We start from the raw sequence: 221,490 nt of genomic DNA, 5'->3' as shown, positions 1-221,490 counted from the left end.
TTACTCATATAAAGAGTTTAATGTTTTGTAATGAATAACAGTGAAACACAGTCCGTTGCTTTAAATATCAGCTTGATTATTTAATAATTGCAGACATTTGTCATATTTGGATATCAGTAAATATCGTTATTAATATCTGGGTAATGATTTGAAACATTTTATCCTGCTCTATTTGCTGCATGTCTATCTTAATACCTTCCTACATCTTGAAGGATTTGCCTGAAACAAAGGCAGATTATTCCCCCTTGTTTGAAGACACGTTAAAGTAAAATATGTATGTAAAAAATTGTTTTGTATCCTCTCTTATTTCCAACAAATGAGACGATTTATTAACTCACTAAAACTGTTATTTGAAGCACATTGTCAAAATTGGCAGCCTGAAAAATGATTTTTGATGCCCTTGTTTTGTGTCTTGTCCTCTCCTCTTCCCACAGCTCTTTATTGCAGCTGTCTAAAATTCCTTAAAAATAATCAGCTTTTTAAAAACAGTTCAAAAGCAAAAATCACTGACCCTTTTATGCCCAAAGATGTCACAGCCAAAGATAGCTTTGCGTAGATGTACTGTGCAAACTATGTCTTATTTATACGTCTCTTCGGTTGGATTTAAAGGAATGTTTGTGACGTTGTTTGGAGCTAAATTCACTGACCTTGTCAGTGTCAGCATAAAGGCATTACATAAGTGAGGGCTGAAACTTTTATAGTTGAAATTATCAAGAGATTATTTTTTTTAGATCGCTTCAGAAGGTCGATGCCTTTTAGGACTCAAATTGCTGTGGCTTCTCATTAATTGAAGAAACAGGAGAAGAGTCTTTTTTTTAATGGACATGCTGGATGGATGTCTTCTGGCTTTAGATCACAACTAGTCCCACATGTCTCCAACATTCCTGTTGCCAGTTTGGACACATTAATTTAGATTAATTTAAAAAAAAAGAACATGTTTAGATGATCTGCTTTGACCACATTTTAGACTAAGTGATAGGCTTAAGTTCAAAGAAAGAAAGACATGTAATTAACAACTGATTGATTTCTAATACCACCTTTAGATATTTCTTTTCAACGATTTAGTAATGTGGTGCAGCAATGTAATGTTTTTTTGGATGCTTTACTAAGCAAAGACAGGTATATGTGATTGTTTGTGATCAAATCAGCATATATATATATATTTATACGTCTCCATGCCCCCCTAGATCTGCCCCTGTAAAGTAGATTGCTAAAGATTGGACTAAATAGTGTCATCACTCAGTCAGTAATATTCTTTTGCAGGCTCAGTTGTCAGCGGTTCCCAACATCTTCAACCCCTTAATACAAAGAAATAAAAATAAATATCGCATATGAATGCTTGTCACTGGTTGCAAATGTCCATGATCTGAGCCAAACAAGCTGTAGTGGAGTGGAGAACTGGATTTTAAGGAGTTAATAGGATTCTGCATGTTACCAGAAAAAAAAATGTTTCCCTGAATTACCCGTCATTGTGTCCGTCAGATTATCCAAACAGTTCAGGAGCATTAAATCAGATCCCCCCCCCCCTCTCTCTCTTTCTACCCACAAACACCTGACAGAAACCGAGACTGTATAGCTCAGAAGCTCTGGATAAGCCTCATGTTTTATTTGCGAAAAGCGGCCCCATTGTCCCATAAGTCACCTCGCACAGCACTCTTCTGCTTCACGCCACACTGAGCCTGTCCTACTGTGTTAGCATCACCCGCTGCTAAAGCACTTAGCTTGTGTTCTCCGTGTCCTCTGTGGTACAGCCAAACATCCATTTGGAGGTCCTAGGAAACTTGGAAGCTTTTTCACCCACACACTGAGCGAGGGAGGCGTGGGACGCATTTGTGACGTTCCGTGAATACTTTGTCCAATAAATAGCCCTCTTCACGAATACATTAAAGCTAATGAAGGTCTGTCCTTTTCAGCCCAAACAACATGACGGGTATGAAATAGGATTTCTTCCACTGAGGGATTTTATTGAAAGACTTTAAACCAATAATATCTGTAATGCCCTATTAGCGAGTGACAGCACCGGTTATCCATTTGGATGCCACATTTTATCTGTTACCCTTTTTTTCTAACACTTGTCAGACATTGTCACACCTGCTGTGAGAGCCAACAAGGACAGGAGGAGGGCGGAGAAGCTGCCACGTCTGCTGGAAATCAATCAGCCGTCATATGCTGCACGGCTGATACATGCATCAAACATACAACTGTTTTTGGTTTGATTTATTGTTACGAAATAATATTTAAATGTTAATCTGACGTCATTTGTACAGGAGTAAACAGCGGTAAGTGAATTTCCACTTAAGTGACAGAGTTTGGTGGAATTGCAGAGTGGAGACAGTTGTTCCAGCAGACAACATAAATAACAATGTAATGCGTTGCTTTCATTTGATGTCACAGCTGCACTCCAAAGCAGTTTCACAGCTGCCATTTTTCATCAGTTCTTTGCTGAAGACGTAGTTAAGAGGGAATTTTCACAGGGGGCATATTTTTAAGAGATGATTGTTAACAAAATGGAGGAAGTAAACAAGTTATTTCATGAGCAGCTCACTCATTACTTAACGAAAACCACCAAAAGGTTTTCCATTTTTAAACTATTGTGTTATCCATCATCACTACTAACCAATAGCTTTCTATTTTCATCCGGCTGAATTTGGATATTTAAAGGAGCATTTTGGGTCAAGTCCAAAACAAACTTACAGGCATTGCATTACTCTGTAAATTTGCTACTGACATAATTTCCTACCCACTATAGAAATTCCTAATGCAATGTTAGCATTCATCTGGAGGTCACTTTCCTTTTAGCTCAGTTTAGGTCTCCACCTAACTTTGTGGGTGAGGTGCTTTGTGTGTCTTATTGGCTGAAAAACACAAAATGTGGTTAATGTGAGTGATGGAACTGAATCAGCCATAACATTATGACCACCTGGGCACCCTGGTGGTCATAATGTTATAGCCCCATACACAACAAACTGCGATGCACTGTGTGTTCTGACACCTTTCTATCAGAACCAGCATTCATTTTTTAAGCTCATTTGTTGGATCGGACCACACGGGCCAGCTTTCGCTTCCTATGTGCATCAGTGAGCCTTGGCCACCCATGACCCTGTCTCTGGTTCACCGTCTTTCTTTCCTTGGATCACTTTTGATAGGTACTGACCACTGCAGACCGGGAACACCCCACAAGAGCTGCAGTTCTTGAGATGCTCTGACCCAGTTGTCTAGCCATCACAATTTGGCCCTCGTCAAAGTCACTCAAATCCTCAAGATGCCCATTTTTGCAAAACAATAGACTTCACAGAAGCCAATGTTACCAATGATACTTAAGGTTCTGTTCCATTCAGGTCAAACAGAGTCAGCGTGCTGCCATTGTGCATGGTTGGCTCACTGGAAAGGCTCTGATACACCAAATGGAAAGGAACCTTAATTAGTATCATCGGTAACACTTGTGTTTACCCTACAATTTCTTTTTTTTTCTCAACAATACCATTCATAACTTAGGGAGGTAAGTCAACCGTGACTCCCAAAAATCATGATAAAAGTCAGAATCTCCAGCACTTTGGTGCAAAAAGCCACTCACAATTTGATAGACAAAGAAAAGCACAAAATCCTCACAACCAGTGAATATTTGGCGCAAAGGAGAAACTCTGGTGGCCACAAAACGCATGAAAAATGTGCCCCCATCTAGAGCAAGTATTTGGTTTGTCCCTTCTGGGCTACTGTAGAAAAATACCTATGAATATTATATTCCATTTCTGCCAATAGGTCCTCCTAAATGTTACACACTGGATCTCTAATCGATTACAATCCAATGGAGGATCCAACTGGAGGAACATAAACTTGTATTTACCTTTTTTAAAGTAAAAAGAAACCATAATGATCCAATCCTCCATCAGCTGAACTGGGAGTCATAACCTCTGCACAGCAGCTGGAACAAACCATTTTCTTTCTCTGTCACCTCCTGGTCCAGATGTACAGAACTGACTATCTATCATGCCTCTGAGTGGCTCACTATGAGAAATAGCTCAGAGCTTTACTGCAGGGGCCATTGGATGAAGTTTCTCACTGATGATGTAAACCATCGAATGCAAGCAGGCTGTGTTTGTGTTTTTCACATCAGTATTAATCATTTGTAAAGAAAAAAGAAAGCTCTCGGCTAGAACAGAACTTCAAAGCTCAAAATATATCCTGTCACTTGCCTTCCAAACATTTTGTCGAACACAGTAACCCCAGTTCATTGCCTCCACCACTCCTGGATCTCAGGACTGTTATGTTTTCTACAATGACAACACAGTCGGTGCCAGCAGTGACTGTGTTTATTGTTTCATACAAAGCAGAAAACAAAACTATGAGCTAAAAAATGTTCTGAAACATTTGCCAGATCGGGGGACTACTGTGAGATTGTGTGTTACATATTGTTTGCAACTCAGATATAAAAACAAATCATTTTTTTTCTGGCAGTCTGTCGGTTTCTCTCTCTTTCTCACACGTACATTTTTTTGGGGGAATCTTGGAAAAACGACAAGATGGAGATGATCTTGTTCTTGATCTTGTAACTTGTTGAAACTGACTTAAATCAAAGTTTGCAGCACTCCCACTCTGAGCATTCCTAACAAGAGGAAATGCTGTAGAAACGACCCACTGGGACCATTTAAATAGTAATTTTCTCATGAAGTAAAAACTAGCAGATAAAAAAGAAACTCCACTGAGATTTTCCTGAACATGGGAAAAACATGCAGAAAAAAGCTTTCTGAACCACATTCCTAAAGCACATAGTCATATAAAATAAAATAAAAAGTAATTATTTAAAGACATTTTAAGTTGCTAAGAACTAAATAAACACAGCAAACCAGAACATTTGTCCATAGTTCAGAGGTGGGGTATTTGAAAGGCAAAGTAACGTGCTCTTGGTTGAAAAATAAACACTTTCACAACATCCTCCCTCAGCAATAAGGTCTTCACTTCCTGTTTGTGTATGGAATATGGGACACAGAGGGTTATGCTATTTAAACCAAAGGGCAGCAGATTCCCAGCTACCAGAGGCTGGTGGGATCTGAAACTCTGCTGCCAGCTTCTCAAGGGGACGTAAAATGGGTGGGAAAAGGCAGAACGCAGGAAAAGAAGGAAAACAAGATAATCATGGAGAAGAGGATGGAAAAGAGGATAATTAACCAGAGGGGGAGGGTTGGATGGTAGTTGGTCATGCAACTGCGAGGCAGAAGACACGACATGATATCAGATCTCTACAACTTAATGTTAAAGAAGTTTCTGCTCTACATGACCACAGTGTATCTGCAGGGGTTAGTATTGAATCCTAAAAAGAGACTGTCAAGTAAAATTATAAATATATTATATACTATAAAATAATATTATAAAGTATATTTTGAGTAATAGCTCTCTATAATTAGAATATATTATTATTTGACTATATGAGAGTCAGATCATCGTCACAGCACAAGCCAATGTTATTATTATTTTACATGATATATTCCTGTTGTAATAAGAACATTTGAGAATATGGCTTTTAGAGTATATTTCTGTCTTGTGCTGCAGTTTTGCTGCTGCCAAGTACAAGAAATAAAAATCTAACAGACCAAATTCCTCTTTGATAAAAGGCCACTTAAATAGTTCAATCTGTTAAAAGATTGATATCAACCTCGTGTCTGGGCTGGGGTGTTTTTGACCTCCAGTTTAGCTGTAGAGTGTTTTTTTAATGAGTGGGTCCCCATTTTGTATGACTCATGAGCACACACGGTTTCACATTATTGCACTGTTCAACAGGTGGCGATAAAGCACAAAGAAACACAGTAATGTGTGAACAAAGGCGGTAAAGAAGAAGACTGAAAGGTAGTAAATGTGGATGTGAACAATGCAGGTTTCAAAGTTTCCTAAAAGGTCGGAGGAAAGAAATGCATTAAACATGTTTGTTAGAGCACAAAAGGGACACACAGTTCATTCTGGTGAGTGACACTGAATGAAGAAACATCCGTCGGACACCTTTAAATATTAATATTGATATGGAGTCAGGATGTGGTTAGCCTAGCTTAGCATGAAGACTTGAAGCAGAAGGAAACACCTAGCCTGGCTCTGCTTAGGCAAAAATAAAAGCGAAAGAAAAAAGCACCTACCAACACCTGTAAAGCTAATTAACATGTTGTGTCTTGTTTGTTTAATCCACAAACAAACAGAAATGTAAAAACTACAATTTGTGCGTTTTTTAGGTGAATTATAGTGTAATTATTTTGTTGCAATCATCAGCTGGGAACCGTGACTGTGCACAGTTGTTTGAAGGTTTGTCGTCACAGTGAGGTTTCCAGGTCTGGTACCATGGTGCTCCTGTAGAGAGAAAACCCAAAACCTGTGCTCACTAACTGTATCTGGCAACCTGTTGCACAGAAATACTGCATGGACAAATAACTGCAATCACAAACTTCCCCCGCACATTTTTAAATTTCATTTTCTAGAACAGATTAAACAATGAATGCACAACATGTTAATTTGTGTGCTTAAGAGGTGTTGGTAAGTGTATTTTTTATTTTATGACGTTTGTTCAGTCCTCCAGTCTGCAGGCTCACCACGTCCTGACTCCTGCTCCACACAAAGACATACGATTGGTATTGATCGTCTCACTCTCAGAAAGTAAGCCAAGTGTTATTTCCCAAAATGTTTAAATATTTAAAAACATTAGAGGGTTTAAATCATTTAAAGAGTATTCTGCCAAGTCTGAGCAATCCTCTAAATGGGTTATTTTAAAAATCTTTTCAAAAATACATGTGATTGTAGGCAAGTAAATGCAATGGGAAAATAGCAACATTTTTCAAAGAGGAGAAAATGTTCTCCTATAAAAATTCTTGGATTTGCACCTGAATCCAGATATGTTCCAAAAGACTAAGATCACTTGTCTCTTGGTCTGTTGCCTAACTCTTACTGAAATCTGTAAACACGTTTTGAGATATTCTGCTAAATAACAAACCGATAAACAAATGGGAGCAAAACCAAACCTCCTTGGTGGATGAATGGTAAAAATTACTTGAAAAGTAGACGTCAATGCTGAACAAACTGAGGAAAAACATGTTTAATTTAACCACTTCATTGCTTCCTCAATCCAAGATTCCTGATCTGTAAATAAAGTAGATGCAACTGCAGCAGATAAAACTAAAGTCTCTCCAGAGACCTAATGAAAAAGATGGAGGATGTAAAGAAGAAAAACTGCCTGATGTCTCTGCTTTAATGTTAGCTTTCTATGTTATTGTGTTTGCATGTAGCTGTAATTTCTAAGCCCATTAAGAGCACAGTGTGTAGAAGCCTGTAGATATTCAACCAGTGCAGGGATTTCAAAGACAGGAAGGCCCTTTTGATAACAATCAGGCCTGTAACACCCTCCCCCTGCAGGCACTCTCTGCGGCACAGAGCGGACGATCTTCTCCAGCAAATTTAAATAGTGTTTGGACACTTTTTGCTTAGCTGTGAGACTCGGTCATGTTCTGCTTTTGGGAAGCGTCTCTGGAATGTAAACTGCCCACTACCCACTCATAAACACACAAGACTTCATAACAACTGCGTGATGGTGTGAGGCCTAATGAAATACAGTGAAGCTCAACTTTCACATGTAAAATTCCACATCATCACATTGAATTTAAAATGATCTGGATTAAACTCAACAATAACAATCATTATTGCTGCTGGATATTATTTCTCATGGGGAATTCTTTCAATGAACTGTGGTCACTTCCACTTATTAAATAAGCAGTGTGTGTGTATTTGTGTTCTATCAACACAAACATTGCGTTTGAGGTCATCACTTCGAGGCACATGTGCATTTATTATGTTTATATGAAGATGATGTGTGTCGTGTGTAGACTGAAGCCGCTGGACTGATCTAGTTCATCTTTTCTCAGCATACTTTTCCTTCTGTTCTTCATCTGCATGTTTTTTTGTTTCTTTTTGTCAGACAAATTCACACACAACAAATGTTTTGCATATTTCTGTAGACACCTCACCGTGATTAAAACCAAACAAACCTCAAAACACAACTGAGTTCAATTTCAACTTTCAGTGGAGATTAGAAACAGCCCATTTGATGCAGATTAGAAGATCAACAGAAGTGAACTGAATTTATAAATCACATTGCAGATTGTTTGTGAAAAGACTTAGAATACCACTTTATACCACAAGTACATCATTCTTGTGAATTTTCAGTTCTTTACAGAGATTGTATGTAGACTGACTGTAAGAGGCTTTCAGAGCACTGTGACAACCAACCATCTACCACCAGTGCCAACGGGCTATTTCTGTGGTGTGAGGGATAAGGCGACAGTGGAGGGGATGTTAAAGTTTCATATTATCATTGTGGACTGTGACCTGTGATGTGATGGTTAATCTCGAATAGAAAACGCGAGAAATAGAGCATGACTTGGTACCTTTGTGGAGTTGAAATAATTTAACACCATATTTCAAATGTGAGCGGAAAAAAGAGAAAATCAAACACACATTTTTCCCATGAGTGTGTAAGTTTATTAAATATTAACCTGTAGCTCCATTTACTATTATTACCGCTCATATTGACTAACCTCCTCCAGGGTGCAAAGTCAACCACTTTGGTCCAAACTGAAATATCCCAACAACCATCAGATGGATTGACAATACATTTTTTACAGATGTTACGCCCAGATGTTAAATCCTACTGACTTGATCCCCTGACATTTCCTTTAACAGCACCATGAGGTTGACATTTGTGTTTCAGGGTGAAATTCATGACTACTATTGGATAGATTACCATGAAATCTGGTACAGAAATCAGGGGCTGATCTAGAAGGGTGGCATGAGGTGGCATGTGCCCCAAAAAATGCCTGGCCACTCCAGCTGCCTCCCAGGTTTGGTGTCAAATTTAAAAAAACGGAGATTCCTTCAATAATTCAGACTGAGTCGTAGGCTTAAGTTCAAAGAAGAAAGACATATATTTGGAAAACGAATGAAGATTCGGAAATAAAGCAATTTATTGATTTGAGGCTTTTCCAAGCAAGTATTCATTTTTGTGATGGTTTGCAATTAAATCAGCATACAGTATATTTCTGCCACCCCTTTAAGTCTCCATGCCACCCCATGAATCATTCTCTAGATCCGCCCCTGACAGACATTGATGTTACCCAGGATTCATTATAATATATTTTTTCCTCTTAGCTCTATCATCAGGTAAAATTTACCAATATCTCACACCTTTGTTTATGACCAAATACCTGCAAAACTAATGCCATCACTATCACATTTATCTATACTATCTATATTTATCACATACAACTATCACTTCATCCCCGTGCCACACCACATCTTCTTAACCTGGCTTTTTTACTCACTTTATGTCTTTAAGTAACATTAACCATGTCCTGCAGTGCAGTCTTCAGCTCTGTACGACCTTTGTAAGTGTTGGTATGTAAATCTCACAGAGCATCAATCACTGGACTCCAATCCAAACACATGTTAAACGCACATTGTTCCCTCTCTGCTTCACAGATCCGAGGCATGGCTCTCATCTAATGGACAATAACAAGGCAGTTAATAGCAGCAGGACGTAGTTCAGTCCCACTCACAGACACTAAATCAATCAGTTCCAAATAAACATCAGGCTTTTACGCCACTTGCTCATCCTGAAACCTGAGTTTGGACTGTGACGTTTCTAATTTATTACAATCTGGTGAGAAAAATGAAGATGTTTTTTACCTGGATATAATACAGTTTATTCAGCGTCACTCTTCCTCATATTTCTGCTGTTTACAATTTATCGGCGTGAAAGATAAATATTCCTTCCTGCATTTAAGAGCAGCTATTTTAGGAATTCAGATGGTTCTCTTTGTATATACAGAGACTTTCAGTGCGGACACTGTCAAAATCTTATTTTGTACAAGATATTGCTTTTTTAAAGGTAGTTTAATAACTATTTTCCAGCTGACAATCACCAACAACTTATTAAATATTTTTTATGATAATGTTTAGGGACTCACAGCACTTTGATAAGGTTTGGAAAAGATTGAGGTTTGATTCAAAACAGAAAAACTAATTGGAAACATGACGTGTTTACTTAACATTTAACCAATACCACAATCTTTCCATTGTTTTTGTTGGTTAAACCTAACCACGCTCAGGATTCAGGATGCAAACCTGTGGCATTGTAAATACCCACCATCCACTCCAAAGTCCTCCCAATAAGTTGTATGTGTTAGAAAAATGCAGCACCTCCTACTCTCTAAATATTATTGCCAATAAAAACAATCCAGCAAGCGATTACGTTTCCTTTAAAACTATTTGGAAAGACAGATTGGTATTTAAATGTTAGACAGGGCTGACTCTAGAGATACTGCAATAATCTGAAAATAGGTATAAAATTAGAAAACTCCAAAACAAGGTGACTTAGAGAGTTTGTAAAGGAATGTGTTGATCTAAAAAGATAAAGTAATGAGAGATATACATGGTTCATGAGACAGAGAAGCCTGTTACCTACTGCCCCAGACCTTCCAGGCTCCAAGTTCACTATGTGGCAATTAGTTTATGGCAGTTTAATCAATGGAAAGTGTGTCATTACTGCATTAAGAACAATATAAACTCAAATGATAGGGGCCTAAAGGCAACACCTGCATTATTACCTAATTTTGCATTGACATCTAGACACACTCCTTAACTCTGAGCTAAGAGGAGCTTTAGAGGAGGTAAATCAATTTTATTCCAGCGTAGGCTCGGACACTATAAATTTATAACAGGAAACCTGTGTTACAAACTCAGAACATAGATTTTTTTTAAGGAGGTGAGAGTTTATGTGGCAGGTTTACATGAGTTGCATCATGGGAATTGTAGCATCCAAGCTTGATCCATTGTAGAAAACAAGTAAGAAGAATCTCTGCCTCTGGAGCATTTACCCCCTTTAGTTAAGTATATTTGTCTTATGTGGTGCATTTTACTAGATAAATGTGTGCTTAATGAAGTTGCCACAAACTAATTGCTAACTGATGGATACACAAGACACAGAGAGTGGGAGAGACTGTGGGGTGGGGAGTTTGAAGAGGGTCAATAAGGGTTTGACAGTGGGTTAATCCAACACTGGTTGTAAATCATAAAGACTGATATGGTTTAAAACATGTGATGTCTTTAGTGTAGATACATTCATGTACATCACCGTCCAGTACTAACAGTCTGTCAGTGTGCAGTTTACACAGATACAGACCGCACAGTAACAGCAACAGACCTCAAACAGTTAGGTCTCATCCAGCATTGTCATTGTCAATTCCCTCTGCCAAAGCGAATCTGTTCCATCTTAGCAATATAAACCATTTCATGGAGCCACCCCCTAAAGCATGGGGGCAATGAAGACTTTCAGTTTAATAATATTAATTTGCTTTGAGAGCCTGCTTTTGATGGGAGAGAAGGGCTCCTTTTAGAGCAACAAATATTGCCAAATTACAGTCTGGCTGAATGTTTATTCCAAATTGTTTCGATTTAATTAAATTGAATTAATCTATATCTAGTATTGATAGAACAGCTCCATATACTAGACAAGCCCTCCTCCCATAATTCACTTGACACTGGAACGCCCTGTTACTCAGCCCAGGCTTACTTGAGATGACTGGTATTATTTACTGGTGCCATAAGAGCTGTGACAAAGTGGTAGTGTGGCTGTAAGAAAAGTAAATCATAAAAAAAAGTGTCTCTTTGGTATAATTGTGTATTCTGGGATACACTCCCTTATGAAATGACTGACTAAAAGGTAGTGGTAAAAAAGTGATTGAGAAAGGTGGTATTTAGTTTGGAGCTGGAGAAATTAGGCAAATATATTGTCTATGTAAAGATCTCCAATACAGCACAGTCCCCTCTTCCTCCACTGCCACACATCATCACTGGTTTGAACAAGTGATTGTGTGCTATAGGGGTGTGTACTGAAACATTTGGCAAACCAAGGAACTTTTATATTTTTTTATTAAGGTTAAAGTTATGACCAAGTGTATGGAGGCTGTGCTCCAGTGCTGAGAGAGAGGACTATGACATGGCCATGGATACAATTTTTAACCAAAATGAGGAGACATCAGGCCAGTCATCACAAGGGGAGCCCCATTGCCAGAAAGTAAGAGCTCTCGCATTTGCAGCCCAATAATAATGCCTGAACAGAGGGAGACCAAGGCCACCCTTGTTTACATTCTTCTGTAAGTGGGCTTTAGAGATTCCCACTTACACAGACAAATGAATGGATAGCTGGATCCAGTTGTTTAAAGAAGGACAGTGGTAAATAGATAGGAAGGCTCTGGAAAAAGGTACAGGAACCTTCCAAGTGCAACCTTTTTTTATAGGAATTAATGCGGCCAATCATTGAGAGAGTGAGTAACTTTCAGTTCCTTATATTAACTTTATAATTAGATCTATATAATTGATCTGCCATGTCCAATAAATTCAATTTCAGTAAATGTTTAAGGTTAAGTACAAGAAGTAACTCATTTAAATGGCAGAAATGTTAAGAAATCAGGACAGATCAGATTATTCCTCAGAGGCATGAATTCCACTGCTTTTATCCTAATTAATTGTTTAACCTGACAGTTTACTTACTTACTTGATGTAGTTCAGGAGGTTGGGAACAGAAACTACTGGATCAGCTAAACAAATCAATAAATCATCAGCATACAAATTCACAAGGTTTTCAATCACACCAAATTTTACACCATGAATAATTGGATGACCTCTGATTCCTATTGCAAGAAGTTCTAAAACAATAGTAATCAAAAAGGAGGAGAAAGGGGAATCACCCTGCCTTACACCACTTTTTTATTTCTATATTAGTGAGAATAGAAGATACAGGATTTTGCCCCACTCTATGAAATTTACCCCAAACCCAAATCATTTCAATGCTTCATCAAGAGATAAAATGGCAGCTTGCATGTCTTCTACATGAGCTGACTGTATGTAAAAGCAGACGAACATTACTGAATGAAAGTCTACCTGGTATAAATCCGGTCTCCAGCACCTGCTCCTCAATCATTCCACCTTTTCGAGCGGTTCTCTCTGAGAGTACTGTACCACCTGGAGGGTCTGTTCCTACTTATCAATGTGTGGTTGAGGATCTTGTCAGAGGTCTTCTCCCAGGTCAGCAGCAAGTCTTCCACATCACCTGTAGCAAGGCTACAAGGGATACCTCTAGCATTAGCCTGGTAAACTGGTTGGGGCAACTCTGCGTTTTTGGACTTCTTAGGCATGTTATCATGAAGTGTCCGGGCTAACAACTCCAGATATGAGACTGTCAAAATGTGAAAATCTTGGGAAAGAGGAGTATCTGGAAGCACGTCTACTCCGTGTATTGCTCACATGCTATTTTCATGCACATTCTCAATCTGCAAACCACTTAAGAAGTTTATACTGGAGGCCGTGGACACAGATTTACTGAATTATTTGGTTTGTATAAACACTCAAAGAGATTTGAAAGGAGGGTTAAGCATCATTAGATTCTGTATTTTGTTGTAGGTGGTTAAAACTAATTTTTAGTGTTGTTGTTTAAAATGATTTTGTTACTCTAACAAGCTGCCTAACAAACTCCAGAATATATCTGAACTATCCCTTTAACAGGTTTGGAGAATCAGGCCCTTTTCTTCAGGTTTACCTTCGTTGGCATGTGAGAGTCTGCACATCCATAACGTGAACACAAACACACATTAACTCTTACAGAAATCACAGTCTCATATTTGCACAGGTTGAGGCTATATGCCCCTTGTGAAAGTTGCATATTAAACATGTTTCACAATAACTGCTAAGAATTCACACAACAATGAGGCTGTTGTTTAAATCAATATTTTTCTAAAGGTAGAATCTTCTTTGCAAATAGCTTTAAATTGTTACTCATTACAAGTGAGACAACCCAACCATTAAGTGAAAAGGAAAATTCAGGTTGCAATTTAGGGCTGGGAAGCATTCAGCAGAAGTAAGAGTGCAGAAGCAGTGAGCAGAACTAATTTCATCAAATATTAAACTTGGTTTAGGAGACTCAGCTGAGCGGTGCAGGATTCCAGTGGGATTTTCCTTCAGTCTGGCTGCATGGGGAGAGCTGGAGGATCATGGGAGATTTCCTACAGGAAACGGTCCTAGGTGGTAGCCATTTTGAAAGATAATTAATACAAAGTAATGTGACAAAATATCTGATTTGGTCTTTTACTTTACTACACTGCACTACTACAAATCACATTTTCAAAGCTTTTGTCGCCCTGATAAAGTATGAACTGATATTCATCATCATCTGTGAGGAAACCTTATTAGATTAATTAATTTTTTTGTAGCCTTTTGAAACCTTCTCAGTGATATACTTCAGGTGATACTTGGCCATTGGGCTGATGGTGGAAAAAGAAAGATTGTTTATCAGGGCTGTTAGAGGTAATGTGCTGCTAACACGTTTCCCATGTGAGTCAGTTAGTTTTCATGTATATTGATATTATTAAATGTAAATATACATAGATACATACATAGATGTATTGCTCATTGTTCCCCACACATGTGTCAGCTTACACACACACATATATAGATATATATATTTTACAAACTTTGTCAAAACAGCGCTGTATCATTTTCAGCTTACTGGAATAATCAAATAGAAAAACTGAATATTTAAATGTTACACACTGGACCTTTAAATGCATTTATTACTTTGGCCATTATTTATTAATTAAAAAGAAGTGTTTTGAGTCCTGTTATGTGACATGACTAAATGGTAAAACCCAGTACTTCTTTGCATCATTGCCAGAGAGTTTTTGGTCTTGTTCTTTATGTCTCCTGGCTGATGAAAAAGAGACACTTTGTGCTGAGTGTCTGAAGTTTTACTGTTTTTCATAAAACATTTTTGATGAGTTTCAAGAATGCCTAAATGCCTAAAATATATGGATATGATAAAAGTTTCAAGCGTTTAGACAGAAACAGACTTGCTTCATTGTTGCAAAGAACATCTTCAGTGAAAGCTATCTAAAGAGCCCATCGGAGTCGTTTTGAAAATCCACCTCACTCCTGAAGAGTGCAGTCTATTACAATCTATTAGTCATCCTCTGCACTCTTCTTGCTGCAAAGCGACTGAATGCATTTTATTTAGGAAAGTGGAGGTTCTGTACTTCAGGTGGACATTTTAGGGCCGTGGCAGGTGCTGTGTTGAAAGGCGGGTGCAGCGATGGGGGAGCTGAAGGAGAGGAGAGAAGATTTTTTAGGGGGGTAAAGTGAAGTGCCTTACCCGCGGGCGGCCAATAGGTTGGCACTATCCCATCGCCCTCCATCGCCTCCACTCAGCTCCTCCAGCTGAGGCGTACTTAGCACCATTCATAATGCATGGTCACCACCCCCCTCATGCACAGGCCTGTCATGGCTTGTTCCCTTCGACAACTCAGCCCAACTCTACTTTTTCCCTTAAGAGGATGCAAACGGTTGCATAATTTAGATGCCGCCCGCTGTTTTCAGGGCTCATCTCTTATCAAAAATGTAACAGACTGAGTTTCTGGGGGAGTTTTATCTAAAGGGGGCAGTGGAAGATGTTCCAGTTGAGACAATGGATGGAGGCATGGGCCAGAACTTCTCCAACTTTCTCTTAAACTTTTCTGAAACATGGTGATGTCAGTGTATGGCTGACTGCCCACCATGTATACATGACACAAACCTCGACGAGATGAGGAACAGAGACATGTACTGCATATTTAAAACCAAAGATGTTCAGATTAATTTAAGAAGACTAAAGAGAGAATCTAATTTTAATTCAAGCTGGCACTAATTAAACAAAAAAAAAATTTCCTGATTGAAAAATTTGCTTATTTAGTTGCTCCTCTCAGTTGTTTTCTGCTATTAAAGTCAAATTCAAAGTCATTACTTTGTCAGACTAAACATTCTCCCTAAGATGTCTAAATATGAAATTATGCGTCTGAGCACATGTGTGTATATGGGGAAGATCAAAGTATAACATATTTAATAAAACAGAGTATTGTTTCAGTGGAGTTGCTAAAGGGAAACAAAAGGCCCATTGAAGGTAATTCGTGCAGCCGGTGTAGCCAGCTGCAGTCGGGCAGGTCAAGGTGACTGAGGTCACAAAGAGAAGAAAGATATTTAAGAGAGAAGTACAAACACCTGCTGAAAATATCTAACTTCTCTCTATTAAAGAAAAGACATGGGTGACATTGTATTTGCTGATGTGTCTTTAGTTGAAAAATTGTAGGTGCCACACATTTCCCTTGCTGGAGAATACAGCATGCAACAAAACCTTTTTATATCTGTGTTGTTGACCTGTGTCCAAAAATGAACTCTATGTGATCATAAAGCGTATCTCAGTCTCATATAAGCCTAACTAAAACATATTTCCTTCTTACTGATATATAATAATAACTAATAAAAAGCATCTTGTGAGACTTAGGCTCTAAATCTGACTCGACATATTGTAATGTCCATGACTCTTGAGAAAAATGAGGAGAATGCAGTTTTTTTTCATTCTTCTAGCTTGAGACCATGTGTTACAGTAACTTCTTAGAGGATGGACACATGAAAACAAAGGCAGATGAGGGCCAACTGCAAAACTCAGTGCGTGTATATGAGTCAGCTTATCCAGTTGGATGATAAAAAGTATCAACAACATACTGGAAATAAATGCCGTTAGATACATCCCACAATACATTGTAGTTCTTTCATGGAAAATATATTTCTGGTACATTAGTGATATTTGTCGCACTGTTTTCTGGCTCACATTGTGTTCAACTAGTGATGTGGAAGAACATGCAGTACAGCAGGCACAGTTTCACATCATGCTTGGCTTGTTTCCTGTAGACACAGCAAAGATTTAATGCTGATCGAGGTGCTGCTGTAGTGCTCCTTACTGATCTGATTCACTCTTAGCACACAAGCTCGGCTGTGGCTCTCGCTTAGCATGCTACAGCCCATATAGCATGTGAGCTATATTTGTTTCATGGAGAGTGCTTTTTACATAATTGAACCAATCACGGCAGCAGATAACACAGCTTTTAAGTTCCATCTGAGCCAAACGGTGAATTACTTTCTTTTTGAGCTGTAGCTTCACTAATTTGGGCAAAAACAGCCGGGCATCAAACATGTTTACACGCACACTAGTTACCTGGTTTTGTGTCTAATCCTGGTTTTGATTATATTCAGGATTTACATGGAAAATCCGGTTTCTGATCATCTGTGTGCAGTTGTGTCCACATTTAGCCACTTGGTTTCTGGCTGTTTGGACACTGCTGCATTTAGGACACAGCTGGATTTAGCCTCTCTGTTTGATCAACAATGGAAAATTCATTTCATCTGGAGTTGAGACTTTCACTGTAATTTCAGTGTGAAGAGTATCATTCTGTGGTTTTTCACCATATTTTGTGTTTTACTGACTACTATGTTGCCTGACCTGTCAGTGCACCTGTGCACATGGCAGACAGTGATCATAAACCTGGATAAGGCGTTTGAAAGCCATTATTTGGGTTTCCATTGGAATACTCCAGCTGGCACATCCTGGTTTTTCTAAAATCACTTATTCAGGTTTCTGTTTATGTTCATAACACATAACCACTACACTTCAAAACCCAGGATACAAGTGTGCATGTAAACACACTCATTTAAAATCGGATCTTTGCTGTAGATATTGTGTCTGGCACACAGGTAAGAATCAAATAGAAGCTAAATTCAGGTTTGTGATGTATTATACAGAATGTGTTGTCGATACCTCACAACAATTACAAAAAGTAAAAGTAGTTTACTCCAGGTGTGAATGTGGCGTACTGTTTCGTTCTGTTAGTGTATTAAGAGCCTGAGTGTGAACTTTCCATGCCCGTTTTCACTTCTTCATCTCCTCTCCACACTAAAGAGTCCATCCACACAGCCTTATTAGGTAAGCAGTGGCCATTGTTCCAAAGCAGAAACAGACCAACATGTCTGCAAGAACCCCTGATGAAAACAACAAGTGAAAATGATGAGAACGGCCCATCTAAACAGTCTACAGTTTCAAATAAATATCCACCGACAATCATAACAAACTGCCTCTATGGTGTTTGTTTGAGACGTACGACTTTTCAACGCTGTAGGATGAAAACCTTGTCAACATAACATAGATTTATTTTTTTACACCTTATATCAACCTGATATTAGCTTGACCTCGTGTTTTTATATTGAGTTTGTCCAATAGAGTCAGCAGGAGGCTTTACAAGCCTGAGAGGTTTCCTGATACGAGCACTGTCTTTTAACTGAAGTTAAAACAGGAAAATGAACAAAGTTGGAGTTGCAGGTATTTTGACAACAACCATGTTATATTAAACCTGACCATACTGCACTGTACCACAAAACCCTGCTATTATATGCCAGCAGCAACAATAGCTTCATATACCTCTCCATAATAGGTCATATCAGCAGCATGGCTTGTAATTACTGTTTACTGCAACTCGGCTCCATTTATGGTGAACTGTCTTGATCTGGTGGTGAGCGGCGAGTCTGTAATCTCAAGGATTTGCAGGCTGCACGCAAAATTACTGTCATGGATGAGAAGATTATTTAATTCCTGATTCCTAGTAAGGTCGGGATTTCACACACCAGTGAGTAGCCTTGGCTTTAAATAGGAGCTTGATGGTAAGTGTTACAGTCAGTGAGAGAAGTAATGTTGAATCAAGACACTCTCTCCCTCTGTCGACATGTACTGCTGTCGGATCGCAGGTGTTGCTGTTCAGAATATCAAGGTCACATTTTCTCTTTTCTTTTCTTTTCTTTTCTTAGGGATTTGGGGGTTTCAGCGTCAAAAAAGAATTTACACTTGGCACCACTGTGTAACTTTTGATAATATCAACGATCCAGTATCTCGCAGGTCTGTTATTATGGTCATTATCCATAAAAGCTCAATGTGGATGCTGTGCAGTTGGTGGATCAGAATACTGGATTGTTATGGTCCTACTTTAAGGATAATAAAGCCAAAAACCCACAAAGTTGATTCATCTGATCCAGAGACATTTATAGGTCCAGTTCAGTAGCTGAATGAGTTTCTAAAGGCTTCGACACAGCTGCTTTCACTTTATGTTTGTTTCTTGTAATGAAGCATGAAACTTATTTAGTGTTGCATTAATAGCAGAAATGTAGTGTAATAATTGCTGTTTTTATTGGATTCTATTACGTCATATGTTTACGCAACACTTATTCTTATTCTTCACTACATGTACATGTTTAAGGCTACATCTCCATTCATAACACTGCTATATAAATACCTCTACTTTTGATACTAATTTATATGTTAAAATTCTTACCACATCCTTAAGAAAATGAGCAATTAGTCACAACACTATTTAAAAAGTTAAAGACCTGCAGACTTGGTGGCCAAAGGGTTAAGGTGCTGAACATGAATGGGAACATCTCCAATGCATGTCATTCTCAATCTACCTCCACTATAAAGTACTGTGTCTCCACCTTTAAATATTAATAAAACAGTAAGTTAATAAAACAGTGTGTTTATTATGTTTTTTTTTTATTTATTTGGTTTTAAAAGCACATTATAAAAGACAGCTGGTAGTCCGAGATCAAATAGACGCCCAGTACTGCGTCAATACAACAGCAAGTACACCATAAATAAACAAATAAAGCAACAGTATTAGTGAAACATGCCGTAAAGCATGTCTCCTTTGCTCTCAACCATCCTGGACTTTTTGTCAGTGATACGGGCCTACAACTCTCTCGATCCGTTACGGGAACGAGATCAAAGGCTTCGAAATGGCAGCAAGTCTCATGTCATGTTTAGCCTCGTATGCTAACTGGTGTTTTTCCCCTGTGGGACTGAGGGAGAGATGGGAAGATGATTGCTTTTTTTTTTTTTTTTTTAGGGACACTCCCCCTTGTTCCAGTCTGCTTCAGCCCCTCGTACTCCCCCTTTCTCTCTCTTTTCACTCTTCCTTCCTCCTCTATCTCCTCCTCCTCCTCCTCCAGTGCTAGCAGGATAACATACCGCCTGCCTCTTGTTTGGATAAGTTAATGCTGAGATGTCAGCCTCGATTCTGATGTATACCACCTGCCTTGGCCTCCAGCTGACCTCGTACTCCAGCTCCCACTGCAGAGACATTCCAGTGCTTTTCTGGGGCTGTGTTTACACTGCAACAGATTGCCCTGCTCTCCCTATCTGCTTCATCATAGAGTGGACAGTGGTGGGCCTCTACGCCTTACTCCAGAGTCATCCCAATACGCTTGTTGTTCTGAAGGAGCATGAAAAGAGAGAAGTCAAGAAGATGTTCAAGAGTGTCAATATGAGGTTTTGGACGCATAAATTCAATTCTTACTGCCAGATTCAGAGTAACTGGACGGGGGGGGGGGTTGGTGGACTGGACATCTCTGTTTCAGGCTCAGGCTCAGGAGGGGAGGCCCGCGAGCAGCTCCAGTCATTCAAGTGCCAAGATCCTCCCACTCAACACTGTGAGAGCTCATGTGAACACCATGACCTCACTGCGTCTGCCCTTTAAATGAATTAGAGCTGTTGATTTACAGTTTAAGTCCATGTAAGATCCTAAGCGAAAGATTGACGTCAAATGAAAAGAAGTTTTTTCATTTCAGGAGGCTGGCCAAGTCTTTATCTTGGATGTGGCTCAAATATCTCAATGTTTAATGGGGCAACGTCACTTGAATAAAAACTTGGCGAGGAAAAGTGCTTTCCTTTTGAATTTTTGTGTTTTTTTAATCATTCTTAGTTTGTATAAAGGCAGACATGTTATTGTGCCACTGTTGGCTACAGCTGAACATGCTTGCATTAACTATTATTGTTATGTCTGAGTTTTTGTCAAATCTGTGACCAAGCAAATACCTGATTTTACATAAGACTTCACCAAATGCTCCTCTTGGACAATTATCTGTAGGTAGTGAGATAGTTGATTTGTCAATTTAGTTTTCCTGCAGCCAATTTACTGCTAACCATGCTATCTGTTACACGAGCTGTGTGAGGCTTATGTGTTGATATTACAACAGTCCTGTTAAAGGTCCAGTGTGTAACATTTAGGGGCTTCTATTGACATATTTATAGGTTTTTTTTAAATTTGTGTATAATCACCTAAAAATAAGAATTGTTGTGTTTTCGTTACCCTGAAATGAGCAGTTTTTATCTACAGAGGAAGCAGGTCCTCTTTTACAGAGTCAGCCATGTTGAACCACCATGTTTCTACAGTAGCCCAGAACAGACAAACCAAACACTGGTGGTAGATGGGGGGGCCATCTAGGGGCCTTTTGTGTTTTTCATGGTCACCGTAGTTTCTCCTACACACTTTGAACGGGAGGATGAGGTGAGGGTGTTGTGATCTGTAACTACACCACTAGATTCCACTCAACTCTACTCACTGGTCCTTACAGTACGGAAGCACATTGCATTCACTGGATAAAAAAAAAAATTACACCATATCTCGTAATTATGAGAAAAGATAAAGAAAAAGGAAACGTCTGTAAATCCTCTCTCAGTGGCAGTGATGGCGCTATCGCAGTTAATCTGCTATAACTACCTTCTCGGTTTGAGACACTGGGAAATACTGATGTTTCTTAAAAATGAGGATTAATATTAGTATGTCAACACTGCCTCTTTGTGGATGTGCAGTTAGTGGTTCTGAGTGAAGCAGTGGCCATGTGGCACCTTTTCCTCAGATCTCGTAATTACGAGACAAGTTGTCTAACTTTTTTTTTATCCAGTGACAGCAATGCGTTTCCGTATTACAGAATGTGAACAATTCAGGAAAGAGTGCCTTAATGCAGGGCAGAAGCCATCATTGAGGACATGGAGGAAATGTCCACAGCATCATCTCTGGGAATGTTTGAGCAATTACACACAATTACAAATCACACAAGGGATTTACTATTTATCCATCTGAATTATTTTCCTGGATGTTAAAGGCTTTAAAGGTCCAGTGTGTAGAATTTGGTGGCATCTAGCAGTGAAGTTGCACATCAAAACTCCGTGTTTCAATCTCCCCGTCCAATTGTGAAACAGAAACAATGGTGGCAGCAAAACATGCAAAAAATGTGAATACATTGTTTTTTTTGTCCAGTACAATAAATTTGGCCTGGTGAGTTCTGACATAAAACCTAAAACAACATAAAATTTTGCAGGCGTCAATGTTATAGTGGCCGTGTCATTTCAGTACTACGGCATTAACAACAGCTGGTTTCAATCCAGTCGTGACCACCTACAGAGAGTGTAACCATAACTGATCAAACACCAATTAAACAGTCTTTCAATTTCTGTCACATTCACCACCTGCTGTTTGACCCAACAAGACGAACCAAATTACATTTAAATCACTATCTCCGACACAGCTGAATGTTTAAATATGTACAATTTTGATCATCCTATGACATAAGAACCACTTTGGTGATCTAGACATGGACTTTGATGTATTTGGCAGAAGATGGTAAGAGTCGTTGTGTCTTTGTCTTTACATCTGCATTGACCGGCTGTAGTGTTCAGTATTTGCTCATTGATTTGACCCAGTTTATCTACCAAAATACAGTTTCTACTGTTCATAATTTATGGTCCTAGCTGTGAACAATTATGGATCAATGTTGTTATTCTATCAACCTCAGGGAATTTCATGAGTGAACACTATCGCCATCAAGTGGTAAGTAAAACAACTAACACTTGAAGGGGAATCAAACAGAGATGGGAGACTGAAGGATGTGATGCTAACTGTGTCTGTCAACACAAGAAGCTTTTTATTAACAGCCAGACATGGAAACTGGTTTCATCTGGTTACATATAAAGCTCATCATTATACAGTAAATTATTTGTTTTTTCCTTTTGGGAAAGGCTTTATATTGTAATTTATACCAAAACTAAATGTTTAAGCTGTTGCAGTATTTTGTTTGCTTTGTCTGGGAACATATTTGTAACCTGGATATTGGTATTATTCTTTTTGATGTTTAATTTTCAGTTGTAAAACAACTCTTCTCCTACTGGATACAGACATAAAACCATAGTACAGCATTTGTAAAACTATGACCAAGCTCTAGTACGACAGCAGACAACTCACCTTATGTTTTTGTTCGAGATTTTAATGTTTGAAGGTAAAGTTTCACCTTGTCATTTATTATAAATGTGAATCTTTGAACTTGCTTTGCTGTAATAATAATCACTCAGTTCACTTACTTTGTAAAATTTACATTTGTAGTGCTGTTATAATTTTGAAAGTACATCATCACAATGAACTTATTCTAATAAAACTGAAGGCTGAATGTGACATTTATCAGGAAACAAGTCTTGAATTGGAGCTTTTAAGATACATTTAGTAACAACATGCAGAAAATATACACCTCTGTGAAAGGTGCATCCACAGGACTGATAGCGCCACCATGTGGTGATAACAGCCGGTGCACATACTATACACCTGGCAAAAAAGACAAAATATGTCCAGGAGCTTTTCTATAACACGGTTTAAGACCAACTGAGGATAAATTATCTGTCCCTGCTTTTAATATTAAACTCGGAGAATCAGTAAATAACATTTTATTTTGGGAAACTGTAGTTTACAATGCAGATGAATTGCATTAAATGTAATATTTGCCCACTCCATTTATGCCATATACATATAGACACATAAATAAAGTTAAAGTTACATAAAGTTAGTTATAAGATGTGTGAACTGAAATTTAGTTTGAAGAATAAAAACAAAAACACATCCTTCAGTTTACAAATGTTTAATGTAAAAGACAAAAACAACACAGGATTTGGTGACATGAGGGGAAAAAAAGAATGATTTTGCTCATTTGTCTTTCTCCTTCTGCTCCTTTTCCTTTTTGTCCTTCTCAGTCTTGGCCTCCTCAGCTTCGTGCCTCTTGATGAGCTCCTCCACTTCTTTCTGTTTCAGCACCTTGATTTTTGTCTTCCCGCCTTCCCGTGTCAGAGTGGCAATTTCCACTGAAACCATCAATGCGAAATTGTATAAAATCGGATGGACTTAAAAAAATATCTTGCATCAAGGCAGTAAACAAATTCTGTTATAGTACGTCTAGAAGTTCTAAGAGTTGAGAGTCCTTACAAACTGTTTTTTTCATACAGTTTACTCCTGTTGTACTGCACTTACCACAGTAACACAAAGCTGCTCCAATGTGAGAGTCACTGATACTTTCATTTCACACAAATCAAATCATAATATGCAAGGAAAATGTTGAGAAAGTCCTTCTGAACCTCACCTTTCTCTGCTGAGAGCTTGCTGACATCCATTGTTTTGTTGAGGACTTTAACAGCCAAAGCCAAAGCAGAGGACAGAGTCATCTCTCCCTCTTTGAAGTCCTGCTTCAACATGGACACGGCAGCCTGAGGACAACAAATCACACATCAAACACCATACAGGGGGAAGAGAAAAGTAAAAATGAACCATCATATATAGATACATTTATTAATTTGACCTCTAAATTGTCACCAAAAGTTGCAGAATATACTTATTAGACCAACAGTAACGGCCAGCATAAACATCCCACCCAAAAAACATCAGACAAACATCAGGCAACTCTTAAGAAAAGAAAATGTTCACATTCAGGATCTATATGACACTGCCTGGTGTATCCGTTGAGATCATCTCACTGATTGTTATTATCTGTGTCATTTCACACTTACAGCGCTGTTGTTGCCAATACAGGTTGCCTTCCAGCCTCCGTAGTTGCCGCTGGGGTCACTCTGGTACAGCTGGAAGCCATAGTGTTTGTCCCAGCCCATGTACAGCAGAGAAACACCAAACGGCCTCTTACCTGTCAAAACAAACCACACAGCTGTTACAGAAAGAAGATCCATCTGTGTTTTTACACAATGATGATGAATTAATATAATATATATATTCTACTAGGTTGTTTACCAATAGGACCATGCACACTGCAAATGTTAAAGCCCACAATCTGTTGATCCCAAAGGAGAGGAGCAACAAACTAGAGGAGGACACTACAGTGCGTCTTACCTCCAAACTGTGTGTACGCCTGCTTGATGTCACACAGGGCTGTCACCAGCTGCTCACAGGGTATTGGCTCCTGGTACTGCAATAAATATCTGAACAGAAATTAAACTGGTCAGTGGTTTGTGATGAATGTGATTAGTGGGCGGAAACTGAAGCACAAACATTTAAAAAAAAGTTGTCAAATATCTTCAAATTCTGATTCAGATTACAGTTCCAACAAAAATGTGATTAATAAAAAGTTTAGAAATGAAACTACATTATTTTCACTTTGCTTTCAGGTGCTATTAAATACATTAAGGAAAGAAATTAGTGTATTCATTATCCATCACGTTAAACTAAAACAAAAGCATCTGTGTGTAAAATATTCTGAGCTTCCACAGTCTAGAAGAAGTTTTTGGGACTAAAACTTTAATGTTTGGGGGGTTTTTCTCTGAAAACTCACCTCTGTGCAATTAGCCGCAGCTCATTTGTCAGTACATTTGCATCTGATGTGATCCCAGCAACACTGCAAGCCAAGTCACTGAAAAAAAAAGGACACACACAAACCCACAGTACAATGTTAGCCAGACAAAAAAAAAGGGACGCCTGAGGTTTTTAATGGTAAGAACGGGTCAGGTGCTGGGTGCTGAAGAGTCCATCTGTAGTTCAGTTCACTCACTCGTTGAGCTTGTAGATCTTTTCAGAGAAGAAAACCTCGTCGAGAAGTTTGTGGATGTTGCGTCTCTCTGCTGCTAACAGCACTCCATCATTGGCCAATATCCCCAGACATGTTCCCGCGTGACCGATCGCCTCCATCGCATACTCCACCTGATACAGGCGTCCTGTTAAACACAGTCACAGAGGTTATATTGAGCATACTTTGCAAGAAACAACTAAAATCTTACACTGGAATTCATCTATTTAACTTCACAGAGCCTCAAATTAACGGGAAAGCCTTAAAACTTTGTATCTTTTACACAAAAACTTGCCTAAAACCACAGTATTTACTGTATTAAATATAAAATGTATGGGGTTAACTGAGGAATATAATGGAGGGCGAGTGGTTCAATATAATGTAATGGTGTAGACACACTAACAGGCTTCTTGTATTTCATAATTTCAGTGAATATCATTTTGATTATCAAGCTGTTAAAAAGAAAAAAAGGAGACTTACCCTCAGGGGAAAATATGGTTGTTCGGGAATCATATCTACGAGACTGAACCACAAAGAAAATACAGGTATTATTTAACAAAAAACAAAACTAACTCACACATCTGTGACGAGCACAACAGCCACCTACCATTTCTTGTTGTCACTGAAACCTGAAACATAAACAACAGTAGTTATAAGACGGAGAAACAAGCAGGAACAGAGAGGAAACAAATGTTTTCCTCCTGTTTGTGTCGATACCGGAGCTTCATTTCACACACACACGGAAACAAATATCACCTTCCCAACGACTCCACAAACACAAACTGTCGAGCAAGTCTCTCATAAGTCATTTACACACTTGTTTACTCAACAACAACAACAACAACAAGTCTGCGTTGTTTACAATCCACTTTTATCTGCGCCTCAAGATACACGGCGGCTATGCTAAGCTAACGGAATGAATCTGCACTATCCGAGCACGCTAGCTCCGTTAGCACGTTGCTAGGCAGCGCGTAATGAATTAAAGTCCTCCGCGGTCACAAAAACTGAGGCGGAATTAAAACAACGCCGCGGTAAAGCGTCAAATAGTGTTCCTTTTGTGTTACCTTACGTGGTATTTTGGTGTAAGTTGGTGTTTTTTCTTCCCACAGGCTGAGAGGTTCACTACTTTCGGTTTGGGGTTTCCTCGCTTACTGCGCAGGCGCAGCTCAGCAGCGCCACCTAGTGTACCGGAGTGTGCAGCGTGAGTTATTCTTTATATGAGACTACTTCATAAATTCATAAATAAATTAATAAATAAACACTAATTAAATCCTATAATGTATAACCTTTTATCCCTCAGATATTCCCTCCTCTCCTGTTGTTCCCAATGCGCCCTCAAGGTTTATTTTCTTCCTGCCTGACTCACTTATATCCTCTCTTCCCGATAGTGTCCACAATCTAACAGTATATATTCCACACTTTTCATCCCAAACATTGATCTGATTGACTCAAAAACAATGTTTTATTTAAGGCTGTGTGGTCAAACCTCGGTCTGGTTGCCCAGTTCATTGACAGATGAGGAGGAGGAGGAGGAGGAGCTCTTCATGCTCTTTGTAAAACTCAAGCATTTGCAATTTGATGGTGATGATTTGATGATACCTCAGATATTACTTTATTAAATAGAGAAAAGTAAAAAAAATTAGAAGTATGTAAAAGAAAAATAAGAGTAAAAATAAAAACAGAAGAGCAATTGAACTCATACAAGGCAATAAGTACGTATACAGTCCCCTGTGATCAATGCTGTACTTAATCAAGATCAGTTGCAGACCTATAGCATATAGAGTCATTAGATCGGACATTCAGCTCTATAAATTACAAGAATATGTTGAATTTGCACCCTCAAGAAGAAAAAGCAGCAGCTCCTCTGGGGACTATGCACTCATTATAATGAACTGGAATCTGTCAAACATGCATTAAAAGGAGGGAATTAATATCAACATTTGATGACAGACACAAGAAAATTGAAAACACAATTAATTATAAAAAAAAAAACAACAGGAATAATAAAATAATGGATGTTTTCTGTTTTTTTTTTTTAAATGTTTGTTTCCCTGTCTGGCCACTGCTGCGGTCTGCGGTCAGTCCAGCAGGTGGCGGTAACGCAGCCACAAGCTGGTTTCCCCCAACCGCAGTGAAGCCCGTAGAAGAAGAAGCAGCTCCGCCGTGTATCACCAACGTTTGAATGGTAACAGGAAGCTCCAACTCTAGCTAGCAGGCAGCTAACTCTCCCGTAGCTCTGATAACAAATGTTTTAACGAGCAAAACTCAACAGTTACATATCGATTAATCGGCTGATGACACGAGGCTTCACGTCCGACCGACGTCACGGATATGACTCTGTGATAAACATCTGTCCGAAGAGGTGAGCGTTAGCTCGTCCGGTGTTAGCTTTAAAACAAACCACACGGAAACAGCCAGCAGGCGACGACAGGGACATTTTATCACAACTCCCTGAGCGGGTGTTGTTTGGTGTGCTGTGTTTGGGTTTTATTAATGTGTTGTGAGGGCTCTCAGTCGGCTCCACACCGGCCTCGGGAACACGGTGTCCTCTGGGGGTCAAATACAGTGAAGTGAGTCTTGAGTGGAGGAGGATTGTTGTAGTCAGATCAGAGGAGGAGCAGCACATTAGAGGGTTTTATTCACATTATTATTATGATAGTAACAACCTACAGTTATGTTATTGTTAGTAACCAATGGTTACAATGTGGGTTTTTAATGAAGTTCTGCCTCAGACGGGTTGTTTGGTTGACATTAGTCATCTGTTAAATGTTCTTTTATACCTTTTATACTATAATTATTATCCTTTTATTATCTCTGTGTTAAGCCATTGTGGGCAGTGCTGCAAATCAGTGAGCAATGACAAGATCTAATGTGCTGGATCAGCCTGAGACAGACTGTCTGGTTATTTTATCTACAAACCCTCTATACCTTTTATATTTATACGTTAAATCTTTATCGATATGATATAAAAGCTTGACTGCACACCGTCTCTCAGAGATGATTTTATCTATACTGATAGATACAGATTTGCCACTGTTGCTTTCACATTAACTGTTTCAGCTACTTTTATACATTTTTTGTGGGTTTTACGTTATTGATTACCCTTTTTTTCTGCAGTATGTAGGTCAACGTAACAACACTTGATAAGGATCGTTTGTACTCTTTCTGCCTCTGGTGTAGATTAGCTTCTCTCAAGGTCCATTAGTGGATTGCTCTGTTTTCATTCAGATGTCGATCTATATAGTAGGTCTATGTATATCAAAATGCAATTTCCAAGGTCAACAATGAACTCCCGCTCTTTATAAAAACTAGTTTACTGATTGTACTGTTGTTGTTGTTGTTTATGCTGTCAGGCAGGAATCAGTCTGATGAGGGGGCACCTACGACTGGCAGGATGCAGCAGAAAAGGAACATCCAGATCATCGAGTGGGAGGACCTCGACAAAAGGAAGTTCTACTCTTTCGGGGTGTTCATGACGATGACCATCCGGGCCACCGTCTACCCAGCCACACTCATTCGCACTCGGCTGCAGGTGCAGAGGGGCAAATCCCTCTACAGCGGCACCTTCGACGCCTTCTTCAAGATCCTGCGGTCGGAGGGCGTTCAAGGCCTTTATCGCGGCTTTCTGGTCAACACCTTCACTCTCATCTCAGGCCAGGCTTACATCACCACCTACGAGCTGGTGAGGAAGTATGTGTCCCAGTATACTGATGACAATACGGTGAAGTCGCTGGTGGCGGGTGGCTCGGCCTCCCTGGTCGCTCAGAGCATCACTGTTCCTATAGATGTTGTCTCTCAGCAGCTGATGATGCAGGGCCAAGGGGAGCACCTCACACGCTTTCGACTCAATCTCAACACTGAGACTGGAAAGAAAAAAGTGTTTGGCCAAACTAGGACCATTATGGCTCAGATTTTTGCTGCTGATGGTTTCCGGGGATTCTACAGGGGATATGTGGCTTCTTTGCTCACTTATATCCCAAACAGTGCTGTCTGGTGGCCTTTCTATCACTTTTATGCTGGTAAGTGGCTGAAACTTTAGTTATAAAATCTTATACAAGACCTTGAGCTTGTGTTTTTCCTCTTGTCTTTTCTCTGTGTCCTGCTCTGTTTCTCAGTGCATTTGTAAATCTGTAGTATTGAATTTCACCAGTCATTGCTGTGTGGTTAATCTGGTATCTGTATGTGTAATGTTCTACAGAGCAACTCTCTAAAATGGCTCCCAGCGACTGCCCTCATCTGATTCTACAAGCCATGGCTGGACCTCTAGCTGCTGCCACCGCCTCAACTGTCACCAACCCAATGGATGTGGTCAGAGCCAGAGTACAGGTGACCATCATTTACTGTACAACCATCAGGAAGAGTACAATACAAACAGATTTAAAGTTTTTGCTGTTAGATATTTTTCAATAGCTGCTCCAATAAATTTTAATAATTAGTCACCTTTGTGCACAAGCTACCGTATCACTCTTCTGTAATTTGCATATTTTGAGCTCAAGCTTTTTCTGTCCAGTGCAAGAAGCCAAAAGTTGTGCTCTTGTGACAATGTCTGTATAAAAACAACAGTTCACAAGCCAAGTTATGCCTTGAAGCAAGTCAAGCACCAAGATGAATACACGTTGAGTGTAGGAAGGTATTCACTGATATTAGAAAAGTTATGCCCTGAAGGTTCAACATAAAAACATTTCTGCCTCATTAATCTCAAATATTACTAAGTATATATTTATAATTGACTGAATTAACCGTTCACGCAGCTTCCAATGTAATGTCTAACCGTTGCATATTCATTTCAAGATTAAGCCAAGCTAAGGATTGGTGACATGATCAAGCTTTGGGAAGATTCAGGATTTAATGAACTTTGACTTTAACTTCATTCACTTCAGCAGGTGGTATGTGACGTTCCTGACACGTACTCATTGGACACGAAGTAGTAATCAAATCAAATATAAATGTTCCTTTTGGGTGATGTTCCAATTTACTGTAAAAATGAAAAAGATAAACTTACATTTACATGAGTTGACTTGCAGTTGCTGGCTTTAGGTAAGAACCGTGTGCTCCCCACCACCTACTAAACTGAGACTGCTCTTACCTGAACTAATTCATACACCTGGTACTCATCTGTAATCAATACACACTAAGAAAAACAATACTTCCCCTAGTGGTTAAATCAGAAAGTACATATAATTGGCTCCTACGTAGACTAAAACAATATGTGTGATTCAAGACGGCTGTAATGTACGTTGCATTGCCAGATCGACACTTTGTTTTAGCAGTATGCCGATGATAGAGAAAGGACTAGCTGAACCATAATTCTTCTGGTATAGGAATTATTATTATTATATAGAAGATTTCCTTAAACCACTCACAACGATCTTTGGCGACGCTAAGCCAAGAACACAGTGATGGTGTCCTTGCAAAACAGTAACACACAGATAGCGGGAGGGGGGGGTAATAATAATGGCAGGCGTATACCAACAACTTCCTGTCTGTCAGACTGTTGTTTGACTGAAAATTAACCAATATTGTGCATGTTGTAATAATTAAATTTACTCTCTGCGTTGACATTTTTTATATATTGCCAGAACAAAATAATTCATTATATCACCCAGCTCCAGTCTAAGCTGTTACACTGGTTTGTAATAATAATATAAAATGTACTGTATGTTGTGTTTAGGTTGAAGGGAGGAATTCGGTCATCGAGACGTTCAGGCAGCTGATCAAGGAGGAAGGCTGTTGGGGATTGACGAAAGGACTGTCGGCACGCATCATTTCATCCACACCCACCGCCATCGTCATGGTGGTTGGATACGAGACGCTAAAAAGACTGAGTTTGCGACCGGAGCTGGTGGACTCGAGACACTGGTAGGGGCTACCTGGACAGACAACATATGGACTTATGTGCCATTTTAGCCCTCCTGAGAACACTGGATGAAAGAAATACTTGTTTTAAAATAACAGCCTGGGGAACAAAATGTATCGGGCCACTTTAAACAGACAACAACTAGGCCCAGGTTCACAGTTAGTTTGTGTCGCTGCTTAACAGGGTTGTTGCTTTTTAGTGCAATGGAAAGTGGTGAATGTGATGAAGTTTTAACACTGGAGGATGCAGACAAATTAATGCAACCATATTGGATTAATTGTCTACATTCGGTTAACAAACAAAAAGCTAATGTATCGGTGCATGCTTTACAATCATGTTAAAGCATCTTTGCAGCGGAGAAAAAGTGGAATTGATTGCTGACAGACCGTTATTATCTTTGATAATTTGTTCAACTGGCCGGAGGGTTACTGTAGTTGTGCTTTCCCAAAGCCAAGCAATGTCTGTCTCGCATAAAAACCTGGTTTTGATCAGTTCAGAGGAAGGTAGTATAACTCATGATGACGCATTCACATCAGCAGTAAACCGATCTTTTCCCAAGTGTTTGTTTCCTTACGCTCGCCAAGCTGGCTTCTCTGTCCATTCTGCAGTTCTCATGGCCTTTTTAAATTGCTGCCTTCATAGTGCAATCAGTACAAACCATCTGCTTTTTGTTTTTAAATTGCTGAACATGCGTAAGAAGAACAGTAGGTTATTAGAACTGTGTGCTATGGCAGCCTCTGTGTTGTGGGTATATTTCATTTACGGTTGTTTTGTACACTTTAAAAAAAAAAACAGTCAAAATAAATAAATTCCTTGTAGAACAGTATACATGCAGTACAATATTTTATCAGCATTTTCGTAACATACTATGCTTTCTGTCTGGCATTGTAGGAAATATTTCGGTGATCAAGATGGTTGGTTGACGTGGTGTAATGATAATCAGGAAGTTGAGCATAACTGAAGTATTTCTGTGCTGAGCTGCCAGTTAAAACCTGTAAGACGAGGGGGATCGAAGGACAGTAAGATGACATAATGCTGTTCCCCTATTGATACAGTAAATGTTTGAGTGCAATAATATACATGTTTTATCCTTTTTAGCACAAAATGTGATTGTATATTTCTTGTAAATTGTGTGAATAACTTGGAATGCATTGTACCTAATTTATTTTCTTCTTTCAAGTTTTCTTTTTGGGATTATGACCACAGAAGTGTCTGAACTTCAAAACTTCACACTATGTTAAGTTTGTTCTTCATTTGTGTAAGATGAATAACTTGTGTGTGGGTGTTGTTGCTTTTGTAACTTTTGTTTTTCAAATTGCTTTCTAGGAAAGGTGATTGTTTTCAAAATAAATGTAAACATGTAGAACATCAGAGGTGTTAAGTTTGTAGAACTGATCATGAATATAAATATTAGATATGTGACATTAGATGTTGTCACTGCGGGTATTTTCATCATGGAGAGAATGCAAATGGGTCGTTTTAGTTTGATTGAATATAAATTCCTAAATCTGAGTTATATATAAATGTGCTCAGGCCATGCCAAGATGTGTTAAAACATTTAATACCTGATGAACTCTGGAATACCTTGTAGATTCACTTGGAGTAAGTTTCCTTAAGCACATTGACACATTTGCACCTTTTTTAGGGCAATCATCTTCATCTTTCTTTGCACAACTTTCAGTAACTCTAAGGTGTGATTATGTTGTCAGTGAGCAGCAGAGATTGGTCTGATCAGAACCCGACTGTCATATTTTCTGTACATGTGGTTTCACATCATGTGTCGTCTCTGTGTCTTGGTTCAATAAAACATCACGGCTGCTTAACAAAGTCTGTTTGTGTTTTAACTTTGCTCCAAACGGAATCAACTGTTGACTCTATGCTGGTTTTTCTCAGTTTCATATTTCACTGTTTGGTTTTCCTGTCCATCTTTGGTCATTTCAGAATGTCTTCAACCTGCAGTTTACATGAGAATATTGCATAAAATCAGCCCAATTGGAGCCTGACCAATACATTTTTAAAGCTGATACCAATATCACTATTTCAGTGTTAAAAGAATTATTTGTTGGGCAATAGTTGTTGTATCTAACATGAATACACAACATAGATAAACATATTTGAGACAACTAATTTACAGTATATACTGATATTTACATGTCTGTGATAATCTAACAGCTGCAGAAAAAAATATACTTGTCAAGTGTGCTGTGATAAGATGTTTAATGGTAGTTTTACATCTGTTTTACCGTCAGCCCTCCTCTAAATACTTATTAGACATAGAATAAGAAATTTTAAAAAAATTAAGAGAAGACAAAATAAGGAGTCTTTAGAAAACAGAGCTTAAACAATGCATGAAATCACTGCAGACAAAGCCCATCTGCCCATTTATTAGGATATTTCTTTGATTAGACAATAATAAAAAAATATATAAGTATTAGACCAAAAAGTTAAAAAGTGTACTCAATGTACAAATATTACACAAGAACATTATATTGAAGTAGCAGGTGTGTAGGAAAAGGCTTTGTGTGAACTGTAACAGCAATATGTCAATATTGTTTGCTCTTGTTGTCCTCAGGCAGTGTGCAGTTCAGAAGGTCTGGGAAGAGATGATGTTCTCATAACTGTGGGGCGTCCATACATCTTGTTGAAGGTGACACTCTTGACACTAAAGGTCATACCTCATTACAGTAGTTAGGTAATGAGATGATCTAGTGAGGAAAACTCAACCAGTGTTTTCCCTAATAGGTTGGCTGATTTCGACATTTAGTATGATTCTCCAGGCAATTAAAAGTTAAATAAAAGGTTCATGATGCACTGCAAATGTATGGTGCTTGTTTTTTTAATGAAATATATCCAAAAAACTGATGTACAACACTTTCTCAATTTTTTTAAAGACAGAAGTGAACTCAATTTACAAAACATTAGTGGAGAATGAACTCCATGAGTGAAAAATGTTATATTTGAAGTCAGATTAAACCTTTTAGAGCCATTGAAGTTATTAAAGTTAATGTTAAAAGTCCTATTTTTCCTAAACAGGGCAATAGATGGCAGCAGACAGTTCCTTCACATCCACACATTTCCCATCCTTGCTTCTCAGAAATGCTTAAAGTTTCCCTCTGTGCTGCACTCACACGTTCACTCTCCCCTTTGGAACGAATAAACCCAACCAGAGACCAACAGACAAATCTACTGATGAATGAAACAAACAAGGAGGCCTGGTGAAGACAGTGGAGGGCTCCTTTTAGCTGACAGTTCACGGTGGGATGACGGAGTGCTCCCTGTTCTGCTCTATACATTAATTATCAAGTGGTGTCTGGAAGGCACTTTGTCAAAAAGACTGATGAGGGGCTGTCGGAGAGGGAACAAATCTGACTTGGCCGGGGTTAGAGGAAGGGCCTCTCATTCTCATGGGATGTAATGGTGGTAGCTGTGTGTGTGTGTGTGCGTGTGTGGGTGGGATAAAAGGTGGGATAGTCAAAGCACTAAGAGGTTGGGATGATAATCAGCAGCAGCAAAGCAGAAAGAACTATAAGAGAGGAGCTTTAATGATCAATGTTTCATCTTCAGTATTAGTGAAATGAGAGACTTTGGTTTACAGGAAATTCATTTGTACATTTGTACTAATATTAAATCTTTAAAGGATAGCTTCACATTTTTTCAAGTCCGTCTAAAAACAATGTATTTTAAAGTTAGTAGTCCAAGTTACACAAATCAAGTGGTCTTTCCAAAGTCTTTTTTGAACCCTCTTTGGGTTACTATCCCTCCACTGTACTTCAGCAAGGAAACTGTGTCTCGGTAAACACAACAAAGGCTAACTTTGGAAGATGTTCACAGTCAGATTATTTTCATAGTCATAAATTCTTCCTGTGACTCGGCCAAGAGACATGACAGACTACACGTTGATCTCTTGAGTACTGTTTAAAGATAGACTTCAAAAAATGTGAACCTATCCTTTCACTATCAGTCTGTGGTGACCACAGATGATCTTTCAGAATTGTCTAATGCCTTACATTAAGGGTCTATTCACTGAGATTACAAAAATAAGAAAACCTTTATTTGTCCCGCAATGGGGAAATTGCAGTTTGCAGCAGCATACAGAAAGGGCAGAATAAAAAATAACAAGAGCACAAAGAGTAGCTTATAAAAGATAAATAATGAAATAGAAAAGCATTGCACAGACTGGTGTCAAACTGGTGTTTTGAAGTTTTTACACCTTGTTGTGTAAATCAATAAAAACAAACAAAATAGCTTTCGTTGTATCTAGCCAGGCAGATAATTTAGGTTTAGGAGAAGTTGCTGTTGATTTTCACTACATTTGACTACAGGCAAAATCCCACTCACCTCCACTGTATTGGGGTGGAAGCAGAAATTTCGGAAATGGATCTCAAAACCTGGACAAATAAAACTATATTACTACTACATACAATTGAGTAATTGCTTTTTTGGAATTTGGGTAAACTGACCCTGTAAAAACAAGGTCCTAAACCTTTCATAAGAAAGGAAAAGAAGATGATCCTCTATTCAAGCTGTGGGTGCCAATAAGAAATCTGTGGAAGAAAAGACTTTAAAAGGCCTCTAAGACTAAATATTTGCATAAATGCACCATTAAGTTCCACTAAACCTCAGATCAGATCAGATGACCGAGATTACAGATGAGGAGACATAATTTAGTACGGTCATTAAAAGAAATCTCTAATGACAATAAACCATTAAGAATGTGTGTGTGGAGTTGAGTGAGTGTGTGCGTGTGTGTGTGTAATTAATGTGCGGGAGAGGAGGCGGAGGTAGAGGGGGTTTGGTCTGCTGTGTGGGATCACTGCACACAGGGAGGAGAGAAGGAGGGAGCACAGGGACGGACAGAAGGAGAGAAAGAGCCTGGAGAAAGGGAGTGGAGGAGACAGAAGACAGGAGGCGAAGGCTGACACACAATCAAAACCCCACAAGAAAAATGCCCAATTTCGAAGGCACCTGGAAAATGAAAAACAGCGAGAATTTCGAAGAGTTGCTCAAAGCCCTGGGTGAGGATATTATACTCTTTTTCTATGAAGGTTTGAATGTGTTTTATTGAGAGGGGTTTTCAAAATGATTCAGTGACTGACCATGAAATGAACAGAGGTCTATTATCTGCACTGTAGACACCACAGACAAAAGACTGCGCTCAAGGCTTGTTCTGAAATGTAACTGGTGTTAAGTGATTCATTTTTTAAATTTTCAGATGAAAAAAAAAATCAGACTTGAGGAACAAATTGAAGACTATACATATAAGATTGCAAGCATCTTAGATGGTGGCAACAGACTAACATCTGATTTAATTCACACACACAAAAAAAGCTAGTTAAATGTGATCTTTTCCATTTATGTGTCTAATTTTATCTCCACAAGAGCACAGGTTTTTGCACAACTGGTTTTAATTACAAGACAACTCATGCACGGTTGCTGCGTTTGAGTGATGGACTCCGAGGAGGGTGGAAACAGACTGAAGCAGTCTCTTATCTAATTGTTTGCACTGTAACTGTGTGACAGAGAGGGTTAATAGTTTTTCCACTCATTTGGAGGACAGACTCTATCACGATGTAAAGCTGAGTTAAACAAAGCAAACGGCACCAGCATTCCTCCCTCTCATCACCTTGTCAGTCACCTTCCATATTTGCAACATCTGCTGATAACAATCTCAGTTGCACCTGGTGGAAGATCCTTTCTTAATATGAAAGCCAACTGCTTTACACTGTAATATGATGACTAAAGAGTCATTTATTTTCAGTGGCTCTGTCTGAGATAGAGTCCCCCACATTTATGCATTCCTCTGGTAAATAAGTCAAGTTTCATCTCTGAAACAGGAACTCAGATTTTTTTTCTAACCACCTCGTTCTGGCGCCAGAGGCAGACAGAAAAAATGTGAGGTGGCACAACTCAATGTCAGATGATAAAATATGGAGAAAGAAGGTCATACTTAGTGGCAATACAAAAAAACAAAGGCTGTTTTGTTCACCATTGTCATAGTGAATTTTATCCATTTCCTGCCTTACAGACTTGTCAGGCACACTTAGTATTTACAGGCTCACAGGAAGCTTTATCCGTGCTCTCAGGTGTGAATGCCATGCTGAGGAAGGTAGCAGTGGCCGCTGCGTCCAAGCCCCACGTGGAGATAAAGCAGAATGGCGAGCACTTCTACATCAAGACTTCGACCACCGTCCGCACCACGGAGATCAACTTCGTCATTGGAGAGGAGTTTAATGAGGAGACGGTTGACGGGAGAAAGTGTAAGGTAATTAAATCAACAGTGAGAACAGCACATGATGTGCCCGAGAAAAGTTTGACTTTTAATCAATTCATCTTTCTGACCTGTATGAGTAAGTAAAAATGAACACTATAGGAGGGATGAATTTACTTTTTTTAGCTTCTGGTATTAAAATAATGTCTTATGGATTCTCACTAGCACCTGAACACATCACTCTGGAAGACTTCTGAACAACGGTCCAATTGTTATCATGCAGGGATACTGTAAGCTTAACAAAAAGAAGAAAAAAAAACTGGATAAACTAACAAGATCCAACTCTCTGCAAGTTAAACAAGTTTCATTAAGTTAGGGGGCCACACGCCAAAGACACTAGAGCCTACATTTCCCACAATGCAAGCCAGCAGTGTCTGTCTTTCTTTCCCTGGTGACATCATCAGGGTTATTTTCTCAGAATTTGAAAAGTTTCTCACAGATCACATTATATAACACAGGCGGTGTAGTACTGTTTGCAACAAGTAAACTTAACTTAAAGTGTAAAATTGAGTGCCCCTTTAAAAGGTCCATTGTGTAACATTTAGGAGGCTCTATTGGTAGAAATGGAAGTCACTTTAAATGGAGGCAGCCATGTCCCTACAGTAGTACTAATAGGGGTGTTCATGTTTTTTGCACATTTCGCGACCACCATCTCCTTCGCGCGGAAGGGAAGGGTGAAGCATCAGAGTTGCAATCTGCAACTACACCGCTAGACGGCACTAAATCCTACACACTGGACCTTTAAAGGTCTCATATTTTGCTGAATTTAGGTGTTGGGCTGCAAGGTACTAGTTAAAAATGCAATCAAAAAAAAAAAAGGCAGGCTAGAGACACGAGATAAACACACAGTCCCCACCGATCTCTCATCCATCACTTTGCTTTACTGCGGCCATCCTGTTAACCAGGTGAAACTGAGGTGATAAATACAGGAAACCTCATTAAAGTGCTGCTTTTCTACAGAGCTTGGCCACTTGGGAAACAGAAAACAAGATTTACTGCAAACAGACTCTACTGAGTGGGAACGGCCCGAAGACCTTCTGGAGCCGTGAACTCAAAGGCGATGAACTTGTACTGGTGAGTAGATTCAGTTTACTGTAGCTAGAACTAAGGTGACATGAGAAAGAGGGTTCTACATACAGCTGTAGACACAAATTAATGAAGCGTATAAAGAATAATGTGTGTATGAACCAGAGATAGATAGTATTTTTGGCAAGTTTTTCACTTTTGGGGTCTCTTCAGGATTTTGCTTTTGTTTGAAGAGAGTTCTCTCTCTGTTTTCTTTTATTCAATTGTGGCTCCCCAATGCTCTATTCCCATCATCCTGAAGGATATCAACACAAAGACTCCCATTTCCATATAAAATCTCACAGCATATCAATGAACAGATGTCTGGATGTTATGAAAAGTGAGATGAGGTGTCAAACTTGGAGGTCATCGTCTTTAACCACATGTGCGGTTTTCTGTTTTTTCTTCTCTTTTTCTGCCAATAAGACAACAAGATATTGGCTAAAGGGACACATTTTCAAAAGCGCAGTTGTTCTGGCAGTGCGGTGTAGCCCATCCTTAAAGGAAGTGTTTAAGTTATCTCTCATATCTGCATGGTAAATATGAAGCAAGAGCCAACAGCTGGTTAGCTTAGCATAGCATAAAGACTGGAAACGGGGGGCCAACCTGGCTGTGTGCAAAGGGAACAACATCCACCTATAGATATACCAGCACCTAGAAGTAAAAAAAAAAAAAATGTGTGTTCCAGCTTTACAAATATAAATATTTTCTGGTTTTCTTAGGCCTCTATAAGAGTAAACTGAATATATTTGGCTTTTTGTCTTTTGATTGCATTAATGAAGACTATTGAAGACATCGGCTTGGACTTTGGGGACTTGAAACGTATTTTCTTTTTACCATTTGCTGACATCTTACAGAGCAAAAGATTAATTGATAAAATCAGTACATAATTGCAGCCATAGTTTTTACACTTGAAGCACGATAGCTTCATATTTACCGTACTGACACAAGAATCAATCATCGCATCTAACAGCAAGAAATTCCTTATTTCTCAAAGGTGATAACCATGCCAGCAGAAACTAACTAGACAAATGGTCAAGAGAGACCATAACTGGGTGGTGACACCAGATGTGAAAATGTTAAATGATCTGGTCAATATTTTTCCAAAATACTACGTAGTTCCAAGGAAATGTTCTCCCAGGGGGACACCATCCATTTCTTATGTTTCTGTCTTTTGCCAAACGAGGGTGTGGACAAACATGTCTATCTGTGAAAGCACATTATCATGATGCATTATTTCTGATTATCATAATTTTCTCCCCCATCAAGGAACAAAAGAAAGATGTTTATAGAAACTCATATTCATGTTTTCATAAAGGTCTGAAATGTAGACCAGAAGTCAGTCTAAAGCCGAATTTTGTTTTCCTTAGTCATTTGATGTGGGTCTGATTTCGCTTTTGGCTGCATGATCCACATCAATAAAAGGAAAAACACACAAAGGGAACAAAAGGCTGAAAGCAAGTGAATTATTTGTTACAGTTTGAAGCAGCACCTATTCAGGGGCTCCACAGGGATTTCAGGGAGTAAATTAACATTTCACTGCCATACGTTTGTTGTTAGACAGCCCTTCGTGATCTTGCATCCATCAGAAACACTACTGCCTCCAGTTCCTGGCAATTCAAGATGGCTAAGACAAGGCTGTTTTTTTTTTCCTGTAAACATCTGGGCCTGCTTGGATTTATGAGCCAGATGGACAACAAAGCAGAGCCCAGTTTGGCTGTGATGAAGATCTCCTCTTTACTGACTGTGACTCGCCTCTGAAAAGAGGCAATCAGGAAAACATTTGAGAGGGGCTGCAATTTGGACTGAATGCAGGTTTTCTAACTGGGAATAAAGCTTTGAACAGGACCAAATCTGTTTTTATTCAAGATAAGGGTGTGTACGTCTGTCCATGTCGGAGTGATAGGCTGTAATCTGATAGGCATTTGGGGCTGAATCACTGGAAAGAAAACGTGACTTCTCAAAGCTCATGAGTTTTAACCTGAAACGAGTGAGGAAGGAGATGTCAGATATATTCAGGATGGTTCCGAGATGAAACAGACTGTGAAATCGTCACTAAAGATACACAATACTGACCCGTACTATGGTCTGTATATCACTGTAAAAAATAATACACTCAGATTTCATGTACTGCTGAACGCATGAAGGTGGTGATGACAGACGTACCAGATACTTTAGTTAAAAATCAGGATATTGTTGCTGGGAATGAGGAACTGCAAACTGCACCAAATATAATGCAAAAATAGTCTTTAAACGCCTATAAAATAATAATTATTAAGCCTTTTCTTTGCTGAGTCCCATTATTTCAAGGGCCAGAAACGACTGTGGAGGTTGGGAGACTCTGACATACAATAATACTATAAAGAATATTGACAATGCACCACCAAATTCTAGAAACCCTCAGAGCAAGTAAAATGTTTCCCCCCCCAGTTATAAGTAGCAACTCCATGTGTGCACTGCAGTGTCTATATAATGAGGTGATTTTAAAATCCTTTTCCAGAAATGGAATTAATGTTCACAGGTATGTTTTCATTAGTGTATAATCACCTGGAAATAAGAATTGCTGTGTTTTTGTTACCTTCGAAAGAGACATTTTTATCTACAGACGCCACTGGTTGCCTTCCATGGATGCTGCCATCCAGGCCCTCTACAGTAGCCCAGAACTGACAAACCAAACATTGGCTGTAGACAGGGCCATTTGCACGTTTCTCAGCCATCAAAGTTTCTCCTTCGCGGATGGACAGGGAGGGTGAAACAAGTGATTTGCAATCTGCAACTACACTGCTAGATGCCACTGAATCCAACACACTGGACCTTTAACAGTTTCCAGTTCATATAGTAGAATAGGTCACCACTGATAGCTTTATAAACCTGCGACAAGGTGTAAACCCTCCTTTGTTAGCTGCTGCTGGTGTGTAGTAGTATCAGTTCAGTATTCTGTTGAGAAACACCCAGCTCATTCATCTACAAGGAACTCAATCACATCTTCTTCTAACTCGAGTTCACTCTCCCTTTTTGTTCACTGACGAATGAGATCGATCCTTCAGTATAAACAGAAAATATGCACATAAACTTGCACATAAATAAAAGCCCTGGCCAGCCGATGAGGAAATTAGGGTCTCGGGGGGGAGATGGATGGATGTGGTGCTTAATGAAGACAGCATGTGGTGGCTTACTGGAGTTATTGTGATCTAAGATGGGTGGACTGTAATGACCATTTAGAGAGTCTACAGTAAAAAGGGGAAGAGGAGAAATGCTTGAGAATGCCAAACTACTCTTTTACTTGTCCACTCGAGGAACTTCATATACTTCCTTTACATTTCAAGCCAATAAGTATTGATTTTTAAAGACAAATGCCTTCCTGCATTGGCTACTTTATGATGGGACTGGAGCCAGATGAAATCGTGTGGCTGTGATGGTGTCGGGAGGGAGGGGGGAGATGGGACGTGGGAGGTGGGGGTCCAAATCTGTGTGTGTCCTCCTGTGGGCTTTAATTGGTCTCATTGATCATTTTGCTGAGAAATGCCAATGGACCCTGGTGTTACCTCCAGTTAATGTCTCCCTCGGCATCGCTCCACGTGCCAGATGGAGTCGTCTCAGCTCAATTTTTCATGGCGTGGGCCCGCTTCCCCGTCCCGCCACACTGCACGGCCCGAGATAATGATGATGTGTGGCGCTGCAGTTGGCCATAATGCTTCGCCCCTGGGACTCCCATAAATCTTTGGGCTCGGACGCACCCACCCATATCCCGGGGCATCCAATGTTTCTTCCCCATTTTCATATCAGTTTTGGTCACGTCTGTTTCCTTAGCAGGCAGCTGTGTCAAATTAAGATCATGTTAGCCAGCATTTAGGTAATTAACAGCCCAAATGTAACGAGCAGCAGAAAATATGAGGACTTTAGCATGGTATTATTAGAAGAAACAAACTAATAAAACATGTGTCAGTGAAAATCTGATGAGGGTAATACTTAAGTGTTCCGGCCCTACAGTAGCTTTAAATGTAACATGAACATACCTGTACCAAGATGTTTTTGTGCCAAAACCTAACCAAACCTTTATTTGTAAAACAGTTAAATTGTTGAATCTCCAACTAATAAGCAGTTACATTGTTACAAATACTATATAAACTATCTGTAGGTGGACTATCCTAACCAAGTGGAAACTACTAACATGTATAGTGACAATTACTTCAACTGTAATTTTGTACATATGTTACAGGAATATACAGCATTATAGAAACCTCTAATTTTCATTGTTTCTATAGTTTTTTTTATGGTAATTTATGTAATGTTATTACACAACTGATTTGCCTGTAAATAAGGAAACTGGAAACATCCTCTGACACTATCCTGTTTGAAGGCAAGATAATGGTTGTGAGTTAAAAGGCGTGTTTTGTGCACTGAAGCTCAGACTGGACTAAATCTTGCTGTGCATGTTCCCAAAGTTAGAAAATGCGAGTCAAACATCAGCGAAGCATGTCGGCAAGATACTACTGCTGGTGAAGTGATAATCTGATTTTCCGCTTGATCTCCTTTCAGATCTTTGGAGCCGATGATGTGGTGTGCACAAGGATCTATGTACGAGCATAGCAGAAGTCCTGCAGAAGTCAAATTTCCTCCAGCAAATAATTGCAGTGTCTGAACTGTCAGTGTGAAAAATTTCACATAAAAATCAACATGTTAAATGATTTGTTTTGACATTCAGTGTTTTGCATTTTAGTGAAAATCACAATTTCTGCTCGATATTACTGCTTTATTCCTTTTTGTATATAATTTTTCTAAAATTGGAAATTAAATGATCAAAGGCGTTATTTCTTTCTGTTACATATAGTTCAATTTATGCTTTCAATCTTGAAAAAATGACAAAGAAATGGTGGGAAAAAAAGCGCTAAATATTGCAGACAATTCGCATACAAATGAAAAAAGAAGTGGTCAACTGAGCTTCTGTCTATTTAAAGGATAGTTTAATGCCAAACACCATACTAACACTCATGTACAACATCATAAAAGTCAAGAGAAGAAACACATTAAACGAGGTACAAACCATGTCTTTATGTACAATCAGCTCTGCGGGACTTCCTGTGGTATTCCATAATAAACAGCAAATATAAAAATAAAAACCCAAGTAATAAACTGTTCCGAGATTGTCTGTAGCTGGTTAGGTTACTGACCATTGCCTTAAATGGAGATCAGGAAAATGTTGATGGATGAAGTTTTGTCAGGCAGCTTCTTTTATTTTCTATCCTGCTCATGACAGATCCAGATTATAAGGATCTGGCTGTTTCCCTAAAATTAATGTTAAGAAGTATGCTGCTTGTATGTCAATATCCACCGCTTTCAGTGTGATGGATACCTTCCCACCTACACTATGTACAGAGCCAATTCCAGTTTTATTAATTACAGAGGGGAAAAGGCAACACAAATCCTTAGTTTACATCCCTCTTTTAAGGGAATACAACATTCATATTTGCATTTCATCAAGAAATACAAACTGATAGCTTCGATAAACTGCAGCTGAAGGAATTATTGCTTGCTTGTTTTCTTAATCCTTATACTGTACACAAGTCACATGGCTGACATTCACGTACAGACTTACTATACGTCAGTGTTCGCTTTCAACACAGGGTATAAAAAATAAACAACTTATGTACATTTTTCATAGGTGACACACTGTGAGCTCACTGAACCTGTCAAACAGATTCTAACCATTTGGTAAAATTTAAATACAAGAAAAAGTTGACAGTACTGGTAGGACTCCAGTACTTTGAAAAACAGACATATACTGTACTTTCAAAAAGGAGAAATTGCTGCTCAGCTACATTCAATCATCTTAAAACCACAAGTGACAACGATGCCAAAGACCGAAGGTAGAAATGCGCAGAAACACATAAAAGGGTAGTTTTTCTACTAAACAAAGACTTTAGGGACAACACATTCAACAGACCACAAAAGAAAGATCTCTAACTAACATCCTTTGGTAAAAAACAGTTAAAACTTTGCATTTTTTTTATAAACTTCTCTGCAGTCTCTACCAAAAGATTGATGCTATGAGTGTGTTAATTTAGGCTACACATCAATGACATCAGATTAAAAAAAAAAAAAAAAATACATATAAACAACATATTTACATGTGTTTGGGCGGTCATAAATTATTACTCGATACACACTGCTGGCATTGTACTGATGCCAAGCATCTACCCAGCAGTCGCCAGAGATGCTGAAGATAACACACACATATATATAGTGCCTTATTGCACCTTTATCACCAAGAGGAAAACATTCACAGGCTATACAGTTTACAGCTGGAAGTCCGACAAAAGAGAATTTAGCAGAACAGGTGGTTGTTCTTACTAAAACTGAGGTCTGTTTTTATTTCCTGTAAAATAAGGAGGTGGTCCTCAAAAACCCCCCCCACTTATTTCACTGTTAAGATGCTGAGTTTTAGTTATGAACTGCTTAACCAGGTTATTTTATTTAAACTGTGAATTGCGACAAACAGAAGATTTAGTGAGGAGTGTTTTCTTTGTATATTAATCTCATATAAAAATCTGCATTTATTCTAATAATGGGATTCCTGACACAGATTGGTTTTTTCCAATATAGTGACAAAACCTCAATTTTACATGTCTTGCAGAATTTGCAGTAAAACCTTGAAAGTTAGGATAAATTTCCTGAATCAGTTCCGACACATCTGTGGAAAACTTACATCTCATTTAAATTGTGGATTTCACAACCCCAAACGATTTTGGCAACTGAAACCAGTAACAGCAGGTTGGAAGAATCCACATGGAGCTACTGTGTGTGTACTGTGTGTATATATATATATATATATATATATATATATATATATATATATATATATATTTATTATTTTTTTATTTTATTTTTTTATGTATATATGAAGTCATCACTGGCAGTTTGTTGTGTGAAGACGTTCACAGTTTATCTTTCTATAAGAGAGATTACAGTGTTCTGTACTTCACCCGGTACTTGTTAATGTTGAGATAATGGAGAACCTCAGGGCAGCAGGTGGTGGTGCAGGACAACAGGCCTTCTCGTGCATCTCCCATCAGCCACTTGCGGCTGATGACAGCCATGTCGCTCGTCACGTGCTCTTTGGCCCAGGTGTCCAGCCAGGCGTGGAAGCGTCTGTGCAGGCGTGTGTTGACTCGCTGGTGGGACTGAAAGAGACGTCAACCAGAGGAACCCAGCTCAGCTTTTGGGACCAGTTCATAATACAGCTCATTTATTCAGGTAGTATAATATCAAGGTGACAAAATGTATCCATGCACTGGACTGTTGAAAAGTGAATGTGGCTGTAGCTGTTCTGACACCAAAAGTGATGTCTCTTTTGAGTTTTGAATCTACTGTAGGTGACATCCGATCATCCACATTGACTAGGGGCCTTGCATGACCACAGGATAAATGATGAAGGGTTCTTGTAAGCAGTTCAAGCTAAAAATAAACAGTTAACCAATCGTATAAAGTATGACCTGTGACATGGTTTCTCCAGTCTGTTAAAACATATAATTTTAAACGTAACAGAAATTAGTCAAGAATGATGAAGTGGAAACAAACAACCCACTACTGACAACTTCTAATAATTTGTAAAGAAGAGTTATTATTAGAAAAAAATAAACACAAATGGTGTAAACTTAAGATTACACTTGAATGACTTCTATGAGCATTACCTTGGGTTTTGGAATGAAAGTCTCAATTACTTTACTTTTGTAATTATGCTGAAAAATGAAAATCATGTAACTGCAGATATCTATGCCAAAATCCAATAATATGATCTGTCTGTCGAGCAGATTTAAGGGAAATCTGATAAGAAAAACAGATCACCACTGGATAGTGTTCACTTTTATTTACGCATTGCTAATTGCTACTTGTTGATAGCAGTGTGAAATCGTTATTATATTCTGTGCTTACCTGATGAGCCCTTGTGAGCGCTGTGTGCCTGTACATATAATCTTCTGACTTGCAGACATAGACCATCTTGTAGGAGTTGAGTTTGAACATGCACTCCATCTTAAGCTCACTGTTGCCGTCCTGCGATTTGTCCAAAGGGACCTTGGTCATCCTCTCCTGTTGCAGTTGCTCCCAACCCCTCTGGCACTTCCTTATCCGTCTCAAATTCCTGAAAGCCAAAACAGATTGACAACCATGAATAATACGGACTGATACCTGAGAAATTCTTCTGATTACTCCACACATCAAAAGGGGTACATCACGTTTACAGGGAAAGTTCGCACAAATTTCTAAAATCTATGAACAGTAATATTTTCATTTGAGCATGTTACATATGGTACAATTTTGTGTCTGACAGCATGCGCTGTATGATTTAAGGGGCTGTGGTCAGGCACAATACACATGACTTTAAGCAAATTTGAGAACAATATAGTCAAATTTGAGAGGACTGTCCCTTTAAACAATTATTTTTTAAACCCATGCATTGCAACTCACCGAGTAATAGAATTAGATAGGGAGTCAAATCATTCGTGGGAAATGTGGATCTATAAGAGCAGCAGAGGCAGCAGTCGTAATATTTCTGTACAGTGCACTTCCGTTGCACAGTCAGCCACATAGTTCGAATCTAAATATGCTTGGCAAACAAATATTTATCTTAATTGGAAATTGATCCTGATTTTGTGCAGGTAAGAAAAATACAAATATTCACCCCACCTGAATGAAAGTTTTAAATGTGTACTTACCACTGAGGGTACAGGTGAGCGGGGACTGAAACCATGAAGCATATTTTTGCATTCAGGGCTCCACATAAAAGACATGACAGTGAGGCCAATTTCAAGTAAAAACTGTTAGAAACAAACACTAGAAAATTGCTGCCTGATCGGTTACCAATCCAAAATATGAGCTGAGAATACTTTGATGTGCACATACTTTCACCAACAATGTACAGAGTGTTATGATCATGAGATGAAGACCCAACACAACTGGAAAAGAAACTGCTGGATTTTTTTTTTTTTTTTACTGCCATTGAAGATTTGTGAAGTCTTTTGACCTCTTGTGCTGCTGATCTCTCATAGATTTAATGAAAAAAAAAAGAAAAAGGACAAGATGTGGGTGAGCCCACTGATAAATCATAGTCAAGTGCCAGATTTATGCAATGGGTTAAATAAGAGGAAACTAAGAACAGGATTTTATTTGCGTTCTAAAATTCCTTTTGAAATGTTTATGGGAATGGACAGCCATCTCAAAGAAACAAAATATAAATAAAAATCAAAAAGCAATGAAAAGACAGGCTTTATGTGACACTCAACTGGGGCTTTAAGATAGAGCGAAAACAACCACGCCTCCATGCACAGCTCTGGGGTGTCAGGAAAGAAATACACCAACATGAACATACAATTTAGACAATCATTTTATTTACAAACCCTACTCCTCTGTACAAGTGTTGCAGATAATGTGCTTGACCAGAGTTTTTAAAAACTTATGAGCACTAATCTCTGTCAAACCAGTGGAAAAACCTCACCCACAACAAAAAGTTGCAACGGGAGTGCACTGTTTCCACCGAAAATTATTACAAACATAACACTGAGTATAACAGACTTAAACAAATGGACATTTGAACATTTACATTTGCAAACAGTGATTAAGTCACATACAGGACCTTTGATCTGAATACAATCACAAACAAAGGGCATGATAAGGTAGAAAAGGAAACCATGACTTCACTGTTCTCACTTAACAAAGTCTCTCAGGTCCAACACAAGAGCTTCAGTCTCTCAAACTCAGGTCAAAGACATAGTAGAAAAATTAAATTAAAATGAAAAAGGTGGAACCCATTTGTTTTGCTTTCAGTTTGTGCATTCAGTGACTTTTGTTCTTGTGTTACACAATGGAAATCATCATTTAAATTCAATACAATGTGAATAATCAAACCAAATAATTACTTTTAGCTGTTTACTAAACCCATGATCAAGCCAAAACCATTTTAAAAAACCTTACTGTTAATAAATAAAATTCCCATTAAAAAGGAACTGAATCAGTTAATAAATAAATTCCATTTTTAAAAAGATGGCCATGTAAAGTGCAATCTTCCCATGTGAGGCAGAGGTCAGAAACTGAAAAAGTTGGTTCACGGCCGATGAGATTCTTAACAGGAGGGCATTCAGGCACTGCAAGCACTTCACTGTAACTGTGGAGTTACTCTTTTTAAATTAACCTTCTCAAATCATCTTTGTTTTTCCATTACTAAAAAGGAAGAGCTCTTATGACCAAAATTTGTGATTAGTGAGAGCTTCCTAAGTCAGGCTTGTGCAGAAGTGCCACTGTTTCTATCTCTGAAAAGGAGTTGTATTTGGCCGCTGGTTTGGCTTGTCAACAGTGGAGTGGCTGCTCGGCTGACTAGAGCCTCAGGACAGAAGCTTAAAGTGTGCAGACAAGAGGGAGACATGGCTGGGGCCTCACCTGGGGAGGAACACCGGCTTCTGGGCAAGATGCTCACGCAGCTCGGGGGATGCAGAATCTGAGTTCAGGTATCTGCCCACGTAGTCTGACCACCTCTGCGGAGGACAGAGCAGAAAGAAAAAAAACATAAGCACATGTTGCACAATACAATAGCATACAGGCATACACTTGGACCTGACTAGTACAGCCTGACCGATAATGACCCATCGCAGACAAATTGGTATTACATCGGTGTATATTGGATATGAAAACTGTCAAACTGCTTGTGGTGATACATTAGTGTCACAGTAAACTTTATCCAGCAGAGTGCGCTGCAATTTACAATATTGGGGCAAGCAACAGAGAGTAAGAGAAGAAGCAGCTCTTAGCAATGTCTAGAATTAGTTGACAATGTTTATGTTAAATGACTTAACATGAAAGAATATTTAACTTAAATATTCTTTAATCAAGTTATTAAAGCAGTCTTCTGAGTACATTTATAGTCATATTGGTGCACAATTCACATAGAAAAGGTCTATTTTCATTTCAACCCAAATATCTAGAGACTAGTGATGATGGCCTTTGAAATTTGGAATTTGTGATCTTTATTACCAGCCCCCATTAGTGTTAGTAGGGTTAGAAATTGTAGGTTACATCACAATATAATACTGTTTAGAGCATATAATTGCCCAACATGAGCATATCACAGATTTCAGACATTTGTGTCAGCCAGTAGGTAACATGAAATTGCAGTAGAGGAACACCAAAGATATAATTATTGCTGGTTAAAAACAGAAACCACAACAGTAAAAAGCACTTTTAAAAAAAACAACTTTTATATGGATCATTATCAAAAGTGTATCCATGTTAAAAAAACCAAAGAAAACCAAAAAAAAAACCACATCCAGTATTGTTTATACTCAAGTCCTGTTGCAATATGTCCTGAAAACACAGGTATCATAACTAATCTTTTTAATTACCTTACCCAATAAGGTTGCAGTTAACCAGGTGATCAGGAATTGCTTCACAAAGACTTACATTTTAATTAATTATCAAATTATCTGCTTATTACGTTATTGATTAACCACTAATTGTTGCTGCAACAATAACCTCAACGTTTGTGAGGACAAAAAAAATATTAATAACAGTCATATTGAGTGCAGAGCTGTTGTGCTGGATAACACAGTATGTAGCTACGTAGGTGTAGATAATAAACTAATGGCTTAGTGTATGTGACTCTTAATGAGTCTTACCTCTGCCTCTGCTGGCTCATCAGAGTTGTCCTCTTCCGTGTCCAGCAGCTCCATAGCCAGACTGACAGATCCTCTGCTCTTTGTAAACATCAACTAGACGAAACACAAGCAATCAGAGGAAGTTGCAAATAAACAAAGTAGTTTGGACAGATGGACACCATTATCATTACTTTCTGGGCTTGTCGTACCTTGAAGCAGTTCTCATCTGACATAAGCTGCTCTGCTTTGCGCTGGTAGGCCCCCTCTGCTGTAGCCCTGGACGTCTGCGTGGACAGTGTGCCCCCTGTGGCTTTATTGGCACATTCGCTCAGGTACATGTCCGTTACTCGTGCACATACATCATCAGTGACAAGGTGCTGGAGCTGTGAAAGCAATGGGTTTAATATGCAACGGTTATGTCAACAGAAATGCAATAATTGAGGGTTTTAATGATCAAGCGCTATCAGTGTGGAGGGTGAAGGGTTACAGATTCACTCATCTCCAAGTTTTGTAATTAATAAGTGAATTAATGTTTGAATTGAACTAAATACAGTACAGAAGTTAAACACTCTAGAGCATTTTTGTGCAACATAAATCAAAATCAAGTTGTATAATCATGAATATGCTGACCTGCCGGACAATGCTCTGGATGAGTTTGTCCATGGTGAAGGCAATGTAGGCATGGATAGTAAACATTTCCCTCAGGGAGTCCTCGTATTGAGCCGGCTCCATGTTTCCATCCAAAAGATTACGCACCATTTCCAGAAACACTGAGTAGTACTCCTCTACATCAACATCCACTGCAGGTAGAAAATAGTATTTGTGTTAAGTTATATGGTGATAAATTACATAATATGATGCACCATGGTTCTGTTGTGGAATCCAAATCAATGAGGGGAGGGATTGTGCATAAATATTACAACCTGAAGATTAACAAAACTAAAACCACTGGTCTTTCATTTCTAACTTACTTGGCTCCTTCATCTTCAGTTGGATTGCTGGATTTTCATTTTTCTCCCTCTTGAGCCCCAACACTTCTCTTTCCCACTCTCTCTCACGGGAATCCTCCTCAATCTGTTTCTCAGCTTGCCCGTAAATTTTCAGCAAACGAGAACAGAGGATGTGATGAAGACGAAGGAAGATATACCAATAGTTGTTCACGAAGTACAGGTTATAGGCATCATCTGTGCCCCGCAGCTTCTGAGCGGCCGTGTTGCTGAAGAGGAGCTTGGACTTTGATGGACTGCTGCCTGGCAGGCCATTGTGCTTCTTGGGGCCGTCTTGATCCATCTCCATGTCTTCGTCGTCGTCTTCTTCTTCCTCCTCCTCCACATCAGAGAGCTCACCTCGCCGTGCAAACAGCAGGTCAGGGATGAAGTGGTGAATGATCTGTTTGATCTTGTACTTGTCTTCTTTCTGGATTCCCACCTGTCTTTTGACGTGGTGGATGATGAGGGCAGCAGCATCCTCCAGGATTTGGCTGTCGTCATAGGTCAGGGTCATGTGTGGGCCGCTCGGTGGCGGTGTGGCAGTTTCCTCTGATGCTCGCTCCTGGCGCTACAGGACACAGAAAGGATTAGACTTGACTTTTTTTTTAAAAGGCATTTTTCTCATTAGACAGTGGCATTCTGTAGAGAGAGCAAAACAATCTAATAGCTGATGATCCATGTCTCATTTACAACTTCAAAAATTTACTGTTTCAAACTTACAGTTTCAAAAGCAATCACAGTGAGCCATATGTTTATATATATTTATAAATGTTTTCCTTCTTTTAAACTTATGAAACTATTGTCAAGGGAAGAGTTTCCTTACGTCATCATATAGCATCTCAATTTCATTGAGCAAGGTCTTTGAGCGCAGCACTTTGGTGTCATTCTGCTTGAAGTTGATGCCTTGATGGTCGAGTGACTTCAGGTAATACTTTTCATTCTGCTCCCGCCAGATTTTGTTGAAGCCTCTCTGGGCTTCTCTCCACTCCTCCTCCTTTATTTTCAATCTGAAACAGTCACAGAAAAAGTGATGCAAAACCTTAATTGGTAAATCAAATCTTGTGAAATACAAACAACTGCAAAAATCTGACCAGATGCAGACAAGAAACTATAATCAGACTATGAACCTTTTCAGCACTATGGGGACAGACACAGCTGGGTTCCTCTTGAGCCCATCAATGATGTCGTGGGCCTTGTCCCCATATATCCTCTGGATAGCTTTGCGGTGAATGACCTCTGAGGAGCCACCCATTGTGTTGTCCAGCTTGAAGCGCAGCTGCTCCTCAGCAGACATACGAGAAAGCCTCCGCTGCACTGACTCCAGGGCTCGTATCGTGGCAAGGTTGGCTTCCAACACAACATCCAGCTAAAGGGGGCGCACAGTGAAATTATTGAAATGCGAGTTGTCTGATTGTGGTCCAGTTTTTACTGGAAATCTAAATCAAAAAGGCTTTTCTATGGTCTTTTGCCTCCTAAGCAAAGTGCATCATGGGGAGAAAGTCCTGCACACATTCTTATAACCCTGTAGTTTTTACTTTACAGTGTGAATGGACTGCGTATTCCTTACCTCAAAGCGCTCATCCTCACATCTGTAAATGTGCTCCTCATATTGAGTCTTCTTGGAGCTCACAAATGTAGAATCTTCTGACCATGATGGAAATGAGACCCATGTGTCATTCAGAACCTGCAATATGACAAGCAGTTTAATTAAAATTTCCGTTTTAAGCAAAACAATAGTACGAAGACTCTTGCAATGTTGTCAAAGTCAGAGCAGATACAAACATCACAAGACACAAAAAAGCAGGAAAATAAATAATAAAATCATATAAAAAGAGTTTGATATTCAAGCCCCACTGATAGCAGTCATCCAAACTTGAAAATGTTTCATAGTTTATTCTGAATATAAGATTAATTTGAAAAAAATCGATGTAATGAACAGTGTAATCTAGTCCGAGGTTTGCCTTGTTTTTGTGATGAAACACTAATGGAAATATGAGGTTTGGATTAAATGTTCAATCAAGCCACAAAAAAAATCATCACAAAATGAAAACAATCTTTAGCTGCTTTGTTGAACTGCCAAATAGGATACTTAATATTGACTACCGTCACTTTATCCACTAAAAGCAAATTTTGTTGGCATTTGGCGCCTGGTGAATGGTACATTACAAACACCAACTGAACACCAAGTCCTATTCCTTAGGCTACTGTCCAAATACACTGATCCCATTGTACCTGGTAGCTCTGTTGGAGATAATAAATGGGTTATCAAGACAGAACTACTGTTAATAAGCAGACTTCCTCCAGTGACTCACCTCTCTACACAGCGGCGTCCTTCCTGTACACTTGGGCTGCTGGTAGCTCTTCGGCAGTGCTCTATAGCTGGACCCCAGCCTCTTGCAGGAAGCATAGTCAATCTCCATGGCGATGCCCTCTGTTGCACGTTCCTTGGGTAAACTCTCTGCATGGCTTGACTCCCCGTGACTTGACTCTCGGTAGCCCAGGAAGTTTTTAAACCATGTAAAAAGCTCTGGGAATTTTCTGTCAATCATACCACAATGTATGTGAATTAAACAATCTAACAGTGAGGCTACGGCCTGCGGTTGGCTGATACTGTGTAACGTTGATATTGGTAGTAAATATACAAGTCTTAAATGATGTACATGGATATTGAAACAGATCAATACAATATTTAATTAAAAACTAAACTGACAAGTGCAACAATGTCATATCTGAACAACCATAAAAATATATTGCTCATTAAATATTAAAATTCTTACTGAGGAGTAACAGAATTACTGACTGAGTAAGTGTTCTAATATGGAGTTGATGACTTAGCTACAATACACAGCAATGCGGTTATAGAGGCAATAAAACATTACTGAACTCACCCAAGAAATGGGATGACTAACTGCACCAGCTCTGCACGTGAGATTACTTCCTGGTTGAAAATGTGAAGACACCGCAGGAAGTTGTCATACGCCTCAGAGCTCCGAAGAGCTTTCTTTACCTGTTAGAGCATTTCCAGTGATGACAAAAACAAAATGAACAAACTTTCCCACGAGTTGATTTCATCATATCAGTAACATTTTAGTAATCACCTTCACCTTGTATGTATGAATTATATAAACAATACCAGGACTGAATATAACAATACTGACCTTCTCAAAGAACATTGTTTCAGTGCTGGTGCTATGTTTGCTGACTTCCGTCATGCCATGGTCTTTCCCCATTATTTTGGGTTTCTTCTGCAAGGGTATAAAGACATGACAAAATTATGATTGTTGCAGGATCTCAAAAATGGTCCAACAGTACAATCAGCTGAATATATACAGAGTCAGCATTTAGAGTGGCATGTACCTTGACAGGCAGTGTGGCTCCCACTCCAGTAGGTCTCCTCATTGGCAGGCCGTTCTGGCTCAGCCTCTGTTTGTTGTTCAGTAAGGGTCTTTTTACTGTGCCACCATGATCATTACGCACCGACTCTGCCCTGTCTGGTGTAGTCTTGCCCAGTAACTGGGAAGAGAAGAACACATTATAATCTCACCAAAGACATGTCACATAAATTAACAGGAAGTATCAAAGGAAATGTGTGTAAATATGTTTGCCTTTTGCAGAAGTTCAATATAAAAACAACAGCCTGTCCAGGCAGAATAAGAAGCAGTGAGGGTACTTAATGAATGTAGGGAACAAGTGACTCAAGTGTTTAAGCAACTGTTTCAAATGTGTCGTTATTTGCTATATTTCCAATACATGGAAAAACAGCTGATTTTATATATTCATGGACTACTTTCCATAAAATCCAAGTTAGGTTAAGTGATCCTTTATTGACCATGACAATTTGTGTCCAGGAGGGCATTTTTTACAATGCTTCTTAAACCCCTGATGATATTTCATCAACATTTAACACTAGTATAAGACAGTTTCAACAGCCAGGAAATCACACCAACCATATTAGTTTATAAATGCCAGTTAAAGGAGGCCATGCTTTAGGAGTATGTTCAAAGAGACTCACCATTGAGCTGTTTGCATCAGGCAGGAACTGTCCAAACTCTGACAGCAGGTCCTCCTGGTTCTTGAAGAGTCTTGCCACCTGAGTGTAGACTTCCTGCTCAGTCAGTGCTGGGGTGTAGTTACCTCCTGCCTCTTTAGCATTTCGTTGTTCCTTCTGATAAATGTATCATAAAAAAGAGGTGGTGAGATTACCAATGGGTGTATCTCATTTTCTTTTCTCTTTGCAGGCAGATCACACACTTATGTAGCACACACAGAGCCAACAGCTCTTTATATTATACATTGAATACTTTTTTATTGACGTGTATTTTCTTACCTGGTATGTGTGCAGGATTTCCAGGAAGGCTTTGTAGATGTCTGGCTGACCCTGGAAGCGGTTCTTGATCTTATTGACATAATTTATAGCGTGGTTGAACTCCACAGGCTGGTTGTTTTGGAGAGGTGGCCCACCAGACGGTGTGCTGCTCACAGGAGTGTGGGACTGAACTGATGGTGAACGCGGTGAGGCATAGGATGGGATGGAAGGGTTCGGCTGGCTGGTTGGTGTATGGGCTGGAGACTGAATTGGCTTATGGGATTGACAGAAAAGCACAAGCATGTCATTACAATCATCAAGATTCTCTTTGACAAATCTAAAAAAGATTTCAGTTTGTGACAAAAGAGCAAAAAGAAGCCCAGAATATGTTTTAGTCTATGATACGCAGTTCAATGATCAATATAGCAGCCTCTACCTTGCTGGTTTTATTTGGAGCAGGTTGAGTTGGGGTGGGTGGGGTGGTGGTGGTGGTGGTGGCGGCGGCAGCGGCAGTGGTGGTGGTAGTATGTGGGCCAGCCTGTGGCAGACTCTGGTGCTGGGGATGGCTCACAGGTTGGCTGGATGCTCCACTTACAGGGATGTTCTGAACAGAGATACCATGGGGAGTGATGTAGTGGATCTGACCTGGCGTGGTCACATTGACTAGATCGTTGGTTTGAACCTCAATCTTATATCCGGGTGGCAAGAACGTGTTAAAACCCATAATGAGGTCTGGATGGCCCTTGAAGAGCTGGGATACACGGTTGATGACTCCAGGAGTGTCTATGCTGTAGTAACAGAATAAATGATAGTTATTTAGCATCTGTTTCAATATTAACTGGGTCCACAGATATTGTCCCACGTGTTACATGTTGTAGAACTTGTAGAAATACTACATATGGATTTTCTCCAGATGTTAAGGAAAATGGCAATGCAATTAGAACTCACCTCTGAGACTTGAACTCTTTCATTATATCAAGGAAATCATTATAAACTTGTGGCTGATTCCCAAACTGCAGCTTCACTTGATCCAGATAGGACAAGGCATCTTCAACCTAAAAAGCAAAAAGTACAAAATTTCAAAGTTCTGATTTCCCCTGAATCAAACATTCTGTAACCAGTAAACGCAGAATAAAAACGTATAATGGGAAAAGTCAACAAAAAGTTCAAGCATGCCAATCACCTCACATAGTACAAATGCTGCTTTGTACTATGTGAAATAAACCTTTTTGAGATTTAATCATACGTTATCACACTTGGCTCACATGGCTGTGACTTTGTCTTGTATATTTGGTATATTTGTCCATGTAGGGGTACCTTCAGTCGCTGAAACTGCTGCTGTCCTTGAGTTGAAGTCATGGGTGCAGCTGGATGAACGTGACCCTGGACCACTGTTGGGCCCTGGGACTGAACCGCTAGGCTGTGTGCGTGGGGACCAACATGAGGTGCTGTATTGTTATGTCCGTGTCCATGTCCACTTGTGCTCTGAGGCATTGTAGGCACCTTTAAAGGAAGAAAACACTAAAATTTTAGGATCCATAAACCATAAAAGATTACCATGTCCTCAGTGGGGTTAGAAGTTGTGTACATATTATTATAATTACACTGAATAAAGGTTTTTTTAATTTTTAAGCTTACACTGTGAAACATTTATAATGCAAGATTTACCAACTTTTTTAATACACATTTAATTCAGAGGTGGCTAAAGAGCTATTTAACAGGATATAACAGCAACTCCTGCTCTGGAAGCTGCTGTCCAAAGCGAATACATTGATACTGATTCATACCTGGTAGCCTTGGGGGAGAGAGTATTGGATGCCGGTAGATGGCTGCATGTTGTCTGCAGCTGCCTCTATCACAGTAGGGGCTGGGGCGAGGGCCCGGTGCTGGAAGCTGTCTGCTATACCTTGAACAGGGGGGCGACGTGATTGCTGTTGCTGGGGCGCAAATATTAGTTCCTGGTCCTCCACACGCCTCTTCATTGTATATGCATACTCAAAGCTAAAGTGGAGGGAAAAAAACAGACGGACAATAAACGGGCTGTTGGGTTTTCATCTGTGAACTTTAACAAACTATTTCAAGTATCAGAATGTGCAGTCTACTCTAAATAAAAACTTTAATGCAAGGTCAGATTTTGTAGAGTAAAGCATCTTAAAATTTCAGTATAATAAAAAATAAAATAAAACTTTGTGTCGTAAAAGTAAATAGATTTTTTGCATAACTAAGCTATAACTGTAAAACCAACACAGTGACAGTTTGATATATTTAATACATGTAAGTACTAAAAAGAAATCCCATCCTTTATTTGTGCACTGTCTTTACACTTGGAAAAGGCACACTGATGAACAAGAGCCCTATATAAACGTGTACCACGTTAAAAAGCGAACGACGAAATGAAATCATAAACACACACAAAAGGGAGAAACCCTAAAAGTCAGAAACTTAATCAAAAGAAAAGCATGTAAGGAAATTATTGTCCATTACTGTCCTTAAAAAAAGACTACTATCATTGTTCAGCAGAATGGCTGTGACAGCCGGTTAGGGACCGTCTTTCAAGTAATAGGCACAGCTGCTATGGGCTTCCTAGCTCCGTCAACCAGGTGCAATCAAGTTTCCAGAGTTAATATATATAAATTAAGACAAGGAACTCACAACAGGGTAAAATCTGAGATACAGGGTAGGTAATTACACAGTATATAAATACATTTACTGACAATATAACATCCCAATTTGAGTGCATAACACCTTTTTTTTTTTTAAATCATTGGCAGTGCATACAATCTTTTTTCAAGTTAATTAATAAAATGTTTAGCTGTAAACCAATCTATATATTTATTATCCATGTGGCTTCATACACACATGGTCCACTGTCAGCAAAAGAAAAATCAGAGCGTATATATATATATATTCGCATTTTAAAAGAAAATAACACAAAATCGGCAAACATAATTGAGGATTGCATAACCAAAAGGACGTGTAGCCTTTCTGACTACAAAAAAAAAAAAAACGTGTATGGAAAAGTAATTTATTGATAACCCCTAAGCAGACGTCACTGCAGTTGATCAGCGGAGAGCAGACATTGTACCTCGCTGCCCTGCACCACCAATTTCGGAAAACACGGTGGCTGAGCCGCACAGTCTTCAGCCGCCTGTCGCATACCCAGCTCCAAAATACGTCTTTACCGCAACGCGAAGCCAAATACGACAGTGAAAGAAAAACAAAAACGTTTAGAGAGCGGCAAGCCAACATTTAAGGCATGTAGGCGCTGTCTCTCTCTCTCTCTCTCGCTGCCTCATCCCCTCCCCCTCTCTGCCAAACACCGAGCTTAACGCCATCCGTTCTTCGGTGAGCTGACCGCTTTCGCTCGTCTGATGGCTGACGTTGGCTTTTAGCTCGAAGCTATGTGGCAAGCAGAGGATTGTATATATATATATATGTATCTGTGGGTCACTCTCGGGGGGGGTTAAATCATCTGCTTATCGTCCTCAGTTTAAAAAAACAAAAACAAAAAAAACAGGACTTCGCTTGCGAAAATAAAGAAATTAAAAAAAATAAAAATGATGAGCTGAACGTGTCGGCTAACTGACGTTAACCGTCGCTCGTTAGGTTGAAGGCTGACAACGCGAACACAAACCCGGCTGCTTAGTCTGTAACATATGGGGCAACAGCTCCACCGGGGTACTTAAATATAAAAACTTTACATGATCGATGATTAATTCTGCCCGTGCTAAGTTAGCTGGTCAGGTCAGGAAGAGCGCTAGCTGCCGAGCTAACGAGCTAACGCTAGCCGCTACATAACGTCGCATTAACGTCAAGTTGTTGCGAGAAGTTCGCCAGCAGAAGATTTTGTTGTCAAACGAACAGCTCGTCTGCCAGCAACGTTTGTCCCACCACCCCCCAAAAAAACAAGACACACATAGTTAAATTTTATATAGCAAAAAGCAGCAAAAAATATATATATATATATGTGTGTTGTCAGGTCCGTTTGCTCGGTGTTAGCATGTCAGCTAATTCATGGTCGCCGCTCTTTGCTCTGCTAGCTTTACTTTAGGCTAGCTTGACCAACTTATCGGCAGTGCGAGCGAACAGAGCCGCGGCTGAAACCCCGCTCGGTATTATTGTCGGAAGGCGACAAAGCAGCACAAAAAAAAAAAAAAACACTAACTCATCGCAGAAAGAAGCAGCCCGGTGTTACCTCGCTCTACCTGGTCTGTTCGGCAAGGTTATATAGCAGGTAGCCACATGCTACGTTAGCACAACAACCAACCCCCCATCAGTGCAGGGTATCCGGGCTAACGAGCTACTTCAACTTACCTCGCAGGACTGCCACCAGCAACAAATTGACACGCCGGTGTTAACGGGACACAGCCAGCGAACCGATACTCGTGTATTCACCTGGCCGGGACGAAAAAGTGAAGTTCTGATAAGTGGTCGCAAATGAAAATGTCAAAAAATGAAATTGGCCGTAGTGGCTACGTCGCTAACAACAGTGTATGTATGAAGCGGTGTTCCTTGAACATAGAGGCGTGTCTAACATGAAGGCGGGCTTGTCTCCTCCCAGTCTAAACTGGGATTGGACCACTCTCCAGAATGAAAACAAATACAGTAAGGGCAGTGAGCCAGGATCTTTGGTTAAAGGCGTCTGGTTGTTTTACTGTCATACCAAATCCAGCTTTGTTATAGTTTATAATAATCTGGACTGATTGGCGATCTTCCACCCATGCCACTTAAAAGATAACTTTATAAAAGTTTTGCATTGTTAACTAAAAAGCAGATTGCATAATTGTTTAATAATATATTCAGGTTATACCAACAATTTATTACAGACATTTATTTTTATATTTATACATCACACAACCGTGGGCACAGTCTCAAACTGTCACTGTCTCAGACAGGATTTTAGGTCTAAGACAAAATGCATAAATTAGACTTTTGTGTGATTAAATATTTGAATTATCTTAAATGTTGGTAGATTTTCAAATACACATATCCACACCTTAGGTGAGTGTATCCTCTGCTCAATAGTTTTGAACATCCAACAATATATTCTCTGGTTATCTTTGACTGGATTTAATTATTTAGCCTTTTTTATTTCCACCCAATATATTATGCAGACAAAATGCTGCTTGTATGTGCCCAACAATTTAATCTATTTATAATAATCTGGACTGATTGCCGATCTTCCACCCATGCCACTTAAAAGATAACTTTATAAAAGTTTTGCATTGTTAACTAAAAAGCAGTGGTTCCCAACCTGAACTGACGACCCCCCTGACTACATTTTATATACATTTCTATCTGTAATTAATGCATAATAATAACTGTAGAGAACAAGAGATGAACTGTACAAGGAACCCACATAGTGAACACAATGACTGCAGGACGTTTGTGTACACATTTAAATTGTTTTTAATATATTTTTTAACAATCATACATACTTAATAGGCTTCTATTTTGACAGATTCAGTGTTTTCTTCTCATTGTTCTATTTGCTCTTTGATAGTTTGAACTTTTCTAATGCAGGACGAGGCTGTTTATTAGAGGGTGAAGACTCTGTGGATATAGCTTGTGTTCAGCTCTTTACATCTTAACAGTAAAAACAACTGTTTTTATTTAGTTTTATTAACATAAAAGAACAAAATGCTGAGATACAGGCCTACTGTGTATATTTAAAAGTTTTCTTACACCTCTTAAAATCAAGTAGGCCTCGCGACCCCCAGGTTAGGAACCACTGAACTAAAGGGTTCACCAGGTCTTAAAGCCTGTGACATTTATAGTTTCTACACAGACGCTGACACAGAACTGTTTATAGCCACGATATTTACATAATCATCAAAACTGAGAGCTGTAGAAAAGGGACATGACTTTGTCCAATAGGATCAGGAGAGGTCAGTGCTCTGCTTTGTTTAGAGGCCAAAACATACAGATAGTTATTAACATTTTGTCTGAACTGCATACAGACGTGTCAATAAACCTAAGTGTACTCACTTATCCTTAAGAGGGTTGCAGAACTGTTCAATGTGAATTTTAATATTGTTGGTTATAATTTGTTATCTTATGTGAAGTACTTTATAACTTGGTTTTTAAAGTGCTCTACAGTAAACATTATTATTAGTAGCAGTATTAGTGTGTGTAAGTATTACCTCTGCATTATGAGCATGTCAGTGACTAATATGTTAAATATGTACTCTCCTGTGTCTTTCCTCCAGTGACACTACAAGTCTTGGTTTTGCTCCTTCTTATGTGCTATTTGTTCAATTCTTGAGATGAGATGGCTGTCTGACCACCAGCTTTGTAACAAAACAAATCAATAAAACTCAGATTGCATAATTGTTTAATAATATATTCAGGTTATACCAACAATTTATTACAGACATTTATTTTTATATTTATACATCACACAACCGTGGGCACAGTCTCAAACTGTCACTGTCTCAAACAGGATTTTAGGTCTAAGACAAAATGCATAAATTAGACTTTTGTGTGATTAAATATTTGAATTATCTTAAATGTTGGTAGATTTTCAAATACACATATCCACACCTTAGGTGAGTGTATCCTCTGCTCAATAGTTTTGAACATCCAACAATATATTCTCTGGTTATCTTTGACTGGATTTAATTATTTAGCCTTTTTTATTTCCCCCCAATATATTATGCAGACAAAATGCTGCTTGTATGTGCCCAACAATTTAATCTACCTAGTACACAAAATAGTGCAAAATAAAAAAAAAATGTCTGGTGCTCTCATCAAGATTTATTTTTTGTATAAGTAAAAATATTCTCATAGTATATTATATTATATTATATAAGTATTTTCAAACACACATTTACATTTATTTGCTAAAACAGCAAATACATAGAGAGATGAAAGAAAGTGAGGGGGAAGATCTTCAAACGTCGCAAACTGGCAAATGTAATGCTCCCTGGTCCGACGGATCATCGTCCAGTAGCATGTTCAGTAAAGGAAGATCTTTTGAAGAAATATGCAGATAGTTGTCAAAATCACTCCTGCAATGGCTGAGGCCTGTTGTGGAGCTGCAACAGATGAGAGGAGAGACAGTTGTGTGTGTGTACATTTTAAATTTCAAAAAGTGGAAAAATACAAAAAATAGATCCTTATTATCGATAACAGGAACAGCAAAAGTTGACCCTGAAGTGCACATTTTTAATTTGCTCATCTTTAAGCCTCCTGGTGGCAGCTATATTTAGTTTGTTTGTGCCTCTAGCCAGCTAAGCAGTTGGTGATTAATATCAAACAGTTTAATATGAGCCAGTGCTCAAAATAAAACAACCTTTGCAGAAAACTTAGAAGACCTGTTTTGCCTGCAGATATAGCCTACTTTACAAACTTGAGTTCACCCTTGCAAATAACAATGTAATTCACAGGTCAGTAGACGGATATTTAATTTAATCAATTATCACAAATTAAAAAACAAAGAGATGCAGGCTTGCTTAGAAGATAGTCTCTTACCATGTGAGGGGGTGGTGGTGTGTGCAGCTGTGGTAGTGGTAGTAGTAGTTGTTGTTGTTGTTGTTGTTGTTGTAGTAGGTGTAGTAGTAGTGGCGACTGTTGTTGTGGTTGGTGCAGCAGTTGTGACCACAAGGCTAACAGGTCCTGAGGTGATAGTGTAGGTTTTGGTAAACACACTGCCTATCACCGCTCTCTGATTAATGGAGCGGGTACACACATCTGGGCACTTCAGAGAGGGCAAGGTGGAGATGCACAGATTGACTGTGCACCGGATATACATCTGTAAAACACAACAAAAATAGATGCAAGTGAGTGGTGTGAAGAGACAGCTCAAAAAGCATTTCATAACTGCAAGATATAATTGATAGAATACTGTAACAATACATTTTGTCACTGTCCAAGTGTGGTTGTACTCAGCTAAATACTAATGTAAAATCAAAAATTCTCCTCAGATTGGTCATGGAAGATTTATAACAATACCCAGAAGAAGAGAACTGCACAAATTTATTTTATGTGTGTGTTTGCATGAGAGTACAGACCGTTGATCCTTTGCTCTCCACGTTGCTTAAATCAAGGCGGTAAACCTTGGAATTGCTTTTTGATGTTATAACTTCTAATGTGCTGTTGGAGCTTGTACACCTGAAAGAAAAATAGCGAGAGAAGTATTGTAATTTGTATGATATGCCTCAAATTTAGGGGTGAAAAAAGTCAATATTTATATTACAAATATTACAGGAAACAAGTCGATTGTCACTGACCCTTGCTCCAGAATAGGTTTGGATTCTGCAAAGTCCTCTGTCTCTGACTCAAGACAGTTGCTCACTATCATCTCGGCTCGATCAATGCTGCAGTTGGACAACACATGGAGATCCAGCTGGGTGACCTTGGACCCGATGGCATTGCCGGTAGAAGTGCTGGTGGAGGTGCTGTTAGTGCCTATCGTTGAAGATTCTGCTTCTCGGCGCACTCGGATTGGTGACATTCGGAGGCTGCGTAACCTGGGGATGCGCGTGAAATTTGACAGGGGCCCCTCTCCTGGAAAGTGAAGTTCTATCCAATACCGGACATTACCGAAGGTCTCAGTCTCTGTGGGCATGCCGATCTTGTACTGCGGCCCTTTGGCCTGGACACCAGGGATACGGCAGGCCAGGGGGAGGACGAGGGAGGGCTTGCGGCTGACCATAGTGTAGGGACGCACACTTTGCAAGGTGTTGGTGTAAACCAGCTCGGAACCAGAGTGCTGGAAAAAAGGAGAGAATGAGGAAGGGCATAGTCGTAATTCACATTCAGCACTATTTTTGAATTTAATGAATAACTTAACACCAGACTGAAAAGCAACGTTTTACTGTCTTTTACGATTGAAATTGTCCAGACTGTGTCACCTTGGGTGTGGTCACAAGTGTGCTCTGTTGCACCTATTACCACACCTGTACAAGTAGAAGTTAAACCACTTGATGTCAGCAAATACAAGATTTTCAGAGGGTGTTAAGTTACTGCTGTGATTCTTTTCTTAGTCATAGACAAATGGAGACAGGAAGATATACACAGCATGAAAGTAAAGGAAAAAATTAGCCAATTATTAGAAGTTTTTTTTTGTGTTTTTTTTGCCTTTTTATTGTAGTATATAAATATGTGACTGCAACAAACTTGTTCCCTGTTCTCTCTTTGTGAGTGCACTAGAAACAGGATTTTTAATGTGTGTTTACATCCACATCTAATAAAGCTTCAGCAATTAGTTTATCGATTAATTAATCTGCAAGTATTTTGATAATTGATTAGACATTTCCCACGTATGACAGTAAATTGAATATCTTCAGGTTTCAGTTAGTTATACAAAACAAGCGAACTGAAGACATTATTGTGGCCTCTGAGAAATTGTTTTATTTTAAAAATGTTTCTCACATTTCATAGACTAAACAATTAATTAATTAATTAAAAATGTTCTGTAGATTAAAAGGTAGGTCAATCATTCTGTAGTTGTTCTGACAGTTGATTGTTGTGTTTCATTCCCGGGTCATTAAATACAGACAATTTGAATTATGGTAAATGGGAAACAAAGGGGCTCAGAGCGTGCCACACAAAACAACAGGTGGTGTTCATGGTGACCCAAAGTGTCAGTATTTGAAGACCTGGGAATGAGACTCAACAATCAGCTATGTTTCTCCAGAAACATTATCTTTAATTGATAATTAAAAATGATCTTCAGTTGGAGCCCGAGATCTGATGCACCGTCTAGAAATTTTAGCACTTTTTAGTCTTAGTTCCTCAGAGATAAAACAGGCAACAACTCATATGGATGTAAACACCACCAAATATCCTTAAAAACTTGCACAAGTGAGTACTTTAACATCATAGTCATTGTTTTATTTGAAACCTAGTATACTGGACTACAGGGCCAAAACAGTGAAAACTGTAAATCTCCCACTATTTATGCAGTCCAGCATATATAAAAAAAGTGTTTTAACCTTTTAAAAATTGTTAGATACGTGTTGGGAGGAACGAGTCTAGGAAAGGAAATAATAAAGAGAGAATGAAAGAATGAAAAGTAGAGCATATTACCACAGTCTTGGTGCCGCAGCCATTCAAAGAGATGCGTGCAGTCAGGTATGTGCTGTTGTAGGTGACAGGACAGGTGGGGCTGTTGAGCTGCAGTTCGGCCAGGTTGATGTTGGACAGGGAGGTGACAGGAAGCACCAGAGTCATCTCTGTCTTTTCACACTTAAGCTCTGTAGAATGACAGCAGCAGCAGAGTCTTAGATTATTAAGAAATTCTTTCACACAGACATCATTTATACACTTAAAGGCCGAAGCTTGAAAGTTAAATATTCTCCCAACCTGTTCCAGCAGGTAGTGTTCTCATTTCCCCTGAAAAGATCAAGAAAGGCATATTTCAACAATATTTCCTGAGTGAGGTTAGGGACGGTTTATTGTCTGCTGCAATAAAGATTTACTGCATTCTTATGATGTTTGTAGAAAGCTGAAGAAGTTCTTACTTTGGTACAGCCACACACATCTGGGCTCTGACTGCAAACTGGAAAGGCAACAAGTGCAAATCAGACCATGGCATGTACAGAATATACTCTGTTCAAGATATGGACATTTGACTGGCAGTTTAAGCAGGTGTGCATGTGGACAATATACTGTAATGTAATGTACTAAACTGATTTCAGCTCTTTTATCTCAGTGCACTGTTGGTTTTCAAATTCTGCACATATACACTGTATTTGTTGTATGTGATTTTTCTTTTCAAACACAAGGTTATTGTTTTAACTTGTTTTCACTGCTCCTTTTAGAGTCTTAAAATAAATTATACAAATGTATAATTAACAATGTTTAAGTTGCTACAAATATAATAAGGGTTATCAGTTAAATAAGAATACTTCTACCTAATAAGGACATTGTAGTACACTAATAAACAAATGAAAATATATGTATTAATGTATTAATAAACTGTTCTGATTTAGATTTTCATTTAGAAATTCAAGTGTCTTTTCTTTTCATGCAAACCTAACATACATTTTCTGAACATTTTCTCAGTTTTCTTCTGTATCTTGATTCCTTAAACACATAAGTATAACTCAAAATAACGGGACATAATCAGAGTAGGTTACTGCAGTTTTGTACATTGATTACAGGTTTGATGAGGTAACTTAATAGATAGTAATAATATAATGATTTAACAAAACAGTATGGGGGGACCACAGTGTGGATCACACCACTATCTCTGGCAGTGCCATTCAGTTCACAGAACAACCTACCTCTTGGTGTTCACAGCAAAGCAGATGGGCAAAAGGCGGGCCAGTTTGTTTTCGGAGCGGACCCAGGCAATGGTCATCAGTGCCAGCGGGCCGACTGTTTTGAACCCAACTCTGAAGAGTTCAGGGGGACCAACCACTGCTACTTCTAAAACACTGGAAATATCGAGTGAAACATTTAATTAAAGCTTGTCTAACTGTATATTTATAAGACCCTCATAACCCATACAGGTGATTTTAATTATTGTGATCAATTAGACCTCAGCTGCATCTAAAATCATTCACTCTGTAGTGAGCTGTAAATTAAGATTTCTGACACTCATGAATCATAATCATTTTGTGCCATGACTGACAGGTGTAGAGTCACAAAACAGTAATTTTAACATCTATAAAATGTGGCACAATGCATTTGTACATACCATGTACGCTGCTTTTTCATTTCAGTGAGGGAATTTTATTTATCAATCTCAAATAAAGGGACGTACCTCTCCAGCTGTGACATAAAGTTGACGTCGAATTTCACCTGCTGGTATGGCAGGACAAACAGTGTGGAGTCCTCTTTGGGGGTCCCACCTGTTGCCAGAGGTTCCTCACTGCAGCTGGAATCAGACTCCTCCACTGGAAGGAAGAAGAATAAGAGACCTTTGTATAACTTCGAATTATAACAACAATGATAAAAGACTAAACAACTACAACTTAAAAAATTAACCACCCTGTGTTTTAACAGTGTAGTTAATTCTCCTTATTCTGTATGACTATATGTTTGCTCAAATATAGGTAGTGCCTATTATTTGACTGACAGACTCACCAGTGAGAGAGAGGTGTACAGGCACAGAGCTGAGAGGGTTATTGTCTGTTGTGTGGATGGTTTTGGGTACAGGAATCAGGTCCTCTGCCATCAGGTAGATGAAATACTGTCCTGCTGGTGCTTTTCCAGTGAATGACAGCATGCATTTCTCCTGGGAAAAGAGTTAAGCCAATGAGAATGTAACTATGTGACTATAATTTCAATGAAAAGGGTCCACAATGAGGTCTGTGGGTTATTCAAAGTAACTGGGCCACTGTTTCTGGCTGTTGATGAGTTTTTAAATGTAAATTAAATGTAATTATTTAGAAAAGTGCCCAATAATTTGTGACCAGTAATTTCATAATTTTTTCTTCTCAAGCTGCTTAAAAAGAGCCAATGAAATAAAATCAAACTATCTGTACCAGTTTGAATTGCATCACATTGTGTTAAATCAAATCGCACTGCATCACAATCGGAGTTACTCATATCGTATTACATTGGTAGTGTCTTCATATGTATCTTTAATGTATCAGATTGTTGGAAATGCATCAAGATGCATATTGCATCAGCCTCAGTGATGGAAATGCACATCCCTAGTATATAGGTTACTATGAGAAAAATATGGGATTGCAAAAGAATGAAGAATATCAGATGTTTGAGGTCAAAAGTTCAGACACTTTATGTGAGTCTTATACTTTAAATAGATGGAGGCATTACCTGCCCTTGTGGACACACTGGTGGTTGTTACTGCGCAAATTAAAGGAATAAAGGGAACCAATTCATAAATATATAAATAAGAAACTATTTAAATAATAATGGTCTGCAACAAGCTTCCAGGTGGTTGAGAGTAACTTAACTACAAGGAAGTCAACCCACTGTTGAGAATGATCAAGATTTGTTTCCTGAAACTGCTGCTGACTACCTCTTTGGATGGTAAAACACACTGGCAGGTGAGTGCTTACTGGCCCAACCCATGCTTTCCTAACTTGCTCTTGTCAGTAAACAGTGATTGGTAATCTTGTTCTCCTGCATTACTGAGACAGCTTCATAAATAGCTATCTCTTTAGGGATGGTAAAGTTTGTTCTTTACCTTTTCTGACTCGCTCTGACACTTCACAGTGTTTTCAAAAAACTACTGTTTACTTTAATTTACATTAAAAACAGTCACTGCCATTAGAAATTACACGTACACACCTCAATAACAGAATATTCACGTATATCCAGTGTTGAAAAGTAACTACATTTATTCAAGTACTGTAATGACAGTACTAGCTCTTCCTCAACCAACAGTACAGTATAACAATATATTAAATAGTATAATAGTATAAGCAAATTTGCTAAGTATACTTAAGTAAAAGGTACTGCAGTACAAAGACTCATATATGTTACAATTATAAGTTAAGTTTTACTTCCTTAAGTTAAGGATCTTAGCACTTCCTATACCTATAAACACATGATATCAGATTTTTTCATAGATGAAGCTGGATTTTGAGTTTTTGAGATTTATATTCATCAAACATAGAAAATACAGAAAGGCAGTAACAAGATTGAGCTTTAAAAAAGTAAAGGCCTTTTTGTAGTTGAAAATAAAGTTTAGTTCATCCGCCCAGAAAAAATGAAACTGAAACTGTGTTGTGGCAGTGTGTGTACTGCTTAATGCTGAAGTTAGACTCACCTCATCCAGCTCTATAAAAGAGTGCTGAGTGCAGTTGAGACACTCTCCCTGGTCGGAGCGGGCAAAGCGACATCGCACCCTGTCACCATCGAGGTCTTTCACCGACAAATGGAAGTGGTGGGGGCAGTTCACACGAGCCCTGATCCCATTGCAGAAACAGAGAGATAATCAGCACTCAAATCACAACACAAAGACATTCATGATAAAGGAGAAAAGCGAAAGTGGATATAACCTGTACAACTGAAAAAAGAGGTGTAATGTATTATTACAGTAATTAATCAGGTGCTTATTTCTTGGTCTGGACTCTGCTGGTTGCCAGGCAACTGGTCATGCCCAAGAAATAGTCCAACACATAAACCCGCAAAACTCGGAATTGTTGTTTGTACACTTCTTTATACATGAATAAAAAACATGTTCTGTATTAATTAGTGAGAGTTGGAGATGCTGGAAGGCAGATATTGTTACCGTTGAACAATGTCAGGCTAGCTGTTTCCCCCTCTTTGCAGTCTTTATGTTAAGCTACGTTAGCCAGCTACTGATGGTAACCTACTGTAGCTTCACATTGACTGCACAGCCATGAGAGTACTAGTGAGTACTATCAATTATCTCATCTAGGTTATAGACTATAGGCAAGAAAGTGAATGAGTATATTTCCCAAAATGTCCAGAGCTGGTAGGGGTTAACGTTCTTCAGTGACATTTAATTTAAATTAAACAAATTATATTTAATTAAGGAAATGGTTTTTGCCATGGTGGTGTTTTCCTAAGGCACCAAAAAAAAATCATGTGACTTGAAACTTAAACTTTTAAAATCAATTTAATGTAAAGAGTTTTTGACTCGTTCAACCCTGTGTTCTATAAAGCCCTCATTTTCCTTTCCTTTTATATTTGTGTTCAAGCTCTGCCTCCTTTGTGTTTTTGATGTGCAATTTAAACTTCACTCTATTATTTGCAACAGAAGAAAGGATAATAGGGACTGTGTTGTGTGTGTGTGTGTGTGTGTGTGTGTGTGTGTGTGTGTGAGAGAGAGAGGGACTTAATGTGTTCATTACCTTAGTGGAGGAGGGAGACCAACAAAAGCAGGTTGGTTGAGTTTCCCGCTGTTTGCCCGAATTTTTGGTCCTGCATTCATAGATACATAAAATTCTGTGTTCGACCTAAAGATTTAAGAGGAAAAAAAGAGCGTATTAGAGTAACTGAAAGTCCTTTCATTGAGCTTATTTGAGTTAAGTAGAACAGAAAACAGGACTTGGACTTGCAGCTCTTGGCACACAGACAGTGCAGGATTACGACAGGAATGTTAAAGGAATAAAAGCACTGAGCAGCACACAAAATGAGTCACTGCCTCACATATAAAAACATGGCAAAAGAACATAGACTTTTAACAGCAATTAAAGATGAAAAACATTTTTGTTCAGTGTATAGGTTACGTGAGAAAAATGTGTGGAATTTCAGATGCACGTAGGTCTTACCCTAAATTGATGGTGGCATTGTAATTACTGGGGACAGTTTTCTGCCACTGGCGGACACACCAGCCAGAACCAGGTTTGGTGCCGTTAAAAGGTAACGAGGTAGTGTGGACCAGACAGTCCTCGCCTTCAGCGCACAGCCCAGACAAAGCTGGACAAGGACTGGGAGCGATGGCAATGAAATGAGCCCGCACCTGCAAGAAGCAAAGAGACAAAATGACAAACTCTCATATAAGTGCAGTGATTGATTTTATTATTGAGGTGAATCACAGACATTTGCAGTCATTACCTTGTAGCTCATGAGATGCTAGAATACTGATTTTGGCTATACTTTTATTCTGACTACCAAGCCAGTTATCGCCTTCTAGATGATTAATTAGTTTGGTAATCTCTCAACAGGTGACAATAACAGGTTACAGCATATAGACAAAGTGGTGTTCAGCTGTCTGATCTGTCTAGACTACCAAAGGCAGGGTCTATCAGGGTGACTGCTGGGGACTGATGGTGATGTTTTTGGCGATGGCTAAATATTTTATTGTTGTCACTTGATGTATTCATGTTTTATGTATTCATTCATGTTTTATGTAACTTAGTCTGTGTGCCTAAGTCTCAGTGGGTTATATGTTTCACCTGGCTACAAAACAAAACTCTCCTCTGGGGACACAAAAGTTAAAGTTGAAGTTGATTAATAGGTTTAATATGACCATTAAATAATGGATTAACAGATTACAATAAATCTCGCTCAGTTTCACAACGAAGGGTACCTTCAGACCACAAGGCCTCTTGATATAGACTTAAGCTGGTTGTTTGGGGATACAAGTTGTTTAGTAAGTGGTCCCTGTCTCCATGAGTGGAGAAAAATAGAGGGATTCTTTTTAAAATGTATGTAAAATAAATATTTTCTTCCTTAGATAATGGATCCCTGAAAACCTTTTTAATTGTTTTACTTAAGGATTAGATAATTAGGTTATTTTAAGGGATCAAATACCTGTGAAGTTCCTAGTTTGGATGGTTTCAAAACATAATCTAAAACTATGGATCTCTAGATGCAAATAACATAATGCTGCAAGCTATGAAAGGATACCTACATTATGGTTTGCATTAGTTCACTGTCAGCTCACATGGTAAAAAAAACCCTTACAATAAATAATAGAAATGTAAGAATAGAAATGCGTAAAAAGAGCTATCTGTTAGTGCTAAACAGTTTGGACTTGAAGACAACGTGACATAAAGGTTTTTAGGGGACAGAAAACGTTGCCCACCGTTCTCCCTTCATCGCTGTCCAGGGGCACAACATGGACTGTCAGCCCCAGAGAAGAGGCTTTGCAGGTCGGGCCTAACAGGAACAGAGTCAGGCCCTGCAAAAGGATGCTCAGTTTGAATCTGTTCAGCATCGCAGCTCCTTAGTCTGACAGACAGTCTGAACCTTTGGGAAACAGACAGAAAGGTTAATTATATGATGTTAAATTTGTAATATTAAGCTGAACATCAATAAGCAGACATCATAGACAAAGCTTGATTCAGGTACATGTACAATGTTTCTTTTCTTGCAATTCAAATGAATTACCAATAAATTAATGTAAGACCTACCCAGCATAATATGTGTTCACACTTTCTGAAAGAAGGCTGTTGTTTTGATGTCTGCGAGAGCAACTGTGTTGTGACGGAAGCACTCAGTTATTGTCTTGATAGAACACTGTGAAAGAGATAATAGTGGAATGCTGACTGAATGATTATAGCTGACAGAAACTGGTACCCCCAGCAATTTACGGTATTATACGTATGCATGCACGTATATGTATACGTATGTGCAATTTGTGGTTTGTGATGCCTAACATATGTAAGATCAAAAGGTTGAAATACTGGACGGTAAATAAACACAGTACAAGTATTTTCCTTTTTAGTATTCAGATATGAATGATTGACAGACACAGACACATCGGACATTTTTGCTGTTTTTCCTTCCCCTCAGCTCTATACAGTATATGCAGAAAATAAGGAGTGCTGAGGAGTTTGAGTTCAGGTGCCACCCTGAAGTGAAGACTGCCTTGTTAAAGAGATTGGTCGTGGACATTTGTGATTGGATGATACAGGGAACATGTGACTGTAAAATGGGCGAAGCCAGATATAATTTAACGAATTATTAAACAGAGGTAGACACGAGGGAATGAACATGCATTAATACATATGTTGTCAATTTATACAAATATTTTTTGATTTTTTTCTGCCAATTTTACCGGTAAAAACCCAGTTTTACTTTCATATTGTTGACTTCTATTATTGGACAACTATAGATTTTCATTAAAAGCATTTACAATTGTGATTGTAAATACATATGTACAAACCTATAAAAGGTTCAAGTTTAGCAAGTGAATGTAACTTATTTTTTGGGAGGTAATTTCATTTGTATGCAGCAGACTATTTGAACCCACTTTTTCTTTTCTTTTAAGTTCAGTGTGAACAAGAGGCACAGCTAATGTTAAAATGTCCTGTGACCTGACATTGTAAATACTGTATACTGTTCAGTATTCAAACAGCAGAGGTAACTAGGTAGTTTTTGTTGTAGTCTCATAAATAAGCAAACTGTGACACAGTGAGTCAAGAGGCTTTAAGGTGAAGGGAGAAGCATGGGTATATACAAAATCACCATAATCAAGTGCAGACAGAATTGTAAATTGTTGCTTGATAGGTGTTCCAGTGTCTGGTATTCAGTCAAATTCCCAAATATTTATAACATACAACAGTTTGAATTTCAGAACCCTGAAGGTTTTGGATGTGGGCAGTAGACTGCATATGTGACTTAGAGAATACCATACATTTAGTTTTGCCAGAATTTTAAATATTGATTGGAGAGATCTGAAATGTATCAAAAGCAGACTGGAGTTTTGCAAAGACCAGATTAAAAGCCAATGGCATATAAAATAGTGTCATCTGCATAAAAATGTACATTACAATTTGTCCTGCGCCACCTAAGGACTCGGTTACTGAAGGTGAAGGAACTTGTGCTAGGTGTTTAGATCGTGAATAGATCAACCATCCGAGAGTTACCCAACTCGTCCATTATAGATGACGCGGCTATGGTGGAATTTACTTGTGACAAGGACCCATTGTAAATCTTCGCCTGGGGGTCTCTAGGTTGGTCAGGCCCTGATCTCAGTGTAGTGGGTGTATGCTATTGGGAAATGTACTACACCAAAAGGTTATACTTTTAACCTACTTAAAAGTTATTTTAATGTCGTAATATAAAATATAATAAATATATATAATATATAAAATAAAATAACCTTGAATCCTTCATGCGGTAGTGTAAAATGGTTGAATATGGTTTGAATATTTTTGTTGTTACAGAACTGAACAGTCTTTTCTTACTAGATGATTCACAAAACAGGTTCAAAACTGGAACCAACACATTTTGGGAGCATAGCTGACTGTTGCTGACTGTATGATGAACTTATAACAACATTTGAAGGAAAATATTCACCCTCAATTACAAAACACTGGTTGAAGTTCTTAGAGTTCTGAAACTCCTGACAGTCCTCGCTTTTAACATTTTTTAAATATATTTAATTTCACTATGTATTGTTGTAAACAAATGAATGCCATCACTGCCACATGTCGCCATGTTCCTTACAGTTACAAATTTGCGCTCTAAAGAAAACCCATGAAAAATACTATTTGTTCAGATTATTGTTCTATTGAGGTTTCTGGCATACAATAATTCTAATGCTTTAAATCTTACTTTCTCATGTTTGGTTGATCTGTACAGACTGATTTACTTTAAGCTCTGTTCATCATTGTAAGCAAGTCTGTGCAAGATCACTAATCATATACTTAAAATACAAAAAAATATTACTTTGTTACCCAAGTCAGTAGGTACTGAAAACTTCAAAAATTATAGAACAGACCAATTTTGCCAGCTTTGTTGCTTAAATTACAAACTCTGGTCGACTGAACTCTCCACAACCACCATGGAATAAATGCAATTAAATACAGCGAACACAAAGGGGAAATCAAACATCTAATACACAAGACAAATAAATCCCATTACCTTAAGCCAATTGCCGCACTGCCTTTCAAAAGCTTCAAAGTCCTACCCAATATTGAGATTGTGTTCGACTTCAAACCACAAGCATTGTGGGTTTGAAGGAAACTTACGCTTCCTATATAGGTCTGAAGAAGTTAAGGCGGAGTTGAGCTAAAATTGGGCAGAGATGGAATGGAGTGAAACCGGCTCAACCAGAGATCGTAAAAGAGGCATGACAAAAGCTGTACGTCCAGACGAGGGCTTTACAGAACTGATAATACCTCAACTGTAGCAACCATTTTGAATACTTTACTGTCAGTGCAGTCTTTGTGGGTCTGATACATGTCGCAAATCACTGACTGAGACAGACAGATGACAGAAACAGTTGAAAAACAACCAAAACACAATTGTAATGACTGAGATTTTCATTTATTGAAAGAGCAAAATGTTACATTATAGGAATGATGTTTCAATGGTCTTTATCAAGTTGTGCCCTCAATCCTGTTCAAATGGTGTCAATAGCAAAATTGTGGTCCTTTCCTGCCAAAAAGTGCTCATGGTCCTTTCTAGTAGTCACATGACATTTGGTCACAAGACCAAGCCTCATTAAGACATTTTTCTTCAAGTTTCTCTTTTTGTTCAAATTCCTTGTAAATATTAGACTAATATACAACAACTCCACATCCACATTAGCATCAATCACCATTTATATTTGGTCAGAAAACAGTCAGTCCCAGCCTAAGAGAGTCAAGTGTCCATTCAGGAGAGATGTCCCTGGAGTTCGGTCAGATGAGGAGAGGGAAGGCCATCTGGTGTTTGGGCCTTCAGGTAGTTGGGGACGAAGAAAGTAGCCTCCTAACTTCTGATACCTCCTGTCAATGCGTCCGGAGACGCCAAATCTGTCCATTACTGGCCGTTTTTCACGTTGAGCATTTTCTCCTGTAATTAAGAAACAAAGAGCCAAAGAGTCAGTGTACAAAGCTCGGCAAACACATTGCATAAATGAAAACATCTCTGTATTGACAGCAAGACAAAGTGCATACACACTATACATTTGTTTAAAGGACGGGTGTGTAGGATCTGAAGGAGACCTACAGTGTCTGTAGATAAAAACCATCTCATTCTAAAAAGGTAACAAAAACCCAATGATTCCTTATTCAGGGGATTATACACTAATGAAAACATATCTATAAATATTTTATTCCATTTCTGCCAATAGATCTTCCTAAATGTTACACACTGGATCTTGGAAAAGAAAAATCCTCTTACTTTGATCATAGTCTCCAGCTTGATGGCGTCAGCAGCAAACTTGCGGATGCCGTCAGAAAGTTTCTCCACAGCCATGCGGTCTTCATTGTGCTCCCAGCGGAAAGCCTTCTCATCCATGTGAACTTTCTCCAGATCACAGACCTTGGCTACAAAAACAAACCATCAAGGTGGAAATAAGTGCATGATTAAGTTTTCAGGTTCTATAAATTAAACAATAAGCCATCTATGTGCAAGAGTGCCCAGAGTCTTTGTTCAGTTTAACAAACAATACAATCTTATTCTTTCCTCAAGAACAAACATTTCTATAGTAACTGTAAATATTCTGCCAGGATGGTAATGTTTTTTTCATTTGTAATTAATGGGGTAACATCTACGGCAAAAGCTTAATTTGTTGACACTGAGTGGGCCACACTATGGTTTTAATGTACAGCTGATCACACGTCATCTGATAACATCTTCATGCCATTTACCATCCTTTCCCAAGTCTCTCTCTGTACCCTCCAATGTTTGGGGATGACAATGAACACATTTGCTCATTAGGAACAAGCTTTTAAAAGCAACACTGTTATTCCTCTTCATAAAAGAACAAAGTACCACGAGACATTTTAATAGCAGGATATTGGATAGGACTGTTTGCATGAACACATGGTGCATGACAGGAAAGCTGTGATCAAAGGTTCCTAATTGAATGAAAATATTAAATTAAGTCCAAAGAGGTGCCAAAAACACTTTAGACTGCTACCAATCTGGTTTGCTCAGCTTACATCAAATGTCTTCCCTTTTTATGTTTCTTGTTCAGTGAATGTCCATGCACAATTAAAGTAAAACTAGCAAAGTTAATGAGGACAGCAGTCCAATGTACCTTTCTCCACATTGAGCACCTCTGAGACGGTGCTGTGGTCCTGGCTGAGCTCTGCGAGCAGCCCAGGGGAGATTGTGAGCAGATCACAGCCAGCCAGGGCTTTCACTTGACCGGTGTTTCTGAAGGAAGCGCCCATTACCACAGTGCTATAGCCAAACTTCTTGTAGTAGTTGTAAATCTTGGTCACACTCAGCACACCTAGGGGCAGAAGAGAAAGCTGAAATGTTTTAAATGCTGCTCATGCCAGCATCTCTGGTGTGATTAGGTGCATTTTCATCCACTCCTTTTTAAATGTGCATTTTCAATTTGCGGAAAAAGTTTGTTTGGTTTAGGCGGAAGTTGGAGTATTGATAAGTGCAATGGGAAAAAAAAAATCACGATGTACAAGAAGCATGTAACTTGAATATCCACTGAAGCCTCTGTTACGTTAAGAGATGAAAAATAGCAGACTAAAAAAAGTCTGATCTGTGTGGTGTGAATTATGGTGTGAACAGTATTATTAATCAAATTAATACATGAAAAAGCTGAAATGCCATACATCCATCGTGTTTTCTACACTGCACTGAGGTTTGACAGACGTTCATTTAATTACTTCATCTTATTGTGTCCTCTTCTTGTGCAATGGCATTATCACATCCGACTGAAGCACATACCATTTTAATTTTATGGCTCCTTTGTTTTTGCTACACGAGTTTTAGTGGTTGTGGTGTAACATTTAGGTATGTAGGTTGTTGAGCCCGGAGAAAATGTGCCTCATAAATTGGTGCAGAGACACACCATGTCTGTAGTACATCCAATATACAAACACATTTAACTATTGGTAATGTTCTTAGTGAAAATATAATGGGCCCTATTTGCCGATCTGAAACGCAAGTATCAAACGCAAAACGCAAGTAGCTTTGTGGGCGGATCTCGGGCGCTGTTTCCATTATGCCGGTGGGATTAAATGACTCTTGAAGTAGCTACATTAGTCATAGGTGTGGTTTGAGCGTAACATGCAATAAACCAATCAGACCAGACCCACTACACACCGGACCACCCGTTCCTGCAGCAAACCGGGTTTGACATGCTGGAGCGGGAGCTGTCCGGGACGCGGCAAAGTATTAATGCCCGTCTTGACCGGGTGGTGGCGTTGCTGCTGCCTCTCAAGCACATCCCCTCAAGTCTGTGCCCTTAAAATAGCATCTGAATAAGCGCCACTGACTTTAGACTAGATTTTTCCTGGTCTGTGGCGGAATTGTTTTCTGAAACAGCAATATAGCACCAGGGAACGTTTGCGCCGGAACACGCCTCCTCTTTTGGCTGAACCGCCCCCCGGAACGCAAGTTCATTCCCTTATTTAAGGACGTGCGTCAGTGGAGGGAAAATTCCAATGTGCGTCGAGTGCAAAATAGGAATTATACAAGCGCCAGTATACAAAGCCAATTGCGCTGAGTACAAGATAGAGCCCACAATATGAAAATAAGAATTAGATAGAGAACACAGATTTTTTTGCAGACTAAACAGATTATTGGAGCAACTCAAGTTTGTGCATCTGTTGTTGCCCGTTTGTAAAAGAACAAAAAAAAGTAAATGCAACAACAACTCTGTTTAGAAATAAAAAGATAACATGACCTGAAAAACAGCAGACCACTTATAACTGCAAATGTGTTTTTTTTTAATTTATTCATTTTTTTTTATTATTAATGTTATTCCAAATTAAAGTTGAGAATTATTATGCATGGCAACATGGTGGCAGTAAATTCAACCTGAACAGACATCATCTACCAAATCTGGGCTGCACCTGTAATGCTGCATTTCCCAGATAAGAATATTTGTTCCTGGTCCACATCCTCTGCTCTGATATCAAACTGTCAGAATGCAAAGATAGAGAAAACATCGCTCTTAAAAAGAAAAGTTGACGAGGAGTCCATATGATTGGCCACTCCTTTCATCTGCCTAAAACACATCCACGTATAGCCACCAGACAAACTGGCAAAAGGCTGGGGAAAAAAAGCGTGAAATGGCTGCATGAAGGTACTGATACACTTTTTGCATTCAACCTGACCAAATCTGACTTTAGTGCTACTTTACTGATAATGTAACAAAATAATGCAGGTTTTATAACACATAGGATGGCATTTATTACCTGGGTCTTCGTGTGGCTCGTAGCTTTTGCGGTCTGTATTCTCCTTGTACCAGTCGAAGATGCGTCCAACAAAGGGTGATATGAGGGTTACCTTTGCTTCTGCACAGGCAACAGCCTGAGCAAAGGAGAACAACAGGGTCATGTTGCAGTGAATGCCGTGCTTCTCTTCGAGCTCCCTGTACAAAAAAAAAAAAAAAAATATTTTATTTAAGAAAAACAAACAGTAATATGCTTAGATGTAAATGTGTTCTTCCTCTGCTTCCCGTTTCAATCAGAAACTCCTCAAAAAGGGGAAAACAGGCCACAGAATATTCAAATATGACACCTTACAGTTTCATCAAGTTCAGGCTTATTATTTTTTACTGGTTAAAAATGTGGAATCAACTGAGGTAGTCCAATTAACAGAGATACAGGCTGCAATCAATGTAGACTTGTGGGTTTTGGTACCAAAAATCAGGCATTACAGTGACATTGAAAGGTAAATACATGTAGATGAGTAAATACATGTTTCACTCATATCTGTTTTAGACAGGTCACGTTACACAGCTAACCCCTCTAATATTGTTGTTTTTGTCTTGTCACGTTGAAGAAGTTTTTGTGAATGTTTTGTGCCTGAAGCCCGTGCATTCATATTTGTTCACATTCTTTCTAAACATCCTCGTGGGGTTGGTGGCCCCATCAGCTTTCAATCATCTGTGTTTTATTACCAGCCAACAGCAGACGCCAGATGTTTTAGGTGTTTACCGTACATGCACGTTGACAAAACGTGACGGTGCATGCACATTGACAAAACGTGACAGTGCATGCACATTGACAAAACGTGACAGTGCATGCACAGGGACAGCACGTGTGTACTGTCTGCACTCCATCCACCAGACCCATAAATGCCTGAATGAAGCTGTTTCATGAAGTGGTGTTCCCGTGCCTTGAATATTTTGACTGTCACGAGGATGACTTCATTCCCAAAACCTACAGTACAGTGACAGTATGTACATGTGATGGAGGTGGCTGTTGGGCGGAGTAGGGTCGTCGGGGACATGCTGCTGGCTGCAAGATATACAAACAAAGCCAGTTTCTTGCTCTCCTGGTTTGCACCCTGCTTGGTTTTGTTGCATTTCGATTGTCTTTATCTCAATTTCCTTTTAGTTATGTTAAATAAACCTTTTTAGTTACAACTCTTTCTTGGTTGCGACATACTGGACAGGGTTTGCACAAAACTACAATACGATTGTATTGGGGCTGCAACACCAGTCCATGGTGAGGTCCCCAAATGTCTTGTTTTTTGGCCAACAACAGTCCAAAATCTAAAGATATTCAATCTACTATGATTGAAAATGGAGAAAAGCAGCAAATGCTCACATTGTAGAAGCTAGAACCAGAGAATATTGGTGGTTTTGCTTGATAATTCATCATTGACAAATGATTGAGCAATGATGCAAATTATTATTCTGTCCTTTAATTGACTAATTGTTAGCTCAAGATTGGAGCTAATAAAAAATAAGACAAAAATAAAAGTAAAGTCAAAATTGTTTTTGCATATGGCACGGTCATTCATATACTCACTCTCTATCCTATTGATGGTGATAATAGCCTTTATTTATGGTGGATTCAGTCACTGGATGTTTTAGAGGAGCAGTAACAAGTAAGATACTCGTTTGACTTTTGCATTTTATATATTTATATATAATTTTGAAAGCTGCTTGAAATAAAGCAGCTTTCAAAATTATTCTGATGGTACAAGGTTTAGTTTATAGAAAAATTCATGTAGTGAAAATCCGTGTCAACTTCTACAGATTGAACAGACTGGAATTGCCAAATTCACTCTTAAATGATGCATTCAGTATCTTACGCTATTCTTATTCTAAATGATATATTACATTTTATTTTATTTTAAGTATTGTTTGGGGGTTTTTATTCCTTTATTACAGATGACAAAAACAAAAGGTCTCCAGCTGAACTCGAACTGGGGACTGTCAGATCCTGATAGAAACCCTGCAGTTGCTGGTTCACATATTTCAAAGATTATGAGACCTCAGCGTCATCAGAAAGACATTAACTGACATGCATATGATAAATGTCAGGCGAGTATAACTAACGCAGAAAGAACATACTTGCCAGCCTGGATTCCCTCCCATGTTGATGACAGCTTGATGAGCACCCGCTCCTTGCTGATGCCTGCCTCTTCGTAGAGCGCGATGAGCCTGAGAGCCTTGGCAAGCATCTCATCTTTATCGAAAGATAGTCTGTTTAGAGAATAGAAACAACACAGCCATTAAGCAATTCGCCCAAATCTGACAACCACACTCTATGTTGAGACACAATTATTTTGTTTTATTTAAGACTACTTTCAGTTAGGTCCACATGTCCTTGAGCACGATACTGAACTGCAACTGCTTCGGAGTCTTACATGATAGCTTTGTTTGAATGTATATGTGAATGGCTCAATGAGAGGCAAATTGTGTACATAATTATCATAAATAAAGCATGGTAGATAAAAGCGGTGTATAAATGCAGTCCAATTTACTGTGTTTATTCAATTCATTATTCAGGTTCCTCTTTAACTTTGGTTTTACAACACAAATAGGCCACACCAGCATTTAAACTTTTTCTGAAGTAAAAACATGCGTTTTGTATTTTAAAAGCTTTTGCCAATTACTAATAAATTATTAAATAAAAAAAATAAAGGAAACTGCTTTAAATTTCCATCCTCAATTTAAAGACGTGAAAAACAATGCTGTGACGTATAGTGCAATGATGTTCCAGTGAACAAAAGAGTGTTGACATGACAATTATGTTGGTCTCTGAACACCAGTTGTGCGTTTCCTACGTAATAGCCCATGAGTAATACACAGGCAATTTAAGATTCTATATGCAGACGTGTGGTTTTGAAAAGACAGTGAACATTAGGTAACAAGTTTTCCTTCATACTAGCACCTTGAGACACATAAAAGAACACACGCCTACCTTGCATCCACCTCAGTAGAGACTCTGCCTGGGACCTTCTTGAGGATCTCTAGCCCGAAACTCACAAACAGCTTGTCCATGGTGTTTGCGACTTGCTCCTCTTCAGTTCTGGACAGAGAATAATAATAATAATAATAATAATAATAATAATAATAATAATAATATTGTAGAAAACACTTTTCTAAACCCATGTCACAAAGTGCTTCACGCAAAGCAAAAAGGTCATCTTCAACAGGCAGATCATAAAAACTAATTCAAGCCAATCAAGACAGTCAGTAAAAATCACCCCAAAAAATAACCAGCAAGGGCAGTCTATGAAAATCAACTAAAATCTGGAAAAGCTCGGCTGCCCTGATTTCCTCAGGCAGCTTATTTCATAGCTTCAGAGCTCTGACTGCGAATGCTCTGTCACCTCCGGTTTTCAGCTGCGCCTCAGGAACAGATAAAAAGGCCTCTGCCTGAGAAACTGGCTTGAATGTGACTAAGTGGTCAGATACATCGCACGGAAAGAGGCTGTGAAGAGCCTGCGCAAGGTCACTTTTCTTCACTTAGAAGTAGTTACACTGAAAAGGAAAATTTATGAAAATGGATATTGTGCAGCTGTTATTATCCTAACAAGTGCACTCATCACATTTTGCACATTCAAATTACTACTTATTTGACAGCTCTGAGTATGGAGATCGGCTTAACACACTGTAAATGCTTTTACGTTTAATGTTTAACCAAACTCCACTACATAAGTCCAATAATTACATTCACTAAATGGCATCACAGATTTCAGGTTTAAGCAGAAAAGGGAAGAACACTGCAATGAACTGCCTGTTGTAAATTAAGGAAGTGTGTCAACACCATGCACAGCAGAACCATTTACTGTACTTGACAGGTTTGGCCTATAGTGCAATGCAATCTCATTTGTGTGCAACCTCTTACCCGCCTTTGGCGATGCCATATTTAATGGCCTGATCCAACAGGTGCTGGTAGGCTGGCATCTTAGCAGCAGCCAGGATAAGAGACGGGTTAGTGGTGGCATCTTGAGGCTTGTACTCGTCAATGGCTGCATGATGGGAAGACAGAGCAGTCATTAAAAGTCACATACACACTCACATAATTCAAGATTTTCACTGATCTCATTCATTCAAAAATATATGTCTATGAGTACGTATAAAAAGTCAAAGAGTAAAGAGCCTGTGTGATTTTAAACCTACAATATACTGGTGCTGTGAGGAAGGAAATGGCACCATCTACTGTGTAAGAATATTACTGCACCGTACTCTCAAAAAAAACTACCGAGTCAGAAAAGGCAGATGGATATCGTTTCTTCCATTGATACAAAGAATACTGTTTAAGGCCACTTTTAAGAGGACAAAATCTTAAGTAGGTTATCGATTAATCATTTAATTATCTTTTCTTTATATGTGATGGGGATTCTTAAGACTCCTATACTTAGTAAAAGCTGCTGATGCTGCAACTTAAAACTGGGCAAAATAAAACAACGGACAGATATAGTGAATACCACCTTAAAAAGTAACCAATGAAATCATTAGAGCTGAAAACCTTTTATTATAATAAATGGCCAAAAGAGTTAAATCATTTTGATGAACTGCTGCAATAAAAAACAGTCACAAGGCCTGTATTAAGGTACGTCATAACCTACAGAACTGTTTATTAAAAGCATCCTGTTACAGGACAAGTCCAGAATTGAATTTGAGATGCGTGAGTGGCAGGGCCTTTTCACCAAACAAAAGGTTTTAAGTCAGCACTCGATTGTAGCAGCCGAGTCCAGTCGGCGCTGCCAGCTCTTCTGCCTAAAGAACAAAGCCTACCTCTGTTCTGAAGCCAGTTTTTTTTTTTTTTTTCAACCCACTTCCAAAAAAATTGGATCATTATGCAGGTCACTGAGTTTGGACTAGATACTCATGATCAACAGTTCCAGAAGACACCACAGTTGTTGTGCTGATTACAGCACTATTCCCAAAAGATGGAGTCTGGTCTGTCTACTGCCGGGGGCATAAATAAAGTTTATGCTTTCCATAATTTAATAGCCATCCGAAATATATTTCCACTGACAATGTCCTCAACTGGGAAAATATATATCTTGAAGTTATGATAAAAAGGGTGAATGCAAATAAGAGATTGTAAATAATATAACATTAGTCCAGCCTTTTCTGTGCAAGCTGAAGTTGTTATATATTTTATAGTTGAGAATGTTGATTCCACTTTTGTAGTCATTTATAAGTTGACCATGAATGTTTACCAACTACATTAACATGCATATTACAGCACAGTTACCACAAAATAAGGAAATGAAAAAAAAGGCACAAGAGCACCTGTAGCATTACAATGATCTGGTTGCAAAACCTCTACTATAACATTAATTCATCCTACTGTAAACATATGGCTGAATTCCCAATATAATATAATTTTTATAAATTACTTGTTTGTTTTGATATCAGCATTATCAGCAGCCACTAAAGACCCTAATTTCATTTAACTCACAAAACAAAGAGCACTAACATCATCCCACAGCCGCCACACTGAAAGGCAGCCAGCAGATGTGTCCGTCTTATTGTTTATCAGCCCTCTGAGCACAGACGGATGCTGATTATCTCAAATAGCCAGATAATCAGCGCGATTAATCGGCTGACCGGTCTTTCACTATTCCTTATAGCCTCAAATGACTTAACAATACGGACATGCACTCAATATCACAGTCAGATTACTGCCTTAATGTGACATTAGCATGCATAGAAGTCTATCATCTTCCCAAAGCAGTGAACAATTCATCATCTCACGAGGAACCTTAGACCATCTAGAACCATGCAGGCTAATTAGTTACCAAGCAGCCTTGTGCAAAGAATTTCCCAAGTGCCCCTTTAATTTACTTTCAATCTCCCCCCCTTATGTAAGTGAAGTAAGAGTGTGGTGTTACACCAAGTTCTTGCATTTCTTATGTGGAACAGAAGTGGTTTTAACATGTCTAAACTTGCAGCCAGTAAACCCTGAGGAATCTTACAACATTCAAGAAATACTTAGATTACATAAATCAGATGGACGTGTGGATTTTTTAATAAAAATAAAAAATAAAAAAAAGAGAGAAGCCAATGGCTGTGTAAACCTTGAGGAACGTCTTTTCTGATCACTATCACAAACTCGTTTTTTTCCCCAACGACAGTACTGACAGGTTTCCACAATGATGTTTTGAATAAACTGTGGGATCGGTGACAGACACTGTTGACGTGTAAGGCTTTGTTATGTGAAAAACTATCGTCCTGCTCGGTTGGCAGCGTTGTATTGAGACAAGCTGCAACTAATTACTATTTTTGTTGTCGATTGTTTTTTTTTGTAAAGCCAAATATTGTTTTGTTTTGTGTGCATTAGATTCAAATTGTTTTTACAGCTTATATTTGTACTTTATAATTATTATAGGCTTGTCTGTCACCTGTAAAGAGTTGCACTAACCTCAAATAAAAACATACAATACAAATAAAGTCTGATTTAAGGTTAAACCTTAATATATTTACAATAAAACAGCAAATACTTGCTTTTAAAAGGAAGCCAGAATCAAATAAAGTTTAGTATTTTTAGTATTAAAACAATGACTGCTTATAAAAAAATTGTGGTCACTTCTTATTTTGTTGATCACATTAAATGACAACCCTATCGAACTGCACTAAATGACACAGATGACATGTTTTTGTGTCCATCTTCGCTGCATGCATGCCTCAACACACAATCCTTCATTAGTCAAGGACACTAAACAAAGTGTGCAAAGACACACAAAGTTATTTAAAAAAAAAAAAAAAAAAAAAAGTCTACGCCAACATCCACTGCTCCTGCTGTGTAATGAGAGTAAACAGTGTCTGCTCTCCCAGTGTTACGCCCGGCTGCAGAGTCACAAACCATTTCTGTCATGTCATCCTGAGTCTGCAGACTCTGGATGGAGGAACTATCGGGTTTGCATCACAGTTTAACAATATCATTACACACAGTTCCTCATTCTGACCCATTGAGAAACATGCCCTTTTACTCTGTGGCACCACAGTGACAAACGAGGAAGCAAACAAAAAAAAAAAAAAAACACGTTTTACCTCTTTGTTTCGCGTTAACTCGGCGATATACAACTTAATTTTCTTTTCTCTATCGAGCAAGTGAAGCAAAGAAGGTTAGTCAGCTCGCATTGTTTTGCTAATGCGGCTAACGTGCACTAACCTAGCTACGGGTGCTAAAATTGGACAACCTTTAAGAACAAGTCGCTATAATCGGATTAACAGACTGTCAACTGTAGTAGCTATAAGTTGTCAAGTAAACCTCACTGGAGTTGGTCAGCTAACTAACTAACATTAACCGGTGGGTGCAAATGAAACCAGAGAGACGCTAGCTCCGCCCGGACACTGACATCGCGGTCAGTCACATTAAATCCGGATCCTTCCCGGTCGGTTAGTTTGCGCCAAAAGCGGGAGTTTATTTGAGTTTTTACCGTTAAAATCTCCCGTGTCTGCCACCACCACGGTGTGTTTCTTCAGCTGGTTGAGCGCTGACTCCATCTTTCGCCGTTTGTCCGGGGACACAGTGGACATGATGATGAGCGGAGAGTGAGACCCTTTTTATACACACACACACACAACACGTGAGAGCAGGCGGGCGGGAGCGCGCAATGGACGAGGAGGAAGCGGCGAGCGGGAGCGCGCTTCTGGAGAGAGGGGAATTCAAGGAAGCTCATGTAGAGAGAGAGAGAGAGAGAGAGGAGGAAGGAGGAAATAAAGTCATTAAAAATAGGGCTTTTACAAATCCTGTTTGTCATACTTATATTGCATATTGTCCCAAGGCATAACTGGCCTATAGTATGAGGTAACACGGTTTAAAAATACTCCATTACAAGTAAAAGTCCCAGCAATCAAAACATGTTATTAGTTTAATATTAATACTGATGCATTAATGTTAGCAGCATTTATTAGGCATCAAGCTATCATGCTTTTTACATTTACTGTGACTTAAATAAATGTAGTACACATTGCTCTCTGAAATGTAATGGAGTATTAGTATAAAGGTACAAAATGGAAATACTCAAAGTACCAGGACATTAAAATTGTACAAAAGTACAGTCATTGAGTAAATTAATTACATTCCACCACTGATACTTAGGAATAATTTTGATTTAGCTACATGTTGTAATTTATATACAAAGTAATTGGCATCAAATCATAAAATACAACTGGTCTTTAAATGTGTCTAACCTGCAACTTTCATTCTGAATGCTTATTTTATTTTCTCTTTTGCTTTCTCTTTTTGTGCTTCCTTTCCTTTCTGTGTTGCTCTGTGTGCACTTTAAAGTAAAAGTGGAATATAAATAAAGTTGAGTGAGTTCTGAATAAAACTTTTGACATATGACAAAAGAGGCTATTGAATACACAATTAGATTCATGGTGTAGTTTTGTATAGCTCATAGACATATTTCCTAAATAACTATATAACTATTAGATACTACCTATAACGTTTGACTTATTTATTTGTCATGGTTTGGATCTCCCTCCAAACAGAACAGGAACAGATAACAATGGACAGTGAGAACTACAGAGAAAATCACTGTTGCCAACCTGCCCTCATTTAGGACTTATACTTGTCCAGAGTCAAGAAACGGGCAGGATCACTGGAGGTCCATCACACCTCGACACAACCTGTTCCAACCTCTCCCCTCTGGTAAGTGCTACAGAGCACTGTACGTCAAAACAACTAGACATCGCTGTGACCAACAGTTAACACCAGGCACTCAGTGTCAGGAACAATCACAGTGGATTCAGTTTTGGACTGAGAGTGGAGTTTCTTCCGAGTGCTCCGATTTCCCCCAACCATCAAAAACATGTATATTAGGTTAATTCTCCAGTCAGTGCCCCTGACCAAGACACCGGCTCAGATCTGGAGTTATTCCCCAGGCACCGCTGGATGGCTACGCACTGCTCCAACACTTAGGATGAGTCGAATGCAGAGAATGAATTTCCTTATGGGGCTCAATAAAAGATAACTTAACTTAACTGTGCAATGACTCTGTGGCTCAAACATCCACTGTAACTTATATTGTCCTGTCAATTATTTATTCTCATTGTTAAATACACAGTTATACAACAACAACAAAGAACATGTAAATATTATCACTCAAACACAAGTCTACACATGCTGTGCATACTGTCATATATACATTGTGTATATTAAGTAACCTGCTTCTTAAAGGATTTATTCCAACATCCTTTGCACTCTGGGTCACTATTATCTTACTGTCTACAAATGTTGTGACCAATAAATGTCATTCTGATTCTGATACTTGATTTACTAAATAACAGGTAGTAAGTGATAAAACATTATTTTCAGAAAGACTGAATATAGCTAATAGATGTTTTGTCTTCTTCAAGGAAATGTTTTCTTGAGCACAATTGCCCTAATAACCTGATAAACAGCCTAAAAAAGCTTGAAGCAACTTAGTTTGAAAGCGTGTTTGAGTTTGAGAGATGCTGATTAACTGTAATGAAGAGCAATTTTCCCTTTCAGATAAACAAATGTGAATATTGCAAATGGAAGAGCAGGGGAAAGCTGTCTTATTCATTGTGAGAAAAAAAAGGAAATCTAACAGCAATCTGTGTAGGAGGTAACATTTAAAGCTTTTTGTTGTTACCTTCTTGTTTTTCTTCCTTTTATCTGTTGACACCATCTCCTCAGGTAGGCTACCTGCAGAAATGTGACCTGCATGTCAGCTTTGTTAAAGTCAGTCTCTTCTCATTAGTCAGATTAAATCGCTCTCCATGATGCCAGAAATAGAATTCTGGTGAAGAAATACTGCCTTTATTTTATTGCATGTTTTGGCCTAAAACAGTCCAGTGTAAGAATAATGAGTTTAAAACTTTGAATTTTGTGTATAATTGAGGTAAATCCTGACACTTCTTAGGTGCCATTCATGATAGTTATAGCCCTGGTTAATTTTAAAACGTATATCTTTCTAATGACAAATGAAACTGTTGTTGCTGTTTGGTTCAGTCATGTTCTGAGAGCCCTGATAACCAGGTATCTCTCTGAAAAGCACTGGAACAATAAAGTTTATTGAAGTTGCCATCCAGAACTTTTTACCTGCTTTGCAATAACATTTAAATTACTCTGTGAATGACAGAATATTACATAAGAAGTGTAATATGTCGAGTATTTAATTACAAAGAGAGTCTACTCAGTGCAGTATGTGACTTGATTGCATGATTATCTTAATAACTGTACTAAGGCACCTGTTCCTGATATATCTTCTTGCCCTGCAGTAACAGCTACCTGAACATGATGCTTACTTGCAATAATATGAGAACAATTTAATTTAAGAAGCCATTACATATGGTGTGATTGTCTTGCTGTACCTGTATTCAAAAGTTATACTTCAACCCTCAGGCTGTAGCAGCATAATGAAGCTATCACTTACTCCATTACCAACCTTGTAGGTCTGCTATACCGACATATTAATATTTCTCAGTTGACGCTGTGCCAGGCAAGTTTCAGCACCATGCAGGTATCAAAACAGAAGGCATTGATCATCACGTGAATGATTTCAAAGAGCATTATTCCAATGCGTGAAAATCTTCCTACAGCAAACAATTTCCACCTCAAAGGTACAAATAAACAGAAGCCTTCATCGGTGCTGTTATAGGAAACACTAACTATCAGATCTCTTCTCTGTCTGACACACATATTTTTGCAGTTCTTGTTCATGTTGCCAGAATTTCTGAATGTTTGTTAAGGTTGTAAGCCTGTGCAAACGGTTTGTGTTTTACATGTATGACATTGTTTGCTGAACTTAAGAGGACTTAAGAAAAAAAACAATGCTTTCAAAATCCCACTTATTGAGCTCTGTCCTCTGTTAGCACTGTGTAGAATACTGTATGCCAAACACAACAACGGTTTTCTTTTACACGTCACACTCATGAACAGTTAATCAGCCATGTGAGGTCAAACCAGCAGAGCAGACTATACTGTGTGCATATACTTTTCTTAGAATACTTATTCTGTCAGGACTTGTGTGTGCTGTGTTTCAGGTTCCTGGTTGGGGGAAGCTGGAGGCCATCAGGAAACCTGCCCCATCCTTTCTTTCCTCTGGCACCATCTTGTGTAATGTTGGTTTGATTTTCTTTATTGTTCATCGTTATTTCAGTCTTTATGTATATTTTAAAATATATATGTATACTGGAATTCAACGGCGTTTCTTACTTTTGTTGAACAAAACTAACCTCTGTTAAATAAAAGCTCAAGAAGGAAGCTGTGACCGGGAACTGGAGAGATGAGAGTTCAAGGAAGCTCATGCAGAAACAGGAAGAAGGAGGAAGTTAACACTCAAAAATAGGACTTTTACAAATCCAGTTTATCACGTATGGCAGATTATTTAGCAATGTTAAGTCATAATTATACAACATATTGTCTCATATAGATCTTATAGGTCATAACTAGGCTAAAGTCCTAAAGTAAAAGTCCAGCAATCAAACTATTACCTGGGTAAAAGTAAATATTAGTCGCAAAGCTTTATCACACACATCAATGTTATTGGAATTAATACTGATGCATTAATGTTAGCAGCATTTTAATGCTGTTAAGGTGGAGCTTTTTAACAACTTTTTTTGGCAGTTTAACCAAGGTGTCAAGGGACTCTAGCTATGAAATAAATGTAGTAAAGTACACATTACTCTCTGAAATGTAATGGAGTATTAGCATAAAGGAACAAAATGGAAATACTCAAAGTACCAGGACATCAACATTGTACAAAAGTACAGTCAATTAGTAAATTAATTACATTCCACCACTGATACTTATTATGAACTAATTTTGATTTAGCTACATGTGGTAATTGATATACAAAGTAATTGGCATTGAATGCTCATTTTTATTTCATCTTTTGCTTTCTCTTTTTGTGCTTCCTTTCCTCTCTGCTCTGTGTGCACTTTAAAGTAAAAGTGGAATATAAATAAAGTTGAGTGAGTTATAAATAAAAGTTTTGACATATGACAAAAGAGGCTATGGATTACACAATTAGATTCATGGTGTAGTTTCCTAAATAACTATAGAACTATTAGTTTCTTACTACCTATAACCTTTGACTAATGCTAATAAAAGTTAACCTTTGTGTTTTTGAGTATTTGAGCTGGTCCATAACAAAATTAAACCACTTCTGTATATAGAGTAACTTATCAATCTAAATGATCTATTCAGTAGGCAATGTATTCCAGCATTCTTAGTTGTACCACAACCTTGTACACACAATACAATCTGACCTTATAGTTTGTTGCTCTTGCTTGTTAGCTTTAAGTATACATTTGATTATGTTTGTTTAGCTGTACATCTGTGTTTGTATTGCATTGTAAATGTTGTCCTCTGCACTGTGTGCGAGTATATTGAGAGTTACTGAGTTAGAATGAATGAATGAAGATCTTATTTCCATCATTTACATGGCCGCTCCCTCATGGGATTATTCAGACACATTAACTAACAACAAAGCAAACATTCTGGCATGTTAACCCTCTGTCATCTAACAGCAAAATACATTACAACTACCAAACATACACATAAACCTTCCATAAATAACATTCCAAAAGATATCCCACAATAGAAATACAATAAATCCACAAACATATAAACACAGCTCCCCACAGCACAAGACACAATACGCAAATCTGAACAACACAACAACAAAAACGTCCGCCTCCATTAGTTCTATCCCCTGTATATTTGATAAATAAACCAATAGTAGACAATCCATGTCGAGTCTGAGGAACTCATCTGTTACTTGTCTCCTCCTATCCCACGCTTTAGAAAGATATTCTGAAAATTATAGTAGATATTCAAAACATTGTAGAAAAGGTGTTCCAATGAAGCTCCATTCTCAACACCTCAAATCTAAATCACGGACATGGATTTTCATGAAAACAATATTTGCCGTATTTCATGACAATGGACAAGGACAATATAAAATGAAATTAAGTTTTGTTCTCCACTTAATTTAACTCACAGTATTCACAGGTTCTTTCATCTTTGGTCACACCTCTGTATTTTCAATGTGTAATGGAAATCTACCACATCTTAACAGTGCACAGTGTGATCTCTGACTTATGCAAATTATATGCAACATATTTTTCACATTTATAATTGTTCTTGAATAAAACAATAAGCTCTCAGTTTTGGCTTCTGACCGATTCCTTCTAACCATTGATGTATGCATTTGGCCTGGACTTAGTATCTAAACATTACACCTTTACTTTTTGGAAATATTCCACCCTCTTCTAACATATCAGATATTTCAGATGCCCATTCACCTCTGAGAAGTTTCCTTATATGTGTCAACATACTGGACCAATAATCTGATTCTGAATATCTCCTCAACAAAACTCAGTGTTGACCTGGTTTTGGAATATACAGTGAATGTTGATAAGAACAAAAAGTACATCGAGTTACTGGAACCAAAATGCTGTTATTTCACTTTGGGGCACAATAAAACTCACAAGCACTCAGACTGAAATACCTCAACAACAACAACTATTGAATAGTTTGTTGTAGAAAATTGGTGCAGACGTTCATGCTTCCCAGAGTGTGAACTTTGACTTTTCTTCTGGCGTATCCAGCAGGTCAAAGTTTTCACTTATTCTGTGGAATGTCTCAATATCTACTAGAGAGATTAGCACAAAATACAGCCACGCTTCCCTGATAATGGATCCTAAATACTTCCTCTGACTTTTCCTCTAGTTCACAATGTCTCGACCACGACTGGATGGATTGTTATGAAATTTTGCACCGACATTTACGAGGCCCTCAGGATTTATTTCAGTAACTTTTGTCATCCCTTAATTTGTCACTCAGTGCAATCCACAGGTCAAAATGTAACTAACTCTCAGCTGTAGTTTGTGTAGTGCTAATCATAAAATGTAAGAGCGATAAAACAAAGATGGTAAACATGGTGAACATGTTGACTTCCGCACAGTAACGAAAGCACCGCTGTACTTAAGTACCACGGCACTTAGTCTTGTTCTTCCTGCTCTTTGCAGTGAAACATGGTGGATTAACCTTTGGTGCTGCATATCTAAATATAACAAACAATCACGAAAAAGCAAGGAAAACAAGTATTTGACAGTAGTACACAAATCCAAAAAATACTTAAAAAAACATTGACAAATGCCCAATAAAACATGGTCACAAGCCAGTTCCAAAAGGAGATGGCTGTGTTCCAGTCCAAACACAGGAATATGTTCAAATACCATTACCAAATACCACTGTGTGCATGTTGTCCTTGTCTTCATCCCCTGTGTGTTTCTATTCTCCTCTCTGTGTGAATGGTCAGTGATGTGTTTGAGCTTTGCCTCTCGTGTTTGTGCCGTCTGTCTCCTTTTCCAGGTCTTCATGGTGGAGTGGAAGCCGTGTGTCTCCGATCTGTTTGGTGATACGTGAAGTACATGTTTACAATGGAGGGGCTTATCTAGAGGGGTGGCATCTACAGGGGTCCAAGTTTTGTCTCAAATGCTGTCAAATTGAACACATTGATTTAGATCAATTTTAAAAATAACTTGCTGAAAAACAGAAAGATTTCTTCTATTCTCTACACTCAACATCTTTTTTATTTAATTTTATTTAACCTTTATTTAACCAAGACTTGAGATTAAAATCTTTTTTCAGAGGGAGACCTGATATCTGTTGCATGTCTGTCTGTCCATCTTGTACGACATCTGTCCTCTGGGTCCATTTTCCCATGTATTTTTTGGGGAGAGTTTTTCCTCATCTGAAATTGATGGTATAAGGACAAACGGTGTCATATGCTATGCAGATTGTAAAGCACCTTGAGGAAAATTTGTGATATTGGGCTATATGAATTAAATTGACTTGACTTGACATTATGCTAAAATGTATCAGAAGCCACAGGCCACATCACAGTCCTGATTTGATTTGTTAGAATTTACATTAAGTTTAATCTTACTGACAAAAGCAGATTCAAAAGCAAGCCTCTTTAATATGATGAGCTGTGAAAATAAGTTGTCATTTATCATGAATATATTACTTTTGGTTAATGAAAAAGAATTTGCTTACAAACCACCAAAGTGTTTGTGGACAGCTGAAACTATTTGTGTTTATTATAAGAAGCTATTTGTATTCATCAGAGGCTGCTTTTATATCAGCCACTGAATCAGAGCAAATTAGCCTATAAATTACTTTTGAAAAAGTGCCAATGAGTCTAAAGCTCTTGTGCTATGGCTTCAACCACCACTAGATGTCGCCATTTTGCTGTATGGTGGGCGAGTGACAGTCACATGAGCACCCATGTTGAGCGAGAGAGAGAGGGAGAGAGAAGGAGAGAGAGGGAGTCAGTGGAGAGGAACAACTTGGGAAGTTTTGCCATACAAGAAGGACAGTCGGGAGAGAGTGTACAGTGTGAGATAAGTGAGTGGTAAGTCATTTCTCTTACTATTCAGACGAGATTTCTCTTATTTCTGACTTTCTCCTCTTCCCTGCTTTACCTTTACTCTTTAATTCTATATTCCAGCTCCAACAAAGACGTCAGTGACCTTGTTTTAGAGATTTAACTTTGATAAATTGGGAGCTTTTGTGGGCTGAGTTTGTCTAATTAGAAGGGATAAACTACATCCAGCTTCCATTTATCTTGTGTGAATTGGTTAATGAATGTTGCACTTGGTTTACTTAAGGGTGGGATTACATTAATCATACTTGAGCTCACCGTTTACCAGTGGTATGATCTGCTTATAAAACCTTATAAAATACTTTTTTTGTCCATACTATCAGTTGTTATGATTGTGGAAATGTGGTGATGTGTGAGAATGAGGCTGTCTGATTGGCTGAATGTTTCCCTGGACCTCGATGAAAGACAGAAATAAACTTGTGGAGAAGAACAACATTTCAGAATACCAACCATTCCTCAAGCTATTCCCTCCCATCAGTTTTTTTTTTTTTCTGGAGGGGTTACAGGAACTTAAGGCCTCACTGACTTCTCAAAGCCATGGCTAGCTGGCAAAGTGCAGAGGAATTCACTGCTATACAATGTGCCCTTATGTTGGGCTATAGCAGAGGTAATCCTAAATTCTCCCAGATGAAGCTGCTCCATATTACATGTGGCATATTAAACATTTATCTCAACTTTCATAACGGCACAGCTGTATTAAAGGAAAATCTATATTAAAAACAGCTAAAAACCTTGTATACTTGGGCCTGTGTGCTTGTTTTGTGGTGATTTTTTTCTTCTTGTTGCGTCAGCGGGATTTGAAAGCAGTAGAAATGTCTCAGCTGTCCAAAAACATCAACGCTAAGAGACAAGTTGTCGGCATCAGTCCCTCAGAATGAAAGAGCATGTTTTTTTTATATAGACTCTAAATGTTTTCCTGATTCTCAGCAGTCATACATGGAGAAATATATTGTCATAGAGCGAGAGATGCCATTTTATGTGTACTGACAAATAACCACGATAGACCACAATGCAGTGCAGCCAAAAGCCATTTGAATGAGAAGCACCAATCGCTCAGCTAGAGAAACTCTGGAAGCTTTTGCACTTTCCATTATATGAATACTAAATATTCATATAGTGGATATGAATACTAAAAGTTTAGCCTTCCCTTAAGAGTTGCTGGAGGTATTGCAGACCTTGAAACTGCTGCCCACATTTCCAATTCAATTCAATACAATTCAAACAGAAAGAAACTATATTTTAAGTTTATTAAATACACCTTTAGTTTTAGCTAGTTGTACCTAATGCACTGCCAACAGAGTGTATATTAAAATAACATAATATAAAGAAACAGTAGTAAAGAAAACTAAATGACACTACTCAGATTATCAGACCAGGGTAATCAAACAGTTACTTGATTTGTTGATTAAAAATGATAATCAATAACTAAATAATTATAAGGTAAAACAGAAAACATATGAGGTTACAGCCTCTTAAATATGAGGACTTACGTTAGTATTTTGGGCGCAGTAACTTGTAGTTGGGAATGCACCAATCAAACTTTTACTACTACTACTGAAACAATTCAGATACGTAAACAACACCAATTCTGATACTAATTCTGATTACTACCCCATTGCTTATTACTAAACAAGACAATATTTTGCATCGGAGAATCATTGATGACCCTTAAACTATAAAACTGATCTGTTACATCCGTCTGATCCCCTATCTGCATATAAGGACCGAGCTTATTCCGATCCAGAGGATTGGATTGAAGCATCCCTACTTGTAATGGGCATTTCTCATTATTTTATATATATTTAAACTCATCACTGAATAACTCCTGAACTTAAAGGCATCACAGATTGATGAATCAAATGATATAAACTACGTAAGGGCACATTTTCACTTTATAAATAAACTCAGCTCACGTTCTATATATAACCTAATGACTACTGCTCCTGACATGCTCACAGTGACAGTCAGACTGCCTTGACACATTCCAGGATGTGCACAGAGACAGTACATAGAAAGAGGCAGCTTCCCTTTCCCATGTCCTCCCACATTTCATCAGTCCAAGCACTGCTGAACTGATGGACTGATGGCTCTGGACAGTTGGCAGCTGCCCACTGTTTACATTTATCCTGCAAAAACTGGCCAAAGACCAAACACTGCTGCAGATACACAGAGTTTTCATCCTGAATCTGTTACCTCTCCCTGCTTTAAAGTGCACATGGCATCTAGCTATTTTGATGGAAGCAGTGAAAATATGTTTGAGGGAGGAGGTGTTGAGTGTTTTCTTTAATCGTCACAGCTGGTGTTTGTCCAGCTATAACTCTTTGGCTAACTTGTGGGCTTCTCTAGGTGTGGTGACTCTCTGGATAATTGCCCCGAACACTGGCTCTACTGAAGGTGGATGTAACAAGGCTGCATTGTACCGCTCCCTGCAGGTGTGTGTGTGCGTGTGTGCGTACGTGCACAGCTCTGCTCTAAATTCACTCACCCAATTTTCCCTCAGTTCTATGTTCCTTCAGTACATTTTTTTTTTTTTTTTGCCAGATTTCAGCCGGTCCTCTCTCACTTTGTTCCCTCAGTATATTTTATGCCTGCAGTTTTCATCCTTGTGTTCTCGTAGCCCACTTTTCTTCAGTCCTCCCAGAAGAAGAAAGGGCAGAGAAACCTACGAATATGTGGCGATGAAAATAAGTAGTATGTGCAAGGTGTTTCTTTAGCTTCTTTTTCTGATCTTTACTCTCCTGCCCCAGTAGAAGGAATTGTGCGAGCATAGGAATGAAAAATATATAGTATCTTCAGGGAAATCAGGACAGAGGTGAAATAAGGGGATACAGGATAGATCCAGTTTTAGATTTTGCTCAGCATCCACAGTGAGAGAGTGCAAAAACACAATGTGATACCACACAGCTAAACATTAATTATAATTACACCACAGCAGATATGAGATACTACGATGTACGATAAGGCCAATATTAATTAATTATTGGCCCGATACGCACAGCATTAGATAAGATACAGTGTGATTAAACTTCAATGGTTCTGCTGGGTCAAACTAGGTAACTGCAGCAGGGCACAATAATAGGACACAGTAATAAATACACACCATGAGATGTTAGGATATTAGACCATTTTATGTAAGAACAACATCAAGGTTCTTTTGTTAAAGGTATTTACAGTTTGTCATGTATCTTAGCAAGTATGTCCAGAGTATATTTTGGCTGTTAAGGTGCATTTCAAACGAATAGTGTTTTTTTGTTGAAAAAATACATACACACATGCATACTATAAGATAATTTTCAGACACGTCTTTTACTAATGATCTTTTTATTAATTTAAATGTTACCAAAATGCCTGCAGGGACATAAAGAAAGCAGTCAGTCAATCAATCAGTCAGTATGTCATTCCCTCCATTCAAAAAAGTTTTTACTACTAAGACACACATTAGTATTTAAGGCAGAGTATTTGTATATATCTTAAAACATGCCTGGAGGGCAAGAATATCAATAATGAATATCCTGGCACACTATTACCACAGCTGTTTTTCACCAAGAGTTGAAAGTATGATTGTAAAATACCCCACGTCTCCCAAAATATAGACGTCAGTGCTCCGGCCCTGGTTCTAACAACATATCAATAGTACCATCTTAATATTTTGCCCAACAGCACCTCTATATTCACTAATAATTACCACCTTAAATCTTGTATCTTTAATCCATACAAAAAGTGCAACCCCAGCTATTTGGTTTACAGGGGGTTCTGTGGGACTGTTCCTTTAATAACCTTGTATATTTTCAAGTCTATGTTAACATATTGTATGTTTCATTTTCCACACGGGTCATGTACGGAGCAGCATTGTTTAAAGCTGTCTTAACAATAAGTAAGGTTATGCAGGCAGAGTGTGTTTGACACCCACAGTCACAGTGACATTAATTTGCACTTAACTGCACATACTTAATGTCACACACGGTGGTTGTTTTATTTTTCCGTCCGTCCTGTGCGGATGTGTGGCACCGGCATGGTCTACTCTTACATTTTGAAGGGTCTATTCTGTCCCCTCCGTTCTTCCTTGTTGAGAGCTGTGCTGAGATGTTAGTGCCGAGTGAAAAACCACAAGCCATAACCACACTCTTTCACTGCTGCTGACTCCCAGTCTCACGCCCAGTTTAACACAGAAAAAAGTACAAGACAGGAGAGTTTTTTTTTTCCTCACTACATTTCTTGATGTTTCCTCCCTTCCTCACACCCCATATCTCACTCTGTCCACCATAATTTACTCGTCCTGGCTGACATTCCCAGCCATATATTCTACTTAGTTTTTGTGTTTAGACTCCTAAGACTCGTTCTCTTTGTAGGGTGACAGAAATAGCAGCAAGCATTTACATTCTGTATATAGCTGTTTTTTTTAGCCTTCTCGGTGGTGCAACGGCAGATTAATCCTTACATAACATGTCATTTTGAATTGCATGGGGGGTTCTTTAATCATGCAGGCAGCCCACAAAGTCAAAATATTTCCTGTACATTTCTGTTTGTATGGTCAAAGTTATTTTTGTTTTCCTGTCCTCGAATGTCTCACAAAGCTTTCTTTCTACATGCTCTGATATAATCACATTTTCCCAAACGTTTGTCTGAGCAGCTCATACTGAATGAAACATCTCAGAGTAAGAGCTTGACTCTCATTTACATTCATTTCTGGCAGCCAGTCGTGGCGAGTCTTTGTTGATCTTAATAGATTTAGTCTAACTTTATAGAGGTTGGCTCCCTGGACACGGATCATACTATAGCCTCAGAGTGAAAATCAATTTTCATGACTTTAAAATGGAGAGCATCTGTCTACTAGATTTGAAGAACAATGTCTAAAGAAACTTTCAAAATCCCATGACATCCTGAAGTGTGCCACTCTGAATACAAAGTAAATTAGAATTTGTTGCTACCATATAATAAATAATTTATCAAAGCTTTATTTTTTTGTTTTCCCCAGTTTTAACAAAAAACATTTGCCCATTTAAACAGTGACAATTTGTGGTTGAAATAATAGTTTGAGCTCCTTTTAGATGTGTCTTTGTTTGCTTGTCCCATCTGGGTTTGGGGATTTTTTTGCTGTTCAAAATGTGCAGTTATTCTCCATCTCAATAGGGAGCCTCTGTGAACAGCTATCTTCAAGTCACTGCAGAGACTTTGAATAGGATTCATTCGAGCACTCGAGCACTTACACATTCTAGTACTGAAGCTACTCTATTTTGTATTATTACTAGTTCTCATGCACGTTTTAAAAAGAAAGCTATAATACACAATTAGTTGTAGTTTCTTGTTACTTTCCTGTCTATGTCTGTCTTCTCTTGATCTGATGTAGTTGTCTCAATATAAATGACTGATTAGAATATTTTTATACTGCTCTGGATAACACACATCTACCAAATCTTACAGAAAACTTTGTTGAAAAGTAAATTGGCACTCTATCATAGACTGTAGTAAACTACACGGAGAAGGCATTTTAAAGTCTCAGTTTGGGTTCATTGTTTTACTGCTGCTGTGGCAGGAACTAATGAAACATTTCTTTTTTAGGCGATTAAACACTACAGTGGTGTATCAAGTCTTCAGGTCCAAAGGGGCCCAAGTGGGACACTAACTTATACAGGGGTGGCATGAAGTACAAACACACGCGGATAGGGATTCCACATTGTCTGATCTGAGCACATGAATCGTGTGCTACCGAACTTTAAACTCAAACTAATGCGTCTATGCTGCTGGAAACCAGAAATAGTCATGGCAGAAAGGAAGAAATGGTCCAAAGCATGAAAACTGCTATAACTCTGTGTTTGTGTCTCAGAGATAATAAAACAGCTCAGTTGATCTGAAAACCTGTAGGCCTACTTTTTACCAAAACGTAAAATTGACATATTGACATAATAATATTAATATTATTATTAATAATAATAATAATAATAATACAGTAATATAAAGCTTGCATAGTTTATTCTTTCAAATACTCAAAAAGAAATGTTCCCCCCAAAAGTAGGCTACATACAATTTTTAAGAACATATGCAACCCTTTGACCTGGTCATTGTAAAACCATACGCAACTGTTAAAGAGGCTATTATTTGCATACAACTCTATGTCCCAGTAAACAGCGGGATGTTGAGACTTCACTAAGAAGCCAAGGACATGATCATCTCACCACACTATCTGTCTGTTTACTGTCCCAGAACTGAGGAATGTGTAACTGTGTGCTCCAACAGGGATAAAACCATACTGCTTCTGCCAATCGGGGCTCTCACATACAAGAGCGTGTGACGGTTGCGTTGAGACCATTCATGGATGACTTGAATAAAACCTTACAGAAAGACAAGATCATACTTTGTATGCTTTGTTAAACAAATTGCCACCACAGAACCAACAAAATTAAAATGATTAAGCCTGTGTGGACAAAATATTGTATTGACAAAATACTGCAAAACTTCAGATCTACAATACAAATCTCGTACAGAAAATATACAGTGAAATGTCACAAAAGCTATCTGCCTTTTGCAACACAGTCAAGGATTGTCAGCCTTCCTTGATATTTAAAACAATTAAATTGAGCTGTTCCTGTGTTTTTTTAATAAAGTTCTAAAATATTTTATAAATGCGGTGGCCAATCAGGTTTCAGGTGTGGCCCATGTCACCCCGGGGCCCCTAAAGCACTGAATTTGAACTTCTGAATATCATATTCAGTTTCTGCCAACATTGTACTCACACACACTGGACCTTTAAAAGATAATGATATGTTGTGTTGTGTTAACAGCTCGTTCCTGCTTCCTCCAAGTGGAGGAAAATCCTCTAAAAAGATTCTTGCAGGTTTTAATAGATTTTTTGAGCAAACAATGCAAATTTGGGTGCAATACTGCATTTGATCAAATTATTTGAATTATTCTTACTTCACTGCAAGGAAGTGATCCTAATGTCCTGCGGAGACAAGTTAGGAGGTTGTACTTGGAAGAATTAATGAGTTTTTGGAGCCAGCATCTAGTGGCTATTTTTAGGAATTTCCACATTCATTTGACCTTTCAGTTATCTAGTGTCACAGGCTGAGAGAAGAGTAATGAATCTATTGTTTTTCACTAAAAGCACACACAGGGAGGATATCACATGATGCCCCCAGACAGTCTCCTCTGTATTATGATGCATTACAACTAAAAAGTTCTGATTGTTGTTTATTATAATGTTAATTATAACAATTTTGCCTCATGCTTTCAGACTCTTTCATCTGCCCTTTACAGTCTCCAGGCTACTGTCATGTGGCCCTTTTTCCAGTGGTTACTTCAGGGTAACTTTACAGCCAAGATTTGAAATATAAAATGTTTGTTTTCCTTTTGACTTTCCACTACATCAAAGGATCTTCTTCTGTTTTTGGTCTGTCGCCTGACCTATGCAGGCCCTTTCTCCCTGGTCTTTCAGTTTGTTTGGACTTGCACTAACAAGAAACTGTAAAGTTATAGTTTTCTGTTTCCTAATGATGCCACCTGCTGTGCTCTTTTTAAACTATGGTTTCTAATGTTCAGGTCCCTCTGAGTCTTTTGCCTCCCTTGTACCATATATGTAAGATTTTCACTGCTCTGCAGGGCTGTAGCTGATTCACAAATTCTAGCCTTGCTAGGGAGGTGTTCGCTACATCCACCAAAAATTGAAAAAAGAGGAGCTGAAAAATGTTTGACTTGGAAAATTACAATCTGATTAATTTCTTTGCAAAAAAATATTAACACGTCCAATTCAGGCATTCAAAGAAGATGTATATGTAAACGTAATGAGGAAATCTTGTCATTTCAAAATCTTTAGCAGCACAATTACCTAGAAGTAGAAGTAGAAGTATTTTTTCTCTCATGCAGACTTATTTATTTTTACAGATATGCACTGATGCGATCCTTTATCACTACGGACATTGCAGAGTAGGCAAACACTTGGAGTAACAGGCAGTGAGTCTGTCCAGTGCACCGCACAAAAGTCAGATCAAACTGTCAAACTAGGCAGCGCTGATCAAATATGAATCAAGATTCTGTTACTGCATTGCCTATTTCTCGCATAAAATCTTCACAGAAACATATTTTAGTGTACTGTGATGTATCCCGTGTGTGATCAGGCGAGCCACCATTGTTTTCTGCTATGGATGAGTTGAAACAGTGCAGCCAATTTGCACAACTGAACCTGCAGTATGTCATGGCGACGACCATAATGCCGAACTTGAGGCTTCAAAACAGAAATAAAACAGTAACAGTACTGTTATTGTGAATATTTTTGCTACTAAAAATATCAGAGCAGAAAAACTTATTCTGTGCCCAAAAGTTTGAACATGTCATGTTTTTAAAAGCATATAATAATTTGTGATCTCAGATCTTGAACGCAGTTGCTTCTTCTGTTCTTGTTGTTGTTACTTATTTTGAAGGTGTATCAGGGCTTTGACCAATTTTGCTTCCAGAGGAAGACCATATAACCAGAACACCCCTCCTCATTATAGCCCTTCTATATTGTTCTTAAATTATCTAGGAGAATATATATTATCCATATTACCAGTACCTTATTGGTAAAGCAATCATGTGTGCTTTGAAAGTGTGACATGTATTCAAACACAATGTAACGTGTTGTATTGTATGGGTGTATTTAGGTTAGAGCCCCGTCTTCTGGCACGGAATTAAAAGAATGAGGACCGTACGGGCACAACTCCTCACATGTATGTAACAGAGCTGGTGAGACGATGCCAACATTTGTTTACAACACACCATACAACTACGTAGTTTGGGCAATTCATCATTTTAACATTTTAATAATTAGACATAGAATATAAAAAATGTAAAAAGTCATGGGAGGACATTACCTCTTTTTAACGGTGGCCTGGCTCTGCCCTGTCTTTATGCTTTATTACGTTGTCATTCATTGGAGCATGTATGTTGTGTTTTATTTTAAACCATATCCAGCCATTTGAAGTCGACAAGCTCATCCAAGTGGAAGACATTCAAGACACATTGGATGCACCCAAACTTGATTTGAAGTGTTGCAAGGCTTTGAATAATTATTGCCTCAAAACATTTCAGCCTTTCATTTTTAATTCATTTGTAAACAACTATAAATGAAATAAAAAGAACATACTTCAACATTTATGAATTTGTGTGTGTAGATCACAAACAAAAACATCCTAATTCAATCTACTAGATGAAGTTAAATGGGGTTGCATCACAAGTTGTTCGTCGAGAAAACAAGCGTCATAAGCTGAATTTTATATTGGCCTGATCAGTAAGATCCTGATCCTTATTATGACCAATCCCTGACAATATTAAGACTTTTTTATCCCATTAGTCTTATCACAACTACTGTGAACAATAGCAGCCTTTTTCTCTGCAGCAGTACTCATTATTGGATTTTCTTGATTTTCTTTTTTTATTAAAGCAGTTCTACGTTTATAACTTAACCAACAGAATATCTTGTTTTCATGCCATTTTGGGATGATTCATCTAATTATATCCGCAATCAGCTCACAGGGGCTAATGTCATACAGCATTAGCCCCTGTTAGCAATAATTTCCCCAGTATTATAATTAACCCTCATGTAGAGTTCTTTGTTGCCTTGATTACTGTGCCCTTTGTAAGGTCTCATCTATACTGGCCAAACCTACTCGTACACATACAAGCTTTGTCTATCATTAAATATAATACATATCATTGATGGGTTACAGAATGGGTTTACAGGGGCCCTGAACACTTGCGGCCTGTGCCGAGTAGGCCCATTCAGAGCATCTGTTTGATATGACTGTTTTGACTATATTGTCAATCAAATGACCACAAAAAGACACAAAATGACCACAAAAGGATGCAAAATGACCACAAAGAGACTCAATACGACCACAATATGTTGCTAAAAATAAAGAGGCACACACAATGGCTACAAAGAAACACAAAAATACCACAAAGACAGACAAAGCAACCGCAAAGAGATGCAAAATGACCATAAAGAGACACAAAAAAAGTACAAAGAAAAGCAAAATGAACACAAAGAGATGCACAACATCCTCATAGGGATACAAAACAATCATAAAGAGAAGCAGAACAACCACAAAGAGACAACTACAAAACGACTGCAAAAAGATGCAAAATGATTACAAAGGGAAGCAAAATGACCACAAAGAGATGCAGGGGGCTTTTACATGTCTGTGCCGAGGGGCTCTTAATCCATCCATGCATATAGATCAATCTTTTTGAAATACTTACCCCCCCCCACACACACACACACACACACACACACACACACACACACACACACACACACACACACACAGGAAAGTGATGGGGGACAAAATTACTAATTTTGCTCTTATTTGTTGTGTTCCTAGCTAGGTCTGTGATATAATTAACATTCACAGGATGCCACTCCATAGTCCACAGTGACTTGTTCTCATTGAGAAGTTCACAAGGTACTTCTTTACTGCCACAGCCTGCGGATTAGTTGCCATGGAAACAAAGCTGTCGGAAGTCAGGAGGAATACGTTACCCGATACTTGTGTTTGCTTCCTCCAGTGGAGGATACGATGCAGAAAAGTTTGAAGAGTGTTGTTGACAGAGGCTCAGTAGCTCTCAGGGACTGAGAGTGCTGGAAAAACCTTGACATGCATTCCTCCTCTTCCTCCTCTTCCTGCACATCCAGCTCTTGCTCTCTGGACCTATTTATTAAGTTTACTTTTTATGTTTTGACTTTTTACACCTAATTTGTGGTGTTCATTCATCAAAAGCCAAATGTAGAGCATACAACAGACTAGAAAATCATAGACCTTGCATTAATAACCTGATAATTCCTTCATTCAATTATTCATGAAGAGGAGTGTGTTCATGAACAGTATGTTTGCTTTATCTGTCCAGGCTGCATTATTCCCGCCTTAACTATGCTTAACCTTGAATTGTTTGCACATTACTGAGACTCACCAGATTGTTTTGATTGTAATCTCCAGCTTTTATTCATTAGTGCTTCAAAAGAATAATTAATATTGCTGCAATTTATGTCAGATATTCAAAACCAAAGTTAATACATTCTGTTTTGTATTGTATGTATGAAAACACAGCCTGTGTCCATAGTCACGTTCTCTGAGTACCTTTTCTTTCTTTTGTCAGAGAGTTTTATCAAGATTTTATTCACAGAGGACAGCTTATAGTGAAATAACTTGTTTTGATTGATGACTAAAGTTGACACTGCAGCGTGTCTTCACTCCCTGTTCATGATGGTGATACTGGAGTCACTGGAGTGCCAGCTCGCAGTTTGGAAGTTGGCCACAGGGGGCTTAATGAACCATTTAGTGAGTCTGTGGTGAAAGGACAGAGCTGGATGTTCCCCATGTTCATGCTCAGATTGGAGTCAAAATCTGAACTGACTGAAAACACAAGTCTGAATTAAACGTCTTAAAAGTATATATCTGAAATACTGTCAAAATGTTGGAGTTTCTTGCTGCGCAGTTGTTGTGGGAGAAAATAAAATCAGTTTTCAGTTCTCTCTTTAAAGGAGAAGGTTGGTAATGTGCCATATTTTTCTTCGTTGCCAACAAATCCTATGAAAATATCAAAACCAATAATGAACTGATCCAAATACAAGTATTGCCTGTATAGCAAAACCCTGACATACTGTAGCTTATTCCTCTGCACCTCTGCAATGTAGATCAATGGTGAGGATTTGGACCCCAGCAGGGAGTCACAAAATACATTTAAGGGGTCATGAGATGATTAACAGAAGAGGAAAGAAGAAAAAAATATTTCTGCTGCTCAAAGTTGTGGTTGTTTTTTAGGGCTTTACTATAATATTCATTTTCTTGTAAATTGCTTGATAATTTTACTTCTTCAGGAACAAAAGAAAGAACAAAAGATAATTATAGTCCATCGAGTCAAGTTTTATATGAAATAATTGATATGGATGTCAAACCATAAATGCTGTCACGTTCATCAAAGAAACCTTTGTAGATTTGAAAGGGTTTCCATCTCAGACCAAGGAATATAATTAAAACAATTATTGGAGACTGCCTGCTGAATAGATAAACATTTTATTAAAGGACCAGTGTGTGAAATGTATTGTTATTTAGCGGTGTAGTTACACATTACAACACCGTCGTCTCACCCTCCTTGTTTAAGCATGTAGGAGAAACTATGGACTGTAGAGACATGGTGGTTCAACATGGCGGACCTCGTAGAAGAGGACCCGCTCCCTCTGTAGATAAAAACAGCTCATTCTAAGGTAACAAAAACAAAATGATTCTTATTTTCAGGTGATTATAAACTTATCTATGAATATTATACTCCACTTCTGCCAATAGATCCTCCTAAATGTTACAAACTGGACCTTGTAATCGGATCTATGATGAAAACGTTTCTTTGACTTCCTCTGGAGAATGTGAAGGCTGCAGTTCAGCTCTTTATAATCACTTTTATATGACGGGCAATTGCGGCCCTGCTCGGCCCCGCTAGAAAGCAGGTCCACAGCGGCGTGGCGGCATGTCATCACAGCTTGGTTTGGCACTACACGGTTGAAGCAGACCGACCCCTTTAGGGATTTAATGCTGCACTCAAACATTCAAACAGGCAAAGTCAAGAAGATGGCCCCCTTTGCTCTTTAAGAAGAGTATCACATCAAAAGATATTCATTTTTTATCTTACCAATTTGTATATTCCTATTTGTATCATACACACATACCTAAAGTCCCAAAAGGTAACGTTTTTTTACACACAAGTTTTTATCTTATGGGCACAAGTTACTTATCTTGTGCGCACAAGATATAAAAACTTTACCTTTTGGGGACTTTAGGGGCTCCGTAGTGTCATGATTTAACTGTCTCATGATATATCTTTACATTCCTAATAGACTTGTGTGCCTCAGACAGGGTATGGCTGCGCGAAGGATTGAATGACTAACATCCTGTTGGTTTTGGTCTTTGCAAAGAAAGAGTTTGAGTAACATCCAGGATGCCCCATTGTTGTTTCTTGGTCTTCACAAAGCAGGTCTATTTTTTGTTTCAGTCACAATTTTATTTGTTTGTTTTAATTTGTTTTAACACATTCACTCATAATGGAGCCCAGTGCCTCGGAGCTCAGATTAACAATGAAACATTTCTGTCTCACAACAGTTGTGATGATAATTGGCTACGGAGGCGTCCTGTGCGATTAAAAAGGAGGCCTAGAATATCCATTATGTTTCATGGCGTGTGTGGTGGCAACAGCTATTACAATGGTTTCTGATTAAAAGTTATAAAAGGAAAATGACGTGTGAATGTTTTACAATAAGAGCTAGATATGAAAGTCAGTTAGACTTCCCCAGAAGGGGAAAAATAACCTTTTGGGGAAGTCTAACTGACTTTCATATCTAGCTCTTATTGTAAAACATTCACACGTCATGCTTCGTAGTTGAAAGAACGCCTATCACAGGACAGCACACGACCAGTAAACTGCTTGCTACTTGGTAACAAAGAAAATGATCCAGTTCAGTGAAACATGTAATTGCATTCAGAAAACATTTGCACACATTTGATGATCAAACCCTTTTTTCTCCTGGAGCAAATGATTTAATATGCAACACTGAGCGCTGTTAACCAGCTGACCCATGTTGGATCAAAGCAAATCAGGTGCTCTTCCAAGGGCCATGAATCCCCAAGAATTGATTTAAAGCAATTGACACTAATGATCATTAAGTCACTGCAGCATGAAGTGTAACATTGCTCCCAAAAATAACAGTGTTAAGGGGCCAAACAGTGCATTAAATCTAGTTGTCAATCCACTGTATATATATATATATAATAATAAATAATATTCAATTGGATTACCTAACCAATGCTAAGCATATCGTTTTGTAATTTGAAGTACATTTAATTATTTTTGGTGATAGAATTTTCCACTTCACATCATTTTAAAATAACATTTTATCAAGTATCAGGTTGGATATTCTGACATCATTCCATATTAATTGTAGAATTATTTGTAAATTAGTTTTATTTTATCAAGCTAATGTTAACTTTGTCATTTGGTTCAGTTACGCAGACAGTGGGTAACAACTAAAATCTAGCTTGTCTCCATTCAGCTATCATTTCCGACGTAATTAGGCTTAGTTTAAACAGCTTGTGCAGTTGGCTCCTTTTCTGCAATGAGGAGAGATTGTTCTAACAGCGTAAATATCACACATATACAGTATATACACATATTGCATTCCTGGGAGTAAAAGGAGTGAAACATTATGTTGCTTGAATTGTGTCCCCTTGCAAACAAAAATCCTTAGTCTAACAGTATTGCTGGTGGATTACACCAGTTAGCCAAACACAGGGCTCATTAACTGTTATCTGGGGTGCCCAGTAGCTCATCTGGTACAGTGTCCCTTCTGCATCGGCCGGAGTTCGATTCCAACCCGTGGCCCTTTGCTGCATGTCGTGCCCTCTTTATCTCCCTCATTACTTGTCAGTCACCAACAATAAAGGCAAAAAAAGCCAGACAAATCCATAATCATCTCAGAATTCGAATGCTAAGATGCAGAAACAACACTATCACCTCAGCAAGCACAAAATAAAAAATACATTATGTTATTGTGCTATGGATCAATGTGTTACATTTAAAACCACTACTGTATCAATATTGGTTGGACAAAAAATTAACTCAAGGTCTACTTACTACTGTAGCTATTTATTAAACTTTTAACCAATTAGATTTTTGGCCAGCCTTTGCTCTTATTCATTTTCAATACTTGCAACATAATACACCCTTTACCTACTCTAATAATGTCTTAATTTGAATATAAAACTCTGTTGTCATCATTTCTTGAATCCACATGAATAATAAGAAAACAAAAAACACCCACTTTGTCTCCTTTACTCTGCTAACTGATCTTTTATATTTTCTTTTTGTTCTCTTCACTTCAGTATGAGGATTACATGTCACCATAGAAACACAAGCAAATAATTACCAAAGGATTATCAAAATATGGCTATCCACAAACACCTCATGTTACAGTGACTGTATCACGCAGATATTGTTTATCTGACCAGGTTTTTAGCTTAGCAGTTTTTGACCTTTATTCCAGTAGTCGTACAAAACATTACCATGAGAGGGATTAACTGAAAAAAGGCTTTGTGTCATTATTTTGCAGGCATCGAATTGTAGCTCTTCTGAATCCTGGAGAGATTTCATCCGTCAGTTTTATAACAGAAGTTGCAGAGGGGAACCATGTTCAGACCAGAATGAGTGTCATGCTTGAAAGCTCTTCTGCTACAATCTAAAGCAAAAATACATGCATGATACATGATGTGATTGTAACATTAACAGACATTAGCAGCTCTGCTCTTCGCAGCTTGTCAGGCTAAATAAGGCAACATGGGATGCCCTTGAGACTCAGACTACAGCAAGTTGTATTGCATGTGTTTTAAAGACTACTGACAGCCTCAGGAGAACACAATGGTCCAAGGCCCTTCAGGAAGGATGGAGCTCTCTCTCACACACATACCAACACAAATACACACACAAAGACACACTTGTGCATCAATTGACGTGGCTTGATCCGAGTTGTTTCATATCTGCTCCAGGGACTTTATCACTGGTTATCTATCTGGTGCTCTCTGTCTTCTGGATCAAGCAGGTTTGCCTACACACAGCCACCTGTCTGAACACTCCTCTGATAAGATTACTCACACTGGGATTTCGGCTGTGTGTGTTTTTTTTATGTGCATGTGTTTTGATGTGATACTCTCTTAATGCTGCGATTGAGGGAGGACAGATGTCTCTGAGTGTTTTCTGTGTGTGCTTCTATGTATGTGGGCCTGACTGTAAGAATGAAACGGTGGATTTATTTGAAATGTTATGCCTGTTTATTACTATATATTCAGTGAATTCAAGGAAATTATACAACAGTGACTGGAGTAAATGCAATTTATTAGATTCAGTGCATTATGCACACATTCAGCAAAATTAATATGTTCAATCTCCACACAAAGAAACTCACTGCATCTCATTACTGTACACTCCAAAACCATTTGTTAAACAGTCCAACACACATAAAAGGATAAGGCCATGCCTCCTAATCAAAGACACTGATTAGTAAAATTCTTTCTGAATACCCTGTGATTGGACATCTACCCACATGCACTGTGGTTTTAAGCACCTGAGAGTCTATATATTCACTTGTAGTGAATATATTCTGTATAATGAGCAATGCCAATGGGACAATCAGAGACTCAATTGGCAGTCCAAGTTGCATTTGAGACATTTCATGCTTTTCAGTCTGGAAAGCAAGAAACACAAATTGATTTTCACAAATCAGATTTTAACCATTGATTTGATATTCGACTCAAATTTGTGTGTCGTGTGTCTCAGTCTGGCCGCGAAAATCAGATTTAAGACTGTCGTGTGTGTGTGGGCATGTGTGGTGTTGAAATGAGACAATCTTATTTGCTTTTCACTCAACACCATTGGATACACAGTCTAAAGAAAAAGAAAAAAACACTCTTAAAGGAAACCTTTAAAGCAACATAGCTCACCCAATTTTAGCTGAAAATACGTATTAGTTGGATAATTTCAGTAGAAGAGGATTTTGTCGAAACCAGTATGATATGAATAGAGGGGTTTAATCTGGCAGTGGGAGTCATCTACTTTGTATGAGACTGTCAACTACCTGTCTTCATGTTAACACAGTGGGGGTGGTCATTCATGCAAGCGAGTTTTTGCATGTGTGAGATGTGTGTTTGTGTCTGTAAAATAGATGGATGAATTTACAGCAAACCCCCCACTGCTTCTTTCCTCCCGGGGGGATTTTTCTTCCCTTCATGTCCATAAATACATGTCCGTGCAAAAAGCATATTTGTCTGTTCTTGGGCAGCGTTTGACTGGCAAGCAGGGTAATAACCTTCCCGCTAGAAGGGATTAGCAGCAGAATGCAAATGGCAGATGTGACACATATGCATACATCATGTTAGCAGGTGCGGAGGATTTCATGCTGGCTGTTCAGAGGTGTTGGGAAGAGATCAGAATCAGTCATGAAGATGCTGACATCCAGTACGACAGGAATGTTTGATGAATCGATGGAGATATTATGAAAATTAATGGAAGGAGGTATTTATAGCCGTAAATTAGTTTTCCTCAGTGTTTATCACGAGCTGACTAATGCTGCATCTGGATGTCATTTCCTTGTCAGTTTGCGAAGTGAAAGAAATTATAACATCATTAAGTCAGAGATGGTGGTTGTTTGCTTTTGTGTGATCATTGGCCATGGGTAATTGTATCTCATGAACTGGACTAATGAGAAAGCCACAAGGTGTAAATAATGGAAACCAGTCATCAACAGTTTTATCTTATTAACAGCTTGGATATGTTAATCACTAGCCTGCTACCATTAATGTAGTGACAAATGGATGTCTTAGCAATTAATCTGGTATGTTGTTTGCCAGAACCTGTGTTGAAGTGCATTGTCACAGCTTGTATGTTATACATTTACTGCTGTTCATTACTTTCTTGGCAGTTTGATATTTTGGTTGTACATTCAGAATTTTCAACCTTCACCGGTTGGCAAAGATGTCCCAAACGCACTATAATGTTGGAGGAATTGTTCAACCTTTTGGGATGTATGCTTTTTACGCGTCATTACCAAGAGTTAGATGAGAAGACTAATGTCTGTACTGTAAAAATTAACACTATTTCTTGTGCAAAATCAGTAACTTCTTGAAGTCTTGTCGTCACTGTGAGGTTGCCAGGCAACCAACAGAGACTTTGGTTTGTGTTTTTTACACTTCTGGTTTTTTGTGCTGATTTAACAAATTACATATAACACAACAGTTATTGGGCTTTAGAGGTGCTGGCAGGTGTTTTTTTTATTTCCTGTCTTCCTGCAGAGCTAAGCGTACTATTTTTAAAGGAAAGGTGTCACAGTGGTATCTCTCATATGATTCTAGGCAAAAAAAGTAAATACCAGTAAGCAGGTTTCACAACAACGCCAAACTTACATTAATAGTAATTAATGACAGTGAAAATGACAACCCAGCACCAGCCATCAAAAGAGAAAGCAAATAGAAAAACGAGGATGTGTAAGCACAAGTTTAAAAATGATTTTATACTCGGAGGGACACCGTGTGCAGAGAGGTTTACTGGGGCAGAAAAAATATTCTAAGCACTTATTGAGAAAGGCTTTTGAATTTGAAGTAATTAAATCCCCAGTGCACACACAGCAACAAAGATGTTTTATATGAGGTCTGGGTCCGTCATGTCCTTTTTTTTTGTGACTTTTACTCGTTAGTGCTGTTTCTCTTTGTCAATGCAATTTGTGTTTCATACATTTTATCCTGACTTTCCAGACTGTTCCCCTTAATAAGTTAAATTTTTGCTGTTTATTTTGACTGATGCAGCTTCAGTTTGGTCACAGACGATTCGGCCTCTCTGGAGCTCATTTGTAAATCAACGCTCTGATTACCAGACCTCTTATAACCCATAAATGCTGCTGATTAGGTCTAATCTTGACTTAACTATTAGGACATTTTTTAGTATAGTTTTAAAGTTGCAGGTCTTTTTATATTATTTGTCTGGTTCCTGTATTATTATTTATTATTTACTATACTGATTTGGATAATGGTCTTTTAATCACCCCCAAAGTCAGAACAATAACCCATCGTAAGGCATCTTTTTATCACTAGGTCCTCGTCTCTGAAACAGGCTTCCTGAGGACCTGAGGGCGGTACAGAGTGTTGACACAAAGACTTACCTTTTTAGTCTGGCTTTTAATTGATTTGACTTATTTGTCTATCTATTTATATTGTTGTTATTATTATTATTATTATTATTATTATTATTTGCTTGTGTGAAAAGAGCTATCCAAATAAACTCTGATTGATTGATCGATGGCTGTCACAAATAAGCACATAATGCTGCTTGGAAAGCAAGAAAAAGCAAGGGACAGCTCTGCATGCAGCGACTAAAACGTATGAATATTTTAAGACTCTGTTCACCACGAACATTGTTTATATTAGCGTTTGTCCTGTAATCACAAGTTGACAGACCTTCTTTAAATATACATGGGAATTATACTCATATCTATTATTAGGTACCTTATTAAGGCTAGATCTATCTACTCTTGTTGTCTCATTTGAGAGCACAAAGAGACACGTACCTGCTGATAACAACTTTAAACCTTAATTAGTTTTCTGTTTTCTGTGGAGGAAGCCTGTGCTATAAACATTGTATAAATAATTAAAGTTCTATTTCCTGAGTTCAACTTCCCTGATGATAGGTAATTTACCTTAAGGCTGCCTGATCCCGCGCCAAAACAAATGGTAAAAGATGTTTATCCTTTCTTACCCAGACTGGGTGTTTGGTTGATCTCCCCACCAGCTGCCACTGAACACTCAAACAACAGCACAAAAAACACAACACAACACAAAGGACCAAAAATTGAGAAGACAGGTTCTGTTTAGCAAATTAATCCCTCTTTCTTTGCTCATATGTGACTCAGATCTGTTTTTTTTTATAACAGTGTCAACAGCGTTTTAGCAGTGCAACCTCAGTATGAGTCATATAAGAATTCATGTGACTTTTATCTCTCTCTGGATCTATGATCGTCATGCGGGTCACTTCAGCACCGTGACCTGTTCACACTGGAATCTCATATAGGCCACATTTAAAGAATATTGTGAACAGCTAAACAAACAAATCTGGTCTGAGCAATAAATCAGAATTGAGCACTAAGGCGTGTAGTGGGTTCTAGTGCTCAAGTATTGTACTTAAGTGATGTACTTGGACTATATATTTTTTTAAAAATGTTATACTTCTACTAATCAATCTTCTACACTGTAAAACCTGATGAGTTATTTCAACTTGAGCTGTTTGAGGAAAATGATTGCCTTAAACATTGAGGTTTATTAACTCAAACAATTTGAAAAATATATTTGATTTGAGTACAAGTCTCTCAAGTATTTATTGTTATAGTAGCTTGGGTAAATTCAGTTCATTGTACCAATCCCATTCAGCACTAATACAGAAAGTCAGCCAGTTAATTTTCTTTTTTTATGTGACTAACATCAAATCTTTACATTTTGGGAGATCATTAATAATTTTTTGGATGGACACTTGGACATATGATGATTAATAAACTGAAATAAAGATAAGAATTGAAAAATCCTATACAATATTATAATGCTTTCATATTTGTAATGATATAAAGTCAACTTCAAGAAAATGAGTCAATGAAAAAAAATGGAATTAAATTGCCAATACTTAAATGACTGCACACATTTAAGTGCATGCAAAACTACTTTAGTAGTTAGAGTAAATTATGTTAATTTAGTTTTTTTTAATGTAATGGCGTATTGATGTCACAAATCATGCTCATAGGTGTGCCCCTTAAAATCAGATTTTCAGTGAGCACAGAGAGTACAGAGTGAGCAAATTAATGTGAAGACAATCTCCTAGTGTCAAACTCTGCACATACATCATTCTGCACAGTGAAGCTCAAACATCCAGCTGTAGGAACAAGAACAAAAACATTTCTTGAGTGAATGGGGACTTCAGACATAGAACACAGAGTTTTTGACTGGTTATGAAACAGTCACAGTTTAATACTGATGCCTCTTACATTACATTAACAAAGAATACCAAGGTTGGCTTCTTCTTTGGTATGTCTGCCACCAGGTTTCCCATAAATTGGATGAAATGAGGTGGTGGAAACACCAGAATCCCCATGAAATGAAAGTTCTTTGTAGGGGTTTTAAAGTAAAACATCACTGCTGATCTGTGACACTCCCGCCCCAAGCAAATATGTTCCAACTGAAGACATAAATCTATAAAAACAGGTCGCAAATTTGAGTTCATTTTCAAATTCACAAATATATATATATATATATATTAGATTTATGGCTGAGTAGATCGGTTCAAATTGACATGGGTTTGAGCTCTTAATGGTATCATATGAGGTCAAAAAACATCTTCCTGTTGAACCGCCCCAAAACCTGCACCTGGAGAGGGGAGGAAATGTCAGTCAGTCTCTGTCTGTACTTATCTACACAGTTTAAAGACAAGGTCAAAACAGCCTGAGTGAAAACACAATGGGTGTGGAGCAAAAGCAGCCTCACTCTGTATAACAAATGTAACTCAAACACAAGAAAATGATGCATTATTGTTGATTAATTTCAGCTGCGGAGTGATATACAGGAGGAGCAGACGGACAGTGTATTTCGAATAAAGATTAACTACAGTGGCCATCATAATTACTCAGTTTTTATAAACCTTTTAATAAAAGAAGCTTGAAGGATGTCTTGGTTAAAAGCTACATAAAAAGCTGGATGTTACATTATTTTGTCCAAATACCTTTTCCACAGTCTGGAACAAATGTTCTCGCTTAATAACTATATAGAATATCACAAGCCTTATCTCTTAAACAGTGCATTCCCTGACACAGTGCGCTGGCTGTGGGTGGGCAGGTCCACAGAGAGTAATTTCAACATAAGCCAAAAAAACCTAAACACCTTCAAGCCAATCAGGGCAGACAACAGCTAACAGCAGGATTTTTTAATATCTATTTGCAATGATGCACAGGCATACAAAACCCTTGTCTTCATTTCTGTTTTCTTCTTTACACAATGAATGCAAGTAGGCGTATAGAACCGCTCTCTCCTGCTGCCCACATCCAAACTCTTTGCATATGCAGTATATCTGTTTGTCTCTAAGCGTGCTGTAGAACGTAATGACATTTTAGCGTGTCGGGTTGCACAACTAGAGACATCAATGGGCTCATCCACAAACACATCTTGCCTGATGAACAATTGGTTGCCTCTCATGCTTTTCATGGTTACTTAATTGTTTCATGTACCCTCATGTAAAATCCCCTTGTTGAATTAATACATTAATTAAATCTTTTAGTTAACAGCAGTAATTAATGCTAAATCATATTGCACAAAGGTATTAAGTCACCACATTCAACTAACGGTGACCAAGGTGTGATTCATCCATATTTTACTCTGGCTTTTTGGATTCATATTCAGCACATTCATTATTCATTCACAATTGTTAATGCGTGAGTTGTATTGTTTTATTCATGTTTAATTAACAATGTTATCCATTTGGTAACATGTCAGGATGTTTTTAAGCATCACAGCTTTCCACCCTTTGTTATCCTGCGATCTGGATCAGTGCAGTCTAACCTCAACAGTGGTGTGACTCTTGGGAGGGCTCTGTCAGTCATTCCATCAATCCATTGATCCAAAGCCAAATATCAACAATATGTGAACTGCCATGAAATTTGGTACAGTGGTGGAAGAAGTATTCAGATACTTTTCTTTTAGTATAAGAATACTACATTTCAAGGCCTTCTTGAGTTTAGGGGGTGCAAGAAAATATACACAGTAGGCCAATATCTCAGCATTTGGTGCACTTCTGTGAGGAAAACTAAATGAAGCCTATTAGTTTTGTACTGTTAAAAATTTAAAAAATACATAATACAGACCAAGAAATGTACAAGGTACAGGTTCCTAACAAGGAAAAGGAAAACCCATCTCTGATCAATATTCACAGGAAATATGTTGCTCAAAATCCATCCAAATGACTTGTTTTACACAAATATCCTGCCATTATTGTGTTCACTGGGTTCATTGTACAGTTAATCAGTTGTTCTGTACTGTTATCCATTGATTATAATATGAAATATCCATAAAATATGTCACTTAGTCAGGGGTTGTGAGTTTGATAGAAAAGGGGTCCCTTAAAGAAGGTTGGGAGGTACTGCTCTAGTGGATCGGTAGGTCTATTACACTTTATCACTAATGTCAAATTTCATGCCCAGCATTACTCTCTATTACAAAGTTAAATGCACTTTCCTCACTGACAAGAAGGGATAATAATCTCATGATATTTCTCTGTAAGGTTCTGCTGTCAAAGCTTTAAAACTACCTCGCACCTCTTCTCTCATTTCTTCATGTCTCGCAACTACAATAATGAATCAACTTCAGATGTGCCATCTGTAATCTTGACAGGACTAGATGCAGGTAACACATACCTTTTAAATGGAATTCAATTCGATTCGAGAGATTTAAAGCTTTTTTATCTGGTATTTCGTAATGACCATAATAATTGTTTCTATTAATAGTGCTTGTGCAGCCATATCGCTATGCCAACAGTACTCGGAACTTTCTTTCTGTGACACCAAATAAGCCCAGAAATTTAGATTTCTGCCTGACTGTTGTCAAGTGTGTGAGGCCACATTTAGACACAAATCATATGTAAATATTTACATTTTTTAAATATTTAAATAATTGTTCAAAAACATTGTTACTAGAACTCTGTTATATCATTCCATTGTGTTTTGATACTAAGAGACTCACAATAGATATCTTTTATTACATTATATGACCATTTCTATTAGATGGGTTTTGCCTAATTTGTGTTTTATTTGATCTTGTGTTTTCCTTTTCAGTAATTCTGCAATGCTGTTTCAGTCTTTGTCATATCTTAATGCGTCTATTTTAGTGTTATTGTCTCTAAATCTCTATTTTGTCAGTGAAGCGAATCTTAAATGCCTCATGAGGTTGACTAAGACATGTTTATTTCCCATCAGAGCTGTTGTTATTAATCTTCATGACTCTGATTCCACAATGATCTTTTCTGTGTGAAAATGTGCTTTCAGTCGGCTCATCTGCCTCACACACAGCTGTGTTTTTGGAAAGTGACATCTTGACAGCACCTGGGCCTGGCAGATTCTCAGGTTCTGATGATTAAACACTGGTCATGATGTGATATTCTGGTCTGCACATTATTCATATCCAAAAAATGGCAGGAACAGTTGCGCATGCTTGCAGTAAAACAACATTATAAACTATTCTGTAAGGTGTTTTAAAGGGGCCTTAAAGTTCCAGTTTGTAAGTTTAGGAGGATCTATTGGCAGAAATTCAATATAATATTCATATGTATGTTTTCATAGTGTATAATCACCTGAAGGAATCATTTTGTTACCATTTTTGTTACCATAGAATGAGCCATGTACTGCCATGTTTCTATAGGGCACTGGAGTTTCTTCACAGCCCGTTTTCATTCCCATGTTGTCAAACACAGACGTGAGCGGTGTTCAATTAGATGCAACCTGAAACTTCACCACTAGATGCCACTTTAAGGTCCTTTGAAGTTTTTCTACTTGTGATCTGATAAATGATGAAGCTTTAACTTTACTGAGGATGAAGCTATTTAATGCCAGCAGAAAGCATGATTCCAAGGAATGATTCCAGCAACACTTAAACAATGTCAAACTTTTATTTCTGGCTTTGGCATTAATGTTGTATTACCAATAGAGTAACATGTAGAAGTAACATCATGTGTTAGATGTTTTGTAAGTTTCACTATTGATGACCAATACTGGATTTTTGAGGCTGATACAGATTTGACAAAAAAATAAAAATAAAAATAATAATCTTGCTGTCAAATCATATCTTGGATCCCAAAATATCACAGATAGTTTGGCAAATGGCCTAAAAAATAAATATAATTACCTTAAGAAACCTTCTCTTCTCTAAGACCTTGTGAGAATGACAGAACTGAATTGTGATCAAGATAACGTGATAGTTAATATATAGAAATAATTATAACAATTTTTTGAAAATTACAGCAATCACTGCTGCTCTTGACCTCTGCATCACTGTAAATGTTACTATTATGAATTCACAAAATGGGTGCTTTGTTGAAAAGTGGCGCTGTAACCTTGATGTATAACCTCCAGATAAAATCAAAAGAGAATACAGGTTTCCTTTAAAGGGCCATATAAATTCTGGAAATGTTACTTTCCCAAAATAGCATCATGTTAAAAGTGTGAACCGAAATGATTTTTTGTGGTTGCATAAGCTAAAACTCTACCAGGCAAACAGCTCTAAATAATTTGCCAGTCTTGTGGAAAGCCATTCTCATTTCATATGCTCATATTGCTGCTGTGTGCGCACTGCAGTTATCCTTGTAGCCTGTTTTGTCATTTAGTGGAGATATTCATAGGAGACTCATATTCCAGCTTTAAACAAGGGAAAGCAAGCCAGACTTCTCCCTTTATGGCTGCACGGAGACCAGAGTGCAACACAACGCACTTTGTGTATCTGAGTGAGCACGTCAGTCCATTTACCTTCTTTTTCTCACATCACTGCAATTCATAAATAGATTTAATATGTGCCCTTATTTATGAACCTTCAGTCTTAACAGAAAATACTTTCATCATGTTGTGCATCATGTTTTCTTGCTGCAGCCAGAACCTTTTTTTCCCCATCTGTGTGTTTGTACATGCTGAGGACATCAAAGCCGCCTCCACCCTGGGGGTTCCGCTGCACATTTACTTTGTTTGTGTGCTGATTTGAGTGTGTGAGTGTGTGTGTTGTGTGTGTGTGTGTGTGTGTGTGTGTAAGACTTTGGGCTAGAGTTGTGATTGTGTGGTGGCATATGTGTTAATTAAATTAACTTAATGGACAACATGAATGACTTTTGCAGTGTCACGCTATGTTAATGAAAAACCACTTACAGACATATAATGAACTTCTTGGATTCATTCCAGTCTGTACATTTCATGAAAGTACCAGCAGATTGTGGCAATTGCTGACATAGCTGACACTTGGAATCAACCGCACGTTGTGTAGATAAGACATATTTTCTTTAGGTATTGTAATTCCACAATATGGATCATGTATGAATAAGCACGCTCAGTATGGGGGACAGATATCTTTGTCTACATTGGTAGAGAGAAAATTATTTAGCTCTTCCTATTAAAACCTTTATTAATTAAACATCCACTACAGACACTTTGCTGGATTGTATCATTTGAACTGTGTATCATTGAAACAGACTTAGCGAATAAACCATGGCTTACACAGGCGTTTCCACACTTTTTTGACTGGGGTGGTACAAGATGTATGCAGAGGTGGCATGAAATATGTGTCTCAACTTTCCAGTCATTCCCAGTTCATGCAATTAAAATACTGTTTATGGCCCCCAGTATGCAGGAAATATTTTAATACACTAGGCAAACATAAGCATTTAAAATTAGCATAAAGTCGGCATGTCTGCAAGAGAGAGACTTGTGGGTAACCATAAACTCATTTTCATCTTGAGGTCAGAGGTCAAGGGATCCCTTTGAGTTTTTCCATCGCCAAAATCTTGCCTACGTTTGGAGCATTATTTAGGTACAGATGGATGTATTAGGTCATCTAGTTTCATATGATACCAGTATCTTCACTTTATCCTTAAAACAGAGCCCGCTACAGCCTCTGAAAGACAGTAAATAATGGGGTAGCACTTGGGGTGGCCAATCAGATTTCAGGCCCTCCCTCTGAAAACACCCCTTGATGTACACATAAAGCATGTGATTTAAACATCCAATGAAACTTGGCTTCACTGAGGAGATGAAAAAAGGTGGCAGATAAAAAAAAAACATCAGAAGCTATGTGGAGACTGTAACCTTCAAATTAAGACATGAAACAAACATAAATGCAATATTTCCATCAGCTGCGTATACTCTTTACAATAATGTCATTCAGTCAGTAAGTCACATTCACTTTCCTAGGCCTCCACCCCCGTGGTCTGACAAAAATACACACAGGAGACAAAACAGAAATCCATTAAATACTTGATGCAGTCATGAATGAAGTCAGTACCTTTACAGCTTTGAAACATCCCTGTGGACTCATCAAGCCACTGACCCAGATGGCTACCAGGTTGCGGAGAGCATGCAGTTATTTTGTGTGAATGTCAGCAGCAGTGTGAGCTTCCCAGTACATTCGTACAGAGACACACTTTAGGTGAGTTGTTTTTTGTGTGGAAATCTGTGCCAAGTGTGGCTACACGAATACTGTATGACCCAAGTCCAGGTCCAAAGGGAGAGAAGAACATGACTGAAGCCAAGCGTGCAGAGAGCAGCCTGGGTTGTGCGCGAGAACAACCTCTGCATGTGGAATGAGTTCCAGGCAGGAGGCAGAGAGGAGAGGAGGAGGAAGCACTAGCGCAAGTGCAGCAGGCTTCTTAGCACTGGTATGTTAACAACACACCAGGTTTTGTGTGTGTCTGTGTGTGCACATACGTCGTATGTGTGTGTGTGTGTGTGTGTGTGTGTGTGTGTGTGTGTGTGTGTGTGTGTGTGTGTGCATGTGTGAGTGTTATCTGGTAGATGGTAGGGCATGATTGGCGTGTGCACGAGGGAGGATGGGGCCGCAAGACACTGATTGGTTGTGCTCCCTCGTAGGGTGTGGCCAGAATATGAATGACTGCCTCTGCCTTTCGCGCTGCCAGGTTTTGGGGACAGTTACTGAGGAGGGATAGGGTGTTTGAGATTGCGCGTGCAGAGGGGAGAGCATCGGAGCTTGTGAGAGAAGGGAGGAAAGAAAAGGGGAGGGGGTTATAGAGAGAGAGAAAGAGAACAGGAGCGTGTGAAGAGAGGGAGGGAGCTTCAGGCAGCGAGGCTGGACTACCGCTCAAACACTGCAGTCTTTCTTTTGCTTCTCTGAGGAAACTGTCTTTCTCTTCTCCCTGCTCATCTCTCCTTATTGCTCCTTCTTCTATTGCTGCTTGGCCATGACCCTGGTGGACACCTTGATCTCCTTGCCCACCTAGAGAAGAGGATAGAAATGCTGTAGCGGAGGAGGGGGAGACGAGAAGAGGGGACACCGCACACTTTGCCTCACTGATGAGAGTCTGGAAATTAATTAACCGCCGTCAGCACAGAAGGGGGAGCGCACACAGGGGCTCAGAGTGAGGTGCAGGAAGAGAATAAGAGGGAGTTGAAGAGGGCGAATTGCTAGATGTTTGAAGAGCAGGATGGGGAAAGAGGCAGAGTAACCCCTGGACACTTTTTAGAGACGAAAGGGACAAGTTAGAGAAGAGGCAAGAAGCAAGGGGTGTTTGGGCAAGGGGGGAATTCAAAAGGGATACTAATTCAAGAAACCAAAGAAGGTCCACTCACACGCGTTATTCATCCTTTCATGCTTCTTTTTAATCTTCCTATCACATTCTTAACCACATCCTTCCTTCTTAGCTCGGTTTTTTTTGCATGTCAGCAGAAGCACATCGACAGCCACAACCACATGCTGAACACTCAGCCACCACTTAGACCACAGCAGCACTTCATTCTCAGTGGATGTGTGATCTGTTACTGAGTAAAAGAAGTTGATTGGCTGAAGCAGGGCTGCCATTACCTCTGAGCCGAGAGCACCTGCTCAGGAATTTCTCATGAGACCAGGTAGGACGTTTCTGGATCATTTTGCCAACCCAAAGCTGCTCGAGAGGTTGAGTCAAAGCCCTTCAGACGTTTCCCTGATTGAACTGTTACGAGATGAAACTGCAGACCAGTTTATCTTTCGTAGCATGACACCTGCGTTTGAGCGATTACAGAGAGGATGTGCAGATGTGTGTGTGTGTGTTGGGATTATGTCCTAAATACACAGAATTACACAGGTGTTGTGGCAGGATTATGCAAAGTCTCCCGCTGAATATAGTGGCACTATAGGATTAAAGAGAGGAACTCCAGTCAAGTGAATGACAGCACATTATCTTTTACAGATTAACTCAGATCAAGTGTGATCACACTTGGGGTATAATTAATTCATCCATTCTAGGGTTTGCTTGGGGTCATAATTATTTGGAGCTAAACTGGGGATAGGTTTAAACATTGCTGACAATCCGTCTCTCAGCCCTCAGTGGAATAACTTCTGGTCCCTCATTGTGGACTTTGTTCAGACCTGAAGTACACAGACTATTAAAGACTCTTAAAGGCTCATTCAGCTTCCATAATGAGACGATCGAGCACAGATGAGACTCCGTACCGGCGCAGTCCATCTCTGGACAGCAAGCCCGACACGCCACCATTCACTTCTGGGTTTCACCGCTTCAGTGGGGAGTTTGAGTACAAGCGGCCGCCATTTGCGTTTGGCTTCCACACGACAAAGGGGCCGCAGACGTCCAAGGGGCGCTATGCCCAGGGGAAGAAGTATGTGGTGTTTTACCTGGACCTCTCCTTCATATTCCTCCTAGAACTGCGGCGCTGCAGGATGGCCGAGGGTTGCATGATGGCCCTGCGATATGGAATGGTCTTCTTCAACCTCCTTTTCTGGGTGAGTCCTTTATCTTAAATCTTCTTATCTCTGAGTGTATGTGGGTTTCGGGGGATGTTTGTTTAGCAGGAAGTAGTGCTTGCTTTCTTGACTTCTGTTACTCATATTTTTCTTATCTTGTTTAGAGGGAGCTCTGATATGTGTGCTTGTGCAACCAGAGTGATGTGAGAGGACTGAGTAGGGGGGAGTGTGAGAAAGAGACAGATCATGCATTTAGATCATGTGTACAAAGCCCACTGTGTGGGTGAGCTGAGCTTTTTCTGTTGCCTATACAGTACCTTAAGTGTGGGTGTACTCTGCATTGTTTGCTGTGCTATGCTTTGGCATATTTTGAGCTTGCATTGTGTGTACACTAGTTAATCACAGTGTTACTGTTGTGCTGTAATTCACCTACTTCGGCTTCACCCTCCTCCTTGCACATCATCGCCTCTCAGCCCATCAAAGCATCTGCTGTCAATCTGCTCTATCTGGATGATCGTATCTGTTCGCCGTGGGGACGTTAGAGCTTCAGTGTCTGTCTGCCTCCGTCAATCCCACTCCGATTGCCCCACAACAGATCACTTTCATTTGCACAGTGAAGCCTGTCATGCTCCACAGATGCGCTTCACATTTAAAGATCTAGATCTCTGCTTTATCTGTGGTTTTTTGGCACAGACTGCGTTTGTGCAACCCGTTGCAACTTGTCACAGAGTTTTGAAGGGATGCTTGTGTCCGTGGTTACCTTGCTGGGATTACTTTGATTTGTCACACTTGTGTTCTTATTGGTAATGGAATCAGATGAAGCCTTGAACTATGAAATGCAATCTAGCTTCCAAGATGCAATCTCCCTCGGGGGAATGAGTGACCTCTTCACCTCCACATTTTCTGTCAGCTATAAACCGCTGTCAAAGAGGGGTTGCAGTGTTTGTTATTAGCGCACTCTGTCTGTGTATGTATGTGTGTGTGTTGCCGCTGGGGATAAATAATGACCACATGACCATAACCAGCCTTCTCCTGAGAAACCAATCGTGTTATGATCCTCCAGGTAAAAGCGTTGGAGCTCTTCCAATATAAAGCCTGTCTTTGAAAATAACACATCAGAGTCTTAGTGGCAGCTGATGGTTAATGTCAGACCTCACTGTCACCACCATTCCAGTGACAATTTACACTGTGTCGAGTGGTTCATCCAAAACCCAGTTTCAGTCAGAATGCAGACTTTTAAGAGGGAGACTTCATATGTGTGTGAATGTGACCTCAATATTCTGCAGCAGAGAAGGGGGGATGGCGGCTCTTGGGACCGCCAGTCAACACAGATTATGAACACTGACCCAATCGAAATGTGTTTCAACTTTACTTTTACTTTCAGAGTGACACTGCAAATGACAGAGTCCTGTGTGAAAAAGAGGAGCACAGGCGGTGCTCCCATCAAAAACAACTCTCACTTAGATTATTAAATTATATTATTCAGTAGACTGACTCAGCATTATGCAGCACTAAGCAGATAAACAGGTTTTATTATTGAACTTAGTATGAGCTGATTTTTTAGAAATGTGAAGTGAGTGGTTGGTCAGAGTTCATCAAGACAGTATTGTACTTGGACTTTGGCAGAAACAGATTTTGTATAATTTCTTTACATTCACACACTTCAGATTAGTCACATGTGGCTCTGGCACATTTAAACACCTTTTTAAATTTAAGTGAGCTGGAGAAGCATGCTATAAAGGGGTATAACTTTTAGGACAGTGTTGCTATTTTTGTATACAGTAATAACTGCCCTGGCTAAAGACAACCTAAATCTGAGAGTCAGATAGTGGCCTTGTATATGACAAATTGGTCTGGTTGGAAAATCACCTGTTTAAGTATCATTATTGCTGATCTCACAAAATGTACTACCATCAAACTGAAAGTGTGTGTTCTCAGGGTGTACACCGTGCATGAAAATAATAATGTTCTGTTTTGAAAACATCTCATAGGATTTCTAAGTCTACTAAGATCAATTCTCTGCTTATTTTTTAATGGACATAGATCACGCTTCAGTGATCCATTGATTCTACTCTACTTGCTAGACTATAAAGTTTCAAATTTATTTATCCCATTTCTCCAGTGATAATATCCATAAGAAGAGGTAAAACAACAAGCAACAAGGACAAAATGAGGACACACAGGCAGGAAAACACATTTTACACGAGATGGAGATCATGACACAACCCTAGCTTGGATCAGGACTGTCTTACAACAAATTTTTTACTTTTGGTTGAACACATCAAAAAGTTATGAGTATTGCAGCATTGTTAACTGATGCTTGTCAACAGAGTGAAATTTCCTGAAATATTACTTCCCTCTGCTGTGTTTGTATTTTAGAAATTCACTTGATACAGAGCTTTATGGGCGTTAAAGGCCAGAATCCATTCGATAGCCATCCAGGACTGTGATGTGCACTGTAGTATGATTGTCCAGTTTTTTGACACAAGACCAAAAAGTCCTCTGTCGTGCAAGAAGATAAGGGTCTCTCCAGAGGCGGCAACAGAAAAAAACTGAAGAACTGGGTAGTTATAGTATGTGCAGTGACAGCTTTGGCTGAAATGACAAAAAAAACCTTGACAGGAATATATAAAGATAAAGACAGCACAGTACAGGGATGACTATTTAACTGACAGATGATCTCTGTGAATTGCAGAGCAAAAATAAATACGCCATAGCAACGAGTTCGCACCAAAGATATCAATACATAAATAGGAACATTTTACCTGTTACCACTATAACCAGTGACTTAACCCATTGGCAGTGAAACCTTCTTTTGAAACACATGTAAATACCAACCACACCAGGAGAGCAGCATCAACGACAACAATAATCAAAAGCAGAATCAGTCTGTCTGTCATGTTCACTAAGTGTACAGGAAGTTATCATGTTGCAGATACGCACTGACAACTAGATCAGAAGGTGACTGCACACATTCAGAGAAAATCTTATAGTGTTAATACGTCTGTCAATTTATATAAACCTCAACTTACCTCTACACAATTTTGTTGTGCAGGTTGAGGGACAATTTGACTCCACATGCTGTGTGGGAAGCTGTTGTGACACATGTGACAGACTATATATACCAGTCTGCGTATATACAGTACATCTTGTTTTGAATATTAAAATATTTTGCACTGGAACGTTTGTATCTGAAGTGAGCTGATGTTTGGATTCAGGAGCAGCTACAGTGAATTGCAGTTACAACCCAGGGTCATGGCAAATAAAAAAATGAAAACATCAATAGAAGCTAATCGTGAACAATGTCATCGACGGAGTAACCCCAAACTGAATGAAATCCTTGCGGAGGTTGAACTGTCTCCCAGTGGAATGTCTTCAGGTCAGAAAAGTGCTTGGTGTGTTTAGGTTTGAAGACAGACCTCCTTGCTCTGTTTCCCTTCAGCTTGGCATCACGCAGCTCCCTCGTGGTGGGCAGCAAACTGCCAATCACCTGTGCTGTGTTGCCCTGAGAGAGGCAGGAGGTGGAGGAGAACCAAATGGTGGTAGAAGAGGTCAGGATGCTTTTTGTTATTGTGGCTTGTAAAATAAGACCAGAAGAAGATATGAAACTCTGACCTTCCTTCGGTGTGATTTCGTAATTGAATGTGATATTTTTGTTACCTTTTCAGCATCAGTTTGACAGCAGCTGTTTTAGCTAACACCTTTCTCCCCGGGTGGGGAAGTGCCAATTATCTGCTACCTCCCAAACCCTGCAGTTGAATACAAACCAGTTGGTACAAAGTAATAAAACAGATTTACTGAAGAATTAGAGAAGAAATTAAAATCTGTACAAACAAAATGGATCTTTCACCATGCATTTTTTGTTCTTGTCAGAAGATGCCATAAAAAATGGCAAAAAAGAACACTAGACCAAAACATAATGAAAAGTTTTGTTTTGTTTGTTTGGCCAGTTATTTACAGGCTCCTCTATTCTTTTTATTTCATGTTTGCTGAAGTAGAATGTTTTTATGGATTTTACAAAACATGTATTATCCATCATGTGGGAGAGTTTTATTTTTGGGATGCTACTTGCATTTCTTGTTGGCTACTTCATTTTTTCCCACTCTGACTGAGTGATTCCATCAATTAATCGTTTGCTCAGTGTCGCATATAAACCCCCTTCTGGGTGGAACTAGGTTCATCACTGTACAACAAAATACCATCTGGCAAATATCTATGTATATTTCTATAGAGTGAATGACACTGTTTCAGTTGATGATTAGAAATTGGGGGAAAACCGAGTGAAGAAACTTGTGCTTTCAGTCAGCAAACAGTCTCCTGTCACAGCAGCAAGACGTGTCAGGATTTTCTGGGACAAACTGACTGCTCATGTTGGTGTCAGTGACTAATTTGCTCCCAAGGCAACTGCAAGAGGTCAAGAAGTCAAACTGTGACGGGTTAGTGAGAACGGGTGTTATGATTGAGGTCAGTGCTGCTGGTCTGCAGCTACCGAAGGAGCCGAGATGATGGGAAGAAGTGCAGATGACAGAATCCGCTGGAGCGAACTTACTGGTGTCCTTGCTCCAGTAGGGACTCCGCAGCTTTACTGATGTTTTTCTGCAGGTTTAATCTCAATGAAAACTTTAAGAAAAACTTTCCTAAACTTGGCAAAATCTGTATTAAGCTTTAAATCACTCCTGAAAACTAAACACTTGTTAAACACTTGTTTTAAACACTGTTGTTTTTGTTCTTGTTTTTTTAATATTGGAATAAATGTAATAAACACTAGCTCTAGATAGAGCCTTTGGTTTTTGGGGGGTTTTGTGGCCACCGTAGTTTCTCCTACATGCCTGGAAGACTGAGCCATTTTCAGTTGGTCGCTGCTATCTGGCACTGAATTCCTTAAGAGCGCCCAGGGTTTTGTTTTTTTTGTTTAAGGAGCAGATTGGATTTAAACCTAGTTTTACTTGATTATGTCCCCAAGCATCCAAGTTATGTTCCCTCCTGCAGGCACTTATCACCTTTGTTTACATTGAACAAGATCCTCTTGCAGCTTTGACAGCTCAGACAATGCTTCTGGTAAAAGAAAGGGAAGAGAAAATGGGGAAGAAACACAAATTGAAGTTTTAATTATGCATCCCTGTAAGTAAGTTAAAAAAACAAACAATTAAACTGCTTTGTGTTTGTGCTGCAAAGAGTATTTTTAAAATCAGATTTTCACCTGGACCAGTGTATTTTTATTTGATTCACACATAATAAATAATGAACCACACATTGCCTTATACAAGATTATTGTATAGTAGTAAGTAATAGATATAGATGTGTAATTACAGTTATCATTATACATGTTTTCTTGAGTCTTTTAGTTTCTGTCAGAACAAAAATGTGACACAAAGCCATTACTCAGTCTGAATTTTGATTTCATGCTTCCATGTCATTAAAAGGTGCATCAACTTGCAGATTGTCATGGAAACGAGTCTGTTTCAAAGCACTGCATGAAAATGAATGACAAGGTGTGCGTTTGTTTGTGTGTGTGTGCTCACATACTATATGTCAGTAATTTGTTACAAATAAAGTCAACAGCAGCTAACACGTCTCACTCAAATTAGAATCCAATGACTCTTCTCTTACTCTGGGCTACAGTCAGATACTCGTGTGTTAATTCCCATTACTGTAAGTGTGTGAAATAAGCTCAGCACTCTGACCTCATACATCAACGTCTGTGTGGGTGAGAGCAGCCCGGGTATCACTTCTTCCCAGACAAAGCGTTAAAAAAATGAAATAAAATGAAAAGGGAGAGACGGATTTGTGCGCTCCAGGACAAATGCTGATTATTCCCTAAATGTAGCAGCAATGACTCCACCATAAAATTGCAACAGTGGGCAACTGAAAAATATGCGACGATGCACAACACTAATCGTCTGCAGCGGAAACCACCACAGAGCTGGAAAAAGTGCCCCAGAGCTACAGAATACCAAAAATAAGACTTCTCATTTACAGCCACTTTTTAATTAATCTTGTTAGCACAAACGTGGCTTTTCCACACTGCGGGGGGATGAAACCAATGTAACAGCGGGTGAGGCTGGGACAGATAGGAGAAGATAGGAAGACAGCATGCAGAAGGAAGAGACTGAAGACTTGTCCTCTGAAGTTGTGTTTACTTGTCATCGTAATGTAGGTCAGAGCCCAACGGAGGATCCATGGATTTCCAGAGTTGTGAATGGGTTGCATCTGTCTCCACTGATTAAGCCAGATCAATAGAAATTGCCTTTCTACTGATTTGAGATCTGTCAGCACCGCCCCGCCCAAACCCCTGCCACCACACAGTCCATCGATTCGCAGCAGGACCAGGGGACGTGCACAGCATGAGTGGTCCAGATAATAGGCCTGCAGTTTGCATTTGCTGAGTTTTGCATGTTTGTGCACTAAGCTCACAGGCAACACTGTCACACCCACATTCAATTGTGGGGAAACTTCAAGAAATGGGAACAGAGAGGGGACACTGGGGATTTCATATTTTCTTTTCTTTTCTATAAACCATTTTTATGTTGTTGTCACGTCAGTTTTCAGATCTGTCATGTTAGTGCAGTAGGTAGAGGCGGGATACATAGTTAATGCTGAATAAATTATAGTATTGGCAATTAAATATATCCTAAATACAGTCACAAGTTTATTTTCTGACAGATTTAGTTGAAAATACCCTATTATAATCTTTGCTGGGTTTTTGTTGGCTCAAGCGGAGGCTTAGGTGGTGCCTCAGTGAGGCTGCTCTGGCTTTATCATCGCTGCCAGTTTAATACTCAAACTCCTTTGATTCCAGTCTTCAGCTTTTATAGACACCAGATTTTGGCATTGCCATAACACTGACCTACTTGAGGCATTCTTTAGCTTTTTAAAATCCAATTTTGTTCATGTTTCCATGGTTATGAAAAGCAACAGCCACATGAATTTCTCAGTATGATGTCATGACTTCATTTGTTATCACCAGTTACAGTATATTTATAAGTGAGCTGTGAACAGTTTTATTTTCTTATGTTGTTAAAGGATTGGCACTGTTTTAGACTCGATCAGTCATCATAATGCTATCATAAATAAGACATGTTTGTCCTTTGATCTCTTAAGGTTATAATAATAGCAGATAATACATTTGACTGAACTGAAATATATAAAGGCAAAACGTGTAGAAAAACATACAAATTGACTAAAAGCAGTGAAAAAAGGTGACATTTCAGATAAAATTGCTTTTGTTTTCATCTTTTGTTGCAGCTGCTATAAGAGGCAATAAGGGTTTTCATTCTATTATTTTAAAGTTGACTGAGAAATTCATGTCAAGGCATCCAGGAAAGGCTCTTGATAGAAAAAAGTATGTCAGTAACCAGACTCCACTCCGTTTATAAACCTGATACAAAGCTGATTTCAGGTCGGTTTTGGCTATGTTGTTTTTCTCCTGCCTCTTTCACTGGACACTCCAACATAACTTCGACTTTATGCCGACTCACTTTTCAAGAGCTGAACATCGTTGCAGACTTTATTGATGTAACTGATGACTTGTGCCCTTTGTCTGCTGCCAACTTACATCACAAACCGTTCTAATTGCCCTTTCAAAAAGCTTCCTTTTAAATACATTTCCATTTTCCCAGGTTATTGAAAATCGCTTAAAAATTTCCTGAGACAATTTTATAATAATAAAACCCCCTGTACTCAAACTTATGGCAAACACATTTGAGGTTAGGACCATGCAGTGTAGCCTGGTTTCAGACCAATCAGATGTTGGTAGGCAGGATTAAGAATGATATAAAAATAGCCACCAACCTGGATGAGACAGACGCATGTGCAAGATGTTGTAAATCCATGTTCAGAAATAACAACTCTTAAATCTACATGAACTGTTTTATGTGGAAAACGTAAAGTTAACAGCTTAGAAACCACTACTGAATTCAGTGGGATGGATTTGTCAGTAACAACAAATTAAAGAGGGACAAAACAGCAGTTGAGTCTCATTAATAATTGGTATTGGTAATTGGTATCTAGCCCGGTGGATTTAACAAATTGCACATAACGTGTTAATTCTGTTTCCTGTCTTTATGCTAAGCTAAGCTAACCGGCTGCTGGGTGTAGCTTCATATTTACCATATAGCCGTGAGAGTGTTATCAATCTTATCATCTAACTCAGCAAGAAAGCAGCTAAGCATATTTACCAAATGTTGAACTATTGCTCTAAATCAGGGATCTGGGATATATAATAAAAATAGCAATTCAAGGTCAAAGGTGCCGGCAAATGTGAGCAAACGGTTGATAAGAACAGAGGAGAGCAGGGTTCATTTGTTGTTTGGCTGTGAAGAACAAAGGTAATATGAAATTATGATATAAAATGTATGTAGTAATGGAAATATTTTCATAATATTGCACTTTTCCTGTGGTACTTGAACAGTAAATTGGCCCTCCTATGAGATGACAATACCACCAGTGGCCCCAAGCCAATTTGAGTTTGAGACCCCTCGTCTATGGCTGCCCTACATGTTTACAACTGCTCTGTAGAACCATAATACCATCACTCTTCACATAATTTGCTCCATAACAGTAAACATGTTTTTGTTTTTTTTCCACTGAATCACACATTTAAGAGTAGAGAAGAGCTCTCACTTCCCTGCAACACTTTTTCCAGATTAGCCCGGGGACTGAGTGGAAGTACTTAGTGAAGGATGTGCTCACTATTTTGTCAGTATTCTGACACTGAAGTATTTCCCCCACTGCATCGGTCTGGCATGACCACAGTGAGACTGCTCTCTGTACACAGATGGCCTTGTCTTCAACGAAGGACACCACTTCAAACTAGTATAAATATATGTTGTTGTTTTTTTAATTATATAATTCTGCATTTAATAAGAAAAGTCAAGCCAATATTTTAGGAAATACTTGCTGAACTTCAAAAGGTCTCTGCAAGGATGTCTGCTAAAATTAATAAGTATTGAGTAATCACAGCTGACAGGTCTGAATCCTTTTAAAATATTCATAAAGGACACTTGAGGGCTGGATGTGTCAAAGCGATGTGCAGCACAATGTAAAAACAGCATCTAGCTGCAGTGTTGTGATAGGTTTCTCTTATACTGTAAAGGTGGGTCGTTTCTCTTTTTTAGGTCACTATAAATGGATTAAGATGTCACATGGCAGACGTGGTACATGAGCGTCGGCCCACGCGGGCCAGTTGGGAAATACACTGATTTGAATAATCTTCCATTTAAGTGAGATTTACTCAGAGTCAAGTGGCTGCCAGTATAAACCCACTAATTCCACTTAGTGTGTTACTCAGCTGACCATGTGTAGTCACTCGGGGCAGTTATGAAAGGTAGAGAGGGTTTCACTGAAACGCTGAAAACAGCTTGAAAAGTGAGACTGCAGAAGGTGTTGTGTAAGGATGTATCTAAGATGTGCATATGGAGAGATTTTCTGTGTTAGTACAGTCGGTTATTAACCCTCACATGAGCAAGAGACCTCTTGTTGGTCTGTCTCATTACAGATGGAGACCAGATGGAAGCAGCGAGCTCTAACACCCCACCAACTCAGCTGACGTAGGGAGGAAAAAAGCAGCTCGATACACCTAATTGACAGTGTGGTTTCATGAAAGGAGCTTTAGTTTAGGGTGCAGTGGAGTCCCAAGTGGAATGCATAAGCAGCAAACTGACACTGATCAGAGCTGAGCGGATCCTGCTGTGGCGACTGAGGAACAAAACTTCTTGTTCTGTCATACAAATAAAAACAAAGTCAGTGTTAATTATCAGTAGCACTCAGGGCATGGTGAAAAAAGATACCTCGAGAATCCTTTCTTGCTTGAAGAACAATAAAAAAGAAGCTCCTTTTACAGTTTAACTCATCTGTGATTATTTCAAAAGACACTATTCTCAGTGAGACATTTTCAGGAAGAATCAGAAAAGATATGAAAATGGAGGGGGCGGGTACAAATCTTCAGAAACAAGTCATTTATGCCCAGGAACAAGCAGTGGTGTAAAAGTAATGTCAATTTGAGGAGAAAGAGTTTCTTTCTGATATGTGGTTGTGATGTTCCCACGCACTTGGTTGTCTCTCTCTCTCTCTCTCTCTTTCTCTCTCTCCCTCTCTCTCTCTCTCTCTTTTCAAAAGTGCCTTTCTATTGATATCCTCCTTTCTCTCCATGTTCTCCGCTACGTGTGTTAAGAAGTTGTGTTCTCCTTACTGTCAGGAAATGGTTCTGGTTATAAGGGCTTATTCAGTGTAAGATAAAGCAGGGCAAGTCAAACTTTTATACAGTACATTTCATGCATGAAGAAAACACAATGTGCTTCACAAAAAAAACATTTAAAATGCATACGAATTGGCAGAAAAGGGTTTAAAAAGAAGAAAAGAAGAAAAGCAGAAACGGGCACAGATAGGCTTAAAAGAATAAAAGAGGAAAATTATTTTTCCTTTCAATTTCACAGTAAGTCGCTTCTAAATCTTCACTTTTTGCTTTTGCCACATATATATTCTACATCCACCTGATCCAGTACTTCATTGAAGTCATATCAAACATACATTTGGGGAACTATTGGATTGCAGGATGATGTTTCTTAAGCCTGCACTATTCCATCAAATGGAAAAATTGGAAATTGGTTTGCAACATACAAAATAAAAAAACATATCTAGGAAAAACAATGAATAGACAATCATAGGCACGGTCCGCACATGGCAGGCAATTATAATAACCAGTACACAATGCTATACAGCACTGTCCTGCAGTGCTTATACAAGTACAAAGATTCAATATGAGAGGTTATGAGTGCAAAAAAGATGCAATACAGCACACAACAACACACAATATGTTTTACTATTCTAATCATGATTGACAATCATTCAGTGATTAAAGGAGTACCCCAGTGATTCAGGACTGCACAGCCATAAAGTTGGGAAACTCACAAGAGACAAATAAAGAACATGGGCAAGATCAAAGCAGCCAACCCTGTCCCTTAGAAATATGTTGTTTATTATAAGTTGCAACAGCGAATATGTTTTGCAAGAAACATAATGACACAAGATTTATGTTTATATAATAACAACATAATAATAACATAATTTAATGAACCTCTGTTGTTGGTACTGAAGTATGTTAACACAAGGGTTGAGCGAGTAGAATCCGGATAATTTACATTTAAGATGTGTCAGTAAATATAACAACTTTCATATATTTATTTTTTAAAACTTGCTCTGTAAATAGTTCTCTTACTCATGTGATCAACAATAATGCTCTGAAGTCAATTCTGAGGCTGTTCTGCAAATAGGTTTTTGATAAATATAGCAACTTCTGATCAACCTGTATCAATTTTAGGTTTAAATAACAACCTGGTTAGCACCACCCCTTCAAACCAGACACAGGATTCAGAATGCAAATCCCAGTCTCTGGTATCAATGTTCTGCACTTTCCTGCGACTTTACAAAACAAAACAAACACAATTATAGTGCTTCCTCCACTAGAAAAAAAACCCATTGCCAATAAAAATTCTCTACTGAGTGATTAAGTTTCTGTCAGAATGATTTGGCAACACAAATGTAATCTTTGAAGCAGCAAAGGCCGATATATATGCGCAACCAATAATGTAATATCTTTAAACTGTCTCTAACTGGTAAAGCCTACATCTTTCAAGCTCCAACTCCACAGGCTTTCTGTCACATATTTCTGATCTCCAAGCCCCAAAATAACCCCTGATGACATTTCTAGGATTATTTTCTTAGGCATGACAAAACTGCTCCAGAGCCACAAAAGACATTATACAACAGTTTTTCACAGACTGAGTTGTATTCCCAGTGTCAAGTATACTGGCCTTTATGTGTAAAAAAAAGCCCCATTTAAATAAACAATGCCAGTATAGAAGCAATCAACAGTTCTACACAAGCCTGTGAGTCCACTTAAAAGACACCAAACAAGAAAAAAAAGCAAGACAACAAAGTACCATATGTATGTAGAGGTGGTGTGATTTCTAGCAATGAGTCAGTGTTGTCAGTAAACTGTGTAAACCAACTTCTTCCTCATACAGAGTAAGTTTGGCACTGACACAGCACACGCCCCCACATCAACGACACCACTTTTAGATGATCAAATCAGAAGCTTCTTCTCACTACACTCGCACACATATGACCTTCCCATCACTTCCTTAATGGAGTCCATGGCGCTGTAATCTGGTATGTCATGGCTAATCACATAACCATACCTTTTTCCTGTCAGTAGGGCAGTCTGAAACCAGTTTCACCTCCGTCAAGAGCATGGATCAGTTTAATTAGATTATGCCAACACTTTGTAATTACGCCCAACACCTGCTTGCCACCGAAAATCACAGTGTGGAGAAAATGTGATACATGCCCATTTGCATGCATGTAAAATTTTATTTCCTGGGCAAAATCAGCTGCGTGACTTGATATGGCTGGTTATTCCTGAGTATAAAGTGGTTGTTATTATGTGGGTTTCAATCTGCACAAATAAAAGCCTTTCAAAATAAAACTCTTTCAAAGGAGATATTTTAGACCTTGAGGTGTCCAAAACTGCTTTTCACTGTGCCTCAACTTGTGTGACTTTCTTCAATGAAGTAGCCGACACACATTTCAATGCCATATTCTTCCTTTTGTTTATGCTTCAAGTTATGGCTTTCCTTTAAAAAAGTATGCTGAATATTCAGAGAAATTTGCTGCTTTCTCGACCACAGATGTTACCCCTTTTTAAAAATCCAGTCTCTGTGAGTTCATATGTGTTGCAAACTTCAGGTGCTCATGTTGTTGGTTTTCATCTTCAGCTTTATGTCTGCAAGCTGTCAATCAAACAATTTTAAAAAAATCACTCTGCTGACTATCCTCTGCATGCTCTGTTAGACCTCCATTCACATGCAAACACATCCATTCGCATTCTCTGACTCCTCGGTACAACACACACATACACAAATATTTACACCCTCACACATTAACAACAGTGAGTGGCTGCATAGATGAGGCCCGTCTCTTTCAGCAGGCTGTAAAAATAGAGGCTTTTATTAACACTGATAAAAATTCCATCTTCTTATCGACAGGGGAAACGGAGAAGGGCGGGAGAGTTTTGCTGCAGCACTGCTTAGAATAAGGATGCCGCTGGGCAGAGAGAGAGAGACAGAGAGACACCAAGAGAGAGAGACAGGGAGATGATTTGGGTGCGGAGGGGGGGAGGGATTGGAGTATTATAGTAAAGCCAAACAGAAACAAAATGAGTCTGGACAATGAGAGGACCAGATGGTGGTTTGGGGGGGAAAGGACTGGGCATGGAGAGATGGAGAGTGAGGTAGGAACGCTAACTACCACAGAGAGTTAGAGAAGGAGAGAAAGACAGATGGAGAGAATAGAAAGAGGCGAGGGGGGGTGGGGGGTGGGTTTGTCTTTACTGCCCTTGTTCGTGTAATCGAGGTTTGGTTGTAGCAGTATGGAAAAAATGACTGCAGTGTGGTGCAGCAGAGACCGAACAGCGTGGATGTACAAACCGGAGGATGCTGGTGCACCTTGGGACCTGTGCTGAATGCAGGTGAAGTGGTGCAGAGCCAGAAGAGGTGGTGGAGGAGGAGGGGGATGGGGATGAGTGAGGGATGATGGAGGGAGCAGGGGAGATGTGGAGGTTGCAGGAACAGGTGGGGAAACAGCAGGTGGTGAGGGGGTAAGGAAAAAAAAAAGTCCTGGTAACAGCCCAGGCAGGCCGCATCATAAAGCACCTTGATGATGCTTTAATGACCCAAACGTGCTTCTTTGTGGAAAATGAGCTAAAAATACATGAAATTAAAAACCCAGCGTAAATAGAAATATCCACATGTATGGCAAACATAATAGTGTTATGAATTATGTAACTTGAATCATAATATAAGTAAATTTTATATCAGGGACGGCATTTTTTAGCCTTTCACCACTCAAAGCACTTTACATGTCACATTCATACATTCATACACTGATGGTAGAGGCTGTCATGCAAGTGCAAACTGCTCAGAAACAGAAAATAATTAATTTGTGCACATTTGGCACAATTTTTTGGGTTCTGGCTGAAGGAAAATTCAGCATGCAGCAGGAGGAGCTGGAGATTGAACCGCCAACATTCTGATTAGTGGACAATCTGCTCTACCTCCTGACCTGCAGCCACACACCAATTTATCTTTTTTCTAGTTAGATGCAGATTTAAGTGAAGGGGGAACCACTTGTGGTAGAGATTAGGGTGTCATCATCCTTATCTGTACTCGTAATTAAAGGAACTTTTATTTTAAAAACCTCTTCTGTAAATAGTTCTCTTACTCTTCAAAAACATTGTTCTGAAGTTCTATTCTGAGGCTTTTTTGTAAATTGTTTTCTGATAAACATAGCAAGTTCTGATCAGCCGTATCAATTTCAGACTGAAATTAACAACTTCCAGTCAGTTCCACCAACGTCTGGTCCTTTCACAGGATAATATCGTTGTATGAGTCAGGTACCAGTGTTCTGAGAGAAAGCCCCTCTCCTAACTTTTATGTACCCCAACAGTTTTGGTAGCATATTGTAACTGTGATACCATAATTACTTAGCAGGTTCTGCAGAATATCAGTGTTGTTGACACCATTTCTCCAAAACGTTTGAGATTTGTTTCCCAGTTCTATATCCCGTAGATATCAAGTATTTACAAAAACCCTTTTTTTTCTGCTTTTCCCTAAAATGCCCTTATTTTACTGTGTTGTTCTCCATAGTTCTTCCACTATGTCTCCATTTAAGTGCCAGTAGGAACCCGCAAGTATTTAATTGGTATCTGCTATCTGTAAATCATGCGCTATATTACTATATTAAGTGCTATCCATTTAATCACTGATATCCATATTATAACTGACAAATTGGTCCTATTAGTTGACTCTGATGGGAAAAAATAAGCCGTGAAACAGTGACATTATTGTTGTATTCTGTGTAAGAGAAAGAACCTTTTTAAATTGATGACACAAGGGAAGGTTGGAATATAGATTTTTCTCACAAGCAAAAACAAAAAAAAAATACATCTCCCCTTCTTCTGACCTGTCTCTCTCCCTAATAGGTTTGATTACATTGAAAACAGCTCAATATTGTTGTCACATTTATCAAGTTCATGCCATCTGTCTCTCCACACCATGATGGAAACATGCCAAAGGATTCAGCTCGACCTTGCTGCACCTGACACATACTGATGACTTAGTATTCAAGTGCGTATCCCAAGGTACTGGAATTATCGCCAACCTCATCGTTCCCACGCACTCTTGTCTGGCCTGGCAAAAAAAGCAGAGCAACTCAGCCTTAGACACAATAATTCGCTCAGACGAGATAGAGAAATTGCTTCTCTAAGGAGATGAACACTCGTCCAATCAATCTCGCGACAAAGCAGGGTTCCGCCTGAATATTTCCAAGAGGCACTCCTGCCCTGTACTCCTTTGTAGCTGCCACAATGAAATCCTCAGTGGAGTCTTGTACTGATCAAAGGCCATTCCTTCCATCTTTTAAAGAAAAATGAAGGACATCCATTCTTATTAAACCCTCTGTTGCCTTTTATTGAGACAAGTCCGAGTCTTTGGGGCAGGTGTCGCGAGGCCACACAATGGGATGTGAAGTGATACCGCAGGGCGCAGCTGCCTTTAAGACAGCTTTGTTAACTGTTGACAAGATAAACATGGAGCCCAAACCCAAATGTCCTCATGAAATATGCATCTTTCCAAAGGGATACAGGGCATGTTTATCTAAAAGGCTGTGTGCTGTGAGTGATAAAACATGAAAATGCAACAGTGTCCTTATTTTCAATATTACGAGGAGAGGCTATGATGACAAAACTAAATGTTCTTTGCAAGCTGATTGTGTGCTTCAGCAGTTTCATCTGATACTGCTTCCTGGCGGTGGGATGGTTATTTCTGTACATTTCCTGCAGATACTTTGAAGGAACAGGACAAAGTCAGATGAGAGACTAAAACCTTGATCTTGACTTTATTCGGTTTGGTGTTCAGTCATGATTAAATTAGGGGCTGCAACTAATATTATTAACTAATAATATTCATTATGACTTTGAAAATAATTAACAATTGCTTGTTTTTTTAACCAAGAGTCCAAAATCCAAAGATATTTAACTCTAATGTTCTGTTTGGGGTCCTTGAGATGTCAGGCTCTTTAAACAGATCAAAAAACATGTAGTTTCTCCATCGTTGACAACAGAAGAAAAATAGGCATTCCAATAAAAGTACAAAAAAAAAAAAATATTTGATTGCATGTTTTTTCAAATCATTATCCAAATTATACATTAAACTAAAGGCTAAAAGCAAAAAGAAACAGTACATTAGCTAGTATACCATCTGTCACGTTGATGAGGCTCCCATGTGGCTAACTGATAAATACAGCAGCCGGAGATCACCAGTTTTAATTATAGATCTATTTTTTTTTTTTCCAAATGCCTGGGAAACCAATTAAGGCGTGTGGTGCACACCCGTCACACTGATGCTCTGATACATGCTGGTGCATGTGATTTCTCAGCAATATCTCACTGACCAGAAATTATGAGATGCTGTCCTCATAACAAGATTTCTAATTTGAGTCAAGACAGTGCTGCTGCTAATTGATGTGTGTAAATATCTCCTACGATTCTGCATGAAGTTAATGTCTGGTTAAATTATATGTGCCAAAGATTAATAATAGATTGTTTTCTGTGGAGATGAGATGGGGATAGAAAATTGATGTTCTTTTAAATTTAATTTTCCTTGTAAATATTTGGAGACTCCTCTTAAACTACATATGTTTGCTTTAAAGTGACAAAGGCCTCCAGTGACCGTAAGTATTAGAACTCTTGTCCATCATGATTGATTGTTCCCTATCTTTAACCAAGTAGTTATTTTAATGCAAACCATGACCTTTCCCCAATCCTAACCAAGTTGTTCTAGTGCCTAAACCCTTATGTGTAGGATTTAGTGGCATCTATGACTTTGCAGATTGCAACCAACTCATCCTTCCATCACCCCTCCTGTCCATTCTGGACTACTGCAGAAACATGGTGGACTCTGTAGAAGAGGACCCACTCCCTCTGTAGATATAAATGTCTCATTCTAAAGGTAACGAACACTCAATAAATCTTATTTTCAGGTGATTATACACTAAAGAAAACTACCCTTGAATAGTATATTGCATGTCTGCCAATATATCCTCCTAAATGTTACACACTGGACCATTAAAGGAATAGTTTTGGGAAAGAGCTTATTTGCTTTTTCGTCAAGAGTAAGATAAGCAGATCAGTTCCACTCTCAAGATAACCATAATGGAAATGGCTATTCTGGCTCTGTCCAAAGGTAAACCTCCTCCACAACAACTTCCTACTGGCATCTCTAACACTCATTTCTTTATCCATATAAAAACCATACAGGGATTATACTATTTCTTTCCCCATTAAACGGCAAATTGTTGTTTTTACAGTTTTACAGATGAAGTAAACAAGAAATAACGTGTCAATCAGTGAGCTTTTGAGGTGCTGGTACGTGAGGTTTCTGAATATTTTATACACAGATATCATCTAAAATAAGTAGTATGTTACGCAAAATGTCGACCTAATTCTTTAAGGTTTAGGTTTAGGCACCAAAACAACTTGGTTGAGATTAGGGAAAGATCATGGTTGGGGTTACAATAACAGCTATAGCTTTGTGGGGTTTGTTTCAATGATTTGAAACAATTTGGAAAGGCACAGTCAAATGATGCAGTCATACTGATAGGGATGTCAGATCAAAAAAACCTTTTATGTATCATTCTAGAGGGAAATCAGAATGTATTTTGTTATTTAATTTGAGCATAATTTGGGGTCTTTAGGACGATCAGGACGTTCAGGATGTTCAGGACATGAAAAACTAATACAAATGTAAAAGAAGTTTAACCACATCAGTGTACATATTCCTGTTCTTCTATCTATAAATTAGACGTATATATACATATATATGTAGCTATAGAATTTAGTTTTATATATACTTATATGTATATATATACAGTCAATAGCTCAGCATTTCTGCAGTGTTTATCACAGGAGTCTTACTGAGAGTGTTTTTGCATAATCACACGTTTTGTGGTGAAACTCCTCGTTGGCAGGTGAAAAGATGTGGCTGGTAACTCCATGTTTATGAGAAGAGGAACTCTGCAGTTTGCACTCGTTCTGGGGGGTCGAAAATGACAGGGATTGTGTTAGAAAATGGAAATTGGCAATGTAAAATGGAATTTGGGAAGTAAATGAGGGAAACAAAAAACTAAATTCTGAATTAAGTAGCAGTGGTCTTCATTTGTTGCAGCTGCCATAGGTGGAAGAGCTGCAAAATGCTTCTTATTGAAATCACTGTTGGCTGCAAACTGAAATTCTCTCATTTCTTTTCAGACCTCTCTGGTTTCATTTTCCTACATCTCTATTGTCACCAGGCTTTTATTCTACCTGTGGTGCCCATTTCTCTCTGCTCTCCCATTTACAAAAGTGAAAATACAAGAGGTTGCAAACTGAGGTGCTGCCAGCAAGAAAAAGTCATTTCTGAGTATTGATCAGCAACATTGTGAATCCCCTGCAGAGGTATAATTTGTACTATAAAGCAGTGAAAAACTCACTTTGTGCACCTTTGAATAATAGTAACAAAAAAGTAGAATTGGCCGACACTTGGGACATCACATGCAACATGTATTTTAGAAAAATTCAGGGGGTTATCCCCAGCTGTGAAACTCACTTGAGACTAAAGAGGTTTCCTAATCTGGATAATTACTGAAGTAGACAGAGTGATTGGGCAGTCAGGAGGGGGCTCTTTCATTAAGCAACATGGACTACCATTTTTTTGGAGGTTGATTGGCCCCTTGACATTCATGTAGCTGCACTGATGATGCTGAGAATAGTTCTGCTAAATATGTGTTATTAGTATTAGTATGTGTGCAATTAAGTCTGGATTTTTAATTTATCAGAGCTCAAAATATATATAAAATATATATTCCGCCATGTTATCATTTATCAGCTGTTATTTACAAATGACTTATAACTGTACTGGACTCCCCAGCTGAGAGGCAATTAAACCAAATGTAATGTAATCAGCTTTTGTTTTAATGCCCAGATCAACGCATTAAACAAACATTGTCTGAACCTGGACTGCATGGACTGATTGGTTTTATAACACAACACTATTAAAACTGTACGCTGTGTCAGTGCTCCCTCTTGCCTGATCAAGAACTAGGCTGTGTTTGATCACTCCTCTCTCTTTCCGTGCACCAGTTTTACTTCCCTGGCGCATTCAAAGCCGTTTGATTCTGCAAAGTACAACACAACCCCCATTTTTTTTTTTTTACCCCCATGTTTCCTGGTCCGCCCCAGTCTATTTGATGCACAGAGCTTTTGAAATATTCAGTGCTAACCCTTCCATCTTATTACCTGCGTATCCAACTGGATATAGAGTGGCTGAAGGCTCCCCACTATGCAGCTGTGGTGTGGGTGTGTACGTGAGCAGAAAAAGCTCAAACACCATCTTTTATTTGATTAATCCTTTTCTTAACACAGCCTTCTATGTCCGCTCTTTGGGGCAGCATTGGGCTGGTTGAGCCTGCTCAAGTCTAAGCTCCTCTCACCCTGGGTGGATTTGTCATACTGAGGACGTCGGTAGACATGGTGGTGATTTGAAGTGGTGACTGCTGGAGGAAGATGAGGGAAAGGAGAAGCAGGTGGGGATGAGATGAAAGGGGAGGTGGATAGAAGAGGGGCAGAAGCAAAGAAAATGGGAAAGACGCGGAGTGACGGAGAGGAAGGGATGTGTGAGTCAGTGGGGGAAAACAGAGCTAATGATGGGAAGAGAGGAAGAGGGATGATGAGGAGAGGCTGAGGTGTTACAGAGCTAAGGGGGAAGCTTGGGGGAATGAGGTGTTAATGATCGGAGCGGGGTAGAGGGAGAGGTAAGTATGTGAAAGAAGGGAAAGAGAAGCACAATTAAGAAACAATGAATTAAAATGTCAGAGAAGTCGACTGGGACAACAAGAGACACAGAGAGACAGAGTGAAGGAGTGTTAGGGGTTTATAGATGGCCTCGCTCAGTTGAAGCGTGAACACACACTCACACACACAAACACACACAATGGTTGGAGCAGCGAGGCAGAATAACACAAAAGAAAACAAACACTCATGTGAGCGCATAAACTGCTGAGAGAAGAAGGCTGTTGATATCCAGCTAGTGGGTCAGAATCGGGACTGAAACTGAAAATTAACGTCATTATAAATTAATCTGTGGATTCTGATGAAATTATTATTCGTTTAGTTTTACAAGATGTCAGAAAATAATTAAGAAAGTAACAAAACAATTTCTCAGAGCTCAAAGTGATATTCAGTTCACAGTGAAAACCAACAGAAATTAGCACACATTTGAGAAACTGGAACTAGCCATTTTTGAATGAGTTGAAAAATTACTTTAAAGACAATTCTGGTGTGTCCTGATGTCCTTGAAGATAAAATGAGGAGCATAAGCCACAACACCCCTGGGTCAATTGCATTTGGGTCCTTTGTCCGTTATTTTCTGTGAACTTGAACTTCTGCCCCTGGAAATACTGGAAAAACAACTATTTGGGTCTTATTTTTATAGGTTTGGCCAACATTTCTACCAGTATCAACACTGTACTCACCAAAGTCATTTCAGAGCTCTGGGAACAAAGCAGCGTTGCTACAAGAAAGTTCAAAGTGCCAGGAAACATAAGCGGTAGTCAACAGGTGGTAAGCTTGAAAGCTGCTATTTTTTGGAAGTGGAAAAACATACATCACCACGCATTTACTTCAAGACGGAGAGCAAGTGCAGAAAGAACTCAGCCGTTTGAATAGTATACATGATAAAATTTTTTCTTTTGGTTGGTTTGTGAGAAATGTTCAACTCCCCACTGCAAACCATTGAAATTTAAAGTTTGGGCAAGTTTATATGGAGCATTTTTATTCAGTCTGGGCTTTAAAACCAATTAATACTGGAATACTAGACTCCATGTAAACATAGCTATTAATTGCAGGTGTCAAATAATGAGCTGCTGCGTGAAGGTCAGACCTGCCCATCCCCCACCCCGACCTCCGCTACCAAAAGGGCACGCTCGTATCTGCACTGGCACTGGATGTAAATCATTACTGGCGGAAACATCTGATATGATCACAGCTCCTCGGATAGTGGCCGTGAGTTTCAACATAACTCAGAGCAGATTTGTGTTGGGGGATTGTGGGATCATTCGTTACTGTAAATGCACGGAAACGCAACCTCACGAGGACCAGCCGCTTCCTAACAACTCTCTGATTGATCAACCCCACTGGTCTATTTGTCACCTCTCTTTCCCGCTTTGTTGAACCAGTCTGATTATTTTCATCTGGCTGCCGTCTCTCTCCTCTCTGTCTCTCTCTGTCTTACGTCTTTTGCCTTCTTGTTGGTAACACTGCCTGCCACTGTGTTTTGTCATGCAGTTCTCATGGGACACTCTTTCTAGTCGTGGCCCCTTTCCCTCCCTTTCGCTGCTGTCTTTCCTCCCCACCTCTCGCTTTCCATTAATAATTTGTTATGCCACTCTTGCTCTGCAGGGCATTTCTCATTGGTCTCCATTTCTCTCTCCCCCAGTTCTGATTTGTTATGCCACTGCCATTCCCTCGTACACGTCTCATTGGTCACTGTCCGCTGAGCTTTCTATTACCCTCTCTCTTGCCTTCCTCCGTCTTTACCCCCCTCCCCATGTTGTTTGATCTCATACTTTCACTGTCAGAGATTTGTTTCCCCCTACAGCATGCTACTGAGGTGTTTTTCATCTGGGACGCCTTTATCAGCAGAGAACTCAAAGGGTGCACAGCAGCGGGAGGCTGAGTATGAGGCCAGTAGCTTTAGTTTTGTCCATATTTCCGTTCAGGGGGAATTATTAAGTCAGTTTTACACACACAACGTAGATATTGCCATTTCAGACTGTCATTAGTATCACCTGAATGCACCAGAAGGCATATTAGAAGGGCGAATGGGAATATGGGGCCATTATTGGAAAACAGAGAAGGCATATGCTCTGTGAAATATTGTACTCCTGTTTCCCGTTATATGTGATTGCGTGTGTGTGTGTGTGAGAGAGAGAGAGGCAGTAAAGAGTGTGAGGACTCATTTATGGAAATACCAGCTCATGACAAAGGAACTTTAACTTTGAAGTCACAAAATCACAGTGATACTGGCAGCTACATAGGCAAATCAGTTCCCACTGAATTCGCAGGATGTGTCAGCTTTAAAAGATGAGCAACAGTCTTCTCTTTAATATGTGAGTTTTAAAAGACTTCTTAAGGGACTAATTAGTGTTGCACAAACTGTAAAATGATTTCAGTAGAGTTGGTAACCTCCACTTGAGAAAGGAAATGACACTGATCTGTCTGTTGTGCCATAAATGAGCCTGTCCTCACCAGAAAAATGACAGCACCAGTTTTTATTCAAACACTTTAAATGACTTATGTTCACACCACTGACAAACGATCTCTTGCAGTTGTGAGAGTAACGACTCCAGTTGCAAATGCAGATATAGTGTGACATTGTTATATTGTTCCAAAAAAGTCAGTCTGGTCACAAGAAAAAGTGACAAAACAATATTAATTTTTGCACCTTTTGAAACAAGTGGTGCTGGGAGAGAGCTAATGCTGCGTTCCTGTAATATCAGCAGAATGGACAAACCGGAACAGAAAACCTCCCGCTATTTGGACTTGGAATTCATGCATCATTAAGATGGTTACCCCCACTGATAACATAGCCACACCAGATAAATAAATTACAAAATATTATTAGCTTCTAAGTTAACTTCTTTTGCTGTGTTAGTTGTAGCAGTCAAGCGGAGCCGGATACAAACAGTGTATAGCTCCTTTTAAAATTGGATGAATTGATTCTTTTAATGTTCCTTTTGATTTATTTTTTACTTTGTAGCTTTGCAGCCATGTTACTACAGATGTGCTGAGTATCGCAGTGGTCATAAATTCCCCCTATCTCTCCTGACATGGAATTACAACTAGGAGGCTGATGTGAATGTTTTTCCCACTTGGCTGCTTTTAATCAGGGTCTGACTGATATCACAATGTATGCTGTGAGTTTGACTTGGGTGAAGGAACCTTGCAGCTGTTGGCTCAAAGTCTTACCCTCTGTTAATGAGTTCCTGTGATTATCATTCACTCGCAGATATTTCCCAAGATTGGTGGGCTGCTTAAATACAGTGTGTCATTTCAAATTGATGTGCCTGATGTTTGGTTTGCATAGAAATGTAAAATTTCTTCTGCTGAAATCTGTACTGATACATTTATTAAACTCCTTCAAATATTGATAAGAACTGCTTCAGCAGTACAGGTAGCTGCAACTGTATTGCCAGCTGGACTAGCCATGCTGCCGTGCCAGCATGTTGGGTGTTGTAAAACACAGTGTGTGAACATGGTTAACTCCTACAAGAGTGACATTCATGCACAACACTGGAAATCAAATGTCCAAGGCTAACTGACAAAACTGGACGGACCACAGCACAGTGGAAACAGTTACTGTGGTCTGATGATTATTTCTTACATCCATGCAGGTTAATGTTTGTAGGAAACAGCGTTTACACTGTCTGTGAATGTCTGCTGCCGCTGTTAAACATGGGGGTGGATCTGGGCTGGTGTGAGCATCCATCTCTTGGGAGTCATTAGGTCTCATGATTGCTCTGCACAGTCGTATAAAGGCTAAGGTATATGAGGGCATTTTACAGCACCAGGTGCACCTTAAAGTGCAATCACTGCTCCCCCCGATGTTCTTAGACTCCAAAGACATTAACTCCCACCAATTTATTTGTTAACAATTAAATTCAAGGGTGGCTTCGTGGACACTTATTGCCTTTCATGGCTCGCTCAATCTAAACATCAGTGAATTATTATTTTTCTATGTCTTTACTGTTCCTGCAGGACGTTTTGTTGTGTTTGTAACATGTGTAGGATGTGAAAGCAGACGGACATGGAGGATGCACATGTGTTTTCAGAGCCTCTTTCTTACATTACTTACATCTTCTCTAAATACTGTATGACATAGACGTTCATTTTCTTCATCCATCAATGATGGTTAATTACATGAAGAACGGTCCAGTACCGCACTGCAGAAGTTCAAAGTGGATTAGCCATCTAAATCTAAAGGTTAAATGTGAAATTTCCCCTTCAGAGTAGATAAAAATGTTATCCATCTTTTTACCCCCCTTGTTACAATGTCACATATTCATTTTATATCAACGTACCCCGCTTCTTGCTGCATTGAAGCTACAAGGTTTACATTGAGGAAAATATATTGTGTATCAATTTATTTATGGAATTCAGCATGACATATGCGGTACCCTGGTATTTCAGTCCCATTTTAAATGAAGCTCTCTGGCTTTGAACAATGCTTGGATGCACAGTACGCATTTAGAATGAAGGATCTGCTGAAGAGGTTAACCCTGTGGTGTCTGAGGTAATTTTTGCAGTTTAGCTGTTCATTTAATTTGGCTATATTGTTTAGTGCCTTCTCATATATGAGGCTCTTTACACCCTCAGGGTTTAAATGTGGATTCTTGAGTGTAAGGCTACAAATGGAGTGTATTGATGTGTTTGAGAGGTATACTGTAGGTTCACTTTATGATGGTTCTCCTGATAACGTTTTATATTTTTATTTCATCGATGGTTTGATTATCTGATTGCCTTGGTATTGATTTATGTTTACATCTTGCTGTATATTTCTTTAGCTTTTCTGTGTATTTGGATCTCGGGAACTATAAATGTGTTGAACTGAATTTCCCATATGCACATGCAAGAAAAAAAATTGCAATTAATGATAAGAAATACAAATTAAAGCTAAAATGACAAAATAACATAACAAATCCTGCTTCATATTACCAGACCTTTGTAGATTTTCTACAGCTTTTATCGCACCTAGAGTATATTTTACAAGTAATACATATAGGAATAGAAGTGCTACAAATCTGAAAATAGATTGTTAGCACTGATGATAACTGCAACCTCAGAGCGTTGCAATTATCCTAAAGGCAAAGGGAGTCTTTTTCTTGTCATTAGATAGTCACTATTCTTCATGTTTGTGTGACTGCTACCTTTGTTAGTATAGTTATCTGATGTAGCTCTGTCGTGGGGCAGTTTTATGTGCTTGTGTGCATATGGCAGAGTGACTCGAGCACGCAGAACCTGTTCTCAAATGAGGGCACATTATGATCAGACAACACTTGAGGGGATCGGGGACTGAGGGTAATTTACTTCAATATGATTCTTCCATAATGAATTCAAAAATGGCTGCTCAGAAATTGAGGAAATTTCTAAAATGAGAGCCTTGATGATGTCTCCGGCTTTGAAACCGAGTCACCAATTTGGGGCAGGAGAAAAGCAATCTCTGTAGGTCAAATGACACGACTTCTCTCCCTTATTCAGAGGAGAGACTTCAACAGTTATTTACACATAAAATAATCTCGCACAACTTTAAATAAAAAACGATAATTTCTACACAACAGCTGGTTTGAATTCAGTGGTTGCCGAGCTGGATTCACTTTTAGGATGTGCATGAGTAATGTATGATTTATGGTGCAGTTTTAGCACCTGGCGTTAGGGAAATAAGCTGAAGCATATTAGCTCTGACTTTGCCCTGGGACTGGATGACTGCTGTCACCATGTCTGACAAACCAGGCGCCGCTGCAACAAATCAGTCTCCTCCCAATCCCAGTCAATATAATGAGACCAGACCTGCAGGCAGCTAGAGGTGTGTGTGTGAGTGTGTGTTCTTGCTTGCACAGAGGGATGGGGGAGGAGAGAGGAGGAGAGAATACTCAAGAGATTAGAGATTTATTGATTACCCTTTGCAGTGTCTCTCCCTTCCTCCTTCTTCCCCGGGTCTTCCATTCTCTCTCAGTTTATTTATAGAGGGTTGTAGAGGGCAGTGTTTTTGGCTCTGCAGTGTGTTACAGACTTCTAGTGACTAGCCTCCTCTTAAAACATCATTCCAGAGGTTTATCGAGTGCACCAACGTCATTATAATGGAAGGAGAACATGAAGGCAATAGGCTCTTATATCAAGCAGGCCCCCTCCTCTTTCAGTCTTTATAAATGTGCCACGATGTCTCGCACAGCTGCACTTTGTATAATGTTAAAATGTAAATTCAAGAAGCACCCTGCCTTAGCAGCTCTGATGGGCATGAAAAAACAGCAAAATGTAGACATGTAGATGATTGTGCTTGCACTGTTTGATAATGACGTGTTTAGAATATGAATGAATGGGAGTGCAGGGGGTGGCAGGGGTGGACAAGGGTGCGGGGGCAGGTATTGGTTCAGACTTGGCAGTTTGTGTTTAGATTCACTGGAGGCTTCAGGCTTTTCACACAAGCATGTGTTGGCACTGGTGGTTTCCCATAGAGGCAGACTTGCTGTATAATACAGACTTTCACTATTGAATCTTATCCTCAAAAGCAGTATGAGCTGAAAATATTAGACTTGTTCTCCCAGGAAAAACAACAGCATCAGGCATTTCCGCAAATGCCCAAAAATGACATATGTTGCCGTTCGAGTCACAAAGCCCTTTAACTAAACCGTAACCACAGCGCTTTGACGTCACAAAACATGTATTTGTTCATTTGTTTTTGATATTTCAAAATTTGGTACCATTGACAGTAGTGGACAGAGCTTCCACATCTGTGCAGTTAAACCAACACAGAAGTGTCTTGAACCTGCAATATTTCTAATGGAGAACGGTTTCCTAATGAATTTATGGTCTCAATTGCTAGTTTCAAGTCTTCTTCCGTGCAGTATGATGTTGATTTTGTAAATGATGGTCCAATTTAGAGTAACAAAGACGATAAAGCAGGGTATGTTTTAGGGCGTGGCTACTTTGTGGTTAACAAGTCATTCTCACCATCCACAAACACACAAACCTCTGTGTCAAACTACACAATGCTAAATGCATATGATTCAAGATTATGTTACTGCATTGCTTATTTCTTACCTACAATATTTTTAGAAACATATTTTAGTGTATTGTTTATCTGTAATATGATAACATGGCTAGTACTTCCTTCTTTAAGAGTCCCCTACCACAGTCACACAATAATAAGACAGAGGAACATAGGCGAGTGAAGGGAGATCATGAGTTTGTCGGGGCTTGTACCTGTCAAGGGAGACACCAAGCCTCGATCCAAACACCCTGCAGGTTTAGAAATTGCCTATTCTCCATCTTGGCAACAAATGCCAGATTTAGACAATGCCTGGAGCCCAAAAATATTATTTAAATGTGTCCCAAACTTACAGAGTGGGAGTGGGAAGATTACGGCGAGGTGCTACACAGCACAATGGAGGATACACAGCAATATTTCTCAGCTTTCACTTGTGCGAGAGCTGCTACAGTATGATTTTTATCATAGAACATCAAAGCACCTGAGGGAAAGTATATTTATTTTATCCCACTGCACCTTTCTAATAGATTGGAAGATATTAAGTGTCTGACTACAGATGCCTTTTTGCAATTCTTTGTAGAGCACAGATAGATAAGTTAGTGAAGATGCTGTCAGCCCCAGCAGAGCAGCCGGGGTTAAAAATCTATGTAGTTAATTAAATAGAAAATGGCAACGTGAATATACTTCACAGTCAGATGCAGATATATTCTCCAGGACAAATGTGTTAGTATGGATTTTGGATGGGCAAAAGACATCTGCAGTGTTGTTATATTTACCGAGCTTCACTCCCATGTGTATTCAGTAATGGGTATCTTAACGCAGTTTTAAAGTTGAGATTTCATTTGGATGATAAACAGACTGTAATCCTCTAATACACACATGCTCACACACACAGCACCTTGGGAATAAACTACCAGCAGCACAGTTTGACCCGCTAGGTTAAATACCTTTTTTGATTTACATACTGGGGGAAAATGGAAGAGAAAGTGGAACAAGACTAGCTAGATTTTTTTTAAATTCCAGGAGGCTTGTAAGTTAGAGCTCCAGTAATAGTCCTGGCTGTTTGTAAATTCGAAGAAATTATGAAACTGAAGTTTTTACCATTGCTGCACTCTTTCTAAGTTTAGATGGGAGTATCATCTAAGTGGCTGCAATGGAAATGTAAAATGTACTAAATGGAAAGAGAGATGTGGGAGCTGGGAAGGAGGTGTGAGGGATTAGAGTGACTTTAAATCAGATTGCCACGATTCAAGATCACAAGATCATTTGCTGCACAAGTTACAAATTCTGCTCACTGTAACTCTCTGCTCTTCTTCTCAAACATCCTTTAACTACCTCATTCTGCTGACCAGACCAGACTGTATGACTTTTAAGACTTCTTCCTCCTGTGAGGGGAGAGCAACTGATTTCCAAGCTGAGCAGAAGCTGTCAGGCTTTTATGGGGAAAAGTAGGTCAGCGTGTAAGTGCCAAGTGTGCCCCTTTATCCAGGTATGGAGTGGCTAATACAAGCAGTGAGAGGTAACACTGTTGACTGTCTGTGAGCTTGCCAGGATTCACGAGATGCTGAAATCTCAGTCATGGGGATGTTGGGATGTCAGAGGCAGGCGGCAGGCACTCTCATACACTGGTGTGTATGTGTATTTATTTATGTTTGTGTGATGGTAGGGAGCTAGATAAAATAAAAAATATAAAAATAAAATAGCTGCAAAACACAAACTGAGTATCTAGTGGTAGAAAAAAGTACATCAACTTAAGTACTCTACTTGGTTATAGTTTGAATGTACTTGTGCTTTACTTGATATTTTCCATCTGTTCTACATGTCAGAGGTGATATTATAGTACTTTTTACTTGACTACATTCATCTGACAGTTGTTCTTTTTAGTAACTTTTCAGATTAAGATTTGACATTAAGAAACATATGATAAAATGATAAAATACAACACTTTATTTTATATTCAACCAGGGGTTCCAACCTTTTTGCCTTGTGACTACTTACAAAAACATAGTGCCTGGTTGGAACTCTTTGTCATTTTTCAGAGCTTTTAGCCATACCACAATGAGACATTTCTACTCTTAACTTCTCAGATGGTTTGATTTAAATAACTGTTTAAAGAGATAAAATGATCCATTATTTCACACACAAACACACATGCATCCTTTAATCTTCCCATGACCCCTCAGATTTATCCTATAGGTTGGGAACCACTGGATTAACTACCAAACCGTATATAAAGTATTTAAATCTATCTCCGCTTCAAACAAATACGAAAATAAATGCTGCTTAAACATTGGTAATACTAAGGGTAGTTGAAAAGTTGCCTTTTTCCAGTACATTTTGCACATAATTTTTTGAAGGCAGAACATTAATTTATAATAGAGCACTTTTACACTGATGTATTAAACTTTTATGTAAGTGAAGGATCTGAACACTTTTCCACAGCGAATACCGCAAGATAAGTGTATGGGAATGTAATAAATACTATGGATGGATTAGTTAATGCTTCAGGTGTTTTGGGGGATGGGTTTTCTTTCATTTTTAAAATTTTCTACACACTTAGTGGAAACTCTGTTACTTGCTAAGCAGTTAGTAAAGCCCTAAAGGTTCCTTTCTTCCTCACAGTCATGACTAAAGAATAAGTGATATTATTCATAATGATAAGTTGTCATGGTTAACCTGTCTGTGGCTATCCTTGATGCCACACAGCAAAAAGGACTCGCTCTCTCCTTTGTGTGACGAGAATCAGCTTGATCAGTTAGCTTTTGTTCAGTATTCCAGTGTCAGATGAAGTGGTGGCTTTCAAAGTCTGCAGAATGTAGCCCTGCTTCATTTAACCAGCTCTCTCTGACTTTCAGAGACCACAATACTCGTTGAAACGTAAGATGCATCTCATTTCATTTTTACGTCAAGCGCCTCAGCGCTCGGAGTAAAAAAGTGTCAAGAAACTGACAAACTTAAAACATTGTTTTTCCACTTAAAATCTCAAGTGCTTCAATTTCCTTTTGGTCAACAAGGAAAAACCAAGACTAAGCTGGATCATTTTAAAATACTGCTTGTTGATTAAAAATGTAAATGGTGTAACACATCTTAAGAGTTACACAAGCAACTGGGTCTGAATAAAATACTAAAAATGAATTCAAGAACTATGTCTGATCAGTGTTTCTTGTGAGATGAGAGGTTCGCTGTGGGAGCAATGCTGTCTTTTTGTATAAATGTTACTCTGCATTTTTCTGGTGTAGTGTATGAACTACCCTGCTGACTATCAGGCTGTGGCTATGGCTGTATCCTCACTACGTGTCAAATTTCTAAACTATGATAATCTGGTCACAGGTTACATCTCTCACCTGTGTCCAGGCCCCACAACAACCATGTGTGTACTGAGCACTGTTAGGGTCGTAATTTATTACAGATTACTTGTTACAATTAAAGTAATACATTACTTTATGCCCTGTAGAAACTATGGCTTTATAGTAGACAGTTTATTTGAGGTGTTGATCACTAAAGCAGTGGTTAGGTATACTTCATGAGGAGTCTTGTCAGACAACCTGTACTACAGACTACCTCAGAGTCAGCACAAGACTGCCCCTCTGAAGACCTTGTAGGGCAACAGCTCGGGATCTCCATATCTGACCTGAATTTCAAATACTCAAGGACTCCAGTATTGGAGTTAAAGGAAGTTGTATCTTACTCAGGTGATTGTTGCGCAAACATAAGTTTAAAGGCATGTTTAATTATTTTTGGTTCAACTCTGATTGGTGCATGTAGGTGATGATGATGTGACATCAGTTGTTTGACAGTGAAATAGCTGTGGGCAAATATTCAGTCTAGATGCTTGTTTAATAAATGATCAAACCACAGCTGTGTGGCTGTAGATTGACAGGAAAGGGGGAGAGAGAGCGAAAGAGAAGATGACATGGAGCAAAGGGCAAGAAGTCAGATTCGAACCCATGGCCGCTGCAGCAAGGACTCAGCCTTGATACATGTGAACTATAAGGCTGACCCACAGATTATGAAGTAATTTATCCAATTATTTTATTATTTTTCAATTAAGATTATAATTCCTAATGTATCTTTGTCGGTCCACAATTAATTTGTAGTGACTTTACTAAACCTTATCCATTTTTTTCTTTATCACATATTCTGTCAGGTTTTCTGTTGTAGACCTACTTAAAAGGGCCTTTAGTGTATCAGTGTAATATTACTTCGATTGTATAACACTATATCCTCCCAGCTTTTATTAAATTTGATCTCACCAACTCTATTAGTGCTCCCTGTGCAGAGGTTCTGTAAATAAAAGAAGAAAAGGTTTGTTTGTTGGATGAGGCAGTCAGAGGCGGGAATGGATTAGTCAAACTTGCCTACTGTCAGAGGAATAATCATAACACACCCACACCAGGTAAATCCACAGCGACAGTGCAGCACTTAGGACTCCTGGCATTGTTGGGACACATCTTTGGCTGTGGTATAAAAAAGCTTCTGCCAGTTACCACCCTTACACATGAGTGTGCTGTGAATTCAAATGGATACATCTGGAAATTAACCAGAGATGTGACCTGCCAACAAACTCCTTCACAGTATGCCATAGCACAGTGTTACTAGCAACAGGAATTAGGAGCCAAATGCAGACAAACCATGTGGCAAAAACAACAATTTGGCCAACAAAGAGGGTGAGCAGTCTATAAAGAGTGATTAGGAGAACAACAAGTTGAAAATCAGTGTATCGCTGCACAGCTGTGTGGTGTGTTGCATTCATAAATACACCAAGCGGTTGATGTTATGGTGTACTGACCACACCTTTGAGTACACCTCTACATAAGATGACAACAAAAATGGGTCAGTGAACTTCTTCTAATACTTAAAGAGCTCCACCTTCAATTTCTGCTAGAACCATCTTTCGCAGCATATTTAAAAAATGGAAGAGGTGCGAATCAGCTTGTCTTTAATTTGTTAACAAAACCATGACAGAACCAGAGGTACCAGAAATAGCCCCTCCCACCTCCCTCTACAGACCCACCCAGTGGTGTAGTGGTGCCTGGAGAAGTTGGTATACTCTCAATTTATGCCTCAAATTTTTCTTCTACAGCAGGCAGACAAGCAAAGGATACACACGCTGTGTTATAAATAGTTACAGGTAAAACTACTCTTGCATATTTAGCTCACTCAAAAATGTGCTGTTAGTACGCACGGCACTTAACTGCTGCTTGACTTCAGGGACGAAGGATCATTATGAAATCACATTTTGCCACAGAAGAGTTGCAGATTTTGCAATCAATAGAGTGAGACAACCACATAATTTTGCATTTTGAGTGAAGTATTCATTATTCCTTACTCCATCCACTCATGACAATTATTATTAAACTATGTTGTGCCTTGACCATCCTAGGGGGTAAAACAATTAAGCTTGCAGAATACTATTGAATGATGTGCATCAGAGGGGATTTAGAAAAGGGTATACCCAATGCCAGCTGAAAAATAGGTGGGTATACTCTGCATACCTGAGTATACCCTGCACTACATTACCAAACTGTCCAACAACAACAGGAATTACATCACATCATGGTAGCTTGGAGTTCTCTTTACTTAAAAGTATAATAATTAAACAAAGATGTGCATATATGAACTGATGTATGTGGAAAATTGTCAGATGACCAGCAGAGGAGGGAAAACTAAAGGGGGCAACTAGTGGACAGGTGAGGAATTGCAGAGTCCAAAAGGTTGGAGGGAGACTTTGTCACAATGCACATAAACCTACAGGCAATGTGGACTGTAATCTGTGTTGCTTTGTGCCATGAATTGCAGAATTCCAGCAAAGCAAATAAATCAAAGAAGATCAGATAAGAGATTTGTGGGATGAGATTTCTGTGTCCCTAAAATTGCTCGACAAATCTCTTTATATAAGGATTGGATATATTTTTTATACGACACCAAAGCTGACACATATTTATTTTGTAGGAGGGACTATACTTGCAGTAAAATGTGTATTTTAATTAATTCTAACACACTGTTTTTTATTTTATAAGAGTTTAAGTCACATTCTCTCGTGTCCTCATAACGCAAACATTCACAAACGATTTATTGTTGGTTGTACTTTCCAGGCTTTTGCATTTCAAAATGTTTGCAGAGTGACAAGATTATGGATGAATTGTAACAGGTTTATGTAAATCTTAATACAGCCCCACTGGAATGTAGAATTCTGTCAAGAGTGTCTTTGGTGTCTGAGATTTACAGAGCAACTTCAACCTTTTCCTTCATTTTTGTCAAATGAGTAAAACGGGTTGACACTTTCTACGTCAATTAACCTTATACTCAGTGGATTTAAAACAGCCTGTTATGCCTTTTACATCTGTGATGGGAGTATAATACCTCCTGCTAAAATCCAGATCAGTGTGACGTGAATGCATTTCACTGCGCCATTATTGACTCTTTGATTTAGGGCTCACACATGAGCTGTGCTACTCTGAGTCATGAAGAACATGCTATTGCCTTCATGTGGTAAACAGAGAAGTGTGTTTTTGTCATCTTCTCCTGCTTGTCAAAAATGTTTCTCAAAATGAACAGATGTGTTGAAAATGGGGGTAGCTGTAAATAAATGAAAAATTAATGAGGAGGTAATTTTAAATTAGTTCAAATTAATTAATTTGTCTTTGCAATAGACTTCAGGTGTGAAACTTGATTGGTGTTAATAGGGTCCCACTGATTCAGGAGGAAAGTTACACGCTTGAACTAAATATGCCATGTTTTCAATTACCAATTTTATTTGGGTAACATATGTTAAACACATTGGCTTAAACATGCTAGTTTGTCATAATTTCATCAGCTCTCATTAAAATACTCTGCTGGTGACTTCTATCTGAGGCGCTGATAGCTGTATAGGTTTGAGTTTGAGTTGAAGCATCTCTCTGCTGTAGCTCTGAGAAAACCAGAGAAGACGATGCTGGAGGGAAATTTGGTGTTTGCGCTCGCGTTAGCAACAAGGGGCAGGATGTTTATCATCTTTAAATTCCCAAACTGGAGGCAACAAACTGCCTAAGGTTTACTGTTTACACAATGGCTTACCAACAGAAACACAATTTTAGCAAAAACATGCATGATTTGGGCTTATTAACTTTTATTTTATTGTACTGTTTGGAATGAGAGGTTTGAAAGTTTTGAGCACTCACATGGCTTGAAGGTTGATACTAAAGAGTGCTCCATGTCACATGAAAAAAAAGGAGCACAAAGACATAACAGCATTAAAAGGAGGAACACTGACATGGCAATACATAGTCACATTGAAATTTAGATCATTCGATGGTATAATGCACAATATATAATAACATGTTAATGATACAGATACATAAAATGCTATAGATGTTACATGTTAATGTGCACAGGAGGTATAATCTAAAACCAGATTATATAAAAGAAACTGTTTTTTTTCTTTTTGCTGTTGCATGTAAAGGATCTGAGACAGCTCTCACAGAGCAACATTTTAAACTCCTACTAGGGGGTGACCACGACTCTCAAGGATGGCATTTGCCTTGCTGAGCAAATGCCCTTCAAAGATATCAGCCAGCTGAGCCCAACTCAAGTGATCTTCAACCTTCAAAAATCACTCCCATCTATTTATATTGAACATAGTCTGGTTCCAAACTATTTTCGAAAATCAATAATCATGTCCTTGGTTTTTGAGACATTCAAAGGTTGTCCCACCAGAGCACATATTAACTCTAAAAAGTTCTGTGTTCATCGTCTCCCTCAAATAGAAGTCTGCGAATGAATGAAACTTTACAATAAACAGCACACTTTGTAATAAAACTGTTTTCCTGCTGACTATGACAGTCATTTGAATATAAAACTTGAAAGGAGAGAGTGCTTAGCCCTCAGCAGAGCTGATGAAGAGCTTCTCTGCAGGTTATTTTCAAACATCATAACCTGTGAGTAAGAAAATCTGCTATCCTGCCAGTTAAGTTCATATTTTGCTTGTGAGTGTTGAAGCTATACAGCTAACAACTGTGGTGTGATTGTGTTAAAGACTGATTTAAAAACTCAATAATAAGAGCCGTGTATGAGTCTTTAGACCATCTACATTACTGGTGTAAATATAATGTCGCCCAGCCTGTCCCCCTATTTAAGTCAATAGTAATAGATTCATCACCTCCACAATGTTGTCCCAGAGAAATCATTATTTTCTTTTTTCAAGTGCCTTCATTAATTATCATGTGAAGGGTTAAAGGGTCTTCCTGCTACAGTAGAGACATCTTAGAAATAAAAAACTCCTATCTATCACATTTGCCTGGGGACTCAATGGCATCCTGGTTACTCAGGATAATCCACAGATATCGCTATAGACATTTCAACTGAAGTATTTTATACTAAAGGTATATATTGGAAAAGCAACTGTCCACAGACCTCACTGTGGGACAATGCTTATGTTTTTTATGATGCTTTTGAGTCTTTCAAATATACTTTTTCATTGCTGTGAGCCACAAATGAAATCCCATTTGTCTCCACTGAACACAAGCACAAGTCTCAGTGGCAGAAATTTCAACACCTCAGGAAATACAAAAACATTATCTGCATGGCTAGATACTACTAGCAAGTGGGAAATTGTTGTGATTTGGCTGAGATTACTTATATCAGCAAATTAGTATTAAAACAGCATGTTTCCCAATTTGACCCAATTAATGTACCATAGGGTTTTTAAAACACTGAGGTCATGAGTTCAATGCAGCAAAAAACAATGTTTAAGATATTTGAATCTATTGTATCTGCATTCCCCCCCCCCCAACATCAAGGTCTAAATTCAACTTCAAAATCTTCTCCACAATTCCAGGAGTAATGGTGGGAAAATGCTGAATCGTTTTTTTGGTAGTGAAGTTGTTAAATTTAAACACGTTTAGGCTGAACAATAGTGGAATCAGGAAGCAAAATATCCATAATGTCTTTAATGTAACTATCCCTACTTTGCTAAAAAAAAAAAAAACAGAGCTATATAAATTATCATGACCTCAGTTTCCTCATTGACTTCAACAATGACCCTCATCTTTCTTTAATCATAACCAAGCAATTTCCTAAACCTGATGGCAGATCATATTCTCATATAAGTCTTATTTGAAATATTCATTGTTTGTTGTTACCTTCTAAATGGCCTGTCTTGTAAATCTGTGAATGAGAACTTGTTGTTTTCAGTAGGAATTATGCAAGGCTTTGCTTTTCACACTGTGGTATGTACTGATGGTGGAGATTTTTATGTAGAACAAATATATTATCAAGCTGTTAACTTCAGCCACGATCTGCAGCCACATGGCAGAGAGTTTTATGTTGGCAGCCCTGCCTTGTTCTCAAAAGTTGCTCAGTACTGACACCCGAGAAGTGTGTGGGCTGGGTGTAGGTATAAATAAAAATGTCAGATGTAAACATTAACCAAATGAAACATGTCGACCCTCAGAAATGATACAGACACGCCTTGGGCCAATACAGTCTGACAGAAGTTATTAACTCTCCAAGTTTTATTAAAATTAAACTTGTGAGTAGCTGTTATGGCCTTTCAAAGTTTAAAATATTGAAGTTTAATTGTGCCTCATCAGGTTAATCAGTTAAAAGTTCCACCCAGTTACAAAAAGAACTCTGTGTAAAATGAAATGGTTGCTCGTAGTGCCGAACCCACTGAAAATTACCAGCTCTGGATAGATTTGAGCCACCTTTAACTCATTGTTTTGGTTCTCAAGCATGTATATTGTATGATTGAGCCCCTTAAGGAACCATCCCTCCCATATAAAGCTATAGGCTTTCTTTTCAAGAAAGCAGCTTAGACAAGTCAACCGTTCATTACTTGACTAGGACCAAAAGCCAGAAGGCCAAAGTAAACGAGTAGCTGGTGGAGGAAGTCAAACATCTACCAGTTAAAGAGCCAGATATGTTTCTCCAAAGCTGGTTTAGACCAAGAAAAATGACAGAATCAGTTGTTTCAGCCCAAAAAACAACAAGATCAGATGGATCAACAAGCCTTAACCTAAGCCTAATACCCTAATTTTTTCTTAACCCTAACCAACTCGCTTGTCTACTAACATAACCAACAAGCAAATCTTTATAATAGTACATATGTAAAGGCTTTAGAAGGCACTGATGATGTTGTAAATATTGACTTAACGTACATTGATCAGGTGGCCAGAATCACCCAATTTAGTGTTGTTCAGCATTGTCTGAATTTTAAAATAGGCACTGGTGTTGGTATTCTTTGGTAGATTGTAGAGTTAGTTGGGTACAGGTGTTTCTGACCTGGACTTTTAGAATGCTATCCTTATATTAAAGTCACTGTGTACAACATATGTAGAAACTATTAGTAGATGTGGAAAATGTGAAAAAATGCAACTTTTCAAAAGACACCTTCCTGCCCCCCACCAACCAGATCTGATATAAGTTGACTGAAAACACGAGACCAATCACAAATCATAGTAATTATTTTATACTTTACCTTTGTTCTTTACATTGTACTGTACGACTAAAGATGTCCTAATCAATATTGTTATGTTCAGTAAAGGCTAATATAAATAATATGGGTCATAATAAATCAAAATCCAGTCCTTTCATTACAGTGTCCTACTGTGTTTTGGCTTAGTTGTGCCAAATTTAGTGGGCTACAGCTGTTATTTCAGTCTGTCAGATACATATGTGATCAGCATATATTCTGCTGCTGTAAATATAAGGAGGACTTGGATCAGGATCAGGGCCAAAAAAAACCCAGACAGACATCTGTAATTGTAACACATTACCCCAAAGAGTGGTGGTCAGATTTAGAACTTTGACCCCAATCAATTTTGCTCTTGAAACAAGAAGACTGTGCAGAAATATATCCTACCCTCCGGGTTTTTCTACCACTTCCATAAATCAAATGCATTGCAAAGGTAATACAGATGTAAAGTATAAAATATATCAAAAACCAACAACCTTTAAACCTTATCATCAGGCTACAACCATTAGAATAGATTTAAGAACCATGAATTCTCTCTTTTGGGACAAACTGAATACATGATTCACACATCAAAGCAGCAGAAAGAAATAATACATGGAGCATGTAAATTCATTCCTTGCTGTGGTACCCATGAAAACCCCTTTTCGGCTAATCTTTGGTCCTGAGAGCTTCAACTTCTATTCATGTATGTATAAGAATTCAGGTTATGACCGTAATCATACTAATATAATTATACCAATATGCATTCCTGACCCGGGCTCTGGATGGAGTTCTCATAATTGCAATGAGACCAGAGCACCAGTCATGTACTGTGAATGTATTCATTAAAACATCCAACTGTGTTATACATTGCAAACCCAGGAGTCAAGTACATCTACTGCGCATGTATATTTTATTGGGGAAATCAGTCAGAGAGACGTCCTTTCATCACTGTATCATCAAAAAGAAATGATAGTAGATACCTCTGCTCCATAGTGGCATCTTTTGTACTGTTTCTGATGCAATAAAGACAGTTAAGTTAATGGCTATTTATTGAAGAAAAATGTATGTTCACATCAGAGGCTTTGTTTCAAATGCTGCTTCCAGATGGCTGCATCAATTTAAACACTGCAAATCTGTGTGACTGTAAAGATTTAAGCTGCTTTTTGGGAGAGGGTGCTAATTGTGATCAGAGTGAAAGTAAAACTCCCTGTAAAAGCTGTTACATGAAAGGATTTTTGAGAAACTTCAAAATTAACTGCACAAACAAGACCACACTTTGGAAACTGGGGTGATTAAATTTTGGTAGAAGATTGCTTCATTATAATATTAAATCTTTTGGTCAGAGTTCTAGTGTAACGATTTTACAATTAATTGATCGGTTGATAGGGTGAAAATGGCCAACAATTGCTGGTTTCGGCTGTTCAAATGTGACGATGTCTGGCTTTTCTCTGAATTATTTTCACATTTTGGACTTCTGGTCAGAAAAAAATATATGATATGATATTGATATTAAATATGTCACCTTTATCTCTGTGAAATAACAATGGGTATTTTTAGATAGATTACTATGATGGCAATAATCTATAAAAATTACATGTTTACAATATACTACTATATATTATGATACATGGTATATATCTCCTAATGTAAATGTGATGGCAGTTTCTGTAAAACCTCCAAGACAACACTGAATGGAAAGGCTGCTGCAGTACAAGGTCAAATATGCACAGAGAGCAATCAAGGCTGCATCTGGGGATCTATAGAGGATTTTGTATGCTGTACTGATGGTAAAGCCCCTTTGAGGAAAATATTTGATTTGTGATATTGGGCTATATAAATGAAATTCCCCCGACTTGACTAATATATGCATAACTTAATAATCATGCACAAAGAAAATAAAATCAGTTCCATAAACCATAAAAAAGACGAATGGGCCAATTTTAAATTGCTGAGGAGATTCTTCTCATATGAGATCAGCCTATAAAAATATTTTCCCCTCGCCGTGCGGGGCATAAGAGGTTAAACAATACCCTCATACTGTACTACCATGTGTATCACCATGTAATAAATCATATAATAATCAAACCTATATAAAATTTATATTTTTCAACTTTCATTAATGCAGTGTGCTTTACATACAGCATATGAGCAAATTGGAATTAAATGAGAGTCACAAAAGGAAGTATTGTATATGCTTTTCTGCTGTAGGACATCATAAAATAGGCAGCAGAAATCGAATAAATGATGAGAAACTAATGAGAAATGTCAGTAGGTAATTCACTAGTGAATCTGGGACTACACTTCTGCAAAGACACACGTACATGTGTCACTCTACATGTTAACCCACGCAGATAAGGGTATTGTGCACTGGATTAAATGAGCACAAATATGGTTCTATCCAAGGTGGCGATACACTTGTATTTGTCAAAGATATGCAGATTACTGACTGGATCTTTGACAGATTTGATTTATTTTTATTTTTATAGGATATGATATACAGATCTGGATACAGATCCATAAACTTGTATACCATTGGATCTTTCTGGATACAGGTCATTTTTGTCCCGTGGTGGGTAACTGTAGATCATACACACCTCCCACATCTCATCAAGGATTTGCACGCCAAACAAGCTGATTATTTAATCCAACTCTTGTCGGAAGGTGCGTAGAAATTGAGAAGAGAAAAATAACAAGTCAGTAGAGAACAGTCTCCAAACAACCTTCCACTCACAATAGTCATTTCAGGCTTCAACAACAACATAAGTTTTAACTGATGCAGAGAGAACAGAAAACACTCATCTTCCTTCAACTCCTCATTGCTGCTGTTCTCAGACGTGCCACCACTGCCTCTGCACCAGATGTCAGATATTATGCTAGCATGTGGCCCTTTCTATTACGGTCCTGTTACATTTAAATAAAGTGTTAGCAGATCTGTTAATTTTTCTAATTTGACAAAAACAGCTGGATGATCCCATTGGTACGGTGATATATTTCTATATATATATATGTATAGCTATTCAATTAGTAAATATGAATCTGTCTGCGGTTGATAATTCCTTGTAATTTTTCGGAGGACTTGGGTTGATGCGGATAAACGTGTCTTGTATGTCTGTCGAGTCTGAACTGTCCCCATGTTGTTTTATCCTTCCCTCCAATAAGTTTAAAAATTTGACCTCAAAAATGTTCACCACCATCAATTCCCGGAGTTCCCTTTTTATCCTTCACCCTTCTTACTGTGGCCAATCTTCATTAGAGAATATACTCTGGGGCGTCATAAGGGTCCATTGTGAGTGACAGTGACCCAAAGACCCTTAATTTGCAAGCTGCTGAAATCTCCCAGCCATGTTAGATAGTGCCTCAGTGAGTGGAACATGAGTGCTTTTTTATTTCCGCCTTGCCCTACTTCTAGCTCAAGAGCTCATTAAATAAGGTCTTGTGTTAAAGCTGGAAATAGAAAGAAAAGATGGTGGGAAAACAATAATCGTGTATCTAGCCATGTAAATCTCATTGTTTTTTGGGTATCTTGTCAAGTGGCCGTAGAGTGTGTGTGAGAGTGTGTATGATGGTTTCCTATAGGTACTTTGTTATTATGTGTCTCTCAAGGCAAACATGCTGTGGCTCAAAAAATTCAAAGAAGAAAAAAATAGGATCTATGCTGGCTTTTGACTGCAAAGAGTGCATATTTCCTCCCAGAATGGCTGAATTCTTCAAATAGTGGCACTGACTGACTGTAATTGGCCTCATATATTAAAAACCTAACCTCTTTAGTGAAGGTGAAAATTAGTCTAATATCACAATTCAGTATATTTAATGGGAAATTCATACTCACTTTCTTTGAAATATGTTCAAGGAATTAAAGACTGTGAGAACCAAAACAGTTATTACATTAGTGCTGTGGGCCAACCCAGTCTCCTCGAAATTAAGTTAATATTGAACTAATTTGCAACAGCAAATAAGTTCTGAAGGAAATTTAATACCAACCAGATTATGTTAACTACAAGAAATGTCGTTCATCAACGTATCCGACAAGTCAAAAAAATATTGATGAACGTATCAGAAAAATGTTCTTTCTTTAATTTGTTCAAATACAATATCAGCTGGCAGCAACTACAGCATTATTAAACATCTTCATGGTTATATGTAGGAACTGGCAGCACTTTGTTATGGTTTTGGTCTTGGACTTTGGTCTTGGTTCATGGTCTTTGTTTAATAAATACAAGGTCTGCAGTGACATGAATCATGAAACACAACATGATTATCACATTTCGCCTAGTGTGAAAGCTGTCAGTTGGAGTAAACTGGAGTGAGGCCTCTGGAAAAGGAACATCTCCAAACCAAACTCTGGTGCATTGTGCTTGTACTGAACACGTGGTTTCACATGAATTTAAAGATTATTACTCAAAATACTAAAAATATTACTTTTAAGCAAACAATGTCCAACAAAATCTGTTCAAGCAACCTACATAATTATGCAATATCATTTGGTAAACATGCTAACACGTCAGGACGAGTACAGGAATTTTCCCTGATACATTAGAAAGATGAAAGAACAGTTTCTCATTAAAAAGCGAGTAGAGAAATCGACTACACAGTAACTACCCCTCCTATAATAGTACTGCACAAGTTGCCCCATTTTCATCCTGTTTCTACACACTGATCATTATTCATCATATATAAGGTCCAGTTGCAGTAAGGACTAATAATACTCATAAACAGTTGTGCCTTTGTGAGCTGTAACACCAGAGAAGTCAGATACACACAAGATGAAGTGATGTGCTACATGACTTTGCTGTGAGTCACCGGTATTTGATTTTCCCACATGGGTTCATGTAACGCTGATGATGCACACAGCTCTTGCTTTGTTTGTTGCGTGAATATGAAGCACATTAAAAAGCAACAATCTATTATTTATTGAATGTGAGAGTCCATTCATTATATTGTTTTTCTTTGGTAAGGAACTGAACTACAGGTGTAAAAACGACCTTAAAGGAATAATTTGATGATATAATAAGCTTATTCGCTTTCTTACTGGGAGTTAGATGATACCACAGTTAATGTGTAGCTACAGCCAGCAGTGGGTAAGCTTAGCACCACTAAAGCTCACTAATAATCACGTTATATCTCGTTAATGTCAAAAATCTGATTCCAGGGACTTGCTGAGACCAGTTGCCAGGCAACCAGTGAAGATTTCAGGAAGTTATTGCTTGCTGGGAAGAAATAGTCACAACTTTCGCTTTGGTTTTCATACAGCTTAAGTAAACACGGTATGACATGTTAATTAGTGAGCTTCAGAAGTGCTAGTTGACGGATTTTGTAATCGCGGCAAACAGCCAGGCTAACCACCTGTTTCCAATCTTAATGCAATGAAGCTAACAAGGCGCTATGATAAACACATTTTCCCAAATGAAGAACTGTTCCTTTAAACTGGGTTTGGAGGCTCAGGTTGTTCTTCTCCACCTCTGTTAATCTTTTATCTTTTATCATTAATTGCCGTTTCCCCTCCTCAGTCTTTGTTCGCTCTCACTGGCATGCAGTTTAAAAAAACAAACCAAATACCACAGCCAGTCTGCACATATTTTTATGCACCGCTGTGTTTGACTATGACAAGTTTGACTGTGTTGTTAGCACACTGACAGCTTTACGCCTCTTTGTGTTTCCCCTGCAGTTGGGAGGATGTGGCATACTAGGGGTGGGAGTCTGGCTCTCAGTGACCCAGGGAAACTTTGCAACCCTGTCATCATCCCTTCCCTCCCTGTCGGCAGCCAACCTGCTCATCGCGGTGGGCACCATCATCATGGTGATTGGCTGTTTGGGCTGTGTGGGAGCTGTCAAAGAGAGCCGTCCTCTGCTGTTGACGGTAAGTCATTTGCAAAGGTAGTTTCTTAATGCTGCTGCTGACTTTAAACAAAAAGCTGTGTTGATGTGATGATGCCACGTTCTCTTATTCCATTTTGTTGTTGTTGACATGATAAATGACATCAATAACATTTCAGAAAGTAATAATCTTTGACATTCTCCTACAGCACGAGTTTCTGTTTTCGTTCCATCACCAATTGATAGGACACACTGGTAATTCAACCAGTGTGTCCTATCAATCCATTTCATGAAAGCTTTTACCTTTGTTGTGAACAGCTGCTGTTTGGGTGAGCTTCACAGAGGACAATATCTTACACACAAGAAGTCTTTCATTTGAGGTTTGTGTGTGATAGAAGCAGAAATGCAGTGTTATTATGAGTCTCAATAATCACTATGGTTTATAGACAAAGGAAAGATTAAGCAGCGCTGAGAGAAACTAAAAACTTCAACACAAAATCTAAGGAAGAAGCACCTTGAGTAGTTAGTTTCCACAATGTGTTCTGGGTTGTTAGACGCGTTGATGAACTATGTAAAAGATGGAAATGTAAAAGTTTTTATATCCGACAGACATTTTAGTGGCTAATTCTAACAGCTAACCTCCCAGCCCCAAATCCTGAAGGTCAGGATTGAGAATATGTAAACTGAAAACATTTATATGATATGTTTAAGTTTAACTGGGACAGTCAGACTATCAGCAGCTGTCCGTTTATACATTTGACAGCCACAGAGCTAGCTGCCAACTGCCCGTCTGCCAAATGACGTTATGTGATCAGTTAACGCCAAGTCATTTATCTAGAGGAAGACCCACCACTGCAAAAAGACTCTCTATCCCTTCAAACGTCAAAATGATACAGTTTTTGAGAGAAACCTTCGATCAAGCTTTAATAGTATATACGTACATGCATGTTAACGACAGCAGAGAGTTTACCTTTGTGGTTCAGTGACAAACGCCCTGCATTAATATTAATTAGCTGCAGCTTATTGCCATCGAAATTGATGGTCGACTAAAATTTTCACCTTCAGCTTGTTAAGACATTGTTAATTATATAAATAATGGCCTGCCTACAGCGTTTTGAGACATTGTTAATAATGTAGATGATGATGTAAATGCCACACTGACACAAACCAATTGGTGACTTGACTAAAAACAATGTCACAGCTCACAGTGACACAAATTTAGTACTGTACGCCCTCTAATATTACACAAACAGCTAAATCCAGGCAAACTACTACTTTGCAGACAATTAACCTCTATTTAATGGCAATAAAGGGGCATTAACAGTTTCTTGCCGTTTTTCCAGTGAACTTGTTGTTGGTTATGTGACTTAGTATATGATGATGCTAGCATGTTAAGTTGAATGCTGTATCAGTGTGTTTTCATACATATAAAAAAATGCAAACCCTCTGACATTTCCCACATGTTGCAATCCAGAGAAACACTGTTTCACTAATTTGAAGGAAAATGGGCAAAACACAGCCAACAGAATACAAATAACAGCCATTATGTATTAAAGAGAATGTTTTCAGTCTTTCTATTAAAATGAAAATTACATTTTAATTTTCCACTGCAGTTTATGGGCCATATGGGGGTCAAGCCTTGTTGTCAAGGCCTCCCCTTGGAAGCACTCGGTTGCTCTTTTACTCTTCAGTTTAATGTCTGGAGATATTTTTAGTAGCTTCGCTAATCTCAGTAGAACAGTCCCCCTGCTCGTTTGTTTGGGGGGTAAACAGCTGTCTCATTCATGATGAAGTACTGACAGCATTGTTGTAATCACAGGAAAGAGCAGTGCAACACATCATGACTACAAACACTACCATTAATATAACCACTCTCAACTAATAATGTATATCTTGTATTATGAAATAATTTCACATTAAGTATCAGTAACACACTTCAATAGGCCTATTATTCATCACAAGTGCTTAAATTGACTCAAAACAAGTGCATATGCAGTACAGTCCATCATGACAATGATTTATAGTAAATTCTGATTACCTGTTTTGCTTGAATAATTGCATTTCAGGTCATCTACTCTCAGCAGTAGAAACGTGGAACCTCCCACTATTCAGCATTCAAATTTATCAAAAAGCTACAAATGCAACGTGGCTACCAACAAGAACACTAAAAAAGTACAGATATTAGCTACAGTTACAGTAAGGACTGTAAGTGGGGTTCCAAACTTTCCTCCTTTTGGTCAATATTACCACTGATATCAATAAAACAGCAGACAGAGATATTTAGTAAATGTAAAAAAGCGCTGTGTGCTATGATGAATTTTGATATGAGTTTACAGCAGGAGTGTCTAACACTTGACTTGCCAAGGGAAAAGACATATATACTTACTAATATGTAAATCAGGGTTTGACATCAAATATCAAACATTTTTATGCTCTAATTTAAACACATTTTGAACTGAGCTCCAATTTCAACCCAGGCATCCCTGGTAAAGTGTGACCTCCAGATCCTTACAAGATTAATAAGTATTTTGATAAACAAACAAGCTCATGTAATCAAGCACAGACACTGCACAGCATTTATCAGAAAGAATAATTCTTGGTGGGGAAATTTTTTTATTAATCATTAGAAAAATGGCACAGCAGGAGAAAGCAATTATGAGCTCTGTGGGAATCAGTGTGAGTGTCGATCATTAGCATGATCCATGACATTTTCCCCACAGTGACCAGACGAATTCCTGCGCTGTGTCAATATAATGAGACCGGGCGAATTATAAGTCTGCTTTAATGAGTGACAGAGCAGCCAGTTCTTCACAGAGATTAGAAAAGACTTTTTTCCCTTCAAATTTCAGGGCTAATTAGCATGTTGATCACTGATGAGGGACACAGAGTATTGCAACATTGCTGTGAGATATATGAGGAATGACTGTTGCGCTCTGTGCTGGCAAACGTATTATTGCCTTTTGTGTGTCTTGTAATTTGTTGCAACAAACATCAGAGATAGTGGTTTACAGTTTTTAAAATATGCTTTCTAAATTCTGTGATCTGAATAACTTCAAAGACATTTTAGCTTTTATATGAATGTAAAACTTCACAGACATTCCTGGTGTAAGCTTCAAGCAGAGGTATTGCAGCAGTCTTTGGACAAAGTTATAGAATATGGGTTGCATATTAGTGTGGAAACAGATCGCTCAAAAAAAGAAGCCTTTAAAAGGCCCTGAAGATATATTTCCTATCATCAGCTGCATACTATGAGCGATGAAGTTATAAAGTTGAAGTTAGAACAATAGAATGGTTAGTTAGAAAGAATATAAAGAGGTATTTCATGTGTTGACGGTTCTGAAAATAAAAGTCCTTTTCATTTTTAGACTATACTGGGTAACTGTTGGAGCTCTTTCAAGGCACGGACAGACACAAAACTCAACATAGCAGATGAGCAATTGGATTACAAAATATCTGGCTGTTTTACAAAAAGACTAAGGCTGCCAACTTAAGGAGAAAAGTCAGACATGACTCCAAAGGTGCACTTTAATTAGTAAGAGACTGAGCATAGAATTTGGTTTTGTGTGCAGCTAACAGCGAGTTTCTAGAGTAACCTGATCAAATATCCAGCCTTTCCACCAGCTTTGGATCCGATCAGACCAATCGTTTAATTATTATGGGGCAGGTTTTATACGACAATTGACAGAGGAGTGTCACTGATTGAGATCTGAACAGTCCCACATTTGGCTGCTCTGATTGTAGGTCTATCCGATTGCATCCATTGCAGATCAAACAGTCAAACTAGGCAGTGCTGGTCAAGTATTAATTTAATGTTTTCAAAACAAAAGCTGACCAAGCACTGCCCCAATTTGCATGTGCCGCTCAGCGCTATAGGTTTTGTTACTCTTATTGGTTGTAGATCTATCCAATTGCATCCAGAGGCATTTTGGTCTGCACCTGGTAATAAAACCACTTAGAAATAAAAAATGAAGTGAGAGGTTCCAGACTGGTTCGCATTTGTGAATTAGTAAAGCATGTGTCATGTTGAATCAAGTCTTTCAGGTGCTTTTTGTCATTTGAGTGCAATGCACCAGTCATGACATTTTGGAGCAAAATCTATACCCTGTCCTTTGAAATTGTAAATAACAGTCATTTAGGGTCAATTCTCATCAGGGTAATGGGTAATTACAGTCATGTTTCACACCAGTAAGTTCAGACAGTCAATACTGGTGCAAGTCAAAAGGCACAGAGGAGGTGTGGTAGGTATGTGACCTAATCTGCATCAAATTTGTCAGAAAGGTGAGATCATTGTAGTGTAAATAGAGGCAGATTGTTTATACTGAGCAGCTTTACACGGGTCCGAGATATAGAGTCTGTAAAAATGATTGGACCCACCACATAAAAAGAACACAGCTATCACCTCAAAGGCTTTCCTCCATATACACTCAAGGCAGCAAGATCCCAAAGGGTATTGATTTTGGAGGCGCTGAAGGACTGTGCGCCTGACATGGCTGAGCCACTGTAGCTTTAACACTGCGAGGAAATCACAGCATGGATGAACATGAAGGAATCAATCCCTTTGCCTGGACTTTGATTATAGTTCTCATCCTGAAGCCCTGCTAAGGCATCAATCTCTGCTAAACTGGGATATCAGCACTACTGGTCATGTCAAGACATAACATAAATAACATATATATGCAATGGGGACCTCTGGAGTGGGTTATATAAATTTTCATAATGCGTGCAATCTGCATTTAGACTTTAGTGGCTAATAAAAGCTAGTGTTCTTCAGATGTATTAAAGTCATACTTAAATATTACAACATAAATCTCAGCTCTCTTGCGACTAATTGTAACGCTATTACTGTGGAACTGCTCTGCTGCAATAAAACAAGCTGAAAACATGAAAATACTTCACGAAAAGCATAACCCTGTGGAGGTCTCTTCTGGTCGCTGGAGAAGTCGGTATCCTGCAGGTTTTTGTTCCCCCCTGAAGGTGTCGGTTAGATACAGACCAGCTGTGGGTCATTAACTCTCACGGTACAAAAACTGTAATGGAACTAAAACCTGCAGGACACCCGTCCACCACGAGTAGAATTGAGAGGTCTTAAAGGACCACTTCACTGAGGTTTATCTCTCTTGTGATAGACGGACATGATAATATACACCATTACATGTGTCGGTACTATCTGTATCTCATAGGCTTGCACAGGGAAAGCAGTAGCAAGAGAAAATACTGTACAGCTTTCCTGGCTTCAAATTCTTCGTGTTATCTGGTGATGAGAAATGAGAAGTCTTGAGGCCAAAAATGAATCTTTTTTGCTATTGCTCAGCCAGTGACTACAAGATCAGGGTAAGGATTTCAGGGATGAAAGCAGCCTACAACATACAGAGAGTATTACGTTTGATCGTTTATATATAGGAATGTCACATTATGTCATGCAAAGTGGTGAAAATTACTGCAATGATGAGGTGCTACATTTTGAGGTTGTATAACAATTTTACTTTCGACTTCTCCTCCACAACAATTTCAGAGGGAAATACTTTTTTTTTTTTTTTTTTTTAGAGGTTCTCTTGGCAGAAATTAAATATAATATGCATAACTGTGTTTTCATTAGTGACAATAACAATTGTTTTTGTTACTTTAGAATGAGCCATTTATATCTAAAGAAGCCTTCCACAGAGGCTGCCATGTTAAACCGTTTCAACAGTAGTCCACAATGAGCAAATAAAACACTTGGATAGATAGGGCCGTACACATTTTTCACACGGTTTGCAACCACTGTAGTTTCTCCTTCATTGGAAGGAAGGTGAGAACAAAGCGAGGGAGTTGCAATCTCAAACTACACTGCTATATGCCACTAAATCCTACACAGTGGGGCTTTTAATTAGAGTTTCAAATAAAGGACTTTTGGTTATAATGACATTTTTATTGTGGTATTGGTACTTTTACCTAAGTAGAAGATCTGAGTGCTTCGTCCACCACTGACAGTAAATAGCGATAAGTTTGAAAATCATAAGAATGTTGTTGGACAGCAGTTTAGTAAAATGTAAAGCTTTTTGCTCTGTAAAAAAACTGTTTATAGTCCCATTTTGTTTCCTTTTATTCTGATCTCCTATAAATCTTTCCTGCAGTTATACTGCTGGAAGTCACTGGTGCAAACAGAATAATGTATTTCAGTTTGAATAATGACAATCCAGGAAAAACATATTGAGTCTGTTTTGGTCCTTTTGTAATGGGATCTGAGTCTTTGTTTATAATAATTTATCACAGTGAGACACTGAGCTCACACCAGCCCAAAACGACCCCAACTTAAATTTTAGATTCTAGCTGAGATATACTGTATCCAAGGCCATTTACACAAACCTTAGTTTAAAGACAAACTACCATTAAACAGAAGAGCAGATGCAAATGTTTTTCCACTGCCTGGCTTGTCTGTCACATAAACAGTCTTGTTAGGCAACAGCCTTTCAAAGTAATTTGGAACAAATTATGCTGTTTTCTATTTTACGTCTCAAACAATTTTTTTTAATGCCGAGCAGAAGACCTGTTGGCAACCAGCTGTTTAGATGTTATTATTATTATTATTAACACGACTGGGAAGTTGCATCTGTCCTTTTAAATGAATTATGTTTCATCAAGGAACCAACAGCTTCAGAGCGATTCCACTGCACTTGTCTTAATTGGCACGCTGTTATTGCTTTTATCATCATTAGCCTTTCTACAGTTTACAAATGGATCGTCATCATTTACAGTTATTTTCGGCAACCCATTTGATAATAGTAAGCCATTCAATGCAGCAATTTGAAATTCCTCAAGCTAATTCAACAGCTTTCATGTTGTATATTATAACACCAAAATGCAGTCTTCTACCATCAAATGATCCCATTGAGTCTGGATATTGCCTGTGGTCTAAAGAAGAGGAGTCATATTTCTTATTAAGAACAGATTAATGGGGAAATATTCAGAGAGCCACAGGGGATGGATCTGTTTGTTTTCCAAGTGCTGGTGAGTATCCGTTTCTCATTCTTAACGATGTCCCTTTGCTCTCTGGTGTGATTTCATGGTCTCAAAGAAACACCGAAGAACAAAGCAGAGCAAAGGGCCATTTAGAGACAGGGAGTTAAATTATAAAAAGGAGAGAAAGCAAAGAATATGATGGTTCAACACGGAAGGCAACCCATGGCATCTGTAGATATAAGAGGCTCATTCTACGGTAACACAACAATTCTTATTATTAGGTTGTTATACATGCATATTATATTCAATTTCTACCAATAGATCCTTGCAAATTCTCTTTAGTCAAAACACTTAATGTTATGGTGCAAGTTTAATTAGCCATCAGAGATTGACAAACAAAATATCCATACATAGCAGAGCAATGCATTCAAAAACCTTTTATAGCAACTTCAAATCAAATGTCCTATAATTTTCCCAGTTGGAAAGATAAGCAAGCCAACCATGCGTGTATAAGCAAGATTAAGAATTGGGATGCCATCTTCATGTGCCAGAGCCGGAAAAATTGCAACACCAAAATGCCTGAAATGGCCACAATTGTGGAATAGGTAGACACAACTGTATGAGCTGTTGCTAGTATATAGGGAAAAATAATCCCTCCTACAGAAATCAGCAACCATGTATGTCAAACTAAAAAATTAGGTGCAAATGCGACGGTGGTTCAGTTTAATTATCTGGCTCCTCTGCTTGATGTGCAGATAATAAGTATTTGTGAGCAACCCACTTACTAGCACTTTTCCATAAGAGCTCAACTAAGTGATCATTTGTTAAGGTCTGTCAGAATGGATTCATGGTCTGCCTGCTTGTTTTGGATTTCATCTGCCTTCTACTGGCCAAGAATCGATTAATGCAGGTCTAAGTAGGAAAAACATAATCCAATAAGAAGGTTAGAGTGCCTGTGGCAGTATGAATCTGCTGTAGAACTCTTGACCAGATGCTGAATCTAAATTTTTTAGAGTTTCTCAGCTGACCCTTAACTCCCAACACTGTAGAAGGAAAATGTTTTCTTTTAAGGACCAACAGCAGGTCAAGAAATTTCACTAAAAGACAAAATGGCACATTTATTAAGTATTAAAACTTGGCTTTTGCCATTTTTTTTTTGGTAAATCTACTTCTGTAACTGTGGTGCATATTAACATTTGACTGTGACTGGGGTAGAACCTTGTTTCTAAAAGTCTTTCCTCACTTGACTGAACTGTACACTTGACATTAATGGCTTGTTAATGGATTTCATCACCCCTAAAAGCTTAAACTTCCTCAATCCACAGTGGAACATATTTCTTCAGTTTAAATAAACACCCAAAAGTCCCCCAAAATTGGAGTTACCTGAAATTTTTACACAACATAGAGCATTAAATTCAGACAATGAAGTCTGACAGAACAATAGAAATTGATTTCAGACGGTTGTTTAAGAGCACCTCTTCAAAAGAGCATGAGTGAGTCAAAGACACTGTGGGCTTTATGCTGTTACCTACTCAGTCTCTCACCTTCCAGTGTTGCCATGCTTAGTGATTCATTCATGCAGGTGCTGCCAAAAAGACCTCAGGGGCGACTGGCAGCTCTGTTCGATGCCAGTCTTGTGAACTAGCAACGCTCACATCCACTGTCAAGTAAATACCTGAAATACACAGAGGACATGTAGCCATGATGTCTTTGAAAAACAACATCTCTACTTTTAAAATCTGTTTTGACCCTTTGAGATGGTCTCAAGCTTTCTCACTCTCAAAAAAACAATAGAGCAACACCAGCAGCTCTGTGAGACTGTACTTAAACACAGTGGGGCTTTGAGCTGAAAGCGAACGTCAGCATGCCAGCATGCTCACAATGTAAACATGCTGATGTAGCAGCAGGTATAATGCTTGTTTACCACATTCACCGTTTTAGGTTTATATGTTAGTATGCTTGTTTCCTGTATCTCTATATCGTCATATCTGATAAAGGTGAAAATGTCCCCGATAAAAAAACAAACCCTTCTGCCATATCCTGCAATTTTCATTTTACCAGTGATGTCATTATATGGAATTGTTCATAAATCATAAATCGGCTTAGAAACCATTAAAAAAAAACTTAGCAATCATCAAATGTTTTTATTTTCTTCAGCAATTCAGTGAGAGCCACCCTCCCCTTCTAAGTGCAAAGGAGAAACTATGGTGGCCACGAAATGCACAAAAAATGAGAATGACCCTAGTGTCAGTGTGTGGTTTGTATCTTTTGGGCTACTGTGGACACATGGCAGTTCAACATAGCAGACTCGATGGAAGATGACCCTCAACATCTGTAGATGTAAAAGGCTCATTCTAAGTAACAAGTCTTATTTCCAGGTGAATATACGTTAACAAAAACATACCTATGAATATTATAGATCCTCCTAAATACACTGGGCCATTAGCTGCTAACACTTTTTAACATTTTCAGTTTGCAAAAATTTAAAAATAAAATGAAGAAGAAAGGTAATTGGCTCCATGGCAACATTATACTTCCACTTTACATCCCCCAAATTAGGGGAACTGTAGAGCATGACTATCCTCAAAATTTAAGCAAGACAAAGAATAATAATAGAAGTGACAAAATCTAATAATACTCACTTTTTGTATCTAGAAGTAGCACTGTGGATATCTGTACCACATTTAATAGATCCAAAGAGAAGTTTCTGGGATACAGTCGAGACCAAAGTGGTGGACAGAAAGACAGAGAAAAAGTTTACCACTATTGTTCTCCAAAATACAGCACAGAGTTGGTGTGTGCAGATGGATTTGTCTAGAGACATCATTTGATAATCTATTGCCATTTAACTGAGATCCTTTTGTGACCCTGTTGAACATTATACCATTGTCTCTCAAAATATGTCACCCCTCCCTGGTTCAGACAGTCACTCCCATGTGTGAAAGTCAGCCATGTTCTAGCGGAGTAGCTGATGGATGAGCTCGTAACTGTTTTAAGCACTCACATGGGCCCACAGGAATAAGATGTATCACCCATCAAGCAGCTCATCCCAGCTGCCATAGAGAGGAGGGGTGGGTGGGGATTGGTGAGGAATAAAATGTGGCTCTTTTAACAAATTTAAAAGTGGATAGAGGAAAACTGTATATCACCTCTCCCAGTCTGTCCTACTTGCTATGATTGTCCGACCTCCTCATCTCTCTCTGCTCTCCTGACCTGTCAGTTAGAAATATCGAGGCTGAACGATCTACAGCTCTTCGATCGTCCTTACTTCGCCAACTCCTTCTCCTTGACAGTCTGTGGCCATTTCGTTCTTTTCTTACTTTTTCCTTTCACTGCCTCACACACTCTGGTTTCTGCTGCCTCTACCCTTCCCTTTAATTTACACTTAATTCTCTCTTCACAGACAGGTGCCTATTATTCCCCTGTGGCCTTTTCCTGCTCACTGATAAATGGTGTATTAAATAACTCAGTTGGCCTCTCTCTTCCCATTGTGTCTCCACAGTTCTTCATCCTCCTCCTGCTCATCTTCTTCCTGGAGATTCTGTCCATCATGCTTTTCTTCATCTATCAAGACGAGGTAAGACACCCTGATTGCTCTCATTGTGGTATATCCTGTGATTTTCTCCAGCTGAGCAAGATAATAAGTGGCTGTGGAAAAGCTCTTCATATGTCATGCAGATTGCTGATGTTTCAGATAGAAGCTGGTATGTAAAAGGATGAGTCTCAGCAGCAAGGTTGTTCATACAGAGAAAGTTCATACAAGCTGTGTTTGTTTGTTGGTTAAGAAAAGAGCATGTCAGCTGACATTCTGCATAAATGATGGTTTAATTAATGAAACTGAAATGATATTTCTTTGGTTGACACACTCACATCTATCTCTGGGCTCCAAGACTGGGAAAAAAAACACACTGTCCACAATTCCCTTTCCTTGTTAATAAACCTTAATATATCTTAGCTCATCCATTTTGGATGACTTTCCCAGTAAATAAACAAGTCAGCCAGGAGAAAAGAAGCGGATGAGCTATCCCTCTCCTAATATGAATTTGTAATCCCTTCACATTTTCAGCTAAGGTTTTAATAATGCATTGAAAGAGCATGTTAAAGTCCCTTTATCTTAATCTTAATAAAGGGTTTAAGGGCTGGATTTTGGATTTGTTGGGATATCTTAACAATATGTACAACATATTATTGTTGTGTGGCATTGCAAATACTAAACCCTGGAGACTCGTTTGTAAGCAGTGACAGTGTGTCTTTTATTCTGCCAAAATATCTATCAAACACATAATAACAAACCTAATCTTGACAATGGGTATTATTGTGAGATTAGTTTGACCACTGGAGGGATTAAATCCGGAAAAATGTCTCGGTTGATGCTATGAATGACTCAAAAGTTTGAAAATATGGTCCGGGTGCCTTCTAAAAACATTGCCTTAAAAGTCTTGAAAATTCTATATATGTTATCTTGTAATGTAGAACAGCTGTTACTACAGTCTGAGGACTGCTCCGACTATTCACATAATCACTTAAAGGCACAATTAAATTCTTAACAAACAAAAGGGCCTGAACATTTTGTAATAATATAATCAAAAGTCCAAAGCATGTTTTGCTGTGTTTTAATCAAATTACTAGTTAAATTAAATTACAGGCAACATGGCAAGCAGTAAAAATGAGAACAGCAGTGAACAAATGACTGCTTTTGTATAATTTCATGGTTGATCCTTCATCAATTAGCAATTAAATTACCATTTCAAATTTGGTAGAGCATTCAGGGCTGCAACTAGTGTTTGTTTTCATTGTAGACTGACTGATGAATTGTTCAGACCATAAAATGCTGATAACATTTTCATAGAGCACAAGGTGACATCTTTAAATTGCTTGGTTTGTTCAACCAACAGACTCAAAACACAAAGATTTTTAGTATACAATATATAAAATAGAGCATAACAGCAAATCCACACATTTGAGAAGATGGAGCCTGAGAATATTTGAGCATTTCTGCTTAAATAATTACTACAATGATTAATCGATTATCAAAAGTGTTGGCGATTATTTCTCTCCTGATGGACTGATTGACTTGACTTCATCCCGATACAGGACTTGAGTATCTTAGATGAAATAATAAGATTTACGAACAAATTCTGCAGGTGCTCTCATTTTTTTTAGTGTACAGTATATTGGACACCCCCTAAAGGCACTGAATGCGACTGCTGACGGCTGGAGAGGAGAGAGGACTTCACTTTAGAGCCCCATCATAAATCATTGGCAATTACTCAACCACTTGTGTTACATTATTTATGTGCAGGGACAGAGAGCATTATCCCCAAAGATTTAGGACAAGGCTAACCCAGCCGCTCATTTTGGTAAATAACACCCAACTTTGATATTTCCCCATGTTTCTGTCTGAATTATACTTGCGACCATAGACCTTGAACCTGCACATACTTTGTACTGGCTTTTATCTCTTTGTTATTGTAATTCTGGCATGATTATATGATTGCTTAATGTGTTGTATTTCCATCTCAGTTTGTCTTTGTTGGTGTAACCCAATGAGTATTTCTGTAGTGGCACGTTCTTCTGGGCTTTCAGCCAATCAGCACTGCTTGGTTTAGCTCTTAATGAATGTTGTCTTCTGTCACGCCTCACCTTTCTCTTAGGAACTGTGTTCCCTTATGTTCAGTGCACCCCATTATTCAGCCTCTGAATAATTCAGTTTTGTCTACCCAGGAGGCGATTAGCGACAAAGAGTAAAAAGTTAGTGATGGTATAGATGTTCTGCAGAACCGTTGCACCAAGGGGAATCACTCACAGTAAAGAATGGGCAGCCATTGCAAGAACTGCCATTGATATTTTTAAAACAGCATGGGACTTGTTTACTTTGTAAATGGCTAAACGTGATCACTGCTGGAAAACTGAAGAAAAGTTGTACAGTATAAATATCACAAGGCACATCTAACAACATGGGTTACTTAATTATTTGGCAGCAAAGGGACTTTTTTAGCTTTTGCACAGTAACTAAAAATTCACTGAGGTATTATGTTTTCGTTAGGTAGTGTGCATGGTCCCTTACTACAAAGAGTGTTGTAGATCAAAATAATAGGAACCATTCTGAGGCTACAGTTTATTTGTGTTGAATGAAATTATCCACTTGTTTAAAACGTGCACTAGCAACAATCACTCCCAAAACTACTCATGATTATTTTATAAACTACGCCCCTATGGTTAAGGTCTGGTTTTTTTAACCAACTTAACCACTCGGCTAAGATCACTGTCATTGGCGATAAGTGAAGACAAGATTTGAAACCCTTAATCGGATGTTTAAATCATGCTTTCCACATCCGACCATTATCCTTATATAAGAATAAGAAAGACATATCCTAATTTTCAGCTGCTTGAAAAAAGAAGTCTTTGCTGTCATTATTCTTAGGAGAGCAGTGTCCACATCCCATGCAAACAAACTGATTGATGGACAGGCGGATACTACACTACTGATATTAAGTCTTGTTTTGGAAATCCACACTAGCGTCAATTGGATCAATACAAAACAATAAAAGAATCTGTTTCATTGTACTGTTATTATTTCATCAAAGATTGCTGGAATTGTCTCCACAAAAACTGTTTCCTGTGATGTTAGATCATGTTGTGGGCTTAAAAACACCTCTTAGTGAATGCACTCTTTGGTGCTCTGCTGCTGATGTTTGCGCCACACAAAAGTGGAATGATTGAGGAAAATCATTTGGAGCTATTTCTCAAGCATTTGATACAGGAATTAACTGAGAATAGTGAAAAGAAAGGCTTAATGCTTGACAATCTTTTGATGGTGATGAAAATGTATTCTACGTGTCTTATTAATGATGCACCACGTAAACCATGGTACTACCTTGCTCTCTCGAAGATGATAGTACATTAGCTGCTTTAAATAATAAAATAGTGATGGGAATTCCAGCTTTTTTGAGTAAGTCAGTTCATTTGGCTCGGCTCAGCAATAAGAGTCGGCTTTTTATTTGGTTCCACTTCTGGTTTTTATAATTCAGGCTAATGTGTAGTAATGTTTTGAACTATGATTGGTATGTGTACTCATATTATCACTTAAATTTGTCAATATAATTACGCTAAACCATAAGAATACCATAATTTTACATTATGCTTGGTATAAAAACCTAAAATAATGTAACGTGTCACAATGCTTGGGTCTGTAGCAGTCTCTCATTCTTTTGTACTTGTCTTTTAATTTCCTTTTTTCCCCCAATTCATTTTAACTGAATATCAGAATTCCTCTGGGTTGACTGGAGGATCATTTGGATCACCTGTTTCACAGCGTGTGGGGACTGACTCCTAAACAATGATTGAGAGCAGCTTGGTGCATTCCCCTCTTGGCCAATCAGGCGGTGACAGAACCCATTCTGTAGGGCATAACAGAGATGGAGAACTGCACACCTAGGACATTCTGATCCTTCCTCAACTTAGTGCATATCTCCCTTTAGTCTCTTGTTTTCTGACTAAAAGTGATGATGAGGATTCTGAAACTGAAATCTGAGTGAATGTAAAAGAACCCCTTTCCACTTAGTTACCTGCATCGGGGCAGATTTTAGTGCCATTGGTGCAAGTTTATGTTATTACCAAAGTGACCTTTTTTGATTGCATTGAACAAAGGCCATCCTCATTCTGCCATACCTGACCAGGGTCTACGGGTGGAAAATAGCAACTTGCTAAAAACCCGGTGCAATGCATCTCTCCTTGTTATATACAGGGTTAATGTTTTATTGTGCACTGTCCCTGTTCAAACAAAAGAAATAATAATAATAATTCTGTCTTATATTCATATAAAAAACCCCATCTCCCAACGTTCACTTGAAGGAGCTGTGTCATAGAGGTGACTGGTTCACGAATGACACATCGCTATGACTGACAGTGATTGTGGCTCTGGTATTATCGGACCAACCCCACTATTACTTCTAACTCCAGGTGTAGAGGTTATTATGACATGAAATGCAATTTAAAGCAAACACAAAATATTTAAAACCCTTTAAACATGAGTCAAACTGTATTTTAGTGTTGCTTTGGCTCCATTATTAAAGTGGTTAAAATATAGTTTAAACAGTTGTTTTTTTTTTTTTTCAAATAAATACCTGGGGTTATTTATTATTTGCGAAAATGTAGTCTTAATATGGCATATATAAACTTCCTCTGTGGGGAAAAAACATTCAGACCAGCGAAAACTGGCCAGTGCTTCTTTCTGTACACAAATATTTTTGGACCCACATTTCATGAGATCCTTGTCAGTATTACTTTGATTTTATCCTCTAGAGTGTCCCACAGTTTTTAGAGCTCTAGTTTATTTCTGATTATTAGGACCTGCTGCTTTTCACATCCTCCATCACCATGGTAACTCCCTGGAAGCAGTCCTGCAGTTGGAGTACAAGTCGGTGCCATTCCTCCAGTGTGCAAAGCCTTCCAGATGCCACAACTTAAACAGAGTGAAGCAGTGGCTGCATGTTGATGAACTCCATCCAAGGCTTCAGGGATGGTCACGCTCAGTGGTCCAGTTTATTACACCTGCTTTAGACGTGATAAAAAGCTCTGTTACGCAGCTGGAAGCTACTTCAAACAGCTCACAGATCTTCCATGCAGCTGAAACGGGCGCCGTTTGTTTCACTTTGTTGATTCCTAAGGATGATGAAAAGGTCCTATGAGGTTAACTTCAGTGGAGCCACTGTGTCAAAGTGAATAAAATGAGTTTGACTAAGCGGGGTGATATTGAAAATTGATGTATGGCTGTTTTATACCATCCCCGCTGTAGTTTACAATCTAGTCTGCATGGCTTTATTTATCCCCTCAAGGGAAAATATCCCCAGACAAAAATAAACAGAGCACTAACAATAGCACACCATCAGCAATGTTTTGGTTTAGGATTGTATGTACTGAATACTAACATTTTTGACAGTACATTTGTCAGGTAATTTTTTTTTTTTTTTTTTTTTACTTGGAATCAAATGTTTTTTATATAGTGTATTGCTATTTTTGCTTGAAGCAGTTACAAGAAACTTTCATTTTGTTAGCCCTGTACCATATTTTTTTTTTTTTTTTTTCAAACACAGCTCTTTGCAGGGTGCATAGTGATGAGGTATGTAAGATTAATAACTGTAATGTGACGATAGTGAAAGAAGAAACTTTGTTTTGGTACCGTTCATACACCTAGCTTACGTGTAAGCCTACAACTAACTATCAACTATTCCGAGTAATGTTACGTCTTCATTAAAGCAAGCCAACAGAAGATATAGCTCGGTAGCAAGGCCAGTGTATAATACTACATCATCAAAAACTCTTCCTGCTTCCTTTTTTAACTGGCTAACATAACATTAATATATTATAATATAGTCTTTTTATAGTTTTTTTTGCTGTGTCTGTGATGGTCTTGTTTGCTTATATAGGTCATAAAGAGTCATACATTGAGACCAGTAAAAAACTCCTTGTAGTACTTTTTTTTTTTTTTAGGATTTGAATACCCTTCCACTACTAGTACTTATGGAAGTACTTAGAGTAGTAGACAAGTAAATTAAGTTACTCTTCAAACAGCCTGCAGGGATATTGAAAGGTCTCAGCACAAGTAATGGAGTGAACACTTGAATGAAACCAACCAAATGAAAATGCTGACATTCAATAGATACAAAGCAAGTGATAGAAATTATAAGCCATCCTTGCTCTAGCTCCTTGATACGTTGCCCCTGAGGTACATATAAAGCTGTTATGCAACTATATTAATAGGACTTGGAGTCTGTTTATATAAATGATCCAAAACCAGATCAATAGCTGAAAAACTGTGCTTGCATACACTGATTTAGAAGGCTTATTACATCAGAATCCTTTATATTGTAACAGATGTATAAACAGTGCCTTCTTTGTACAGTATAATTGCAATAGTTTTATCCATCCCCAGTTGAAATGAAACCAATTATCAATATTTGTGTTGGGTGCTCAGACATAGACACACACTCAGTTCAGACTGTGCTGTGTGAGCAGTTGAGAAGACATCAATCAGATATATCTCTGAACACTTTGATTTAAGATTCAAATCCAATACTCGTTTGACAACAGCAGTGATATACAGCAGACTTCTGCATCTACTAGGATCTTTGACTTCAAACACTGTTTGCAATAAAGACCCTGTAGCTAAAAGGTTTCATTTTGACATTGATGGGTTAAAATTAAAGGAAAAAAGGCTGCCCTCAGACACTCTTAAACTGCTCCATGTCATCAGTCAGTGATGTTCACTGCAGTTGTCATACACATTTTTTATTGTACTGAATTCACCTCAACTTGCTTCTGCTAAAGTTAGTGATTTCCTGCACTCACAGGAAAGGCGTTTGACAACCGTCTGGCTCTAGGTGTGAAAAGTGAATTTTACATTTAGACTGAGGAATGAAAAGACAAATTACCATATGAGTGAGCGTTTATAGTTGAGAGCTGTGACCTTTACATAAAAAGCAACACGTCTTATAGTTGTGTTGTAATATAATCTATTCAGGGTACTCTGAGCGGGAAAATTGGTGTCTGTCTTTGTTACGATACATTTCTCTTTTTTGGTTTGAACACTGTTAGAATAGGGCAAGTCTGAAAAGAAGATCCTTGTCTTGAAATCTGAGGCATTGGCACTTTCCTAATAGGAATATTTTCTAGAACTACAATCCCATCTTCATGACAAACTGGAAAACGCCATGTGTTATCATGCAAAAGGATAGAAAGGCTACCAAAGCTGGTGTGAGATTGTTTATTTAACCACAAACTTCTGTCAAAATCGACTTTGAAGTTAAACTTCATGATGTTGTTAAACCGAATGAATCATTTAAGGCTCTATTGAAAATATAATATATAAATGAGATAATCCAATAATGAGAACGTAAAATACTAAACAACAAAATGGGCCCAGAAATGCAACCCCCATGGTTGTTTCTGTTTTTAAGTGGTGCACGTGGATTAACATAACCTAATTTCAGTGTGTAACTACAGTGTGACCGCTAGGATCATTTGCGTTCTCACCACTACAGGACATGTTGTTAGTTATTGGGTCAATGCAGCATGAGCTATTTCCTCTGCTGCTCAGTGGTTGATGGTTAAACGAGGTGCCTGTCACGGGGCAGCTGTGAAGGTGATTTCCTATTTGCTTGTGTGCTTTGGGACGAGTCAAGGTGAGGTAATGCTGCTGTAAAAAGGAAGTCATGAAGAGCTATGGTCAGGTTGGATCCCCAAAAGACCTCATCCACAAACCCAAAGGGCACTGCAGCTGTTAAAATGAATCATGACTATTACTACATCTACAACAGCAGACATAGTGGCCACGTATTTTTTTTCTGATGGTGTCATTTATAAAACTTAGAAATATGCCTGCTATTAAAAATCAGTAATACTTTATTGACCGCCTTTGTAAGGGCACATCTTCAAGTGTTAATGAAAGTAGTTGTCAACTTTTTCTGTGAAGCCTCTCTAAGTGATGTATACACATCTTTATGTATTATTTGAATATGAAATATACATGATTTATTTATTATATTCATCAACTATTATAAATGTATAATGTACAAAATTATAAATATTTCTTCACTCTCTCTGACAACTGAGAAAACTCCATCCGTTGATGTGGCTGAAGGTTGTGGGAAATGTATAGTAGGTGGACCTCGAATTAAGAATGTTTTGTCAAACTAATATTTCTGTGGTCAGAACTTAACGTTCAAGGTCAATGTGTCTTCACACGCCACATTTATAAACAGTCTGTAACCGTCTATAAATGTGTGGCATACAAATGGAGGATTTGTTGCTTTTATTGGATAGTGACAGGTGAAGAGTCAGACAGAAAACAGGGAGAGAAAGAGTGATGCAACAAAGGTCGCTAGATGTAACCATTCAGCTGCCAAGGCACTCCAGCATGAATCCTCAAGTCAGTTTTATTAATATGGTCCAATATCACAAATTTGCCTCAAGGGGCAATTGTGATTTTTATTAAAATGTCTCAAGTATTAGACTGATTCCCATGGAATTTGGTTCACACATTCATGTCTCACAGGATTAATTGTAATCCCTTGGTGATCCCTTAACTTTTCCTCTAGCACTGTCATCAGGTCCAAAGCAAAGCTAATGAAACGCCCATCATCCAGCCAACCCTAGATGTTCAGCTAACAGAGTACACATGTAAACATTTTACCTGCTAAACATCAGCATGTTATGCACATGCATTGCATGCATTGTCAATGTGAGCATGTTAGCATGCTGATAATGGCATTTAACTCAAAGCCTTGCAGAGCAGCTAGCTTGTTTTATAATCGACTATAAAGATTTGTTCTGTTTTTCTCTTCTACTGTGTTATAATTTATTCATGAACTGTGCAGACACCCAAATATGGTTCATATACGTTTTAACTGTTAAACACTTAAAATGTCCTTTTATATCTGCTTACAACAGTGTGTTATAAATAAATAAATAAATAAAGTGTTTATATATTTCTTAGTTAAAGTAAAGTGTTACTGAATAATCTTAAGTGATCTTTCATGCTTATCTGAACAGGGACCTGCTCTCATAAGAACAGTCTGTTCTGCTGTGTAAACCTTGTTTTATCCTGTTGGATGTGTTTGAAACTAAAATCCAGTTTTTGCAGTGAGAAGATGTCTCATGGTAAATTCTATTGACATGCATCATTTCTCCTGAGAACCAGGGTCTGTTTCTGCTGTCAGTCCCACTCACACATCAACTCTTTGCCTTGTTGCACTGACTAAACATGTTAAATTGTGAAATAGCTTAGTAGAGTAGAAATAGTAGAGAGAAATAGAAAAAGTATCCACTTGTGAACACACTATAACTGCAACCACTCATGCAGTAAAGCAAACTACAAGTATCATATCTAAAGCTTTAGACATACGACACGTGAGACCCACGGAAATCCCATTTTAAGCTTGATGGCTCCATTTTTCCACATCATTACTGTTCCAGCATCAGCCGTCAAAACATTTTAGCTTGTCAAGATATCAAAATGCAGCACCCCTGTCTGAATATATTTCAAGCCTGAGAAACTTTCATTTCATGTAGACTGAAGAAATGCAATTATATAAACACCCCTGGCTAATCACATTGCTAAAATACACCCACGTCAGGCCAATGTTAATATGAGAGACAAATTGAGATGATCAGCAAACAGACAACATATTTGTTGGTGGAGACTTGGCATATAAGTGACATGGGAATGTGCAGTTAGTGCTGCAGCTAATGTTGAGGAATTGCAGAGACGGTAATTATAAATAATTTAAATTGCAATCTGGCTAAGATCCCAATATTATGAAGGAACACAGCGAAGCTTTTGCAGGAGGAAGTAAACTGGAATGTGAAACCACTCCTAGAAATACATTTTAATAAACATAAAACATTACGTCAACCCGATACAGGGAGAAACTGAACTCAAATTAGTTATGCTTTATTACAGCATGCAAATTATAGTATTGTTTATTACATTAGGATTTGATGTTTAAATAATAGGTCATGTGTCAACAAAAAGGTTTCATGTTTCTACATCCCCGGGGAACGTACACCATGTTGTATACAGCATCAAAGAACTGCAAAGACAGGTTGTTATTATCAAATGTTCCCTTTTTTGCTCAGTGGGGTTTCCCTTGTGGATTGAAATGTAAAACTTGAATGGATATGGAAGTTAATAAACTGTCAATACCAGATGGTCAAATCTCCGCCCATTGGTGCCATAAATTATTCACAGAACCAGAATATTGCTGAATATTGGATATGAGTCAAAGCGTTCTACGTGACTCAGTAGATTTAAATTGAATTTCACCCCTATAGTAGGACAATGTTGATATTGCTATGAAATTAGTTTTGGTATCATTTATTTATCAAATCATGATATACATTCCTTGGGAAATTACAATGGCATTTAAAGCAGTTACATCAAACTTTCGTTTTGTTGATTGTGGTGTCCCCTGTGGACAAAAGCAGTAGTACCTCCACAACATTTGTTTGATTTCAAAGGGAATCCAACTGAATCTGAACCAGTGGCAGGCATTAAGTAAAAACTATACAGAAATGGCAAATATTCTTGTTTATGGTCTTATGTAGGTCATATGGTGGCATCGGTGATAAATTCAGACTTTTTCCTGACTAAAAACCCCTTGTAGTGTGAGAGAAAAATACTTTTCTAGGATTATAAAGAATATCTGCCATAACCCCTGACTCATATTTAGAGTAGCCTGGACCCTCACCAGTTGGCTGTGAGGACTTTTAAAAATTCTTTTTAGATAAGGTCGAAAATATCAGACTGAATATCTCTCCTTCTGATAAGGCTATCATCATTCTGCCCAAGTGTCCAGCATTCGATATTTTTCTGCTCATTTCCCATCTCAAACTTGATATAATCATTTTTGGAGTTGTGTCTAAGTTTACATGTCAAAACTGCCCACTTAAACAGTAATAATAAAATAATTAACACAAACAGTGAAAGTTTGTGCCACAAGTTTATTGCACAGGGTTTTTACCTAAAACTATGTGTCTGGAATTCATAAATTCCACCTTTCAGTGGAAGCGAATACATTTTTCCTGTGAACGAGACAAGCTTTTGTCCAGGTCGAGTTGGATATTCTGGTGCCTTTTATTTCCCTTTGCTTGTCCTGCTCCTCCTTGAGTATTTGGTCGCTTTCAAGACGTTTGTTAGATCTAAACTTTATGTTCTTGGTTTGTGCAATTTCTTTACAAGTGGCGTTTGGGTTACAGATTGGAAAAGATTTTATGTGGTTATTTAGCTGAAGAGAATAACATATTGCACGCTGTCTTGGTTTGTCTGGTGCATGAATAATAAAACAGCACTATTTGAGGGGTTGAAATCCAAAGAGGGCTCCTTGCAAAGGCTGAAAACCCACTCACAGCACTGTCAAACATTAGCCACAGGTGAACGTTCACTGTGTTGCAGCATCTGTCAAGTCTTCACGACAATAGACAGAGGAGGGCACTAATACTGACAGTTTGGGAGTTCGACTCCTGCTGGAAAAATCACAATAGATATAAAGTTTATATTTTTAGCTTTGGATAAAATTAGTTCACCATTTGGTCTGTGTTTGGAAAAATTTAAATTGTTCAATCTGACCAGTTAGATGTGCTGAGGTTGAAAATACTGCTAAATACATTTTGCCAGATGTAAATTAGTTTTGGCAAATTTGTACAGCTTATGCCACTCAATCAGTTCCAGAAGTCACACAAAACAATTCTCTTTCAAGACTTTTAATTATGTTGGAAAAAGAAATACATCACTGTGAATGAAAAGCTGACAATCATGAGTTCTGTTCAGTTTCCCATTAGCTCCTAACTTTTGGAGTTCAGCTTTAAAACAAGATAAGCTAATGTTTTCGGGGGTCTGTTCAAGATTGTAGCTACCACAGAACACCAGGGTAATTTCAGGGACGATACTGTGTTTGAGAGTTTTAGTGACAAGAGAGGGTGTTGATATTCTACAATTACAAATACATTTCACATGGTGATTCTGATATTTTAATATAAATAACTTCTTATATTGGACGGGGGGGTAATAAATACATTTTGTATCATTTATATTCTAAGAGGCTTTGAAATAGAGTATTGTGTAGAGAGATCAAATCTATCCAGAAAATCTATTCAACAGTTAAATTAAAATATAAAAACTAGAAAAATGGGACATTTTATTGACTTTTTGGTGGCTAATCAAAAACCTCTAGTTGTGGAATTAAAAACATGACCTCAGCATCTATTCCATCCTGGCTGTAGTAGCCTTTGTTTGTTTCTCTTCTAAATAAATAATTCAGCAAATAAACTGCCTTGTTGTCAGGAGCCTTCTGTTAATCACAATCCAGTCAAGCCAGCTGACGAGCAAGAGAGAGACCAACTGCTAACTGTAGTTGTTAAAATTGAAGTAAAATAGTTTGGTTTTAGATATTTACATCTAAAATTGCTCCCTTCTTTACAACTTATATTTTATTTTAACAATGTTTACTTCAAGAAACAACAAATCAAAGCCTGCGAGTGGCGTCAACTCTAGTCAGCCACTACACTCAGATGGATTATTCCTTGCACTACAGCATATAAACTCGAGACAACATCCACTCCCTTAACAGTAAGACCTTTGTCCGCTGAACAATGCTGTCTTGGACCCACAAGCGGTGGTGGTGGTGGCAACCATTACTGTATTTCGCCCGGCTCTCTTCTGCTGTCTTCTGGTTGTCCTCCCCATCTCCAGGATACAGGCCCCATCCCTACACAGCTGTTGCAGTTGTCAGCAGCAGCAGCATCCTCCAGGTCCTCATGTCTGATCTTGCAATTCCTCAAAGCGTTTTCATCCGATCATTGGAGTGCTTCTTCAGCCCTCCAGCTGAGCGTCGACCATGATGTAACTGGCCATATAACACTCTGCGGGATAGCCAACACGGGGGCATCCTTATTACATGCCCCAGCCACTGCAGCTGGCACTGGGTGATCATGACCACAATGCTTCTGCAGTTGGTCTTTACAAGTCTTTCAGTGAGACACACACACACACTCACACCAGGTAATTTCCAGGAGGTGCTGGAGGCAGTTTATGTGGACGTGCTTAATTCACCATACACTGCTCACTCTTTCGCTTCCATGCCTGCTGCCACACCGCTCACCTGAAAACTATGCTGCTGTGCATACAGCCTTTCAAAAGTCTTACCTTTACTCAAGTGTCCACCTGAAGGCTCTGAGTCAATGTTCCCCCAGGAAGGAAGTCATTATCTTTTTATCATAACTCCCCACTCCCTGCTTGCAGCTTCCTTGTGTGGAGTGACAAGTTCAAAGACTAAACACCTAGTATCAATGCTGTGCATATACTAAATTTACATATTAATCCAGTTGGATTTCTACATAACAATGATGGAAAAGTGGTAGATAAAAAAAGAAGTGATGAAACTTCAGAAAACGAATCAAAATAAAAAATCTACCATAATGTGTAAAAGACAGACTGAAGGCATCAGATATCAGTTTTAGAAAAATACATGCATTGTTGTCAATAGCTGAGACGAAAGCTTTCAAAAGTATTTCGGTTATGTGTAAAAACAGCTTCATACATCACTTCAGAACATTTTTGGTGCATCAACATGGACATCAAGCCATGAAAACAACAGGATCTCTCTGTTGAATTTCAGGTTTCAATAAACAAGGAAAACCTCTAATCACAATGAAAGTTCCTGTTGAACCTCTGAGATAATGAGCCTTGACCGCGTGTTACTGCCCAACATCTTGTCTAAAATCCTTCAGCTTAGTACTACCTTGATTAAGGCTCTTCAAGTCTCATCCTTTCTAGCCAAGATTCTGCTAGTTCACTGCTTTCCCCGTTAGTGGCATTGATTGCCTACTCACATGGTTTGCCAAGTGTTAATCAGGAACTGATTAGAAGCAGAGGATGGAAATTGTAATTGATTTGCCCCAGCTAAGGATTGAGATTAGTCACTTAAAGGGGAATGCCACACAATTTAAATTATTTAGGCATGTTATTGCTGTGCCCTAGGACAGAATTACAAGTCAGACAGAAGCCTTGAATTTGTGACTCGGTTGCCCCATTCATTATCTGAGGAGCTCTGCCAGAATTCACATCTCACTTTACAAATTTAAGGGTTTGTTCTTGAGTTTATAGCTTTAGAGAAGAGTTGTCTAAATTCACAAGTATTGACTGATCTGTCCTGAGGCACAGGAATAACATATGTGGATTCTTCAGAAGGGTGGCGTTCTGTATAACTCCTTTTCGAAATGCAGTGCAACACTTCCAAAGATTTAAGCTCATATCCCAAGGCAGCGGAAATACAGCATAGCAAGTCATGTCTGCAGTCAAAATAAATGCCCTTGAAAAACCTTGACTTTGGTCTAAATTGGGTCAGAGTCCAGGGAACGTAATCTGGGCTCCCTCAGAAGAAGGATAAAATGAAAGTATTTGCAGGAAACCAGCCCTTGCCAATGAGCGTGGGCACTCAATAGTTGAGGAATGCAGAAACCCATTGGGACATTCAGAAAATACAGACACGACTCGGTGACAAATCACTCAAGTTGAAATGACTTAAACATGACTTTTCTAAATCTTAAACATTTAATACAACCTTGATTTGGGACTTTCCTGCAGTATACAGCCACCAGTGTCACAGTGATGTATGCAAACTTCAAGGCAGAAATTGAATCAATAATGTAAAAATCCTCCTTTTTTAGAATCTGTAACATTGTTGGAGATGAAGTACGACATTTTTTATGCAGTTTGGTGTCTTGTAGTGAAATAATGTGTCCACCGGAAAACCGCAGGGATTATGATCACAGGTCTTTCCCGTTTTTTTTTTAAAGCCTTTATCAACTTTTCTGTATCTCTGCTTCAGTCTTCCTCCTACATTTATGACACAGGTAATGGATATCCACTGTTTAGAAAAAGAGAGTAAATTGAGCTATTTCCTCTCATTATTTCCTCTTCCCTGAAATCCCTTTCTTGTGTTTCTTTCAGACTTAATATCCTTTCTCCTGGGTTGTCACAGATGGAAAGCTCCCTTTCTTTGCCTGCTATACTGTCAGTACCAGAGTCATAACCTCTTCATTTGCCCCACAGTATATCTGCTTTTACATTTTCCGCCCTTCATTGTCTTCTGGCTCATCCCCTCCCTCTTTTCCCCTGTCTACGTTTTTTCTGCGCCCACTCTCTTCCCCACCTCCATCTCTCATCTCCTTTTTAAATCCACATCTCTGTCTCATCTCTTCTTGTCTACCCTCTCCTCTTCTCCCCTCACCATATACATCTCTTATCTCTCCTTGTATCCCTGCCATATAAATAATTGATGGCCCATCTTTGACTCGCCTGGTGTAGTTAAAGGGCGACCAAAGTCCCGAGGACAACATCAATACTGAACTAAAAGTACGGCTGTGGCTTATGCACAGTCTGCTTGCTGTTCTTTCACAGGAGACACTCTTTACTAATGACCTGCTTAGATTTGAATAAAAAGTATTTTTATTTTTTTATTTGCACAACTTCAGAAGACTTATGTCTTTATCCAGTCCACTCAAATGGGACATAAGGGCTGCCTGCTAGATTCTTACATCAGTTTGGAGATAGCTTGCATGTTGCCTTGTGCCAGAGTAGTGATGTCATGCAGTAGCTTATAGTACGATTTAGAAATCAGATCAACAGTTTCTTTATTGTTGCAAGAAATTACATTCTTTGTTGTCTTGTCAAGAATTCTCTTTCATCTCTTTCTCTTTGAGGCATCAAAAATGATGATGTAATATATTATAATGTTTTAAAGATCCTATTGCAACATCTAATTTTGACTGAGCGGTGTGATTGGCTTCGAGGGATCCCACCTATGATATTATGCAGTAAAAAGTTGGATGTGCAGTAAGTGTAATAAAAATGTGTATGTGGCTGAAAATTGCTGTGCACAATATACACCGATCGGCCATAATATGGGGCTACATACCATTATGACCACCAGGGTCATAATGGTATGTAGCCCCATATGCAACAAACTGCGATGCACTGTGTGTTCTGACATCTTTCTATCAGGACCAGCATTGACTTTTTCAGGAATTTAAGCTACAGTGGCTCGTCTGTTGGGTGACCATGGCTCATTGATGCACATTGGGAGCGATGGTCCGCCCATGTGATCCAATCCATGACCCTATTGCTTGTTCACTGCTCTTCCTACCTTGGACCACTTTTGATAGATACTGACCTCTGCAGACCGGGAACACCCCACAAGAGCTGCAGTTTTGGAGATGCTCTGACCCAGTCGTCTAGCCATCATAATTTGTCCCTTGTCAAAGTCGCTCAAATCCTCAGGCTTCCCATTTTTCATCAACACATCCACTTGAGGACAAAATGTTCACTTGCCACCTAATACATCCCACCCACTGACCAGGTGCCATGATAATGAGATAATCGAATGATATACAATTGTATTGCGGATAAGTTTAGCGTGCTGAATCAGGATAATTGTAAATACCTTCACATGAGAATTTTTTTATTTATTTTTTTTTGAAGCTACAGTGACCAAAACTGTTTTTTGTACCAGGTTTATTTCTGCTTTAAAGTTGGGCATTTTATTATAGGACTGTATGGACATTGACTCACTTCTGTACCTAGCCTCAAGTGGCTGTTTGAGGAACTGCAACTTTTTGTTACTCCCATGTTGGCTTCATTTGCCAGGTTGAGGTTCTTGGGTGTTTTTATTGCTATAAAAATATTACAGTAGCTTATACTGATTTTTTTTATATAATACTTGCCAACTAAAAAGCTTTACTTTTGCTATTTTAGTCAGTGTTTCACTGATATAAGAGGAAAAACAAGAAGTCTCACTTGTCTTGTGCGGATGCATTGGATGTTTTCATTGATCAAGTACCTCACAATTTCTGGAGGCTAAAACTCTGTCTCTTTGATATTTTTATGTTGTCTCCCATGGCAACCCACGACAGACCAAGTATTGACAAGGGTTCAGAAGTTCATAATGGCGTGTTATTGTTTAGTAAATGGCAAAGCATAGAACTGATAAGCATCTGGGATGTTTGCTTGTCAAGTACAAAGTCCATTTCAAACTATAAGATTGCTTCTTTACTTTTTGTTTTTTTTAGAAAAGAATCTCTGCAAGGATACAAGTGTCATGTTGGCATTCTGGGATTTGATATACAGTCACCACACCCCCACAAAATTGCGCCTGGCAGTTTTATTGAGCAAATTTTCACAGTGTTGTTTTGAGTGAAAATATGAAACTGTCACCATGGTTTGTTGCATTAAACATGTTCTGCTGTTAAATCACATTTATGAAAACAAAAACATAAAAAAACAGACTGTTTTTAGATGAGACAAGTGAAAGTTAGATCCTAACCCGTTCATATTAATTCAGTCTTTTTTTTTCTTTTCGGAGTAACTTTGTCTTTTTGTCTTGTTTCATCTGCTTTATTTGTTGGTTAGGTGATGATCCGTTTTTTGTTTTACATTTAGCAGTCTGACATGGTGATATCTGTTCTAGTATTAGAATACAGCGCATGTGCAAATTATAGTGAATGAAATATAAGCTGAAGACCTGGTTCATCTTGCCCCAGGGCCTAGGAAGCATTTTACCCCACAGCCACTAGTTTAACAAAAAGCTTCACACAACAGACCTGCAGGCATGTTAATGACCTTTAATAAATATGTAAAACACCCTTAAATACCAATACTTGCACATAGATAGTATGGTTTACTGTGCTAAAATCACCTGTTGAAAGAAAAAACATTTCTCAACATCGATCTATTACCATTTTCTTCTCACAGATTTCAGGGAAAGAACGCGTCCTCTTAAATCTGTGACTTTAATTTTATGAACTGTTGCCTTATAAGGGAATCCAGACATGGCTCAACTCACTTAACATTGCAGAGACACACCAGCATCACTCATAAATCATGAAAAATCTGTGATTTTTTTGTTTTTATGCGAAAGTGACTCACATTTCCAAATTAACTCATAACGAGCTACAAAAGCTAGTCAATGTAGATGTAAAAAGAACTAATTATTATGTATCCCATGGAGTTTTCTTGTGAACAGATAAAAAATAAGAAAGAAAGTCTTCTTCTTTCTCACTTTTTTTATGGCACACTCTGCAGTTGTTGGTTAGTGAAATGGTGTGAAATGTTTGGCAGAAATGGGTTAAAGGCCCAGTGTGTAACATTTAGAGGATATATTGGCAGAAATGGAATATAATATTCATAGGTATGTTTTCATTAGTGTATAATCACCTGAATATAGGAATCGTTATGTTTTCTGTACCTTACAATCATATCTACGGATGCCACAGGTTGCCTCCCATGGAGTCCGCCACGTTTGACCGCCATGTTTCTACAGTAGCCCAGATGGGACAAACCAAACACTGGCTCTAGATAGGTGCTTTCATGTTTTTCGTAGTTTCACCTTGGTACTTGGAAGGGGAGGGTGAAATGAGTGACTTGCAATCTGTAATTACACTGCTAGAGGCCACTAAATCCTTTACACTGGTCCTTTAAGGTGTCTTTATGCGTGCATACAAATTCCAACAAAACAGGGCACCCACTATACAATAACATCGCTCTATAGCTCTCTTAGTGGCCAAAAACACCTACATGATACATTTAAGCAGGATTCTGCATTTCCTAACTCAACTTTATTCAGAAACTCATTTTGATGGGTAATTAAGGACAAATCCAGAATATCTGATATCTTTGCAGATTAAAAATTGAAAGCAAAGACCAGTTACACCCCAGCAAGTGGAGTGTTTATTGAATTTGGTGTAGGAAGAGAGTGTGTTAACGTCTGAGTGAAGTAGAGAACTTGTTTAGTCCGCTATTGTCCTAAAAATAACCTTTTCTCGTGGAAATGTCAGATTACAGTGAGCGAAATTCAAAGGAAGGCTTTTCCAAGTAATAGCCTACCCTGTTCATCCCTTTAATATGTTTAACGTAATGTCAGAGATTACATGCAGCATGCAGTATTCAACAACTAATGTTGTTTGGCAAATTAAAGGCCATTGTTTGAGTGTTTGAAGAGAGAGATTTAACAAGGCGTTTGGTGTCTGCAGCACCTCACAGGCTAAAAGGCTGCAGTGTAGGAGAGCGCAAGGTCAGTGGAGATCAATGCGATTGATGTCTGATGGGATTGACCATCCAAATGTTTAAACAAGACTGAGCGGCTTCAGTGTGTGTGTGTGTGTGTGTGTGTGTGTGTGTCTGGAGTTTGTGTTTGCTGTTAGTGCCCAAGCTCGCCGATAGCCTGATTGTATTGTTGATTTTAAATGAATGTTTTTTAGATTCAGTAGCTGAAAAGCTTCAGTGTATTTAAGCATGTTTATCTCAGTGACTGTGTTCACACATACAGTTTGTTCTCTTTGATTCAAAGCTTACTGGAAAAGCTGATTTTGGTAAATGTTTTTATCTTGTTTGTTTAGGTTCACATTGCTGAACCGGAGCTTCTAAACTAAACCCACATGGATCTGCATTTAGTTTGTTTATTGAACAGCTGCAGTGTGTTGGTTCAGTCCCCTTTAAGTTCAGCAAAGTGGACTTGTTTCCACTGTTGACAACAGTTTATTAGTCTTGATGTCATGTGAGAACACTTGAGGAAATATGAGCTGAGTATGAGCATCAGTACAGACTGCAGTCTCTCTCAGTCCATTTAGCTGTGCTCAGGAGAAACTGCAGACAGTCAGATATAAATGTTCACTTTCTTCTACCTATAAAACCTTGTGTTTAGGGAGTCTTAAGTGTAGACCAGTACCGTGTGGTGGTCTGCCATGAAAAACATGTAACCACATCTTCCTAAACATAAAAAGACATACATAAGGGATTATTTGTACGACTATGTGTAATCAATATAATGAACAAACTGCACTAAAATATCCCCATGCCGAAGAGATGTAAATAAGCTGCATCAACTTTGGCACATATATTGCTGCATCACAAATGATTTGTGTTGTGTATTGTTTATTATGTTTATTGATCTTATGTATGTTCTTTTTACTGTCGTTATTTTGGAGAGAAAAAGACTGCATTTTTTCCCTGTCAGGGCAGGAAATTTTAAACACTTTCAATGAAGGTCAAGTCTATAATGCATTATAAGCACACTCATAATAAGGAGTACAGTCTAGACCTGCTCTATTTGAAAACTGTCCTGAGATAACCCATGTTATGATTTGGTGCTATACAAATTAAATTGAATTAATGCTCTATACCTCCATGTCAATGGGACAACAGTGTTTGAAAGAAGAATCTGGGTCCTGGGTAACACTGCAAATGATTAATGCCATAACTTCAACTAGTTATAAAGACACATAGAGAAGTTCCTGAAATTGAATGACGTCTTATACGTGACTTTGTGAGCTTTAAGTAGAGTGACAGCACTGTAAGTAAAGTGACAGTACTGTATAAGTTTGCCAGTAGTTACCGAGCTTTGGCATGGACATATAAAGCATTATGAAAGTTTAAAAAAGTGGTGGACATAATGTCATTCATGATTATAAACAACATTTCTAAAGACTAAAGCATTATCATGTCTTATGAATGGGCTTATAGTGCATTATAGATATTACCTTCGTAAGAAAGTTATATTTTATTCTTTTCTATTATATTCTAAGAATATTTTCTAGCAGTCCACAATGTGAACCAGAAGTGTGCAATATAACACACAGTCATGTGACCATGTAAACGCAATGATTTCTGCCTTTCTGTTCTGTCTGCTGTCAAATAAAGGTAAAAATGCTGATAAAACTGATATTAAAAACAACAACTTGTGTTAGTTGTTTGACTTCTACAGATTGTACTACAGTTTTCTTAGAAGACAATAGAGAATCTATGTTGTTATTTATTATTTTTTGCCACTTGAGTTCAAATTACTTTATTTTCCCACCTCATGAAAATGCAAATAAGCTGCTCCAAACATTTGATGCTTAAAAGGAACACGTCCTCCATCACATCTCACTCAAACTCACTCAGGATAAAATTAGATTTATTAAATTATCTTATTTTCTTTTCTGATCCAACCATTTTTCTTTTCTTGTGTTCTCAGATTGATCACTACGCCCAGAGGGATCTGAAGAAGGGCCTCCAGCTCTTCGGCACAGAGGGCAACGTGGGTTTGACCAATGCCTGGATGATCGTACAAACTGATGTAAGATGTGAGATCACCTGAGAGGGCGGGTAAAACACGAGCTGGAAGATATTTAAAACACAAAGCCTGCAGAAGTTTTAAGAATTTTCTTATCTTAGTCACAGTTTTTAAAGGTCATGATGCTTTAACACACTTAAACATTCTGTTGTGAACAGCTCAGCCCATTCAATATTAACTTCAGTACCATTTAGCAAGTCAAGTCATACAAAATACCTTGTCACAAGCTGAGATACATGACATTTTTACTGCATTATTCATTGTGACAGTGCTTACTTTTGCTATTGGCAAGGTTTCATTGTACCACTGTGATCCCATTAAATCAAAAGGGAGTGAAATGTTGAAGGGGCAGTTGATTTTACATTTCTCCATTTTGTGTAAAATTTGAATAAAACACTGCAATCCTTTTTGTAGCTAATGGGATGTGGACATTTACAAGCAGGCTGGTTGGGAAAAAAATACTTGCAATCTAAAAAATGGAATCAGAAAAAAAATTGCAAAACGTTTCTACCAACAGTTACAAATACTTTTTTCTAGTTTAAATGCCATGGTAAAATGTTGTCAGAGATTAATGCAAACATCATAGACTCTCTGAGGTAATCTTTGTTTCCAGCTCTCACTTTGATGTGCTTTTTCCGTTGTATTTTATATATATATATATATATATATATATATATACACATGTGTGTGTGTGTGTGTGTGTGTGTGTGTGTGTGTGTGTGTGTGTGTGTGTGTGTGTGTGTATGTGTATATGTATTATTTATATATATATTAAATTCTGTGCCTTAAATTCCGCTGCAAAGAAAACACAATGTGAGAAACAAAGATTTGAAATTAAGGATTGCAGAGGACGAATGCTGCTGCCGGTGAATGCCTCTAGGAGACATCAAATGATAGATTGGAGACTTCAGGGCACTTGGGACCTTTTTCACATCATAGATCCAGTGTTGTGGCTTGTAGTTTTGTTCCATTAGCAAATGTGCTGTAAACGCTGAATGTTTGGCTCTGGTCTGTGTGCATGCATGTGTCTGATGGCTGGAAGGCATATTGTGTAAGTGTGTGTCAGTGTGTGTGCACATGGTGACTGAAAAGGCATAAATGATGACAGCGAATGCATTGCAAATAATGTATGCAAATGTGTGTGTGTGTGTGTGTGTGTGTGTCTGCATGTGTGGGTGGAAATGTGCAGGCTTTTCTTTCTGCATACAGGATGATGGCATGAGGAGAGTCTGCCTGAATGAGCCAGCGTTTGAAAATGTTGGTGTGCAAGCATGAACGTGCACTTTCTTCATTGTCAGATCAGCACTGCTGTGTGTATGTATGGGGGCTCCATAAAGTCTGGCTGAGAGTAAGACCATTAAAAGGCAGCTCTCTGTCACTGCTCTTCCTCCCAAGACTCCTTCACACATGCTGAGTCACTGAATAGATAATACAGCAGATGTCCCTGGAGCAAAGTTCACCCTGAATATTATTAATAGCCGCTTATGGAATAGAAAAGTATCTACATGCATGAGAAGAAGTAGTAAAAGCATCCACGAGGCGCCAAATGCTGGTACAATAAATCAGAAAGGGTCACATGCCACACTGGTTGTTAACGTTTCAAGGTGATAACATTTGAATATTATGACTCTATGCAGTTTCTAGCCTTTGATTTGTTCTTGAACATTAAAACTATGCTTCAAATGCTTTCTGGTTATTTGAATTCTGCTGTAGTTCATGATAAATTGGAAGCTTGATCCATTGTTTAAGCGGGTGAGGGAGTTTTAAATTAACACACAATCCCCGATTCTGTGCACGAAGTGGCATGGGGAGCGGCTTGGGTAGCATTGTTCTTGTGTGGAATTAAAGTCCACTGAAAGAACAAAACATCAGGGGCACTTTATCTTTTCATGAAGTACACTGATGAATTGAATTGTGGTGAAAGCCACGATCCCTTATGAAAAAATCTATACCAATCACAAAGGGTGGAAGATGTAGATAAAAAGAAGGCAAGTTAAAAAAGGATTTTAGATCTTTGAGACAAATGAGATGTGTATTGTACAAAAGGGGCAGCAGCTCAATATCAGGAAGATGAAGTGCTTTTTATGTTCAGCACATATGAATTATTTTGTTCAGTAAATCATATTCTTGGCAGGTAAATAAATTTAGCTTCCATCGTAGCAGGATGTTTTTTTGTGCCTGCATTAGGATTTCTGTGTGATAATAATATAAGGTCAGACTCTCTTGACTCATAGTTTTTTCTCCTGTGTAGTTTCGCTGCTGTGGAGTAACCAACCACACAGACTGGTTTGAAGTTTATAATGCCACCCGTGTGCCAGACTCCTGCTGCCTGGAGTACAGCGACAACTGTGGCCTGGACAACCCAGGAACATGGTGGACAGCGGTAAGTGTAACAAATGCATTATACACTGTGTTTATCTGCTCTAATGTAAACTGCAAACCAGCTTATTAGTAGTAATTTTAAAAAAAGCAGCACTTCCCTTTTATGGCACATTATCTAATTATTATCTAATTAACTCATCTTTTGTCATTAACGTAAATATAAAAGTTTCATATAAAATCTTATCAGAGGCTTAATTAGCTACTTGCTACAGGTGACAAAATCTGTCATCCACAGTTTCCACTTCAGCCGGTAAGAAATAAGAAGCCTTTTTTATCTACTTGAAATCAGAGATCCACTGTTTCAAAAACAAGCAGGAAAACGACCACCGTCTTTTTGTGCGAGTACTGAATAAAGTAGCTGTAACTAGGTAGGTGGGGCTTAGTGAATGGCCAATCAATTATTTGGGGAACAGAGGGCACAAATACATGTGGTACATATAAGGTACCATTTAATTAAACGTTAAATTGATTATGTGTTTTGGTGAGGGTCTTCCTCACCTGCACAGGGGAACCAAGTTCCAATATCATCTCAGGTACAGAGTCAAAGAAAAACAAAGAAGAGAAGAAACAACTGTGGTGAGGTCGTCACAGTGTTGGTCATATTTCATTTAAATGCAAATTTGTAATGTCAAAAGACAATTCCCACATGGCTACGTGACTTAATACAGCTAACATTCAAGTAACCAGTTATCTATTGAAAAACAATTTAGGGTCACAAATATTCCAATTCAGCAAAGCTAAAAAACTAGGCCTGCATATTTTTCTGTCTTTTTTGGACCATAGCTGTGCAAGCAAACAGCAGGACTTTGAGAGATTTATGTTCATAATTACTGATGGGATTAATTACTTCTGTCCAGAAGGACTTTACTGCTGGTGCTACTAATGTTCATCTGATGTATAATAAGTGTCATATTTTTTAGCAGCTACACTGTGCAGAGAGTTGTTGTTTTCCCTTTGAATTGTGATATAATCTTTAGAAAGCAATCATGTTGTACGTCATAAAATACTTTAAACCTCAGCTGTTTGGTATTTTGTAGTTTTAGAGGTCTTACACTTGTGGTACCTCTACGTTTCTTCACATCCATCAGATCATTAATAAGCCACACAGATCAACAATGTATGCTTCTTTGCTTCTGGAAAACCAGATGAAAATATGGTTGTCACTTTAAAACTATTAGTATCATGTGGAAAAACAGCCTGATCTGCTAAGAGGGGTTGCATGAGTGTGAGCATGACTGTTAGCGCTGGTGCAAAAGCTGAACAGTGTGTGCAGAGGATTGCATCAGTCAAAAGAGAGAAATAAAGCTATTAAAACTTTTGGAGGTTTGTCTTGATGAATATGTAACACTGGGTGCTTCTAGTGCTATTGGTAGGCAAATGGATATGCACTTGTAATATAATTTAGCAAGAGTGGAAGTTGTTGCTGTGGAGGTAATTGAGTGTGTTGAGATAATAAGTAAGGATGGCTGGTATTAATTACACATTCATTCAGAAATAAAATTACTCCACCTACTTGTGACCTGTTCAGCACCCCTGGCAAAGTCTGCTGCACTGAATTCTTTAACTACAGTATCATTACCATTTCTGAAACACAAATTGTGCGTCACATGAAAGCAACCACCTGTTCTCTTGACACTCTTTATATAAACTTGTCATTAACACAATTAGTCCCAGCATTCCTTCTGTCATTACATGAAGCAAGAGCGAGAGAATTTACTTCCGCCCCTACTGTAAAAAAAGGAAATGTCATTAATGAACAACCACACTAATTTATAAAATTCCCTTTTTCCCCAAATTCCTAGAAAAAAAAGTTTTTACTCAACTGGTGTCTTTCCCTTCTTCAAAACATCATCTTTGAAAACTCTAGTCTGGTTGCAGAGGTCTCGCTCCATTGAACAGAATCAGTACTCTTGACTAATGATTTCACCTTGGAAGCTGATGCATCAACGTTTGCATTCTTCTAGCTTTTATATAAGCTTTTGACATAGTAGACCACACTATTTCTTATCTTGAAACAGGGGGTGGGTGCCTTTGACTCAGCCATTTCGGACTGGTTTTCATCAGATTCGTCTAAATTTGGAAATACATTCTAATCCATAGTCCACTGTTTCTTGTGGGATCCCTCAGGGTTCGATTTTAGGTGCTGTTCTCGTCTCATTTTATGGTCACACATCTTGTGAACATCAAATACAGGATGCAAAGTCAGCATAGTTTATCTTATCTGGGATCTTCAATCAGTTCCATAGTGTGTTACAATCACTTTGGAATAGATTTTAGACACATGATCTAAAATTAGCAATTACCAAACATACGTATATTACTTGGCTGTACCTTCATCTGACAGTCAATTGCTTAAACCTGCATTAATTATAATCTTTTGGCCAGAACAAACAGGAAACACAACATCGACAAAATATCATAACATTGATATTATATATTGTGTTGCTTATGTACACATGCAGCAGATATGGAACAACATACATTGAAAATCATGTTTTGGGACATCTGGCATGTGTACGTCTAATATTCCTTCTCCTTTTTAGCTTTGATCTGGTCTGCACCAACCCCTGTGTGAAATATCTGGCTCTTTAGCTGCTAAATGCTCCGCTGTGTTCACCAGTTAGTTGATATCTTTGTCTGTCTGCTGTCAAGTGCCGGGCAGGTAGCGTACAATAGGTTAATCAGAGCGTTTTTTTTAAAAACAGCTGCCTAATGCAGATGATCGGAGCAGTGAGTGAACCAAAACAGAATAGTTGCAGATTTTAGAACCATAGAAATGAGCTGAAAGAAAATATCTTCATCTTATGTTACCCACATCAGGTTGAAAACTACCAAGATACAAGCATCATGTTGGCTGATGTCTGTTTGATGTCACTCAGACTGCCTGTACGAGTGTGTTTCCTTATGCTCTGGGGCTCTTTGCTGTTTTAGCAGCTCATACTGCACTGCACTCTCTCAAAGACCAATGCATTTTAGAAACTTACAAACTAGGAAACACAAGAAGTAAATAAAATATTTCACCCAGGGTCCCTTTAAAAGTCTTGTTGCTATAAAAGCAAGAAACACTTTTTTTTGGTTTGTTGAACATTTACATTCTTATGTAACTTATTCAGTTCACAAAAAGAAAATATGAAAAACACAACAGCAGGAGACCTACACAACAGCTGTTGTTCTGCTCTGCCAACTGTAAAAGCTTATTATTTGGAGGCATCAACAGGAAAGATAAAAAAAATGAAGTCTCACAAAAAGCTGCAATGGCAGGGATCATAAAATTAATTTTTGAAGTCAACATATTGTCATCATTATAAGGACAAAACATTTAGGGCCACTTAACACATTGACAGTTCACTTCTGTCATCCCACTGCGCTAAAGCAGTCACTGTTCATCACAATGAGTGAATATGATTAACAATAATGACAACAATTTCAGTGTAGCTTCAGATGTTATTACGTTGATGCAACAAAATGGTAAATGGGCACATTTTAAAAATCATATCACATGTGCCAGATGTCGCCTGTGGAAACAGTCACAGTTTGTAAAGTTCCAGATCAAGTGTGTCATACATCTGTTTCAAAAATGTCACACTGTGTTGGAGGACTTCCATTTTGTACTTAAAACCAGATTTCAAACAGTATAAGACATTTAACATCATACAGTATGACATTCAGAGTTTATTCTTGAACTTGGGCACACCAACTGACAACACAGACTCACCACGAGGTCCATTTAGTAGCTGTTCTAGGGCTTGCAGTCATATTACATGATCTTCATGAGCAGATGGATGTAAAGATGTTGCACTTTAATACACATTATTGAGATAATGATGATGATCAAGAATGTAAAGTCGCCGTGTGTAACATTTAGGAGGATCTATTGACAGAAATGGAATATGATATTCATAGGTATGTTTTCATTAGTGTATAATCACCTGAAAATGAGAATCTTTTGTGTTTTCGTTAGAATAAGTCTTTTATATTTACAGAGGGAGCAGGTCGCCTTATATGGAGGCTGCCATGGCAAACCGCCATGTTTCTAAAGTAGCCCAGAACGGACAAACCAAACACTGGCTCTAGATAGGGTAATTTGTGTTTTTCGCGCACTTCACGTGCAGGGAGAGTGAAGCGAGCAACTACACCACTAGGTGCCACTAAACCGTACATACTGGTCCTGCAGGTACGACAATAAGCATTGTGATGATTGAAAGCTCCTGGACAGCTACTAAATGGACCTTGTGATGAAATTTTCTCATCATGAATATGAATATAAATATTAGAAAGACACTGGTGTATATTTTTGGCATCTTTATGATTAAACATTTTGAAGTTTTATGAGTCAGAGACCCTGTCTCACACATTTGATTACAGCAGGCAACATTGCTATTTGACACCAAAAGTATTTTCTTCACTACACCTTGGTTCCGGCTTGCAAAGGGCAGATCTTAAATATGATGCCATCATGGTCACAGGTGTAGACTTGGGAGCAGACAGCCCTTCATTCCTTACACATAAACCTCTTACTCAGGTTGTGTGCAACTCAATTTAATTTGTCCATTCAGCAGAAAGGCCAAGCTGTGGTCAAGCGGTAGCGGTTTTCAATTTTAGAAATGAAAGACGTAACCTTTTAAAATGTCTTTCTATTACTTTTCCTGTAACCTAGTTCTGCACAAACCATTGAAAGATTTTTCAAAATTATGCATATTTACCTCCTTCAGGTGACAGCTTGATGGCCTTCACGTAGACCTGTGAATTCCACTGACCCTTCTAGTGTGAAACGCCTTTTGAAAACAAATTACTCAAGCTAGTTTTGTGTTTTGATTAATATTTACCCTGTATATCAAGAGTTCAGGTAATGAAGTTCACGCTGAAGCATAGCAGTTCTCTCTTCCAAGAATACGTGCATACCCTTCTTTTATTTAAATATATACTGTACACTTTTCAAGTTATATTAATTTTCTAGGATCCATACATTCTAACCCTTGCTTCTCAGTCATTCTCCAGAGATTTCTCTATTGAGCATCAAAAGAAAGAAGCCATTCAGGGCCATTGACGGTTTTATGTTGTTGAAATGTCTCGAGGCAGAAATGAATGCTTTTTTTGTTTAGTTTTTTTTCCTAATACAAATGTTATAAATGCCCTTTTTTCCTCTTCAGTAAACAGATTACTGTTGAATAGAGTTGGAATAAAGCCTGTTGTCGGCTTTAGATTCTTGTGGTTCTTGTCATTGGCAGCCGAGTGTTCATGAACTCGGGAACTGTGTAAAAATATTTTCTCTAAATGAAACAAATCTCTTCACGCTCTCATTGATGGGAAACAGAAAAAAACCCTAAAGAACACACTTGAATGGAGGCGCCATGACACATACACACACTGATACACACAGTTTGAATGCCTGCAAATATACAAAGTCCATGTATAATCTATGACTTTTACCTGAAGTCATCTGTTATGCAATAGGAACAGCATTCTTTGCTAAAGCTTTGAAATTGTATGTTGGTTTCGTATAAAGAGCAACTTTTTAGCTTAAACACCAATCATGTGCATTTAAACCCAGACACACACACCATCCCCATCCCCCCTACTGTTGAAATATAAGTGACTGTAATTTTAAAAGACCTGTTTTTGAGTGAGTAAATTATACGTGCAGTTACCATCCTTCCACTGCAGCTTAGCACAGAAACAGCTTAGATCTGGGGAAACATAAAAAAACATAACTAAACATTAACCAATTGACAGACTGCTAAAGCTTATTAGCTTTAAATAAACTTTAGAATACATTTTTGTGCAGATTGAAGGTTGTGGATTTTGTCCCCCATCTCTTCCATTGGAAGTATGTTAGCGAGGGAACTCTTAATGGCTAGTAGGAGCCATAGACTTTATAACTGAATATGGGCGTAGTCTCTGTGACCTCACCCAGAGTGTTCGACGTTAAGCGTGGGAGGAGGAGAGGTGAGCTGAATAACCTGGCTGTTGAAAACAGCCACCTGTGAGCTTGATCAAATTTAAATGGGTGAGTTTTATTCAAATTCAACCCCTGTACACTTGTCATGAAAGGGGAATTTAGCTATAGAGACCAAAACGGTTTTTTGTACCAGGCTGTAGACATGTTTATTTCTGCTGTAAAGTTGGGGCCTAATGGAGTTTGGCTCACTTTTGTAGCCAGCCCCAAATGACTGTTTGAGAAACTGCAGTTTTTGTTATTTCAGTGTTGGCTTCATTGGAGTAAGATTATTTTGAAAGGCAATGACGAACGACCTATTTAGTTTTTGTGCATGGAAGTTCATTCTTGACCTTTAGTAACAGTGCATGTCACAAAATAATGTAAGCCCAATTATACACCAGCTTTTCTAAGCTTTCAGTGGAGGCATTTTCAGCAAAAGGATCAGCCTCAGGTTTCTGGAGCCCCATACACAGAGCAGGACAGCTTATCAGTGTGGAAGAGGATAGAGAGATTGTGGTACAGCAGGTCCATGGGGAAGTCCAGACCAAGGAGTGGATGATGAAAATCCAACACATAAGACTAGGACAAACACAACTAAATCAGCACGGACTAGCAGGAGAATCTCAGTGGGATTCAAGACAGAGTTTTTAGGTTACAGGTAGTTGGCATTTACCACAAACCATTTCAACACCTCAAGATTCTTGAATAGGCAAGGACTCTGGACTCTGGAAGACACTGATTTAACACCAGAAACAGACAATATCATCTGTCTGTGAAGACCAGACCAAAACCTGTCACAGCATTGACTGGGAAAGGTCAAAGTCATCAACCAGGAGTCAGTGGAAGGCTGCAAGGAGATCAAGCAGGACATTGATTGACAGCTGTTATATATCACCACTTATGATGACACTTTAATTCACTGATGCAGGCTGCAAGATGTGGTTGAAAGCTCAGAAAAGCTATTAAGTGGACCTTTAAACTTAGATTATTTTCTTACCTGCTTTGTTGTTTATCTTGGATGACTTGTTAGCCTTGTAGCTGTGAATTTAGTCCCTGTGCTGGGACTGGCTTAGCAGGTTCAGGTTCACTTATATATTTTTTCCCCTGGTTTTATGTCTGCAGTCTGCAGTGGACGTCAAACAATAAAAATATGAATTTATATGTTTTCAGATGCAGCTCTGTGGTCCAGGAGGGTTTGATAAATAACACTGAAGCGGCTCTAAATTTTGCCTTACTGCATGACTTTCCATATTGATCCAGCCCAGAATTATTTCACCTTGTGCTATAGAAAATATATTTTTGGGTTCCCTGATGTTTCAGGCAGTAGAGAAATGCAGAGTAGATTGTAGAGAGCATATTGTGTTTGGTTTCTCTGCCTCTGGCTCAGCTTTTCCAGATGTAAGGAGATTTTAAAAATAGCACAATCAGGAAGGTATTTCTGTAGAAATGAATAATTTAATTAGAACAGCGGCGTAGCCTGTTATGATAGTACCTTATCTTTCACTACAATATAGCAGGCTGTCATTTCTCCATTGTAACATAATCAAACTTTGACAGTAGTGGAAGAAGAACTCAGATCTTTTACTTAAGTAAAAGTAACAACAGTGTAGAAATATTCTAAGTACAAAAGTATTGGCATCAAAAGTATTTTACAGATGAATATACATGATATCACAGGATTACTTTAATGTTGCAGTTGGTAAAGGTGGAGCTAATTTTAAATGTCCATTGTGTAACATTTAGGAGGATCTATTGGCAGAAATGGAATATAATATTCATAGGTAGTTTATAATGAGCTGAAAATAAGAATCCAACCTGAGCTGTTTTTATCTACAGAGGGAGTGGGTCTGAAGCAGCCATGTTTCTAAAGTAGCCCTAGACCAGACACCAACTAAACACTGGCTCTAGACAGGGCCATTCATGTTTCATAGTTTCTTCTACACGCTTGGAAGGCTGAGCTGTATTCAAAGGGTTGCAATGTGCAACTTCAGCAGTAGATACCACTGAATCCTACACACTGGCAGTGACATATCTAAAGAAATATTCATGAGTGGCAAGACCGTGGCATGGAGACAATCACACATATCAATATTTGCTTGGAAAATGATTCAAAAACATTATATGATTGTGGAACATTTTCCAGATAAATTTATTTTTCTCAATGAAGTCAGCCTCGGACAGGCCATAACAGATCATTAAATTATGTGCGTTCATTTCTCAATTTATTAGTTGATAAATAATCTAAATCTGCAATTATACCTGCCTGATCTTGTGTGCTTATAGAGGTCATATAGAGGTATTAGTATTAAATTGAGACTGTTTCATACCTAATTAAAAACTACTTGTAGTAGGTTTAGATGGGTCTATTGACTAAATATACTCACTACTGCAGTCTGGCACACATACATTTAAAATGTCTTTGAGGAAATGCCAATCCTGTCACCTTTTAATGTCTGTTATTAGAAAGCCTTTACTTTCAGTATTCATGTCTTTTTCAATACTTGCTTACATCCCTGACGCAGAAGGACATTCCTTATATTAATAATAATTACCTTTCATCTCTTTCTACATGTTGGGCACTACATGTTTCCAGTGTTTGAAAGGAAATGTAGTCTCGAAACATAGTCTTGTGGAAATGTCTTAGTGAAAAAATAGGGAAGCAGTGAGAGGGTAGAGAATTCTTTTTTTTTGTCAAGTTGCCTTCAGAATGCATTTGAACAATGTCAGACATGAAAAATTCAGCCCATTCTCATGTCTAAATGATACTTCCAGTGTATGTGCTATTCACATTACTCCTGTTTGTACAGCTGAAGGGAGACAAGGACAGCAGGAACTTGCTTGAATTTTGGAAAGTTTCCCCAAAGAATATTAGGTCAGAGGAGGAGGAGGAAGAGATAAGGATGTTGCCACAGGGGATCTTTTAGCCAAAGAACATTTTCTATCACAGTTTCTAAATACAGGATGAGAAGACTCGCTGTAAATGGTATATCATATGATTGGACATAGCACTAGACATCTAAATGAAGATTTACATTCATCAGCCAATGTTTGCTCATTCTTTATGTATGTGTTTGTGTGTGTCTCCACAGCCGTGCTACGAGCGTGTGAAGGACTGGCTTAATGAGAACCTGGTGGCACTTTGGATCTTTGCTCTATGCACAGCACTCACTCAGGTAATTATGGCTTTTAAGTTGTATAATTTTTTTTAAGCAAGTCAGTCCTTTATATCTACAGCGTCATACGGAGGCGCTTACTTTGTGATAAATAAACCTAATACTTCCAGTGTCCTTTGCATTAAGCGCTGAACGCAGGATTTCTCAGGACAGCAGGAGCTTTTATAAGCCTCTTGTGTTACCGCTCAAGACCACATAGGAGGGTTTGACTTTCCATAAAATTCTTTTATCTCCTTTCCAGCCAAGTGTTACGTGATATGCTTCCACAATGTGAGAGGAGAAATATCATACTGCGCTCCTGTGATGCTGCAGGCTCAGTTTTAGTCACCTATTTGATTCCCTGTGCCCTTTTTGAAAACCCTACATGCAGCAAAATGAAAACCAGAAAGATGTTATCATTGCCCGACTTATCTCAAATATCTGTGATGTTTGCCAGCTGACTCACAGCATTATACAATACAAAGAATTATACAATTATGCTCAGGCAAAGAAGAAAAATTAAAGTGTGTTTATGTAGCTTTTGACAGAAGAAATAAATTCTTTTTACAATTGAGAAGTTGAATTAATATTATATTTTTTTATATATATATATATATATATATATAATCTTGCATTTATCAGTTGTGGCCACAGTACATATTGTGTTTTACGTTAAGGGCTTGTACAACCAAATTGTAGCTATTTGATTGGTACTGCACAGCTTTATCAAATCAAGTAAGATGTGTCAGAAAACCCCTCCAGTAAAGATTTTGGGCAATTTTTTTTTTTTAGATAAACACCAGTAGAGGTTTTTTTCATATAGCATTAGACAATAGGAAATAGTGATAGGAAAGCAACTTGTAACTTACACCGATCAGCCAGGGTGCCCAGCTGGTCATTATGTTATGCAGCCCCATACGCAGCAGTACCAGCATTAACCTTTTCAGCAATTTGCGCTACAGTAGCTCGTTTATTGGGTGGCTAAGGCTCATTGATGCACATGGGGAGCGATGGCCCGCCCATGTGGTCCAATCCATGACCCTGTTTCTGGTTCACTGCTTTTCCTTCCTTGGGCCACTTTTGAAAGGTACTGGCCCTTGTCAGAGTCGCTTAAATCCTCACACTCAAATCCTTTTTCCTGCTTCTAACACATCAACTGTGAGGACAAAATGTTCACTTGCTGCCTAATATATCCCACCCACTGGCAGGTGCCATGATAACTAGATAATCCGTGTTATTCACTTCACCTGTCAGTACTCATTATGTCACGGCTGATCGGTGTATATAAGAAAACTATTATGCATAAATACTAACATTTCCATAAACACAAGCAATACCTCGTTACACCTGGAGAGAGTCTCTATATATGAATTTCACATAACTGCATGGAACTGAAATGAAAAGTCGTTATATCTCAGGACATCATATTGACAAAAATCTTTTTACCAACATCTCCCAACAAATGGTGAAGAAACTGTGCAGTAAAAATAATGTATCCTGGTTGTGCTCTAAGATCAAGTTTTGGGAAGAAGTGTTTGAAGCCTTTGAGTGTTTTATCATGATTTCCCGCAAGAACCAGCTGTGACACTAATGGCAGTAACACTGGAGGGTGTACAGGAAAGTGCTAAAATCCGTTACAGATCCTATTAACAACAGCTATGAAGTGTAATACAGTAAACTGGTTTAGACATGACTCTGCTGAAACAAATATAATGAAACAAATATAAATTTACACTCAACAAAGCTGTATCCTTGTAATTTAATTAATTTACACACAAACTCACAATCACATCTACATAAAGCTGTCAACATTTTTTAAATTCTATTTTGGTATGAAAACAGTTTGCGTCTGCATAATTTTTGAAAAAAAAACAGTGAATCACCAAAACAACATAAAAACTGCAATCCAGACAACATTTTGGTTAATCTATATGAACAGATCTCTGCATATGAATGCAGATAAATAAATAAAAAAAGCTAATGAAAAGCTAAATCGGCATCAGACGATAGCCGATGGGTTCGGAGATTGGATTTTGGCCAATGCCTTCCGCCTCTTGCTCTCCACATGGTTTGCCTGCATGCAACTAAAGCCCACTCAAACGTGACTGGTCAATATTACTCAGACTACAAACGGAAACCAGAACGCTTCCGATACCAGGATCTTGTCACTTGTCTACAGATTATGTATTCATATACAGATATCTGTATAGATTAGGGGGGTAAAAACAGCACGTATTGAATAAAAAGAACTGAATATCAGTGTATTGTCATTAACACATCTTGACTAACTTAATGTCATTTAAATAAAAGGCAGTAAAAAGAAGGAATTGATCACAACAGAGTGGCATTTAAATTGTGTTTTGTTTGCATTTTCACTTAAAACTACTCTTTGGTAAAATCACCAGATAAAGGTTTGTCGGAGATGCTGGAGCTAAGATACAGCATGTATTAAAAAAGAAGAGCGTCCTCACACTCCAATCTGTGCAAAATCTCTACTTAATGAATATTGCACAGATTGGAGTGTGAGGATGCTCTTCCTTTTGTTATCCAAGAAATAAACGTAATGAGATTTGGATATAATGGTGTGACAGAATTAATGTTTTTGGCATTTATTGTCAATATATGTATATTATAATACAGAGAATGAGCCAAACAAAAAGAGTTCCTTTTCATTTCACTGTGACTTTACGTGTGGACATCTGAATAAATGAATGGCTTATTCGTTTCTTGTGTTTTTGCAGATCCTGGGCCTGGTCTTCTCCATGACAATGTTCTGTCAGTCAGTGAAAGTAGAAACCTTCTACGCCTAGCGATCGACCTCTGTGCCATTCAGCACACTTTTTTCTTCATCAGAGAGGGACCGATATAGACCCAGCCTCCTCTTCCTCCTCCTCTTCCCTCTACAGACTCTTCTTTCCAGCGCTTGTCCTCTCTGTGACATTCCCTCTCGGATGTCAACAGTTCACAGTTTTTCTGCTAACTATCAACAAGCACAGTGTCAGTGTAATACCTGAGTTGGTTTCTATGATTTGCTCTGTGTCAAAAGCTAATTTCTGTGATACATTTTATAAAGCAGTATTATGAACAAGTATAAAAAAGTGTAACCCTTTTTTTTAATATGTGTTTTGTTTTAAATTATTTTATGGTTTGTATGTGTTTTAAAATGAGAGCTACAGTTGGGAAAAGTGCACAGTGTGAAGTGCTGCAAGTGCATGTCTTCTGCCATGGTGTGTATTAAATGTTTTGGATCGACTAAAAAGCACACGTCATCTTGTCATTTCTACACCGGAAACGCTGAAGGGTTTTATGTGTAATCCTGCTTTATTTATGCCAGACAACCTGCATGACAAACACAAGGGATGGGGGAAATTGGCCAGGAAACGGCATGTAAAACCGTTTATGTATTCCCTCTGCTGAGACGTGCTGAAGTCATTAAAATATTTTGTAGCACCTAACTAATCAGGCATTAATTAGATATATCTAATTAAATGGACCGCTTTGTGATTTCATGCACATGTGGCTTTTTTACTGGGTGGATTTACATGGGGCATGAGAATTGCACCAACTACAATTAAAAAAAAGATTCTGTCAGAGGAATTTAAATGAACAAGTAGCAGGATCCTTGAGGCTGGCCTGAGGCGATTCCCCCCTCAGCACCAGTCAGAGCTCCAATGACAAATATTCATCTGTCTTTGAAGCCTTCTCTGGCCCTTTTGTGACTCTTTAAGTTCTCTTCCTTCTTACCTTGGGCCGTCAAGTATAATCCAGGCTATAAGTACACTAGAGACATACTTTGATTAAATAGCCCCATAGGAAAAATGCTTTAAGAGGTGTTTTCAGCTGCACTGCAGGTGCTTTTGCATTTCTTAAGATTTTTCTTCCATTGCTTCTTTTTTCTCTCACCTCAAACAATTTGGACCTGAGGGAGCAAAAGTCTCAAAGCAATCAAATCTGTGGAAATGTTTCAGATCTCAACCTGTACAGCCAAAGAAATTAAACAGATAAGTCAGTAGGTGACGCTATCTATGACAGGCCACTTTACATTTTTCTTCCTGGCACAACTTTTTTTTGCGAGTCAGAAAATGGAAAACATATTTCCTAAGTTTTCCAACATGTGTCTAACATACTGCATCTTGTGTTAAAAAGAGAAGGGCTGTTCCAAAAGAGACGCATGTTAAAAATGTCAGTTCTTCATAAGTGTCTGGCAATCACACAAATGGGTCTGATAGTGAAAACACTAAACTGGAAGTAAAGCATAAATAACACACGTTGATACTGCAACTAAAGGCATTCAGAGCATGTGTGCTGTGGCACAGAATCTTCAAATTGAAATCACAATATTGAATCATCAGTGTGAATCAGTAGCTTTTTGCAGTGACTGAAAGCATCATTGTCAGCTAAGTTCATTAACCATGATGTGACAGCTCTTTTGCAAATATGTGGCTGCTGAGTACAAACAGCCCCGGGTTGTGCCTCTTATGTATCACCATTACATTTGAAATGTCACTAAAGATGAAAATAAGCTGAAAAATAAATACCAGTTGATCTTTGAAAAGGTTATTCAATAACACTTACCACTGTTCTGAAGGTTTTTCCAGGATCCTCGCAACTTAAGAAACACATCAAAATCCTTTTTTACTCTGCAACAGACTTTTAATCCTTTAAGAATTCTGAAAATAGACCAATGGGGAGTGTTGTTAAACCGCTTTCTGGGGTTTTCAATGGTGAGTGGCACATGGGACTGCCTTACAAACAGTGCTTATACAGACTTACCTTTGTACTAAACTGAATATAAGACTTTGAACCAGCAACAGACTGAACTTACTACTGAAATAACCACCACCACTAATGTACATAGTCTATATACAAATCTGTTGAACGTCACTGAACAAAATGTAAAGTAAATTAAAGTAATTCAAACTTCGCTGATCATTTTGACCCCTGGCTAACAACTAAACACAAATGTTTGGTATAGGAGTCAGCAAATAGCTGTATTAACTGAACTGGATATCCCATTCATTCCAATATAAGACCAGTCACCAGTCACATACACTTTAAACGTTTATCAGGTTTTCTTTCACATTCACATTTTTAGGCCCTTAGAATATGATCATTAGAGTCCTTCTCATTAGAAACTAACTCTGGCTGAGCTGGCTGACTTACTGTTGGCTCCTAGCTCACATAAATGGCATGAAAAAAACTAAAGCTACTGTACTGATAGGGCTCTCCACTTTTCAAGTTTCATTGCACCCAATGGCTTAAACTCTGATTATAAGAAGAGTTCTTTTTACAGCGTTTACAGTTTAAAGTGAAGTGTGAAAAAATGTTTTCACTGACTGCATATGAGAAAAAGGCCTTTTAGTGCGGGTGTGCGTCACTTGATCTTGCCATTCTGACTGTTACCAGAATGCAAAAAAATTGCCTTAAAGCCCAGCTCTGTACGTTAAGGGTCTTGCATGTCATCGTGGTCCATAGTGCCACCATCAGGCTAACTTTACAGGCACTGAATCTTACCCCAGCATGCACTAGATAAGAGGCACTATGGACAGCTCACTAGTCTCATATGGCTGATATATAGACAGACTCAGCATTCACACTCACATTCACACATTTTTTATTGATACAGTATATACCTGTGAAATTGAGTCCTTCTCCACAAGGTTTTACCCACAGAATATTTCAACAACTGCCTCCATTTTTCTGGAACGTTATTAAACTTAACCAGCTGCCCAAGACACCTGTGATGCTGCAGAAGACGTGCAAACCCTGGACTTAATGAAAATATAAGAGATGGCTCCAAAGTGTGTCAGATCACTGTTGGTTGTATTCTGTAATGTGGTTAGGGTTAGGGTTAGACAAATTTGCAATTTTGGGGACAGTAATATCTCTGGTGTCAGTTTGGCTGATGGGCCTGGACCCTTGGACCTGCCACAGTAATATCCGCACGCTTATATTCTTGATTTTTTCTAGTTAACAGACAACCACAGTAAATCCCATATGCTGAGATGTAGTATGAAAATGCCAAGACAGATGTAGACTATTTCCTCATCCCCTTTTACACCAAACCAAATACCACCGGCTTTTCACATATTGATTTTTGGTGTTTAGTCGGATATAACCTATGGACCTTTTATACCTTTGTTTTCATGCAGTGTTCCAGCGTTCTTATTAAGGAATAAGTCAAGTTTATGTGTACAGACCTTGAACGCAGTTAGAGTCTCAAAAGGCTTCACAGTGCCCGCATTATGAAACAATAAATGAAAACGATAAATGAAAATGACAATCCACGACCTCAGGCCTTCAATAACAGCAAAAAGAAAAAACTCCCACTAAAACCTCATTACACAAAATGGACCCACAGTTAGGTGTTCTCTTCAACTAAAACTTGGAAAAACACCAAAAACAAATGTGCAGCTGTACACAGTACTGTAGCATATACTGTGTGCATGTGAGTCTAATGCTTCTAATGGTTCAGAAACTGGCTTTTAGAGAAAGGCTTTTAGAAAATAAACAATTCTTTTGGTGAAAATTAGCTACCATGTACAGGGCCAAGGACCAAAGGAGTCAGGGGACCAAAACCACAAAATGGACACAAAGATGCACAGAAACCACAAACAGTTGAACAATGACTACAAAACAAAACAAAAGGACCACAAACAGCTGCAAACCCCTGCAAAGAGATGCATAGTGACCACAAAGAGACACAAAATGACCACAGAAATATACAAAAGAACCACATAGATGAAAAATTACTACAGAGACAAAACCACAAAGAGACACAAACTGCCAAATCAAAAACAACCACAAAATGACCACAGAGAAACACAAAAACGTTCCTCGTTCTGTGTCCGTTTGCGTCACTTCAGTCTTGGTGTCTTGCTCTTAAGTAGGAGGAATGGGGGCACATGACTCTGCTCAGGGACCCATCAGCTCATAATCCATTCATGGTCAGGGTGAAACACCCTGGATTGAAATAAATGGGATATGTCAAGAGTGACAAAACAATTAGCCTGCAATCAGTTTATCACCACGTAAAAGACTGCAAACCTCTGGCAAATACATGCATTAGATGCCTGGCTGACTCCATTAGTCCGGAAAATGTGGTTGCTTACAACACAGCAAACCCTCTCCAAACCCTGACGTCTCCTCCTCGTCCCTCTGTTGCCTCTTGAATTCACCTCACCGCTTGAGCAGATCTCTGTTTCCTTTCCCCTCGTCTAATGCATAATTCATTCTCATGTTCACGGGCTTTCTCCCATCTTGTGCTTGATCAATAAAACATACCTGTGTGCTTTCTCCCTCACCTCTCCATCCCCTTGTCTTGTTCCTGAAGCCAGACCGTGAACCCATGCTGAGCTGATGAAACAGCATAGATGGATGGCCTTTTCAAACTGGGAGAAAATGACTACAATTCAGGCCATCTCTTGCCTACGTGAGTTGTGTCTCTAATTTGGGTAGTGAAAGAAAGTCACTGTATTTGTCAGTCGCTTAGAGCTTTCCCCTCAAAATCAAGAAGAGGTGTCTCTTCAAAAAAAGAGACAAGAGATCTTTTGTGTGCATGTGTGTGTGTCCTTCTCCAATGAGGAAGTAGGCTATAGCCCAGAATATTTTATCATCACAGAATAACTGTCAGGGTACAGGTGTGGCCAATGCATAACTCCAAGCAGTTAGAGATTTTCTAAAAACCTGAAATGTATTATTATGTATTAAAACTGACTTTTCTCTTATACAAAGTAGAACCACATATTCTGTACAACTCACACTATAGTCGAGTCCATATGGTTTATGCTCCTCATGAATGTCTGCATTCAGGAAAAGAAGAAAGGGTTACACGTACAGTAATTGCTGATTGTGCCTCTTATGTTTCAACTGAATGATGGCTTTAACTAATGAAAGCCATTTGCAACAAAATTGAAATTGTCACTTGTCACCAGGAAGGCTGGCATATATAATTCCTCTTTACTTTGATAAGCAGAGGCTTCAAACTCAAAGTACTCCACTTGCAGCTGACTTGATCTGATTAGTGACGTCTATAAAAGTATTAAGTCACCCAAAAGTTACACTTATGTGTGATTGTTGAACATCTTATTCCAAAACCATGGGCGCTAATCTGCTGCAATAACAGCCTGCACTCTTCTGGGAAAGCTTCCCACAAGATTTTGGAACATGGCTGCAGGGATTTTCAAGTTCTGGTCCAATGATGGCCCACTTTCACCAGCTGGCACACAGTCGACGTTCCAGTTCATCCACTTTACTTGAGGGGGAACAAACTGAATAGGAAATAACAGTAAGATAATCACAAGGTAATAAGCGATTACTTAGTAACTCAGTGTGAACTCAGAATGATGCACCACTTTACAAAAAGAGCACCTAATGATTAAAGGATCAGTGTGTAGGATTTAGTGGCATCAAGCAGTGAAGTTGCAGGTTGCAACTGACTGAATACCACTCGCATTGCAAGTGTGTAGGAGAGACTATGGAGGCTGTGGAACTTAAGTTCAGTTAAAACAGTTATTCAGGATGTACTTATTAATGATTTGCCAATTAACAGGTTGTCAATTTCTACAGCAGATGTTCTTAGTAACTCTTCACAATTCTGGGTTACATCTTTATTTTAAAGGACCAGTGTGTAGGATTGAGTGGCATCTAGCAGAAGTTGTAGATTGTAACTGAACACCAACTGTATTTGACGACCTGGGAATGAGAAGGGGCTTTGAAGTGTGTAGGATAAACTACGTTGGCCACAAACTACAGTCCCTAACTACAGCCAATGTTTGGTTTGTCAGAATGGAAAGGACGTCAGACGGTTACGGACTCCATGGACAGAGACCTGTGGAGTCTGTAGATAAAAACGTCTCATTCTAAGGTAAAAAAAACCCCACAACGATTCCTATATTCAGGTGATAATGCACTAATGAAAACATATGTATGAAAATTAGATTCCGTTCAACAGATCCTCCTTAATGTTACACACTGGACCTGTACTACCCCCTTCAGCTCTGGAGTTTTGTGCGTGGCTGCCTCACAGCTAAGCTTCTGCTGCTGCTAGACTAAATTGCAGTCATTTGGCAAACTAGGGAAATTTGGCAGATCCAGCAAATCTAACAGTTTCATTGGAAAGATGGTGACTTATGATAGTGTGATGTTGAAAGTTATTGAGCATTTCACCGCTGCTGTTGTACACAGCAGGCATTTTGGCTTGTCATAGGAAAGGTTTTATGTGTGACTGAACATTAAAATGACTGCATTTTATTACTGTGAGCCAGTTCCAGGGTCCGGGTATTGTGCATGCTTATGCTGGCTTACTGGCATGGCTTACTGGGACACTTGCTGGAAATGAGCCATCAATTAACAATGATTTTGTGCACCTGTTAGCAATGGCAGTGGATGAGGCAGCTGAACCTATCTACTGATTACAAGGAGTGTGCGCATGTAGTTTGGCCATAAGTGTGTCTTACACAACAGAGTAACAGAGTTGGGCTGTATGCCACTAACTCATAAAGGAACTCCCTGAATCAAGGGCCTAAACAATCAATCAGCTCAGTGAAGTTTTTTAACTTTCATGGTGATTCTGAGTTTCAACATCAAGTTTTACAGGGAACAAAAAGGTGTGTGCTCACTTGGATTGACTTTGTGCCGACCGTGTAAATCTGAAAGGTCGCGCTTGGCTGCCTCTCCTGCGTGTGGTCATCCATCAAACTCTGGCTGGGTTTGTTTAAATCGCCACCAATCAACAGACACAACAAATTACAGTACAATTTGTAAGCAGCAGAAAATAACTTCTACTTGAATAAATGTTAAAATCTTTCAGGATGAGAGGTAGAAGACACAAATGACAAACTAATCATTTTAATACTCCGCTAACTGCTTTTCTGCAATATGTTCTTTATTTAATGAAACCTTTTGATTTGGTTTACAATCCAAAACAATTACTTCTCATTTTATGTTGAAGTGTGATGCCAACATTGATAACGCTGTCCTGATATTGAGCTCAGCAAGGCATGACTGCAATCTGGCCAGCAGTGAATAGACATTGCTCCTCTGGCAGAACCGTGAAGTGTCAGTGGAGCTTCTCTTAATTGATTTTGATTGATTCATGAGGCCAAATTATCACAATTTTAACAATAATAAGTGCAATCATGAGCATGTCTTCATGTCTTTCGGGTCTGGTCCCACAGGACTGGTCCATCCCTCAGGTCGGGTCCCCCTAGTGGCCTGGTGCACTTACGTTTTGTGGAGCGAATTTGCAGCGTTTCTCTCTTGAAGTTGTTTTGTTGTTATGTGTGTTTTTGGTATTTGCAGCATTTTTCTTTGGCATTTGTTTTGTGGGTTTGTAAGTTTTTGCTTCTGCTTCGTTTCTGGGATTGCAGCATTTTTCTGTTGGATTTGTTTTATGTGTTTGTGTGTTTTTGGATTTGCATCAATCCCGTGTTTGCAGCGTTTTGCCGTTTGCGGCGCGTTTGCCCTTGTCGGCCACCGTAAAAAGCTGAAATATATGAAAATATAATTAAAGCCTCTATTTTTCCTGGCTCAGATAGCTTAGGTTTCACTTTCAGAATATCCGACACAATTTATAAAGTCACCTGAAGTAGTTGGCAACCTTGTTGAAACACTAGCAAGCTTAAATATTTATCCATAACATGAGACCAAAGCTTGCTTGACAGTTGAGGTAAGACATCATGTAAATTGGAGATCTTCCAACCACCCAATGGCTTGCCAAACAAAAATGAATCCTGCAGTAAGGTCTGACACTGAACATCACAAACAAACTAAAGATGTTTTCTCTTAACGTGGGCGGTTAAAACTTTTTCTCAAATTGCTTTGTACTGTCATATGTTCCTGTTATCACAACTCTGTTTGTTGGTATTCATTTTTGTCAGGCAACCCACCAGCTGGTGCAGAGATCTTTTATGTTCAAGACTAGAAGGCTCAGCTAATGACCAAGCTTTAACATCACCATCGTTAATGATTTAAACCTCCCAGGAACAGTCAGACTATCACTTTTGAGGCACCAGCAGGATGCTGACTGACCTGCAGGTTCATGTCAGGTTGGAGATGAGTATAACCTTAAGTCTGTATTAATGTTTAAAAGACATCCTTGAGTTGAGGGCCTGAAGGCTATGTGACAGCCTCACATGCTCAAGTCAAGACCAGATTATAAATTATTTATATATTCTTGTCCGTGAAGGGGTTGTGGCTTTTCAGCCCATCCTTGTAGCAAATATAAATCATATTTCAGTCAAAATTAATTTCTAATTGTTTTGGCCCTACAAGTGTTAGGCCTCTAGAATGGCAATGTAAGTCAGTTTGGTTCAGCTGTTGAATGGATTAAGATACAAATATCGTTTATTCATACATAGGTCATATAGAGGCATCATTAATAAATTAAGTCGGTTTCACAACTAGTGAAAAACTCTATATAACTCTCTATAGGCTACTGTGTTAGGACTAATTAGCAAATGTTAGCATACTAACAAGATAAACTAAGATGTTGAATATTTTAAACATGATGCCTGCTAAACATAATAAATAAATGTCAGCATGTTAACACCATTGTGAGCATGTTAGCATGCAAGCACAGCCTCACAGAGCCCCTAGCATGGCTGTAGACTCTCGTGGTCTCGTTTTGATACAT

General features: G+C 38.5%; 7 protein-coding genes across 14 annotated transcripts; 3 read left to right on the top strand and 4 right to left on the bottom strand.

The window, feature by feature from the left end:
* Nucleotides 1–23,654: 23,654 nt before the first annotated feature.
* LOC127351141 (proteasome subunit alpha type-4) lies at nucleotides 23,655–26,774 on the bottom strand. Of its 2 annotated transcripts, none has more exons than XM_051378398.1 (9): nucleotides 26,658–26,774; nucleotides 26,201–26,222; nucleotides 26,074–26,116; nucleotides 25,579–25,741; nucleotides 25,363–25,440; nucleotides 24,924–25,012; nucleotides 24,590–24,720; nucleotides 24,166–24,289; nucleotides 23,655–23,890 (listed from the first exon to the last, which is right to left on the bottom strand). In XM_051378398.1, the coding sequence occupies exons 2-9, from the start codon at nucleotides 26,201–26,203 to the stop codon at nucleotides 23,736–23,738; spliced, it is 786 nt and encodes a 261-aa protein (XP_051234358.1). In that variant the 5' UTR covers nucleotides 26,204–26,222; nucleotides 26,658–26,774; the 3' UTR covers nucleotides 23,655–23,735. The 2 variants fall into 2 exon arrangements, with proteins under 2 accessions (XP_051234358.1, XP_051234359.1); XM_051378399.1 differs by having other exon boundaries at nucleotides 26,663–26,773.
* A 976-nt stretch (nucleotides 26,775–27,750) lies between these two features.
* Nucleotides 27,751–33,277, top strand: LOC127351137 (solute carrier family 25 member 44). The gene is made up of 4 exons (XM_051378394.1): nucleotides 27,751–27,955; nucleotides 28,947–29,612; nucleotides 29,792–29,919; nucleotides 31,265–33,277. The coding sequence occupies exons 2-4, from the start codon at nucleotides 28,988–28,990 to the stop codon at nucleotides 31,454–31,456; spliced, it is 945 nt and encodes a 314-aa protein (XP_051234354.1). The 5' UTR covers nucleotides 27,751–27,955; nucleotides 28,947–28,987; the 3' UTR covers nucleotides 31,457–33,277.
* Nucleotides 33,278–36,283: 3,006 nt separating this feature from the next.
* On the top strand, nucleotides 36,284–43,594 carry LOC127350992 (cellular retinoic acid-binding protein 1). The gene is made up of 4 exons (XM_051378087.1): nucleotides 36,284–36,465; nucleotides 37,534–37,712; nucleotides 38,679–38,792; nucleotides 43,323–43,594. Exons 1-4 carry the CDS (start codon nucleotides 36,396–36,398, stop codon nucleotides 43,371–43,373), a joined length of 414 nt encoding a protein of 137 aa, XP_051234047.1. The 5' UTR covers nucleotides 36,284–36,395; the 3' UTR covers nucleotides 43,374–43,594.
* A 131-nt stretch (nucleotides 43,595–43,725) lies between these two features.
* On the bottom strand, nucleotides 43,726–60,236 carry LOC127350989 (paired amphipathic helix protein Sin3a). 2 transcript variants are annotated; one of them, XM_051378080.1, is made up of 21 exons: nucleotides 60,035–60,236; nucleotides 57,508–57,721; nucleotides 57,038–57,223; nucleotides 56,669–56,775; nucleotides 56,157–56,508; nucleotides 55,742–55,993; nucleotides 55,427–55,579; nucleotides 54,772–54,927; nucleotides 54,573–54,659; nucleotides 54,303–54,421; nucleotides 53,727–53,952; nucleotides 52,982–53,098; nucleotides 52,542–52,780; nucleotides 52,238–52,421; nucleotides 51,397–51,982; nucleotides 51,056–51,225; nucleotides 50,635–50,808; nucleotides 50,447–50,539; nucleotides 49,215–49,309; nucleotides 46,716–46,923; nucleotides 43,726–45,964 (listed from the first exon to the last, which is right to left on the bottom strand). In XM_051378080.1, exons 2-21 carry the CDS (start codon nucleotides 57,700–57,702, stop codon nucleotides 45,746–45,748), a joined length of 3,918 nt encoding a protein of 1,305 aa, XP_051234040.1. In that variant the 5' UTR covers nucleotides 57,703–57,721; nucleotides 60,035–60,236; the 3' UTR covers nucleotides 43,726–45,745. The 2 variants fall into 2 exon arrangements, with proteins under 2 accessions (XP_051234040.1, XP_051234042.1); XM_051378082.1 differs by lacking the exons at nucleotides 43,726–45,964; nucleotides 46,716–46,923 and adding an exon at nucleotides 46,944–47,522.
* A 1,801-nt stretch (nucleotides 60,237–62,037) lies between these two features.
* Nucleotides 62,038–75,067, bottom strand: LOC127350990 (uncharacterized). Of its 3 annotated transcripts, none has more exons than XM_051378083.1 (16): nucleotides 74,927–75,067; nucleotides 72,469–72,574; nucleotides 72,141–72,304; nucleotides 70,882–71,072; nucleotides 70,462–70,566; nucleotides 69,411–69,549; nucleotides 67,757–67,907; nucleotides 67,434–67,566; nucleotides 66,952–67,104; nucleotides 66,187–66,224; nucleotides 66,029–66,058; nucleotides 65,753–65,919; nucleotides 63,952–64,433; nucleotides 63,733–63,832; nucleotides 63,194–63,473; nucleotides 62,038–62,757 (listed from the first exon to the last, which is right to left on the bottom strand). In XM_051378083.1, exons 3-16 carry the CDS (start codon nucleotides 72,270–72,272, stop codon nucleotides 62,678–62,680), a joined length of 2,181 nt encoding a protein of 726 aa, XP_051234043.1. In that variant the 5' UTR covers nucleotides 72,273–72,304; nucleotides 72,469–72,574; nucleotides 74,927–75,067; the 3' UTR covers nucleotides 62,038–62,677. The 3 variants fall into 3 exon arrangements, with proteins under 3 accessions (XP_051234043.1, XP_051234044.1, XP_051234045.1); XM_051378084.1 differs by having other exon boundaries at nucleotides 72,469–72,531; nucleotides 74,927–75,027; XM_051378085.1 differs by lacking the exon at nucleotides 72,469–72,574 and having other exon boundaries at nucleotides 74,927–75,041.
* Nucleotides 75,068–75,309: 242 nt separating this feature from the next.
* Nucleotides 75,310–86,773, bottom strand: taldo1 (transaldolase 1). Its single transcript, XM_051378086.1, has 8 exons — nucleotides 86,603–86,773; nucleotides 83,056–83,179; nucleotides 82,126–82,233; nucleotides 81,273–81,404; nucleotides 79,162–79,337; nucleotides 77,034–77,231; nucleotides 76,172–76,317; nucleotides 75,310–75,841 (listed from the first exon to the last, which is right to left on the bottom strand). The coding sequence occupies exons 1-8, from the start codon at nucleotides 86,700–86,702 to the stop codon at nucleotides 75,809–75,811; spliced, it is 1,017 nt and encodes a 338-aa protein (XP_051234046.1). The 5' UTR covers nucleotides 86,703–86,773; the 3' UTR covers nucleotides 75,310–75,808.
* Nucleotides 86,774–94,462: 7,689 nt separating this feature from the next.
* Nucleotides 94,463–213,114, top strand: tspan4a (tetraspanin 4a). Of its 4 annotated transcripts, none has more exons than XM_051380210.1 (8): nucleotides 94,463–94,564; nucleotides 123,578–123,657; nucleotides 166,631–166,822; nucleotides 177,221–177,295; nucleotides 198,285–198,386; nucleotides 200,635–200,766; nucleotides 209,793–209,876; nucleotides 212,597–213,114. In XM_051380210.1, the coding sequence occupies exons 2-8, from the start codon at nucleotides 123,595–123,597 to the stop codon at nucleotides 212,663–212,665; spliced, it is 717 nt and encodes a 238-aa protein (XP_051236170.1). In that variant the 5' UTR covers nucleotides 94,463–94,564; nucleotides 123,578–123,594; the 3' UTR covers nucleotides 212,666–213,114. The 4 variants fall into 4 exon arrangements, with proteins under 4 accessions (XP_051236170.1, XP_051236171.1, XP_051236168.1 ...); XM_051380211.1 differs by having other exon boundaries at nucleotides 94,472–94,557; XM_051380208.1 differs by lacking the exon at nucleotides 94,463–94,564 and adding an exon at nucleotides 121,942–122,786.
* Nucleotides 213,115–221,490: the final 8,376 nt, after the last annotated feature.

This window comes from Dicentrarchus labrax, unplaced genomic scaffold, assembly GCF_905237075.1.
Source record: "Dicentrarchus labrax unplaced genomic scaffold, dlabrax2021, whole genome shotgun sequence".
Taxonomy (NCBI): domain Eukaryota; kingdom Metazoa; phylum Chordata; class Actinopteri; family Moronidae; genus Dicentrarchus; species Dicentrarchus labrax.
Note: the sequence above shows the minus strand (reverse complement) of the source record. Positions and strands in the feature narration are given on the sequence as shown.

Excerpts from the sequence above, each read along its gene's own strand:
- LOC127351141 (XM_051378398.1), bottom strand. Across the intron at positions 25,013-25,362 it reads CTGCGGCTAATTGCACAGAG|ATATTTATTGCAGTACCAGG; the intron begins GTGAGTTTTCAG and ends ATTTCTGTTCAG. Across the intron at positions 24,290-24,589 it reads GTATTGGCAACAACAGCGCT|GCTGCCGTGTCCATGTTGAA; the intron begins GTAAGTGTGAAA and ends TGTTGTCCTCAG.
- LOC127351137 (XM_051378394.1), top strand. The coding sequence starts at position 28,988 with ATGCAGCAGAAAAGGAACATCCAGATCATCGAGTGGGAGGACCTCGAC. Across the intron at positions 29,613-29,791 it reads TTTCTATCACTTTTATGCTG|AGCAACTCTCTAAAATGGCT; the intron begins GTAAGTGGCTGA and ends AATGTTCTACAG. Across the intron at positions 29,920-31,264 it reads TGGTCAGAGCCAGAGTACAG|GTTGAAGGGAGGAATTCGGT; the intron begins GTGACCATCATT and ends TGTTGTGTTTAG.
- LOC127350992 (XM_051378087.1), top strand. The coding sequence starts at position 36,396 with ATGCCCAATTTCGAAGGCACCTGGAAAATGAAAAACAGCGAGAATTTC. Across the intron at positions 36,466-37,533 it reads AGAGTTGCTCAAAGCCCTGG|GTGTGAATGCCATGCTGAGG; the intron begins GTGAGGATATTA and ends CCGTGCTCTCAG. Across the intron at positions 38,793-43,322 it reads AAGGCGATGAACTTGTACTG|ATCTTTGGAGCCGATGATGT; the intron begins GTGAGTAGATTC and ends ATCTCCTTTCAG.
- LOC127350989 (XM_051378080.1), bottom strand. The coding sequence starts at position 57,702 with ATGAAGAGGCGTGTGGAGGACCAGGAACTAATATTTGCGCCCCAGCAA. Across the intron at positions 46,924-49,214 it reads AAGCCGGTGTTCCTCCCCAG|GAATTTGAGACGGATAAGGA; the intron begins GTGAGGCCCCAG and ends TTTGGCTTTCAG. Across the intron at positions 45,965-46,715 it reads CGCTCACAAGGGCTCATCAG|TCCCACCAGCGAGTCAACAC; the intron begins GTAAGCACAGAA and ends CGTCTCTTTCAG.
- LOC127350990 (XM_051378083.1), bottom strand. The coding sequence starts at position 72,272 with ATGCTGAACAGATTCAAACTGAGCATCCTTTTGCAGGGCCTGACTCTG. Across the intron at positions 69,550-70,461 it reads GGTCTCCCTCCTCCACTAAG|GGCTCGTGTGAACTGCCCCC; the intron begins GTAATGAACACA and ends CAATGGGATCAG. Across the intron at positions 63,474-63,732 it reads TGGAGAGCAAAGGATCAACG|ATGTATATCCGGTGCACAGT; the intron begins GTCTGTACTCTC and ends TGTGTTTTACAG.
- taldo1 (XM_051378086.1), bottom strand. The coding sequence starts at position 86,702 with ATGTCCACTGTGTCCCCGGACAAACGGCGAAAGATGGAGTCAGCGCTC. Across the intron at positions 81,405-82,125 it reads TCTACTGAGGTGGATGCAAG|ACTATCTTTCGATAAAGATG; the intron begins GTAGGCGTGTGT and ends TTCTCTAAACAG. Across the intron at positions 77,232-79,161 it reads CGAGCCACACGAAGACCCAG|GTGTGCTGAGTGTGACCAAG; the intron begins GTAATAAATGCC and ends TTCTGCCCCTAG.
- tspan4a (XM_051380207.1), top strand. The coding sequence starts at position 123,337 with ATGAGACGATCGAGCACAGATGAGACTCCGTACCGGCGCAGTCCATCT. Across the intron at positions 123,658-166,630 it reads TCTTCAACCTCCTTTTCTGG|TTGGGAGGATGTGGCATACT; the intron begins GTGAGTCCTTTA and ends TTTCCCCTGCAG. Across the intron at positions 177,296-198,284 it reads TCTTCATCTATCAAGACGAG|ATTGATCACTACGCCCAGAG; the intron begins GTAAGACACCCT and ends TTGTGTTCTCAG.